General features: G+C 42.8%; 1 protein-coding gene across 4 annotated transcripts; it reads right to left on the bottom strand.

The window, feature by feature from the left end:
• Nucleotides 1–95,540: 95,540 nt before the first annotated feature.
• On the bottom strand, nucleotides 95,541–280,307 carry LOC126470475 (adenosine receptor A1-like). Of its 4 annotated transcripts, none has more exons than XM_050098339.1 (4): nucleotides 280,107–280,307; nucleotides 154,045–154,478; nucleotides 130,359–130,559; nucleotides 95,541–96,697 (listed from the first exon to the last, which is right to left on the bottom strand). In XM_050098339.1, exons 1-4 carry the CDS (start codon nucleotides 280,131–280,133, stop codon nucleotides 96,268–96,270), a joined length of 1,092 nt encoding a protein of 363 aa, XP_049954296.1. In that variant the 5' UTR covers nucleotides 280,134–280,307; the 3' UTR covers nucleotides 95,541–96,267. The 4 variants fall into 4 exon arrangements, with proteins under 4 accessions (XP_049954296.1, XP_049954298.1, XP_049954299.1 ...); XM_050098341.1 differs by having other exon boundaries at nucleotides 280,132–280,307; XM_050098343.1 differs by lacking the exon at nucleotides 95,541–96,697 and adding an exon at nucleotides 143,549–143,645 and having other exon boundaries at nucleotides 130,364–130,559.
• Between the last annotated feature and the right edge of the window lie 8,051 nt (nucleotides 280,308–288,358).

Below are 288,358 nucleotides of genomic sequence, written 5' to 3'. Positions count from 1 at the left end.
TTGCTCAGAATAAATGATTTTAGAAATATGTCTTTACTGTAGAAATACCTGAAAACAATGATTACTCTGGATGAAAAAATAAGAATGGGGTTTACTTGAAATATCTTAACTACGAGATTTTATTGAAACTTCATTGCGCAATTTCTCCAAAAAATCAACTCGTCTCTTACAATTATTTACAGCTGAAGTCCATAGTACGAACAGTTCTCTTCAGAGTGTGTATAACACTACTACGTGTCCCTTCACCGAGTGTATGGCTTCGCATAGACTATCTGCAGTCTAGACACTGAATGTAATTTGAGAGTGAGGCTGTTGAGTTTCCAGAAAGAAAACAGTGACAGCCTGCGAGGCATACTGAAGACGAATGGACAGTCCTTACCCAAATCAACAGTGTACGAAGACCATCCATACCTCTGAAATCTTTATCGTACAATTACAGGGGTTGAAAGAGAAGTAATACCTTCACCTTCATTAATTAGGTGTGGATTGGAATATTTTAATAAATCAAACGCAGAAATAATCCTTAGAATGTGATCTTTAGTTACCAATATTCACTTTTCCACATAATCACCAGCCAATTGGATACATTTCTGCCAACGATGAATAAGTTTTCTGAAACCGTCACGGAAGATGTCGACACTCTGTTGCTGCAACCACAGTCTCACAGTTCTCTCAACGTCTTCATCAGAGGCATAATGTTGTCCCTACAGATCGTCTCTCATTATCGGGAACAGATGGAAGTCAGACGGTGCTAAATCTGGACTCCTTGGAGGATGCCGTACGGTGGCGAGATTCAGTCTCTGAAGTTCTGGTGTGGTGTCACGTGAAGTGTGTGGTTTGGCATTGTCATGCTACAGGAAAACATTTCCCTTTTCCTTTCGGATCCTTGTTAGTCGTCGTTTCAGAGTTCACAGCGTTGTGATGTAGCGCTCTGAATTTATTGTTGTTCCAAGATCAAGGAACTCAACGTGGATAACATCATCTGCGTCCCAGAACACTGTGGCCATGATATTTCCAGCTGAGGGCTGCGTCTTGAATTACATTTTCTAGGGTTAGTCTCTGTGTCGATATTCCATAGACGGACGTCTCGTCTCTGGGTCGTAATAGTGTACCGACGTTTCGTCTCTTGTCGCAATTGAATGGAGAAATGCGTCACCTTCATTATCGTAACGCGAGAGGAGTTCCTGGCATATTTCAAGTCAGTGCGCTTTCATTTCAGGACTCAGAATATACGGTCCCCATCGTGCACAGATCTTCCGACAGCCAAGTAAAGCTATAATGTAACCCACACGTTCTTGTGAAATGCCGATTGTGCTTGCAGTTTCTCTCTGAGTGATACGACGATTGTCCTGAATCAATCTGTCAACATTTTGCTTGTGAAACTCAGTGGCTGCTGTCACAGGACGTCCTACTCTTTGTCTGTCACGCAAGTCAAATGTTTCCGCCTCAGCATCTTTAAACTTACTCACCCATCGACGCACAGTACTCACATCAACACATTCACCATAAACTGCTTTCATTATCTGAAGAATCTCCTTTGGGGTGACACCTTCTGCTGTCAAGAATTCAGTGACTTAAATTGCACTGACCAACAGTCTGCGCTGGGTTCCATACTTCACACTGTAACAACACAACCGTTCAGTGCTAAGGCTTTCCGCCAACTGGAGCTGTAGAGAAGAGGCTACGAAACAAGCCAGTGCCTGCCGCATACCAATGCTGCCAACTGGTGAAGAGTTACGAAGGTGGAGGCATTACTTTTCAGTCAACCATCGTATTTCACAAAAGGTAACTTTAACATTAATATCTTTGCAGTTTCGCGACAATACGAAATGATCGAGCGAGTTGGCGCAGTGGACTCGCATTCGGGAGGACGACGTTTCAAATCCGCGTCCGGTCATCCTCATTTAGGTTTTCCGCGACTTCACTAAATAGTTTCAGGCAAATGCTGGGGTGGTTCCTATCAATGAATGCAGCCGACTTCCTTCTCTAATCTTATGGGACCGATAACCTCGCTGTTTCGTCCCCATCCCCAAAACAACCAACCTACAAATGAACTGCCCTTTTTGATGTCTCCGTCAGTCCTGTCATATAGATACGATGCTGCAGTGCCTGTGCTATTCTCGATACACATGTGTCCAAAGGAATTTCGCATCAAATCCGGAATACTACAGGCACTACAATATCGTATTTATCCGCCGACTCCCGGCAATCGACTTTCAAGTAAAATGTCTCACTTGTACGAGAATGTACGTAATGGATGTACGATTACAGGTTGTAGACTTAGGGCTGACGATATATGAAAGTTTGGGTAGAGCTATGAGTTGTGAAAAGATAGCCAAATGGTACGGAGACCGCCGGCGATAATAGAGAAATCCAGGTACGAGTCCCGGTCCAGCTCAAACTTCCATTGTCTTCATTCCATTGGGTGTACAGATCATGGTTGTCCATATACACAACTGCGAATACATTTAATGTGTATATGTAGATACTTTGTCTATAATATTTTGTAACTGGTTTTGATCATTACGTAATTTTGCTAGACGTAAACGATGGGATCATCTGCAAACAGTCTAAGAGAGGTCTCTTTTTTAAAAACGTGTTGGTCACCACAGGACATCCTGAGGAAATCACTCGCCTTTGAAACCAGCATGCCCGGCCCAAAACACCACATATTTAGCAGGACTGCAGAAAGACCAGTCCATTACCTGCAGGCTAGAGAAAAGTGTCCATCCTCAATAAAATGGAAAATCGGCACTCGCCTTCACAATGGGTACCAGCACTAGCCGATGTACGCAGCCCGCAAATAATTTGTTACGAGTCTTACACAGAAGTACCTAGTTCAGCGTGAAAAACCCGTATGGGTTTATATAAAATTCTAACTCTTTAATTCCAGAGTTGTGTCTGTTCGACGGAACACATAACTCGCGATGAAGCACCTGGGACATATACGAAGGTTGCCCAGAAAGTAAAGCACCGCGTTTTTTCTTCAACAGTTCTTTATTGAACATAACGAGAATTACACACATACGAAAGAAGGGTGTTTTATCTACACACCCTATGATTCCTGTTAATCTCCGTCCCGTTCTATGGCCTTCCTCCAGCGCGAAACGAGGGCGTGTGTGCCCTGTCAGTATCAATCCTTGTCCTGGTGTCGGAGCCAGTGCTTCACTATGTGAATCACCACCTCATCGTCCTCAAAACGCCTTCCACGAATGGCATCCTTTAACGGCCCAAACAAGTGGAAGTCCGAAGTACGTCAGGGATGTAGGGTGGATTGGGTAATACTGTCCAACCTTGTTTTGCGATGTCTTCAGCAGTCATAAGACTTGTGTTGGGCCGAGCGTTACCGTGTTGCAGCAAAACATATCCTTGGTTGCTATCGCGCGGAAGTCGCCGGAAGCGAATCTTGAGTTTTGTTAATATGTTGACATATGCTTCTGAATTAATGGTACCGCGTCTTGGCGTCGCATCAATGAGAATCACCCATTCACAGACACAGAATACGGTGATTATGACCTTACCGGAGAAAGCAATTGCTTTGAACTTTTTCTTCTGTGGGGAGTGGGAATGGCACCATTCCATCGACTGTCGTTTTATTTTGGGCTCAAAATGGTGAACCCAGGATTCGTCACCTGTCACAATCCGGAACAAGAAGACGTCTCCATCAGCTTCAAAGCGTTGCAACAAATCAAGACAAATGTTTTTTTCTGTGCAATTTGTGAGTCACCGTTTGACATCGAGGGATCTATCTACATATATACTCCGCTAAACGCCATGCGGTGTACGGCGGAGGGCACAATTCGCGCCATAGTCATGCCCCCCCCCCCCCCCCTCATCCATCTGTTCCACTCGCGGATCGCGCGAGGGAAAATCGACTGCTTGAACACCTCAGTACGAGCTCTAATTTCCCATATCTTTGAATGGTTCAAAAATGTTCAAATGTGCGTGAACCCTTATGGGACTTAACTGCTAAGGTCAGCAGTCCCTAAGCTTACACACTACTTTACCTAAATTATCCTAAGGACAAGTACACACACCCATGCCCGAGGGAGGACTCGAACCTCCGCCGGGACCAGCCGCACAGTCGATTACTGCAGCGCCTTATACCGCTCGGCTAACACTACGCGGCCTTTGAATGGTGATCATTGCGCGATTTGAAGGTTGATATGCTCTACATCCTCGGTGAAGATCAGATTTCGGAATTTAGTGAGCAGCCCCTTCCTTTTAGCGCGCCGTCTATCTGCAAGTGTGTCCCACTTCAAACTTTCTATGACATTTGTAACGCACTCGCGATGGCTAAATGTACCAGTCACGAATCTTACCGCTCTTCTTTGGACCTTCTCAATCTCTTGAATCAGACCCAACAGGTAAGGGTACCATACAGACAAACAATACCCAAAGACTGGACGAACTAACGTATTGTAAGCTATTTCCTTTGTTGAAGGACTGCATTGCTTCAGGATTCTACCAATAAACCGCAATCTACAGTTCGCCTTACCCGTTACTTGTGTAATCTGATGATTTCATTTGAGATACTTGACGTATGTTACCGGTTCCAAACATAGGGCATTTATTTTGTACTCGTACATTAATGGGAATTTTCGCCTTGTTATACACAGTAGGCTACACTTACTAATATTGAGAGATAACGGCCACTCATTACACCATGCATTTATTTGCGGCAAATCGTCATTGATTTGTTTACAACTTTCGTGTGATACTACTTTCCTATAGATTACAGCATCATCGGCAAACAGTCTAATGCCGCTGTCAGTACCATCAACCAGATCGTTTATGTAAATCATGAAAAGCTGCGGATCTATTACGCTGCCCGGGGGCACACCTAAAGTTACGTTTGTTTCTGTTGAAGTCACCGCGTTCAGGACGACATACTGCTCCCTGTCTGTTAGAAACTTTCTATCCAACCGCATATGTCATCGGATAGACCGTAAGCGCGCACTTTTTGGAGCAAGCGACAGTGCGGAACTGAGTCGAACAGCTTTCGAACGTCGAGAAATATGGCATCAACCTGGGAGCCGGTATCTAGAGCCTGTTGTATATCATGGACAGAGAGGGCCAGCTGTGTCTCGCATGGCCGCTGTTTCCTAAAACGGTGCTGGTTTCTGCAGATGAGCTTCTCAGAGTCTAGAAAGGTCATTATGTCTGAACACAAAATATGTTCCATGATTCTACAACAAATCGATGTCAGTGAAATTGGCCGGTAATTATGTGCATCCGATTTTCTACCGTTTTTATAGATTGCTATGACCTGGTCCTTCATTCAGTCCCGTGGAACTTCCCGCTGATCAAATGATCTCTGACAGATGATGGATAAGAATGATGCTATATTTGTATCATAGTCAACATAAAACCCTACGGGGATACCGTCTGGGCCAGATGCCTTCTTGGTGTCTAAGGATCTTAACTGTTTTACAATCCCAGATACACTAAACACTATGTCAGCCATCCTTGCGTTTGTTCGGTAATTGAAAGTCCTCTACCGTAAACGAGTTTTTGAATGCTAGGTTTAGAATAATCATCGGTTACATTATTCGTACTGTCAGCCAGAGAAGGTAAGGAATCATTTGTAGCGTTCATAGATTTTACGTACGACCAAAATTTTTTGGTGTTATTTTTAGAAGCTGCAGAAAAAAATTTGCTTTCAAATTGGTTAAAAGAATCTCTCATTGTTCTTCAGACAGCAGCTTTCATTTCGCATAATTTCTGATTGTCAGCGGGGCAGTGACTACGTTTAAAACGACTGTGCTAAATTCTCTGCTTTCTCAGCAACTTCCTGATATGTTTGTTGTACCAAGGTGGATCTTTTTCCTCCCCTATAATTTTGCTAGGCACATGCTTCTCTAGCACATGATGGACAATACCTCTAAATTCCGCACACACTTTTGAATATCCAAGAGTGCGGATAACTGCATCCAAACTTTGCTGATTGAGAAATGCAGCGCCAACTGCCGAGTCGTATTGCGTCTGTTCTCGCGAATGGCAACATCAGCACGCTGCAACATGTCAGGTGTGACAGCCGTGGATAGTCTCCCCGATCGCTGCGAAAATGAGGGTAACTTACGAAACTTCTTTGGTAATTTCTTTTCAAAACGGTAGTTCTTTTTAGAAAAACTCCACTTTTCTATACACAAGGATCGCCGTCTTACCGTTCATAGCAGTAGCCTGTACAGTTTATTTATTTTTTCATCGCATAATTTATACCACTCGCATTTTGTTATGATAATTTTAAACACAGAATCTAATTGTTGAAGAGATGTCATTAAATTTGCAGCGAGTAAGTAGATTTCCTTAGATTTATGATCAACTTTATTAGTAGAATCTTTGAATTTTATCTGCCCCACTCTCGTAACATTAAAATCATTACCCTTTCAAGATGAGAGATACTGAACACAAGCAACGTAGGACACATAACACTTAAAATATGATATCTAAAACGATAAATAGCAGCTCGTAAGTACTGGTTAGGTATATAAAATTTGCTAAGGTCATCAGCTAAATATTATTTGATTTTACATTTTTTTTAAAGAAAACAGTAACACCACAGACAGAATGCACAAATACATTATAGACAGTACAACGGGAAATTTATCTCTCTTTATCCTACTATGGTGCATTGTCGTTCATCGTAACATTTGTAGGAGCACTTACGACTGAACGTCGGTACTTGAGAACTCATGAAACTGACACATTAATTTACTCGAAACACTGTTACTCACTGACTCAAGATGCTGGTTCAAATGGTTCAAATGGCTCTATGCACTATGGGACTTAACAACTGAAGTCATTAGTCCCCTAGACTTAGAAGTAATGAAACCTAACTAACCTAAGGACATCACACACACCCATGCCAGAGGCTGGATTCGAAACGGCGACCGAAACAACAGCTCGGTTCCGGACTCTAACGCCTAGAACCACTTGGCCACGAAGGCCGGCAAGATGCTGGTCCTAGGCGATGTGTTGACCCTGTGTTTCCTGATGACAGACATCATGTGTGGTGCGTATGCTAACTGTGGCTTTTGCAGCTGATGATCTCATGGTTTGGCTGTTAGCGCACGTTATCTGCTTATATGTGCTCCGAATTTTATACGAGTACTTGCAACAAAAACACATATTTTGGAAACAAGATAATAACATTTTTCATATTTCCCATATGATGAACACTTTGATAGTAATTATCTTTATTCATCCCAAGTGGCGAATTCCAAAAACATTTAAAACAATAATTTTATTAACTAATGAACTCATTATCTTTAATTGCGCTTGTTTAATTAATTGGAGCATGCTATAAGACTAACTCGTTATATCATACACTAATAGTTTCGCTATGCATTTCAAATATTTTGAAACTCTATGTCCATTGACTAGTCGTTACATTAGATATAATTCATTAACTGATGACTCAGTCATAAATAATAATTCCCTACACGAAAACAGTTACACGTATGAAGTTCGTTTATCCAGTCCTTAAGGTCAATACCACTCATGCGGTTTGATGACTAGCAGGCGTATGGAGACGCAGCCTTGATTACGTCAGATCGGCATTCACTCATTCTCACACACTAACCGCATCAGCTGTCAGCCATGCTCTTCACGTGCCATTACCTCTGCCCAGGCTGTCCCGTCTGTCTAAATGCCTCGCTGCTAACACAACACATCTTGCAACACCGAAGATGCAGATAAAATAAATTTGTTGAGTGCACTCGCAGACGCGGTGTGCAGCTATGCTCCCGCCTATGTAGACTCGCCTGATTCGTTAACCCGCGTGTATTGAGCGCGTTGTAGAAGTGAAAAGGCGATGGAAGCTGCAATTCTCACTATTGCCTGTCCCATAATTATCAGTGGCTCTGGAGACGACTCGGCGTTCTTATCGCACAGTAGCGGCAACAACAACGGCAGCTCAGCATTGTCGTCGGCTATATTCTTCGTCGTCCGCACGGTTACAACATTGTAAGACAGGTAAGTGAAAAATTATAAAGCTAAATAGGCATTGCCCAGGAACATTTCTTTAACAAAGTATGAATAACTTGAATAATAACATGCCGTCGTTAAAACTTGTGGGCACTTGTGTTGTTATTGCCCTCATACATTATTACCAAGCAGGGTCCGTTTTCCTTTCCATGCAATCATCGAATGCAGTAAGAATATGAAAACAGATTACATATTTATTGTCAGTTTTGTATGTTTGCCAATGACGAGTTTCAGTGTAAATGTTTTGCCTCAGTAACTGTTCGTTCTTGTATTGCATGACAGAAGCTACTTACAGTAGAGTAAAATTACACTGGTAAAACTAATAAATAAACACACAGCACAAATTAAGAGTGCACAATTAAATTTTTTCTGTATTTAGCTTAGCAAGTGCCTTCTGCTGGCTTGGCATGTATTTCCGTTTGTTACTTTAAAAGTAAAACCAACTGCTCATTTGCTTGAAGTAAATTCAGTTCAGTCTTTCAATAAGCAGAAGTAAATTGCTTTCCTTTTTCTAAATCTTACATTACGTTACACTGAGGTTACTGAAAGTTATTTTTTACATAACATAGATTAAGTTAAGCCAATCACGTAATTAACAAGTAACTTCATTTAATTTTACTTTCAAAATTTAGTATTTCGGAATAAGTAACTGCAAACTCAGTGCTCTCTGATTCATTTATTTTTTCGTGAACTGTTGTGCTGCGGAAAAGCGTGACAACCTTCTGTTGCCACACCAGTGATTATTTGCTAAAATTTGTTTTCCATCACATTTCTCAAGATTCAGGAGATTCATTGTCCTAGCGGGCTGGCGACCGTTTCTCTCATTAGGTTCCTCATTCGTCTGTTACTGCGGTTATTCGTACCTCTTCGGTTCCAACATCCTCTTACACGCCTATTAAAACCATTACTGTGCCTCCCATTTTCCGTTGTCTCATTATGATTTCCATTTAGATCCCGCCAGTTTCCATTTCATTTTGACCTCCAGTTCACACCTCTCCAACCGCTATTGTTGTCTCTTCTCCTGATAAAGCATCTAACTGGTCTAATGCTTGCCAAATATTTTCGGTTTTCTGTTCGGAATTTCCTATCAACTTTACCTGTACACTCACTGGCAGTTTGACCAATACTAGTGCAATAATGTCTTCTTTACTAAGTGGGTTATCTAGACATAAATTATTTTCACAGAAACTTTGCCTGTAATCTTCTTAACTGTCATACCACTGCCCAAAAAATTTCTCCACTGAAAAACACTATTTCTTACGTTACATTGTGTAATGTTAGACCAACATTTGACGAAAAACTTATTAATAAACATCTCGTATCATTGACAAGATACCCCTGCTCTCATTCTCCATGACTGAGCATCCCCTTCCATTCTACTGCTGACACATCCTATCTCTCTCCTATCTTCCCTCTTCTCTGGTAACATGCCTTGTAACATACAAACGCCTTGGGATGTATTTTCCCATTTGCTGCAAAATTACGGGGCATGGAAACCTTTAAATGGTGGCCCATATTGCTACTGTTTATTACTGCAATAAAATGTCTTAATTTCGAACGTAACTTTTTTCTGCCCTCTCAGCAAAGATGTCGGTGCTCCAACAGACCAGAAACACTGTCAAATATGTGTTTAGTAATAGTTTTCCAAAATTCGGTACTGAATTAATTCTGTTTCATAATGCTGACCCACTTTCATCGATTTTTTTTGTTTAAATTGAAGATTTACACATCACGCTCTCTATTCTCGTCTCAGAAGTATTCACCCAAAATTTAAATATTCTGTTGGATCTCATTAACACATCTACTATGATTTGCTACCAGACTTCCCCAATAGTTATTCTTCTTGACGTATCCTTAGCTAGTGCCCTCTGTTCCTTTATTACATCACCTATTATCTCTTCCACTTCTTTCAATCTTTGGCCAGAGTCCTTGATATATTTATCTAATGGTGTTTTGCTAGTTTCTTGAATGACTTTCGTTAGCTGTTTGTTAGTGTACCTAGAAATTCCGTCCATTTCCTTGTTAGCTGCATCTAGCTATTGTTTAGTATTGTAAGCCAGCGGTATTTTGCCTCCTTACGTAATTAATGAACATAACTAGTTTGGTCTTTTAAATTAACAAATTTATATTATTTTGCATCGAAAGTTAGATGGGAATATCAATTTATTTATCGTATTGGTTGACACCGGACAACTTCTCACTCACGACTGTAGTACTGCATGCTTTACGAAAGTAATTTTTGCGCTTGATAGCATAGCGAGAGAGGCTAAGAAAGTGACAGACTTTGGACAGATTGGGGGCAAGGTGGGAGATATTTCTCATCAGCTGAAGGTCAGAATTTTACAACCCACCACAAAGCCGTCCTGGGGCGCTGCCCAGTGTGCGTCACCTCTCTTTGTCAGGAGTGCAGACGAAAGTTGAAAGGGGGCAGTTAAAACAGCCATGTAACAACAACAGTCACCAGTTTGTTCAGTCCCGATGGAATGTGACTCCTCTCATCACACTATCACCACACAGGCGCCCAGGGGTGAACGGTTAATAGTTCTTCCCATGCAGAACACGTAACACAATCCCGCCACTATATCCAGGAGGCCCTGTGTTTGGCGAAGCCTTTCAGGTGAACATTGCTTTCAATTGTTCGAGAAGCATCTTGAATATTGTGTGTGAACTGCTCGAGGTTGGCCAGTGGTTTCATGTGTAGAAAGAATATAAGTAAATCAGGCTGTAACGAGGGCCGCCATTGGCTGAATTGAGAGTCCACATTAGTCAATTAAGGTTTGCCAATGTGGAGACAGATTTTGTCGCCAGACTGTCTTGTGGGTATCAAGGTGACACACATCACTGGAGGGCGTATAATTTGTTTGAGACATTGCTAGTAAAGCCATCAGTGATCACTCTCAAACTTAGTCTGAGAAAGTGTCAGTTGTGCCCCCTGAATCAGAATAACTTTGTGTATCTGTGAGCAGAGGAAAAAATCGGTGCATCTTCGTGGAGTTTAAGGCATTCCAAAGTGCTCACTGATGACCACGTACTTGAGTCAGATGTCTGCTTCTGGCAATGTGCAAGCAGATTGTCTTGACTCATGAACGGACTCTGTACATGGGTAACTTCGAACTTAGGAGTTTGTGGGTACAGCTACGTGTTCTCTCTGAAGTGAAATTGGCATCTGCACATCATACTTCATCTCCACGATTACCACAGCCTTCCAAAGATCGATGTGGCAAATCTGCTGTCCACTTGACTATTTACCGTTATATACAGGACACAGCTTTATAGACAGGGAACCATAATAATAAATAGGTTCAGTTCCACTAGATTGTTTTCTGAGCTCTCTGTTGTCAGCGCCAATCAGGTTGGTGGTTTTTACTAACGAAGAGGCTAGACAGTATAAAACATTTGAGTGTTCCTGTAGTGAAAATTGAGGACGCGATTTTTGCATTGGAGATAAGTATTTTACCAATCTCAACCGTCGTCAGACTAGTAGAATTATTATTATTTTCGGCCATAATGGCTATTTTTGTGAACCGTGACTGTGTGGGATAATTATTTATTTCTAATTTCTGCTACCAGTCACTTTTGTATTTTATGTTTAATCTAACATAATACGACGCGTTTCGAACATATTCTGTTCATCTTCCGGCGTTTATACATACATACAGACATACAGAGAAATGTTACATAAAAGAAACAGTCTTAAACTAGATTAATCTAGAACTCTTTGTCCATTGTTTGATACTGTAGTGGTTGGTGTGGCTTTTTTTTTGGGGGGGGGGGGGGGAGGAGGAGGGCACCAAAAAAGCAGCTTATAGATCAATGCTGTACAGAGCACACAAATTTACACTTTAACATGCAGAATTCCAACAAGAAATAGGAACCATAACTTATACTGTAATAAACAATGGACATGATCCTTCTCTAATTAATACCATGTCACAACAGATAAAAAATAAACTGAACAAATAACATCAAACTACACTCACAACTGACAGTGTCCCAGGTTCCAAATATGTAAAAATGGCATACCTTGGAATTATATCTGACAAATTAGCAAGACTATTACAAAAAACACAGAAGCAAAAAACAGCTTCAGAACCAACAACGACCTAAGTAGGAAGCTTATTCACAATATAAAGCTACCACATACAAGTCTTGATGCATTTGGCATTTACAAAATTACCAGCAGCCAATATAATAAATATTATATCGGCCAAACAGGCAGATATTTCAGAACCCGATTCAAAAAACATTAAGGGTACTACAGGCTTGATAAATGTAACAAATCAGCAATAGCAACTCACATTAAAGACACAGGCCACTCTTTGAAAATCGAAGACAACCTCAAAATTTTACACAAAATAGGAAAAAGTAAAAGAATGTATATCATGGAAGAAATGGAAATTTTCATACATAATACAAAGCATGGAGATAACATTCTTAACGAAATAATCGAATTCAGAAACTCAAAATTCTTCAACAGTCTTAAGCCAGTTCTAACTCAATAGATTCTAGATATGTCAATGTAAATAATTGACTACAAATGTGTCAGTACCAAGAATATCGATACAAAACCTCGATAATCGATACAGACTCACATGCTACAGTCCGCCATCTTGTGTTGTGTGCATAACGTCGAAGCAATCTGTGTAGTGAATTACGTTGGCAATCAGTGACAAAATGCAATGTGCGGTAGTGTAATGTCAATCAACAGCTCCGCCATTACACCAGTGATGCAAGGGAAGCAGCAAGATGATGAAATCGTAAGTGATCAACCGTCATATAAAAGCCTTTCACACTATTTTCATAACACATAACTGAAGCAAATCTATCTGCATCCTATACAGGCTGTGATATCATACATAGTTAACCACAAGGAAGTAAACCAATAGAATACATCACTGATCTCGATTTCTAGCCTCCCCCACAAATGCCACACCAGCCGCTACAGTAACAAACAACTGACAAAGAGTTCTAGATTAATCTAGTTTAAGACTGTTTCTTTCTAAGTAACATGTATGTAAGTGTGTATTTATGCGTGTATAAATGCCTGAAGATGAACAGAACATGTTCGAAATGCGTTGTATTACGTTAGATTAAACACCAAATAAAAAAGTGACTGGTAGCAGAAATTAGAAATAAATATGTAGTAGAATTAACTAATTATTGTAGTAGTACAGATTATGTTTTGCAATTTCTTTAATTTTTGTACTAAACATCTTGATGGCATCCTACTATTGTTATTTAACTAGGATTAGTCTTTACCCATCTGATCCTGTACAAGTTATTTAAGAAAAACAATCAGTTATGGTTAATTACTTAATTTTTGCGTAATGTCTTAGGGCTGTTGACTAGCAGAGCTTGTGAGATTGAACCATATTAAAATCACGACCCATGCCAGTATTACACAGCTTCCACATGTCAGGATCTTGCAAAAATAGGAATCCTCTGATCATGTGTAGGTCTTCAATCTATCAATGCCGTTATTGTAGATATTCGGTTAGTGGGCAACAATGTTGTCAGTATAAAAAAATTAAATGTGTGGGCCTGTTACAAGTTTTGGGGAATTTTTCAATAAACAATTAACTTCACAAAGCAGAATAAATAATATTCATGTACTCTACGACACCATAACCCACATATCTTTTTCAGAATTGCTTTTGCGAGTTCTCTCCTCACTTTGTTTCTTTCCTCATTGTTGTTTAATGTATTATGTGTGTTAGGACAGGATTTTGTTCAGTGTTAGGACAGTGCGAAGTGTTAGGAACTGTTAGACACAACCGTTTTTGTAATAGATTCACTTATAGTGCAGGAATTCTTATGAACATTGTTTTCATGTATAGACTACAGTGTTCATGTTAACTTGTTGTAAAGCTCGGAAAGAGAGTTCAGTACACAGAGAAGAAATGGCAGAAAACCGAGTAGTAGAGGAGGCTATAGTGAAGGATACAGACAGAGAGTTGCATTATCTGGATGACATCATTTGTGAACAGATAGTAGCGTATCCATCTGATAGTGAGGAATAAACGAGAAAGCGTGTGGAAGCAGTAGTTTCTGTGTGGAACTATCTGGAAAGTAAGCCCGAAAGTACTGAAGTGCAGAGAAGGTTTTCTAGCGGACCTCCGTCATGTGCGTCTGGACAAGGCAGTACAACGGGCGCATACGTTCGCGATGTATTAGGCAGACAAAGACAACGGTCGCGTGAAGGAAGACTCTCACCTGTCAGTTTGGATGGAGAGACGGTAGCACGAGAGAGAAAGTGGGCATCATGTCTTCTCGATTATTTGATGGAGATGAGGCAGGGAAGGCAAGAGTGGATTAAGAGGATGCCAAAAGAGGTACAAAGAGAAATTAACAGAACACACGTAGAATTTAACAAGACACATGAAGAAATAAAGAAAGTAGGAGAGGAGACGTGAAGAGAGGCAGATCAGTTCGAAAATCAGATGTTGGTATTCCGAGCAGAATAGTAGCAAGATGTTTCAGACGCAAAAAAAGAAAGCAAAGAAAGTGAAAATCATCGCATGAGGCTCAAAGCATATCGTAAAATGAGGCAAAACTGTTCGCAGTAAGATCCAGAGCATGATAAAGAAATTGGAACAGGAAAAAGCGCGATCTTCAGACCTGCTAAGGACTGAAGAACATGACTCAAAGCAGCGAAACACTGAGAAGGGATTAGAGTAGAGACTACTACAACTTCTTAAAAAGAAAGCGTCCTCTGTCGATAGAGGTACAGATACACAGGATTCGGACACACGCAGGTGCGATGTTACGAATACTGAGCTCACGAGCGTCACCTCTTGACTGAGCGATGGCGCAAGAAACTTTGAAAGCAAAATACTAGCGGTTCGTGGAATCCGTATCGCGCGGCCATCAGCTGTACAGCAGGGGCCGGCGACAAATAATAAGAAAGACGACGGGAACACACTGTGTCCCGAACATTTATTGAACAATTGGCCAAGGCAATACAGCCATATTGGCTGGAGTAAAAGAAAACTGATCTTGTATGCACTCATCTCGAAGGCATGGTGGCACAGACGGTGAGAAAGACAACGCGATCTTGCTGGACTTATGAAGAGTCAAAAAAAATGTTTTCCTTAATCATAACTGCTCACGAACGAAGCAAGATGGAATCAAACTCGTACTGTGGACGTAGTGAGACATCGACTCATCTGGTTTCATACCTGCTGTAAAATTCTTTGATCAGTTGACCAAGAAAAATCAGCTTCTCGATACACCGTGCAGCGACAGCGAAATTATACTGCTGAGCTTCACGAAACTCTAGCTTTCATACCAGCGATTCCTGGTTGGAAGTGCGGAGATAACAAAGTAACATTCCGAAGAACTTTAAGAGAGGTCGTGTATGTCATGAACAAAGGGCAAGCCAAACATAAGCGGAGACAATGCAAAGTTACTTCTGATCAGCCACACAACATTAACAACAATCATAACCACAGTGAAGGAAACTTCAAACGACCGAATAACTGAGAAGGGAAAGGAAGCAGGCCAAAATACAATGGTCAACAACTCCGCAAACATAATAATCAAAGGAGTATCTGGAAGGGTGATCACAGAAACAATGAAATCGAGTTCCAACGAAATGCGATTGTACAAGGGAATCCTGAGCAAGGAGATGAAATTGTAGAAGTGCATCCATCGAACGCAGGATGAGCAAGAGAAGAAGAATACCCTCAGAAGTGACTAGTTTCCACAGTGGGAAAGACTGTACATAAACCCACAGATAAAATCGAAAGCAGTTACGTAAAATTACTTGATCACGACGATTTATGGGAGCTATTGATCGACGAATCCGACGCAAGACAGAAATATGACCTGTATCCAATAGTAGAAATCCTAATGGGCGAATTAATGGTAGAGGCTGTCTTAGAGAGTGGAAGGCAACTATCGGTCATTTCTGAACCGTTGCGCAAAACAAGTAAGAAGTGTGTAAATACACCAATGTTGAAGTTATTAAAAACAAATGTAAGAGGAGTGACCTTGGGAAGAACACCGAGATAAATAAACAATTCAGGCTTGACCTGATGTTTCAAGGACACAAACTTGCCTTTAATCTATTCGTGGTGCCTAAATTAGCTACTGATATCATTCTTGGAATGTATCTCCTAAATGAACAAAAAGGCCATAATGGAAATGAGATTTGGCATAGTGACGTTAGGTAAAAATGGAGAAATTGAGAACAGGTTTGATAAGGGAGCTACGAAGGGGCAGATACCATCTGGCTGCCTAAAGTTGCAAGTGGGAAGCACAGGTGATGACTCAATAGAACAACATCCACCGTACAATGAAGAGAGAAGCAATAATGAGAGAATATAGTGGAACATAAGAAAAAGTTATTTGCAACATCACAAAGAAACAGTAAAACGAGAGGTTAGTGTCAAAGTAGTTCTTCAACCAAGACAGCGTTTGAATGAGGGAAGTGTTTGGTTGCAACAAAACGTGTCAGAGAAAGAAGCGAAAGCGTCATTAAAAAGACCCGTAAACAGAAGTCAAAAATTAGCACGTATTCGTGTTTCTGTTGTGATGATAAAGAATCTCGTTTGGTGGATTAACTGGGGCAGCGTATGAACTATTACACAACCAGTAGGATGGCGTGTACCAGTACCACATGTCGAAGAGAAAGATCCAAAATAACCCTTCGATGTGACAAATTCCTTAATAAAGGGATTCAGGATAGATCGTACACCTGAAAATTTTGTGTTTTCAGCAGAGATAAATATTTGACGGACTTAGTTTCAAGCCGGCTGGGGTGGCCGAGCGTTTCTAGGCGCTACAGTCTGCAACCGTGCGACCGCAAGTTCCAGGGGACTGATGACCTTAGAAATTAAGTCCCATAGTGCTCAGAGCCATTTGAACCAACTTAGTTTCTGACAAATTACACGTTTGGTTTTCCTTGGACAAGTAAATGCGGCTTCTTTATTTTTCTGGTTCACTCTCCCTGTCAGACCGACAAGAAGACCAATTTGTATAGATGAAGGAAGCATCATCACAGGTATTCAAGGAACACAGTGCCATTGTCAGATCAGGCTCAAATATGTTTATTTAATTTGCAAACTGAAAAGGTGTTCTCTGTAGAGGTATTGAAAAAGGAATTTGTCACAGTTGTCTTACGATAAAAAACTATATTCTGCCACTAATGGTCTGATTGTTCAATAGACAAATATCATCAAATGTACCAAAGTAAAACACAAAGAAGTTACAGAGGGAAAAGAAGTGGTAATGGAAGAGAGATAATGGGCGACAGCCGACTGGGGACACTGAGTGCAGAAACATCTTTCAAATGGGCAGAGGACATCAATAAAGGGGGGTTAACTGACGCAATTTAGCAATTTCAACTAACTGCAGTGGTTTGGATTGTAGAATTCACACACAACTCAGTTTGTAAACGCATACTAACTGTACACTAGCATGCCTCCTAACCAAGTACTAAAAACACTACACCACACTACAACTAACGTGTGTGAAAGTCATGTCAAAGATTTTTAAGAACTGTGACTGAAACATATTAAGAATGTTAACGTTGTTTTCCTTTTATTGTAAACGATTTTAAGTACAAACTGATAAACCCGAAATAACATTTAGTGTCAAAATTTATGTCGTTTTTCTTTATTGCAACGAATTTCACTTTAATTTCAAAGCTGAAATTCATTTGGCAATTGTATATGTCATTTATGTAAATGTAAAAAAGATGTTGCAACATTAGTCATAAGCGGTAGACTGAAACTCGATCTACAGTTTGTGCAGGTAACTATCGTGCAGAAGCTAAGCGCCGAGAGGACACAGCAAAGCAGCAAAGGATTCACCACACACCGGTGTGGAGGTAAGGAAACAGCGGGGCCTGATGGCATGCCATCGCATACAGGCACCTGATATAGCAGCTGGGCCTAGGCTCAAACCAAAGTGGAGGAGGAGGCGGCCTACAAGTAGCCTTCAAGAGGTCCCGTGAGATTATTAGCAGCGGTGGTGCCGCAGCGCTTCCCCTGGACCGATGATGAGGCAGCAGGCATCTATGGGAGGTCGTCAAACTGGTGGGGTAAGACGCCCAGCTCTGCGGACGATCAACCCTGCGGGCTGTTAGGGTAACGATACACTATTCTGGGTGTAACAAAAATAGCTAATCATCAAGTAACGTGGTCTCTCAGATGCGTAAGTCTTACTTCTTCTCCCGACACACGAGACTGGGCAGCAACCCACTTGTCATCTTCACTAGCCACAACTGCAAACAACAGCGTCGAACGTCTGGTGTAATTGCACCAGACAGTGCACCAGTTCTGGATGCAGTTGAGCAGTTGCCATACCCACGCCAGCGACAAATCCAAGCAGTAGCATCCAGCGTCCCGTGTACTTGGATCATCCACTATGTCAGTTCCGCCTACAGTTGAGCACCCAACACACCTGGACCATCGCAGAGCAGCATGGGACCTTCCGGTAGTGCATATGTGTGGTGTGTGTGTGTGTGTGTGTGTGTGTGTGTGTGTGTGTGTGAGTGTATTTGATTTATGTTAGTGAGTTTCGGGCATTACTGACATCCAACCCTATAGTTAAATGCAGGCCATCGGCTGTTTATTACATACATTTCTTTGTTTCGTTATATTTGTGGTAATAGTTGTCTTCCAATCTTTGGCAAAATGCGGATTGCTGTTAATTTCTATGTTACCATTTAATCAAGTGGTAATCTTGCTTGACTAATATTTTTGATAAATCCGGATCACAATAATTCTAGTTGTATTATCAGGTTGAGGAGTTCACATGCCAGTTAACGCAATTAAGAAAACGATTTTTCTGATAAATCGTCTTACATTTCAATTGAGCTTTGGTAATCGATAGAATTATGAGGGTGAATGGCCACGGATCTTAAGATTTTCATATATTTTCATTTGATTTAGAGTATGTTTGCAGACGGATGGCTGAAGAAGGCTTGTAATTTGAGATGCATCAGCACAGTCAAGGGCAGGATGGAGATTGCCTTTGCAAAACAAACACTCTAAAGAATTTTTCCCACAAGACTGACCTGCAGTACACTTGATTTTCATTCCTTGGCCATTTTGCCACTCAAAATGTAACCACTGAGTCACAGAACTCAATGGTCTCAATAACGAGCCTTCAAATAAGTTTCTCTCTCTCTCTCTCTCTCTCTCTCTCTCTGTCTTTTCGTGTGTGTGTGTGTGTGTGTGTGTGTGTGTGTGTGTGTGTGTGTGTGTGCAGGTTGGCACAACAGAGACTAGGTCTGGACTGATGAAAATTTATAATGTGTTCAGTAGGGTAAAGTTTCTACGTAATCAGGCAACACCTCATCTTTACTTGGTCACAGCGGAAAATTAGTCATGGAGGGGTGTGTTACGTAAGGCGGTGGTATCTTTCCTCCTTATTTGTTCAAGTAACATAACTAATTTTGTCAATTAGGTTAAAATATCAGCGTTATTTGGGATCGAAGGTTAGGTGGGGTTATCAGTTTATTAATAGCACTGACTGATAAAGAACAGCTTCATAATAAAAAACTGTAAAGCTGCATGTTTTACAAAAGTAACTTTTCAGCTGGCTAGGATTGAGAGAGGTTAAGGAAGTGACAGATTTTAGGCAGGTTGGTGGTGATCTGGAAATTTTTCCTCAGCAACGGAAGAGCAGAATTTTACCGCCCTCAACAAAGCCCTCCTGCGGAATGACCCAGCTAGCATCGCTTCCCACTGTTAGAGATGTGGCAAAAGTTGAAAGAGGGTGGCAAAGGTACCCATCTAATGAGGATAGCCTGCAGTTTTGGAATGTACAGGGTGTTTCAAAAATGACCGGTATATTTGAAACGGCAATACAAACTAAACGAGCAGCGATAGAAATACACCGTTTGTTGCTATATGCTTGGGACAACAGTACATTTTCAGGCAGACAAACTTTCGAAATTACAGTAGTTACAATTGTCAACAACAGATGGCGCTGCGGTCTGGGAAACTCTATAGTACGATATTTTCCACATATCCACCATGCGTAGCAATAATATGGCGTAGTCTCTGAATGAAATTACCCGAAACCTTTGACAACGTGTCTGGCGGAATGGCTTCACATGCAGATGAGATGTACTGCTTCAGCTGTTCAATTGTTTCTGGATTCTGGCGGTACACCTGGTCTTTCACGTGTCCCCACAGAAAGAAGTCACAGGGGTTCATGTCTGGCGAATAGGGAGGCCAATCCACGCCGCCTCCTGTATGTTTCGGATAGCCCAAAGCAGTCACACGATCATCGAAATATTCATTCAGGAAATTAAAGACGTCGGCCGTGCGATGTGGCCGGGCACCATCTTGCATAAACCACGAGGTGTTCGCAGTGTCGTCTAAGGCAGTTTGTACCGCCACAAATTCACGAAGAATGTCCAGATAGCGAGATGCAGTAATCGTTTCGGATCTGAAAAATGGGCCAATGATTCCTTTGGAAGAAATGGCGGCCCAGACCAGTACTTTTTGAGGATGCAGGGACGATGGGACGGCAACATGGGGCTTTTCGGTTCCCCATATGCGCCAGTTCTGTTTATTGACGAAGCCGTCCAGGTAAAAATAAGCTTCGTCAGTAAACCAAATGCTGCCCACATGCATATCGCCGTCATCAATCCTGTGCACTATATCGTTAGCGAATGTCTCTCGTGCAGCAATAGTAGCGGCGCTGAGGGGTTGCCGCGTTTGAATTTTGTATGGATAGAGATGTAAACTCTGGCGCATGAGCCGATACGTGGACGTTGCCGTCATTTGGACCGCAGCTGCAACACGGCGAACGGAAACCCGAGGCCGCTGTTGGATCACCTGCTGCACTAGCTACGCGTTGCCCTCTGTGGTTGCCGTACGCGGTCGCCCTACCTTTCCAGCACGTTCATCCGTCACGTTCCCAGTCCGTTGAAATTTTTCAAACAGATCCTTTATTGTATCGCTTTTCGGTCCTTTGGTTACATTAAACCTCCGTTGAAAACTTCGTCTTGTTGCAACAACACTGTGTTATAGGCGGTGGAATTCCAACACCAGAAAAATCCTCTGTTCTAAGGAATAAACCATGTTGTCCACAGCACACTTGCACGTTGTGAACAGCACACGCTTACAGCAGAAAGACGACGTACAGAATGGCGCACCCAAAGACTGCGTTGTCTTCTATATCTTGCAGCGCCATCTGTTGTTGAAAATTGTAACTACCGTAATTTCGAAAGTTTGTCCGCCTGAAAATGTACTGTTGTCCCAAGCATATTGCAACAAACGGTGTACTTCTATCGCTGCTCGTTTAGTTTTTATTGCCGTTTCAAATATACCGGTCATTTTTGAAACACCCTGTATCTCCTTTGGCTACACAAGCACCAGGGGGTCAATGGTTAACAGTTCTTCCCACGCAAATCGCGTAGCACTATCCCGCTGCTGTAACAAGCAGGCCGTGTTTCTGGCTAAGCCCTTGGGACGGACGTTCCTTTAAATTATTCAAGAAGCTTCTAGAACTTTACGTATGACTGGCTCGACGTTGGCCAGCAGTTTCATATCTAGAATGTGTCGGAGGAAATCAGATTCCAATGAAAGCCGTTATTGGCTGAGTCGAGAATCCGTAGTAGAGGACCGAAGTTGGCTAATATCGAGACAGAATGCGCCGCCAGGCTGTCTGGTGGCTGATCAGCTGACACGCGTCACTGGACGGCATATAATTTGTTTTAGACATCGTTGGCAAAGCGTTCAGTGATCACTCTCAAACTTTGTCTGAGAATGTGCCAATTGAAGTAGAATTATTTTCCATCTCTGTGAGGAGAGGAAAAAATCGGTGCTTCTCGATGGAGCTTTAGGCATACCGAAGTGCTCACTTATGATCAAGCACTTGAGTCATATGTCTGCTCCTGGCACGTGTGCAAGCAGATTATCTTGCCTGGTAAACAGAATCTGTACTTGAGTAACTTCGAGTGTGGGAGTTTGTGTACGCAGTCACACGTCCTTTCTGTCGTTAAATTCACATCTGCACGTCACACTTCATCTCTACGACGACCACAGTTTTCCGTAGATCGACGTGGAAGTCGTGCTCACCACTCTCACGCACCACAGCTTGAGTGATAGACAACCGTAACGATAAATGTGATCAGTTAAACTAGAGGGTTCTCTGAGCACTCTGTTGTCAGTGCCAACCTATGTGGAAGTTTTTACTAACAAAGAGGCTAGACAGTATCAACAGTTTAAGTGTTCTTGTAGAGAATACGGGGCGCGTGATTTTTGCGTAGAAATGTTTTATGTCAATCTTAAATTTTGTGTGACCACTAGAATTAAATGAATGTTGTAATTTTACAGATTATATTTGGCAATTTTTTTGATTTTTGTAACAAGTATCTTGATAGTATCGTAATATTGTTATTTAACTAGGGTTAGTCTTTACCACTGATCCTGAATAAGATATTTAAGTACATTAATCACTTAGGTACAATTAAATAACATTTGCCTAACGTCTGAGAGCAGTCAACCAAGGCAGGGCTTGTCAGATCGCAACATAAAAAAATTGTATTCCATCCTAGTGTTTCAGTATTCATAGCAGTTTCTTCAGTTTTATTGTAGCTGAATCAAGTTTATTCATCATAACTGAAAATAGCTGTGCGATCTGAGGCCTCTTGTCACGGTTCACGCGGCTCTCCCTCGTCGGAGGTTCGAATACTCCCTCGGGCATGAGTGTGCTTGTTGTCCTTAGCGTAAGTTAGTTTAAGTTAGTTTAATTAGCGTGTAAGCCTAGGGGCCGATGACCTCAGCAATTTGGTCGCATAGTCCTTACCACAAATTTCCATTAACTGAAAATATTTCCTGCATATTAAATTCTGTGCTCTTCCTGTTGTTAGTTTCAACTCCTGTGGTCATACATCAACTAACAAGTCAAGTGTGTGAGTTTTTGACTTAGGCATGGGGCATGTTGATTCTGAAGAGCCCAATGGCGTTTCCTGCTCCTCTTTACGTACCAGCATTCTGACTGCTGGTCCTTCCTTAGGTTTTTTCAAGCGGAAAAGTGTCACATTTCTCTGATAAATCTACGTTTTCTCAAGCCTATTTGGCTCTTCACTTTCACTTAGGTCACTCACTCTAACTGTTTGATCGACTGTGCTCCTTCTAAGCAACTTTACATTATAATCAATACAATCTTTATATACTTGAAATTAATTTTAACTTAATTCAGGTAGGGTCTCAATACTCTAGTAGCAACAAGCGGGCTTGTTTCTCGCCGCGCGTCGAAGTCCGGAGTTTTGCTCTGAGGTGAGTTGCTTCCAACGCGACACCGGTGCGCTGCGGTGCTACATCTGGTTACGTGGCTGCGCTTACTACGTTTGATGCCGTTTTCTTATTTCTTCTTTACCAGGATGTCATTCCGAAGATCTTTCGTTAATTTCACTCTCGGAAGGTTCGTAATCCTTCGACGCGATTTTTATTTTCCACAACACGGACTTCTAATTATTCGCGACACACTTTTCGCACTAGTCGACGCGCACAGTTTTATTGTTGCTACCCGCAAATCACAAATTTCAGTCACTTTTTAAATTTATTGTTCAGGCACCACTTCCTTCTCCGTTGCGCTTGTTGTCGAACTGAACTCAATATTCTTAGCACAAATTTGTGGTAAGCAGTTCCTTTCGCCGCAGGTTATCGAAATAAAAACGGAATTTCCTACTCGAAGGATATCAAATGCATCCACTGCGTTTTATCCAAATGCGACCGGATTTTCCCATTCAAGGGATGCCAAATGTAAGATCGCCCCACTATGCAAAGAACCCGAAGTTTCTCAGTTTAGTTACTGAGTCCGCAGAAGTTGGCGTAAGATTATGACTGTCCACGCTTTCGCATCGCAAACTTCCAGAGATTAAAACCATCAGTCCTTCGATTGTATTAGTGAGCCATCCCTTAGAATTTCCACCTAACTGTTCTGCCGCAAGGCACTCCTACTTAATGTCTCTCGCAGAAGCCGTATCGGCGCCATCGGATTTTATGGAAAGTGCAATTCTATATCCTTTAATTTTTAGTGATGATTCTGGAATTATATTATTTGAAATAATGTTCGTGGCTACCCTGATGATGTGGTTATTTAGGATAACGCTGTAATATGATAATAAGGAAATAATGTATCACTGATTAACGCAAACCAGCAATTCCTTTAGAGCATGGTCTTGTGAAAGAGCTAAACACATAAAAAAGTTTTGCATCAGCTCGGTTAAGAGAGCTCCGGAACCTGTACAGAAAATTGGAATAGAGATCAACATAAATATAATTTCCGCCCACTTTATTGCTCATGAAAACCACGCATTGCATGGTGTTCCACTATACAGCGAGACCTGTAGAGGTGGTGGACCAGATAGCTGTACACACAGATACCTCTAACACCCAGTAGCACGTCCTCTGGCATTGATGCCTGCCTCTGTTCGTCGTGGCATACTATCCACAAATTCATCAACGCACTGTTGGTCCAGACTGACCCACTCGACAACGGCGATTCGGCGTAGATCCCTCAGAGTGGTCGGCGAGACACGTCGTCAATAAACAGCCCTTTTCAATCTATCCCAGGCATATTCGATAGGGTTCATGTCTGGAGAATATGCTGGCCACTCTAGTCGAACGATGCCGTTATCCTGAAGTAAGTCATTCACACGATGAGCACGATGGGAGCGCGAATGTCATTCATTACGAAGAATGCCTCGCCAATACGCTGCCAATATGGTTACACTATCGGTCCGAGGATAGCATTCACGTACCGTACAGCCGTTACGGTGCCTTACATGACCACCAGCGGCGTACGTTGGCCCCACATAATGCCACCCGAAAACAGCAGGGAATCTCCACCTTGTTGCACTCGCTGGACAGTGTGTTTATGGCTTTCAGCTTGATCGGGTTGCCTCCAAACATGTCTCCGGAGACTGGTTGAAGGCATATGCGACACTCATCGGTGAAGAGGACGTGATGCCTATCCTGAGCGGTCAATTCGGCATGTTGTTGGGCCCATCTGTACCGCGCTGCATGGTGTGGTGGTTGCAAAAATAGACCTCGCCGTGGACGTCAGGAAGGAAGTTGCGCATCATGCAGACTATTGCGCACAGTTTGAGGCGTAAGACGACGTGCTGTGGCTGCACGAAAAGCATTATTAACATGATGGCGTTGCTTTTAGGGTTCCTCCGAGCCTAATCCGTTGGTAGCAGTCATCCACTGAAATAGTAGCCCGTGGGCGGCCTGAGTGAGCCGTGTCATCGACAGTTCCTGTCTCTCCGTATCTCCTCCACGTCCGAACAACATCGCTTTAGTTCACTCGGAGAAGTCTGGGCACTTCCCTTGTTGAGAGCCAAAGAATTGCAGACAAACAAAAATTACGCGAAGCGAAATGGAGTGTGAGGAGGGCTATGCGAGAGGCGTTCAATGAATTCGGAAGTAAAGTTCTATGTACTGACTTGGCAGAAAATCCTAAGAAATTTTGGTCTTATGTCAAAGCGGGAGGTGGATCAAAACAAAATGTCCTGACACTCTATGACCAAAATGGTACTGAAACAGAGGATGACGGACTAAAGGCCGAGATACTAAATGTCTTTTTCCAAAGCTGTTTCACAGAGGAAGACTGCACTGTACTTCCTTTTCTAAATTGTCTCACAGACTAAAAAATGGTAGATATCGAAATAGACGACAGAGGGATAGAGAAACAATTAAAATCGCACGAAAGAGGAAAGGCCGCTGGACCTGATACCAGTTCGATTTTACACAGAGTACGCGAAGGAACTTGCCCCCCTTCTTGCAGCGGTGTACCGTAAGTCTCTAGAAGAGCGTAGCGTTCCAAAGGATTGGAAAAGGGCACAGGTCATCCCCGTTTTCAAGAAGGGACGTCGAACAGATGTGCAGAACTATAGACCTATATCTCTAACGTCTATCAGTTGTCGAATTTTGGAACACGTATTATGTTCGAGTATAATGACTTTTCTGGAGACTAGAAATCTACTCTGTAGGAATCAGCATGGTTTTCGAAAAAGACAATCGTGTGAATCCCAGCTCGCGCTATTCGTCCACGAGACTCAGAGGGCCATAGACACGGCTTCCCACGTAGGTGCCGTGTTTCTTGACTTCCGCAAGGCGCTCGATACAGTTCCCCACAGTTGTTTAATGAACAAAGTAACAGCATATGGACTATCAGACCAATTGTGTGATTAGAGTGAAGAGTTCCTAGATAACAGAACGCAGCATATCATTCTCAATGGAGAGAAGTCTTCCGAAGTATGATTGATTTCAGGTGTGCCGCAGGGAAGTGTCGTAGGACCGTTGCTATTCACAATATACATAAATGACCGTGTGGACGACATCGGAAGTTCACTGAGGCTTTTTGCGGTTGATGCTGTGGTATATCGAGAGGTTGTAACAATGCTAAATTGTACTGAAATGCAGGAGGATCTGCACCGAATTGACGCATGTTGCAGGGAATGGCAATTGAATCTCAATGTAGACAAGTGTAATGTGCTGCGAATACATAGAAGAAATATCTCTTACCATTTAGCTACAATATAGCACGTCAGCAACTGGAAGCAGTTAATTCCATAAATTATCTGGGAGTACGCATTAGGAGTGATTTAAAGTGGAATGATCATATAAAGTTGATCGTCGGTAAATCGGATGCCAGACTGAGATTCATTGGAAGAATCCTAAGGAAATGCAATCCGAAAACAAAGGAACTAGGTTACAGTACGCTTGTTCGCCCACTGCTTGAATACTGCTTAGTAGTGTGGGATCAGTACCAGATATGGTTGATAGAAGAGATAGAGAAGATCCAACGGAGAGCAGCGCTCTTCGTTACAGGATCATTTAGTAATCGTGAAAGCGTTACGGAGATGATTGATAAACTCCAGTGGAAGACTCTGCAGCATAGACGCTCAGTAGCTCGGTACGGGCTTTTGTTGAAGTTTCGAGAACATACCTTCAACGAGGAATCAAGCAGTATATTGCTCCCTCCTATGTATATCTCGCGAATAGACCATGAGGATAAAATCAGAGAGATTAGAGCCCACACAGAGGAATACCGACAATCATTCTTTGCACGAACAATACGAGACTGGAATAGAAGGGAGAACCGATAGAGTTACTCAAGGTACCCTCCGCCACACACCGTCAGGTGGCTTGCGGAGTATGGATGTAGATGTAAATGTAGAGAGCCCTTCCTGGCACAAAGTAACAATGTGGACGTGATCGAAGCGCGATATTGACCGTCTAGGCATGGTTAAACTACAGACACCACCTCCTTCCTGGTGGAATGACTGGAACTGATCAGCTGCCGAACCTTTTCCGTCTAATAGGCGCCGCTCATGATTCGTTATTTACAACTTTGCGCAGTTTTAGTGACCTCTCTGAACAGTCAGAGGGATTGCGTCTGTGTTACAATAACCATAGTCAACATCTATCTTCAATAGTTCTGGGAAACGGGGTGACGTAATCTTTTATTGATGTGCGTAGTTTGGAAGGCATCATATCGGCAACTGCTGACTTCGGCGCGCAGACTATATTCCATTTGCGTGTTTAGAATCGTGAAACATTACAGCTTACATGAAACTTGGTTATGTTAAACATTGTTCGTTTATTTACTGTAATGACTGCTTGTTTTCTTCGTGCCAGTATCGAAAGAAAGTGCTTATGACCAATAGTCTTATCCTCATTTCTGTAGTGGAAAAAGTTGATTTATTAGTACACATTTATTAAACAATATAACTTAACTCGTGCCAGTGTGTTTGTTTACTTATTTATTTCGTTAGTAAAGACCTGCTTCATGTTATTATATAGCAGGAAGTTCATTGTGTGATTTTACATATTCTGTCACACTAATTTAGTTGTATTAGTAGTACATTTATTCTTTTTATGCTGAAAATTTTACAAAAGAATAAATTTAAAATAACAAATTATATATATAATAAATACCAACGCATGTAAGCAATTTTGTGTAAACTTGTTGCTAACTTAGATAACGATAGTACTGAGATACATAACAGGTTGTGGACGTATTTTAACTTTAATTTATACGTGTGTTTAATAGATGAAAGAAGAGATGGAAATTTGACTTAGCTATGATGTGTCAGATCTTCTCTTTATGCTTTATGCGTGTATGGTTTCGTCTGTTGAAAATGTGTTGTCTTGACATTGGTAATACTTAATTTGATGTATTGATTAGGTAGTTTTTAATGTGTTTCCGAACATAAGGTTACAATGGAGATTGGGAGTTGATTTAAATGTCATAGCCAGCTGCATCAGGTGCGAGGGCTCAGTAAAACCTCGAGCCCGTCACACCTGATGCAGCGAAGGAAGAAGAAATGTCACATCTTCAGATAGTGTTACATGCTATGAAATGTAATAACCAACTGCTGCTCAGAGAGGTTATCTTCAGATTAATTCCACGTAGTGTTGTAGAACCTTCGCTTACTTTTGCTATGTTTGTACACACATCAAAAAATGTTTTGCATCACCCCAGTTCCCATAACTCCAGAGGAAAGACGTTGAGTGTGGATATTGTATCACAGACACAGTCCTTTAGTTCAGCCATGCCTAGGCTGTGAATACCGCGGTCAGCTCGCTTCCGCATTGTTACTTTGTGCCAGGAGGTTCTCTCAACAAGGGAAGAGTCCATGCGTCTCGGAGTGTACCAAAGCGATGTTGCTCGGACGTGGAGGACGTACAGAGAGACTGGAAATGTCGATGACGTGCCTCGCTCAGGCCGCCCAAGGGCTCCAACTGCAGTGGATGAGCGCTACCTGCGGATTATGGCTCGGAGTATCCCTGACAGCAACGCTACCATGTTGATTTAAGCTTCCCGTGGAGCCACAGGACGTCGCCTTACGACTCAAACTGTGCGCAGTAGGCTCCATGAAGCGCAACTTCACTATCGACGTCCATGGTGAGGCCCATCTTTGTAACCACACCATGCAGTGCGGCACAGATGGGCCCATCAACATGACGAATGGACCGCTAAGGATTGGCATCACGTCCTCTTCACCAATGAGTGTCGCATAGGCCCTCAACCTCACAATCTTCGGACACGTGTTTGGGGGCAACCCTGTCAGACTGGACGCCTTAGACACACTCTCCAGCGAGTGCAACACGGTGGAGGTTCCATGCTGTTTTGGGGTGGCATTATGTGGGGCCGGCGTACGCCGCTGGTGATCATGGAAGGCGCCACAACGGCTGTACGATACGTGAATGCTATCCTCCGACTGATAGTGTAACCATACCGGCAGCATAATGGCGAGGCATTCATCTTCATGGACCACAATTCGCGTCCCCATTGTGCACATCTTCTGAATGATTTCCTTCGGGATAGCGACAGCGCTCCACTAGATTGACCAGCATGTTCTCCAGACATGAACCCTATCGAACAAGCAAGGGATTGAATGAAAAGTGCTGTTTATGGACGACGTGACCCATCAACCACTCCAAGGGATCCAAGCTGAATCGCTGTTGAAGAGTGGGACAATCTGGACCGACAGTGCGTTGATGAACTTGTGGAGAGTATGTCACGACCAATAGAGGCATGCATCAATGCAGAAGGACGAGCTATTGGGTATTACAGTTACCGGTGTGTACAGCAATCTGGACCACCACATCTACAGGCCTCGCTGTATGATGGTACAACATGCTATGTGTGGTTTCATGAGCAATAAAAAGGGCGCTCTTTCCTGTTTGTATGTCGCATATAGTGCTGGCGATACTTCGCCTGCGATGCTGTTTGTAGAGTTCCAATCATCTCGTATGCGTATTAACTGTCCTACGTCCTGGTTTCGTAGAGTTTGTCTTACGTGTCCAACGGCATCGCAGAAAGCACTATATGTTCCGGCGTACCATTCTCACCTCAGGCATAAGAGTGGGTCGGTTTTGGGTCGAATCTGTCTTACCACTTCATCACATAAAAGTTGTTTGAAGATAAGTTGTAATTATTTCAGCAGGAAGCCGTACAGACAGTTTTTCGTTTTGAGTGGCCTCCAACATCTACAGCTCGGCACTTCCAAAGACCAATGTTCATAAAACTACCAGTAAAAATCCGCTTCTGCGAAGACTCGAATTTCCATGTATAAAACAGTTTCAAACCTATGACTACTTTGCAAAAGATTTAATGTGTTGGATATTAGAAATTAAGTTTAAAGTTTGTTAAAATAACTAAGTGCTTTCATTATGGAACACTTAATGAGCACAGTCTGGGCACTTTGCGTTCCGTTTTAAACAAAAGCTAGTTTTTCAAACACATCAATGTTTATGACGCAGTATTTCCTGAACAGTGTGTCGTACAATGCATAATTTTGCAGTTACATACAATGTGTATGCTCCCTACAAAACGTTTTGCGAATAGAGTTAGTAGTAAAAACCCAGTAAATTAAAACGTAATGTCCGATGCGGCAGTTTAACTCTATGAACAGCAAAATTGTAGTAAGCCATAAACTTTTTTACTTCCATAATTTTGCGGAGGGCGTCAACGAGAAAATATTTCTTAAAGGTTAGAAACTATGTATAATGTTTGTTGCAAGGCACAATGTGCTCTTATTCTCAAATACTACTTGAATAAATTGTTGGTATGTACCCGCAGTAAGTTGCGTTGCCTCAAGATATATACACCGTTTCTAACTGTAGTGGATTAGTCGAAAGTACTTACCATATTCGGATATCCTTATGGCTAATGTGCGAGGCTTGCAATAATGTCGCTTACATTTGTAGGGTTTATTTTGTTACTCGTCTTCATTCCACCTGGGATTGTCGCCTGGCTGAAAATGCACTCACACACACAAGTTTTAGAAGCATAAGGGTTGGGTGGAGGGAGAGTGGGAGTGTGTATCTGCTTGGTCCAGAGAGAAACAGGGGTGGCGAGGGATATGCTTAGTGCCTAAACTGTTGGCAACGTTTATCTGCAAAGGCGTCTGCGAGTTATGCCTGTTTGCGTAGTTAGTCCAAAGAGAGAAAACGATGCAGGGGAAGGGAGGGCAGTGCTTGGCGCCTCAACCGTTTGCAGCGTCTATCTGCAAAAGCATTGACAAGTTACGATGGGTTCTGGTGTGGCGGGACGCTCTCTCCGTGACGACTGAGCGTCATTTATGACAGCTACTTGGAAGGAAAGGATTAAACGTACATTGTGCAAATTTCTCTACCACGCCTGGGGAGAAGGCCTGAGCCGGTCGTTGTGGCGGAGCGGTTCTAGGCGCTCCAGTCCGGAACCGTGCTGCTGCTGCGGTCGCAGGTTCGAATCCTGCCTCAGCCATGGATGTGTGTGATGTCCTTAGGTTAGTTAGGTTTAAGTAGTTCTAAGACTAGGGGACTGATGACCTCAGATGTTAAGTCCCATAGTGCTCAGACATCCGAACATTTGAGAAGGCTTGGCGTAGTGTTGGACACGAGGATCTCTCCCGTTCACGACTTGGTGGTCACGATCCTACGAGGAGTTCCATATAGTATCGGCAGTATACGGCGAATACAAATGAAGAGTTTCTCGTAATGTATGTGAGCACCAGTGTCTGATATTTGGGATCTGTTTGCCACTATTACCGCGAGATCTCTCGGCCAGACTAATATAGCAGCAATATTAGGCATCAGCCGCAACTTTCTCGTCAATTGCTGGTCATTGTGTCCGTACGCAATCACTGGCTTCGCGGCTACACACATACACGTCGGAATCAGTGTGACGTGACTTTCACTGGGGTTGTCTCAGATACTGGACGACGCTCTCTAGATGTGAACTACAAATAGAGTAAACTTTGGTTGTAGCCATGGTAATTTTACTATGACGTCACCTAATCTGGTAACGTAGTGTGGTATTTCTTATGCAATACTTATTTCTTAAAGAAGCTTCTATGGCACACTATTTCTACAGCTTGTTCATCTCTAACATTATTACGTCACGCAGTAGTAATATAGTGGTGGCTTGGAAATGATACAAAAATCGGGACAAAAGCTGACATCGTCATGACGTCAACGCAATGGGATGTGACATCGTGACGCGACTTGACTTGGCACTGCAATGAGGCGACGTGACACGACAGGAAACGATGTTGACACATAACTCATGTAATTGGATACAATGGGAAAACTGTGAAAATACGTACATCTTGAGTACTTGCATATTTCCTGTCTATGTGTGGCTTTTGTTGGTGCCTCGAAGTGTTAATTAAAGGGACCGCAAGTGACGTGGTTTTTTGTTAACAAAGAGACTCGACCTACCCCTATGGTGACCTGCTCCAGAGTGGAGTTGGGAGGTGTGTCTCAGTATCAGTCATATCTAATTCTGCATTGTGATGCCTAAGAGCACCACGTCGTCTGGAACAGTATTACATGATTGACCAAAATATATAAAACTATGTAAATTCGAAAATGGCTGAAAAATGTCTAAAATTGAAAAAAATGAGAAATACGTAAAACTGAAAGTACTTACAGATCTGCCTAGGTAAGGTTTCTGCTGATGCCACGTAAAATTCTAACTAACCAATAGATCTAGAGTGATGTAATTTGTTATCGATAAATAGACATAACCTCTCCGCATGCTCCAGATTTTCTACAGTTATAAAACAGGAAATTGGTAAAAAATATATAAAACTGGGGAAAATATGAAGAAATACGTAAAAATGAGAGTGCTTACACATCTACCTAGCTGAGGTTTCCGGTGGTGCCTTGATTTATTAAATAGTTTCAAACAAACAGATCTCAAGTGATGTTATTTGCTACAAACAAATATGCAATTCTCCCTGTGCTCTACAACTCCTCCAGTTACCAAATGGGGAACTACGAAACACATAGAATAATTAGAGCACTTGCATATCTGCGTGGGTGTCTTCTCTTCAGGTGATACGTAAAATTGCTACTAACACATCGTCTCGCTATGCTGTCCAGCTCCGTAGTAATCTATCCTACACAAGTGCCCCAGTTAAAAGCGAATCTTGGAATGGGTGCATGATCCTCATTGGTCAATAGGAAAGGGGAGGAAATGGGAGCAAGCAGGAGGGGAGGGGCTAATGATAACCCATGCGTGACCTAGATCGATTCCATGTGGTTCCCCATGCGAGAGGAGGTGAGGGCATCGAAGTGTTCGATTGTGTAAATCAGTATGCGTAACCTGTGCAGTGTTACGTGGCTTTACGCTTAATTACAGACTTACTATTTTATCAGTTGATTTGTTTTCACCACGTAACGCCCGCTGTTTACGTCCTTCTTCGTTGCTGAGCGATGTATCACTTTTCGTTCTGACGCCGCAACTCTTCCTTTCCTATATCTTTACTACCTTTTATCTATATAAATGATGAACTATTGGTTTTGCCATTTAACAACTTTTTAATAACTGTGGAAGTATTACAGGCATCGGGCCCCACCTAATGTGTCACCCGCCTATACGTTTTACATGAACCTTTCGAGACTCGATCGATCTGTTTACAAAGAGAAAGCAGAATATCTCTTCCTTTGACGTTGTCCAACAACGACCTATGAAGCTCGACGCCCTCGCGGCCCAGGCTCTTCCATGGCTCGCGGTAGTTTGCAGCATTCGTTTTATTCCTTGCCCACTTGCCGCTACGTCGAACTTTCGTGGTGATCGTTGGGCAACGTGTTCCACGTTATCTGCAACATAAATAAACTTTCTTCCCACAGTATTTCTGAAAACCCAAAAACAAACTTAAAGAAAATAATAATAATAACTGTTCTTACAATTATTCGTTTAAGTCTTGGTCGATTTAATCAGGGATGGGACAGGCCTAAGCCTTGTGACACCACACCTGATACCCAATTATCTTACCAGAGACTTCCTGAGAAATGTATTAGATTTATCCTTGCTATTGCAGTGTGGAACAGATATCCTCCGCCATACATTGTATGATGAGTTGCCGAGTATGTACGTAGATGGATGATTGGTTAGTTTGGAGAGTAAAGGGACCAAACTACAGGGTAATCAATTCTTTTTTCCTCATGCGAAATGGTCTCAGGTTAAAACATTTCTCAAAAGGAGTCGGGGAGAGTAAGAAAGGCGTAAAACTAACTGGGAACCATACTGAAACAGAAGACGAAAGAGGCAAACCAAAGGGAGAAATCGTGCACTAAAAGAAAGAAAGGCAGTGGAAGGTATTAAAATAATAGAGCAATTGGCCTGGAATGGCTGAGCACAAGAATACTAAAGAATGAGCCAGCCACTTATCAACACAGTAAAATCTTCAGCTGAAAAACACAAGACTGGAGAAACACAAATAGGGAAAAGACGAAGGTCAGAGTGAACGAATAGAGCGAGGAAGAGTTAAAAAAGACAGATGGTGAAGGCCTGTGAGAGAAAGCCAGACGCCCATCCATAGATTGAGTGATAAAAACCTTCCTTTCGAAGAAAACGTAAAACTAGATGAGCCATTGAGGCATTGTCCCTAACACTGTAGTCATTCAAGTGGGAAGGTTAAAAGCCCACTCAGAGCGGCTGAAAATGGGCAGCCCAAGAATATATGGCCACAGTCCAGCGAGAATCACAACCATACTGATGTGGGTCTTCACGATGAAGGAGATGACCGTGAATCAGCTAAGTATGACCGATGCAGAGCTGGCAAAGAACAGTGGAGTTCCTGAGAGTGGCTTGCATGGATGACCCCCACACATTTGTTGTCTCCTTGATACAACATAGTTTATATGGTGTTCCATGGGTGCACCTTTCAGTATCCCAGATCCCAAAAACTTTACGACTTAAGACCAATTGGAGATTAGTCTCTGGTGTGCCAATCTCTAGGGTCTATTGGACCAGCATGTCAGCGAGTTAATTGCCCGGGATTCCAACATGACCTGGGGTCCAAAGGAAGGAAACTAAATGTTCACTGTTTTGGAGGGCATAAAGAGACTCCTGGATGGTCATCACAAAAGGATGGCGAGGGAAGCACTGGTTGAGAGCTTGTAGGTGGCTTAAGGAGTCACTACAGATGAGGAAGGACTCATCTGTGTAGGAGTAGATACGCCCAAGAGCGCAAGAGATGGCTACCACTCTGCAGTGAAGGTACTGCAGCCATGCATCAAGTAGCGCTGTACACAGCATGAGCGTAAGCAAATTCAATGTACCCATCAACCAACGAGCCTTCAGTGCAGACTATTTTTGTGCCCTGGAATTTGCCGAGAACAGAGAAAAATTGCTGTCAGAGGGCCTCAGGTGGAACTGAGCCGTTTGGGCCTTGCAACAGGTCCAGACAAAGCTGTGGTCGTGTCATGGACCATGGAGGTGTATGTGATTTGACCCATACGGAGGGTGGTAGAGGGATAGTCTTGAATTCAGTGAGAAGGGACTGGACACAGATTGCAACTGGAGTCCCCGATTTGGGCTGGCATTATGGGAAATGGATCAGCATGTTAGGGAGAAGGAGACAGTAGTTGAAATGTTGAGCTGAGCTGCGAATGTGTGCAGTACAATTTGAAGCAGCTGTTGTCACCAGATCTGCAAGGGAGGATCCCCAGCTTCTACAAGGCGGCTGTCCGCTGGGCTCATTGTAAAAGCCCCCGCCGCAAGTAGAACTCTGCAGTGGTGTACAGGTTCCAGCTTTTGCAATGCTAAGGGCGACGCTGAACCATATGCTAGGCTTCCATAGCCCAGACAGGACTTGACAAGGGCTTTGTATAGCTTCAGTAGTGTAGGGCGTTCTACACCCCAATCGGTGTAATACTGGCAGCAAAGAGTGTTAAGATGCCACCAGCAATTCTCCTTAAGCTCACAAAGAAGGGGAAGCCCAGTTAGGCGGGAGCTGAAAACCCGTCGCAAAAAGTGGAAATTCTCCACTACATTAAGTAGCTTGTCATTGAGGTAAAGTTCCAGATGCGGGTGAACAGAACGGTGCTGACAGGAGTGCATGGCCCAAATCTTCGAGGCTGAAAACAGAAGGCCATGGGTAAGGGCCCGTGAGTGTCGATATTCAGCCACACCAATAGAAGAGGAGCAGAAGGAAGTAAAAAAATCGTCAGCATATAAGAAGGGGGATAATGAGAACCCCACTGTTGTTGTGAGCCCATTAATGGCCACTAAAAGGAGTGGGACACTTTGAGAGATTGCAGGGTAATCTCACCTCTAATACGGTGTTATGCTGCATAATGTTCTTAGGGAAGTTGATCTTTATTACTTGGTTGCTATACCTGGTTATGATCTGACTTCATACATCATGATGAAATGGTGGGCAGTAGTTAACACTCTTGCTTGTGTGCTCTAGTGATGGAATAGCGGTAAGCTTTATCTGCGTTCATAGGAATAGGGTGCCTATTTAAACGACTGCAGTAAAAGTCTATGGTTTTTCTGCAGAACCTGAGTGAAAGCATTTGCGGACTGCTGAGTTCCGTGATCTCATTGTGCAGACACGTTGGATGGCACCGGTCGGTCGGCGGCCGCGTCCAGGTAAGCTGACTTGCACCAAGGAGTGGCCGCTTCAATGGGCAGAGTATAAGATCCGTAATGAAGCAGAGGATGGGCACTTTTTTGGCAGGAAGCCGATGGGATGACTGTGAGCTTTCCGCAAATTTCAGTGGGACAATCGCTGGCGCCCAGATGTCCAGACTGTTACGAAACATATTTGTGAAGGCATAAGGTTTTTAGCAAGTTTATGACCGTTCTGTGGAAAGTTCGAAATCGACACAAGACGAGAGATAATGATATTTTTATGGAGGACTGTGGTTCCATCCAGGTCATGTTGTTAGCGAAAGACATGGCGTAAACACATGGGAAAGAGGCAGTGAAGCTGAATCTTTTTTTCCTTTTCTCCCAATTATCTTGAAAGTCTGTGATTGGTGAAATCTGTGTATGCAGAGCAAGGTGCAGTCTCCCATCTTCAAATGCAGTACTCCAGCTGATGATTGGCTTATGCTAAAGTAGGAATACTCTAAGGATGTAAATGTGCTTTGCTACCGAGCTGGCGAGGAAAGCGGTGAGAAAGAGAAGAGGACACTCTTGTACTGGCGCTTCACTAGTAAAGAACTGCAGGTCTTTGCCTAAACAGTGAGACTTGTGTCCTTTGCTAGTGTGCATTTAGAGCCTGTGCCAGTCACTGCTTCTAGCATCACACACACAACGAGTGATGCGTGGGTATATTTATTTGTTTTGAGTCGGCCGTCTAAACATTTGATATATTCCGTCATGCATAGTCTTGGGACGGAGTCAAATTGGTTTGGCAGACCTGAAAACTGATCCACCTGCACACTGGAATCCACCGGGGTTTCAGAGGCTCATAGGTAAGTACCTGCGTTCCGAAATAGCCGAACGCGAGATCGAGTACTTGAATTTTTCAGGCGAGCGCCATTAGTAACAGATTTCTGCCGACCATGACTTCAGCCGCCGAACTCATCGTGGTGTGCCTCCCTGACCAGCATGAGGCTAAAGTATTCGCTGCTACAGCTTAAGGCTCCAATATACGCTTCTCAGAACCTTGTTCTTTGGAACCATATTTTTCTTTATGGATTTGTAGAATATAGATGCTTTATTGTGGAGTGGTTTCTGTGCCCTACAACGGATTCACGTGTATGAAGTCAGATAAAGTGACTAGTGTTCTGGTTAGTGTCGAGTGTCGATCTCCAACTCATCACTTTGTCCATCATAGACCCCATATTAGTGAAAGCGTAAGTCAAATAAAAATGTTTGTGTGTTGTTTCTTTAGCCATTTTTTTGTCTTGTGATGTTAAGAATGAATAAATTTATTGTTATTTAGATCACAACTCCTCCCTGCGTTCTGATTAACATTACCATTTTCATTTTTGTTAAAGTCTTGATTACAAAAGAAAGTATTAAGCTTGCAATCGGCGAACCGCTGCCAGGATCTAGGTCCTTAGCACGTCTGTGACGATGTCATTTAGCGTCCTTGCCAAACAGGTCTACATTATGATGAAATAAAAAACAAAACAAAAAACGAAAAACATGGTTCATTAGAATGTTGTAAATGCTTAATGTTCTGATTGTGTTGTTTATTTGCTTTATTTACAGTGTATTTGTGTCAGTGACTTCTGTGTCACGTGTCGACCGTTTTGCCGTCGTTGCTAACGGCGTTGTCTTATTATTTTTCTGCTGTTGACTGTTGTACGTGTTTTGTATTTGGTTGGTTTTGATTCTGAATCTCGCGTACTATTGTCGTAGTCTCGAACTGAAAAATGCTTTGCTAATTATTTTTTGACGTCATTGTGTTTTACTGCGTATATCTTGTGAATTAGATTATACTGTTGTCCACGGGTTGCACGGATAATTAATGTTTGCTGTGGATAGAGAATCTGAATGGAAACGAGAAGTAGGGCACGGAGACAAATAGATTGAGACCGGGAAAATGAAGCGTACGTCATGGAGGAAGAATGCAATGAAACGGAGGAGGCACAGTTTGAAGGAAGGGAGGTGTTGCTGTTGAACGGTGTTAGCAACAACGAAGTCGTGCCACAAGGAAATCAGGAAGACGAAAGTTATATGGCTTTTCTTGAGGGGACAGACAGTATCAGATCGCTTGTGATAGAAGATGTGACCGTACCACAACATATCGGAGCAGAAGTGCTTATTAGACATCCAGACAGAGAAGATAGGGCGGTATCAGAACGCAATGACGCAGAAACAACACTGCAGAAATAAAGTATAAGTTCGGTCGGTCATGATACTGAGGAAAAGGAAGAGGACTTCAACCGGGTGGCATTTGTAATGGGTATGGAGAAGAAACTGGAGGAGGAAATTAATGAGACTAGGATGGACATAAGAAATATCAGTGCTCAGTTAAATCAGATGCTAGCGGAACACAGGTCATGCGCGAATAAACTCCAGGAAAACCTACGCAAAGTAAACACCAAAGCAACTAAAGGTTTAAAGATTGCACATGATGCTAAGAAGACTGCACAGAGCGCCAAAACAGTAGCAAGTTTCGCAAGACGGGTAGCACCTGAGGCATCGAAAGCGAGTAAACGCACAGAACAGCAAGGACGAGAAGCAGTGGTCAATCTGAACAAGAAGGTCTAAAGCGTGGAAAAGCGGCAAAATGACGCGGAGCAGCACATCGACACGAAAATATGTGAAGCCACGGATATTCATACGACAGCGGCCATGGGCAATTTACAGTCAGAGCTGCGCGATTAGGGACTTCTTCGGACGTGACAGCTGCAATTCCAGTGAGCGAGACTGAAGAGGTTCGGACTCTTCTTTCGTTCAATCTCAACAGGAAGCGATCAACACGCGTATGGAGAAGAAACTGGAGGAGGTGCTAAGGAAATTATTTCAAATGCGGCCAATCGCGAACGCAATACAACCAAAAGCAAATTCGTACGGAACGGATAACTGCATACAGTTAGCAGCGAGCACAGGACATGGTGAGACAAACGTCGCATTTTCTCTAAGCCATGGAGGGAGCACAAATAAGGGGACGTCGATCGAGGGCATCCGAAGGACTGCTATTTACCGTAGGACGGAAGTTGTTGACGAAATGCCATTTGAGTTTCAAAATTTCTTACAAGTCTGAAAATCTGAAATTTCCCGAGATTAGGGTAATTCTATTCACTCACTTACTTCGATATCACAATCTGACCTGTATTTACCTCCAAATTGGTCTTTGAAATAGAAATTAGACATTACTTGCGGACACTTACAAGAGTCAGTTGCGGAGAAAATGCGCGGAATATCGGCGACGTGTAGAAGTCACCAGGAGTTCAAGGAAAGCTTCTTAAATATCTACTGGTCCAAAGAGACGCTAGAGAGCATAAAATACGAGATGATTGTTGGCAAATATTCCGAGAGTTCAGGCTACAAAATCCCAATCAAGTTCCTTGAGGCAATGATTGACATGAACCAGTATCTTGACGAACCATGCACTACCGGTGAAATCATACGTCACTGTTACACCAAACTTTCGTCAGCGTATCAACAAGTATTAGCTGGTAGGTGTGATGTGTAGCTCAGTACTTCCCGTAACACTCTTTACGAATTAGAGTACGCATTCCGAGCAGAGAATATCAAAGAACACAGAGGGAAGTCGGACACATACGTAGTAGGCCATGTGTCGTGGGCACAATATAAACATTACAATAATGTACGGAATGGAACGCCTTACGGAAACCATTCAAGGTCGGGAAATTTCGGGAGAAGTGAATCTGACCAACGAAGAGACTGGAATGGGAACCTCAATAATTATGTACTACGCAACACAGGCTGAAATGGAAGGAGGAATGAAGGCTACGGACCACAAAACAATGGAAGGCGAAACCACGAATCCGGTTTCAATGATAAAAGAAGATGGCAGCGTATGAACAACAGAGCAAACGGAATTGCAGGTCAGGCTGAGGAAACTGAGATTCGGGGTTGCAACCCAAGTCGAGGGCCGCGAGGAAATGTCAACCAACGTCAATGCAGAAGAGGCATAAAACGCATCTGCTTCTGAGCTCTGACCTAGGCTCATCAATGGTATTACGCGTGGATACGACGGTCTAGAAGAAACGTTACTGGTAGATTATTGTTCTGTACAGGCCACAGAAAGTTTAATGGTCGGTGACAGCTGAGCTTAAGCAAAGTAGCGTAGGTTTTGTTTAGTTATAATAGTTTTAAACACAGCAATAATTTCTTTAGATTTTTTTTGTAATTCCACCATGGTAATTAGCATAGTAACATCTCCCATTACTGCGAGTCGTAAGAGTGAGGAATTGTTAGAATTTCACTGTACAAGTATTTCTTCGTAGCAAGTATCAAGTTTATAGATGTACAGTTGGTCATCCCAGAGGTGACTAATTAAAACTGTTGAGAGAGAAATGTACCATTACACGACGGAAACTTCGTTGTTTATTTGAGTCCTACTTCGTGCAAATTAATATGTTCTCATATCAGTTTTACAGTTTGCACGGAACGACAGAATCAGGTGTCACAAAAACGATAGAATTTTGGTACCTTCGAGTCAGAAACAGTTGCACTAGTATTGGGGACGGAATTCTTCTCGTAACATCTTGGAGTTCAGCTACAATCAAATTTCTTCTGTTTCTTGTAGGTGCATTGCAGTAAACGCCCTTGTAGGATCCGGTACGGTGTATAATTCGTAGCATAGTGTGTGAGAGGGGGGCGTAGTTGAGATCAGTCTGCGAGGCCCATGGAGGTTCTACGCAAGAGGCGTGTTGACGTTCTTGTGTGTTACGCCATGGTTTGTGACCATTGCCCAGTTCAAAGTGTCTTCGCTGTGGGCTGATTATTGTCACCGTGAGTGGCGCGATGTATTTTTGGTGTGTTTTTTGTCTCTGGATGTCGCCTTTGATGCGATGTTTCTCGCGAATGTGATATTTTATTCGAGTGTGGTTACACTGATGAGCTATCGCGTCTTATGCGATTGTCGCTTACTGTGGTTATTCGCTTGTGGTTTTCGCATGTGGTTTTCCGCACTATTGTGCGATGATTTTCGTGTGGCCTTCCGCGAGTAGTTCGCGAGCGCCTGAATGGTAGATCTTGGGCGATAGTTTGTACTATGTGGGGTGAGCACGGAATGTGCGACCCAAAATGGTTCAAATTGCTCTGAGCACTATGGGACTTAACATCTGTGGTCATTAGTCCCCTAGATCTTTAGAACTACTTAAACCTAACTAACCTAAGGACATCACACACATCCATGCCGTAGGCAGGATTCTAACCTGCGACCGTAGCAGTCGCACGGTTGCAGACTGAAGCGCCTAGAACCGCTTGTCCACCGCGGCCGGCTTGTGCGAGTCACTTTGGTATGATTTTGCAGAGTGAGAGAGCCACACCATCAATTTGTGAGAAAGAGAGGAACAGAAGAAATGTAGCTTTGCTGTCAAATGTCAGTAATAATAGGGCTATTCGGAAAGTAAGTTTAGATTGATCAAGAAATGGAAACCACTTTGAAAATCAGAAATATTTTTTATCTGCAACAGTTAGCTACAGCTTCCAGCCACTGCTCTACATAGACATCACATCGACTTAGACATTTGTCGTAACGTTGTACCAACTTTCCGATACCCTCGTCATAGAAGGTAGCAGCCTGTGCTTCCCACCAATTCTCTACGCTCATCTATAGCTCGTTGCCTGTGCGAAAATGTTGTCTTCATAGCCAGTAGTTAATGTCAGCAGAGATGAAACATAGAGGAATCCAATTACGGGCTGTAGCGCGGGAGATCAAACACTTCCCATCGAAAACGCTGTAGGAGCATTTTCATTTCCCCAGCAGATTGCGACCGAGAATCGTCACAAAGTAGGAACCGCATGACAGTTCTTTAATGTGGGCTGCATATCATCAGGCGAAATCTCTCACCAAGGAGCTGGAGTGGAAAATTTGTACACCAACCTGAGAAAATATTGTGTCAGTTTCCGCAAAAAAGAGACTTTTGCAGCGGGTGTTTTGCCACATTGGAGAGAGAGAGTAGACTAGTGACGTTTGCACTCATCGAGATAGACGCCATACACCAGCGTTAGTGCCACCATAACAACAAAAAGTAATGGGAAATCTATTAGTTTGTATAGCTTTTATAGTAGTTGAATTGCATGAATAAGTAGTAGACTTAGATGGAATGAGAATGACTGAAATGAATGTGTACTCTAAGCAAGCTTAGTACTTTGAGCGCATGAAAGGTTGTGGGCAATCAACACTACACTATCATACACTACAACACCTCACCACTACTTAAGATTATAAAGTTTTAGACACAGAAAATTGATCATTTAAAATTATTGGTGAAGTAAAATCAAATAAGTACTGTAGAATAGAATAAAATTTTATTTTTGTCAAAAGAGCTCTGTTAACGACTTTACTTTTTTCTATTCTTGGAGTAATCATGTAAAGCAATACTTTATAATTTCATTATAATTCTATCTGTATTTATGCAGCCGGCCGCTGTGGCCGAGCGGTTCTAGGCGCTTCAGTCCGGAACTGCGCGGTTGCTACGGTCGCATGTTCGACTCCTGCCTCGGGAATGGGTGCGTGTGATGCCCTTAGGTTAGACAGGTTTAAGTCGTTCTAAGTGTAGGGGACTGATGACCTCAGATGTTAAGCCCCATAGTGCTTAGAGACATTTGAACCATTTGTATTTATGCTGTTAACATATTTGTAAATACACGACACTAAGTCTCCATGTAAGCACTGTGCAGACTATGGAAGATGAGTTGATGGCGACGTATCAGGCAGTGGGCGAGGTCGTTGACAATGGAACGGGCATAGCACTTGGGCAGACCTGGCGCCAAGCAGACAGGACAGTGAAGGTCGTCTGCCAGCCCTGTGAGACGGAGGGTACGCAGCTCTCTCCACGGGGCTGTGGCCCACATAGTGACCACAGGGCAGCTGGACGACATGACATCATCGGGCTACGTGAATGGAGGCAGGTGCGAACGAACCTCCACGTCACAAGCTGTCAACGAAGGGCTGGTGCCCTGCGACCTCGCGAGCACTTTTGCTGCCACTTCCCACTCTCAGGCCCTTAGGGACCTACCTCTGAATGGAAGGGTGACCACGGGCCATTGGGATGCGGCTGCCTGCAGAGAACTGAATGGAGGTACTCACGTGTCTGGAGTCACGTATCGATCAGTGTTCCCATGAATGGTCTTCGACAGCGGCTACTACCACGTCATCCAAGACGGTCAGTAATCGAGATGCCACCGATTGCTGCCACAGACAAGGTGCTGCCACACCAACGGTGCTACCTGTACTCCACACGCCGAAGAAAAGGGGTAACACATCTTCGCAAACTCACCCTTCATACCTGCCACATCTAGCCTGTTACAAGACATGTGTAGTGCTGTGTTTAATCGTGTCACAACTGTAAACTTAATAAAACATCGGATCCCCTAAAGACCTTTGAGAAGGGAGCTGTAGGAGGTATTTGTTGTTCCCAGTTTGTTTTATATGTGCCTTACTGATTTCATTTTTTTTACAAGAATACATGTATTGTCAGTGTTTTCTTATCAAGTTTTATTTTCTCTTAATGAACTCATGTATTATTTTTCGTTTTGTGTGAAGATTCACTTGTTTTTATGTCACTTATATGTTGCGTTATTGTCTTGACACTTACATCTTTGGACCAGAGGAACAGATTGACACATGTTAAAGAAATAAGCGGAACAAATGACACATGCAAAATGAAAACTAAGGATCTTTTATATTGAGTGAATCTGACAACGTTTGTGATCGATATTCTGTCAAGGAATGAATGCAGCCATTTGTGTAATTGAGCAGGGGTAGTAATTTTCCATGGGGAGAGAATCATCAAGACAACATGATTATATTCTGGTAAGGGAAATAACCTTCTCTGGCTCCAATTTCAGGATGAATGAATAGATAAAAGTCTGCATGACCCTGTAACCGTTTAGTATTTGCCATTTAAGTCTCGGTCTTCAAGAATATGACCCGATGGATCACCCATCACACTTTTATTTCTCACTTTCATTTTGTAGACATACAGCGGAGAGTGTATGGATAACCCCTGGTTGAATGTGGTAAAGACGGGTATAACAATGTGCGGGCGTTTATGGTGAACTAATATTGATTCATGTTAATTTCTTTGATAATGACCCAACAAAAAAACAAAAAAATGGCTCTGAGCACTATCGGACGTAACTACTGAGGTCATCAGTCCCATAGAACTTAGAACTACTTAAATCTAACTAACCTAAGAATATCACACACATCCCTGCCCGAGGCAGGATTCGAACCTGCGACCGTAGCGCTCTCGCGCTTCCAGACTGTAGCACCTAGAACCGCACGACCACTCCGGCTGGTACCCAACAAAAGGTTCAAAATTTATTCCGTTCCATGTCAAACTAATTTTTAAAATGTGACACTTCCCAGGAATAAATTTGAGAGGAACAGGAAGACTTTGAGAGATTGCAGGGCACTTTCACTTCTAATACGTTGTTATGCTGCCTAATGTTCTTAGGGAAAATGATCTTTATTACTTGGTTTCTATACCTGGATACGATCTGACTTCACACATGATGTTGAAGTGGTGAGCAGTAGTTGAAAAAAAAAATGGTTCAAATGGCTCTGAGCACTATGGGACTCAACTGCTGAGGTCATTAGTCCCCTAGAACTTAGAACTAGTTAAACCTAACTAACCTAAGGACATCACAAACATCCACGCCCGAGGCAGGATGCGAACCTGCGACCGTAGCGGTCTTGCGGTTCCGGACTGCAGCGCCTTTAACCGCACGGCCAGTAGTTGAAGCTCTTGATTTTGTGCTCTAGTGAAGGAATAGCGGTAAGCTTTACCTGCATTCAAAGGAACAGGGTGCCAATTTAAGTGACTGCAGTTAAAGCGTAGAGTGGCTACGGGTCGAGGGGAGAGCTTTTTCTGCGCGACCTTGGTGAAAACATTTGCGGACTGCCGAGTTCTGTGATCCCATTATGCAGACACGTTGAATGGCGTAAGTCGGTCGGCGGCCGTGTCCAAGCAGGCTGACTAGTGCCAAGGAGTCGCCGCTGCATTGGGAAGAGTATTGAAGACCGGAAATACAGCAAAGGATGGGCCCTTGTTAGGCAGGAAGCCGATGAGACGACTGTCAGCTATCTGCGAATTTCCATGGGACAGGTCACTGGCACCCAGACGTCCAGACTCTGTTAGGAAACATATTTGCGAAGGCACGAGGCTTTTAGCAAAGGGAAGTAAGAAGCTTGCAACTTAGTACAGAGCGCTGTGGAATCCCATTCTCTTGGATATGGGGCGAACTGTGTGAGGCACCTACTCGAACTTTGAAAGTAAGGAGTGACAAAAAGTTCTGTATCAATATCGGTAGTGGGCTCCTTATTGTGCAAAGTAGCAAGTATTTGTAGGCTTTTCTCAGCTCAAAAAGGACGGCAATAAATTTTTCACGCCGAAAAAGACCATAAGGATGGCAGACTGCCGATATACCAAGTTGTCTGTGGTGGAGCGACCTTGGGGAAAGTCTGGGACAGAGCCAGAAGGCGCCAAGACTTAAGGAGCCAACACAACTACTGGCTGGCCATACGATAGAGGAGCTTCCACAGAAGGTCGGTGAGTATGATAGGACGATAGCTATCCGTATCTAAAAGGTTCTTACCTGGTTTTACCACTGGAACAATGATACTTTCTCGCCAAGGTGACGGTAGTTCTCCATCGCTTCGGATGTGGCTGAAGACAGTAAGGAGGGGGCTTTGATAATCCACTGACCAATGTTTAATCATTTGGTGATGGATGCCGTGCGGCCCAAGGGCTGTGTCAGACAGTTGGCTAGGGCACTCACTGAATGGAGCATTAAACGGCTCTGGGTGAAGTGGAGAAAAAGATAGACGATGTCGTTACATCTGCACGTTTTGGAGACGAAAGGCGCTCCAGTAATTCTCAGATGAAGAAGTGTGAGCATAATGCTTGGCAAGATGCTCTGCAGTTATGTCTGGATCAGTGTATGCAGCTCCATTTTTGGAAATTCCAGGTTTACCTGCAGCGGTCTGATATACATAAAGGCGTATGACCTCGGTCCAAACCTGGGATGGACAGGTTCATGTTTCTGTGGTGCAGACGTATCGTTTCCAACGCTACTGCATGCGTCAGCTGATGAGCTGACAGAACCATGCTTGGAGCCGTTTGATGGCAATTACGTGCTCCAGGGATGGGTGCCATTTACGACGTTGAAGGGCCCATCTACAGTCCCTAATGGCTGCAGCAATTTTCATCGACCACCAAGGCACTGTCATCCACCAGGGCAACCTCAGCAACCACGTATTGCAAAATCAGTTGCTGCAACAATGATAGTAGTGATGGTCCGGATCACCTGTTGCCATGCATCATAGATGCAACGGTGGTAGCAGAGGTGAAGGTGCCCCACTCAGCCTTGGTAAGAGACCACCTAGGCATGCGTCCTGGTGAGTGACGCTCAGGGAGGGACATAAGAGGAAGGTGTTAAACTGGATAAAATTTGGATGTCAGCATTGCACCGAAAGCGTGATGATCGGTTACTTTCAATCGACAATTTTGGCATTACCAGAGACAGTCACATAGCTGAGGCCACGTGATGGGCAGTGGCGCCCTCTTTACTGCCTATATAATAAGCTCTTTCTCGGGTTTTCTTTGTAGTTCGCTGCTTTATCTCGGAGGATGTCTCCCGCAGTCAGCGCGGACGTTTTAAGTGAAGACAATACCGCCCGTGAAGGACTACATTCTATGATAAATCTCTGGATAGTTAGGAGGCTACGACCAAGGGGGTACATGACGAGCCCTCCACGACGGACTGGCTACCATGCTTGACAATGGGTGCGTGGAAATCAGGTAACGGCATGGGCAAAAGACAGCGGACAATCGATAGAGATTATGCACCCCGTAAGGTGTACTCGCCCAAACAGCTGGGATATGAGTGATGTTGAAGTGCCATGACAATAATAGGTGCAGAAGATCTTAACGCACGAGAGATATATGATGCACCACCAAGGCATCCTTCCCCAAATAGCCAGAACTTCGGAAAAATTCCAACAGTAGGGGTCAAACCCTAAAATCGGACCACACCATCTTAGGCCGAAAAGTGGGAGACTCCCTTTAGTCGCCTCTTACAACGGGCAGGAATACCTCGCTCCTCTTCGGACCCCCGAACCCGCAGGGGTTGCATGTAGATGTAGATGTTGGATAGGTACAGGCAGAAACATGTTTTAGATGAGTATAAAAACTCCTCTTTCTTCCTGAGGCATGTTACCATAACACACAGAAGTTTGACGGTGCTACAGCACGTGTAGATAACTTATGACATAGCACAATTAATCATATTATCATTACCTTTACTTATTAGAGAACGTTAACAGCCCAGCTGCTGGTAGTGCTCACATTGAAAGCCTATTAACATGAAACGGTTCTAATAGGCCTGTTTTACGACAAGCACTTCAAAGAATTTCAAAATATATACACATGCAAAAATATCTCCAACGCTACACAACATGGCTTGTATCTCAGGAAATAAATATTTATTTCCTGAAATATTATCACTAAAAGACTAACAACCATTTTCTCTGGAAAGAAGGACAATGTCGTAAAAAGTGGTCCGATGCTTTCAGTTACCAGCAGATGCAACCCCTTCACGTGTTGAACCTCGAATATTTCAATTTGACTGGTACTTATTTTTAATCTCTAACTAATTTCAGTCGTACCGTTTGCTTCTCCTAGAGTCATGCGTTCAGTAATATCCACAAGTCGTTAGTGTGAGAACATACAACAAACTGAACAATTATCCATAATATATCACCATCGTGAACTAACATTGAAACATTATGAGGGGACCTACTTGTAGAAATGAGATTAACTGTGTACTGAAGTCGGTTTTGAGGTATCTAGAAACTTAATTTCAACTTTGTGTATTTTTCATGTACTAAAGCATAAGTAAGTTGCTTCAACCCAAGGCACCTAGGTCTAACTCTAAAACTACATTTTAGAAATTTTAGAAATAAAAGTTCTCCAAGCTATTGGATCTTACTCATTTAACTTCTCTCTTGAAATACTGCATATAGGTTTTAAATTCAAAACAAGGATTGTATTCACTTCCCATAAATTACTTGTGTGACTCAATTACTTAGTTTCTAACGTTCTGATAAATTTATTGCTTCGATGTTTAGATGTTTACCTTTACATGTATACGCACTGAAGTGGATGATTGACTAAGGAAAACAAGAACACGGACCATTTCCATTTCTCGAATGTACAATGCAGCGATAAATTTAGATAGATCGCTACAGATTGCAGTGGTTATTCCACTTTATTAATGTAACTGAGGGAACCATCGTCAATTTCAAACTGTTCTCGCCGTCACTTTTACTCAGGACAACGAGGCTGCGCCATGAGACGACTCTAGACGATTCTGAATAGGCAATTAGGCATCGTGCTTTTAATATTAACGCGCGCTGGCTGTAAGTTTCCGGGAGAGGACAGAAATATCCCAATTAGTCTGCAAGCGGTCCGCAGAACAAGGGCCCCTTGTTGCTGCCTCCGCGTGGCTTCCAGTGTAGCCACCGCTGCCTGTTAGTTTGCCCCGTCTCATCCCGGACTGACAGCGACGGAAATTGCTGTTAACCAAGAGGGAAGCGAAACATCCGACCACGCCTTTGTCACTGCAAACCGTCAAACTAATGTTAAGTAACGTAGTTTCCAGATTTTGCCTGTTTCAAATTACTGGATTCCCTTACTCGACTTGGAGTGTGGCAAAATAGTAACACACTGGATTTGTATTCGGAAGGACGGTGATTCAAACTCCTTGTAGATATACTGATTTAGATATTACGGAGTTCCCATAAACCTTTTAAAGGCAATGCCGGGATGGTTCCCATGAAACGGTTCGGCCGATTTCCTTCTTCATGGTTCTTGAATCCGAGATTATGCCCTACCCCTAATGACGTCATGGTCGAATGTTCGTTAAACTCTAATTTTCTTTTCCCTTCCTTTCGTTACCAGTTGCACTACGGCAGAACGACGTTCTCCAATTATTCTTAACACAATTATCTTTACTTAGTAATGCACGTTAATAATTCATGGCTTACGGCTGTGTGGACAGGTTTAATCTAATTTACTCCTTAAAGAGGTATCTCTAATTGCAACCAAACGAAACACAATACCCTGTATCCGTATCTCACAATGCTTGTATTGAGCGTATCGAACAATGTAATCATTTTTCTGAGACATGAAACAGTGAGTCAAAGTCAGATCAAAGCATTGCCTTTAGTTAGTATGATGAATGTCCTAAAGTAATTACGAAGCATGTGGTTTCGCTTTCTTGTCGAAAGTTCAGCAAGTTTCCACGATATGATAATATGGAAAGTTCTGAAGGAAAGACTACATTTGAACTTGTGTTCTACTCTCTACGATATTCGAGAAACATACTGTTAATTATTATGATGTCTACCGTGTTGACGTCGGTTTAAGAATCATTAAGGATGGTTGTATACGTGAGAGAGGGATGGAGATACCAGAAGGTTTGAGATTGATTATATGACGATAAGACAGAAATTTAGGAACCAGGCTTTAAACAGTAAGACTTTTCCTGGGGAAATGTGAACTCTTACCACAATTTATTGGTTATGAACTGCAGATTGAAACTGAAGAAACAGCAAAAAATAGGAATTTAAGGAGGTGAGACCTGGATAAATTGACAGAACCAGAGGTTGTAGAGAGTTTCAAAGACTGCATTAGGGAACGATTGACAAGAACAGTGGAAAGGAATACAGCAGAAAAAGAATGGGTAGCTTTGAGAGTTGAAATAGTGAAGGCAGAATAGAATCAAGTAGGTAAAAAGAGGAGGGCTAGTGGGAATCGTTGGCTAATACAAGAGATATTGAGTTTAAATGAAGAAAGGAGAAAATATAAAAGAATGCAGTAAATGAAGTAGGCGAAAAGGAGTACAAACTCTCAAAAACGAGATCGACAGGAAGGGCAAAAGGGTTAAGCAGGAATGGCTAGAGGACACATGTAAGGATGTAGAAGCATAGATCACTAGGGGTAAGATAGGTGCTGCCTACAGGAAGACTCAAAAGACCTTTGCAGAAAAGAGAAGCACCTCTATGAATATCAAGAGCTCATATGGAAAACCAGTCCTAAGCAAAGAAGGAAAATCAGAAACGTGGAAGGAGTATGTAGACGGTCTACACAAGTTCGATGTACTTGAAGACAATATTATGGAAATGGAAGAGGACATAGATGAAGATGAGATGGGAGATGTGATGCTGCGTGAAGAATTTGACAGATCACTGATAGACCTAAGTTGAAACAGGGCCCTGGGAGTAGACAACATTCCGCTAGAACTACAGATAGTCTTGGGAGATACAACCATGACAAAACTCTTTTATTTGGTGAGCAACATATACGAAAAGAAATCAGGTGCTGACAGGTGTGAAACTTACCGAACTATCAGTTAGTAAGTCACGGTTGCAAAATATAGACACGAATTCCTTACAGGCGAGTGGAAAACTGGTAGAAACTGACCTCGGGAAAGACGTGAGGCAATACTGACCCTACGACTTACCTTAGATGACAGGTTAAGAAAAGGAAATCCTACATTTACAGAATTTGTACACTTAGAGAAAGCTTTTGACAGTGTTGACTGGAATACTCTCTTTCAAATTCTGAAGGCGGCAGGGGTAAAATACAGGGAGCGAAATGCTATTTACAATTTTTACGGAAACTAGAGGGCAATCACAAGTGTCGATGGGAAGTAAAGGGATGCAATAGTTTAGCAGAGAGTGAGACAGGGCTTTATCCTATTCTCGATTTTATTTAATCTCTATATTGAGGAAGCAGCAAAGGAAATATAAGAAAAATGTGGAGTAGGGATTAAAATCAAGCGAGAAGAAATGAAAACCGTGAGGTTTGCCGATGACATTGTAATTCTGTCAGAGAAAGCAAAAGGAAGAGTAGCTGAACGGAATCGACAATGTCTTGAAAGGATGATATAAGATGAACGTCAACTAAAGCAAGACGAGGATAATGGAATGTAGTCGAATTAAATCAGGTGCTGCCGAGAGAACTAGATTAGGAAAAGAGACTAAGTACTAGACGAGTTTTGCTGTTGGGGCAGCAAAATAATTGATGATGGTCAAAGTAGAAAGGATATTAAATGTAGACTGGCGATGGCAAGGAAAGCGTTTCTAAAGGAGCGAAATTTCTTAACATCGATTATAGATTTAAGTGGCTGGAAGTCCGTTCTGAAAGTATTTGTATGTACTGTAGCCGTGTATGGAAGTGAAACATGGACAATAAACAGTTTAGAGAAGAAGAGTACAGAGGCTTTTGAAATGTGGTGCTGCAGAAGAATACTAAAGATGATAGGTTCGTAGGACACGTTTTGACGCATCAAGGGATCACCAATTTAGTATTGGAGGGAAGCGTGGAGGATAAAAATCGTAGAGGGAGACCAAGAGATTCAGAAGGATGTAGGTTGCAGTAGTTATTCGGAGATGCAGAGGATTCCACAGGATAGAGTAGAATGGAGAGCTGTATCAAACCAGTCTTTGGACTGAAGACCACAACAAACTACAACCGCGTTGATCACTTTAGTCTGTCTACCTGTTCCAGCTCCTGAGGTTTGACTAAATATACACTTTCTAGTGATATTAATGTAACCACCTGTCAAAAACCTGAATAACCACCTTATGCAGCGTGGGTTGCTGCGAGACGTGCAGGAAGGGAGTCAATGGCGTTCTGGAAGGGTAGTACGGTAAACTCATCCTGGCGCTCTTCGAACCACGCACTTACACTGCTAGCTTACGACGTGTTACACTGTCCTGCTGGCAGGTGCCATCATGACAAGGAGAAAAAAACTCGATTTAGTGGTGGACATGGCCCTTTAGGTTACAGGCATGTATGTCGTGATCCATTGTGCCATTCCGAATAACGAGTTTATCCAGGGAATGCCACGTAAACATTCCGCAGGCCATAACGCTTCCTCCTTTGGCCTGGATCCTTCCGCCAATTGTTGCTACGTGTTTTCTTTCAGACGTTTCACGTCGAACATGCCAATGACCTTCTGTCCTATGGAACATAAAAGTGATTCTGAAAAGACCAGTTGTCTTCATTCAATGGACGTCCGGATATGGTTCTGCCACGCAAATTCTAGCTTTCCTCTCCGATGAACAGCAGATGGCATGATAGCATGGGTGTGTGAACGAGGCGCACACACAGCAATGTTAGCTTAAAAATCGTTGAGGAGACACTATTGGTAGCCACTTGGTTCGTCTGGGCGATCAGTTGCTAAACTGCTGCACATCTATTTGCCTGTAAACATCTCTGCAGCCACTGCTTACCCCTGTCGTCTGTAGTCCTTGGTGCACCACAGTTAGTGGTTTTGGATAGCACTATTTTGTCATGCACGGTATACTTTAACCTCTGCGGCATGCGAACAGTTTACAAATCTAGCCGTTTCTGATATCTCTCCACCATTTGACCGAATGCCAATGATCATTCAGTTTTGGAAGGCCTATTTATCTCTCTGTTACTGCATTACGACAAAGACTGCACTGTGCCTCCGCGCCGCCGCAACTCCCCCCCCCCCCCCCCCCCCACCCGCTTTACATACCCTCAACTGCTACAACGGCCACCTGCCGTTTGTGAGTGTTTCTCGCATCTTGACGTCGAGCATAGTGGTGGTCACATTAATGTTACTGGACCGTACAACGCCGACATCTGCAGAGGCAGAAATCGCTAGTTCGTGACTAAAATGTTCAAGAGTACATTATAAAGAACTACAGAGAAACAGCTGGGGGTAAGTGCGCATTTGTCTACAGAAAATATAATAATTCACTGACGTTGAAGGTGGAAGTTTTGAACACCATTTGATAGACAGAGATGACAAGAAAGTATAGGTATGATTTCAATTACCTTACTTACACATACACCGTCCCCATTCATCATGCTTTGAAGAGACTTTCGTTTTATATTCCAATGCAGGAATTTAGCATGAAATATCCTAGCTGAAGCCTAAAGTATTCTTTCCTGCGAAAGATCAGTGGCAGCTGGGTAAAAATGGTGAACTGCTGGGCATTAGCGAGAGCAGATTGTTGGACTCCAGTAACTGGGCAAATGTATCGAAAAATAATGTGTGGGGGGGCGGTAGCTGGTTTGTCTCGTTAGGTGCCTCTAAACCTGGTCTGAATACGAGAATTGCACTACTGGCCTTTGAAATGGCTACACCAAGAAGAAATGAAGATGATAAACGGGTATTCACTGGACAAATATATTATATTAGAACTGACATGTGATTACATTTTCTCGAAATTTGAGTGCATAGATCCTGAGAAATCAGTGCCCAGAACAACCACCTCTGGCCGTAATAACGGCCTTCATACGCCTGGTGCCTCGGGCATGGATGTGTGTGATGTCCTTAGGTTAGTTAGGTTTAAGTAGTTCTAAGGTTTGGTGGGTCTGATGACCTCAGAATTTAAGACCCATAGTGCTCAGAGCCATTTGAACCATTTTTTGATACGCCTGGGCATTGATTCAAACAGAACTTGGATGGCGTGTACAGGTACAGCTGCCCATGCAGCTTCAACACGATTCCACAGTTCATCAAGAGTAGTGATTGGCGTATTGTGACGAGCCAGTTGCTCGGCCACCATTGACCAGACGTTTTCAAAAAAAAATGGTTCAAATGGCTCTGAGCACTATGGGACTCAACTGCTGTGGTCATAAGTCCCCTAGAACTTAGAACTACTTAAACCTAACTAACCTAAGGACATCACACACATCCATGCCCGAAGCAGGATTCGAACCTGCGACCGTAGCGGTCGTGCGGTTCCAGACTGTAGCGCCTTTAACCGCTCGGCCACTGCGGCCGGCAGACGTTTTCAATTGGTGAGAGATCTGGAGAATGTGCTGGCCAGGGCAGCAGTCGAACATTTTCTGTATCCAGAAAGCCCGTACAGGACCTGCAACATGCGGTGGTGCATTATCCTGCTGAAATGTAGGGTTTCGCCGTGATCGAATGAAGGGTAGAGCCACGAGTCGTAACACATCTGAAATGTCACGTCCACAGTTCAAAGTGCAGTCAATGAGAACAAGAGGTGACCAGTGGCACCCAATACCATTACAAAGGGTGATACGCCAGTATGGCGATGACGAATACACGCTTCCAATGTGCGTTCACCGCGATGTCGCCAAACACGGATGCGACCATCATGATGCTGTAAACAGATCCTGGATTCATCCGAAAAAATGACGTTGTGCCATTCGTGCACCCAGGTTCGTCGTTGAGTACACCATCGCAGGCGCTCCTGTCTGTGATGCAGCGTCAAGGGTAAACGCAGCCATGGTCTCCGATCTGATAGTCCATGCTGCTGCAAACGTCGTCGAACTGTTCGTGCAGATGGTTGTTGTCTTGCAAACGTCCCCATCTGTTGACTCAGGGATCGAGACGTGGCTGCACGATCCGTTACATCCATGCGGATAAGATGCCTGTCATCTCGACTGCTAGTGATACGAGGCCGTTGGGATCCAGCACGGCGTTCCGTATTACCCTCCTGAACCCACTGATTCCATATTCTGCTAACAGTCATTGGATCTCGACCAACGCGAGTAGCAATGTCGCGATACGATAACCCGCAATGGCGATAGGCTACAATCCGACCTTTATCAAAGTCGGAAAAGTGATGGCACGCATTTGTCCTCCTTACACAAGGCATAACAACAACGTTTCACCAGGCAACGCTGGTCAACTGCTGTTTGTGTATGAGAAATCGGTTGGAAACGCTCCTCATGTCAGCACGTTGTAGGTGTCGCCACCGGCGCCAACCTTGTGTGAATGCTCTGAAAAGCTAATCATTTGCCTATCACAGCACCTTCTGCCTGTCGGTTAAATTTCGCGCCTGTAGCACGTCATCTTCGTGGTGTAGCAATTTTAATGGCCAGTAGTGTAGAAACAGTTACGTGGGAACGGTTGTTTTAACGTCATATCTTGTGACCTAGAACCTTTGGACCTGCCAGAACAGCGAACTAATATCAAAATTTTGTCAAATATCTTCATAGGCGATGAGATGTGTGTTTTTGAGTAACGTACAAGTGAGAAAGCAAGTAATAGTCTTAGTGAAAAGCTGCTCCATCACCAAAATGAAACAAAGGTAAACAGGGGAGAAAGAACATGAAAAATTTGGTGGTTTCCTAATTTTCATGTAGAGGAGAATCAGCTATGAATTTGCCCTCCAGTGAACCAGAGCTACCCACTTAAGCACTGAGTAAGTGGCAATAATGAGAACTTGCAGTAGAAAAACGAGGTTCAGCGTCCTTTATCTCCGGCCTCCAGCTGATTTATTTTGTCACTACATTCAAGGAAAATAATTTACACTTGAGCACTTCATTTCAACATGATAAATTCTGATCAAAGCACTTCTGTTGATAATATCATTATCTTCTACAGTAGTAAAATGAATTTAAATATCTTATGGAGATGAATTTGATGGACTAAATTAAATTTTGTGTCAGACAGTGATTGGAACTCGATTTTCTTGGGTATCGCGAATCTGCTACTAATCCACAACAGAGTAATGAATGAATCGGATCGTGTTTTGCACTACTACAAGCTGAGGGACTGGCAAATGTTTTTCGATTGAGCCACACGCACAGACGTACACACACACACACACACACACACACACACACACACACACACACACAGTTTGTGTTTTTCAGGACCACGTGGACACTCATGCCAACTGCGGCAGTCACTAGGCACTTGCAAAAGCTTAAACACACAGAAATGATTGGCATCTCTTTTTTTATTGCATCAGTCTTAGAGACTTTCATCGGTTGAATAATGAAATTAATACTGCTGTGTGCGGAAACTAAACTACGTGCGCACGTCAAATCTGTATTACTTCTCTATCGATCAGGATAAACATTAAAATTGCTTAGCGTACTGTTGCAGCGGATAATGATTATATTACTTCCATTCTGTAAGAAGAAAAAGTAGATGTAATGTATTGATAAACGACAAGTAAATGTCTGAACTTCTATGTAGGCATTACATGGGCAACAAACTGTGCCTTTACTCGTGCGCTGTTTTCGTACAGGCAGACAGGACTGTAAACTGAAAAACTTGTGCTTTATGCGACGCGCGTTTCTGAACAGAAATCGAGCTCATTACTGGCCACGCGGCTTCCCAGCTTGGAAACACGCCGAGATAATTACTGCCACATGTGAGGTTCTTCTCTGCCGGCAAGCGCCTAATGCATCTTCCAGAAAATATTACCACCAATTCAAATGGAAGCCAGCGTGTTGGAATTCCGACAGCTACGAGGAGGCAACTAGATTACAAGAGCAGCTAATACTATTCCCTACAAATCCCGATCGTCTACAGTACCTGACAGAAAAAGGGAAGTATCCACAGGAAAAGCAAAAGAAAAGAAACTCCACAGATTGATAACGCATGTAATATTATTTTAGTGTTTACAAACTTCAGTCAGTTTACGAGGCACATCACTGTATGAGACCACTTATCAGTATGACCCATTCTGGCTTGGATTATTGCGCTGACTCGTAGGAAATGATGTCACAAAGCCGTTGTACTATCAGCTGACGTAAGCTGGCCCACAAATGTAGTAACTAATCCTCGAAATACTGAACACTGGTACTGGTACGATGTTGGCATCCGTGTTTCTCCCACACATTGTCTCTCAGAGTAAGATCTGGGAATCTTTCTTGGCGCGGAATTGCCTTAACATCAGACAGGCAGTTCATGGAGACACGTACCATGTGTGGACAAGCACTGCAATAACACGACGACAGTGTCACCCAGTATGTTACACTAGAACGTACCGTTGCGCTGTTAGAATTTCCACCCTGACTATCAGCTGTGACCCGTAACCGTACCAGAAGGCTTCCCACGCCATGGCGCCCATAGTGAAACCGGTCTGCATCACCCATTCATTTTAAGAGTGGGACTTCTCACCAGATTAGCGCCATACTGGAGTAGTGCAGAGATGCGCTTCATCATTGAACTCAGACAACATTCCTTGCTTCACAATCATGGCATCACTCCAAACGCAGAGCGATGTTTAGTAGTTTTAATGGAAGACTACCCTAAGGATGGTAATTACCTAGTCAGGCAGCTACCAGTCTCCAATCAGCAGTGCGGGGTGACGCAGAATATATCTGGGAGTCTATCACTAATTATCCTTGGCCGGCAGGCGCAGGGGTAAAAGTGTTAAGATGTGCTTGGTGCACAGTAAAGTGACCTGCCTTTATGGTGATTAGACGTGGTCGACCAGAACCTTGCTGATGAGTATGGCTGTCCTCACGTTCCCATGCAGTCCAACATCGGGGCACAGTCACATGATCCACAAATCTGGATGTGCGACCAGCTGGCCAAATGTAGGTGCCTTTCTCAAACTCTGTCAGGTGCCGATAACGCTGTCTCAGATCAGTGATTAATACACCAATCAGCCACCTGGTGGCCTTGCGAGCACGTGACGCGGTAGCAAAAATATGTAAGTGGACCAGACAAGGGCTAGGGATCACCCTAGCCAATGGGGAAATTCACTGAGATAAGGGACTTTGACAAAGGGTAGATTACTGTTACCCAGAGATGTGAAAGAGTATCTCGGAAACGGCAAAGCTGGTCGAATGTTCACGAGCTACTGTCGTCACCATCTATGGAAAGAGGTAGGACAGTGAAACTGCCATTAGGCGCTAAATGGTTGGACATCTCATAGAACGTGGAGTTTGGAGGCTTCTCTGCTCTATAAAGTAGGACAAATGTTGATCTGCGGCATCTCTACGAAAGAGTATAATGCTCGTACACACACAAGCGTTTTGAAGCACACCGTTCATTGTACATTTCTAAACACGTAGCTCCGCAGCAGACCACTCCCGAGTGTTCATATGTTGACCTAATGACATCGTCAATTACGATTGCAGTGCCGGCCGGTGTGGTTCTAGGGGCTTCAGTCTGGAACCGCGCGACCGCTACGGTCGCAGGTTCGAATCCTGCCTCGGGCATGGATGTGTTTGATGTCCTTAGGTTAGTTAGGTTTAAGTAGTTCTAAGTTCTAGGGGACTGATGACCTCAGATGTTAAGTCCCATAATGCTCAGAGCCATTTGAGCCATTTTTTTTACGATTGCAGTGGACACGGAACCATCGAGATTCGACAGTCGACTCTCCGGGTAAATCAAATTTTTGCTACATTAGGTTGATGGTGTTCTCCACAAACGCCGTCATCGTGGTGAACAGCGGCTCGAAACCTGCAGCGCGCCACGGACGCAGGCTGCTGGGCGCAGCATATGCTGTGGGAGGCATTTTCCTGCGCTTGTATTAATCGAAGACACACTGACAGCTGCAAACCAGTCATCCCGTCATGCTTGATGTCTTCCCCGACGGCGACGCCATCTTTCAGCAGTATAAGTGTCCATGTCTTGAAGCCAGAAATGTGCTACAGTGGTTTGAGGAGCACTGTAGTTAACTCGCGTTGATGTCTCTGGAACCAAATTCGCCTGTTGTAAATCCTATTGAAGCTATCGCTATAAGGCGCCTTCACTACCTACGCAAATCAGCGACCCGTTATTTAAACGAATTAGATAAAGTGTTCGTAGACATATAATGCCACATACCTCCACAAACCTACCATCAAACTGTCGGATTCCTGATATGCAGAATCAGTGACGTATTTCTTTCCATAGACGGACAGACAAGCTATCAAGCATGTGGTCACAATGTTTTGGCTCATCAGTATTTCCGTTGTCATTCACAGAGATAAATTAACATCTGGCGCTGTTCACGCCCCTTATATACTCCACCAAGCCTCGTAACAACGGTAAACATGAAGGACACTAATGCACACTTGTAGCAGTTCTGCTTGTGACAGAGAATTTCAACTCTAGTCATTTACTTTTCCGCCGATGGTGTGTACATGAACGAAATTCCACTGGTATCAGACACATCTTCTGAATGCTTCACTTACTTTCTCATGTTATGAACCTGGAAGGTATTTTCATCTTCAAGGTGTCTAAAACCCAATTCTTAGTACTCATGGTGTAAGAAACGCTGAGCTGAGTGGTAACGGTTGGTTGGTTTGGGGAAGGAGACCAGACAGCGTGGTCATCGGTCTCATCGGATTAGGGAAGGAAGTCGGCCGTGCCCTTTCAGAGGAACCATCCCGGCATTTGCCTGGATTGATTTAGGGAAATCACGGAAAACCCAAATCAGGATGGCCGGACGCGGGATTGAACCGTCGTCCTTCCGAATGCGAGTCCAGTGTCTAACCACTGCGCCACCTCGCTCGGTGAGTGGTAACGCGCTTGTTTACCATGCAGTGGGCGCATGTTGGATTCCCGGCCGGGTTGGATATTTTCCCTACCCGTGGAGGGGGTGTTATGTTATCCACATCATCATTTCATCATCACCGACGCGCAATTCGCCCAATGAGGCGTCACGTGAAATAAGACTTGCGCCCGGCGGCCGAATTTCCCCGGACGGGACCTCTCGGCCATCCACGCCACACGATAATTTCATCTTTTACTACCATTTAAACAGCGAATATCACTTCCTCGTATCTCCAACAGCAGCACCAAATCTCATAGTTTATATCTTAGTTTTACATTCTCACAAGATGCAAGCAGAAAAGATCATGATTGACGTTTCGCGTAGCATGTACGTAACTACATGAAAGCAAAGAACTATTGGATATTGGAGTCCCGTGTTAGTAAATCATTTTACATTGTGATTCGTGCAGCGTCTCCTACATAATAATTCAACGCAAAAGTAATAAAACAGCTGTACACTTCACAGTGAAAATATATAGTATCCGTTCCGTGCAACGTTGACTTCACACTAGTCATATCGCAGGCAAAAGTCTCATCATACAAAGAAGTTTTCTCTCTGTTTCTTTGGATTTTGTCGCTCTCAATGTCTCCATGTGATAAGGAGCTGAATGATAACAAAGCATCGTTTGTTGCAACTAATGAAAAATAGAGTCGAAAAAGTGAACCACACTTTGAGATGATCGGAAAAACATTCAGAAGTACTAATAACAGTAGCAACTGGGAATAGAATCAAATGTTAGGCGAAAATTTAAGAGGCAGTCAAATGGAAACCGAACACGAACCACATGGGGCCCATGGATTGATTCCATTCAAAAGCAATCACCACAAGCATTAAGCCATTTACTGCACTGGGAAACGAGACGACCCATGCCTGTTTCGAAGAACGCAGTCGGCCTCTGACGAATACAGAATCGTACGCCCTCTTGCAGTTCTTTGTCCGACAGAAACCGATTTCCTCGAATATCTTTCTTCGGGTCACCAAAGATGTGAAAATCACGCGGTGAACGATCCAGGCTGTACGGAGGATGTTACATTGTTTCTCAACCAAATCGTCAGACTGGCAGCATTCCTGGGCGTTTTACTTTATATCGTGTCGCAATTTCTACAGAATGTCTTTGTAGCGCTGTACATTGGCTGTCGTTGGATGTTTTAGGAACTCAACAAGCAGAGGGACACTGCAGTCGAAGACGAACGTCATCACGACATTATGTGGAGCAACCATTTCGACCCCGAGGACAAACGGCGAAGCCAACAGTGCAAACACCCCACATGTCCCCCGTCAAATAAATCCAAAGCTGGTCACCCAAGTTCCTGTTTCTCCCAAACTACGATCGGTCGAACGCTACGCTTCAACTATTTCTCTGTACAGCCTGAATTGTATGATTTTCACATCTTTGGCGACCTGAAGAAATACATGCTTGAAAGTCGGTTTCAGTAGGGCGAGGAAATGCAAGACTGGGTGCGGTTGTGTACACGTCAGCGGACGACCAAGTTCTACAAAACGGTCATCTCGTTTCCCAGTGGGATAAATGTCTAATGCATGTGGTGGTTACTTTTGAATGTCACCATTTCATGGTTCCGTTGTAACGATTGTTCGATTTTCGTTCGACTGCGCCTCATATAAGTTGTATGCACCAGCCATCCGTAGCATCTCAAGTCTTCTTATTTCATATCCGTTCATTAAGTACATCAATAAAAGCATTTCACATGTAAAACTGTCACAGCGACCTTTTCTGTAATAAAAGTTATATTGTAGTAATTACCCTCCTTACTGTGAGACCGCGTCTCATTTTCTCTGTGCTAGATGCATTAGGATGAAGAATGTTACCATGTCATTAGAAAAGCCTTGAAGTGTAAAAGACATTTTCGTTTTTGATTAAAATAAATCGGTAGCTCTCTACCACTACAACGGAGGACAATGGCGTGCACAGGGTGATTTTTTATGGTAGAGGAACCACTTCCTACAGTCATTGTTGAATTACTTTCTGAAACCTTATAAAGGTCATCCAAAGTGCTCTGTAAGAAATACTTACGTTCTTGAAGGTGAGAAAAGTATTAATGAGGTGATACTAAACTGTAGGAGTAGCCTTGGTAAGGTGATAAGTACGCCATGAGATTCATTGCTTTTCGAATTCGGTATTATATATATGTCACTAGAAACTCCAATAGCCGTAAAACCAGAAGGATTAGTTGTTGAGAGAGAGACGTTTTGAAGAGGAATGACCATTTAATTCTAATTGTAAGGAAAACAGATACAATGCTGAGACACAATAGAAAAACCTTAAGGAAAAGTTAACTATCCACGAAAGAAGAGGCTCACACTTTCATGAGTATACGACTCTTACGAAGTTGAATTGATAGTTGAGAGAGAGGTGGTCCAATGAATAGCTGCGCGTTTGAGCACTGTAATGTTAAATAAGCTCAAAGCCTTACACACACACCCATGCCCGAGGGAGGACTCGAACATCCCCCGGGACCAGCCGCACAATCTCATGACTATAGCGCCCTAGACCTCTCGGCTAATCCCACGCGGCGCGATGTTTATTCATGCGTTTGTGTGACCATATTTTCCATGAAGAATTGGGAAACTTATTACATCCTTCCACATATACCTCCCGAAATGACTATCATGAGATAATCAGAGAATTTAGGGCTCATATGGAGGTTCGTCGACAGTTGTTTATCCTTCCATCACTCGTGAACGAAACGAGTGAGAGATGGATATTGTAGTGGTACCGGAAGTATCTTCCGCCACACACTGTTAGGTGGATTGAGAATGGAGCTGCAAATACAGATGTAAACATCTTCAATACAAAGTGAAAGTTTCCACCTGCAATTAAGTGTGTTCTGAGAGAAATCTTCCTTTCTGATTAAAACTGTGTGATGTACGGAGACTTGAACTCAGAAATTTTGCTTCTTAAGGGCAAATGCTTTACCAACTTTTAATTTCTTTTTACTCTTTTATTGCCAAACTGTAGTAGTATTCTTTTTTATCACAATTACAAAAATTTTACAGTAGTGACAATGTGGAAAATCATGGACCTAACAATGGTGTGCATAATATAATTACAGTACAAAATGAAACCTGTGGGACAGTGTTGTAATTTATTACTAAACAATATAAAAGAAAACACAATCAAATTAGGCCAAATTTCCGGTTGCATTATACAAGAACGACGACCACTCTAAACATCAGAAAATATTCGACGTTCTTCCAAAACTGGGTGACGTCTTCTTGGAATACAGTTTTGTTCAATTGCCCAATCAGAAATTCAGATCACTGTCCACCAGAATCAGCTTCTCTCACCCGGTACAACTCAGCTGCGAGGGGGCTCTTTGAATACACTGTTTAAGTAATTAGCAAGGGTCCGGCGATATCTGAATATCCTTCCTGTAAGAAAGTCCAAAAGTCAAGCGCTTCTTTGAGAGCGTCCCGAAAACTCGTAGTATACACTGAAATTCCTTCGATCCAGTTAATCACATGTGTCATTAATCGGGAAAAGTGGGTCTTCACTGTGCGAAGGAGCATTCCTGGCTTGATCGTGTGGGGCGACACTCGGATATAGAAGGCCAGTATCTTCACACATCCGTGTAAGATCTGAATTCCTGGCGATATTAATCCGTGTCTATCGGATGACAGCAAATGCACATTGGGGAGTCAGCTAGAACAATGATGTGCAGTCTACATGTTGTCGGAAAATATTCCTTGACCACGAGGTATCAGGTGGAGTGAGTCTCCGTAGTAATTTTTTTTTTTTTTGTGTGTGTGTGTGTGTGTGTGTGTGTGTGTGTGTGTGTGTGTGTGTGTGTGTGTGTGTGTACCCGCATCTCGTGGTCGTGCGGTAGCGTTCTCGCTTCCCACGCCCGGGTTCCCGGGTTCGATTCCCGGCGGGGTCAGGGATTTTCTCTGCCTCGTGATGGCTGGGTGTTGTGTGCTGTCCTTAGGTTAGTTAGGTTTAAGTAGTTCTAAGTTCTAGGAGACTTATGACCACAGCAGTTGAGTCCCATAGTGCTCAGAGACATTTGAACCATTTTTGTGTGTGGGTGTGTGTGTGTGTGTGTGTGTGGATCCCTAGCCCGTTCCTCTTCCAGCGCTTGGCGACATGTATCTTCATTCGAGAAGCTGAATTTTAGCGTCGATTTCCGGTATGAATTGACCATTTACTTCGAAAGGTATTCTATGGCGCAAAAGCTGCTGTAGCACGTAAGCGCCTCAAAGCGTGCGCTGCGGCAGGGCCGAGAACAGCCTCGTCCGCACTGCTCCGCCGACGACCGACCCAAGCACTACTAACGCCCATTCCACACCACTTTACTTCTTCCGCCACTGTCTCACCTCCTACCTTCAAAATTTCACAAAGCTGTGACTTTACCTCCGTATTGACTTACCTAGGTAATAGGGCTATGCACAGCTGTGTTTAAAAAGAATAGTTCGATAAAGCCATAAGGAGGAGCCGTACACGTCTGCTTTCATCCCCTGCATCTAAACTCGCTACATATAATAATATGTACTAGTGATCCTGTGATCAAATAGTCTTTCCCTTGGCCAGAATTGCTTATGAATAAAACAATCAGTACTATTAAATAAAAAACAAATGAATAATTAATAAAAAAGATTTGTTCTGTCATCAGAAATTGTTGCAGACGACACAAGAGAATTAAATTGAATAACGTTTATTCAAGTAACTAACCTAAAATGAACGGAAAGTGGTCCTACAATTATCAGCTATAGATGATCCACAAAGATAACCTTTTTAAAATACAATAAAATGGCGTTAAGTGAGATCCAAAAATGGCAGCTGAATCCGCAGACTAAATAGTTACTGTAGATGCGCGAAAACTAAGTCAATTTAGTGAACACAATAAACGAAATACGCGCCAGCTAAAAATAATTCAGAGTTCAGCATGACGATTTACACTGCAACACACAAGAGACAAAGAGTACATATTCATGTTCAGTCGGGTTTCAGTTCTATAATGCAAACATAATAAATTAAAATTGTGAACTGGAGCACATTCAGACTTCACGAAAGTTGAAGTCCCTCCAAAAGTTAATGTATTCCAGCTGCCGCTCACCGTCCAGAATCAGTAACCTACAAGACTGAATGTCACACGTTACGTCAGGTAAGTCTGCCTTCTTCCATGTATCGACGTAAGGTGTCCTGAATCACTCCCTTGAGAGCACCTATCAAAATGTTCCTGTCTTCACTTGATTCCAGTAGTGTTCCCCACTACCTAATTCTCATCGGCTGAAAACCTACTCCACCAAAAATACAACATTCTTGTGCTCAACAGACACAATTTGATTCAAATTCACCACTGCCTATGCTAAACTAACAAAATATAACCATGTTTAATAAAGGGAATGTAATAATCATTTGGTCACTCTCAGACAATTTATAATAAGCGTAAACAATAGTTTTTTTCAGAAATAAGTAAGCCAGCACTCTAGTTCATGTGCACTTGTGTTAACTGACAGTAAAATCTTGTTAAATATTAATTAAACAGTTACTTAGACCCACTCAATAGAAGCGTCTTTTGGCACTCTCTGCAATGGATATCAGCAAAAACATGCGATTGACCACTTCTAAGTTACAATGGTGTATAACATCAGCTGTAATCAACAGTGAAATAAATTTACTGAAACGATAGCAAAATATTAAATGAATAACTATACAAATATGACAAGATATGAGGCATTTATGCTGCAGTCAGTTACTGGGTTACTGTGGAGAATATAATGTTCTGACAGACATTAAAATAACTAAAAAGGTATAAAAACGCAATAAATCAATAAAACAAATAGATACGCGTGTATAGCTTCCAGGGATGATAGCAATAGAACTACATCACCATCCGAGGCAGTGTTCATTGAAATAGCATGAAGCATTAATAAATTTTCAATTTCCAGGTTTATTGTCTGTATGTTCAGTAACTGTAAATTATTAACTTTTGTAATATTTAAGATATTCAAAATATTATTGTTTCAATGAATGTGCCTCAATTTTCTGAGATCGCAGATGTCTTCAGATTTGCTTTACTATGGAACTGTGATTTATTATTGAATAAGAGTTGTAAGCAGAAAATTTCCAATGCACCGGTACTGGTACCTCATCTGCATTCCGACCATGCAAACAACAGCTGTCCAAATTCTCTTTGCTCTGGAATTACCCATGTCTAGACACATGTTGAACGCCTTTGTACCTGAGCTTGTATGGAGCAGTCGAGTGGCCTCCTCATAGCACAGACCCTCACCCTGTCAAGCAAACAGATTGACTGAATAGGTTGCCTAAATAAGTGTAACGTTAAAAAGTTTTTCTGTTAAACGTGAGGTGCTAGCACTCCTGATAGAAAGGATGTTATGAAGATGTAGTTTAGCCACAGCCGGGGGTAGTTTCCAGAATGAAATTTTCAGTCTGCATCGAAGGGTGCGCTAATATGAAACTTCCTGGCATGTTAAAATTGTATGCTGGACTGAGACTCGAACCTGGAGCCATTTGATTTCGCAAACAAGTGACCTACAAACAGTTTTTATCTGATCTCAAAAACTGAAGAGTGGTGCGGAGGGCAGGAGCACAAAGCAGGCAAAGCTCACAACCCAAAGCCTGGCTGCGACGTCCCCTCTTTCTCTGCTATGACTGATGATGGGTCTAGAAAGGAATTATATGACGATAACTGACTACATTGGTTTCCTTATTTTCATTTATTTTATTAATTTTATTATTTAAATTTTTTTTAATTTTTAATATACACTCATGTTAAAAAAAAGAACAACTTGAATGGCTAGAGATAGGACGCTCATATTCACAGGACATGTACATTCGTGTGTCCTGCAGAAGTGATTAGCATTTCAGTCATCTCGCTTCAGCATGCGTCCTTATGCCTAGTAGACAAAGGGTCCACCATGGGTGCTGATAACTTGTTCCATGCATGGTGGCATCGATGTGTATAAGGCACGAATGGCGTCTTGTGGTGTAGCCTTCCATGCTGCATCCACTTGGTTCCAAAGTTCTTCTGTGGTGGTTGGCACTGGATCACAGCACTTCACTTGTGATTGCACCATGTTCCACAAATTTTCGATTGACTACAAATCTGATGATCAGGTAGGCCAGGGCAAAAGCGTGACATTCTTTGACGCCAAGAAGACACGTGTTCATGCAGCAACATGTGGTTGTGTATTGTCTTGCTGAAAAATGGCGCCATGGGTTTTGTGCAGACAGTGTATAGCTACAGGTCGCAGGATGTCATTTCAGTTGGTCACAATAGTCACAGTACACTGGACAAGCACAAATTGTGATTTACGGTTGTACCCTATAGCACCCCACACGTAAGGCCTTGAGTTGGCACTGTATGTCTTCTACTAATGCAGTGACTGTGATGCCACTTCCCCGTTCCCGGCGAATCAATATGCGGCCATAGTTTTCAAACAGACAGAACCTGGATTTGTCCAGAAACACGTTCTGATGACATTCCTGTCCCCTGCGACTTCGTTCCATAGACCATTGCCGTCTAGTATGTTTTGCACATTTATCAAAGGTAGGAGGAGAAATGGACGACTTGCACGTAATCCACGTCGTAGTAAACGGCGATGGTCTGTCACCACTGAGAGTGTACAATGTGTTACACTGTTGCACTTTTGGGCCACAGCCGAAAAGGAAGCAGATCTGTACTACGATACCATTCGGATTTGGTGTCGATCTTCTCGGGGGGTGGTCTCGGTTGTGCGACCTGACCCATCTCGTCATGATCTACGGCCTTCCTTGAACCATTCTGCCCACTCCCGTTACGCTGCCGAAACACTTCGTCCCACACGAGGAGCAGTTTCCCGGACGGATACATCACATTCTCTCATGCTAATAATGCACCCTCTTTCAAACACACTGATCTGATGGCACTGTTCGGGCATACATCTGCGAGGCATCCTGTATGTTTGCTTAAGTCACAGTGATCCATAACCTTCGGTTTATAGCGACAACGAGAGTTGCAGGAAAATTTTACCTATAGGTGGTGTTGCGTCATGATCTCGATGCTGACATTGAATCCACGGGCAGACAACGTTCAAATGCTAATAATTTCTGCAGAATATACTTATGTGCATGTCTTGTGAATGCGAACGTCCCTCTAGTCGTTCAAGGTGTTCTGATTCTTCTGAACATGAGTATCTTCGAGACCAGATTGAGTCAGCTTTATGGGACAGGCCAACGACATCATGGGCAGATAATCACATGAAACAAAATTGAAATTCAGAAAAAAAAGAAATACGCATTCGTGTGTGCTGCTCTCCCTGCAAACATTCAGATCGCTCGTCTGGAGATACTGGAATGCTACACCGTTCCAGAATGATCACACACATGTCAACAACATAGGAGATTGGGTGCTCACTATCTAGAGGAGGAGATTGTTGACCTCATTGCTCAAATAGTTTTCAAATGGCCGACGATGAGTGGGAGGACATTTGTTCATACCGTGAGCTTCCAGTATATGACATCAAAATTCAAGTGTGTAGTGTGAGGGATCACAGAAAAGGCAGGCAAACAAGTGACCTTGTAGCCAAGTGATTGGATGCTGCTTAGCTGAGGGAAAATGAGAAGTGTGTGGGAGAAGTAGGAGATTGGGAGACTGTTGCTGGTGGGGCATGGGGGTAGTAAGGCAATATACATTGTGTTAGGAACCAGACCTCACATTTCGTAGTGCATGTAAGGTGGTGCTCGTCAGTGCCCTCTCACAGGCAACTTCTGCAAAGTTGCAATGCAGCCAGACCGATATGGTGTAGTTGTTGGTTGCTGGGAAACTTGCCATTGACAATGTGGTAAGGAATGGCATGAAGTCAGACGGAAGGAAAAGTGCGTCGACAGTCTTCCATACTGTCGGCCACTGTAAGTCAGGGCATTGTGCCTCCAATGCAATGTGGCAGTGATGGAGGTGTGTGCATCAACAACAACTTATAAAAATCCTTCGTCCACTTTGGGCACATTATTGCAAGAACATTGTGTACGTAACTAAGCTCAAAGAAATATGTGGAAAAATAGGACAGCGGTGGAATATCGTGAGCCACGTTAATTGGTTGTACAGGTGAGTCTGGCATGTAGATTTCCGAGATACATTCCGTAAGTAATGATGAAACTTCCCCCCAATGTCTCAGCATGGTGTATATACCTAATGCTATGGCTCTGGCCAGAAAAAGGACGAGACCAAGGCCACCTTTTGTAAGAGGAAGGGTGAGGATCTAGTATCGTATTTTGAATATGGTGCCACCCGAAATGAAGTACCGAAGGGTCTGTTGGTGTTGACGTCCCAAGAGCCATGGTAGAGGGATACTTGGATGGCATGGACCAATTTAGGTGCCATATATGTAGTGAGTTCTGGCTGCATGCGGGGTAGTGGCGAATGTGGTAATGAACTGGAACTGACTGCTGCATTCAACACTACGTTTTCGCTGTGGCACGCTGGGTAGAGCCCGTATAGTCGATACTCAGGTAACGGACCATTGTCACAGTAGGACATGGTAGTGGCCCATGTCTTGGAATTAGCGTCCAGCTGTCATGATCATCCATTTAATAACGTTGAGGTGACCATCTAACAATTGTCTGTGATATTAGTTCCATGCTATGGCATCGTGTACTTCTGTGGGAGAGCGTGCGAGAAACAGGAGATCGTCCAAATACTCCAGGCAGTAGAACATGTGGCTATGCTATGTGAGGAGGCCTCTGATGGGGCGCTCGTGGTGATCTTGTACAAAATAGTGGAAAGAGAGCATGCCTGGCTACCGTACATCAGATAGTGATCGGTCTAGGCAATCGTCAGTTCAGCTGGACCATGGACTTGCATTGAAAATAAGCAGTAAGTGGCGTCTATTAATGGTTTGAGAAACCACATGCATTCCGTATTCGAAGAAGAAAAAATGATGGCAGACTCGGTAGAAGCCGCTGCTGAAATCTAACCACGTCAACGCTGCACGGAGGCAGCAGGACGCAGTCAGTGCAATAAGGTCCCGACATTCACCTGTGAACGTCTGGAGGGTGGACACGCAACCTCGCGATGTTTGTTCTGGAGAAAGTACTGCGGGTAACTCTGCACGCATGTGCAGAGCGCGTACATTTTGTAATCTGCTTTGTGTAATTTCAAGAGGCGAAAATTGGTGAGGTCCACTCCCCCTGTCGGCTGAGGCCCTGGTATGAGAACGCCGTTGAAAAAGATGAATGGACCGATGGAAGGACAGAACATCTCCTGGGACATCTGGGTCCATCGCTGAAGTTCAGATAAAATTCAACCGGAAGGCCGCCAGAGACTGGGGGATTTATTCGTCGCCACCTCGTCCACTGTGATCGCTATCACCAAGTAAGCCGCCCCCGTGTAATTAAGGGTGTGGGTGACGAGTGGGAGAACCGCCGCCGCCGCCACCGTTTCATGATTGTAAAATCGTGGGTAATGATTAGCGGCTGCCATCTTGGATGTTAAGGGATGAGACGAGGGAACGTCGTCGACGACGGAGGTCGTATATGACAAGAAGCATGGACGGACACTCCTCATCGGTGGTGTCTTGACGGTGTGACCGCACAACCACGCCTCGTAATTTGTTGCCCTGACGGGACAGAAAATTGGCGTTCGCGACGGACATCCGATGACGGTAAGATGACATAAGGTTCGCGTAATACGGTACAGGGTGATTCAAAAAGAATACCACAACTAGAGGAATTTAAAACTCTACAACGACAAAAGGCAGAGCTAAGCACTATCTGTCGGCGAATTAAGGGAGCTATAAAGTTTCATTTAGTTGTACATTTGTTCGCTTGAGGCGCTGTTGACTAGGCGTCGGCGTCAGTTGATGCTAAGATGGCGACAGCTCAACAGAAAGCTTTTTATGTTATTGAGTACGGCAGAAGTGAATCGACGACAGTTGTTCAGCGTCCATTTCGAACGAAGTATGGTGTTAAACCTCCTGATAGGTGGTGTATTAAACGTTGGTAGAAACACTTTACAGAGAATGGGTGTTTGTGCAAAGGGAAAAGTTCTGGACGGCCGAGAACGAGTGATGAAAATGTAGCACGCATCCAGCAAGCATTTGTTCGCAGCCCAGGAAAATCGACTCGCAGAGCTAGCAGAGAGCTGCAAATTCCACAATCAACTGTATGGAGAGTCCACATTGGCACTTATCTGTCCGTAACTACCTGAACGTCAACTACCCGTGGCGATAGATCGGCCGACAGGCAGCCCGTGACAGAGCACTTCATCACTGGCCTCCAAGAAGCCCTGATCTTACCCCCTGCCATTTTTTCTTATGGGAGTATGTTAAGGATATGGTGTTTCGGCCACCTCTCCCAGCCACCATTGATGATTTGAAACGAGAAATAACAGCAGCTATCCAAACTGTTACGCCTGATATGCTACAGAGAGTGTGGAACGAGTTGGAGTATCGGGTTGATATTGCTCGAGTGTCTGGAGGGGGCCATATTGAACATCTCTGAACTTGTTTTTGAGTGAAAAAAGCCTTTTTAAATACTCTTTGTAATGATGTATAACAGAAGGTTTGTTATGTTTCTTTCATTAAATACACATTTTTAAAGTAGTGGTATTCTTTTTGAATCACCCTGTATAATAATAGTGCTGAGTATCCCGGTGCCACGCCGTCGCATCTATGCCGCACTGGATAAACTCCCTCTTGATTGCTGGCTTCGCACAACTGATCCACCGGGTCAGCGTCGAGGCGTACCGAGGAAACCGTTGCTCTCAGGATCTTCATGTAGCAGCCATGAGTTGTCGACAAAAGAGAAGTACAGGGCTTACAGGCACGTCGACCTCGCCAAACTGGTTGTGGTGGCATGAGCGGAACGTGCAGTCCTTACTTCCACCAGTACTGCTCTTCGTACCTTCTCAACATCACTGAAGTTCTGCGAAACTTGTCGGACTAGCACGCCTAGAAGAAAGAATATTGCGGATATATGGCTTAACCACAGCCTGAGAGATATTTCGGGAGTGAAATTTTCAGTTCTGCGAAACTTGTGGGGCTAGCACGCCTAGAAGAAAGGATATTGCGGATATATGGCTTAACCATAGCCTGAGAGATATTTCGAGAGTGAAATTTTCACTATGCAATCGAGTGTGCGCTGATATGAAACTTCCTGGCAGAATAAAACTGTGTGCCAGACTGAAACTCGAACTCGAGGCTCTCGAGGAGTGCTAGCTCCACAAGATTTGCTGGAAGACTTCTGTGAAATTTGGAAAGTAGCAGAGGAGGTACTGACAGAAGCAAAGCAGTAAAGCATTGCACAGCGGCCGTGAGTCGTGCTTGTGCAGCTGAGTCGATGCCGGCACGGGAACTCAGCGTGTTCGATCTGAGGGTTAGCTGTCCTCTGTAATAAAAAAACTGAGTTAATGGGTCAACGATGAACTTGAACAAGCGTCATGGGACGTCAGCCTCGAACAAATAGAACTGACAATAACGAAAAAAATGAGACAAAAAAAGTCGACAGCGCACTTGCCCGTGAAAGTGAAGGTCCTGAGTTCGAGGCTCGGTCCCTCACACAGTTTTAATCCTCCAGGAGTTTTAATCTTGAATACGCGCCTAAAGCTCTGTGCTCACCGTATCCTGATTCAGCCATAAGCTCTTCAGATATCAGTGCTGGGGACATGCTCAAATTCTGTGGTGCAGTTGTCTGTCGTCATATGAACTTCTTAATCTTTGCTGAATTTGTGTTGTCCTACGGCAGTCATTTCATGCCTCCCTTTACCATTCAAAAAGACTTGAAACGACAAAGACACGTAGGACGGTACAGAGAATTATTTCCGTTTCGAAGGAGAGTATCATTCAAAATAGAATCAAAATGTCTTCGTTGTGGCCTTGGTTTGTAAAATTCGGAAAAAGGGTAAGCGCCACTATTTTTCGTTATGTTTGAGTGACATTACTGTTCAGGCAGGTAGTATTCGTTTCCAACATAGCGCGCCCAAGCCCTTACAGACAAAATTATACAGATAGCAGAGGATCGGTAGCTGAGTATTTTGAGATTAGAAACAATTTTCGGAAAGGTACGTATAGTACGTCTGCGTAAGATGCCATACTTTCTGATTCTACATGAAGTTATTATGGGTATTTCGAGATTTTAGAAATGAAGTTAATCACAGCTGTTCAGCAAGATTCCTTCAAAGTGAATAGCGATTTGTATGACAAAATCATAAATTTCATGTCCCGAAGTGATTTTTTTAGAGCTTGCACTAGTAGACATCTCACCCCGAAGATCAGTCTAAGTTTGTAAAACAAAATTTGATGATATCACCATTTTATTATGTATTTTACTCTCAAATGTCCAAAATGTCAAATGTATGTGAAAATTAACCTAAATTTTTCTAAGGACAAACACACACACCCATGCCCGAGGGAGGACTCGAACCTTCGCCGGGACCAGCCGCACAGTCCATGGCTGCAGCGCCTTAGACCTTTACTCTCAAGTAATACAAAATAAAAGCTTGTATTGCAATTACCGACCGTCCCACGATTGATATTTACTGTTCTACAGCACTGTCGTTAAACATATCTGCCATATCTGTGCACGTTTTATAAAGCCGCCTCTTACATGAATGCACTGAATCCAGTCCGCCTACCGTCCGTTTCTTCGTAATAGTTTCTATTACACACAACACATTAATTATCTTCAGGAGTCGAATTTACTTTTCTCCCTCGTTTGGTGAATGGAGAAAATTTTTTTGTATCAGTCTTTTTGTGTTGCACTGTTTCCAAAATCTGTAGTTTTTCCTGGTCTGTCAACACAGATGCAGATTTCTTTCTCCTTTTCGGGGTGCTTCCACATTTGGTATCGGTGTAATGTTTTAGAACTCGGTAAAGGTCACAGCCTTAGCTGCAAAATTTGCGTTATACGTAATTTCTGGGCTTACATATTCATTAAGAGTGTGGGTTTCTTATTTGTCAGATCCACCAAGAATGTTGTTTCGATTAGAATGCTTCTCAGTATGTTCTAGGCATCGTCTGCAAATCAAAAATATGTAGAAGGAAAGGTGTTACTAGTGTCTATCCCGCGTATCTGGGTGAAATGCAAATTGTTCAAATGGCTCTGAGCACTATGGGACTTAACATCTATGGTCATCAGTCCCCTAGAACTTAGAACTACTTAAACCTAACTAACCTAAGGACAGCACACAACACCCAGCCATCACGAGGCAGAGAAAATCCCTGACCTCGCCGGGAATCGAACCCGGGAACCCGGGCGTGGGAAGCGAGAACGCTACCGCACGACCACGAGATGCGGGCGAAATGCAAATTGTACTACGTGTTCCAGTGTGACAGCAAAAGTTCAGTAACCAGACACACACATAGTTCAAGACATAGAGTACACGATAAACACAAGGCTAGAATTGGAAAGAAATGTATATAAATCACTATCATTGTTTTTAAATATATCTGCGGTTATTCCGTCATCGGTTATTCAATCCACTAGGAGAACTTCAAGAAACAGCTATAAGTGACTATTTCACCACACAGATTTAAATACTTAAAAACACTGCAGTATTTTTGCTCTCGAAAATGAAAAATATCCCTTTCAACTGCGCCTTCTGCTGGCCGCACGGGACCTGGACTCAGGGAAGCAGTGGACCACTGGATGGTGCGCCCTCTTGTCACAGTGAAGTAACACGAGCAAATTGGCATAATTCCCCGGTTACAATCACTCCCGGATTCACTCTATTAAAACGGTAGGAGGTTATGAATGAGTAATACGTATGGGACAGAAGTTACTAAACGCCCTTCGTTTCATAACAAACAACTTGGCGGTGTTACCTCGAAAAACGATACGCAGTCGTCTATGCGATGACCACGGTGTAGTTTACTACCATTTATAGTTAATGACCGGTTGTCAACATGTACTTGAAGACATGTATTTAATGTATGGTGCGACAGGACGCAACGGCCAGAAAGCTATACGAATGTACACAGAAAATTTTCACAATAGGCGTCATCCTAATTTGACCAAATTTGGCACCGTTGACATATATATATGCAAAGCTGTGTGACTGAAACCACATATGGCTACCAGAGTTCCTCGGCAAAGAGTTCCACGCACAGTATACAATGAGCCATTGGTGCTGGGTTTTGTGGGACTACAATCACTAACAAATAATACTCCGTTGGTCCGAGAAAAACACCCTTCGAAGTTGTACCCTATAATAAACAGTACATGGGTCAGTTAATTCTGAACCAGAGTTGACACCTGTCATAGGATCGTCTAGCGCAGTACTGCAGTGCCGATGTCCGTGTAGTTTGTATTATTCTAGAATGAGGCCTCTTCCACTGTGATGATGTTCTCAGCGCATCGATCGCAGTTTCTGAAGTGATTCTCAGATCTACATCTACATCTATCTACATCTAGATGATTACTCTTCAATTCACATTTACGTGCTTGGCAGAGGGTTCATGGAACCACAATCATACTATCTCTCTACCATTCCACTCCCGAACAGCGCGCGGGAAAAACGAACACCTAAACCTTCCTGTTCGAGCTCTGATTTCTCCTATTTTATTTTGATGATCATTCCTACCTATGTAGGTTGGGCCCAACAAAAGATTTTCGCATTCGGAAGAGAAAGTTGGTGACTGAAATTTCGAAAATAGATCTCGCCGCGACGAAAAACGTCTTTGCTTTAAGGACTTCCATCCCAACTCGCGTATCATATCTGACACACTCTCTCCTCTATTACGTGATAATACAAAACGATCTGCCCTTTTTTGCACCCTTTCGATGTCCTCCGTCAATCCCACCTGGTAAGGATCCCACACCGCGCAGCAATATTCTAACAGAGGACGAACGAGTGTAGTGTAAGCTGTCTCTTTAGTGGACTTGCTGCATCTTCTAAGTGTCCTGCCAATGAAACGCAACCTTTGGCTCGCCTTCCCCACAATATGATTTATGTGGTCTTTCCAACTGAAGTTGTTCGTAATTTTAACACCCAGGTACTTAGTTGAATTTACAGCCTTGAGAATTGTTCTATTTCTCCAGCAATCGAATTCCAACGGATTTCTTTTGGAACTCATGTGGATAACCTCACACTTTTCGTTATTTAGCGTCAACTGCTACCACACAGCAATCTTTTCTAAATCGCTTTGCAACTGATACTGGTTTTCGGATGACCTTACTAGACGATAAATTACAGTATCATCTGCGAACAACCTAAGAGAACTGCTCAGATTGTCACCCAGGTCATTTATATAAATCGGGAACAGCAGAGGTCCCAGAACGCTTCCCTGGGGAATACCTGATATCACCTCGTTTTACTCGATGATTTGCCGTCTATTACTACGAACTGCGACCTTCCTGACAGGAAATCACGAATCCAGTCGCACAACTGAGACGATACCCCATAGGCCCGCAGCTTGATTAGAAGTCGCTTGTGAGGAACGGTGTCAAAAGCTTTCCGGAAATCTAGAAATACGGAATCAACTTGAGATCCCCTGTCGATAGCGGCCATTACTTCGTGCGAATAAAGAGCTAGCTGCGTTGCTCAAGAAAGATGTTTTCTGAAACCATACTGATTACGTATCAATAGATCGTTCCCTTCGAGGTGATTCATAATGTTTGAATACAGTATATGCTCCAAAACCCTACTGCAAACCGACTTCAATGACATAGGTCTGTAGTTCGATGGATTACTCCTACTACCCTTCTTAAACACTGGTGCGACCTGCACAATTTTCCAATCTGTAGGTACAGATCTATCGGTGAGCGAGCGGTTGTATATGATTGCTAAGTAGGGAGCTATTGTATCAGCGTAATCTGAAAGGAACCTAATCGGTATTCAATCTGGACCTGAAGACTTGCGCGTATCAAGCGATTTGAGTTACTTCGCCACCCCTAAGGTATCTACTTATAAGAACCTCATGCTAGCAGCTGTTCGTGTTTCAATGTCTGGAATATTCCATTCGTCTTCCCTGGTGAAGGAATTTCTGAAAACCGCGTTCAATAACTCCGCTTTAGCGGCACAGTCGTCGGTAACAGTACCATCGGCACTGCGCAGCGAAGGTATTGACTGCGTCTTGCCGCTTGTATACTTTACATACGACCAGAATTTCTTCGGATTTTCTACCAAATTTCGAGACAATGTTTCGTTGTGGAACCTATTAAAGGCATCTGGTATTGAAGTCCGTGCCAAATTTCGCGCGTCTGTAAATTTTAGCCAATCTTCGGGATTTCGCGTTCTTCTGAACTTTGCATGCTTTTTGCGTTGCCTCTGCAACAGCGTTCGGACCTGTATTGTGTACCATGGGGGATCACTTCCATCTCTTACCAATTTATGAGGTGTGGATCTCTCAATTGCTGTTGCTGCTATATCTTTGAATTTGAGCCACATCTCGTCTACATTTGCATAGTCAGTTCGGAAGGAATGGAGATTGTCTCTTAGGAAGGCTTCTAGTGACAGTTTATCCGCTTTTTTAAATAAAATTATTTTGCGTTTGTTTCTGGTGGATTTGGAAGAAACGGTATTGAGCCTAGCTACAACGACCTTGTGATCACTAATCCCTGTATCAGTCATCATGCTCTCTATTAGCTCTGGATTGTTTGTGGCTAAGAGGTCAAGTGTGTTTTCGCAACCATTTACAATTCACGTGGGTTCGTGGACTAACTGCTCGAAATAATTTTAGGAGAAAGCATTTAGGACAATCTCGGAAGACGTTTTCTGCCTACCACCGGTTTTGAAGAAGTATTTTTGCCAACATATCGAGGGAAGGTTGAAATCCCCACCAACTATAACCGTATGAGTGGGGTATTTATTTCTTACGAGACTCAAATTTTCTCTGAACTGTTCAGCAACTATATCATCGGAGTCTGGGGGTCGGTAGAAGGAGCTAATTATTAACTTAGTTCGGCTGTTAAGTATAACCTCCACCCATACCAGTTCTCACGGAGTATCTACTTCGACTTCACTAAAAGAGAAACCACTACTGACAGACACAAACACTCCACCACCAATTCTGCCTAATCTATCTTTCCTGAACACCGTCTGAGACTTCGTAAAAATTTCTGCAGAACTTATTTCAGGCTTTAGCCAGCTTTCTGTACCTATAACGATTTCAGCTTCTGTGCTTTCTATTAGCGCTTGAAGCTCAGGGACTTTCCCAGCACAACTACTACTATTTACTACTACAATTCCGACTGTTCCTTAATCCAAGCACGTCCTGTATTTGCCATGCATCCTTTGAGATTGCAGCCCATCCCGTACTTTCCCGAGGCCTTCTAACCTAAAAAAACCCCCAGTCCACGCCACACAGCCTCCGCTACCCGTGTAGCCGCCAGCTACACATTTAACGATTCTCCATCAGCTCACGAGCTACAGTTTTTTAAGATAAACTAGTAGCCCCGTATTTTCTGCCACCTCGTTTGAATGATCTTGTTGTAGTTATACCTGCTTTTGTCTATAAGAGGATATTTTCGATATATATAATAATTCTCGTCGTTGGATGGAGTCGGATGATTTGCCCCATGACCATCGGTCTCACAATAATTTCTTGCATAATGTTATTTCTGTAACTAAATCTGCACAGATACTCCGCAAGCCATGGTACTGCGCGAAGCGGAGGGCACTCTCTACCACTACTTGTGCCCCAATTTCTCGTATCTTACCGTCGTGGTCCTCATGCGCAACGAATGATGGTGCCAGTAAAATCAAATGCCGGTTCTCTAAATTCCCCAATAGTGTTCCTTGAGAAGAACGTCGCCTCCCGCCAGGGATTCTCACATAGGCAAAATTAAATCGGTGGCAAATGAAACCTGGCAGAAGGTAATTTACGGCTAAAATTTGTTGGTTGGGTCCTAGCTGTCTATGGCAATGTACATTAGATGCAAGGGATATTTCAGAGAACGTGACAAAACTTTAGACGTTGTTGCAACGCAAGCAATGAGACTGGTGGTCGTCACTTTGAACACTTTCTTTGAGCTTAGACTTTTTCTGTAAGGCATAAATTATTTATGTCAACAAAAAGCTACATAATCGTTCCCAACCATGAGCTGACCATCAGCTTATTTCAGTTTAAGATTTTTTAACCGTCTATAGTGCGTATAAATTTGAGTCTAAAGGTTTGGGATCCCTTATGCACATACAAGGATTTCTGTTTACGGGAAAATCTTGGTCGTTTGAGGTGATTACTCCTGTCTTTTAATTTTCTTTTTTTTTATAAATTTATGTTCAACTTCTGTACACGCGTTTAGAAACTGTCCTCTATGGATGAACATGGTGCAGTAACAATTCAAATAGGTGTTACGATAAATGAAGTCAACGGAATTACTCCTAATGGGCACAGTTTAGAAACTGTCCTCCATGGATGAACATGGTGCAGTAACAATTGAAATAGGTGTTACGATAAATGAAGTAAACGGAATTACTCCTAATGGGCACAGTTCTCTCCATAGATAACGTAAAACACTGTGAGGTGTGTTTCCGGAGATTACTTCCTACCGGAGGGGATTGTTAACTGTTCTAAGAGATTCCAGTTCGTTGTGCAGTTTGTAGACGTAGTGCTTGATTGCGTTATTTCACCTAGAGAATTTATTTACCTTGTAGTATGATTGTGCTAAAATATTTGCTGGTATAAGAGCAAGTGGTATTGACAAAGAACTAGATGTTCTTGAATGGAGAATTTTTTTTTTTTTCAGAAGGATGATTGGCATCCTACTAACAAAGAAGTTTCGGTGAAGTAACAAATATTTACGCAGAGAAGGAAAGGGTCAATATTTATTACGTATTCAAGAGAACTAACTTTGGTGTGAGGCAGATAGTGTAGTACAAGATAATCATAAACAGAAAACAGTTACAGTGAAAGCAAACAGATAAGTATTCAATTCAGTGAGCGTCAAGCAGGTATTGTGCTGTGTGTATAGAAAAGAAGTACCACGAACTTCGAAAAGGCTAGTTATTTAAACATAAAAACGCCGAGATTTGAACCTACATTATCGAAGATGAGTTCGTACTTCCGTTGTGAGCAGAGTTAGTATTTTATCTAAGACTGCAATGTAACAAAGACACCATTTTAATCCTGTGTGGATGATGTATACTGTCTAACGGGGATTAAGGGAAGTACCTAAACTCTCAAACTAAGTAAAGCAAGACGCGGGATTTTCGAACCCTGCGGGTTAGACAAGGCACGGTTTCGCAGCTTGAGACTGGACGCTTATTTCCGTGGTCGGAACACTCCTTCTCGTCGTACAAGTGGTGTGAAAACGCGAACGGCCGCCAGCGTCTTATTATCTCTGGCTACACGCGGCAGAAGAGCAGAAGGCTCATGAAACTCTCAGCGCTTGTTAGGGAGCCGTATGAGTGTGCATCAACGCCGTTCCTTTTTATGAGAGCCTCCGCAGGATCTTCTCTTTTTGCAGATACTTCGGTACTAAACTCACTCTCATAGTAAAAACTTCATTATGTAAGAAACCGGCTCGGGTGCTGATGTTACTTCCTGGAAATGCTATATGCCCACAGACTGCTACCACATGTGCGCCCTGTCACCGGTTTTACAGATAACTGCATCTGATTCGAATGCTTTCCCAGTCGAAATTTCTGTCTTTAGATAAAGATTTCAGTAGGCTGTCCCAGGTCTTCAGCGTCAGAATATACATGTGTAGAGGACCCAAAACGGGGTATTTTGGGATAATGAGCTTACAATCGGAAACGATTATATAATTTTTTATTGGTACAAAAGCTCACATCTAATAGGAACAGCTTAAGAACATAACAACACTTCTATGTGCCGACTGCCAGTCCCAATGTATGTTTACTAAGACACAAAATATTCAAATTTGTGTGAATTTCCAAGGGACGAAACTGCTGAGGTCATCGGCCCCTAGACTTATACACTACTTAAACTAATTTACGCTAAGAATAACACACACACCCATGCCCGAGGGGAGACTCGAACCTCCGGCGAGAACTAAGTCACACAAAACGTCAACAAGCTCTCTCAAATACCTTTACTTCATGTTGAACTAAGAAACAGACAACTAGCACCCTACAAAACATTTCCTTTTCAGATATTACTGCAGTTTTATACAGCAGATACTCCATGTAACTCAGTGGGAAACGTCCACATCATTGTTTTACAAAGTATTATATCCAAAGTCGAGGCAGCAACATAAGCGGTTTTGTTTTTCGGACATGTCCCGCATGCTGCAGGATCTCCTCACAATGGATCTATTGAAACGAAAAGTACATCTAATCTAATGTAATCTACAGTCATGTGACTCTCACACATTGTCAATAATGACCTCTTAATACTTCAAATATTCATTTCCGACCATTGGTTCCCGATCTCAAACTACTTACTTTATGATCATCTATAGTCTGCCTGAATTTGGTAACCACAGATAAAAATGACAACAAAAGTACTTCTATATACTAATGGGCTGAGGCATTAACAGCTGGGGAGATCCTTTTTCTTGCTACAGTTATTGCTCTCATCCACTTAAGACTCTGGTTTGGGTAATGCAACTATAAAGGTGACTGTTGCCACATTTAGATTGTTAAATACACAATTTATTTATTCGTAACCGAAAGTACACTTTACACATAAAACATGAAAAGTAGTTGTGAGTGTTCCTTGTATGAAACATTTTTGTATTAATCTAGATAAAATATCGACAATCGCCTATTGCAGCAGGAAGGCCTTCGACACGATTCCTTACCATTCAACATTTCTGAACTGACACAATAACGGGAGCGAAACACGTAACAATCACTCACATATCTTATTATTTCGTATGTTTTGCGGGATGTGGGCAAACGAATAGGGGAAAATAGTGTTTCTTCCGGTTTTTTTGTGGCCTCTTTGCAGTGCATATGTAGATCACGCTAATAACTGCAAATACTGTCTTTTAAGTCGGAAAAAAGCCGAACAACGTGACCCAATTTTTTTTAGCAAAATCGTAATATAGATACCACGATCAATATTCTGTATTATTCACGGCAAATCGTAATAGCATCACACATTCATGACACAATAAGTCTTGTACCAGACAGACACTCCCACTGAGAATGGTAAGCTTCGCCGAAGCGGATTACAAGACTCTTTAAAAAATACCAGTAACAGCACAAAAGCACGTCAACCTGCAGTAACATAGTTTTACAGTCAATAAATCGTTACTTTTAATTAATATGTTAAAATTCTTCGGTTGTATCACTATATCTGTCTTGAATTTTTAATGTTTGAATAATAGAAAGCTAGATGTACTCAAATTACATGTTTTTGTTGGTAGTCACGGGTTGCAGTACCATCTAGGTTGCAGGATTTATAGAAAATGGCTATCAGTAATTAGAACCCAGATTTTATAATCACTCGATGAATATGTTAAATACGAGTCGTCTATGTTTTGGTGCTGCAGAAACTAATTTTGGTTTTAGGACTCATCCTTGCTATATAAAATATCTAAAAATCTATCAGTAATTAAAGAAGATGGGGACAACTTGAAAAGGAAAGAAAAAGAATTAATTCAGCTTAGGAAATAACTTTTATTCTGCTGATTCCAGGCCCACAGCCACCACACATTATGGGAAGAATTTATAACCATTTTACTCTGTCTGGCCGAGGGGAGCAACGGTTATAGCGTAGTCTAAGCAAATAGCGCAGATTCGGCTGCCGAAAGAGGTCTACGACCCAGTGATTCTCGATCCGGTAAACTTTGAATTTGGAAAATCAGTGTAACTGTTCTTGGTGAAGTATAAAGAATAAATAGGCGGAAAAAAATTAAGTCCAAGAACTTGGACGCGCGTTGCATAGCGTATACTGAAGTCCCCTTCAGCACTGCGAGGATCGGTAAACGTAAGATTTTGCTTCAAGGCGCGACCTAAATGCTCAAGGCTGTAAGCAACTAACAAATTTAACACCGTAAGCTGCAATCTGTTTTCTATGATAAGGCCGGCAGAACATAAGTAAGTCGATTTTGATGGATGAAGACACAAATGGACGACACGTAATTGCCCAGAATCTTGTCATCACCACCGAGAGCGAAGTACTTGTTATAAGTTTGAGACCTCTGTCAGTGCGAATGACAACGATGAAAATTTGGAAACTGTTTGTTGTGGAAATGTGGGACGTCGATATAATTACATTTAAACTAATTATCAGGTTATAACTTGAACGTAGTAAGTGTAGTTGGCGTATAATCAGTGGAAACTCTGTGTACAGCTCTGCACCAGGCAGCTGGGATAATTTAGGGTCAGCCCGAGCCTAATGCGCCCTGTGGCTTTTGACTGAATTAGGTCCCCCAGCACGACACGTTATTAATAGCGTTTCAGTTAACTACAAGACGCCGAGGAAACTGGGTTACGCTTTATTGGCAAATCAATAATCTGTGTCGCCTTGTCCTCCTCTTGCAGTACCTTGAGAATTTATTCCATCCACAACGTGAATTAGGAACGAACGCCAAATCGTCTAAAGTGACTATCTGTTTTCCCACATTTGAAGAATTTTTCCATGTCTCGAGAGAAGAATATTTTTCTTTTTCTTTTTCTTTTTGTTCACTGAATAGTTGAGATCATAACGTGTATTCAGAATAGATGTAACTGTATGTAACACTATACCTACTTTGACTGGAAAATATTACATTTTTCTTCCCATTTCTGGTTGTTTATTCTTCATTACGTTATTTGAAATCATTGGAAGGTGTACATGACATGGTGACTATGTTCCAGTTGTTCTGTATTGTATGTCACCCTGGCTTATTTTATAAAGAAAAGTGTCGTGTAAATCAACAGCTTTGGCGAATTACATCACTCTTTGCAATATCATGTTGATCAAGTAATGTAATACTGAATGCATAAGAAATTACCACAATATTTTTTAATGACTTATGTTTACGTGTCCAGACGAAGTATTTGTTGCTTGAAACACACTCTACTTGCCTGTTCACACTGATTAAATACGAAATCAGTCATTCAACATAATAAATAGCAACTTTGGTTCACGCAGGAGAACGTCTTTCTTACAATATTTAAGGCTGCAAAATGCGACGCCCTAAAAACGTGTTTCACGTCTGTTTATTCTCTGTGGTACACAAGGCGAAAGCAAACTAAACCCTATCATCAAGGGCACTAGGGTCTGTACATTAGTGAAAGTTGATTGCAGAAACACCATTGTGTATTTCAAGTAGAAATATTCAAATTGAATAATTTTCGAACGTGCCTGACAGTATGCGACGGTTGCTTTAAAAATGAGGTTAATCGGTTTGCCTCCGTTGGGAATGACTACACTATAAAACGAAGAATTTTTCCTAATGGAAGACAACTGTGAAATATTTGCCGCAGAATATTGTAAAACAGCTCAGAAGAGGCAGTAGAATTCTTCTGCATTTGAGGCCGCATTGTCACCTATAAAATTCCGACTGTTGCAACAGTCGCCGAAACGTCGGAATTTTATAGATGACAATGCGACCTCAAACCCAGAAGAATTTTACTGACTGTGACAACGGCCGCAGAAGCCTACGTTTACATTTAGCTCAGAAGAGACTTCATTTTCTATTTGTAGGATGGCTAGAAGCCTCTGGAAATAAAGCAGCATATTGAACAACTAATTAAATATAGTAAACATATGGAGCTTATCATTATTGTCACACGACAGGTCACTGGTCGGGTGTCTGACTAAAGTAGCCGCTCGTTGATGGAAATGTATACAAATTAAAGTAAATTCTTACTATCATGTTATTGTTGCCGGGATGGTTCCTTTGAAAGGGCACGGCCGATTTCCTTCCCCATCCTTCCCTAACCCAAGCTTGCGTTCCGTCTCTAATGACCTCGATGTCGACGAGACGTTAAACAACACTAACCTAACCTAACCATGTCATTGCCTCAGTGTGTATACTGAGAAACAGGAAAACATACAATAAGTCATGACATGAAGAAAAATAATTTTCTATGAAAGATGTAATTCAGGTAGGAGTTAGACCAATACATAAGCTATTTTGCGTTTGCTGTCTATTACTTTGGTAGCTTTTAACGTTCTTTCCATAATTAGATGAGGAGGGACCTTGTGCTAAAGTGGAATGAGATAAGGTTGATAAAATGACCACATTTGTTATTTAGGCTGTAACTGTGCATTAATGCAATTATTGTTGGTTTTTGTCATAAGCTCTCTGCAAATTACAAGCTATGTTCCACTCAACACGTTTAACTGTTATTTATAAAGCAACTTTTATTATCATTCTGAAAATATGACATACATATTATGTCTCTACAAGCTGATATTAATGGATTACGAAGAATATTTCGTTATAAAATTGACGTACAATTTACTTACAGTGTTTTTTGGTTCGAGTTTACATGTTCTGAAGTCCACTGCTTCTTCCTCCATTGTTAGTGGAGGATGAAGTCGAAACAAACCTGGTTGGACATCAATATTCGTCTTTTATGAATCCACTTTTTCTTGCGCTGCATCTGTGTAGTTTCCATTTCACCTAACCTTTTTACACTTCACAAGAGAAACAATAATTTAGTTTAATGTGTTTCGTACTCAGCACAGTGATTATGTCCATTAATTGCTAACAAATATTCAGGGATTTTAGCAGTGATGTACAATAATGAGGGATGTATGAACATTAGAAAAAAAAAACGTTAAGTAAACATGAGCTCTAAGACGCATAAGTTAAGAGCTATGAGCAATTCTTAATTTTTATACTATGAAGCAAATTTCTTCCACTGCAAGCTCTTTGCTTTCCGTATTTTATAAGTAGTAGCATGGATCAAATCAAGAAAAAACGTCCGGTAAACATGTGCTCTAAAATGCATATGTAAAAAGTTATGAGCACTTATTCATTAGAAGAGCTGTGCTTCAAAGTAGCGAAGATGAACAAGTGCTCATATCTCTTAAGGTAGATTTGTCGAAAAGGAGGTTCCGGTGCTGTGACCTTCCGGTGAGGTGGGAGGGGAAGGTTTTTTTAAATTTACACTTCATAAAATTTTATTTTAACACCTTATGTGTATTTTGAAAGTGCGAAAACAACATTTTTGACGGTAAAGAAATAAAGTTCTACCATACTACATCTGAAAATCTGAGATTCCGATTCTTTTTTTTTTTTTTTCGTCAGAGGTACCAGTATGGGGTGCCGGTTAGTACCGTCACAAATTAAACAATAGCTGTGACTACTAGTTCATCTTCGCTACAGAGAAAAAGCTCTTTCATTAAACAAGTGCTCATAGCTCTCAATTTATGCGTTTTATATCCCATCTTTACCAGACAATTCTTTCTCGTTTTTGTCCACAACAATTTTCCCAAAATATGGAAAGGAAACAGATTTCAGTGGAAGAGATTTATTTCACAGGATCGAAGATGACAAGGATATCGCCAGGCATGTCCATTGGAAATGTGATAGGACCACTATTATTCTCTGTATTCGTAAATGATCTGACGGCCAAGATGAGCAGCAGTGTGCGGCTGTTTTCTGATGCTTCTATGGTGTCCGGGAAGGTTTCCTCGTTGAATAAGTGTAGGGCAGCACAAGATGACTGACAACAAATTTCTGATTGGTGTGATGAATGGCAGCTAGCTCTTAATTTATAAAAATAAAAGTTAATGCAGATTAGTAGGAAAAACACTCACTTAATATGCGAATACAGCTTTAGTAGTGCGCTACTTGACACAGTAATGTCTATTAAATATCTAGGCGTAACGCTGCAGTGCGATATGTTATGGAACAAGCATGTAAGGATTGAAGTGGGTAAGGCGAATGCTCGGCTTCAATTTATTGTGAGAATTTTAGGAAAGGCTGGTTCATCCGTAAAGGAGACTGCATATACATCACTAGTGCTATCCGTTCGTAGGTGCTCCTCGAGTATTTGGGATCCCAAAGAGATCAGATTAAAGGAAGACATCAAAGCAGTTCAGAGTGGGCTGCTAGATTTGTTGCCAGTAGGTTAGATCAATACGGAATTATTACAGAGGTGCTGTGGGAACTCACATGGGAATCCCTGAAGGCAAGGTTACGTATTTGTTGAGGAACAATATTGAAAAAATTATAGAACTGTCATTTGAAGCAGATTTCAGAACGAGTTTGATGGCGACAAGGAATATATCGCGTAAGGACCACAAACACAAGAGAATTAAGGGCTTCTACGGGGCATATAGACAGTCGTTTTCCCTTCGCTCTGATTTCAACTGGAAAAAAAGGAAATGAATAGTATGGTATGACCTACTCCCAGCCACGCAATTCACGGTGGCTTGCAAATTATATATGTTGTCTAGATGTAGGTCAGTAATCATAACATCGAACTAGTGTCGAACATTTATCGTTAAAACGTTTCATGTTATTCGTCCTGCAACATTTCTTTCTTTCCTTTTTTGGTTTTGTTTTGTTTTCTTTTTCTTGTAGGACGTTTGGACTTCGATGGAAAAAACTCTTGTAATACGGCCATTGAAAAAATATTTCGTAAACACGAGATTGCGCGAATTATCTCTTCTATAATGACCTAAATTTTGGCAGGACTTCGGTGTCACTGAATATTGGTATGTAGTTATATCAGTGGGAAACCATTGTGAGAATGGAGTTGAAGAATGAAGCAGCAGGTCTTGCAGTATGTTAATACAACTACCTAAATTAGTACTTGTATGAAAACTGCATGAAGTTAAAAAGTGAAAAAAATTAACCTCGTGACCTCTAAACAGCGCAGTAAAAATGGTCGCTCCTAGAAGTATACCTTCCGTGAATATCATGTGCCATATTGTGGTGCAATATCCCATAAGTGTATGATGTGAAACGAGACGGTGTGGTTACAAGTGAAGGTTCATTTTATTAACAGAGCAGGACGTTACTCCTTAGTGCAAGAAAGTGTTTCAACAAAAGCTTCGCACCCAGTAACTCATCAATCGAAATCTTAAATTAGTTCTCGCAGTCTCTCTCCCAGCTTCTAAGAAACAGAATTCGCCTTCCTATGTCTGCTATCAGGTTTACTGTAACTGAAAGCAAAATTACAGCTTCTCAATGGCTAATGCGCTTTCTATGTTGCAGTATGATCACCGTTACATCATTTATCTTCAAGTAGACTGTAAAAAGTAGGTGTTAATTAGAGCTAAACTGTCGTTGTGTGTACAAAATAGTCTTCAAGTACTTCTCATTGTCACTTTCTGTAATTTCTGGTCCTGCATCTGAGGTAGTTGAAGAACGACAATAGGAACATGGCTTTCACGACCTCTACAGTGGAAATCTGTTATATTCACTACTTTTATTGTGCATAGCAGTAACATTAAAGATGCTGTGAAAGCGCTTATCACCTTATCAGTACTCTCCAGTTGATTTCCAGTGAGCAGGAATTTCATGCAAGCCCAAGATATACACTCCTACAAATGTTACACGGATAAATTAGTAGTATTTTGTTTGGAAGTAGTTTTGTCCTCTCACTACCCTTTATTTTGTTCCAGTAAGCGACTATAGGCATCACACCCTACGTGCCAACTTCTATCATTTTCAGTCTTCAGGTTTTATTTTCTGCGGGAACGTCAGCACCACTGTGAAGGATACAGTTCCCATAAAGTTAAAATATACAAGGCAGAAACACTTACTGATCAAAAACATGAAATCATTCTTTGATATCTCAATAAACTAAGATTCACAGATGAATATTACATGAAAAATGATGAAAACTGTCAGGAAAGGAAACCATATAGACAGCGTTTATAGCGTTCAATGGTAGTCATGAAACATTAACGACACATCTTCAAGGTACCAAAATTTTGAAAATTATTTAATTTGCAATAAAATTACAAATAACTGCAAACATCGACCATTTTAATCACAAGTGGAAGACAAAGCATAAAATATGATGTCCCTCCATCATCAAGTGATGTTTAATGATCCTAAATTAGCATATGATTATATGACATTTTAAGGAATGCTATCATTTATGCTAAAATTGTTCAGAAGATCATGAAAGGAGAATGCATTACTATTTTTTTCACTCTTTAATCTTAGTTTAATGAAATTGGTACAGAGATAAAAATTTCCATTAGTGAGGGAACTGAAATCAAGAAAGATAACAGAACTCTCTAAATTAATAGACATTAGCATAAATATTGTGGAAAAACATTCCTGTCAATAGAATGATTTATTGCAAAAAGATCTGAACTTTTCTGAAGAAAGATTGTCCACATTGAACAACAGGAATTGATAGTAGTGTAGTAGCAGACTCACTTACTATAAATGATTATCATACACTGAATTAAACTGGATATACTAAATTGACAGTAGATACTTTCCTATTAGATAAACATGACAAACCATCCTTTGATGTTTTTACGTAATTTTTAGGTGACAGATGTACTCATTCTTCCACAATTATCAAATGCAGGTATCGTTTCATACTACAAAAATGCATTTCAATTTGTGCAAAGGAAGAAGAACAGACTAAGCTTATTATCTATTCTTCTCCTTTTTTGGTACCTTTTTGACTCAAATACAGTTTGGTTCCCTTCTTCCATAGAATGTAAATTATTCTTAGTTGACGATTCCCTGTACAACAGTAAATATACTTTGAACAGAAGTCTTGTGAAAAATATCTTCTGTTCCATGATGCTGTCGCAATATTCAAAAGACGTATTAATGATTTGATAAAGAATTAAAATAATGTAAAGTTACACAAAATACGTCTCTTCAGAAAAGCATCTATGTATCAAAGCGTTTCGAATGTTTGTAAGAAAATATGAATGTGAACGAATAAAACTGGAATGTTTTACAAACAGGAAATTATACTTATGTTTAAATTTAGCTATTTGGAACAAATAAGTAACAAAAGTGGGTGATCGTATAAAATCATTTTCAGCAAAATCTTAGAAAAGGTAACAATTTTTCTCTATATAATACAACATGATATTGTTCATATTGCAAAAACTTTTATATAAAGAGTGAGATAGGAGCCTCTCATTCCATAAGAAAGAAAAATTCATCCTTCAGCAATCCTTAAAAGAAAAAAGTTATACTAGCATTCTAATAGACGAAATATTTATGTATACAAATAAATTAAGAAATTAATGACATATGCAACTAAAACATAAGGCTGAATACTAGGTAATAGAAAGAAAATTGATAATCAGAGAAAAATTCATCGTAAAAGACATTAATGAAACAACTCATCTATCTGAGATCGACAAATATAATAACACTTTACGGATACTAGATATCTTCCCAGAAAAGACAGTCCCATGTATGGAGTTACATTAACATAGTTTGTGTAAAGTGTAAAGTTCAACTGCCGGAAATGTCACATTTAATAAAGTGTTTCGGGCTATTATCCCGTGGTCGAGTGGATTTCGCTTTAAGACCCGACGTTTCGTCTCCATCTGCGGAAGACATTTTCAAGGAGGATCGTAGCTTTGTTGAACGTTCGGTTCACACCCTTGCTCGCTTCTGACTACAGCAGAATTCCGCTTCCGCGGGCTTCCGCGCGGAGGCGTGACGTCACATGTTCTGAATATGTGAGCGCAATAGACCTCTGTCTTCTGCTGTCGTCGGCATTTGCTGCCAGCCCATGGTGGAACTTCTTCAGCACCAGAATTCAAATTTCACGCCTCCTCCTTCCGTCTGAAATTCCTGGAGTGCTTTACAATCTCTATGGCCTCTCTGTATAAACTTTTATTGTGTCCACTTACGGCTGCCAGTAACTGAGTCCAATCAAAATGGATGTTCTGGTCTCATGGTTGTAACACATGTTCCGAAACAGCTAATCTGTCAATCTCCCCTCTTCTACAATTGCCCTTGTGTTCTTCGAATCGTTTTTTGACAGTTCTTTTTGTAGTACCCACGTACACCTCCCCACAACTACATGTAATTATATAAGTTCCAGTTTTCTCCAGGGGTTGGCGAGCATTGTTGGCCGATTTTCCGTATCTTCCGTGTAGGTGTGTAAACTACCGCGATGTTCCACTTTTTCAGGATTTTGCCTATATGGTCAGTCACGTCCTTAGTGAATGGCAGGAGAACTTTCGATTTCTCCAGCGCTTGAGCATCATCGATAAAATTGCTACGCGGTGGTCTTCAGGCTATATTGCCTCACGTCCACGTATTTCGAATGTAACGAAGAGTTCTATGATCAGACGGATGGTGTCGCTATTGGGAGCCCCTTAAGCCCGGTTATAGCGAACTTGTTTATGGAAAAATTCGACAAGCAGGCATTGGAAACTGCGAACAAGAGACTGAATGTGTCGTTCCGTTACGTGGATGACCGTTTGTTCTCTGGTGGCATGGCAGGGAGGAACTGGATCGTTTTCACTAACATCTGAACGGAGTCATCCCGAAGATTCAGTTTACCGGGGAGGAGGAGACAGACAGAAGGTGAAATTTTCGAGACGCAGAAGTTTTTAAGAAAAAAGATGGTTGCTTGGATCACATTGTTTACCGAAGACCCACGCACATTGACCATTACCTACACCGGTCTCCAAACCATCACCCACAACAAAAGCGAGACATCATAAAACGTTGGCAGATAGACCAATGAAAATATACGAACCAGAGCTACTTGACGCAAAATTCAACCATCTCACCAATGCATTGCTCAGGAAAGGTTATTCGTTCACTGAGGTGAAAAGATTGTTAAGACCAAATCGTAGCGACGCTCATGAGCTGGTGAAATCGAAAGTTTTCCTGTCATTTATTAAGGACGTGACTGACCGCACAGGCAAAATCCTGAATAAGTGGAACATCGCTGTAATATACACTCCTACAAGTAAGATACAAGATCACCGCTCTCCAACCGCTTAAAAAAGCTGGAATTCATAGGACTCCATGTAGTTGTGGAGAGGTGTATATGGGTACTGCAAAAAGAACTGTCAAAAAACGACAACTGCAGGAGAGGGGAGATTGACAGATCAGCTGTTGCGGAACATGCCTTACAGTCAGGAGACCAGCACATTGATTTTGAGTAGACTCAAGTACTGGCCGCCACGAGCGGGCATCATGAATGCTATACAGAGAGGCCACAGAGACTGCAAAATACTCCAGGAATTTCAGCCGGAAAAAAGAGAGCGTGAAATTGAATGATATTTGGATTCCGGTGTTGAAGGAGAAGTGCATCAGTGTTCCACAATGGGGGACAGCAAAAGGAGATGACGTTAGTGGACAACGACCAAATGCGCTCTCGTATTCGAAGTATGTGACGTCACCCCGCTACGTGGAAGCCCGCGAAAGCGGAATTCTGCTGTAGTCAGTAGCGAGCTAGGGTGTGAACCGGACGTTCAACAAAGCTACGATCCCCCTTGAAAACGTCCTCCCCAGATAGGGACAAAACGGTGGGTTTTAGAGTGAAATTCATTCGACCACAGTATAACAGCATGGAACATTTCATTAATTGTAACATAATTTGTGTTAACAAAATAAGTTTGTTATTTATTAAAAACCACTGAAATACCTGAAAAACACCAAACCGAAATTACTTGGAACAGATACGTTAAAAATATCTGACGCAAATATGATCACTGTGGTTATGAAGAAATTTCATGCTTTACATCATTCTTTAAGGTCATCACACATGAAATATTTAAAAAAACGTATGAAAATTAGTGAATTGATATTTTCCCCACTAATTGTAAAATGAATTCAGAATTACAGCTTTCTTATTAGAGTATAGTCCGGTCCTTCAAACTCTCGCAACAGTTTTTCTTGTATACAGTCGTTCAGATTTATTGGGCTCTAACGATGGACTGCCACAGAGACTTTAATTGACACTTATGTGAAACTGTTGATAGTACTGCAGGATGAATGCTTCACAAGATTTCAAATACTTTCAGGGAATTCCTAATTCATTACATTTTGGCCAACTTAAAATTTCACAGTTAATTCTGCTGGCATTCTAAGTAGATCTTATATTTGTTAGAATAATAATAGCAAAATATTAAGAAATATAAGTAGCCTTAGCTATGGCCTTAACTGGGTCCTATACATTTGAATAACTGCTGAAACATAAACGCTAAATATTTCCTCACAAAACTGCACATACTGTGTTACGTGAAGATTGTAATAAATAAAAATTCTGATTTGTCATAGTTGTGAAATGTAAGCATATAAAAAACTCTTTTAAGGTTTGAAGAACTCTAACAGGCTTACTGAATTAACTGAAGTGATCCTGTTTCACTATAATCAGAAGAATCAGTGTAAGCTGAGATTTCCTGTGTGAAAAAATGCAGCGGAAGAATAAAGAAATATCTTTACTGAGGCAATGAAAGCCTTCCATTAATGAACAGTGAACATAAATACCTCAGATGTTACTAAATACTTTAAACAGTTACTAATACTCATGTAATTTGCCTGTTAGTGGCTAAAATATGGACAACAGGCAGAATGAGGCATAATTGATTTATAGGCAGATTTCAGCAATTTTTACGATCATCAACTGTGCTGTGCATTTGTTTCTTCTAAACAGATGTTACTGCAATAAACTGCTCTAAAATAACCACAATTTTCTTTAATTAGTCACTCCAAATGTCAAGAAAGTTATATGCCACTTCATCAAGCAAAGATAACCACAGAACATGTTAACCCAAAAGTACCTGATCAAAAACGACATTCATCGTACTCTCTAGATATATCTGAGAATATGTAGACGATTTAAAACTTCCTTCTTGAAAAATAGGAAACAGGTAGCCCAATTTAAGAAATGTAGTATTGTATGTACAAATTTCTGTACTGATTGTTTCATAATATTCTTTTGTAGAGCAACTTATTAAAAACTTGATTTTTAACTACTTCATATTACTATTATTAATTAGATGAAGGAGAAAAGAGACAGTTTGGAAAATGGTATACAATAGATATCAATTTAGATACACAAAATAATTTGAAATTCACAACAAATACTTTAGTAGACTCAAATTTTCATCATTCTGTGGTGAGGCAAGAATTACAATCTACACACAAATCATTTTATATCATCTAAATTAACTCAGTTCATCTAGTACCAAGAACCACAGCCAGATTAATTGTGAAAAATAAGTTGATTGTGTAGCAGATAAAATAAAATACTTGTGGTGCTGAGAACCACAAGGGTCTAAAGCACACTGTTATCAGTTTTGAGACTGTGGCATATGTGCATCATCGTGTTACCTGTAGATTGTATGGTGAACCAGCTTCATCTCCATCTATATCCACACTATATCTGTATCCACATTTAATACATGAACATTTACAAAAAAAGTTGTGTCACTGATTTCTTGGATATTCAATTTCCGTATGGTCCAAAGGCACAAAGCATAATTTTGTATTTTTGCACTTCTCAGTTGCCATCTAGGACTGACAACATAATTTAGTGCTACATCATACACGCTGTAGTAATACTTCATAATTAAATGTGTATCAGCAGTTTCACCTGAAACACAGAATGTGTTTAACGAGTATGACGACGAGTACCATGAAGTGTTGAAAAAGGTCATAGTTATTGTGTGTGTGGCACACTTAGTATCTATTCTTTATGTTCTGATTCTAATTTCACATAATCACAAACATTGCAACTCTGAAAAGATATTCTTCTTACTATCCTAAATATATAAATTTTGTGAATTAACATTAATAATACATAAAATCCTAAATATTAATTAATGTTTCATAACATAAAATGGATGCACACTACTCTTCCTACGAAATATAGGATGTTGGAGCTTGGTCGAAACACAGTTCACGCCTATGAGACTGTTGGTTAGCCTATGAATTTCATTTTCACGAACATCTATTTTTCTCCACACTTTGTTTCTGCGCGTAAGGCTCTAATGGTTCTCAGAGCCTCAAGTGGAATGATCATATAAAATTAATTGTTGGTAAGGCGGGTACCAGGTTGAGATTCATTGGGAGAGTGCTTAGAAAATGTAGTCCATCAACAAAGGAGGTGGCTTACAAAACTCTCGTTCGACCTATACTTGAGTATAGCTCATCAGTGTGGGATCCGTACCAGATCGGTTTGACGGAGGAGATAGAGAAGATCCAAAGAAGAGCGGCGCGTTTCGTCACAGGGTTATTTGGTAACCGTGATAGCGTTACGGGGATGTTTAATAAACTCAAGTGGCAGACTCTGCAAGAGAGGCGCTCTGCATCGCGGTGTAGATTGCTCGCCAGGTTTCGAGAGGGTGCGTTTCTGGATGAGGTATCGAATATATTGCTTCCCCCTACTTATACCTCCCGAGGAGATTACGAATGTAAAATCAGAGAGATTAGAGCGCGCACGGAGGCTTTCAGACAGTCGTTCTTCCCGCGAACCATACGCGACTGGAACAGGAAATGGAGGTAATGACAGTGGCACGTAAAATGCCCTCCGCCATACACCTTTGGGTGGCTTGCGGAGTATAAATGTAGATGTAGATGTAGATTTGTTTTGATGCAGGATGTGTTTATGTTCACACCGGTATATCAGTGACAGCGTTGCCTGGTTGATTACGTTTTGGTGTATGTTTGATAACAGTGAGCATGATGTAACGAAAGTTCACATAGTAGATGTGGGTGCACTGTATCTGAAATGTAGAGATCGGACTAAAACGTAGATTCTTCAACTAGAGGTATGATAATGGAAATAAGAACAACTACTTTGTAAGTTATTAATCACTAGAGGTATGCTATGACTGATTATGTAGAAAAATAGAAACACTCACGGATTTAAGCTGGGAATTATGTCCATGAAAGTAAAAAATCTCAAATATATTAATCAAGAAATTAATGCAACAAGAGACAAAATGTAGAAAAAGAAGGAAAGTGAGGGAGACAGAGCTCCGTTTGTGTTTAGTGCAGTAGTTTACACTGAAAAAAATTATGTGTTTGACTGTACATTTAAAAATTCAACAAATAGTTTACAACAAGTAAAACAGGAAAATCGAATGTATATTTGACACAGAAAACAGTTGATCGTAGTTACATCATCAAATTAAAAGGACCAATATGTTCTTATCTCTCTTTCTCTCTCTCTCTCTCTCTCTCTCTCACACACACACACACACACACACAGTGAGACAGAGAAAATTATGTGTGATTACATTATCAACTGTACCCATTTCCAGTTTGTGAATGAGATGTTCACCAATTACTATATCAAAAGAGGATTCTCGAAATTCATGTTTTATTTAGTAAAATTGAAACATAGGGGGTTATTACTAAAAAAAGGTAGGAGTAGAAAGCCAGTGCATAACATCTACCATTTTTGTTACTAATTCTTATTCTAAGAACGTAAGTGTGCTTTATAATGTCCTTCAACTCAGTTATTAATTACAGTCACGTTTTCGAAGATTACACAAACGGTCCCCTTCATAATTATGTCTTTACGCATGTGTAAAATCCGTACTTGTAAGAGGTTCTCTGGTGATAATTTACAACACTATATACACAATAAAAGGAAACGAAATTTGTTCAGACTAGCACTTACTAATTATATGCTATGTCTTTCTTATGCAATGGTAATGTTCTGGATACGTTTCTGACTGTTGCTGAAATGCACTGTGGATGGACATTTTTCAACAGGTTTTGCACATTACACTGCCACTGGCGAAGGACAAACGACATTTTTCAACAGATCGTTTCTCCTGCTACTTCGTCCATTTACAAAATACCCGCAGCACACTTCGCTACGAATCGAATGATGAATCCTCAATGATAAACGAAACACTGGAATGATGGACCACTAAGTAGGAATAATTTGCTCACTCGACGGTGTCCTGCTGCTAGTCCTCCTGTCAGAAACATTACTCTTGACTGCATTACTCAATACAGATTTGTCGTACAGTCCCAGGTCTTGGAGGGTCCTTACAATACACTGACGAACATTCGCGTTCTTCCACGAATAGATGAATGGGTTGACGAGGTAATTGATGTTGGCGAAAGTATAGGCGAGGTTCTGGGCAAGGTCGATGGCTGGGGATGAGATTCCGGAGACCTTAACGAGATAGAGAAGCGTGTAGGGCGCCCAGCATCCCAGGTAGACGCAGGTAACGAGAAGGAGGACGCGAGCAGACTTGGTGTTCATGGTGCGTCGCAGCACGTTGGCCGCCGACCCCCCGGGGCATGGCTGGTTGTCGCCCGTCAGTCGTCGGCACTTCACCGCAACTGCCTCCCTGCAGGACACACAAGCATTCTCATCACTCTCATAGGCGAAACAAAACGAAAAGAGTATAATTCTACCTACTTCAAAGGCACTTCAGTGGGTGGGCACAAAATATTAACAAAATTTATACGCTGTTTCAGCGGGTTGACAGTGGGAAAGGTTTAGTAAAGAGTCCAGGGCGGGAAAAGCAGTCATTACATATTTTTTGCCCTCACCTTTAGTGCTGCTTGCAGAGAAGATGTCAGACTAGTTCAAATATGTACCATCATTATCGTCAGTGAGTTTGACAGAAGAATCTGGTTCCGCCACTTCTTAGTAAAAGTTTTTCTGATTTTGAGTCACCTGATGCCAGAAACGACATTTTTATTGTTCTTAATATCTCACTTACACACAGAGTAATACATTTTTAGAATTTAAAAGTTTAAACAACAACTTTTTGTCTACAAATGTACTTCCTTGTAGTGTTTTCGGTTTGCTCGTTTCATCTGTGAACTACTAATGTCAGCGGCATGTAAGAGCGGGAGAATAGGCCACACTACTTGTCCGGAAGAGTGACCCAGTGTTGTATCCCTATAAGAGTTAGTTAATTCCACACAGGATGTTCGGAAATTCCTGTTACAAACTTCTAGAACTTGTAAAGGTGAACGAATACATAATATATTGAACAGGAACACATGCTCGGAAACATACTGTTTCCGTGCTGCAGTCGTTTGAAAGCGTGTTTTTTAGGTAAATATGCAACAGTGTAGTGATGGTGGAGGAAGTTACGTCGAAATAACTACTTCATTTGACTTCTATCCTATATCTCTGACCTGGTTCGAGCAACAATCACGTATCTGAGTGTTGGAGCAACATGATTGAGTTCACGTTTGCAGAATACACCGACATGATCCTTTTGAATGGCAAAGCTTACGATAGTGGAAGAGCTGCTCGTCGCCCTTGTCAAGAACGTTCTCCAAAATATCCGACTGCTTCGCATACCCTTTTTTCCACAATTACGCAACTTCTTCGAGGGAGGGTGCCTTAACTGTCAGCAAGCGTGACTGTGGTGCTCGATGGAGACGTCTCACATCCGACTTGCAAGATCCCGTACTGCATCACCTTCAAGAGAACCATTCAACGACTACCGGAGCCATTCCTTTGGTTATTAATGAGCGGAACTGCAAAACAAGTAATAAACTGGCTCATGCCGAATCAGTTACTTGTAAAAGTGGTCACGTTACCAAAATATTTTCAAATAATTGTAGCACGGAAACGGTACGTTTCTGGACATGGGTTCTAATTCAGGATATTATCTACTTACTCCCCTCTACTAGTCCTAGAAGCTTGTAACACTAATTTCCGAAACTTTGTATGCCATGATGGTATTAGTGATCAGATTCACTTATAAACCTACTTATATACAAACTGTCATTCGTCATTCTATAGCCCTGTCACGATTTAGAACTAATTACTTTGTCATATTTAAAACTGTCCCTGTTCAGGTAAATTGGGCCTAGTGAAAAATACTATTGAAAATGGTCTCCTCCAGCCGTTTGGTACTGTTTCAGGTACTAAGGACATCAAGATGCCAAGAAACGGCGTCCAGAATTCGGAAGGACGAACATGGGATGCTGTTGCGATGTCACTGGCCAAAAAACCCCACTAGGTAGTGGAAAATGCCCGCTACGTACGTCTTCCGAGATATGCACACAGTTCCCATATATTATTTCCCTTTCCATATAAAAATATTTTATATGACACCTTATAGTATGTAGATTCAAACTGTGTAAGCGGCAAGCTTCTATCAGTAAAATTATTTGTTGAAAATTCAGTTTCCTTTAGAGTGGCCTCTTTATCACACCTTCCATCAATAATTTTCCGGGTTGGTGGAGAAGCGCAAACTGAGATAGGGAAACTCGATTCTGGACTAAAAGTCGGAATTTATACATCAAAATGTGAAATTCCATGTACGCACAGTCTGATGATCATAAGAAATCAGGTAGACACACTTTTGTAATATGTAATCTTATTTATCTGTGCAACTTGCATCATTAATTCACACCTGTTGTTGAAAGTGGCATAAGGCAGCTCCTAAGCAGGCGTGCTATCGTCACACGTAGTTCTCTCATACCAACACGAACAATCCCAATGATTATTGGTAAATGACGCACCCAACGACAAATTATTTTAAAATGCTTTATTTCAGTGCATAAACGGATTCATGCTATCACGTCCATATTTAGACGTCTAATGTTTACGATTACATTAGTGTTTCGTTCAGCAGCATGTCCTCGGCGCCTTCAGAGTCATCCAGTGGACAGCGCTTTGTCCCGGTGCGGGCCTCACACATTTCCAGGACAGTGCATAATCTGTTACAGTTGAAACAGCACACGTATTCTAAAAAATCACTTCATAATATTCTTCATGTCAGTTTTTGATTCACACATGTGCTTTACATTTGATGTTTTTGTTTTGTGTAAACAAGAACATCGAATTTAAAGCAAATGCGTGAAGCTCAGACTGACATGAAGAATATTATGACGTGTTTGTGTGAGGCAGTCATGTATTCAGAATATGCATGCTATTTGAACAGATTATACTTTATCTTGCAAGAATATAAGGACCATTGCTCCGTGACAGTCCCATCATTCATTGAAAACGTAATGTGGGTTATCTGAAAACAACCAGTCCGAATGTTTGGAAGTCAGCTTTCAGCATTTCGTAATCTGCACTGTTATTGACCAGGAGAAAAATGTTCTTTGATGAACTTCATGGCTCTGTAGCGAAAAATTGTAGGCCACCTGTTCGACATAGCAATAGGCAGCTGCAGAATGTGGTTCACTTTAAGTCCTCTTTTTCTATAGTGGTGTGGATAATGGGAAAAATCATATGCTGATATCACCAAATTACAGCTGTTATCTCTTATCCTCTCCCTCCTGCTCTTCTTCGTCTTCTTCTGTTCTTTTCCTCTGTACATAAATTGAAGTCACTTGCTCGCGACCTTCTGTATATGCAGTCTTATCTCGGGAACTGCTGTAGGAATTTAGATCTAGTGTTGACTAATAGAAACATCGATAAATGGGGACGGTTTCTGTATGTAATTTACAAATATTCCTACAAATTTTCTGAATTATGATTAAGTAAATTTAAGTTGTGAAATCTATTATTTTACCACCTAGCGAACAGCCACCACAACTGGGGATAGCCGTGGTGACCCGGGAACGCAGCAAGCGACATCTAGTTGACATATGGTGTGGGGGCGTAGCAAAAGACCATGTAGCTGGAGACTGGAACGTTGTAGAATAGAATCTCGTCTGGTCGACTTTTTTTCACTCTGCATTTTAACCTAGCATTCATCTGTCAGTGATAAGGAAATATTCATTTCGAAATATGACAATTTCGTATTGTCAGTTTCTGTTTCTCTCAGGTATGCAAACGTAGTTCACAATCTTAATTCACTGGAAGCAGTTCAGAAAACTGGTAGTAAGCTACCTAACTTTGAAGCATGGTAATAACTACGAGCAATAACGAAAAGATAACCATCTCGTCAACACACTGTGACGTGAGATTTACAGTTTAAAATAATGCAATATTTTATCCAACAGTTTCCCTACAATCGTCTAAGAACAATTATTTGGTGAAAAAACTTGCGAAACAAAAATGTGTTTATCTTATTTTTTATGCTACAAGTAAAACGTTTTCCGAGAAACTAATTCAACAACTTTTGCCACTTTGCTTTATTTCAGCTCTCTGCTGTGTTTGAATCAAACCTAGATGTGGACTCGATTCTTTTTGTGAGACATCAGAGAATGCTACCATAACGGGTCCACTACAAGGAACTGCGGTAGTGAGTCTCAACAGTGCGTACTAGCTTTCACAACAGGTGTGCTGCAAAACTTGCTAAACATGTACATGATGTATCTAGAATGAAATTTTCACTCTACAGCGGAGTGTGCGCTGATATGAAACTTCCTGGCAGATTAGAACTGTGTGCCGGACCGAGACTCGAACTCGGGACCTTTGCCTTTCGCGGGCAAGCGCTCTGCCGACTGATCTACCCAAGCACGACTCACGCCCCGTTCTCACAGCTTCAATTCCGCCAGTACCTTGTCTCCTACCTTCCAAACTTTAGAGAAGCTCTCCTGCGAACCATGCAGAACTAGCACTCCTGAAAGAAAGGATATTGAGGAGACATGGCTTAGTCACAGCCTGTGGCTAAGCCATGTCTCCGCAATATCCTTTCTTTCAGGAGTGCTAGTTCTGCATGGTTCTCAGGAGAGCTTCTGTAAAGTTTGGAAGGTAGGAGACGAGGTACTGGCGGAATTGAAGCTGTGAGGACGGGGCGTGAGTCGTGCTTGGGTAGATCAGTCGGCAGAGCGCTTGCCCGCGAAAGGCAAAGGTCCCGAGTTCGAGTCTCGGTCCGGCACACAGTTTTAATCTGCCAGGAAGTTTCATGTACATGATGTATGTTTTATCTTTTCTTTTCTTTATTTGTGCCACATCAGCCAGCTTCCAGCTCCCGATAATACTGAATCACGCACACGCACACACACCCATGATTAGTATAAAATGTTTACATTCGTTGTTAACATATTACTTACATCACGATGTGCTCCAATCACTTCCATAAGCTGTCAGTCCAAATAGTAATTCAGTATAGAACACACAGCACCCCGCCTCCAGGCAACTTTTCTGGTGCACTGCTTACATTGCAGAAGTTATATGAAGGTGGAGATAGTCCGTTATTTAACGTTGTTCTCTGTAATTTAGTCATATCTCTACGCAGTGGCCGCAAGCAAAATATGTTACGCCACATGAATCATCTGTCCGTAGATACTAAATGCTACGCATGCGGATGTACGTTCAAATCTCCTCCCGAACTACCGAATCGATGTCAACCGTACTTGGTACACATACCAGTCGCTATCTGGAAACATGCGATGTGGTGGTTGGAACCACCTACCTCTCAAAGTGCACACGCGACTTCCAACGGATTTTAAAAATAATTTAAAACATTATCTAAAATTTATCTCGCTTGCATGCTTAATTTCAGATATTTAACACATTATCTCATGTGTGACCTAAGACGTCAGAGAATACAGGGGAGTAACCCAGAGTGAACATAATCTGGTTAACTATAAAATTGTATTTCCATATGTAAATATAAAAAGTAAATAAGAAATTGTTAATGAAGAGGAAGTATTTAAAACTGAAATAAAAATCTGAAATCGTAACGTACATAGCCTAGGAAATGAACGTACGGTATATTTATTAAAAAAAGTTTAGATGAAAGTTTAACTGAACCAGAATTCGACAGTACAGATATGCAGTATAAATTTATTGCTAATGCTCTACGTCAGGCAGCCAAAAAAGCCCTTGGTGAAGAAATTAAGTATGAGAAAAAAATCTTTATACTATTCTGATACAAAAATAGAGAAAGAGGTACAAATAAAGATAGAAAAATATTTAAAATGGCTAAATACACAAAGTATCCAGGACACGATAGAATTAAGAGCACAACAAGCAAAAATTAGTAAAATGGTGACAACAAAAAATAATAATTGGGAATATACCTGTAATAAAGTGAATAATTTAATTAGAGGTAAGGGAGGCTCAGAGCCATGGAAGATTTTTGGATACACGTAATAACGATACAGAAGAAACAGAAAATAATGGCAGCATTTCACTGGTCATAGAAATAATAAAAAAATAAATTATAACGAAGTGTTACTGTAATTGCAGAAGTACCATCTGAACTGGTGAAATATGATATAGATCAGTAACATGAACTTTGGAGAAGCCTTTTTGAAAAATGCTTAAATGGCAAGCCCATTCAAGAAGACTGGAAAGTAGGATATATATATATATATATATATATATATATATATATATATATATATATGTGTGTGTGTGTGTGTGTGTGTGTGTGTGTGTGTGTGTGTGTGTGTATGTATGTATGTATGTATGTATATATATATATGTATACAGGGTGATTCAAAAAGAATACCACAACTTTAGGAATTTAAAACTCTGCAACGACAAAAGGCAGAGCTAAGCACTATCTGTCGGCGAATTAAGGGAGCTATAAAGTTTCATTTAGCTGTACATTTGTTCACTTGAGGATCTGTTGACTAGGCGTCAGCGTCAGTTGATGCTAAGATGCCGACCGCTCAACAGAAAGCTTTTTGTGTTATTGAGTACGGCAGAAGTGAATTGACAACAGTTGTTCAGCGTGCATTTCGAACGAAGTATGGTGTTAAACCTCCTGATAGGTGGTGTATTAAACGATGGTATAAACAGTTTACAGAGAATGGGTGTTTGTGCAAAGGGAAAAGTTCTGGACGGCCGAGAACGAGTGATGAAAATGTAGCACGCATCCAGCAAGCATTTGTTCGCAGCCCAGGAAAATCGACTCGCAGAGCTAACAGAGAGCTGCAAATTCCACAATCAACTGTATGGAGAGTCCTACGAAAAAGGTTAGTTATGAAACCGTATCGTCTGAAATTGGTTCAAGCACTGTCTGCAGCTGATAAGATTAAAAGAATCGATTTCTGTGATTTTATCCTTGCTCAAATGGAAACAGATGAATCTTTTGTTTCAAAGATTGTGTTTAGTGATGAATCAACTTTCCACACTAACGGGAAAGTCAACCGTCACAATGTCTGTATATGGGGCACTGAGAATCCGCGGGAAACAACTCAGTATGAACGTAACTCGGTAACTCGCCTAAGGTGAACGTTTTCTGTGCCATTTCAGCCAATTAAGTTTTTGGTCCCTTTTTGTTCGAAGGTGCTACTGTAACTGGACTACAGTATCTGGAGATGTTAGAGAATTGGCTGTTCCCTCAGCTCGAACAAGAAGCACAACAATTCATATTTCAGCAGGATGGAGCGCCACCACATTGGCACTTATCTGTCCGTAACTACCTGAACGTCAACTACCTGAGGCGATAGATCGGCCGACAGGCAGCCCGTGACAGAGCACTTCATCACTGGCCTCCAAGAAGCCCTGATCTTACCCCCTGCGATTTTTTATTATGGGGGTATGTTAAGGACATGGTGTTTCGGCCACCTCTCCCAGCCACCATTGATGATTTGAAACGAGAAATAACAGCAGCTATCCAAACTGTTACGCCTGATATGCTACAGAGAGTGTGGAACGAGTTGGAGTATCGGGTTGATATTGCTCGAGTGTCTGGAGGGGGCCATATTGAACATCTCTGAACTTGTTTTTGAGTGAAAAAAAAACCTTTTTAAATACTCTTTGTAATGATGTATAACAGAAGGTTATATTATGTTTCTTTCATTAAATACACATTTTTAAAGTTGTGGTATTCTTTTTGAATCACCCTGTATATATCAATAATCCACATGAAAGGAAGGAAAGATGAGTGCGAGAACTACAGAGGAATAACTGTAACTAATGTATTTAACAGACTTTAAGGAAGGACTGTCAAACAATTTTTGGAAACAGAGTGTAATGAAATGAAGGCCGAGGTACAGGCTGGCTTCAGAGCAGGGATATCAATTATAAATCATATATTCTGTTTGAAACAAATAATTGAAAAGAAAAATATTAGAAATCCACCCCATCATTTAGTGTTTGTAGGTGTAGAAAAAGCGTAAGATAATATATCCATATGTAAGTTGTGGAGAGCTTGAAACGCGTATAATATACATTCTATCGTAATTAAAGCAGTTCGGAACCTTTACGAAAGCTGTATAGCAAGAATAAACGTACAAAATTATCTCTCACCTGGATTTAAAGATTCAAAAAGATTACATCAATGATGCAATCTGTCGACAACACTTTACAAATTACATACAGAAAAAGCGTTGGAAAACTGGAAAAGAACATGTAAAATCATGAGGATCCCAGTAAACGATACTGCGATGTATTCAGTACAATTTGCTGATGGCCAACTAATTTTGGCACAAGGTGAAGAAGACATACAGTAGATTACAGGGAAATTAATATAGAAAATGGGGACTTCAGGTCAACAGGTATAAAACAAAATATATGGTAATAGAGGACAAAACCCATGATCTGACTCTATAAAAAGGGATGGGAACTACTACACACACTGAAGAGTACAAATCTCCATGAGTCAATAGCACTCAAGATGGAAAACAAGGCAAGGAAATTAATTCAAGAATAAATGCTGGGAAGTACACTATGGGAACAGTAAACGGTATTTTATGGAACCAACAGATTAGAAGGGAAACCAAAAGAAAAATCTTCAACAGAGCTATCAGAAGCTTTATGACATATGGATCAGAAGTATGGACAGTCAAATCGAAAAAAGTAACATTGTTGATGACAACGGAGATTGACTTTTGGAGGCGATCCGCAGGGATGCCTAGGCGAGAAAGAATGAGAAATGAAGTCATCAGGAAGAACATGAACGTTACAAATTCAGTTGCAGATTTTATAGAAGAAAAACAGATGTTGTGGTATGGACATACAAGAAGATTCCCACAGAGAATTATGAAATGGGAGCCCCAGGGAGAAAGAATGGAGGGAGACCGCCGACTACATAGATTCAAGGAATTCCGGCCTCTATCAGAAGAAGAAATACTGAAGAAAATTTATGGAGAGATAGACACAAATGCAGGATGAAAATCAAATTTGACGTGTAATCTTGGGGCACCGAAAAATCTAATACGTGACCTCGTGAAACTGGATAATAATAGTAAAACCTCGATTAATTAAAGGACTGGGGCTTCACTCGTTACTTACTATCTGGAAAGAAGCTCTGTGTGACTAAGAATCCCCTACATCTGATAGGAGTAGGAATGAAAAGGGAGGGGGGCATTTAAGCGTAATTCAGAAACAGTTGGAGCACTTTCGACAAAATTTATTGGGTGCATGACTTATTGGTATTAAACTGCTGTGGGAGTAAGATTCCCCACTAGCACTAGGGTTGGAGGTGTGAATGAGAAGGGGTGACATAAAAATGTTCGGAGTTAATACGTTGGTATTTATTTTGTGTATTTAGTTGACCTGGAAATGTTTTAAAAGTATGAGGCGCAATTTGTTTCTAATTTCAGCTATTCATTGTGTCAACCAGGTCGCAAGTTTGAGTACTGCAGTGAGTCAATAATTTTCTCGACGAGTTGCGGGACCAAAGATCAAGCCACATAGCTGAATACTACAGATAAATTTAAATCCTGTGCGGGACGTACGGTATCAAATTGCAGAGAATCAGACATATAAGTATGTAATACATAACGGGCGATCAAAAAGTTTCTGTTTGAAGGACGTACAGTCCAGAATCGGTATGCCAGTCAAATAATATGGCCGTGAGTACTGAGACAATCATCCTACCTACGGACCAGCTTGAAGACACCAGTTTGATAAAACACCGTGTCCTGCTGCGTGAAGTCGTCCGTAACAGCCTGTTGAGCATCATCATCCGACAGGAATTGCCTACTCTTCAATGCCTTTCTGAGGGACAGAAGGCTTAATAATCGCTTATATACTCGCATTAGAGCCGCGTTACGTTGCATATACGCTGCATCAACGCCGTCAAACGGAAAGTTTTTGATCGGCCTTATTTGTCACATACGCATGTATTCAACACCTCTTCTAAACCTGTGGATCGATTTCATTATAACTAGGAAACATATTACTTACTTTCTGGAAAGAAATACTGCTACCCCGCGTGGTCTGAGGTGTGCTGTCACGGTCCGCGCGGCTTCCACCGTCGGAGGTTCGAGTCCTACCTCGGGCGTGGGTGCGTGTGTGTTGTCCTTAGCGTAAGTTAGTTTAAGTTAGATTACGTAGTGCGTAACCTTAGGGACCGATGACCTCAGCAGTTTGGTCCCATAAGACCTTAACACAAATTTTTACTGCTGTGGTAAAAAGCACCAAATTCCCGTTGGGGGGGGGGGGGGGGGGCGTTGGGGGTGATAACGGGGTGATGGACAGAGGAAGGCATGGAGGAGGTGGACAGAGGGAGGGACATTGACCGAGATGGGAGGATGGGTAGAAAGAGAAGGAAGGAGGAGTTGGATACAGCGATGGGGGAGAAGTAGACGGCAGAAAGAGGGGGAAGGAGGAGATAGACTAATAGAAGATTTGGACAAATAAATACCTGGGCAAAGCCCGGTTTCTCAGGTAGCTGAAACATATTTTAGTTTATGTGAGTACAACTTTACTAAGGTTTTAATGTAAAGGCGGCCGAACATATCAGATCGGGTCTCACGGACCAAATTCCATAGGCACGTAAATTTTGGTGGTCATAAATTGTATTCCCAAGACATGTCCGGTACCATTCTAAAACTGATGTACTGATAAATAAAGCTACTACCGGTACTAATACTATTACCACTACTACTACAAGCTAATCACCGTCGATTGGAACATACTATAGGAGCATACGATATGGTGCTGACGGAAACATTCATGTAATCAAAAACTTGAGCCATCTAAAGGCTGCGATGATAACCCTAAAGCTGTTACGGAATTGAAGTAAAGTATTTTAAAAGCATCTGTGGCTGTTTTTGTTATTCACCAACAATTACTAATGGTCGCTGAATTCATAAGACTCAGCATGGGAGAAATAACCCCACTGTCATTCGATGCATAAGAGTGCGGACTTCCTCTTTTCTTATCTTCAATGTTCATCAGTTAAGTAATAGCGTCATCATAATTCCGGGTATATACGTGTTTCCAGGTCATAATTTTAAGGAAAACTGATGGGTTCCTGTAGCATATGACCTGTATATATTGCTGGAAATAGCCCTCGTCTTCTGTGGGAAACTGTGGCGGGCCAACCGCAAATTTAGAAGATACGTTCCTCGCTGGAGGAGACAGAATGGACAGGCAGCACCAAGACTTAAGCGTCTGAATCTGAAGTCCTAAATCCTTTAAAGTTAGCGAGGGTACACGCTCTTTCACCAGAGGAGGGATGTGATGAATCTGTAATAGGTTACTTTACACGGGAATCTTGCACTTCTCTCGAACTTCTTATATGTATTCTACTACCAGTTTCGATCATTACAAGTATAATAATGAAAATAACGATTACATGAAATTACATTTATAAATCTTAAATTATCAACCGTATACATAACATGAACGAAATATTAAAATAAATTTCTGGAAACGTAATTTTTCTTTGAAGTCAAAACCATCTAAATATGCCAAATGAATTGCACAAATAGTAACAATACCGAATGTGATCAGCAAAGAATATAAAGTGAAGTTTGTTGTCATTCATTGAAACAACCGTAGCAATCGGTGTCACAGAATTAAAAAGTATTGTTAATGAAAAATTTAAGGGAGTCAATAAAAGGTGTGTATATTATTCTCAGTAATTAATTTTGAAGAGACTTACTATATTCAGTTAAGAACACGTAAGAAGTTTTCCAAACAACATTTGCATTAGCTATTCGAAGTGTCACAAAAATAGAAAGCTAGCGAAAACTTTCGGCAAAGGTACTGTCATCTGAAAGCGCACAATAACCTATTTGTGAGAGAAAAAATATTTTTTGCTGCGTCATTACCAAGGTAAGGCATTTATACGCTTTCAGAGTCATTTAATCATCTTCCGTAAAAGTAAGGGAATTTTGTTTCATTTGAATCGAACTAGAATGACAACTCTAAAGGAACGAAAATTTATTCGTTATTCACACACCATTTTAGCTATATTTTAATGTCTCTAGAGTGTGCCAAGAATATGATGTTAAGGATTTTCAGGCCAGGACATAGTTAATGTCGATTTTACAGATTGATAATACTTGCACTGGCAGAACTGTACCCTCGGAGAGTACGCGTTTTTGTGTGTTATTATGCATAAATTGTGGATATTTCATCAATGAATATCACTCCAGTAAAGAGAACCACGAGGCCGCCCTACAGTGTCATACCTTCATGAATGTAGCTGGTATGTAAGAGAAATTACACAAATTTTTGCCGAGTGTGCGTGAAATGTTATAGCGACGAATACTACTTCTGGGAGTGTGTTACTCAGCGGAAAAAACCACAGGAGAGTTTGCCTGGTACACTCTCTGAAAGGGTTGCCTTTTTTGAACTGGAATTTCATCAGCTCTCCTTTGGAATGGCACAGCGAGGAGAAACAGAGGTTGAGGAACCGCACTAATATTTGTTAGGTGTGCAATGCGACTATCAGGTGTTTACGTTGGACGTTTAGCATTAGAGAGAACGTGGATGGTGAGTTGGCTGTCCTTACGAAGGAAAAAGAAAAACCTGCAAATGCGAGTAGGACTCGGACTCAGAGGGTTTCGTACAACTTAATTATGTATGTAGGTAATTCATTCATCCCGAGATTCGAGTATCTCGACGATTTTTCCCTGTTATCGAGATCGATACTGGCAAGATATCTAGCTGGAGAATTTCAAGACTTTCGATAACGTGTAAATTTTGAGTCTGAAGTTTAAATTTTTGTTTGATTTCGCGTTCAATATCGTAATTTTTCTTTTACTTCGTTAATTTTGGAGTTATACCAACATGCTTTGCTATATGGTTTGGTATCTTGTTTTATTTAACACGGCTAGTTCCGTAGCACCAAATATCCGAGCTCACTGAACACGCCAGTACATGAAATTACAACATGAAATTAATAAAAGATAAAACACAATGTTTATGAACCCAAAAAAGGCAAGCCATAAATTTACGTAAATGTAATCAACAATATAAAACAGGAATCAGCTTAATTATTCAAGAAACATCTCGACAGGATAGGAGTAATCTACGAGGAAACTCTTCGGCTTCGACTTTAAAGCGCGGGAATTACTGCTAAGATTTTTGAATTGTTGTCTTAGCTTATCGAAAATGGATGCAGAAGTATACTGCACACATTCTTGTACAAGAGTGATGGAAGACCGATCATAATGCAGACTGGATTTCCGTCAAGTACTAACTTAGTGAAAGCTTCTAATTCTAGGGAATAAGCTAATATTGTTAGTGAGAAACGACAGTAAAGAATATACACATTGAGAGACCGATGTCTGAGTACACAAACTAGTGAACAGGGGTCGACAAGTGGTTCGCGAACTTACACCATCTATTGGCCGAGCCGCCCGTTTCTGAGTCAAAAATATCCTTTTGAGAACGTGAAGAAGTACTCCAAAATATAATACCATAAGTCATAAGCGAATGACAATAAGAAAAGTAGACTACCTTTCATGTCGAACTATCACTTACTTCAGATACTGTTCGAATAGGAAAAATGGCAGCATTAAGTCTTTGAACAAGATCGTCAACGTGACCTTTCCACGACAGTTACTGTTCGAATAGTAAAAATGGCAGAATTAAGTCACTGAACAAGGTCCTGAACATGGCTTTCCACGGCAGTTTACTATCTATCTGAACACCTAGAAATCTGAACCGTTCATTTTCACCTATCATATGCCCATTCTGCGAAATTAAAACGTCGGATTAAAACTGAGTCTTACTGTCATTTATAATTAATTTGTTTTCTACAAGCCATGAAATTATGCCATGAACTGCACTGTTGGAAACAGTGGCAATGTTGCACACAGTTTCCTTTACTACCAAGCTAGCGTCACCAGCAAACACAAATATTTCAGAATCACCTTAGCACTAGAGGGCATATCATTTATACAAATAAGGAACTGGAGGCTCCCAGGACTGTTCCCTGGGGTACACCCAGTTTGACTGTGCCCCACTCAGACCCTACATCATAGCCATTAAATGATTTTTTGCTGTCTATTGTTAAAGTAAGAGATGAACCAATTGTAAGCTACTCCCCGTATTCCATAACAGACCAACTTTTGGGGCAATATTTTGTATCAACACAATCAAACGCCATAGTTAGGTCAAAAAAGATGCCTAGCGTTCGAAACCTTTCATTAAATACATCCAGTACCTCACAGAGAACAGAGAATATAGCATTTTCAATTGTTAAGCCACTTCTAAAACGGAACTGTATATTTGATAGCAAATTAGGCGAAATTAAATGATCACTTATCCTTACATACACAGCTTTTTAATAACTTTAGCAAACACTGATGGCAAAGAAGTAGGTCTAAAGTTTTTCTACATTATCCCTTCCCCCTTTTTATAATGTGGCTTTACTACTGAGTACTTTAATCGTTCAGGAAACTTAACACTCTTAAAGGATAAATTACAAATATGGCTAAGTACAGGGCTAACATGTGCAGCATAGTACTTTGATATTCTGCTAGGTACTCCATCATATCCATGACAGTGCTTAGTCTGCAGTGATGTAATTTTCTCCCTTGTCAGTAACACAGAGGAATATTTCAGACATCAGTCTTGCAAACGCATTTTCCAAGAGAGTTATATTATTCCATAGAAACAAGGTTTTTATTTAATTCACCAGAAATTTTCAGGAAGTGGTTATTAAATGCTGTACGTATATCTGACTGATGAGTAACAGTAATATTTTATTACTAACTGACTTTATATCGTCGAACTTGTGTTGCTAACCAGACGTTTCCGTCACGACTGACCATATGGTTTTAACTTTATCCTGTGAATTAGCTATTGTATTTGCATACCACATACTCTTTGTCTTCCTAACAGCGTTTGAAGCACCTTAAAATACTGTTTGTAATGAACTACTGTAGCCCGATTGTGACTACTTCTAACAGTCTGACATAATTTTCACTTTGTTCTGCGCGATATCCTTATACCACTAGTTAGCCACCCAGGCTGCCTTTTACTGCTAGTACCCTGTATAACATTGTAACGGAAGGCAACTTTTAAAAAGCATGAGAAATGAGTTAAGGAAAATATTATATTTGTCATCTATGTTATTGGACTATGAACATCTTGCCACTATTGTTCCTCAACAACGATGTTTAAAAAACCCTCTATTGCCGTTGGATTAGCTTGCCTAAATAGTCTGTAATTATATATAAGACTACAAAAACCTTATAGTGTTAAAATTTTTGCGTCATGATCTGAAAGGCCTTTCACCCTTTCACTAACAGAATGCCGATCTAGTAATGAAGAATGAATAAAGGTATTTTTTACGTCTGTGCTACTGTTCTCCTGTACCGTGGTTGGAATGAACATAGCCTGAATCAGATCATATGAATTTAGGAGATCTTCCAAAATCTTTTTTCTTCCGCAATCACATACAAAAGTGATATTGAAGGCACAACGTATAACAGATTTTTCGTACTTCCTATAAAGTGAATCAAGAACCCTCTTTAACTTGAGCAGAAATGATCCGAAGCCAGCGTTAGGTGACATGTAAACAACAATAATTAGAAGTTTGGTTTCACGAAATTTAACTGCCTCTGCACGACATTCATATACTTGTTCAGTGCAGTGTCAAGATACGTCTCCGGACTCAAATGGAATACGGTTTTTTACTTATATGGCCACTCCCCCACTCTGTATAGAACTTGAAAAACAGCCAGTTAATCTGTTTCCTGGTGATGGGAGCCTCTGAATTGTCAAATTATTTAATTGGTGCTTCGATATACCAGTAATGTTAGTCAACATATACACTCCTGGAAATTGAAATAAGAACACCGTGAATTCATTGTCCCAGGAAGGGGAAACTTTATTGACACATTCCTGGGGTCAGATACATCACATGATCACACTGACAGAACCACAGGCACATAGACACAGGCAACAGAGCATGCACAATGTCGGCACTAGTACAGTGTATATCCACCTTTCGCAGCAATGCAGGCTGCTATTCTCACATGGAGACGATCGTAGAGATGCTGGATGTAGTCCTGTGGAACGGCTTGCCATGCCATTTCCACCTGGCGCCTCAGTTGGACTAGCGTTCGTGCTGGACGTGCAGACCGCGTGAGACGACGCTTCATCCCGTCCCAAACATGCTCAATGGGGGACAGATCCGGAGATCTTGCTGGCCAGGGTAGTTGACTTACACCTTCTAGAGCACGTTGGGTGGCACGGGATACATGCGGACGTGCATTGTCCTGTTGGAACAGCAGGTTCCCTTGCCGGTCTAGGAATGGTAGAACGATGGGTTCGATGACGGTTTGGATGTACCGTGCACTATTCAGTGTCCCCTCGACGATCACCAGTGGTGTACGGCCAGTGTAGGAGATCGCTCCCCACACCATGATGCCGGGTGTTGGCCCTGTGTGCCTCGGTCGTATGCAGTCCTGATTGTGGCGCTCACCTGCACGGCGCCAAACACGCATACGACCATCATTGGCACCAAGGCAGAAGCGACTCTCATCGCTGAAGACGACACGTCTCCATTCGTCCCTCCATTCACGCCTGTCGCGACACCACTGGAGGCGGGCTGCACGATGTTGGGGCGTGAGCGGAAGACGGCCTAACGGTGTGCGCGACCGTAGCCCAGCTTCATGGAGACGGTTGCGAATGGTCCTCGCCGATACCCCAGGAGCAACAGTGTCCCTAATTTGCTGGGAAGTGGCGGTGCGGTCCCCTACGGCACTGCGTAGGATCCTACGGTCTTGGCGTGCATCCGTGCGTCGCTGCGGTCCGTCCCAGGTCGACGGGCACGTGCACCTTCCGCCGACCACTGGCGACAACATCAATGTACTGTGGAGACCTCACGCCCCACGTGTTGAGCAATTCGGCGGTACGTCCACCCGGCCTCCCGCATGCCCACTACACTCCCTCGCTCAAAGTCCGTCAACTGCACATACGGTTCACGTCCACGCTGTCGTGGCATGCTACCAGTGTTAAAGACTGCGATGGAGCTCCGTATGCCACGGCAAACTGGCTGACACTGACGGCGGCGGTGCACAAATGCTGCGCAGCTAGCGCCATTCGACGGCCAACACCGCGGTTCCTGGTGTGTCCGCTGTGCCGTGCGTGTGATCATTGCTTGTACAGCCCTCTCGCAGTGTCCGGAGCAAGTATGGTGGGTCTGACACACCGGTGTCAATGTGTTCTTTTTTCCATTTCCAGGAGTGTATTAGCAGTTCACGAACTTTATCTCTAATACTTCTTATATTTTGATGAAATATGCTAATTGCTTCACTACTCGGATATCCGGCCTCCTCTGAAGATGAATATTTTGTAAGAGGGACTTCCTTTAAGTAGGGAGACCTATCAGCTGACTTAAGTCTAAAAAAGGTGCAGTTCTAACACCGACTACTACAGGAATTTTCCCATGAGTAATCCCACCACCGCCTATTTCACTGTCACCTATAAGCTCTGTGAGTGTCCCCTTCCCATAACTTTTCAGGTGCAGGCCGTGCCTAGTCGCACCCGATCTACTGACAGACGCAACTGGCACCATTGCAATGTGAGCTATGCCATGCGCCATCAGCGCCTTCTCCAGCCCTGATACAGCGTAACGTTAAGCTGCGGCACGTCGGCCAGGAATGTTATAGCAGAGAGGGCTGTGAGACGATGTCAGCCAATAGTGCTCTGACGGATCCCTCTCTAGGACGACACCGAGATGGCGGCGGCACGTAGGAGAAGGGACTATAAGAGACGCGCCGCCTGGTCGCGACCCTAGTTGAAGACGAGGCGTCCTACAAACGCTACAGCAGTGACACAGAAACTGTATTGGTTCACTTGTATTACGAATTGTAAATACTGAAGAACTTCCTTATATTTGCCTGTCGCTCCTTGCTTGCGTCACGTCTATATCTCACAAAGATAAGTATTGTAATCATTTCATTTTGTAATAAACTCCATTAATACCATTTGCTTGACTTGTTGTCTAGCGATCCGAGAAAGCAGGTTCCCTAGGCACCCTATATTAGACGACTGGGCATAACACAACAAGCCCAATGTTAACACGCCTAACAGCAGCATTAAGATGAGGCCGGTCATGATGCCGAAACAGTTTCACGTAATGCACATTAATGCCACTAGTTTGACTAGCTGTTTTATCAGATCATCACCAACTCATACTCCCCGTCCCTTTCAAGCCTGTTCCCAGCTCCACCCACAATCACTACTTGATCCCCTTCCGTAAAATGGTTAAAATGGCTCTGAGCACTATGGGATTAACATCTGAGGTTATCAGTCCCCTAGACTTAGAACTACTTAAACCTAACTAACCTAAGAATATCACACACATCCATGCCAGAGGCAGGATTCAAACTTGCGACCGTAGCAGCAGCGCGGTTCCAGACTGAAGTGCCCAGAACCGCTCGGCCACCCCGGCCGGCGGTATCTGTTTCCCTCACAATTAGTGTTAAGTTATGTTCTCAGTCACCTGAGCCAACGTTGCACTAGCCTTCACATTGCTGGTGACCTGGTACTCACTCCCTAACACATCCTGCAACTGCTGGCCCAAATTTCTGCCTTACGAACTACCTAGCAGGAGAACCGTTTTCTTTCTGTTAGAATTTGCAGCTGGCTTAGGCATCGTAACTGCTGTGGGCTGCTGAATGTCTCCTAGACCCACAACTACTAGAGGCTCCTCTCCACTAAGCTCTGACAGTTGGTCAAATCTGTTAGTTATACAGAAAGTACAGCTGTTTAAATATCTCATCCTCTTAGCTGCCTTCTTACCAAACGCCAGTTCCCATTCCCCAGCGCCCTACAGACTCCTCAGCCTATGTAGTTTCGCCTTTGCTTTTTGTAACTGCACCTGCAGGGCACAGGTCTTACGCACTGCTCCTCCATCGAATCATTTCTGCTACTAATTCCGCATTTCCACAAGAGGATCTCGCTAGAATGCCCAATGGCTTCCCCACTGCACTTCCCCCAATGAAAAGACTTTCAAGAAATCTCGAACCGTAACCCACTACTCACAAACCTAAGACGAAGACCAGACTTCTCACTCATGGTAAAATGTTAAAAATTACTGAGAAAATTACATTACCTAAGTTCAATTACAACAGTACAACAATTTAAAGGACTAACAATAGTGATCTCGAATTTCCCTCTTTACTAAGAAAGCAACTACTTTTATTAATACTATTGAACCACAACTAATATCACTACCACAAAAACTTTCACATAATTTTTTATCTCAAAATCTAGAACCAAAACTTCAGGCGACTACTGGAACACTCAACGAAATTCAACACAGTGAACGAAAGTCTTACTGAAATATTTCGCTACAAACAATAAGAAACGTCAACTGAAAACTACCGCACTAAATTTAAAAGATGATTTCAGTGCTTAAACACCTATAACAAACACAGAGACCGAAAGTTTCAGAAAGTTTATTAATCCGTTATCTCATCAAAAACTGCACGAGACACCGTTACAAACTACTAAATTTAATAAACGAATAACAGAGCACAAACTACTTTGTCAGAACATATGAACCGTTATAGCTGCAACTGCACTCCGCGAAATGTAAACACATTCCTAACATTTGGATGAACGATTGAAAACTACTAAAATTTAACATTTAAATACAGTGCATAAACGACTTTGTGAGCACTTAGCTTCAGAACCGCTACAGCTGCAACCGCACGCCGTGAAATGTAAGCACACTGTTACGATTTCCATGGGTGACGTAAGCTCACTCTAACTACACGTTTTCTGACTCCGTCTGATCTCCTCCCTTTTTCGATAACTGGTAAGGTCTGTGGAAGTCAGCAGAGAAGAGAACGGTACAGACGGCCATAGGGCTACCGCTGTCATGCGAATCTCGAATTGTTCTGTGGAACACTTCAATGGGCTTTTGAAACCACATAAAAAACACTGGAAGTCAATGGTGCATCATTTACGAGTAATGCTTTGGTCTCAAACATTACAGATGCTGTACGTGTCGGAAGCACAGACTCTCAGGGAATGTTTGAGAGAATGAGACGGCGTGGATCGGGAGTCACGCAGCCTTACGCCAGTCATCGCTAGATGGCAAATGCATCGTTTTCACAGTGGTAGGAGGCTTCACGTCATCGTAGCTCAGACAAGTGTCACGAAATATTTGGAAATTATATACAGAAAACTTGCTCGTGATGCAATCTGCCTGTTAGTAAAAACCCATATACAAATCCCTACAATAGTTCCTAATATTTTTAACAGGTTACAAATGCAGTGTAAGTTCGTAATCGCAAAAAAATATTTTTTGTGTGATATAATTACAAACCAAAAATTTTAGAATTTTTTCCTTTACACTTACTGTTAAACCGAGCTTCCTGCCAAATTTCGTGATTTTAGTTTAACGGGAAGTACCCTAAGCGTTTGGATGGATGAGACTGTATCAAAAAACGGGTCTATATTTTTATTGGAATGACTTAGAAGCGTAAAGTTTTTGCACCTCAGATCTTAGCATGTGATATAAACGTCAGCTTGATATCTGTAACCGTTCCTGAGAAAAAACACATACAAACAGAAGGACAACGAAGTAATATTAAAAGTGTTCCGTTTCTGCCGACTGAGGAACGGCGCCCTAAAAATAAGAGTTTTTGTTGTCAGCAATATTCCGAGTTACGAGTCGGGGAGATGAACAGCTGTTGAAGCGAAATACACTCCTGGAAATGGAAAAAAGAACACATTGACACCGGTGTGTCAGACCCACTATACTTGCTCCGGACACCGCGAGAGGGCTGTACAAGCAATGATCACACGCACGGCACAGCGGACACACCAGGAACCGCGGTGTTGGCCGTCGAATGGCGCTAGCTGCGCAGCATTTGTGCACCGCCGCCGTCAGTGTCAGCCAGTTTGCCGTGGCATACGGAGCTCCATCGCAGTCTTTAACACTGGTAGCATGCCGCGACAGCGTGGACGTGAACCGTATGTGCAGTTGACGGACTTTGAGCGAGGGAGTGTAGTGGGCATGAGGGAGGCCGGGTGGACGTACCGCCGAATTGCTCAACACGTGGGGCGTGAGGTCTCCACAGTACATCGATGTTGTCGCCAGTGGTCGGCGGAAGGTGCACGTGCCCGTCGACCTGGGACCGGACCGCAGCGACGCACGGATGCACGCCAAGACCGTAAGATCCTATGCAGTGCCGTAGGGGACCGCACCGCCACCTCCCAGCAAATTAGGGACACTGTTGCTCCTGGGGTATCGGCGAGGACCATTCGCAACCGTCTCCATGAAGCTGGGCTACGGTCGCGCACACCGTTAGGCCGTCTTCCGCTCACGCCCCAACATCGTGCAGCCCGCCTCCAGTGGTGTCGCGACAGGCGTGAATGGAGGGACGAATGGAGACGTGTCGTCTCCAGCGATTAGAGTCGCTTCTGCCTTGGTGCCAATGATGGTCGTATGCGTGTTTGGCGCCGTGCAGGTGAGCGCCACAATCAGGACTGCATACGACCGAGGCACACAGGGCCAACACCCGGCATCATGGTGTGGGGAGCGATCTCCTACACTGGCCGTACACCACTGGTGATCGTCGAGGGGACACTGAATAGTGCACGGTACATCCAAACCGTCATCGAACCCATCGTTCTACCATTCCTAGACCGGCAACGGAACTTGCTGTTCCAACAGGACAATGCACGTCCGCATGTATCCCGTGCCACCCAACGTGCTCTAGAAGGTGTAAGTCAACTACCCTGGCCAGCAAGATCTCCGGATCTGTCCCCCATTGAGCATGTTTGGGACTGGATGAAGCGTCGTCTCACGCGGTCTGCACGTCCAGCACGAACGCTGGTCCAACTGAGGTGCCAGGTGGAAATGGCATGGCAAGCCGTTCCACAGGACTACATCCAGCATCTCTACGATCGTCTCCATGGGAGAATAGCAGCCTGCATTGCTGCGAAAGGTGGATATACACTGTACTAGTGCCGACATTGTGCATGCTCTGTTGCCTGTGTCTATGTGCCTGTGGTTCTGTCAGTGTGATCATGTGATGTATCTGACCCCAGGAATGTGTCAATAAAGTTTCCCCTTCCTGGGACAATGAATTCAAGGTGTTCTTATTTCAATTTCCAGGAGTGTATTACCTATCTAGCTTTATTCTTGTCCTAATTGGATTACGCTTACTATATGTTTACAACTCTCTCTCGGAGAAATATCTTATTATGTAGAGATTTACAATGACGAAATAATACAATGTTGCAAAAATATATGAATAATATCAGGGGAGCATCACCGACCAGTGTTCCAGATGAAACGACGGCATTAACAGAAACTAACAAAAAAAGGAGAGAGAGTGTTACTTACGTGGTCAAGAATTTTCCAAGTTTAAAGCTCAGCGTGTGAAAATGTGCGAAACATTATGAAGAGAGAAAAGTCTGTTTTGAAACCGTATCGCTGAAGTTCGCTGAGAAAAGAAGTATCGTTACTTGAGACAGCGCCATTTCAGCAGGTCATGATCGTCCCGAAGCAAAATTAATGACTGCACTGTTTTATTGCCACTATAAGCAACATTCATTAATGCAAATTAACAGTAACGTAGTGAGCATCGAAAGAATAAAACTTTCTGTGGAATTAGGAGATAAGGACTTCATGAATGAGGATGTCATTACGAAATGAGTCTATGGAAACAGCTGCATCAACATTCACATTTGATTCGGAAGTGCTGCTCGATTATTTTATTAGACGGATTATTTGTATGAAACTTTCGATTCATTGCTGTAAGATCTGTAAGATGCGACGTTCATGCAAATTGTGGAAACGTCAACGTATTTCCAAGAATGCTGTCCATCACGACAATACTTTAGACATAAAAATGTCTGAAATAACTATTAACAATACATTCTCCCCTTTGAGGAGGCCTGTCTATGGTTCGTTGTAAGTGAAAGTTTCTGCTCTTCTGTGCTTTACTTCTAACCTTGCTTCAACCAGAAATTAACAGCAAACGGCTATGGGTCGAATGGACTTTTGATTACACTGATAAACAAATAGCCGATATCTGACAAGATTTTTACATTTTATAATGCAGATATAATCCTGATATTAAATCCGAAAACAGTTTTGCAGCTTTAGTTTTCGTAGAACCCCGTTCGTCCGTTCGTAGAAAGTATTTACTTCATCTTTATGTTTACGTCATCTCCAGCGCCGTAAATATCCAGGTAGCCTCCAGTAAAACCATCCTTTGCTTAGGAATATCTTCATACATCGAAATATTTTCACGTTGAATTACAGTATTATATGAAGCCTCGAACACATCGTCAGAACATCGCGACTGTTCATTGAATCAAATTTCAGAAGCAGTGAGGTACCCAACGTAAGCAGGAGGGCTTAAACAAACAGGAGGGCTGAGAAAGCATAAACACCATTTGCTGCTTCAGATCACGTTTAAATTTCGTACTATGGTTTTGAACTGTCCTTTGTGGTTTCAAAGTATATACCAGAGCAAAAACTGCAAATGCTCCAAAAGGTCCAGATCTCGTTCAATAGGGCTGCAGCTCTACGATATCCTTAGAGTGGGTGAGTGGGTGGGTGTTGTCGGCTGTATCGAAAATTGTCAAGAATGTCGTCCACTAGCTCATCGCATTACTCCAAGCCCCAAGGTAAATGGTGGTTTCATTGCTGCCCTTTATACCAGCTCCTGAGGAATTTTCGTGTCGATTCTGAATGGCGGTTTGTCTGAAATGCTTTCCTCGGTCACCCGTAAGAAAACCGCGTGATTTCAGCGTTGCGTGTCGCAGTTCTGACCTCTATCGCAGAGGCCTTAAAAGAACGGTTGAAATATGGGTAAGAGTGGGTGTGACGAGCATCCCATCCTGTGACAAGTCCACTATGGCGTTGGACAGAATTTTGCTGAAGTTTGGTGCCAATGTGAGATCATTAACTCACTTTAAACCACATGTGAACTTCTGAAAATGGTTCAAATGGCTCTGAGCACTATGGGACTTAACAGCTGTGGTCATCAGTCCCCTAGAACTTAGAACTACTTAAACCTAACTAACCTAAGCACATCACACACATCCATGCCCGAGGCAGGATTCGAACCTGCGACCGTAGCAGTCGCGCGGTTCCGGACTGCGCGCCTAGAACCGCGAAACCACCGCGGCCGGCTGAACTTCTGAGCTATGGCCTTGTTTCCGTATGTGTCGACACCTTGCTGTTCGAAGCGTCGCCGTCAAAAGGGTGACATCGCAATGCGCCGCACTTTTACACCACTGCAGAAGAATGTTGTAGGAAAATTTGAGTCAAATTTCAAACTTAAGCGTCGCAATGAGAGACAACTGCAGGTTTTCGAAGAAGTTAACTTTTAATTGTGTTGTGCAGTGTATAATGATTACTTATCACGTCAAGATCGCCTTGTAATTACAGTGTTAATAACTGGTTTCAGCACTTCATTGGCATATTCAGATGTGATTAACCCACAATGAGGTTCGACATATTGTGTGCAACCCATTTATACGCTCTGAACACCCTGAAGAGTTATAAACTGATTCAATGAATTACACGTAATGTCATCTAATAGTTAGTGAAATTAAAACATTGCTGTGTAGTATTTATACAGAACTTATGGAAGAAAGTGGTACATGAATTAGGACGAAGAAGAAAAGATAAGGCCATAATGAAGACGTTGTTGATAAAAGTGAGCTCTATGTCCACTTATGTCTGATTTAGGCAAATATTCTTCATATTTCACGACTAAATAAGTGATTGCTCCTAGGTGGTGTGTTTAGTTTGTGAGTTGTGGCCATATATTTTGATAATCACTTCTAATGAGAAAACCAGCGTTCACCCATTTTATCGAACATATCACCCTCGTACGTGCTGAGAAGAGAAGGAAAAGAGGTTCTTTATTCTATCAATCGTTAGTGATTTGCACAGAAGGTACTGCAGGCCAAATTGTGCATATGTATTTAAAGAAGAATGAAGAATAATGTCTTTTAATGCGCTCTTACTACAGTAAATTGCTTCACATTTGGTTGCGATGGCCGAAGGCTCTTAAAGGCTCCTCATTTCTTTGTCTCAGTTACAAACGAGTCTCGAGCTACACGAAACGCGCATTAGTGGTTGCTGTAACGACATTAGCTTCTCTAAGAGTCTCAGGTGGTTACGCAGTATAGCACTCCATCTGTTATCTTAATGAGTAAGGAAGGCTCACACGCAAATAAGATGGCTTCTTTGGAAGCTACTTCTGTGTCTCTGAAATACAAAAAACATTATACAAACCATAGAAACACAATACTGGTGATTTGTCAAACGTTAACCCTGGGCCAGAAAATTTAATTACAGTGGAGGATGACGAAAGTTAGACAACAGATCAAAATACTAAACAGAACAAAACCGATAAGAGCTAACAGAAATTGCACTGAGTGGTATTTTTGATGGGTACCCTTAACTGTCAGCCAAATTCTAGAAACAGAGATCCCACCAAGGGCAAGAAATACATTAAAGTACAACAGAATGAGAAGAACAGTAAATTGTCGAAATACCACATAATATGAAGTTAGCAGAATAACTCAGCCTGCAGCAAAGCTGAAAGTCTGAACAAAATGCAACAGACGGTTCAGTAATTACCGCAGCCATTTTGTGAATCGAACCAAACTGTAATAAAAGGCAAGGAATGTAGGTAATAGTAGCGCAGAAATATTCGGTTCCTTAGTCATCAGGATAGACTTAAAAAACGAGCGAAATAGAATAAGAAAAAAACGTTCTGTGCAATGAGTGCCGCGAAATCTTGCGAATGGGTGGTGACCACCAGTTGGTAGTCGACTACTGAAGCCTATGCAGCGCATTTGTCTCCGTGCCATTGTGACAGAAATGGGAAATCGAAGCCACACATTCAACTCGGTGGTGATTTGATCCAGAGCAAATCGTTGATCATACAGTATGGCTCTGTGGAGGCGATGTGACATCCATTCGCCGAACACTTGTGACCTTCCTGTGTGGCAGTTTATTCGCGTGGAAACATTGCATCTGCGAAACTGAGAATCTACATTAGAGACAGTTGACCCAGAATTCGTATGTAATCGCAGATATGCTATGACCTGTCCGCCTTGCACAGATTACCGTCCCATTTTCAAAGTCGGATAACCCCCTACCTGTCGCCATGGTCCCTGCAAACGTTTGTGAAACAGACTGTTTATTATCTACACAGGGCCATTCGCCACATCTAGTTGCAATAGTCAGGCGTCATATATGTCATATTTGAAAATGGGACAACTGTATTCTGCTTTTATATTAATTTCAAGGCTGTTGTGAAGCTTTGATACCGGGTTGCTGTTGAATTCATTGTAATGTGCTACACTGATGATAATATTTAGCTGCCGAGCGGTCTGGGGCGCTGCAGTCATGGACTGTGCGGCTGTTCCCGGCGGAGGTTCGAGTCCTCCCTCATGGTTGGGTGTGTGTGTTTATCCTTAGGATAATTTAGGTTAAGTAGTGTGTAGTCTTAGGGACTGATGACCTTAGCAGTTAAGTCCCATAAGATTTCCCACACATTTGAACAATATTTAGTTGTTCTTGATAGTTATTTTTGTTTACGACTGTTCTGCATACTCGGCATATCATATATCTGGCTGCAGTTTTTGAGAATGTGGGTGGTTTGATTCCTAGCTAATTACCATGTCTATAGCTGTTTCGCTTCTGAAAATGTTGAATTTGTGTCTCCTGTTAGATTTTGTGATTTGGATGATGAGATACAGTATTGTGTCTTCTGTCTGTATTTCCGTAGTCGACTGAATGTTGTAGTGTATAGTATTTATATGCCTGTTAACTGTTCGTATGTTCTTGTGGTCTGTCAGTGAATCATATCTGTACCTGTTTGTTTCTGTTATAGCCGGCCGGAGTGACCGTGCGGTTGTAGGCGCTACAGTCTGGAGCCAAGCGACCGCTACGGTCTCAGGTTCGAATCCTGCCTCGGCCATGGATGTGTGTGATGTCCTTAGGTTAGTTAGGTTTAATTAGCTCTAAGTTCTAGGCAACTGATGACCTCAGAAGTTAATTCGCATAGTGCTCCAAGCCATTTGAAGCAATCTTTTTCTACTATACCTACAAAAAATCTCTTTTCAGTGTTATTCATTAGGAAAAAATGGCAGCTATCAGTGTATATAGAACACCTCTAGGCAAAAAGGACTGTCAAGGAAAACTATGATCATTAGCATTGTAGAAAATAATGGATGCTATGATCAAGACACGAGTGGAGGCGTCGGAAACCAGGAAAGCCGCGGGGTGTTAGGTGCCTTGGCACGTTGGCGCGGTTCGCGCTGCTACTACCACCCCCCCCCCCCCCCCCCGGTCGGAGGCATGGCATGGGTGGGTGTGTTGTCCTTAGCGTAGGTTAGTTTAAGTTAAATTGAGTAGTGTGTAAGGCTAGGGACTTATGACCTCAGCAGTTTGGTCCCACAGGAACTTACGACGACCCAGGAGAGAAACTGGTGAAGCCTGAAGGAGGAAAGGTCGCCTGCGGAGGAAAACACGGTGCCAAGCAGCAGTCGAGCTAAGCAAGGTTGACTGACGGCGGACAACACTCAGACTACGATAACCCCACAACGGCCTACACAGCAACGAGGTGCGAAGCCAATAACTTTGCCACAACGATGTCAACAGGTCAACAACAAAGAGAGACACAAATCGTGACATGACCAAAGAGAAGAACCAAGTGTGGAGCGAGGTTTTTATCGACTAGTTCATGTTATAGTGATGATATTAACCGACAATATCAGATGCGAGTACAGAGATAACTCTGGGGAGATATTTACCCCGGCTGCAAGGAACACTAGTGGCGGCGTAATCACGTGGCGAGACTGGTGGAGCGCTCGCAATGAGAGCACAACGCTGCGGCAATACTATGCCTCCTAACGGCCATCTAGATAGATTTTCATCGATGGAGATTCAACTTATATAGAGCGCGATGTAGCAACACGTAGCAGTAACACACAATGGAAATCACACCAGAAACATTTTACCATAACGGAAACCAATATGGTGCACCATATCGTACCACAGTTAACTGTCATAAGATTGGCAACATCTTCAAAAAACGTAACACTGGTATCTCGTTTAGAAAAACAACGCACCTTAAAATATATTCGAATGACGCAAACTGATGAAAAATGGCTCCAAATATTAAGAATATTTCCGAGATATGGATATCAACAGCTTTTTAGAAGGAAACTGTACGGTATTTTTGATTCCAGAATAGGAGTTCTAGGTATGTTCTGATGCATTTTATGCATTCTCCATAAGTTAGTACATTGTCAGTTAATACTTATTCCTAAAACTCATTTGCAAACCTAAAAGAGTTAAGAAATTAATTATGCTACGATATTAAATATCTTACGAACAACATAAATTAAATAAACTGGCTTTATCTCAGTATTAGTGACCTTTGTAGACTGATTCCTCTGTACTTCGCCCGGCCCGGGTGGCCGAGTGGTTCTAGGCGCTACAGTCTGGAACCGCGCGACTGCTACGGTCGCAGGTTCGAGGAGGAGGATATTAGTGTTTAACGTCCCGTCGACAACGAGGTCATTAGAGACGGAACGCAAGCTCGGGTGAGGGAAGGATGTGGAAGGAAATCGGCCGTGCCCTTTCAAAGGAACCATCCCGGCATTTGCTTGAAGCGATTTAGGGATATCACGGAAAACCTAAATCAGGATGGCCGGAGACGGGATTGAACCGTCGTCCTCCCGAATGCGAGTCCAGTGTGCTAACCACTCCGCCACCCGCAGGTTCGAATCCTGCCTCGGGCATGGATGTATGTGATGTCCTTAGGTTAGTTAGGTTTAAGTAGTTCTAAGTTCTAGGGGACTGATGACCTCAGCAGTTAAGTCCCATAGTGCTCAGAGACATTTGAACAAGCCTACCTGTATCAACATGCAGTACTCTTAAAACATTTTTTGCGTCCTTACTTCTATGCAGTGAATGATAATTTCAACTTACGTTCAATCGCACAGAGATTGTGTCCTGGAAAAATATTTTCAACAGACTACTATTTAGGGCCGCTGGGCTGATCTTGAGAGATACGTTACTGTATTCCTCAAACCATTTCCACGGTGATAGAAAATCTGAAGGAGGCATTCCATTTATTCCTATGCATCTCACATAGACCGTTGTTATCAGTATATGTTACCTTGATGTTTGTGCTGTATATGTGGTCTGGATACTAACAGTCATTGGTGACATTAATAGTGCTGTACTGAAATGGCACATTTAGCTTGATGGAATTCGACCTTGCTATATTTTCTACGGTAAATCCATGATCGGCACTTGTGCAGTAATGTTTCGGTTATCGTTAATATTGTAATTTATCTTTGATTTTTGAGACAAAATAGGGTATAGAATTTCTGTGTAGTTTCTATAAGTGTCTTGTTTCAACTTACTATTTTTGTATGGGAATATATAATTATGTGATGATGCTGGGCCAATTACCGTATTAAAGAAGATTTTATTTCAAGAAGCGATACTCTTTAGTTAACTGGTGTTCAGCTTCCGAAGTGTCTTAAAATATCGCTTCTGTTCTACGGATATTGAGAGTGGCCGTGACAAAGTAGTTTATACTGTACAAGGGGAAGGTAGCAGAGTGCTCAAACTATACGGCCAACACAGCTATGCCACAAGCAGAGAAAAGAAGTACATTGTGATGCCTACGAGCCGTGTGGAGCTCCTGCAGCGTCGCTGTTCAGAAATCGCTTCGGATAACAACAGAAGTGGACTCATCCCGACAGTTAAGCTGCACGGACGTAGGTCCAGTTTTCATGGCTCTCAAGGTGGTAGCGCTCATCTGAATTCATACTGAGATTCGGCTCTGGGACGATGTCCGTCTCAGATTCTCTACTGCCAGTTTTGTCAAAGAAATAAGAAGATCGGCCACCGCGATGCGCATCCTAAAATTATGTTTGAGATTAAGGTGGCATCTCCAATTGTATGAAATAAATCTGTACGTTTGAATGGACGCTGTCCTATGAATCTGATGATGAACTGGATTTAAGGTAGAAGTTAGCAAATTCTGTGTGCAGCTGATTGCTGAAAATTATGTGACTTCCCGCCAGTGACTGTTCTTATTGCCTCATGACATGTAACTGAGTGTCTGAATCAGTTATCAAGGCAATGATGTCGCTTTCGAGGAGAAATGGACTCAAACTCCAGATTGACCAAGCAGATCTGTGCTTTCCGCTGTTTTAGTGACTGTGAGCCAACTCCAACGTCGTTCCTTCGGTAAGGTGAAAACAGATTTTTCAATAAAGCTGAATCCTTAGTGTTACTTCACTATTAACGTTCATTTATGATATTTTATGACAGTTAGAGGTGTCTAAATGCGTTTGTAAATTACTGTGATGTTATGAATCTTCAGTTTTCATCCAATGTGACCAGTGGTTGCTGATACGAAGTTGTGAAAATGAGACTATAGACAACTGCTGTTAATCTGTTGAGAAAAAAAAATCAGTTTGTATTCTAAATAGCTTTGAACAAATATAGATCTTACTGATATTATCTGAATACACGGGTTTTAAAATTACGGGGAAATAGGAATTTTTGCTCGGCCGAAATATTATTTCAATGAACTTCTCTCACATGCGTTATAACCATTTTTGTTCTTGGAATTAGATTTCATTCCTGAAGGTAACACAAACTGAATTCTGTGCTATAAATCATGACTATACAGAACTCAAAGATCTGACTCCATAGAAAAATAAGTACCGATAGAAGGTCTAGCAACCAAGACGAAAATGTTGAGCTTCCTGACTCATCTTCATTCAGTGCCAACTTGTTTTCTGTCTCTAAATGTCTCGTTATCGACTGAATGATAATCATAATGCTGTAATGTTCCTTCTTTCTTTCATCAAATGTACCCTGTTTGTATTTTTAAAGTTCGAACAAGACGATTGAAATTTGTATCTTGTACTTTAGGTAAACGACAATTTAGCTTCAGGCTTAGCCGTATTTTACGAACGTTCCCAGTGTTCGCCTTGTAAAATGGTGACGTGCTGTAAACAGAGATCCGAAACCTGCTTATGGGCAGTATCATAGCTCAACAGTCATGACTGATTTGATATAAACTGTGTTATAGAAAAGGAAACCTTCTAGTCCAGTTTCAAGGAGACGGTTTGCATGGTTCTTCCAACATAACAGTTCCAAAAAGAAAACTAACGATATATCTTTTATAGGAAAAACCCGTATGGACTGTAACATTACAACAGTGACAGAGAGATGGTGATATCTGACATTTTCTTATGCTTTCAATATGCAAGGAAATTAATAGAAGATTATGATTATGATTTTTACGAAGAGCTGAGATAAAGACGTGAGCGAAGTACACTCCCAAAACAGAAGCTACTATTTACGATTAAGACTATCCACTGTATGGATATTAAAAATGCTTGTAACACTCACGGATGGTTTGCTATTTTTCTTGATAGATTTATGTTTATATTCCTCTGCATATTTACTTATTAGGGCATTGAATTACTGCTAAAACAAATTTGTCCTATGATAATTAGAGAGACATTTCTTCACTACCTAGCACATGTCTCATCCCGGGTTCAACTCGAAACACCATATGTGCTTCAGTTTCAGAAAATCCTCTGATTGCAGGCACAACGGATGGTTTGCTATTTTTCTTGATAGATGCCTATTTCTGTTTATATTCCTGTGCATATTTACTTATTAGGGCATTGAATTACTGCTAAAACAAGTTTGTCTTATGATAATTAGGGAGACACTTCTTCACTACCTAGCACATGCCTCGTCCCGGATTCTCCAGTTTCAGAAAATCCTCTGATTGCATACTCAACGACCTATACACCGTTAGAAGATGGTAATAGATTTATTCCGTTTAGCAGCTATGAAAAAATACCAGTTCACTAACGCATGTCGAAATTGATAATCCTAATATTACGGAAATAATGAGCACGCTAACAACGTAAACGTAAATCTGCGCATATTTACGAACGTCAGCAAAGCGTCCAATGCATACAATCATATTACATGGAGGAAGCGCTATCACTTTCTGCAGTAGCATGCCACTGTGAGGAACAATTAGTTTGGGAAGAGAGACTTTTTTGCATTGTTACCGGTGATTATCGGATCGAGAGAGAGGGAATGAACGAAACTAGGGCTGTTGATAAAATATCGATATGTCCATATATTTTCCAAAATGTCTTCATATATATCGGCGAGGATTTTCCCAGATACATCGATATATCGCTATAAAAGTGTTAATGTCGAGTGGTGATTTTTTTTACATTATATTATTTCACAATTTTCGGTAAATATTTAACGCTTTTCTTTTGAAGTAGTGGTAGAGCATAATTTCACTTTCACTGTGTGAAGGAATCTTACTACTTGTTAGCTTTCGTTACGTCCAGTCTTTGTATATGAATGTGTGAAGCAAATATAGATCACACAAAAGAAGAAGTCCGATTTTACTGGGGCCTGGGAAGGGGTGTGTGTGTGTGGGGGGGGGGAAGTGGGGGTGACGATGTGAATGGAATAACGAGATTTCCGATGTGAAGAACAAGAAAGTTGCGTTAAAAAACGATTTTTAACGCAAGTAGTGTGCTATTTCTCGACATCGGCATTCTTCAAAAACAGTTTCTGGAAATAGTGAACAAAAATCATAATGTCGAGATTGGTCTTTGTGGTAGGTGGGGACGTGTGAGGTGAAATGGTGACGTAACCCGCGCTCGGCGGTACGGGCGGAAACTGCAACGTTTAGCTTCACCACGCAGCTTTGAAACTGTAACTGGCAGGTCGCTGGCGTTGGCAGAAATGAAAAGATACTTATATACAGTTACCATTGTTAGCAAAGTGGTTATCGCCAGTCCTGAACGCGCATCGTTTTCCTTTCAATTCTTGCACTAAGGGGGACATGCAGAATCCTAGCTTGTTGATGTACAGGATATCTTATAATAAAATACGTCAGTATAAAACTCTGAAACTGGCACTATATTTACAACGTGTGGCCGATATAATTATAGGCCGGTACGTCGGTATTTTTTCCCGCGACACATAGATTCTTTTTTCGATATATCGAGAGGCAATAATGATGTCTTTAAATACAGATATATCGAATTACCGATATTTTTAAGAAATCAACAGACCTAGACGAAACCTTGTGACTGCTCGTTACGTACTTCTCTAGCAGGGTACTAAGGGAGTCTCAGCCCGTTCTGTCTATATCTCGTGGAACAGTCACCATGACGAGTGTCATATCGCGCTGCAGAGAAGTATCAAGAATGTTTGTAATTTAGCGTCCCGTTGACCTTGAGACCGTTAGAGACTGACTATTAGGTTAATTGCAGAGTGACGGTGAAGGAAACCAGTCTTTGTCTCTTTGAATAAGTTATTTCACTGTTCGGTTCAAATGACAACTGTATAATATAGAAAATGTAAAGCAAGTCGGGTGATCGGGGTTCAGAAAACAGCTCCACCCGAATACGAGTCTAGTGTTCTCAGTGCATAAATCAATGTATATACCCCTTTTGATTGCCAAATAGGCAAGGAAAATTTATTTTGTAAACGCCATTCGACTATGCTACCTTCTGGTCAGCTATCAGAACGATACTGTAATTAAATAATCCTGGTTACAGAGGCAATTCAGGAATAAATGTTCACCAGTATTTGAATATTGTGCTTTCGTTTCGGCCGGCCGAAGTGGCCGTGCGGTTAAAGGCGCTGCAGTCTGGAACCGCAAGACCGCTACGGTCGCAGGTTCGAATCCTGCCTCGGACATGGATGTGTGTGATGTCCTTAGGTTAGTTAGGTTTAAGTAGTTCTAAGTTCTAGGGGACTAATGACCTCAGCAGTTGTGTCCCATACTGCTCAGAGCCATTTTTTTGCTTTCGTTTCACAGCATGTAGGAGGATATAACAACGTTATTTCATATTTTAATCAGGTAGATCTAATGATGATAAATTTTTCGCTCGACCCTGGGTGAAAAATACTCGAGCTTTAAGAACTGTAGTACAGAATGTGTTTAGATAGGCAGACTAACCTGTGAATCCGGTAATGCACCAGTGCCACGACCACGATGATGCCGCCGTGGGTTGCGATCCCGGCTGCTATCATGTAACCCAGAGGAACGATTTTGTCCAGTTCGCATTCAGCTCCAGGCTCCCATTTATTCCACGCAAAGAGTGATAGATTTATCATTATGGAGGCCAGCCATACAGTTGCGATTATGACAGCCCATCGCCTGTAAAACAATGGATTTGGTTGTTGAGTTGAAGATTATTATTATTCATATAGGAAGTACTGTACGACAATTGTCAAGAAATACAGGGAATTCATCTAAATGTCATGACCACCCCAGAAGCCTCGTAACATATATTGGTCGCATATTTCGTCATACGATCTGTATCTTGAGAAACCTGTTCTCATGCTATCTGATTTATACCGATCGTAACTTCGTTAGATTTTCCTTATGCTGTTACTTCTGACAGTCTGTCCTGGCATTGACACTGTTTACCGCTCATGCGAATCTGGCGTGATAATTTAAAGTGTCCGCCCCGATAGCTGAGCGATCGGTAACTCAGCGTGTTCGGTTAGAGGGTTAGCTGCCCTCTGTAATAACAGAACTGAACTAACCGATCAACGACGAACGGGTGTCTCAAGACGTCCGCCCCGAGCAGATGCAACGAACGAAAGCGAACAAAATGAGATTTTTATGTCGGCACGGTAGCTAAGCGTGTAGAGTCAGAGGGTTAGCTACCCTCTGTAACATGGTCAGCGTGACAGATTGCCGTCCTACGGGCCCGGGTTCGATTCCCGGCTGGGTCGGCGATTTTCTCCGCTCAGGGACTGGGTGTTGTGCTGTCTTCATGATTTCATCCCCATCCGGCGCGCAGGTCGCCCAATGTGGCGTCGGGTGTAATAAGACCTGCACCAAGGCGGCCGGACCTGCCAGCAATGGGCCTCCCTGCCAATGACGCCAAACGCTCATTTCCATTTTTTTCCATTTAAAGTAACCTGTTTCAGAGTACCGACTGCGTACTGTACTGAGTAGCACTGTCCGTCGTTTTCAAATCACTGCGGGGCCCTTATTTTCAGTAACTGACTGAAGTCGAATGCATTGGATTTCACATATAATTTTAAGTTTTATTACTCGCTTTTTATACTCTGAATAAGGTCTTACTCTGTACTGAATTTCATTATATGACTATAAGAGTAAAACGTGATATAATGTACTTGCATCTGACGACACGGTGACTGCAGGACTCGACTTTTTCCTGTTTTATCGCCATCAAGACTCGACTCATACTGGGTAATGAAAGAATGAGAGAGCTGCACCAGGTAATCCCCTACCGGCAGATACTTACAACTGTCGCCACGGTAAAATTTTACTTTAAAAGCATAAGTTGAAAATCGTCTCCAGTTTCTGTCTTCAGCCGGCCGGCGTGGCCAAGAGGTTCTAGGAGCTACAGTCTGGAACCGTGAGACCGCTACGGTCGCAGGTTCGAATCCTGCCTCGGGCATGGGTGTGTGTGATGTCCTTAGGGTAGTTAGATTTAAGTAGTTCTAGGGGACTGATGACCTCAGAAGTTAAGTCCCATAGTGCTCAGAGCCATTTGACCCATTTTTTCTGTCTTCATGCATGATCTTGCGGAATAGGATAAACCTTTTGAAACTTTCTGTACGCTGAGGCAATACTATCAGTTTGTTTATTGTGTTGTCCGTATTGACACATTATGCTGAAAATTTGTTTTATCTATTTCAGCATTATTGAACTTAGTGCGTCCGCAGAAGCCACACAGCATCTGACAAACACTGGGTTGACATCTATGCAATAAATGGACTATTACAGTAGGTTAAGGTAAAGTAGGATCTATTTTACAGGGTACGAAATATATTGTCTGACAGTTCTGTATATAAAGTGTAACTAGGTGATGGACGAAACATCGATATGCGTAGTGTTATAACAAATGAAACATATGAAATTTATTATGTGAATGGATACGGTTATATAATTTATTGTTGTTATTTAGATTAGTGTTGTTACTATTATTATTATAAACCGACCGGGATACCTGGGCGTGTTACAGAGCGTCTTCCGGGACGGGGAGGTGCGGCGACCCCTGATCGAATCCGGCGAGCGGATTTACGACGAGGGTCGGTGTGCCTGTCAGCCTGGATGTGGTTTCTAGGCTGTTTCCCGCATACCAGTAAGTGAATTACGGACTGGTATCCAAATCACGCCACAGTTACACGATTCGTAAACATTTAGAGAACTCACATGAATAACGCTACATACTGAAAGTTTGGGTACACATATTCCGCCACGGATGGTAAGGGAGTGACGAGACTAAGGGCATTCGGCCACTCCTTAAATCAGCCATGCCAAATTCGTTAACAATCATGTCGACCCTGCGCCGATTCGCAACAAAGGCACTACAAAAGGAAAGAAGACTGTTCCTTGTACACATACTGCATGATTTGGTGGTTCTGGTGACTTAACCGCTTCAACATCCACCAGTTAACGTAAGGCAGGAAACTCGTTTGCCTCGTGTAAGCTTCGTTCTGTGTGTTTCATGTTTTTTTGAGGGGCAGGTTGGAGACCTGCCCGGTAAGACGATAAATCAGTTCGTCTGAAGAACCGATTAACATGGAAATGACATTTGTCGAACATGCGGTTAAGTAGCTTTGTTTGCACTGTTAAAGTGGAACACGGTGAGAGGCGGTGCAGAAGCAGCGAATGGAAAACAACTGCTGAGACTGACTTGGTCGTCTTAATGACTTCTGGGACCCGACGCTGGCGCAGAACGCTGTAGCTCGCGTAATGGGTTTCTCTGACGAGCATCCACGTAGCATTTCTGTGGTTTTGGGCTGACTTGCTGACGTGTTTATAGTGACGTCTTATGTAATGGAGTTTCCTACTCAAGATAAACCAAATGTCTCCCTAGCTGCTGGTAAATGTGTAGCGTTAGTAGGATGACAATATTAAAGCAACCACAGAATAATTTAAAGCGCTCTGAACCGTTTGTTGCGTATCTTAGTGACTAAGTTATCATGTAAGACATAGAAGTTAAGTTGCTAAAGATGGAACGATTTTTTTCACTGATGCTTTCGGTTTTCTGGTAGCCACACTAAAAGTAAGCGTCATCTGATAACTACTCAGAGTGACGCACTTACACACATAGTGTACTGAAAATCGGGACAGCACAGTCCCATTAAAATATTAATAAATTTACATATTCTTTCAAAGTCTTACGTCTTTCGGACTAGGTGGAAAAATCTGAATATTACTGCTCCTTTACTAATAATATAAGCACCGTTGAATTGTGTCCGAAGTTTCTTCTCAGTTGCTCTCGTTTGCGCGCATTACTGCTAGTTCTCTCGACAGCAAAGGAAGTAATTTTTTATTTACTTAATTAGAAACGTATTAAGCAAGTACTCCAAAATTCTCACTTAGAATAATGGCCTCTGATAAGTTTCCTCTGAAACAGTGTATTCCAATATCACTCACTACTGAATACCCTACAACAAGTTTTATTACTGATTATATCATTAGAGCATTTGTGGATGCACGTTGCAAATTTTACTCTCATGCTATATTTACGGTGAGTCATTTACACGTTTATGTATTTAATTCATCCCTTGTCGTGTCAAGTCAAATATATGGTTAGCCTCTCAGAGACGGACCAGTCTACCCATTTGAGTTGATGAAGGCAGTTTTGATGCTTCTTAGAAAGCATTTAAAACGTCGAAATTGCTACTTCTCGTTTATGAGCCAAGTAGGTGGGACAGAAACACTTAACTGCACAAGATACTGCCTGCTATGAATATGAAATAGGGTGGGACTAACCCATGAAAAGCGGTCACAGATGAATCATCGCTAAACACAGGCTGACGAAGGCACCATTAACTTACACGGAAGTGGCAACAGACTTCATATGGTACGTCCATCTTAGCCAACGAAGTGACAATTATGTAATCATGCCAATGAAATACCTGAGATCCACTCTTAAATCAAGTCCTCGAGCCCATATTGTGACAAAGGGTTAAGAGGATTGGCACATCACAAGAAGTCATCCCAATAAAAGCTATTTGCAGCACGAAAGTAAACGTATTAATTAATTTCATACAGTAATCGAGGAAAAATTTTGTAAAATTATTTCACATAACATGCTATAAATCGAAATTATAGCATATATTTCATTACCACAACACTCCCACAAATTTACTCCAATACACGTTCTCATATATTTACTCCAATATCAAGTCATGGCTTCAGTAATTAAAAAAGCTGGTAATGACATTCTAGAGAGATCCAAAGTGTAAGTCTCATCAACTATTCAATATTTATATGGTGTTATTAGTGACAGTAATTAATTTTAATTTAACAGTTTCAATAGTTAACTAATTGTAATTCAAATATCAATGTTATGTTTAGTAATATCTTTGAACTTTACCAGTGACTCACGTGGAACACAATATCTGTCATTCCTAACATACAAATTGCAAATGTTCGCATTGCATTACATCTAAGGAGTTTCAACAGATGAGCTAAGTGTACTGCAGCGTTCTTAAGTCTTCAGTGATAGCGGGACGTTATGTGAGAGAACGTCTTCCTTATGTTGACTAGAACGAAAGTCACAATTTTCATGACTCCTAATAGTGGGGCTAGCCTTCTGGTGTACTTTCTTTGCCACGAAACTTTATCGTGTTAGGGCAGATACGGACTGTTCGAATTGCGAGTCTCAAAACAACCAAAGCAGACGTTGAATAAAACCATTCGACATTAGATTTAAAAAAAGAAGTACTCTGTAGTTTAAGGAAAGAAGAGTATGAAGAGGAGATCTTCTTAACTGAAATGTGCTCAAGTTTCCCTTTATTAATGTAAGGAGAAAAATCATTACATTAGAGGGTAACAAATGAATTTTTGTTTCTCTAGCTGTTCTTGCCTGCTGTGTATCACTGTATTTAGTACTACTTTGTAATGCTAATTAATTATATTTAGTAATCAGCTACTGGGAATGGAATGAAATTTTGTCTAAACTGCAAAGGCATTCTATGACAGTAAAAATCAACGTCGATTCTTCTAATTGCACTATCTGCCCTATGTACAGACAATTTAACGAAGTAACTTACATAACCGAGAGCCTACTAATAATAAATTTTTACAATGGACTCCTACTTTTAACGAAAGACTAGCTGAGAGCCTGGCGTTGCCCAGGTATGTATTTATTTCTGTCATGTATTAGTCCTTCTTCTCCGTCCTCATCACTATGCCCAACTCTTCTTCCCCCTCTCTCTGCACACTTCTTCCACCCTCCACTCTCTATCTCCTCCTGCCCCTCTCTCTGTCCATCTGAACCTCCTCTCTCTCTCTTTCTCTCTCTCTCCCTCTCTCTCTCTCAATCTGCGCGCCCACGGTGTCCATCTCCTACTCATCCCTTTCTGTGCATCTCCTACTTCACTCCCTCTGTCTGTTCATCTCCTCCTCTCCCCTTCTCTCTCCAAGCCGTCACCTCCTCTCAATAGGGAGTTGCTGGTTCTCGTCCACAAAATATTCCTTTCTAGATAGTAAAAATACCTGTACCAAGTATCCCTAAAATCTATCCAGGGGTTTAGGAGCAGCATTTATCCACTGCTTTGCTTGTGTACGCACATATCCAATGTACTTCACATATATTTAACATATTTCACACGTATGTGTACACATATTTCACCTGTATCTCATGTGAATTTCACCTTGTAGTTTCGTTTCCATCCAGTTCAATGTTTATGACGTCATATCTTGTGAACTACACTACTGTCCAGAATTAACGTATCAAGCGGAAATTTTGCAACGTTGCGTTTATTTTGCCACGAAACGGTATAAACAGGTGATAGTAAAGTAGAAACAACGTAAAGAATTTAGAAAGGTCCGAGAATTATTATCGGTTATTGAAAGTTATAATGCACAGATAAGAATGGGAAAAGAAAGCTGGTTGAAGTCAGACGTCAGTGACAACGAAACCCTAAGTTCAGACTGGAATGTTTATCGTAAGGATAGGTTAATCGCCAGTGGTTGCGGCATGTTTATTGCAGTAAAATATTCGATAAAAATCTAGCGACGTTATCACGGATTCCGAATGTGAATTAATCTGGGTGAAATTGAGTATTAAAGAACGGTCAAAAATGGTGATCGGATGCTTTTATAGACCACCTGGGTCAGGATCTGTAGTTGTAAAACCCTTCAGACAGAGCTAGCACAACATCATTAGCAATTTTCCTGATCATGCCGTTGTAATAGGGGGTGACTTCAACTTGCCAGGTATAGATTGGGAGTGTTATGCCATCAAAACTGGTGCCAGAGACAAGGAACCGTGTGGCATTGTTCTGGTGTCTTGTCCGAAAATTACCTTGAGCAGATACTTACAGAACCAACTCGTGAGGGTAACGTCGTAGACCTCCTGGAAAAAAAAACAGACCTGAACTTGTCGAATCAGTCAACGTAGAGGAAGGTATCAGCGATCATAAGGCTGTGGCAGCATCTGTACCGACGAGTCCTACAAGGAATGTTAAGAAAGTTAGGAAGATATATTTGCTCAGCGAGGGTGACAGGATAAAAATTTCAGAATATATCAGAAGTCAGCATGAAATATTCGGCGATGAGGACGAAGATGTGAAGAACTAATGGAAAAAAATTCAAAGGCCTCTCTCGATATGCCCTGGACAAGTATGTTCCGAGTAAGGTTTTAAGGGATACGAAAGATCCAGCATGGTTTAATATCCGTGTTAGAAAAGCGCTACGTGAACAAAGAACTCTTCATCTCAGATTTAAGTAAAACTCTAGCTGACAAACAAAAGCTGAACGAAGAGAAAATGAGTGTAAGGAGAGCAATGAGAGCAGCGTTCAATGAATTTGAAAGTAAGACGTTGTAAACCGATCTGAGAAAATCCCCTAGGAGATTTTGGTAATACGTAAAATCAGTAAGTGGGTCAAAATCATCTATTCATTATCTCAGCGACCACACCGGCACCGAAACGGAAGATAACAGAGAGACGGCCGAAATACTGAATTCGGTCTTCCGAAGTTGTTTCACCGTCGAAGATCGTAACACTAACCCTCCTTTCAATCATCGTGCGAACGTCGAAATGGCAGATACTGAGATAACCGAACGCCGAACTGAAAAGCAGCTACAATCGCTTAGTAGTGGAAAGGATTAAGGACCAGATGAGATACCTCTAAGATTCTATAAGGATTATGCGAAAGAAGTTGTTCCCCTTCTGGCAGTAATTTATCGTAGATCGCTTGAGCAAAGAAAAATACCTAATGACTGGAAAAAAGCGCAGGACATTCCCGTTTTTAAAAAAGGCTGTAAGACAGATCCACACAATTATAGACCTATATCGTCGACGTCTATCTGTTGTACAATTATGGAACATGTTTTACGTTCAAGTATTATGACGTTCTTGGAAAATGAACAGCTCCTTTAGAAAAATCAATATGGATTCCGCAAACAGAGATCCTGCGAAACTCAGCTCGCTCTGCTTCTCCGTGAGATCCACAGCGCAGAGGACAACGACACTAAGGTTAATGCCGTGTTCCTTGATTTCAGTAATGCTTTTGACACCGTCCCACATTACCGTTTAATGAAAAAAAATACGAGCTTAAGGAGAGCAGATCTGCCATTGGATTCAAGACTATCTTGCAGATAGAACTCAACACATCGCTCTTAACGGAACTACATCGACACATGTAAAGGTAATATCCGGAGTTCCACAGGGAAGTGTGATAGGACCATTCCTGTTTACAATATATATAAATGATCTAGTAGAAAGCGTCGGATGCTCTTTAAGGCTATTCACAGATGATGCAGTTGTTTATACCAAAGTATCAAAGGCAGAAGATAGTAAGAATTTGCAGAACGACCTGCAGAGAGTTGATGAATGGTGCAGACTCTGGTAGTTGATCTTGAACGTAAATAAATGTAACATTTTGAGCATACGTAGGAAAACAAATCCACTACTGTACAGCTACACTATTGACGACATACTGCTGGAGACAGTATTTGTCGTAAAATATCTTGGCGTAATTATCCAGAGATACCTTATGTGGAATGACCATATAAAACACATAGCGGGAAAAGCAGACACCAGACACAGATTCATAGGAAGAATCTTAAGGAAATGTAAATCATCCACGAAAGAAGTGGCTTATAAGGAGCTCGTTCGCCCGTTTCTTGAGTATTGTTCATCTATCTGGGATCCCTATGAGGTAGGACTGATAGAGGAGATATAGAAGAGCCAACGATGAGCGGAGCGTTTCGTCACGGGATCGTTTAGCTGGCGAGAGAGCGTTACGGAGATACAAAACAAACTCCATTGGCAGACGTTACAAGAGAGACGTTGTGCATCACGGAGAGATTTACTATTGAAATTTCAAGACAGCACTTTTCAGGAGGAGCCAGACAACATATTACTTGTCCCCACATACATCTCGCCTATTGACTACGAGGAGAAATTTCGGGAAATTAGAGCCAATACAGAGACTTACCGACAATCATTCTTCCCACGCACTATTCGCGAGTGGAACAGGGTTGGAGGGATCAAATAGTGGTACCGAAAATACGCTCCGCCACACACAATTAGGTGGCTTGCAGAGTATGATGCACATGCAGATGTAGAACATATATAGCTCCTACATATATAACGGTAAACGAAAATTGTCTCGTTTCTTCCCACGTAACGGATTTGCGCACAAATTCTGACAAGGGATAAATGTGCTCAGTATAGGGTGCGACCACCTCTGCCAGGAATACAGGTCCGACATCGACCGAGCATGCTATGAATGATGTCATCAGTCTCATGTTTAGGCAATAACGCCCATTCCTCCTGCACAGCTGCTTGCAACTTTTGCAGAGTGGTTGGTAGTTGTTAACGTGATGCAACCTGTCTCCCTAGTGCATCCCAGACATGCTCTATGGGAATCAAACCGAGAGACGCCATGCTTGCAGCATTATCCGTTTCCAGGGAAACATCAACCACCCGTTCTATATGAGATCGAGTATTATCGTCGATCAATACGAAGTCTGGGTCCACACCACCTCGCAACAACGGCTCATAGGGTCCCAAGATCTTAAACCTTGCCGACACATCCCTACAATTTCAGGAAGTAGTGTTCGAGAGGTCCACATAATTCCTGCCCTCATCATAAGGGATCCTCCTCGATATCGGTCTCTTTCCACAGTTTTTGGGTCCCGAAATCGTTTTCCACATTCCTTCCGGATACGAATGCTTGGAGAATCACTCTCCAGACCCAATCGGGACTCATCTCCGAAAAAAGAACATTGACCCACTATTCGACGTGGTATGTTGACGACTCCTGTCTAGACGTATCCTTCTGCGAAAACGCATCAGAGGTACACATGCAGCAGTTCTCCTACAATAAAGACCACTCTGCCGAAGCCTTCTGTCACCGTTTATCTCGATACAACACATACAGCGGACCCTGCGAGGTCAGATGCCAGTTGCCGTGCAGTACTAAGGGGGTACCGTCGTGTATTTACAGCCAAATAACCCTCCTCTCTTTTTCATATCATACTTGGTCGGCCCTGCCCTGATCTTCGGATCTTCTGGATACTGTTTCGGTCTCTATAAATTATCGCCGTATCTGGGAAATAACAGAACGATTCACATGAAGCCATCGGGCCACCGAGCAAGTTGGCGCAGTGGTTAGACACTGGACTCGCATTCGGGAGGACGACGGTTCAATCCCGCGTCCGGCCATCCTGATTTAGGTTTTCCGTGATTTCCCTAACGCGCTCGAGGCTAATGCCGGGATGGTTTCTTTCAAAGGGCACGGCCGACTTCCTTCCCCGTCCTTCCCTAACCCGATGAGACCGATGACTCGCTGTTTGGTCTCCTTCCTCAAAACCAACCAACCATCGGGCCACATCGGTTTGCGACTGTCCTTCTTCTATTTTTGACGGCCGGAGTGGCCGAGCGGTTCTAGGCGCTACAGTCTCGAACCGCGTGACCGCTACAGTCGCAGGTTCGAATCCTGCCTCGGGCATGGATGTGTGTGCTGTTCTTAGGTTAGCTAGGTTTAAGTAGTTCTAAGTTCTAGGGGACTGATGACCTCAGAAGTTAAGTCCCATATTTCTTCCATTCTCCTCATGGCCCTCCACAGCAGAGAGTCTGGTAGGCGTCTCCCTTGTGCCATACTTCGACTGTGTACACAGCTATTGTGGATGTAGGACTAAGCGGCAAACACTGCCCCGTTTGATAGGTGCCCTAGTGTCATCGTTAGCGTGGTTGTCTATTGACCGGAATGCCACCTTCTGCGCGAAACACCATCGTACGGACGTCTGTTGACAGTGTGTATGATTATACCGTGAATTAGACACAAGACGGTGAAATAGATGTTCGCTGCTTTAATTTTGGACACCGGTGCATTTTTCATACAGCGATATAATTTAGCAGGTACATCTAGTGGTATACTTGAATAGTGTCTACCAAATGGGTTTTGTGTACAGTTAGTAATAAAGATGTTATAAATTGAAAAGTCATGCAAAATGTAGCAGTTTGTCACGCATATCACTATTTGACATCATATCTCGTGATATATGTGTCATAAAATGACATGCTTTTGTAGGAACATTCAACGAAACATGTGGATACTGTCTGCGAAATTTGTTGCGAATAGAAACGGTAATAAAGACGCAATAAATTAAAACGTCATAAATGAAGTGGCAGTTTTTCATACATCACAGTTTTTTTGACGTCATATCTCCTGAACCATGTATCGTATAGCGATATAATTTTGCAGGTACATATAGTAGTGTATGTTAATGCCGTCTGTAAAAATGCGTTACAAATAGAGTTAACAGTAAAGAAGTAATATATTAAAAGTTTTTGCCCGATGCGACAGTTCTACTGCATGAACGGGGAAAATGTAGTAAGCTATAAACTTTTATTCTTTCATCGTTTTGTGGGGTGTGTCAGCGAGAAAGAGGGTCGTATAGGATGGACATTTTGTATAAACATGGTTCCAAATTACTGTGTGCTCTCATTGTCAAATACTGAACGAATGAAGTCTGCCTATATTGCGCGGCGTGAGCAACGCTACTCTTTCAGCCCCAGCGCCACTCTTTTGCGAGTTAGATGGTTCTTCACCCATAGTGGTTCTTTCCGAACAAAGAGTGAAAGGTGTACCAAGTTTGGCAGAACTCGACCAACTGGAGGAGATGGTGAACATACATACATACACGGAGGTGACAAAAGTCATGGATACCTCTTAATAACGTGTTGTACCTCCATTTGTCTTCCATAGTGCAGTAACTCTACGTGGCATGGAATTAACGAGTCGCTGGAAGTCCCCTGCATAAATATTGAGCCATGCTGAATTTTTAGCCATCCATAATTTCGAAGGTGTTGCCGGAGCCGGATTTTATGCACGAAAAGACTTCTCGATTATGTCCCATCAGTGTTCGATGGGGCTGATGTCGGGCCAAAGCACTAACCAATTAATACCCTTGAATTGTCCAGAGTGTTCTTTAAACAAATCGCGAACAAGTGTGGCCAGCTAACATGGCGCATTATCATCCACAAAAATTCCATCGTTCTCTGGGTACATGAAGCCCGTGAATGGACGCAAATTGTCTTCAAGAAGCCGAACACAACCATTTCCATTCAATCATTGGTTTAGATGAACTAGAGGACGAAGTTCATCACATGCAAACACAACCCACCCATTATGACGTCATCATCAGCTTACAGAGTGCCTTGTTGACAACTTCGGTCAACGGCTTCGTGACGTCTATGGCACACTCAAAACCTACTATTAGCTATTACCAACTGAAATCGGAACTCAGCTGAACAAGTCACGGTGTTCCAGTAGTCTAGAGCGCAACCGATACCGTCACGAGACCAGGAGAGGTGCTGCAGGCGATGTCGTGCGGTTACCAAAGGCACTCGCGTCGATCATCTGCTGCCATAGGCCATTAGAACCAAATTTCGCAGCACTATCCTAACGGATACGTTTGTCGTAGAACCCACACTGAATCCTGCGGTTATTTCACGCAGTGTTGCTCGTCTGTTAGCACTGACAGCACTACCCAAAAGCTGCTGCTCTCGGTGGTTAAGCGAAGGCCACTGCGTTGTCTGTGGTGAGAGATGATGCCTTCCATTTGGTATTGTCGTCACGCTCTCGACACTGAAGATCTCAGAATACTAAATACCCAAACGATTTCCGAAATGGATTGCCTCATGCGTCTAGCTCAAACTACTATTTCGCGTTGAAAGTCTGTTAATTCCTGTCGTGTGGCAGTAATCACGTTGTAAATCTTTTCACATGAATCACCTGAGTACATATGACACCTCCGCTAATGTACTGCCCTTTCATACCCTGTGGACGCGATAATACCGTCATCTGTATATATGTTATCGCTATCCCATGACTTTTGTTCATCTCAGGAAAGAAGGAAGAAAAATAGACTTTTATGTCTCGTCGACATCGAGGTCAGTAGAGTCGGAGCACAATCTCTTATTACGTCCAGGATAGGGAACGAAATCGGCCGTGTCCTTTGAAAGGAAACATCACGGTATCTGCCTAGAGCGATTTAGGGAAATCACGGGATGGCCAGACGCAGGTTTGAACCATCGTCCTCACGAATGCGATTCCACTGAGCTAACCACTGCGCCACCTCTCACGATTTGTCACCTCAGTTTTCAGTTCATACATACAGACAGACATACATATATACGTGTCCGCATATACTTGCGTACATCCACTTTTATAATATACACTTATTAAACGAGAAAGATGAAAACTTGTATGTAGAAGACATAGGTATGTGTTGATGGGTGTCAACAAAAACACATGTGTAGGTGGTATTCGTGCTCCGAAGCGAGAAAGAAATAAAGAATCTAACCTACCTCCCTATCTTCTGCACTCTCGAATCAGCACTTTAACGTTATTTGTGTTATTCGTCGAGTAGCTCTGAAACTGCACTTCCTACGCCTGTCGATGACTTCCTGATGGCGGTTGTGCTCCTTTCTTTCCGTGACACGATAGCCTTCATGAACCCACATCATTGTTCCACCAAGATCGAGGCATTGTACTTTATCTTTCATCGAGATCTAGTTCAAAAATGTTCAGATGTGTGTGAAATCTTATGGGACTTAACTGCTAAGGTCATCAGTCCCTAAGCTTACACACTACTTAACCTAAATTATCCTAAGGACAAACACACACACCCATGCCCGACGGAAGACTCGAATCTCCGCCGGAATCAGCAGCATAGTCCACGACTGCAGCGTCTTAGACCGCTCGGCTAATCCCGCGCGGCGAGATCTAGTAATACAAACATAAATACACAAATTAGAAAAGGTTTTACATTACCTCGGTTCCGAGAGTTCCGGAACCTGTACTGAAAATTGGAATAGAGATCAACAGAAGCATCATTTTCGCCTTTTTTTATTGTTCATGAAAATCACACACCGCATTTTGTACTACCATAAAGCGAGATCTTCAGAGGTGATGGTCCTCATTGCTGTACACACCGGAATCTCTAATACGCAGTAGCACGACTTCTTCGATTGATGCATGCCTGTATTCGTCGTGGCATATATCTACAGGTTCATCAAGGCACTGTTGCTCCAGATTGTCCCACTCTTCACCGGTGATTCGGCGTAGATCCTTCAGAATGGTTGATGGGTCCTGTCGTCCATAAACAGCCCTTCTAAATCTATCCCAGGCATGTTCGACAGTGATCATGTCTGGGGAACATGCTGGCCACTCTAGTCGAGTGATGTCAGTATCCTGAAGGAAGTCATTCACAAGATGTGCACGATGGGGGCGAGAATTGTCATCCATGATTACGAATGCCTCGGCAGTATGCTGCCGATATGGTCGCCCTATCGGTCGGTGGATGGCATTCACATATAGTACAGCCGTTAAGGCGCCTACCATGATCACCAGCGGCGTACGTCGGACCCACATAATGCCACCCCAAAACTACAGGGAACCTCAACGTTGTTGCACTCGCTGGACAGTGTATCTAAGGCGTTCAGTCTGACCGGGTTGCCTCCAAACTCGTCTCCGACGATTGCCTGGTTGAAATCTTATGCGACACTCATTGGTCAAGAGAACGTGATGCCAATTCTGAGCGGTCCATTCGGCATGTTGTTGGGCCCATCTGCACCATGCTGCACGTCCTCGTGGTTGCAAAGATAGACTTCGCCATGGAAGTCGGGAGTGAAGTTGCGCATCATGCAGCCTATTGTGCACAGTTTAAGTCGTAACACGACGTCCTGTTGCTGCATTAAATGCGTTATTCAACACGATAGTTTAGCTGTCAGGGATCCTCCTAGCCATAATCCGTAGGTAGCGGTCATCCACTGCAGTAGTAGCCCTTGGGTGGCCTGAGCGAGGCATGTCATAGACAGTTCCTGTATCTCTGTATCTCCTCCATGTCCGAACAACATCGCTTTGGTTAACTCCGAGACGTCCGGACACTCCTGTGTTGAGAGCCCTTCCTGGCACCAAGTAACAATGCTGACGTGATCGAACAGCGGTAGTGACCGTCTGGGCATGGTTGAACTTCAGACAACACGAGCCGCATTACTGGTGGAATGAGGGGAACTGATCGGCTGTCGGACCTCCTACGTCTAATAGGTGCTGCTCATGCATGGTTGTTTACATCTTTGCTCGGATTTAGCGATATCTTTGAACAGTCAAAGGGACTGTGTCTGTGATAAAATATCCACAGTCAACGTCTATCTTCAGGAGTTCGGGAAACCGGGGTGATGCAAAACTTTTCTGATGTGTGTATTATGTTATTCACTGGCGATGTGCTTTGTTTCACGAGCAAAACTAGAATGAGCCCGGCAGTCATCTAAAGTATTATAGGAAACCGCTTAAAATCACATCCAGACTAACACTCTTTAATCAGAGAGTAAATTTCTTCTGTTTTGTCTCATATGTCAGTCTAGAATACAATTCGTGTTTTGCTACGGGGGAAGTTCCCCAGAATTACCAGTTTTATTGACGGGGAATGTTTACGACTGTGCACATACTTCGTTCTGTAATTCGTAACTGAAGTGTCGTAGCCTGTCAGTAAGCTAGGCAGGTCATTGTCGCTGGCCATGTAGTGTCTTGAAACTTAGATCGAAGATGATTCGATATCCGAAAACACAGTGGCGAGGAAACAGTACGACATCATTTAACGTGTGCCCGAATCAGTGCCGCGAACAATACCCAGAATCGTCTTACAAAGCGCCACAGACGGCAGCGGGGCTCCAAAATCAACAACTGGGTTCAAAAAGTGAGTCAATAGCTAAAGTCAAGAGCTGACGTTATTATGGCTTCAGTAATCAAATACAGACTATTAAACCTGCATCAAAAGCTAGGTAGAGGAGTAATGGCTATGTCCATGTGATCAATATGAGCGACACCTTGGCCCTGCAGCTACTGTAGTTGGAACTACGGACCGTACATACTACATCGCTGGAACTTTACGAGTCCGTCTCTACAGGATGTCCCAGCAGAAATGGTCAGTATTCAGGGATATGACAGGAAATACCATTCTAAGAAAATAAGTCCAGTAATCATGGACTCTAAAAAGCATACCTTATGAGCTATGGGCACTTGTTCAGTGGAAGAGATGTATTTCACAGCAGCGATGATGAACACGTTGTCGCAGCTCTCAAGGTATGTATTTTAGAGCCCACGTTTACTAGACATTTTGCTTTGAATGACCGCTCCAGAAACATCCCTGAATACTGATCATTTCTCATGGGACACCCTTTATATACCTGGAGGCTGGAATAATTTGAATAATATTTACAAACAAGGCGGCAGCTCCACACGGAGCTAATGCTTGGTGTCTGTTCTTTCGGACACGTTCGAGAGAACAGACACTACATATTCATTTAATTTAATAGGCCTAGTTGGGCAATGGATCCTACTTCTTCATTACGGATGTACAAATACGTCCGACCTCTTTTTGGAAATCTCGTAGAGCGAACATTGAGAAAATGGACAGAGACTGCAGATAGGTGGCGCTCAGTGGGAATGTGAATCGGCAGTGAGGCGTGTCGAGATAGTTGGCGCAGTTGCGTTAACGCTGTATCCGGAATCGTGCAGTGGTTAACGCACCTGTCTAGTAAGAAGGAGGTCTTGGGTTCGAGTCCTGGTATAGTAGACACTTCCATTCAACGCCTCTGTTTCTGCGTAATGTCCCGATTCAGTTGACAGTGATTTTCTCCCTTTCCTTTCCGTTCTTCCACTATCCACCTCCAATTTGTATACAGAAATACACTCCTGGAAATTGAAATAAGAACACCGTGAATTCATTGTCCCAGGATAGGGGAAACTTTATTGACACATTCCTGGGGTCAGATACATCACATGATCACACTGACAGAACCACAGGCACATAGACACAGGCAACAGAGCATGCACAATGTCGGCACTAGTACAGTGTATATCCACCTTTCGCAACAATGCAGGCTGCTATTCTCCCATGGAGACGATCGTAGAGATGCTGGATGTAGTCCTGTGGAACGGCTTGCCATGCCATTTCCACCTGGCGCCTCAGTTGGACCAGCGTTCGTGCTGGACGTGCAGACCGCGTGAGACGACGCTTCATCCAGTCCCAAACATACTCAATGGGGGACAGATCCGGAGATCTTGCTGGCCAGGGTAGTTGACTTACACCTTCTAGAGCACGTTGGGTGGCACGGGATACATGCGGACGTGCATTGTCCTGTTGGAACAGCAAGTTCCCTTGCCGGTCTAGGAATGGTAGAACGATGGGTTCGATGACGGTTTGGATGTACCGTGCACTATTCAGTGTCCCCTCGACGATCACCAGTGGTGTACGGCCAGTGTAGGAGATCGCTCCCCACACCATGATGCCGGGTGTTGGCCCTGTGTGCCTCGGTCGTATGCAGTCCTGATTGTGGCGCTCACCTGCACGGCGCCAAACACGCATACGACCATCATTGGCACCAAGGCAGAAGCGACTCTAATCGCTGAAGACGACACGTCTCCATTCGTCCCTCCATTCACGCCTGTCGCGACACCACTGGAGGCGGGCTGCACGATGTTGGGGCGTGAGCGGAAGACGGCCTAACGGTGTGCGGGACCGTAGGCCAGCTTCATGGAGACGGTTGCGAATGGTCCTCGCCGATACCCCAGGAGCAACAGTGTCCCTAATTTGCTGGGAAGTGGCGGTGCGGTCCCCTACGGCACTGCGTAGGATCCTACGGTCTTGGCGTGCATCCGTGCGTCGCTGCGGTCCGGTCCCAGGTCGACGGGCACGTGCACCTTCCGCCGACCACTGGCGACAACATCGATGTACTGTGGAGACCTCACGCCCCACGTGTTGAGCTATTCGGCGGTACGTCCACCCAGCCTCCCGCATGCCCACTATACGCCCTCGCTCAAAGTCCGTCAACTGCACATACGGTTCACGTCTACGCTATCGCGGCATGCTACCAGTGTTAAAGACTGCGATGGAGCTCCGTATGCCACGGCAAACTAGCTGACACTGACGGCGGCGGTGCACAAATGCTGCGCAGCTAGCGCCATTCGACGGCCAACACCGCGGTTCCTTGTGTGTCCGCTGTGCCGTGCGTGTGATCATTGCTTGTACAGCCCTCTCGCAGTGTCCGGAGCAAGTATGGTGGGTCTGACACACCGGTGTCAATGTGTTCTTTTTTCCATTTCCAGGAGTGTATTTCTTTAAGTACAGCTACGCCTCTTGTAGATCAGTTCGTATCTGCTGTCATTAAACATTAAGTCATCTGATCACTATACAGACTATCTTAAGTGTTGAATGTTTGCTAGAGAAATTTGACAGTTCATGTTGAATTCCAAAGCCAACGCACCTGGTTGAGGAAATTTGTAAAACTGACAGCTTAATAGTAGAGTGAAAGTTTACATGTAGACGAATTATCAGGTGCAACCTGAGATAAATGAGATGTCTGTCTTGTATGTATGAACATTACTATAAAGCAAGGGAAAAGTTTTTACGAGACTGCACTGAGTGTTAATCGTTACAAATCCCAAATCACATTGCGGCCAAAAATGGTAGAAACAGATCCATCCCAAATTCATCTAAATCCACAGCTATACTCTGCCAGCCACCTTATAGTGTGTGACGGGTAATATCTTGGGTATCACTATTACTTTGCCATTCTGTTCCCGTCGCAAATGGTATGTGGGGATAACTACTGATGATAAACATTCGTGTAACATCGGAAATCTTTGCTTTTACCTTCATAATATTTCGTGTGATATCTGTAGGAAGAAGATAAATTAAAAAAAAATGGCTCTAATGGCTCTGAGCACTATGGGACTGAACATCAGAGGTCATCAATTCCCTAGAACGTAGAACTACTTAAACTTAACTAACCAAGGACATCACAAACACATCCATGCCCGAGGCAGGATTCGAACCTGCGACCGTAGTGGTCGCGCGATTCCAGACTGAAGCACCTAGAGCCGTTCTGCCACAACGGCCGGCTGAAGGGGCTATACATTGGTTGGTTGATGTGGGAGAATTCGTTCTCAGAATTGAAACAATAAACCAAATCGTGATACACAATGTCTCTCTGGTACTATATGCTAATGGAATTGGATCCCCCTGACGATTACGTCCTTACTGAACAAACCCATGTCGAACCGCACTGCACTTCTTTGACTCTTCCTTGTCTCGTCTATCAATCCTATTCTGTAAAGACTCAAGCATGAGGAGCAATACTCAAACATCAATTAAATGAGGGTTTTGTAAGATACCTCAGTAGTTGGTAGACTACACTTTACTTCCTGATCCTTCAAGTGAATCTTAGTGTAGCACCTTTCTTTCCTACGATTTGTTATGTGTGTTTGGCACCTATCCTATCAACGATTAAATTAATATTTAGATTTATTTGGCCGCTCCAGGAGTCCCTAATGACCTCTTCATCGAAAGGACATTAAAATCTTAGCTTCCCGTTCTCCTTTCAGGGAAGAGCTGTGATTTATAACGCTGATTGCATAAATACCACACAGGCCGCCACCTGGAATTAATCAGCCGCAAATTAGTCTTGTATCTGAGGAGTTAAGCCAGAAGCTATTAGGATTTCCACTCTACCCTTTCCTGTCCTGGTATGTTTTGCAATGAATGTTACCTACTGACCAGTCGCACAGTATCCGGGACCATGAAGGAAGGATACTATCTAACGGAGGTAACTCGCTCATCCGGATGACGTGAAGGAAGCAGCAGGCAGACATGAGAAATGCAAGCAAGCACGGTTTGCAGCATGGATTTGTCAACCGGCAGGACAAAACGAAAAACAAGCACAAGCTTATAAGTAACTAGTGATGCAGGAAACGTTTGGAAAACGTTTTTTTTTCCTTTTTATGGAAGGAAGGTGTGCCGCAGATTGAATAACAACAGATGAGCCTCCAGAAATAGGGACTTCAACGTGAGTGCAGCCTAACTAAGTGAAAAACAGCGGACCGTCTCCGTAAGTATGTTGACCACGTTCTGTAAATTCTACTCAGGGATTTGGGAGTAAAGAGATGCAAAGCCCCATTCGGCCATCAACACTTGTGTTTTTTATGGATTCCCTAAATTATACAGGCAAGTGCCGGGACAGTTCCTTCGATTCGAGTTTGTGCGCCACCTCAAATTATCTTATCGTCGAGGGGCAATTAAATCCTGACCATCCATTTCACTTCCTGAAAGAGTGAATCGTTATGACCCCTGAAGCTGACGAACGGCCTATCGCTACTGTCGTACTATCTAGAGCTCCACAACTACTGAGTTTTACAGTTGTTGAAAATTATATTACACATCCAGATTTCTGTAAGTGCATACATAAGCAGTCAATCAAGCTAAGGGTCGTATTTGGAAACATAAAATTAACAACATGTCTTCTACAAATGCAGGCTGCATACATAAAAAGACAATGGGTTTACACTGACGAGCCAAAGAATTATGAACGCCATTCACTGCAAGATCGAATGCCATTGTGCGCATGTAACGCAGTACCGACAATATGTAGGTCGTAACGGGTGTAAGGGCAGATAATTTTATATGTGGTACCTTAATATGTACTCACATCTGTGTTCTGGTTGATTTTTTCCTCTGCGTGCAACGATCTTCCCACAAGCACGCCACGAACCTTACGATCTGATTTTCTTCTGCGTGGTCGCAGTGCCGGTGAGTATAGTGTAACTGTTTTATGTCCACCCGTCGTCACTTCAACATCTGACCTGCTGCCCAGGAATAAATATGCACTGATGGCATGCCCTTGATGGTACTAACCAATCTAAAAGTATATGGCTTCTAATGCTCTAATTATTAGTCTGCAAATGACATAAATACTGATGTTATGCTGATCACTACACCGTCTTTTGTCACCAATAGAAATACATGCACTTATACCTATTACCTATGTGTAAGCAGTGCAGAGACGAATGAGAGATTTCTAGCTAAGTCATGGGTCACAAATGATGAAACACAGTGATATAAGTAACTTTGACAAAGGGCTAATTGCTATAGCCTACATCCTCGAAACGAGCATTTCGAAAAAGGTGAAATTGGTCTGCCGCTCGTGTGCTGCTATCGTGTGCGTCTTTATAGAGTGGTTGAAGGATGCTGCAACTATGAGTAGACGAAAAGGAGTTAGACTTTCACGCCTCACAATAGAAACAGAGCTTGCTCAATCTTTAAAGCACAACAAGCGGCGGTTTATGACAAATCTGACGACAGAGTGCAATACTGGCGCAGGCAAAAGTGTTTCGGACTAAACTGTTCAGTGTACATTGTTAAATGTGGAGCTCCAGGGTAGACGACACCTACATGTTTCTATGTTGAAATGTGTGTGAATTCCTAAGGGACCAGGATGCTGAGATCATCAGTCCCTAGACTTACACACTACTTAAACTAATCTATGCTAAGAACAACACATACAACCACGCCCGCGGGAGGACTCGAACCTCCGGTGGGAGGGACCGCGCAATCCGTGGCATGGCGCGTCTAACCGCACGGCCACTCCGCGCGGCCACGTTCCTATGTTGATTCACCTACAAACGTCGATATCGATCCTAATAAGCGCAAGATGATCCAAAAGGACCTAAGATCAGTGTAAACTTGTCACCTGATCGGATAAATTAAGTTTCTAGTTACAACAGATCAATAGCCGTTCCAGGATACTCCATCGAGGCGAAGAGGTCTTCTAAACATGCACTGTGCTACAGACGCAGGCCGGTGGGGAGAGTCTTCTGCTGTGGTAGCAATCAAATGTATCGTGACAACTGTGGTCTACATGAACATTACAGCAGTCCACTTCAATCCCATCGTGCTTGATGTGTTTCTCGATGACGATAACATCTTCCAGCAGGATGAATATCTGTTTAACAAGGTCAGAACTGTGTTACAGAAGTATGTGGGGAGTGATAGTGAATTCGTGTTGATTTCTGGTCACGTAATTCATCTGACCATAACAGCATCGGAAACGACTGTATTGCTGTCGGGAGCCAGCTCTGTGCATACAAACTACCGGTCGGTAATTTACGGGAATTGCATGACCTGTGCATAGACGTCCGGTGAAACATACCTCCACAAAACTACCAAGGAGTTGTCGAATCAGCCGCCCGGGTAGCTGCACGTGTTAACGCGACCGCTTCCTGATCGTATCTACCCGGACTAAGAAGAGGTGTGTGTTTGCTGGCGCGCATCGTTGTGGTTTTTAGGCGGTTTCCTACGTCCCGCTAAGTCAATACAAAGCTGTTTACCATGTTACACCTTAGTTACATTCTATGCCTACATTTATAATACTTTCTCACACTTGTATGCAGAATTTATCCACAGAAAGACTGGTTACACTTGCTTGTCTTGCGGGCTGAGTAGGAGACTGATGGCCGCACCATTGTGGTCTGCTTAAACACTTACTCTGTATCAACATCAGTTGTTGAATTCATGCCACGCAGAATGGCAGCTGTATTGCATTCTAAAGGTAGACACACACTCTGGTAAGAAAGTAGTCGTAGTTTTTGAATTAAAAATAATTAATGTTTTCATTAACGACGCGTTTAGCTTTCATGAGGCATGTATGGGGATAGATTAGGAAATGAGACACTTAAAGTAGTACAGAAGTTTTGCTATTTGGGGAGCAAAATAACTGATGATGGTCGAAGTAGAGAGGATATAAAATGTAGACTGGCAATGACAAGGAAAGCGTTTCTGAAGAAGAAGAAATTGTTAACATTGAGTATAGATTTCAATGTCAGGAAGTCGTTTCTGAAAGTATTTGTCTGGAGTGTAGCCATGTATGGTAGTGAAACATGGACGATAAACAGTTTGGACAAGAAGAGAATAGAAGCTTTAGAAATGTGGTACTACAGAAGAATGCTGAAGATTAGATGGGTAGGTCACATAACTAATGATGAAGTATTGAATAGAATTGGGGAGAAGAGGAGTATGTGGCACAACTTGACAAAAATAAGGGACCGGTTAGTAGGACATATTCTGAGGCATCAAGGGATCACCAATTTAGTACTGGAGGGCAGCGTGGAGGGTAAAAATCGTAGAGGGAGACCAAGAGATGACTACACAAAGCAGATTCAGAAGGATGTATGCGGCAGTAGGTACTGGGAGATGACGAAGCTTGCACAGGATAGAGTAGCATGGAGAGCGGCATCAAACGAGTTTCAGGACTGAAGACCACAACAACAACAACAAAATAATGAAAAAGTAAGGTACTGTCCTGGCTTCACAATTCTAAATGTGAGTAAGGAGCTGTTACTAATCCCAAAATTTTCCTTTTACAACGTATAAAAACTAAAAAATGTCTCTGTGCTATACTGAAACACACATCGAATGAGATGAACACGCAGAGACCTTTTCCTTTTACAACATCTTAGAAACCATAAAACAGCTCTGCGTTATACTGAAGCACCAGTCGCATAAGACGAACTCGCTGGGACCTAGTCAGAAATAACTAATAAATCGTGTAACCACGGGCTGAATTGCTGCAAGAGTTGGAAATCCTTAAACATATGTGTACGGTCGACGAATTATTGCTGAATTATCAGCTCACTGGTTAGGAACCAAGGCTATTAACACTCAATCATGTCGATTTTTTAAGCTTCTACATAAATTTCGTTATGCTCTTTTAATGGGTTACATTTCGGTTTCACCTATTTTCTCATCAGCCCTTCTCCCTGCCTCTGAATGTTTTATTCCTAAACAACATATTTTTAAAGTCGGGTAGGGACCTGGTGTTTTAATAACTTTTTTTATCCCTAGTCATCGGGTTGACGTCCATGTTTGGAGGTTACCTTACAGTTTCATTTAGTTAGGACTGATGTTACTTTTTTATCTACTTGGAATAATTTTAAAGTTCGTTAGGGGAGATTTTGGTCTGATTAATTGTAATCGCTTGCTTTCATTATAGCCAATCAACTATTGTTAGATCTTTTTTTGTAAGCATTGAATATACTGACTGTTTGTTAACTACTTTGAGCCCCACCTATGTGCATCCTCAGCAGACATTGTATGCAACCTCATTCCGCTGTACTGCGAAACGCGTTGTTATTCAAAAATTAATTGCAACGAAGACTGTTTTTAATTCAGATATTCTGCATACGGTTGCTGTACTCTTAAGTGGTCATGAAGTTTTGGCTGAACAGTGTTGATAATAGGTAAATAAAAATCACCGACTGAGTGCGTCGGGCTCTAGAGTTTTACACGTACCTGACGTTCATGATTTCCTTGTAGCGGAGTGCGTGCACAACTGCGATGTAGCGGTCGACAGCTATGGCCACGAGGCTGTAGGCCGAGGTCATGTGGGCACTGCTGACGACCACGAAGCGTAACACGCACGTGTACTTGTAGCCACCGAGCCCCACCCTCGAGGCGCACACGTAGCGGTAGGACAGGTAGAAGACGGTGGCAGCGCCGACGAACGCGTCCGCTGCCGCGAGGTTGGCGGCGAAGCGCGCCGACAGGGAGACGCCGGCGAGGCGGCGGCGCTGGCGGACGATGGCCGCCACGATCGACGCGTTCGTCGCCAGCATGAGCAGCAGCATGACGCCGTCCACGGCCGCGTGGACCGCCAGCAGCGGCAGCCCCCCGGGCACGGCGGGCAGGCCCTCGTGCAGGCACGACTGGTCCATGCCAGCTACGTCCTGGCCAGACAACAATACTGCGCATATAGCGACCATCTTTCAACGTAATGAATATTGCGTCACATGAAAATTTTTACTGGGATGGGATTTCAACCCGAATCTTCAGGTTGCTTTAAGAAGTGGCTTTAAACATTAGTCTTTCTAAGCTCGCCCCCAGTTTTGAGGCAAACCTAGTAATTAACAAATGAAATAAATCCCTTTAATACTGTAAGTCTGCAACCATGGTGGAGTTTTGCAAAGAAAACCGTCTAGATCACGTACTGAATTTTTTGTTTATTGTTGTGACAGCACACACTGATACCACCCGACGTGCGTCAAAGCTGGCAATGGAATAGCAAGTTTACGTCAGACGCGGGACCTGGTGGACCCAATCGTGTGCGCCCATTGAGCCACACCTACCGTGACTCTGGGCTATGAGCGGCAATATAGAATGGTTGGTAGGAGCCACTCATCAAACACAACACGCACGTATAACATTTTCGCTATATGATGCTATGCCGACGCCGTCTAATCGCTGCTCCAGCTGCCTCTTTTGTGGTTTAGTTCATAGGGCATCTTCCTTGTTGACATTGAGAACTAGACTCTGTCTCTTGCTGTATTATTTTTAATGAGATATACAATTAAATCCCCTTTTGACTGTGTTAAAATGTTCGCTAATCATTACTGCTTCTTTCCAGTTTTCCTACGTCGACAGTTGCCTCCCCACTCTGTAACTCACATCTCCTTACAGTTGGGTATGAAGCTGTACACAACAGTTACAACGTCTTGATTAGTGCTATTATCAGATCAAAACATAGAAGTCATAATACTAACTTCAGTTTCAGCTGCCACAAAACCTATGTCTAACCAGGCATAATTTTTACTGCTGTCAACACCGGAATTTGTTTACGAGTTCTAAGTCTTTTTCTAGTGACAGCAGTAGCCCAAACGTCGTAATAAAACTATAATAAGTACGATAAGCGAACCATACGAATTTATTCGCAAATAACAGATCTACGTTGTCACTTGTGTTTCTCCCATTACTTTCAAATACTAAAACCGTGCACTTTTCCTGAGTACATAGGAATACTAACAAGGGGGATCGGATCTGGTATAGGGAAGTGCTTATCCTGCCATGGAGCTACAGACAACACTGATTACATTGCACGTTCGGCATCTACGAACAGTGTTCACTGATAACATTTCATGATTTTATCCTGGATAATATTCAATGAATTTAATTTAGTGGCAGAGTAAGCCACGGTCTTCCCCCAAATCGGTTTCCCAGTGGTGCTTTTCCCATGGTTGTAGTTCAAATGGTTCAAATGGCTCTGAGCACTATGGGGCTTAACATCTGTGGTTATCTGTCCCCTAGAACTTAGAACTACTGAAACCTAACTAACGTAAGGACATCACACAGATCCATGCCTGAAGCAGGATTCGAACCTGCGACCGTAGCGGTCACGCAGTTCCAGACTGAAGCGCCTAGAACCGCACGGCCACACCGGCCGGCATGGTTGTAGTGACTCGAACTAATAGTAGAAAATGAAAATGGCTATGAAAGTATGAGTCAGGTTGAAAGACGTAAACAGAAAACTTACTGGTTCCGGAGGATAACGGAATATAACTATAAACGAAAAGCGAGAGAGAGAGAGAGAGAGAGGGGGGGGGGGGGGGAGGGAGAATAAAGCAGTAAGAGTGTAGGAATTTGAAAGAAGAGAAACACTGATGTTGCAGCTATGACAAACCGTGATCGTTTACATTTTATCTAAGTTTTAACTCATTTTATCCTACAGATAGTTATCAACGAAACTCAGAGGTAGCATCACGTCTAAGGTAAAAATGAATATGCAAAAGGGACGTTAAGCACAAGAATCAAAACACAATCAAGTTTGTGGTCTTTTTCAATTAAGCTAAAAATCATAGAAAAATTTTAGTTGTTTTATACGTAACACAGAGAAGAGTTTTATTTAAGCATCAGCATCTTCACTGATTTAATTTAAGAAAATTGGAAACCCAGGTTAAGTAAAGATTATAATTTGTCACGACACTCCGACGTTCACCTTTTCTGAACTTTTTTTGTGATTTCACATCACGTCAGAGTATCTTCGATTTATTTTCATTAGCCGGTCGTAGTGGCCGTGCGGTTCTAGGCACTACAGTCTGCAACCAAGCGACCGCTACGGTCGCAGGTTCGAATCCTGCCTCGGGCATGGATGTGTGTGATGTCCTTAGGTTAGTTTGGTTTAATTAGTTCTAAGCTCTAGGCGACTGATGACCTCAGAAGTTACGTCGCATAGTGCTCAGAGCCAAGCCATTTTTAATTTATTTATTTATTTGGCATGATCAGAAAAGTGCCTTCAGACTCTCCTTTACATCAGACCAGGCTTCTACACACATAACACTGTTTACAGTCATCAGGCAAAACATTATGACCACTGCCCACCGCAACGTTTGATGCCGTTGGTGGCGTTGTGGATACATGAGACGGTAACAGAAGTATGTATGTGCAGCAGATAGCCCAAATACCGGCTGCAAATGGGGAAACCGACTGATATAAGTGACTTCGGCGAAGTGCAAATTATTATTACGCAAAGCTTGTGAACAAGTACACTACTGGCCATAAAAATTGCTACAACACGAAGATAACAAGCTACAGACGCGAAATTTAACCGACAGGAAGAAGATGCTGTGATATGCAAAGATTAGCTTTTCAGAGCATTCACACAAGGGTGGCGCCGGTGGCGACACCTACAACGTACTGACATGAGGAAAGTTTCCCACTGATTTCTCATACACAAACAGCAGTTAACCGGCGTTCGCTGGTGAAACGTTGTTGTGATGCATCGTGTAAGGAGGAGAAACGCGTACCATCACGTTTCCGACTTTGATAAAGGTCGGATTGTAGCCTATCGCGATTGCGGCTTATCGTATAGCGACATTGTTGGTCGAGATCCATTGACTGTTAGCAGAATATGGAATCCGTGGGTTCAGGAGGGTAATACGGAACGCCGTGCTGGATCCCAACGGCCTCGTATCACTAGCAGTCGAGATGACAGGCATCTTATCCGCATGGCTGTAACGGATCGTGCAGCCACGTCTCGATCCCTGAGTCAACAGATGGGGACGTTTGCAAGACAACAACCATCGGCACGAACAGTTCAATGACGTTTTCAGCAGCATGTACTATCAGCTCGGAGACCATGGCTGCGGTTACCCTCGACGCTGCATCACGGACAGGAGCGCCTGCGATGGTGTACTCAACGACGAACCTGGGTGCACGAATGGCAAAACGTCATTTTTCCGGATGAATCCCGGTTATGTCTACAGCATCATGACGATCGCATCCGTGTTTGGCGACATCGCGGTGAACGCATATTGGAACCGTGTATTCGTCATCGACATAACGGCGTATCACCCTGCGTGATGGTATGGGGTGCCATTGGTTACACCTCTCGGTCACCTCTTGTTCGCATTGACAGAACTTTGAACAGTGGACGTTACATTTCAGATGTGTTACGACCCGTGGCTCTACCATTCATTCGATCCCTGCGAAACCCTACATTTCAGCAGGATAATGCACGACCGGATGTTGCAGGTCCTGTACGTGCCTTTCTGGATACGGAAAATGTTCGACTGCTGCCCTGGCCAGCACTTTCTCCAAATCTCTCACCAATTGAAAACGTATGGTCAATGGTGGCCGAGCAACTGGCTCGTCACAATACGCCTATCACTACTCTTGATGAACTGTGGTATCGTGTTGAAGCTGAATGGGCAGCTTTACCTGTACACGCCATCCAAGCTCTGTTTGACTCAATGACCGGGCGTATCAAGGCCGAAATTACGGCCAGAGGTGGTTGTTCTGGGTACTGATTTCTCAGGATCTGTGCACCCAAACTGCGTGAAAATGTAATCACATGTCAGTTCTAGTACAATATATTTGTCCAATGAATACTCGTTTATCATCTGCATTTCTTCTTAATGTACGAATTTTAATGGCCAGTAATTTATCTCAAAAACGGCGAAGCTTGTCGAATGTTTACGTGCTGTTGTCGTGAGCATCCACGGAAAGAGCAGGAAGGACAACGAAGACACTTTTGGGTGCTAAATAGTTGGACGACCACCACTCTCCACAGAACGTGAGTTTCGGAGGCTTTCTGCTTTGTAATGTAGGGTATATGGTGATCTGTGACATCTCTGCCGAAAGAACACATTGCCAGTGCACGCACAAGTGTTTCGGGGCACACAGTTCATCGTACATTGTTGAACATAGAGCTCCGCAGCAGACCACCACTACGTGTTTACGTGTTGACCCAACGACATCATCAGTTATGACTGCAGTACTCACACGTGACCGTCGACATTCAACCGCCAATGAATGGAAAGGTGTCTGTTCTTCGAGTGAATCACATTTTTGCTACTCTAAGTCGGTTGTCATCTCCACATCCACCGTCATCGAGGTGAACGGCAGGTCGAAACGTGCAGGGTCATATGGTCGCAGGCTAGTCGGAGAAGCAGTTTGTAAGTAGGCTCTTTAGGTTTTCTTATTGGTAACGCCACGTAGCGCTCTGTATGAAAATCACTGGCTGTGCTGTGTGCAGTCTGTGGCTAGTTTGCATTGTTGTCTGCCATTGTAGTGTTAGGCAGCTGGCTGTTAACAGCGCGTAGCGTTGCGCAGTTGGAGGTGAGCCGCCAGCAGTGGTGGATGTGGGGAGAAAGATGGCGGAATTTTGAGAGCGGATGATCTGGACGTGTGTCCATCAGAGACAGTAAATGTGTAAGACTGGATGTCGTGAAGTGCTATATATACTGTATTATGACTTTTGAACACTGTTAAGGTAAATGCATTGTTTGTTGTCTATCAAAATCTTTCATTTGCTATCTATGCCTATCAGTAGCTAGTGCCTTCAGTAGTTTGAATCTTTTATTTAGCTGGCAGTAGTGGCGCTCGCTGAATTGCAGTAGTTCGAGTAACGAAGATTTTTGTGAGGTAAGTGATTTGTGAAAGGTATAGGTTAATGTTAGTCAGGGCCATTCTTTTGTAGGGATTATTGAAAGTCAGATTGCGTTGCGCTAAAAATATTGTGTGTGAGTTTAGTGTTGATCAGAATAAGTAAAGAGAGTAATGTCTGAGAACGTTCAGTTTTGCTCAGCTGTTTGAAAAGCAAATAACGTAAGAGGTTTATCAGCACAGTAATTAATTAATTTTTCTAAGGGGACGTTTCAAGTATGTACTAGGAGACATTCTCCTGCGCTTGCATGGGACCTGTGGTAGTAGTCAAACACACCCTGACAGTTGCGAACCACCTGCGTCCCTCGATGCTTGATGTCTCCCCCGATGGCGATGTCATCTTTCAGAATTAATAAAACGTTCCGGGCATCTTTCAATAGTATAACTGTCCGTGTCACGGTGCAACAACCGTGCTACAGTGGTTTGAAGAGCATTATCGTGAACTCACGTTAATCTATTGGAAACCAAACTCTACTAATGTAAATCCTATGGAACCCATCTGAATCGCTGCCGGGCACCATCACACGTACGCAAATCAGTGGCCTGTTATTTACTCGTTACATGACCTGTGCGTAGACTAATTCCTCATATCTGCAAGAACCTACTAACAAACTTTCGGATCCTTGATACGCAGAATCAGTGGTATATTTCGATCCAAAGACGGAGAAAAAAAGGTGGTCAAAACGTTTTGGCTCATCAGTGTACATCCCACTTAGGTATGGAATTATAATAATTTTAATATAATGAAATGTAATGAATGGATTAATAGAATAAAAAATGATTTGAAACAAAATGTGACGGTATGTTACCATTAGGGACAAGTTTACTGTTTAACTAGAAAACATAACCAGTCTGACATCAATTTTAAGGAGAAAAAAGAACACATGTCAGATATTAGTCCCACAAATCACCTCTGCACGAAAATTTGGGCCCTAATTCTGACAGTACGCAGTTATGACCTTCTGAAATTATAGGTTTTAAACATGATCGCGCATCGCCTGTCACTCGCTCCTCATCATAGCAGCCACCTAGTCCTCGATCGCCAATTACGGTACGGAGGAGCGAGTCGGAGGTTTCTGAATTACTGTTAAGTGCCTAGTTCCACCAGAGATCTGTTTCCTTTGAACATTTTTGTGTTGAGATTCATAAATGAAGTGCCGGCCGAAGTGGCCATGCGGTTCTAGGCGCTGCAGTCTGGAACCGCGTGACCGCTACGGTCGCAGGTTCGAATCCTGCCTCGGGCATGGATTTGCGTGATGTCCTTAGGTTAGTTAGGTTTAACTAGTTCTAAGTTCTAGGGGACTAATGACCTCAGAAGTTAAGTCCCATTGTGCTGAGAGCCATTTGAACCATAAATGAAGTGTAAATCACTGAACCGAATGAGTCAGTCGATAAAGAAGTAGCGTAAGCGCATTTAATTATTAACATCGCTCTTTGAATATTAAAGATGATGCTGTTAAAATGAAGTACATTGCAGGAGATGTGCTATTCTTCAACGTCATGTCCATGATCAAGCAACAAACAGAAAATCATTAACTTCGTTCATATTAATTCTTCATTTTTGGCCGGCCGGAGTAGCCTAGCGGTTCTAGGCGCTACAGTCTGGAACCACGCGACCACTACGGTCGCAGGTTCGAATCCTGCCTGGGGCATGGATGTGTGTCATGTCCTTAGGTTAGTTAAGTTTAAGTAGTTCTAAGTTCTAGGGGATTGATGACCTCAGAAGTTAAGTCCCATCGTGCTCAGAGCCATTTGAACCAATTCTTCATTTACTTATGTTTATTCATTTTGATTTTGAGGCAATATACAACGGCAGGATATCAGTACTAGAATACTGTTTGAATAATATTGGACATAGGTTCAAATGGTTCAAATGGCTCTAAGCACTACGGGACTTAACATCTGAGGGCTTCACTCCCCTAGATTTAGAACTACTTAAACCTAACTAACCAAAGGACATCACACACATCCATGCCCGAGGCAGGATTCGAACCTGCGACCGTAGCAGCAGCGCGGTTCCAGACTGAAGCGCCTGGCACCGCTCGGCTACAGCGGCCGGCTTGAACATATGTGAGCACGAGGTTGGTATTTTATGTATTAATACACTCCTCGAAATTGAAATAAGAACACCGTGAATTCATTGTCCCAGGAAGGGGAAACTTTATTGACACATTCCTGGGGTCAGATACATCACATGATCACACTGACAGAACCACAGGCACATAGACACAGGCAACAGAGCATGCACAATGTCGGCACTAGTACAGTGTATATCCACCTTTCGCAGCAATGCAGGCTGCTATTCTCCCATGGAGACGATCGTAGAGATGCTGGATGTAGTCCTGTGGAACGGCTTGCCATGCCATTTCCACCTGGCGCCTCAGTTGGACCAGCGTTCGTGCTGGACGTGCAGACCGCGTGAGACGACGCTTCATCCAGTCCCAAACATGCTCAATGGGGGACAGATCCGGAGATCTTGCTGGCCAGGGTAGTTGACTTCCACCTTCTAGAGCACGTTGGGTGGCACGGGATACATGCGGACGTGCATTGTCCTGTTGGAACAGCAAGTTCCTTGCCGGTCTAGGAATGGTAGAACGATGGGTTCGATGACGGTTTGGATGTACCGTGCACTATTCAGTGTCCCCTCGACGATCACCAGTGGTGTACGGCCAGTGTAGGAGATCGCTCCCCACACCATGATGCCGGGTGTTGGCCCTGTGTGCCTCGGTCGTATGCAGTCCTGATTGTGGCGCTCACCTGCACGGCGCCAAACACGCATACGACCATCATTGGCACCAAGGCAGAAGCGACTCTCATCGCTGAAGACGACACGTCTCCATTCGTCCCTCCATTCACGCCTGTCGCGACACCACTGGAGGCGGGCTGCACGATGTTGGGGCGTGAGCGGAAGACGGCCTAACGGTGTGCGGGACCGTAGGCCAGCTTCATGGAGACGGTTGCGAATGGTCCTCGCCGATACCCCAGGAGCAACAGTGTCCCTAATTTGCTGGGAAGTGGCGGTGCGGTCCCCTACGGCACTGCGTAGGATCCTACGGTCTTGGCGTGCATCCGTGCGTCGCTGCGGTCCGGTCCCAGGTCGACGGGCACGTGCACCTTCCGCCGACCACTGGCGACAACATCGATGTACTGTGGAGACCTCACGCCCCACGTGTTGAGCAATTCGGCGGTACGTCCACCCGGCCTCCCGCATGCCCACTATACGCCCTCGCTCAAAGTCTGTCAACTGCACATACGGTTCACGTCCACGCTGTCGCGGCATGCTACCAGTGTTAAAGACTGCGATGGAGCTCCGTATGCCACGGCAAACTGGCTGACACTAACGGCGGCGGTGCACAAATGCTGCGCAGCTAGCGCCATTCGACGGCCAACACCGCGGTTCCTGGTGTGTCCGCTGTGCCGTGCGTGTGATCATTGCTTGTACAGCCCTCTCGCAGTGTCCGGAGCAAATATGGTGGGTCTGATACACCGGTGTCAATGTGTTCTTTTTTCCATTTCCAGGAGTGTATTACACACCAGTTTTCACGTTGAATAACATGTGTTGCCGAACATGATTTTAGAGCTTGCTTGGCGGATGAATGCACCTCCCACCTTCTTTTTGCTCAGTTTCGTCATCCCAGGAGTAGGAGGGCTCTGGTTGTCATTCCACTACACACTTCGAGCTCGGGAATTAGTCAGTTACAGTGCATCGGACCAAGTGAGGAACAATGTTTCGCGCGAGAGTTTAAAAGCTGTACCTTCTAAAGATTATAAACTGCTTACTATCCAAACTGTGGCCCAAATTTTGTCTTTGGATCGCTGATATATAGGAAGTGTGCTATTTTCTCCTTAAAATATGAAACTAAGTTTGTGAAAGTTCTTTTTAAGAGCAAATAGCTATAGTGCTAGTGATAACACTACTTTTAAAAGGAATGGGAACAATACTAACAGTGGGAGACATAAAATGACTTTGGGAGTACACGAGTGAGATTATAGGACACAGCGAGTTCTCACGGAGAGAAATTCAGATGCACTGCACAGTCTACGGAATTTGGGAAATTACGAATGTCTGGTTGGAAAAAAGGGTACTTAGTTCTAATGTGGTAAGACAGACATAGTTTTTTCTGCATATATGTCATTAGCCGCCTTTTGAAGCTGGATATGTGGTTGCTGGATATAGTAAGCAATATCATACCGTACCACACCGTAGAGCCGCTAAAAATTACTTTGAGAAGATGGCTAAGTGACGGAGTGGGATTGAAGGTATTTTGCTCTAATCGGGACAAGTGTTTCTGCTGTGTTGTTCAAGTAAGACCATTTAGACCCAGAAGATTTATGAGGAACTGTACACGTTGATAAGACGGTAATGCAGGCGGAGTTTATAGAAATATCTGCAGTTCAATGCATGTATCGAAGATAGCTATGCCCAATATACTGAAATACGGTCACAAAAACGACCACTAAAGATAGCGTCACGGCAAATTCAAATGTGGCCAAAGTCTCACAGACAAACAAAAATCAAATTAAGCCAAAATTAGCATTAGGGAAGTCATACATGAAGAGTTGAACGAATTCGGGAGTAAAATTTTGTTTACCGAACCGACAGAAAATCCAAAGTTTTTAATCTCTCTTTAAATCTGGAAACGAATCGAAACCATCTAACTAGACATTCTGTGACAATAACGGCATCAAAACTGAGTATGACACAGGAGAGACTGAAGTACTAACCGTCTTTTCCCAAATCTGTTTCACGGAAGAAGATAACACAGTTGTTTCTCTTTTAAATCGTCGAACCCACTGGTAATGAAATAGGTGACTATAGGACAGAAAAGCAACTGAAACTGCTCAGCAAAGGGAAGGCCTTGACGGGATACTTAGACGACTCTACGCAGAGTACGCGAAGAAACTTCTTTCTCTCCTTGTATCTGTGTACTGTAGGTCACGAAGGAACTAGGCGTTCTTAATGATTGGAAAAAAGACGTACATCATGTTTTCAGGAACGATCCTCCAACAGACGCACGAAACACTAGGCCTACATCTCACATGTTTGTCTATTGTAAAATTTAGGAACATGTTTTAATCTCTAATACAATGACTTTTCTGGTGACTGATAAGGTCCTCTGTAGAGATCAAAATGGGTTCCGAAAACAACGATCATGATACCTAACCCGCTTTGCTGGTTCACGAGGCCCAGAATGCTGGAGATACCTGACAGGGTACCGCACTGCCGCCTAGTAAAAAAAGTATGAACGTTCGAAATATCCGACCAGCTGTGTGACTGGATTGAAAAGTTTCTGGCAAACAGATTTTACCGTTTTGAGTTTATGTGGCTACAAGTCAACACCTGATCTGTTGCCCTCTGGAAAATAAGCATTAGTGGCTTGCTCTGCAACACACTAAAATTTCCAGCCTAACGGATAAGGATAGAGAAACACTTATAGGGAAAAGGCCAAAAAACAGCAAAGGAAGAGTGAGGAAGAGATAAAATGGAGAGAGGGTGAAGGTCTGAAGAGATGACCAAACGCCCAGTCTTAGATTGTGTGATAAAAATCTCCCGCACGAAGAAAAAATAAAACTAGATCAGCCATTGAGGCATTGTCTCCTAACACCGTAGGCAATGTGGTCGGAAGGTTAAATCTGGGCAGTCCAACAAGATGTAGGCGACAGTCAAGTGGGAACCGCAGCGACACTGAGTTGGGTACTCGCGACGGAGGAGGTGACTGTGAATCAGCCAAGTAGTCAAGTATGGCCGATGCTGAGGCGGCAGAGGACAACGGAGACCCAGCGAGTGTCTTGTATGGATGACCTCCACACATTCGTTGTCTCCTTGGTGATACGTAGTTTATTTGTGGGACTGAGGGTGTGCCGTTCAGTATCAAAGGTCCCGAAAACTTCACAGCTGATCAGAGATCATTCTCCAGTGTGCCGATCTCCAGAGATGGTTTACCGGTAGCCTGGCAGTTTGTAAATTTGTGGTAAGTTTCTAAGGGACCAAACTGCTGAGGCCATCGGTCCCCAGTCTTACATACTACTTAACCTAACTTACGGTAACTCACACTAAGGACAACACACACCCTTGCCCGAGGGAAGACTCGAACCTCCGACGAGGGACCCGTCCGCACCATGGCAAGAAACCCCAGACCGTGCGCCTACCCTGCGTGGCCTAGTAGCCTGTTTGACCAGCCTGACAGCAAGTTCATTTCGTTAGATTCCGAAATGTCCTGGGGCCAAAATTAAGGTCACTCAACACCCATGGTTTCTGAGGGCAGAAAAAGACTGCTGAGTAGTCATTACCAAAGGATGACGAGGGAAGCACTGGACAAGAGCTTGTAGGCTGCTTAAGGAAACACTACAGGCGAGGAAGGGTTTACCTGTGCAGGAGCTTAAATGCTCAAGAGCATGCAGTGAAAACCCAGCCATCCAGCAAGGGCTGCTGTTCAGAATGTCCAGCGTGAGCGTAAGCGAAGCCAACACGACCATCGACCATCGAGCCATCAGTGTAAACTATTTCTGAGCTGAAAAATGGCTATAAGTAATGGGACTTAACTTCTGAGATCATAAGCCTCATAGACCTAGAACTACTTAAACCTAACTAACGTAAGGCCATCACACACATCCATGCCCGAGGCAGGATTCGAACCTGCGATCGTAGCAGCAGCGCATTTCCGGACAGAAGCGATTACTCAGCCCTGGAACTCGCCGATAATAGCGAAAAACTGGAGGTGGATTGCCTCAAGGGGAACTCGGTTTTCTGGGGGACGCAACTGGTCCAGGCGAAGCTGTGGCCAAGGCATCGATCACGCGGGTGTAAGTGAAATGACCCGAAGGAAACGTGGCAGAGTGTAAGACTCGAAGTCACTGAGATGGACCAGACATGGACTGTAGTCGGTATCCCTGATCTGGGCCGCCGCTGCGTGGGATGGATCAACGTGTTAGGGAAAGGAAGATGGTAATTTGAATGTTGAGGCGAACTGCAAATGTGGGCGGCATAGTTTGCAAGCAGTTGTTGTCACCTGATCCACTATGGAGGAACCCCAGCTTCCAGCAGGAGGCTGTTCGCTGGTCTCGTTCGGAAAACCCCTGTTGCAAGTCGAACTCCGCAGGGTCCAGCACCTGCAATGCTGAGGGCGATGCTAAACCATACTCTAGGCTCTCATATTCAAGACGGTACTCTACAAAGGCTTTGCACAGCTGCTACAGTGTAGGGCGATCTACACCTTAGTCATTGTGACTCAGGCATCGTGGAATGTTAAGATGCTACCAGCACATTTCCTTAAGCTGACTACGATAGTGGGGGGGGGGGGGGGGGGAGGGCAGGGATTTTCTTTGCCTCGGGATGACTGGCTGTTGTGTGATGTCCTTAGGTTAGTTAGGTTTAAGTAGTTCTAAGTTCTAGGGGACTGATGACCATAGATGTTAAGTCCCATAGTGCTCAGAGCCATTTGAACCATTTGAACTACAATAGGGAAGCCAAGTTAAGTGGGCATCCAAGTCCGGTCCTAAAAAGTGATAAGTCTCCACTACATTATGCAGCTGGCCATAGAAAGAAAGTTCTGGATTCAGATGGACAATACGATGGCGACAGAAGTGCAAGACCCAGGTCTTGGTGGTTGAAAACTCCGAGCCCTGTGTGAGGGCACATGCCTTTCGCATGGCTCTCTGCAATCGACGTTCAGCCACTCCAATAGAAGAGGAGAAGAAAGAAATACAAAAATCGTCAGCATACAAGCCGGCAGATAAAGAGAACAGCGCTGCTGCTGTGATCCCATTAAGGACCACTAAAAAAGACTGGGGCAATGAGTATAGAGCCCTTGGAACCCCATTCTCTTGGATATGGTGCAAACTGTGTTAAGCACCGGCTCCAACTCTGGAAGTGTGGAGTGACAAAATGTTCCATATGAAAATCGGGAGCGGGACCTGGAGACCAAACTCGTGCAGAGTAGCGAGGATGTGGCGTCGCCAACTGGTATCCTAGGCATTCGTCAGGTCAAAAAAGGCAGCAATGTGTTGACGGCGGGAAAAGGCAGTCTGGATGGCAGACTCCAGGTGTGCCAAGTTGTCAATGGGGGAGTGATCTCGGTGAAAACCGTCCTTGGACGGAATCTTCCGGTTCCGAGACTCAAGGAGCCAACACCACCGCACGTGGTTTGACCAGAACCAAGATGGAATCTTCCTACACGTCGGCAGGGGCCTGAAGATGGCGTAGAAAATCCCCGAAACTGGATGTCAAATAAAATAATTTTGAAAGTAGACGGCTGAAATGCGTTTGACTTAATATCCTGTACCGAATTGCCGACTCCTGCAATAATTTCTGAAAAGAGGGACATACAGAGGTCTGTGATTAAGTCTGGGTCGGTATTTACAGCTCCATTTGTGGAAATTCCAGGTATACATGTGGTGGTATGATATCCGCAAAGATGTCTGAGTATGGTTGAAACCTGGGAAGGAGAGTTTCATGTTACAATGGTGGCGACATATCGTTTCCAACACTCCTGTCTCCATTGTTTGATCAGCTGAGGGATCTGATACTAGTGAGTAGTCTTGAACGAACAGTGACACAAGCCTGACGAAGAGGGGGCTGACGTACTAGGTCATGCATTGATACTATGAAATAGAGCATTGATAATGGCTAGGCACTGGCCAGAATCTAGATTTGCCTAATAACACCTGAAAGAAAAGGCGGGTGATTGCTGTGCTCTTAAATTTAAACGTCATATCACAGTCGTTGAGTGTACCTACATTCCTAATGCAAGGTAACTTGATGATAACTGTTGTGATTTCCACTGTGATTTCCATTTTGCACCCGATCTTTCCTTATTTTCCGAAGAGCCTTCACATTTGGTGGTAAGTTCCTATGGGACCAAACTGCTGAAGTCATCGAATGTTCAAATGTGTGTGAATTTCTAAGGGACCAAACGGCTTAGGTCATAGGTCGCAAGACTTACATACTACTTAAACCAACTAACGATAAAGACAACACACACACCCATGCCCGAGGGAGTACTCGAACCCCCGACAGAGGGAGCCACGCAAACTGTGGCAAGGCAACCACAATCACGAGGCCACCTTGCACGGCTACCCCATATTTCAGCACCCATTACGATTCTACTGTTGATGGATAGAATTTTGTCTTTATATGTGAATGAAGAATGGATATCGAACCAAGTACTGAGTTTTTTCACGTCAGCAGTGTCTCGTACAATATTTGTTGCCTCATTTGGATGTATTGTACTGATGATATAGAAGAAATGTCCCAAAAAAGTTCCAACTATTCCCAGATGTTTGGTATGTTGTAAGATGGATAGAACTATGCCCCTTACATGAAGTAATTAAAGATCACCGAATTCATATTGAGCAAACAATGGGGCTGAACGAAGATGACTGACAAGGCACGTCGGCCGGGGTGGCCGAGCGGTTCTAGGCGCTACAGTCGGGAACCGAGCAATCGCTGCGGTCGCAGACTCGAATCCTGCCTCAGGCATGGTTGTGTGTGATGTCCTTAGGTTAGTTAGGTTTAAGTAGTTCTAAGTTCTAGGGAACTGATGATCTCAGAAGTTAAGTCCCATAGTGCTCAGAGCCATTTGAACCATTTTGAACTGACAAGGCACAGTGCATCTTGTAGAGGGTATAGTATGGACGTATTGGAATAATTAATGTTGGGTGATGGTTTCAAAGTAATTCACGCGACTTGAAAACTTTGTGGAAATGGGTCAATTTACTGGAGACTATGTTATCCGAGGGAAGTATTCAGAGTTGACCACGGCCGGGTGGCGGCATGCGAAGGGAAGCGACGAAAGGCCGCTTAGGGCGGCTCAGACTCTGAGAAAGCTGTAACAGGGCGCGGCATCCAGCTGCTTTAAGATGAGTGACAGTGAGGGGCTGGTTGACCCGATGCTGGCGTACTGGGAAGCTAACGGAAAATGGTACGTCTGTTGATAAATGTCCGTCATCCTGTTTTCAGTGAAACATGCGAGAAAGCCACGCAAATCTAATGTATTGCAAATGTAATGTATTGCGAATACATAGAAAGAAGGATCCTTTATCGTATGATTACATGATAGCGGAACAAACACTGGTAGCAGTTACTTCTGTAAAATATCTGGGAGTATGCGTGCGGAACGATTTGAAGTGGAACGATCATATAAAATTAATTGTTGGTAAGGCGGGTACAAGGTAGAGAGTCATTGGGAGAGTCCTTAGAAAATGTAGTCCATCAACAATGGAGGTGGCTTACAAAACACTCGTTCGACCTACACTTGACTATTGTTCATCAGTGTGGGATCCGTACCAGATCGGGTTGACGGAGGAGATAGAGAAATTCCAAAGAAGAAAGGCGCATTTCGTCACAGGGTTGTTTGGTAATCGTGATAGCGTTACGGAGATGTTTCACAAACTCAAGTGGCAGACTCTGCAAGAGAGGCGCTCTCCATCGCGGTGTAGCTTGCTTGCCAGGTTTCGAGAGGGTGCGTTTCTGGATGAGGTATCGAATATATTGCTTCCCCCTACTTATACCTCCCAAGGAGATCACGAATGTAAAATTAGAGAGATTAGAGCGCACACGGAGGCTTTCAGACAGTCGTTCTTCCCGCGAACCATACGCGACTGGAACAGGAAAGGGAGGTTATGACAGTGGCACTTAAAGTGCCCTCCGCCACACACCGTTGGGTGGATTGCGGAGTATAAATGTAGATGAAGATGTAGAATCTACAGTGGAGCGGTCAACAGAGGCCAAAATATGTGTGTTCGTGACTATAGCAACTTCACGCTGAATTCACGGTCCGCAGAGTCTGAAGTAAATCAAGTGAAGAGCGACAGAACGAAATACGTCAGCCTCCAATGGGAACGTAGGACCAAGGAATTTGAAGTACTCTCCTGGGAGTCAGAATTTCGGAAAAACTGGTGTTTTACGCAGACGCTAACCTTGATGGGTGGCCTGGGAGGAGCTAAATAGCAGAAGTTGAGAGGAAGGGAAATTTTGTGGGAATTTGTTCACTTCCCAGAGCAGGCATTGGCCGGCTCTGGGAAGCGACGCATAATTAACGCGACTGGCGCTGCAATTGGCGTAAGTGATTTTGCTGGAGAGGAAACCGAGGTGAAGAGCAGACTGGCAGAAGTCTCCGTAGAGGTCTTCTGTTTCCAGCTTGCCAAGAGTGTGGACACGGCGTTCTATGCTCAGCTTGCCTGAGAGAGAGAGAGCATGTCTGCAGTTTAGGACCTAGCAAACGGAACGATTGAGCTTGGAGATAGTAAGTTTTCGTTCAGCTTTGTACTGAGCAAGATAGCTAGGAGTAAATCGACGAGCACAGCCTTGCAGCACCACGAGGCTGGCCAACGTCCGCACAACTACGCCGCCCCGCCATTCTGAATCCAGTGATATTGCGGCCGCTCCGGCTTGAGTTAGGCCACTGATTGATTTGTTGGATCATGCCAGCAAAGTTTCTACGAGGGTTTCATGGGCCTTGTATAGTAGAATTCTTCTCGCACTTCGCATTACGTCTGGGTCAGTCGATAGGAATTAATTTTGATTTATCGTGGTTTACTCCACGTAAACGCAATTTATTCCCACTGCCTGTTAGGAGAGTCATGTAATGTGATGATAGCAGGTCGTGAGTTAAAATAAATTTGTGCTAATCGACTGCATCTGTTTTCAATCAGGTAGTTGAAATCCCAAATCACTTTCTTAATTAATTTTATGTTCAACATTTGCATCTGGTGTTCAATAGCGGAATATAACATCAATGTGCACCCCTTTGTAATTAAAAAGGGGATCAATTCTGAATCAATTAATGTCAACACTGCCACCACAGTTCAATCAGGAGTTACAGGGCCTTATTACTTTCTTTGCGTTATCCGATATTGCAGTAGTTTTGCGCTCTCTTTTGATCTGTTAGTCAGTTAGCTGGGGTGAACACACGCCAAAACCAGATAAGTGATGGGTGGGGTGTTACAATGTACACCATTCCTTCACTGCACCAAGAAAGCACACTGCTGAAAATATCACTACCATGTGTTAATCCTATGGGGCTCTTATTGATCTCTTTAGAACCTGTTCAACAGGTAAATCTTCCCACAGTACTGATCAAAATATATAAGATCTGTGAATCATTGAGTGTCCTTTACTGAAAATAGCAAATTTCAGTGTTGTATGTACTCATGTCTTGTAAATATAGATGAGCACTTTAAGAGTAAAAAGACAGTCAGCTAAGCATTGTTCTTCTTGTATACTGGTGAAGCTTCAAATTTACCATGCTCTCTGCTTCATTGAATGTGACGAAAAGTACAGTCATTCGATAATACTGCAACCAGAGCTTAGAGATAGGGACTTCGCCCTCCAGGTTTTCCAATGTAGTTTTGAATTTGACTGTTAACAATTTGGACAGTTTCATTCTCTCTGAAAAAAAGGAGTTGTGACCTATCACTTTCATTTAACGTTCTCCCACTTTCTTGCTCGTTCGATCTCAGTTAGCTGAGCCTTAGTAAAAATCAAATTAACCAACGCATGATTTGTCAACATACGAGCTCTCAAGACCTTGAGTATGCATGGCGTTGAGAATTTTTTGTCGACCCTATTCTGGGGGCTTGAACTGTTTGTTAAATTCCATATCTTGAAAACTACTGGACGTCAAAAGCTGCTACAGGACTTAAGTTGCAGCATTGTATTGTATGGTATTGAACTGGGGACCTAGAAACGACGGATAGGCTTTGTCCCCACGGTAGCCCGCAGTGGTACACAACCCCACAACAGGTTACAGCAGTCCACTCACCCCACCACCTCCCCACGCCGAACCCAAGGTTATTGTGCGGTTCGGCCCTCTGTGGACCCCCCGGGAACGTCTCACACAATACGAGTGTAACCCCAATGTTTGCGTGGTAGAGTAATTATGGTGTACGCGTACGTGGAGAAAGTGTTTGCGCAGCAATTGCCGACATTGCGTAAGTGAGGCCGAATAAGGGGAACCAGCCTGCATTCGCCAAGGCAGATGGAAAATCCCCTTAAAAACCATCCACAGACTGGCCGGCACACCGGACTTCGACATTAATCCGCCGGTCGGATTCGTGCCGGGGACACACCATTGACGTAGAATGAGAGGAGTTCATTTATTTAATCATACAGTGATAATTGTACAATCAGACAGTGTTTGTCATCAAAATACTATGAAAACAGATAGCTCAAAGTATTCATATCCATTAACATATAACTAGGGTCTTACGAATAATGGACAGCTATACGGCCTTGGCCTTGTTGAAGGAACCATCCCGTCATTTTCCCGAAATAATTCGAGAAAACCCCTAGAATCTAAATTAGGGTGGCCGGACAGAGCAAACTTAAACCTTTCAAATCCGAGGTCATTGTCTTAAAAAATCCACCTCCTCATTCGCCTCGTCCTATTGTACAGTGTTCTTTAGACCATACACATTTAGCACTGGATAACTTACTACATAACACAGATCATCACTGCACAGATTTCTGGACCACGTACACGCTGCAGTGCCCCTAGCACTCCCTCCTGTCCGTTCGGAAATGAGACTCCGAGGTCGTAAACGCTCAGCTGAGCCCATGCACATCATCATGTTACCCCTTCAGTCTGTCTGCAAAACTAAGTCATCATCCCTCACGATAAGTGAGATGTTGCGTTCAGGATACTGAAAATACATTATTATCATGCTCTGTAGCTCATGGCACATGATTTTCTTGTGAAATCTTTACATATTAATAATGTATTGTAATATGAAGGGATGTTGTTCACATACCTTCTCATTATTAAACACTACTCTGAGTCCATGTTTAATTGTACAGTATGCACTGCTTATGAAGTATGTTCTCGTACCTTTTAAAACCGATGTATTTCATTTCGTTGGAGAATTTTTTATACAATTTTATTGCCTGACAGAGAATTCCGTTTTGGGTCATTTGTTTGTTTCTCTTTGTTAAATTTAAGACTTAATTGGCCCCTGTTCCATAATTATACGGAGAACTATCGGTGTAGTACCTGCTAATGTTTTCCCTAATACGCACAATAAATTGATAGATGTACTCACTTGGTGCAGTAAGGACACCCACTTCTTAAAAAACGTTTCTACAATGAGCACGACTATTGCTTCTAGTTATTCTTACGGCACTTTTCTGCCGTCTGAAAATTATGTCCACGTTTTGTGCCTTTGATCCCCAGAAAGGAATCCTGTAATTAAGAACTGAGTGTAGCGTAGAAGGGTCTAGAATGCATCACAACACACTGACTGTTAGAAACTGATAATGCATCCCTAATAATATAACACGCTGATGGCATTCGTCACACTATCTTTAGACTTAACATCTACCACCTAATATGACACAGCTACATGCACACTTTCTGAACAGAGACTGGAACCTCATCTGGGCCAATTGACTTTTTATTTTTAATTTTTGCAGTTTCTACTTGACCTCGAGCTTTGTTGCGAGAAACAGCATTGTGCTTGCTGATACACAATATTCTGATTCCCTAATACCAATGTTTACTATTTATGCCACACCAGATGTGTCCAAAATATATAGGAAGTTATTACTAATTTCGCTCTTAACACCTGTGCTAATATTCATGTCTCCACATGTTATTATGTCAGTTTTGAAGTCTAGGACTCTTTCCAGGACTTCAATTAATTTGTTAAAGGAAATGTCCACATTATCGTCGAGCGGCACACACACCCACACACACAGAAAAAATGGTTCAAATGGCTCTGAGCACTGTGGGACTTAACTTCTGAGGTCATCAGTCCCCTAGAACTTAGAATTACTTAAACCTAACTAACCTAGGGACATCACACACATCCACGCCCTAGGCAGGATTCGAACCTGCGACCGTAGCGGTCACGCGGTTCCTGACTCTAGCGCCTAGAACCGCTCGGACACTCTTGCCGGCACACACACAGACTGATTGAGTTTTATGGGTGTCTAGCTTTCTTAATTTGACAGTTAGCATTTCAGAATTTTTATCTACACGTTATCCAGTTTTAAAATGTGCACCACGTATCAAATAAAGACGAGTAGATGACCGCCCAGCTTTTAGGATAGTTCTACATCAGCAACTTGCACATTCGTATGACGATATGCGTAATCCATGTCTCCACACCAATGCTCTGTAATGTAGGCCACTGCGCTGCTCATAGACTGTAATTCAGCATCAGTTTGCTGTATTTTATTTTTAATAGACTGCGCATTCTGATTGAAACAGATAATTCGGCGCAAATTTCTGTGGTGTTTGTGCGCTTCGGTATAACTTTAACAGGATGGTCCGAGAATTACTGACTCTGTAAAACTTCAGGAAGATGTCTCAGAATGTTTGGCTGGATAGGAGGTGCGAATAACAAATTCCTTGGCAGCTGTGAAATCATAACAGCAGTTGTGTCAAGAACATATCTTATTCAGCAGAGTTCACATGGCAGCTGTGGACAGTATCGAGGCGGTGTCGTTAACCCCGTGCGTCAGTGCCTGCTCCAGGAAGGAGGTGTTGGCGGGTTAGTATTTTTACTGTTTTTGCAGGTTGGCCCAAGTTATGCTATGACAACGCGCCGCTTTCAGTAATGTAGAGGGGCTCAGGCAGCTCTTCATGAAGTAACCCAGTGGTTCACTGCAGTGGGCTGAGGCATGCATCATGTACACTACACACTTTTCCGGCTCACATATCGGAATTTCGCAGCCAGCAGGCTGTACCATCTATCCACGCATTGTGAAGTCCGCTAGATAGAAGTTGGTACAACACTCCTCCTCCCTTCAGAAGATCCGATCCACCAGACTGCAGCCTGCTGCCTAAATCTGTCAACACTGTATGGCACATTTCAATGTTCTTTTTACAACTATTTACATCTTCCACCATAAATAGTTTTCCACTAGTCCAGCCAAATTCACAATGTTCTATGACTGGCACCATTACGTCTGTTTAGACTCAAAGGGTGGCTCATTTGGTCGTTATATGTACGATGGACGCAGAGTTTTGGAGATGGATGGTGTTCCTCCATAGGTAGATATAGGCTCCACTAGCTGGAACCAGACTCAAAAAGGTAATTTGTGAATGGGACTCCCATCATTGTATTTTGTGATGTTATGTACTACGTTACAGTTGTATATATTGAAATACGAACATTGCACTTACATGCCCCTTCTGCACTGCTGTAAATCTTTCCAGTGAAATGAATAGGTTGGGATACAAGGTATTGACCAGGAAACCTAGGTTCTTAGTAGGTAGTCCACCCAAAGATTTATCGACGCTATTTTGTTATTTAATACTTGTAAAATTTGGTAAGTATACGAGGGTAGTTTCGAAAAACAGTTTCTCTAGTTTGCCACATCTGGGCCGCATATGGAAAGCAGTGGAAATGGAAACAGATGCTCTACTGAACCTTCCAATTTCTATTACGAATCTACTTATACCTCGTAATGAATCTAGCGTCGCAATTTGTGAAGTCTGAAGAGTCTGATTTCTGGAGGAATCAGGTTCTGATCCCTGTCCTTCCAATCAAATATATGATTTGCCTAAATCACTAAAGGCAATCGCCACGGCGGATCCTTTGGAAAGGTCATGGTCGTTACATATCGTTTGTCAAGTTCGTGCATGTGTTCCTAATTTTTGATGGGACGTTTAGCCACCCCTCTTCCTAAATAAATTTAAAAAAAGCTACTCTCATTGAACTACGTGGCCTGTGAAAGTAAAAAAGTGGGAAAAGCCCGTTCTACGTTGTCACAGTTGTCGAAGCAGAGCCCAGATAGCTTCATCTTAAAGAGCGGGCCCATGTGGAAATTAAAGGCATTCAGTCGTTTGTCAATATGATTAGTGTCTGTGGACCTCGAGGTCTACCAAAGAAACACCAACATTATCACAAAAACGTTGCTTCAGTATCATAGAGTAATAAATCCCAATTCGTTGTGAACAGATTACAACAACATTCGCGTTACATTCCCATTTTCGCAGTACAGTATCTAACGCTCTTTTAACACTCTGACGGGTAGGGTTTTACCTGGGGCAGAATACTGCTAGAAGCTTCTACTACCGCATGAGAGCCGTTATTGGCGTAAACATTGTTGAGTGCGTCTGAGACTACAGAGGTGAGTTGAACTTGAGGACGAAAGTCACTTTCGCGTGATGTGGCACTGCCAAGTAACATAGCTCAATGAAGCATGTACCATACACAGAAGGAACTGGTACAGTATAGTACAACTGAAAAAAAGGCAATGAGACGAACAGAAACGATACTTTATTTAAACACAGAAATTATAAGAAAATCGCCGCGATTGATAGTTGTCGCCTGAAAATTACAAAAGGCGGTTCATGGTTCTTAATAGGGCCGCAATGCATGCTTTGCAACTTGCAGCCATGATGGGAACAATATTGGTAAGGAATTCTTGTGACAGGGCTTTCCCTCCCTCCACCAGCGCGGTTGGACACCAGTGAATGGTTGTTGTCGCATGTGGGCGTGCTGCAATGGGTCTCATCGTCGAATGCCACTCTTGGTTGTTGGGATTTATTTGGCTGAACTCTCGTTCCAGAAGCTCCTCGACCTGCTCAAACCGATGTGTCTCCACATTGTCATCAATAATAATGAAGTCAGGACCAGGTACATCCTGAAAAGACACACATGGGAAGAAGTTCAGTGTCACAATAACCTTGATCGGTGAGTGTTCCATGTTCAAAGATTTTAAGGTCAGTACAGCCATACAACATTATGCCTCCCCACACCACAACCGGTGAATCACCAAATCGATAAAGTTCGACAATGCTCCTGGGTGCGTTACCTGTTCCTGCCTCTCACCATTTGGGGGAATGTATTACATAATTGTATTAGAAGATTTAGAAAAGAGAGAAAGGAAAACCTTGAGATAAATATGATTTTCAATCAAAAAGAAACAGTGTTTTGAGACCAATTAAGTAAATATATTGAAATTCTACCATAAAATAACAGACGTGATCAGGAAAGGACGTGGTACATTCCCAGGATATACAGAGAGAACGAAGGAAGACAGATTAATAAAGAAGATCCACACAATCTTCCAAAACAGGAAAATAGACAAAGAAAATAGGTTGGCAGGCATTGCAAAAATTGACTTAAAAGAAACACAGATTGCACTGTAGACCTCGCTCAACCTGAGATAAATTCAGACTGTAAGTCAAGTAATCTGAAAGTCTTAAGTAAGATGAAACAAACCGAAAAACATCTGGCGTCAAATGGTTAGATGGGAGGAAAAGAGCTTATTTTGAGAAAATGAAAGTTTAGGAGAGGTATGAAGCAGAAGAGAAATAGTGTTGACGTCGTTCTTAGTTGGCAAGAAACATGATTTAACAAAAAGTCTTTAAAGAAATATAACGTTACCCAATGAAGTTCTATACAATGCCTAAAGTACTAAGGGATGTGATCGACAGACAAAATGTACAAAATGCATTGTGTACTGTAATTTAACGATAGGAGTAACATTTCCTTCAGCCTTGGCACATGCTAGTACTTATTCCCACGCACTCCCGTATCTGCTCGACCCCTCACTCGAATGACGCCGGGCTCTCTCAGCCTTAGTGAGTTACTCCCTCTATTTAGTATTGTTGCATCATCACTCTGTTACAGTGTTATTTCCTAAGATTCATTAGAAATAATGGTTTGGTATGCTTCTTTGTAGAACTGCAATGGTGGTTATTTTGCAGAAACTTATTTGTTGCACTGAAGTTTTAAGATAGGCATCAACAAATTCCTGAGTAATGAAACAGGTACGTCCCATGATGCGGTATGTGCAAAAATGTCGACACTAGAAAACCTATTTTTGTGCACGAAATGGAAACTTTGTGCCAACCTTTGTTCACGGGAGTGTGACAATTATCGACCGAGAAAGATCTAACACTAGACAACTATCAGTAGTAATAACACTTGCAAACTAAGTTATACCTTCACTAAAAACAGAGAAGCATGATAATGCACTAAACGACTTATTAGTGACCGATAGGTATCATTATACGCCGGTTTATCGCACACTGAGCGTGACCATTAGGAAATCATACGAGAATCTCGATACATTGCAACATTGAAAAAAGTGGTAGACATAACGTCTCCAAAACGAATACCAGCCAAGGCAGGATACGTGATGACAAGTGCCCATGATTATTTACGAAATTCCCGGGTTCGATTCCCGGCGGGGTCAGGGATTTTCTCTGCCTCGTGATGGCTGGGTGTTGTGTGCTGTCCTTAGGTTAGTTAGGTTTAAGTAGTTCTAAGTTCTAGGGGACTGATGACCATAGATGTTAAGTCCCATAGTGCTCAGAGCCATTTGAACCATTTATTTACGAAATATCAAGTGCAGTCACTGACAATGACGGAACAACCTTTGTGCAATAGCTGATGGAACGATTACGGCGACATTTTGAGGATGGAACATGAGGAGTATGCCTCCGCCGACGAATATGCTTAGCTAGCAGTATCGGAAAGAAGTGGATTCAAATCCCAGCGCCACCTTTTAGAATTACGTTTCAAGACTAATGCCGGGATTGTCCCTCTGAAAAAGACACGACCGACTTCCTTCCCCATCCTTGTCCTAGTTGACCTTGAGCTTCGTATCTTATCAACTGTTCAGCGACGCGACGTTAGTCACTGATCTTCGTTTTCTACAGTAGTGGTTTTACACTGACGCAATTGAACCATCACCCAAAAACAGGGCGTAAAAAATCTACGTATACAGATCTACGGTGTTATTAGATTTACTTACATTTAGTTACTCCAGTGCTAAGTAGCATACTGGGCAATAAGTTTCAGTGTAATGAAGATACTTCGCAAGAGTTAGTTTCCTTCGTCACAAGGTCTTCCAGTATTACGCCTCCATCCGTTGGTTTCCATAACTGTGCTGGGTTGGGATTTCTTCCATCTGTCATGCGTATAACATCCCCTCAATCTTCAGTGTTCTTTTGGCAACTATTTTATGCAGGCTGCGTGGACTGCTTCTTCTCAGCACATCATCGTTTGAAACGTAGTGGCGATAGATGATCTTCAAAATTCCCCCTAAGCAAATTTAGTGAAAAACACTGAGCTATTGTGACGAGTCTGCCGATGTTTCCCGGTCTCACACGCAAGTATGACCATTGGTAGGATAGTAGTGGAGTCAAGCTGAGGCTTTGTGGACGAACTTATCGAATCTAAATGTCATATCGATTGCATTCGGTGTAAGATTGCAGAAAATTTCCCAGTTTGGCTGGTGATGTCTAAATCTACGTCCCCGTTATTATAGGTAAGGATGACGAGGTATGCAAAACTGTCAACATCTTGCAGTGCCTTCTGCTGCAGTATAATTTGAGTGGATAAATTTCCACGTTTTGTGGTAACTGTTTTTGTTTTATCACTATTTCTTTTATCCCTGCAGGGCTGGTCACTTCATCCCTCTTGGTATTAGTGGATTTTCTGCCAGAAGAACGATGTCATCAGCAAAATCCAGATCTGTAAGATAAGACTGCTCATTCAGATGTATGCCGTTGGAGTTGTCGATAGTTTTTCTGATTATAAAATCTACGACTAATATGAGGAGTGGTGACAGAATGGGTTCCTTGCTGACGTCTGTTAGAATATTAAAGAAAGGGGTGTTCACCTTTCGTGTTCTCATACAGAAACCCGGACGTATATACGGGTCCTGAAAAATTCAGTCAGATGCTCAAGAATTCCACATAGGATTATAATATGTCCATAGTGATTCTCGGCGTAAAGTGTCAAACGGTTTAAAAAAAAATAAAAAAATCTATAAAGTTTAGTTGTAGTGGACAGTTAAATTCCATTCATTGTGTTGTTACGTTTCGCAGAATATTTGTTCGGAAAAGTATCTACCAGTTCAAATACCCAGCCGGTAGTCGACAAACTGCTGCGTCTTTCATCCTTTTTACAAGGAAATACTTTGCCCAACACCGAAAAATTAATGGTACCACACCAGTTTGTACATTCGCTTGGATTTCCTTTCTTGGGTAGTTTAGCAATGATGCCACACCTCCAGTCTTCTGGAACCTCCCGTATTTGACAGCAGGTATTGCACAGTTCAGTAAGGTAGTGACTTAAGTCCGGACCTCCATATTACACAATTCCGGCTGATATTTCATCCAAACAATCTGATTCTTTGTTTTTGTAAGAGTTAGGATTGCTGCTCATCTCTCTGTTTCTGTCATATCACCTATTTTTGCCATTAACTCTTGCATTTTGCTCCTTTTCGAAGTTGGAAGCATTAGTTGGGTTACGCTGGTTTAAGGTTTCTTAGAAATACTCAACCCATCGGGCAGCTTTTTCATCTTTTCTGATCAGAAGTTTGCCATTTTTATCCTTAATGAAGCCGTTTGAATAAGTATGGGCTTCGGTAAGTTATCGAAAAATACGGTATATTGTCCTTTTATCATTTCGAGAGACATCGTTTTGCACCACTCTACCCTTTCGTTCAAACCACTGTTTTTGCCAGCGCTACAACTGCGTTTGGCTGGGCGGTCTATCCCGGCATATCTTTGTTTAGCTCTTTGAAGCTCTTCATCATCTTTTGCCTGTTCAGGTTGTTGTTTTATGATATTTGTTTTATCTCTCAGGTGCCAGATTTGGTTTTCAATCCATCTCCCTGTCTCTGTTCCACTTTGTCACCCAATTATCTCTTCAACATATATACACACAGAATCCTAGAAGTGAAATCATTGCCTTTTGACTACATAAGGTAGATCGTGAGGTCGCTGAAATCGATTTTTAAGACAAATTAAGAACGAATTTTTTTGTTCCTGGTCTTTTAGCTCCCTCACATCAAACGATCGTTTGGGTTATTGGTGTTACTGTGAATTGAACATCACTTTCAAATCCGCTCGAGCCAAGAATTGGTCTTATCCAACATCCGCAGATCGATAGCTCCGTGTGAATCAGAAAGGTGACTTCCATCGACTATTTACACAATTGTATTCATTTGATTTAGAGCATTTCCATCACGTCAACGCCAGGTTTTCTTGTGTATCATCTTATGTAACGCCAGGTCATCTTCTGTATCATCACATGCTTCTAAACTTTAATTTAATAAATCCTTATTCCTCTAATTGTTGTATCATTAGCACCCAGTGGCTAATCTCCCAACTTCACCACACTTCATGTTCTGCCATCCTGTCAACAGTTGGAGTCTCAACCCTGGCCCCTAAAGCTGGTAGGCACGTTTGGTTGGTATGGATGCCGTTAGGAATTTGCTGTAACTAGCAGATTAGATTTTTCAAGAAGTGAAAAGTAACTGTCAATTTATGTATGATATGAACTGTGTCATTCTGTGAAACAGGGGTGTACTTTCGAATACCTTCAGATCTGTCTCCAGTTCGACAGGTAATCCAGGTAAGGTGTTATGCACATGACTCAACTAAAGCGACCTAGTTGTACGCAAATCCGTTGATCTTTTCGGAACAGGGAGTCACATTACTGATTAAGTTTCACTTAATGGATGCCATATCCGTTCTCAACCCCAAACATATCACACTGAAGCATCACATCAGCAGTACCTCTTCTGTAACCAGTTACAGCTTCACACAAGGCACGTGGATGTGTTTTGTCTCACTGCCAGTTAAATAAAATTTATTGCGTACATTTTGTTGCTTACAACGAACTATTGAACGTATTGCTGTGTTAAATTAGTTTTTACTGTAAGTGGCAAAGTTAGACAAAGTAAACTTTCTTTATAAAATTTAATCAGCACTATAAATGTGATGTTAATTTAGTGTATCATTACGAGTCGCCGTTTCCTCATCGTTACTTCCATTTAAGCTCTACACTAGCGGTGTTATATATTGCTTTGTCTTAAATTTACTCCAATTACTACAGCACATGTTCCATAACGAGATTAGTAAAGGCGATCCCTCTTGCACTACATCTGTTCTGGTACTTCGACTTTATCACATAATTATATTTCTCCTGTTTCATCTAAAAGACTTCTCTTGCCTGTCCAAGCTTTTGAACTCTTCCTTCAGCCCCATTTTTATTTCATATTATTCTTCTAGCTCACCCAGATATGACTTTTACATCGTTAAAATAACATTTTCGTATAGTTCCATGCTCTACCCATGTATTTTCTGATACTGCTTTAACTTTTCATAATCAGTATTGGACATCAAAACGTATTCCTTGTCCAGTCCTTCTAATACCGAATAATTTTGGTACAGTGAGCAATGAGTGCCTTTGGTGCTCTAGTGACCTCATTAGAACCTCTTTCTTATTAAGGATAGTTTTAATAATTGTTAAATACAACCACGTTTCGTATATTTTTCCACGTTATAAAACTCGATGGTGTTGGCACGAACGCAAATGAAAATGTAAGATTATTTTAATAATTTATTTCAGTAAAATGTACAAACAATTTTGATGAAACTACAAACGTTTTTGATTAAATTCCGAAGCGTCAAGTACGAAACATTACGTTTGTCAAGGAAATGCCGAGTCGTTTTTACACACAGATCGTCCACATTTTTAACATTTATCGGTGTATTTTCTATTTACAAAACTTTCATAATAGGGGCACTGTTCTCCTTGTTTGTCATTTGTATTAATAAAACTACTGAGGAACTGATATTGTTTAGTTTTCAACCAATGAGTTTCTTTCGTTAGGATTGTTCATCTCTTGTAGTTAGTCAGCCTTTTGTAATACGCAGATTTATTATAAATGCATTCATTGCACTAATATCAATCATTTTGTGAAATAATATCATTGGTCACCTTCTTCTTGTAGTGTACTTTCCAACAAGCTTGTACACCATATCTACTCCTGACCTTATTTCATTATTATCTAGAATCATTATTGGCTTGGATTCTTCACGATCTTCCAAAACTACAACTGTGCCTATTTTTGGACGATAAGAAACAGCTCTTGGAGCCCAAACATGGGTGAATATTTGACGTGACCTTTAGAGTGACTGAACGCTTCTAGTACCTCTTCTAACTGTTCCTGAAAGTGGGACATAGTTTTCCAAAAGGATTCTCGCCAAATTAAGGCTTATGAAAAAGTTGTCACCTGTTGCACTTTTTCCATTGTTTCCTAAGCCTTTCATCATGTCTAAAGCAATTCTCTTGTCTTAACCAATATCACGTGATTCATTTTCTTGTCGACCATTGTAAACCTGCAGAAAGAAGGTAAAATGTTGGTCCATCACATACAACGCGAAATTTCTGCGCATATTTTCCTGGTTTTGAGGGTATTTGTTAGCGAAACAGACATCTACCACCAAGTATTACAAGCTGCCGATCAATTCTTACGTTGCTGTCAGGAACATAAGTGTTTTGAAGTGCCTTTGCCTACATTTCAAATGTTTCTGTGATGGGAGTCAAATTGTCAGGAGCACGGTGCCACGTCTCGCATGCGCATCGTCAAATCAAATGCATCTTGAAGTTTGGGTGAAATGATTTCAAGCCATTGCTTCACTAAAAATTGCTCTAACATCCTCTTTATTCCACAGATGTGTAATTGATTCACTGCAGGCCTTGTAAGCACCTGCTACGTTCTAGCAACCATTAAGCACTTCAGTTCAGCGGCGTCTGAATTCCATCTACTGCCGTAAACCAGACTTCCCTTTTTGTTAGTCCACTTTAGTATTCCATCAACTACGTTCTTCCAAGGAAACAACTGAGAAACTGATGGTACTTTTTACTGCATTTTTGTTGGGCCTGGCTTTATTAGTGTTACGTAGCACCTTTCCTTTCATCCAGAATTTCTTCTCAACTGTGTGCCACACTTCCTTTGTTTTTTTGAACTATATGAAATGGATAAAAATTATATATCGTGGCACCAGACGCTGTCGCATGTATATACTAACTTATAATACAACGCGTTCTTGCCTATAAAACTCAGCAGTATGTATCACTTCCTTTACGGGCTGGACGTTTACACTGCCCAAATCTTATTCCGAACCTCCGTCTTGTTCATGAATATTCTCTTCCAAGACGTCTGTTTCTCCCTCACTACATGAGACATCAGAATATACATCGCTGGTATCAGTACTTAGATCTCCAAAGATAGGATTACCTTGCAGGAATATTTCCAGCACCTCCTTTGTGGAAAAGTGATGAGTCATTATCAGCTAAATGCAGCAGACACAGAACTGATCTCACAAACGTGGAACGAAAAACTGACTGCGTATGAAGTCCTGAGAGCAATATTTCCAAGAATGTAACAAAGGAAATGCAGCAACAATTGTATATTTTAAAAAGAGTATCAACCCATTATAAAACTCCATGAAAGAAATGGAGTAGCATATGATCCCTGTGGTATTCAATGGTTCGAGCATGATATTCTGCAAACTCTATGTATTCAAAAGGTTATGTTAATGCAGTATTAAACTATTACTTACTCCAGGAAAAATCTGATTTTTCATAATTCTTAGGGATATAAAATAAGGTCCAATTTAGAGAAGATTATGCTCTGTGGTAACTAGAGACAACACAGTAATAGGAGGTTTAAGAAAGTGTCATTCATTACAGTCGTCTTTATTTGATCAAAATATAAGTTTCATTTTTTATTACATCTTTCTCTCAGTAACCATTCAACAATATACGTAGGAAGTGATAATCAGGCTTACTACCTTTATGGTAAATAAATATTTCTTTTTAATTTAGTTCATGTACACACACAAAATGGTTTATTTGATATTTTACTTTAGTACCTGCTGAAAATATCTTTATCATTATAGTGTCTACAGTAGTAGATTTTACTTTTCACTTCAAAAGGTTTACAGGTATTGTTTATAGTAATTTCTGATCAGCTTGTAACTGGTCTAATGCTACCTAACTTAAAAATTTCTCCAGTCTTTTAATTATAGTGTACTCCTGTTATGTACGTGTCTCCTCATTTTCTAACTGTCCTTCGCATCTCATTTGTTAAAGATTAATGAGATTAGTTTTCTTTGTGGACGCTTGTAATTCAACATCATGTTTTCTGTGGCCTACGATGGTCTCTCCTATTGACCTCCTCAGATTGTCTATTTGTTAACCACGGCAGTGCTGTATTGGTTACCCACGAAGTTTCTTATGATAAATCTGGTGCCCATATTTGGCGCGTTTTTATCCGAGGTGTCACTCGGCCTTCAAATCATCAGGTGTGAGAATAAAATACCCACAGTAAAGAGACTTAAAGCGAGACATATTCTACATAAAATGTCATGTGTTTATTTCTTTATTTGAGCATTTAATTCACTTGGTACGATTAGGGCTTTTTTAACCTCTCTTGCATCTGATAATGTGTAGTTAGAGGGAGATAGCAGCATGATGCACGTAACATTAACTGTGCATAATAATAATGATAATAATAATAATAGTAGTAGTAATAGCGTTCCACTAATTAATATGTAGGGATATAGTAATGATAGTCCTATTAACATTGTGTTAAGTAATTTTTTTCATAACATAACGTTCCTTTCAAATGATGGCAATGCAGTAGTAACAGAAATTCACGGCAACAGCAATAAAAGACTTCAGAAATGTACAATAAGTTGAATGGTTTAGGAAAGAACGAGAAGTAATAGGATAAAGTAAACCAGTGAGATGGAAGAAAAAACACGATTACAATTGAACGAAGGAAGCCGAGACGATGCTAGCTATGATAAAACAGATACTGATACGCTGCTGAACAGAAGAAAAAAAACCTGATATGCCGACAGGGAAATTACACAGGTGATATAAGATAAAGCTTTAATGTCTTCTTGAACGTACCGTCGTTTTTAATCAGACTTAGGTTACTGGTTACTTTGTTCCAGAAAAGAGAAAGAGTAGGAGAAAAGATTTAGTGTCATGAACAGGTACATGAAAACTTTTGAACGTATTAGAACTTGTATCGACTTAATCAAACAGGTCAACACTAGTCTCATTTCTGCTGTAAGTGTACTTGGTTGTTCGTCTCGAGTTATCGTTATGTGGCTATGTCGAACAACATCACACCAGTAAAGATTCGTCCGGACTAAAGACTGAGTTTGATTTTGCTGTATTTTAGGCGAAAAACCTTTTCTAAATTTTTGATTCCTTGCATTCTGTTACAGTTTGATCTTCCCAGTTTGGATGCTCATCGAAGACTATTCCAAGATATCTTACTACTTTTTTGTAGTGTAGCTGTGTACCATAAAAGAATATTGGCGTCATTGCCAATTTCCAAATATTTTTAGTTTATGAAGGATTATACGTACATCCCGAAGCCCTACACATGTAACAGAAGATTATTCCACTTACGAGAATTATCTCATTAGGAATCTCTCGACTTCTACACCAAAAAACAAATGGCAGCAGCATATATTTTAGCATATAGCTGCTCTTCAGTGAACCCAACATAGCAAGAGACATTCTCTTGCTTAGGTATAACGCGAGATGAACACTGCGCCAGATGAGTGTCCGTTTGGTCGAAGCCAAAAGCCCTGCTGCCACTTCTCTCAGCAAGAGGACCTTCCGTCCGAGTAGCGTTACATTAGGCAGGGACCTTGAAGCTGTTTACTGCCTCCTCATTCTGAATGAGCTAGGGAAACCAGACTGCAGGCTGACACAAATAACAGACTACTGTATCAGCAGCTACCGGAGACAAACTTTCTGGCCTACAATACGTTGTTGTGGCAATTCACGCACGTGCAAATGACTACCGGCGGCCTATAAACAATTTTGTGTTTCGTGGAGAACGAGTGTCCTCGAAAAGCAGCAGAAGCTTTTAAGAAAAATCTAGGAAGACAATATATTTCACATCGCGTCGCAGCAGAACGTGGAGATCCTATTAAACTCTAACCGTAAATGAGAAAACGTGATGTTAAACTGTAGACGCGATTAATTATTTACAGCCAGCCATATTAACCATCCGCATAGACAGGTTTTCCTCCCCACCGCACACGGTCAATGCCGCCTCAATATTCTTAAAAAGAAAAAAGAAAATCTGTGTACAGCAGTTAGATGCTGACTGACATACTGTTCTCTTCAGAGCCAAAATTTCACTCTGCAGCAAAATGTCACCCGCAACGAAACGTCTTCACAGATTAAACCTTTAGACGAACCGGTACTCAAACTGAACCTCTGTGTTTCACAGGTAAACGTAAAGCTTGAATTTTTAAGTCCAAGTCCAACAAAAAGATTCTATGTATCTGGATATTTAATACTCTACTGTGCAATAAGCAGCGTCCGTTTATGGAATTGCTATATGTCAGTATGTCGTTGATGACTGCAAGCGATACCAGACTTCATAAATATCTCACCTATACGAATAAACATAGAAATTAAAATAAGAAACGAATACTGAGGTTCCGTTTCCCACCGACGAAGCGGCCAGTACAGACGTATTACAGTCTCAGATTTTGTAAGGACAGGAAAGGGAACGGGTTGTTTTCTTTTCTTGGTATTCGCCTTAGCGATTTGGGGAAATTAACGAAGACTTACATCTGGATATTCGTGGTTGATTTGACCTTGATCCTTCTGAAAGCAACACGTCGGCAGGTCACTGCAGAAGATAACTCATTGATACCGATGAGAAATTCGATAATAAACGTCTAGACGACTAATAGAACGTATCAGTTCCGTTTTAGGAGGTTTTGTCAGTCTCTCAGTCTGTAGAGCCGTTACTTAACAGTAGCTATCCTGATTTTAATATAGATTTCGCTGGACCGTTCCTGAAGCCTCAGCATCCTAGGCTTTCTTTTTTTGTGATTGTTCATGGACAAGTAGAGTTCTTTGGAATCAATACGGCTAAGTCGAAGATCAGTTTACTTATACAACTGCGGAGGGTGATGTGTTTTCAGTACTCTAGTGACCAAGGGACAAACGATATACTTTAGTGCATTACACCTCAACAAACATCACTGTGCTTATCATAAGGATGCAGACGACTGACATCGTTATAATACTTAAGAATTGCATTAGCTGACGTTAGTTCGTTCAAATGATTTCTTCCAAGCGCTTCTCATTACGAATTTTACAAACATGGTGAAGTGTAGTTGGATATTTATCTTGCAAGTCGAGTGTTCTGCAACGATAAATCTATCTAAAGAATATAAAACTGACAATGCGTGTGACGTATAATTAAACAGTGCCGTTTCTCGTATGTTGCGATTTACCCTATGGGCGTCACAAGGAGTACTCATATTATCCGACCTTTATTTCCTACTACTGTTTGCCAGCAACATCACCTGTGTACACATACATTACGTATGTTAGGACGTACAATTCATCTGTCGTGTTCAGTCGTGTGGCTTGATCCTTGGCCCCGAAACTAACTGATAAAATTATGTCTCGCTGTTTTGTTCATTCTCGCGAACTAGTTGATGCATTAAACAACACAAATATGAGACAGCTTGCACTTCAAACTTTTAAAGTATTCCAAGAAAACCAAAAACCGGAAAGAAATACGGGCAGGTTGTTTTCGTAACTGTTATCCTTTCTCACCCGTACCTCCAACTCTAAAGCTAGTAAAGGTACCTTACTGTCGCAGTATTTTTGCACAAAGTGTGAGTCATGTGTACACTAGACTTCGTTCATATTTCTCCGGGCGTTTCTGGCTTATGCTTTTGTGTCACCACTTTTCACTCGACCTCCTGCCGTAGCAGTGCTACGGGTGTCTTATTGTCACAGTAATATATTCCAGACAGCAAGTGATTAGCATGCCGAGTTTCATAGAAATGTTTTCAGACACTGCAAAAATATGCTGTTGGCAGCTGTCTTCGCACCCCCCCCCCTCCATCCCCCCACACCATCCGCCCCACCCCACGGGGTAAAATTTCGTTCTGACGGTCACCAATGAGTCCTACGACGCACAAAAACTAGAGAGTCGATATCGATCGTTTTCAAATAATTTTGTGTCACCGCTTCCTCCTAGGGCTGAGAATGGTGTATTTTTATATAAATCAGCATGTTATACAAGTAATACGTCTAATGAGTATTGAAAGTAGGAAATTTGGTTGAAATTGCTCCAGATGTTTCTCAGTTATGTTTTCATGTCACCCTATTTTTACCCCCACCCCTATAAGAGACAGGTGGTTCTTAACCTCACGGCGCTACTTTCCAGACAGTAAACGTTATGTGCACCAAGTTTGGTAGAAATGGATCCTGTGGTACTGGAAGAGATGTCGTAAGTACATATATTTCTGTAGCATGTATAAATACATATACGACAACCATGACCCATTCCTCCCCGTGCAACACATCCAACAGATACCACCTTTATCTCTGCCCACCCTCCCACCCCACCCCCTCCACCCCTCCTGCCATCTTCATTCATCATAACGATACATAACTCCAGCTTAATAGCTTCACCGTTCTGTGTTACCAGTGGCATCTCTCTGTCAAGCTAGTATACTCCAGGCAGTAATTGCAAGAAAACTCACCCGAGCTATCCTGCCCCATCATTTCTACCAAAGCACTTAAGTACTAGTACCTAGGGCTGGCACTCTATGAAAAACCAATTCGGATCCCCACCTACTAATCTTCAATAAAAGAAACCTACAATGGGCTAAACCTACTAAAACTAATTACCAGTCTAAGGCGCAGCAGTCATGGACTGTGCGGCTGATCCCGGCTTAGGTTCGAGTCGTCCCTCGGGCATGGGTGTGTGTGTGTTTGCCCTTAAGATAATTTAGGTTAAGTAGTGTATAAGCTTAGGGACTGATGACCTTAGCAGTTAAGTCCCACAAGATTTCACACACACTAATAACCAGACGAAAATAGACACTGAAGCCCAACTTCACTATCAACATGCAGCACACTGTTATCCGTCCCATTCTCACCTCTAAACACATCGCATCGACTTTAGGTCCTCCAAAATTTTTAGGCTCTCTTCAAATCCTTCAACGACATGCACTCCGACTCACAACTTTCTCGCATGCATAGTGTGTACCAGTTCAGTAAGTTCCACAACCGGAAGATTCTTACATGTCCTACCTCTAACGTGAAATCTCTGCCCGCTGTCTAGCCTATTATCAGCACATCACACTTTCTCTCCATTTCCAAACAATGCTCACACTTCCTCACGGTAGATTTAACTACCTTCCCCTTCAAGACCATAAAATCATTCCTGAAATCTATCTATTCTAGTAGATGTACCTATCAAACCAGATCCTTCTCTAATGAAATTCCGCAGTCGTATATATGATTGTGTGTGTCTATTAATTCCCTTTATAAATGACTTAAGAGCATTACCCATGACACTGCCTGTTCATCTAAAATACAGGAAAGGTAAATAAATGATGAACGGATAGTATAAGACATTTTCTTCTCTGTATAGCATTTGATGTGGAATTATGTAGGACATGTGGCAAGTGGCTGCCTCGCAGTAACGCCGTGCACTGTATGTTTAAGATCCACATGATATTAGGTAACGCATAATTCAGCCTACGACATTTCATGGGACCGGAACAAACACAGCTCTGAGCGACTATTTGCCGCTGTGATGTTACAAGCCAAGCGATCGACTTAGCTTTTCTGGAACAATGTATGCGACGTTAGTAGTTTCAGGAACAACGAGGTCCTATGAGTTACAGGGCTGCTTAAAAAACCTACTAGTTCTTACTCAGAATATAAGCTGTGGACACGTGACGGCGAATAATGGCCAACAGTACGTTACCAAAAATTAGCGACAGTATGTTCCTAGACAAAAGATGAAAATGCGTGCAGCTATTTACGATGAACCAAACAGCTTCAAGAATTCGATTCTGTTATTACGTCAAGGGTCAGAACTTCTTTTTCTGAGGGACATCCTTTAACAGCTTCAATAAAAATAGTATTCAGGCATTAACATAGGTATACTAGTGTATGCAGATGGGAAATTTGGCACTAGTTTCATTTAAATGATTGTCGAACAGGATGACTGTATACACAATAAATTATCATTGCTGATGACTCATGGAGAAAAAAAATAAAATAAAAAAAACTTAGTTGTTTGACGTGGCCACTGCCTTGCTGGGAAATGTGAACACATCCAAACGCATGTAACAGAAACCATCCCCTCCCCCATCGTCCTCCCTCGCCTACTTGAAGTTGTAGCTTTAATTGAGCGTAATAGAGGAGGAATTATTGACTGAATGTGGTGCAGGCGAAACCTTTTCTGGCTCAACAGATTCCTCCATTCGCAGTAACTTTCCATTCGACTCTAAACTTGTACTGTACTTTCATGCATTCGATTTGCCATGACGGTTACTGACAATGATTATCACACGGTCTGCCTTACAAGCTCCTGTCAAGGCGACAGTGATGTTGACAGAAAATCTTCGTAATAACCATCAGTAATATTTGGTGTAGTAACATTTTATATTTCACTTGAAGCAAACTAAATTCCGTTGTGTAATGTTTAAGAATACATATGTGGTCCAAGTTGCTTGAACAGCTAGTGAAACATTCAACTTTGTACGAATTCTTTACAAATCTGCTCAGTCTGATTAGTAAGCCTTTGTCCATCTCTATGATAGATTCATCAAAAGACCTAACTTTCATAGGGAATTATGCCCTACGTGACTCTTACTTCACTTGAATTGCTAATTCGTTCTGCGACATGACCTACATGACCTCTAGCCTTGTTTATTCTTCTGTCACACATTAAACTTCTCTCTTTTCGTTACGCTAAAGACTATCATTTCTTGGTGAAACGTAGAACCAACTCGTGTTTGAAAATAGAACAGGCAAATCAAAACTTAGAAGAAAGGTAATATACCCTCTGGATGGGCAACCATATAAACAAATACCGATGTAGGTGATCAGGACTGTTGCATGACAGAGTTACGTGAAACGAACACTGAGTGATCACAGCGTGACGTGAGGAAATTCATAAACAGACATAAAATTCTTTCAATATAAGGATGGATGGAAGATTGAGTTTAACGTCCCGTCGAGGTCATTAGAGACGGAGCACAGGCTCGAATTATGTCAAGGATGGAGAAGGAAATCAACCGTACACTTTCAAAGGAACCCCTCCGGCATTTGCCTGCAGCAATTTAGGGAAACCACAGAAAACCTAAAAGTGGATGGCCGGACGCATCTTTGAACCGCCATCCTTGCGAATGTGAGTCCAGTGTACTAACCATTGTGCCAGTTAGGTCAATTTAAGATTTTAAAATAATAAACATACCTCACAAAATGTGACTCACTATATATTGTAAAATATCACGTTACTTTCCCTTTCAGTGTGTTCATAGCAGTCCCAAAAACAGAGACATGAAATCCCAGATCTTTATAGAATCTTCGATAATGCTTCACACTTTGGTGAGGAAGGTCTATATGATACATTTTCTGTTGTTTTTTTGGATGTAAATACTTTCCGTGGCATGTAAAGACGTAAAAGTAGATTATGGAGAGCAGTACATGTTTACGTTGGTCGCTAGTCCATAGTTCTTTCCCGCCGCTGCACTACCGTCTCTTCACTTTATTTTCGAGCTTTCGGGAGATTTGGCAATATACAGTTCTACAATGAATCTTTTATTTATGAAGTTCTCCTCGCTATTTTAGTTTGTTTGTTGGCACGTACTGAGATGAGCAATGACTTCTGCAGAAGGAACTAAGCACTCTAAATCCCTTTCCCACACCTTATCTTTTCTTCCACTACTGAGATTAACAGGCAAAGTATTTCTGTGAGTTCTATGTGTTGCTATTAAGTTGAGACCCTAGCACTAAAAGCCCTTAACATGTTTCTAACTGTTTCACGGACGCATTAGTTAAGGGCGTACCGACAATGCGCTCTATTCTGAACTGTAAAGATTCGACAAGATAGTATGTCCAAAAGCATCTACGTTAATGTTACAGTACTATTAACCGAACTTTATTGTCAGAGGTTGTAGATGCAGCGTCAGTTCAGTCTATTTTTAAAGATATTATAACACAAGCGGAAACCAAAGACAAAATTAATGTGCCATAAGGGTCGGAGGAATTAACTTGTAACTGAGATCTTTTAATGATGTGGTCAGTAACTGAGATCTTTTAATGATGTGGGCATATTGTTTTATCTTACACCTGTACTTGATGGGAACTAAGAACCTTGTAATTTTGTGTCAGGATTGATTTACGGAAGTTACAATGATTGCAAGACAGAGAAGCTCTATGTAAACTAGTATTTCATTGTTTCCTTCACTCACGGCATTAGTGATATTTAGAGAATGCATTTTATTTACTTACTTCACGCTGACTTGAAAGAAGTAGAAATTTCAAGATACGTAGCTGTAGTAAAATGATGGGGCTTATAATCTACATTCTTTATTTTCATACGGCATACAAGCAAGTATTTCTTCGTGGTACAAAGTTGCAAGTAACAAATGCTTTCAAGGCCTAAAACGACCCGCAATATCGCGCTACGAAAATTCGTTTTAATTCAGTGCGACCATAATTTTCTCGTTGAATTCCGATTTATACCACATTTCTTGGTTTAGACAACTGTGCAACGTATTGACTACGTTGCTGGCCGTCGAGGCGAATAGGTTTGTTACTTGTCGGCAACACGTAAATTATAGCAAATGGACGCCATACTGTACTCTGCCAAGTAGTAGCATAGACGCTGGAGTATTTCCAAGAGCAATTGCAAGATGACAAGCACAACTGTGTCACGATGCTACATGGAACTCATTCGGTGTAATGCCGTCATCTATTGTTATACATGCGAATAAAGGGCAATCTGCACAATCAACTCTTGTTTACGGATGCTAGTCAGTGGAAGCTTCATTCCTAAAAATCATATCACAATTATTTTTAATACGCTGTGTGAGGTTATAGTAGCTTTCAGAACTAGATGTAGCTTTAAACGGATAGTGAAATAAACTTCATAAGGGACTAGATGTTGTGCGAATCCAGTAATTATTATACTAGGGTTGATCAGTAATGCAACACATTTTGTTCTTAACGCAGGTTGGTTTTATTTAGAATTGCAATACACCATATTATTACCACTTTTTGGAGTACATAAACCTATATCTCAAAACAATCTCCGTTCAATGCGACGGCTTTACACTATCTTACTGGGATGGCCAGAGTGCTCGCATGGTACCACTCTACTGGGCGACGTCTTCCGCATCAATAACCTCCCCATCACCCACTAACTGCTTCTTGTGGAGTGCATCCTTCATTGAACTAAACAGATGGACAGATGGAAGACAGAAGGTGTGAGATCCGTGATGTAGGATGGAACAGTCCAATAAAGTTTTGTGAGCCCCTCCCGGTTGCACAGACTTGTGCGAAGCCTTGCGTTGTCATGCAGAAAAAGAAGTACTTTTGAATTTTTTAGGCTGAACTCGCTTGTTCATTTTACTGAGGGTAGCACAATACACTTCCGAGTGGATCATTATACCATGAGGGAAGATGGTTCAAATGGCTCTGAGCACTATGGGACTTAACTTCTGAGGTAATCAGTCCCCTAGAACTACTTAAACCTAACTAACCTAAGGACATCACACACATCCTTGCCCGAGGCTGGATTCGAACCTGCGACCGTAGCGGGCACGTGGTTCCAGACTGTAGCGCCCAGAACCGCTCGGCCACCCCGGCCAGCTCATGAGGGAAGACACTAAACAAAATAATCCCTTCAGAGTCCCAGAAGGCTGTTCCCACAACTTTACCAGCTGAAGGAGGGGCTTTGACCTTTTCCTTCCGAGGAGAGGTGATTCGGCATCACTCCATGGATTGTCGTTATGTTTTCGGTTCGAAGTGATGAACAAATGTTTCATCACCTGCGACAATGTTCGACAAAAAATTGACACGATCGGCCTTGTAACGCGCAAAAAATCCAGCACAGATGGTTCTTCGTTGCTCTTTATGGTTTTCTGTTAGGGGGCGAGGAACCTATCGGGCACACGCCTTTGAGTACCCTAACGGGTGGTCGAATGTGTCAGCACTACCAACAGAGACGTCCAGTTCTGCAGCGAGGTGGTTGATTGTTATGGTTCATCACCTCGAATGAGAGTGTCCCAACGTTCCAAGTTTGCAGGAGTCACAGCTGTGGGTGGCCGGACAGTAAGTGGGAGATTGGACAGGTTTGCGAGACTTGTTGCAATGATGACAGACCCCTCGCTTAACGACTAATAGTGCTTTTTTCTCACTGCCAGGTCCCCGTACACATTCTGCAAGCACCTTTGAGTATCTACAGTTTTCTGGTTTTCTGCCAAAAGAAACTCAACGACAGCTTCTTGTTTGGAACACACTTCTCTTACAGACGCCATTTTTAAGGTTACGTATAGCGCGCTACCCATCGAAAATTAATGAACTACAGGGGCTGAAGTGAGAATATTCCGCGATGCCCCAGAACAAATTCCACATTTTTTTTTTACCAGAAATTGTCCGAGAAAGAAGAATGTGCTGCATTACTTATTGAATGCCCCACGTACGAGTAGCCAGCTGCATCATCGACTACGCATATTTCCCCTAACACACAAACAGATCCTAATAACAGTTAAAAACCAGCTCGCACAAGCACACGCACGCACTCACTTACACACACACACACACACACACACACACACACACACACAGAGAGAGAGAGAGAGAGAGAGAGAGAGAGAGAGAGAGAGAGAGAGAGAGAAACACACACAGATCCGACTTTGATTGAATCATGCCTGTATGTCACCCCAAGCTACGCTCCAGTTACCTGTGAAAGCCCGATTAACAGTTTTGGAGATTACCATGTTTCGAGAGACAAACCGACACGATCGTCTTCGATAACAGAACTTAAAGTAATCCGATTTTGGTGAAATAAATGCTACACGTTGCCACACCCTACACATAAATTCCCTGTGAAAACCCCATGAATATTCATATGGTAGTTTTGGAGATTAGCGTGTACCAACAGACAGACATGACGGATTTAGATAAAACTTCAAATCACGATATCTTTTTGATTCGTGATACAGTTTTGATGAAATAAAACCTATACGTTGCTTCAAGCTATGCTCAAGGTACCTGTGAAGGCCCTATGAAAATTCTTCTAGTAGTTTTGGAGATCACCGTATTCAAACAAACAGGCAGATACGATGGATTTTCATATTTCTTAGTAGTATAGATTTCTGGGATCATATAAGGCAGAATAAACACTAGAAATCGGAGAAGGAAGCACGTATCCCCACGAACTGATTTAACTGGTGGGGCAATGTAGGGTTGGTTCTATTTGCGAATGCAACAAGGTGGAATCCTAACACGTGGTTTAATGGAGAGTAATCTCCAAGAGGCATCTACGGCGATTTGCAGAATGATAATATATGCCTTTAAAAGTGTTTGGATAAAATTACGTCGTGTGTGCTGCGTAGAAATGGAATATTTGCTGTTGTTTCCTCGTATATTCCTTGTATCGATTTTTACTGTTCAGAAGTGGGAGTTGTCCCTTAAACTGCAGCGGATATTTCTGCCACATCTTCTTTCCTATAGTCCTGTTGGAACCAATAAATGAGGCATAAACATTTAAATAATTTCCAAAATGTGAATCACAGGGGAATTATCTCTACAGTAAAGCACTTTTTCTTTTCTGTGCATTATATATGGCTTTACGCACTGTAAGTATTACTATCCAAAGTTACTCAGCGAAATTTTGAGATATTAATCCGTTATGCAATTCAGTATCCAACACCCCTCCAGCCTCTAAGTACTACTTTCCAATACATATAAAGGAACCATTTCCATTAAGTTTACCATTAGTAGAACTTACGTGGGCTCTGTAGAGGGGAGCTCTAAGACGATCGATGGAATAGCTTACAGGAACAGCAGTAAAACGAAGTGTTATATACGTCTACTTACACACTTTTGTACGCAAGGAAATGCATAGCAGCGTCTTTTAGCTGAGTGTTTGGGAAATGATACATTTTTCTTAAATATGGAAATAATTACACTGTCACAATACTGCAGATAAGAGAACTGCTTAACAATATAGGATATAAAGTAAATACTTCACTGGAAGTGCAGAAAGCACCGAACAAAGACTGAAGTGTCTACACTACGTTTTGGCTGCAACATATGGTGCAAAGAAACGTGACATTTGATCACAGCTATAAGTAAAAAAATGTTACAGGAGTTGTCAAGCCATTATAGAGTTAGATGTTATTTTGAACTGTTCTTCGTGAATTTCAGATTTTTGCATGATGTCGAGCAATCAACTATGGCAAATTAGGCCATTGCGTGCACAACATTATTTTTGTGAAAAAACAATTTTTTTTTTGCAAACAATGTAGCAAAGCTACCAAGGAGATCAGAATTTGTAATTCAGGGAAACTGATAATTTCTGTGTTATTACAGATATAATTTTGAAAGACAATTCCTGGAAACTACGGAACTCATGTTTTTTCATAATGTCTCACGTCCGGAGGCTTTTAGTTACTAGAAGATAACTTTAAGATCAGACTTCTGTTATCTGTCGCAGTTAGCTGCAAGGGCCACTACGCACACAGTTGTTGCACACAGAGAGAAATGGCAATAAATACCTGTATGAGAGAAGAAAGTCACGTGTATTCACATACCCGAACGGCAGCTAGTCTTGCATCGCAGTTACATCGACTAGAGCTTGAGACGCGTTACGAGAACTCGCACTTTACGGTAAGTCGTGTTGCGTACTCGGTGGCGCAAACACGCGGTCTCCGTTCGTCCCACTGGCGGGTGAGAGCTGGGCGCTGTCAGCCGAGCGGAGGGGGACCAAGTGACGGCAGCCCGGTATTTCCCCCGAGGTATACTGCGTCCGCTCTTATCACCATTCTTCCTCGGACTGCTTTCTTACGTCCACACATTACCGCCACACGCCGGAACCTGGCTGAACGTTAGGAAGTGACGCTGCTTCCACACACAGTGCGTAATGGGGTGCTATTCTGGTCACCGAGGAATCGTTAGAAACGTAATAATCCATATCGTTCAGCATTTTATGGTCATCATGAAACAGCATATTTGTGGTTTCCGTAAGTCGTTCGAATGTGATACCTCCGTGGCTGGTTGGCGTAAACTGTAGCACCTCTATCCATTCCAATCATTCAAATAACACTCATTGGCTGAACCTGTCCTGGACCTAGTCTTTTGGTTTGTTAGTAGCTCCCGTAGCATTTAGGTCTCTAAATTCAGCCTACAGCAAAACACAACGTATATATAGTTTATTTTACCCAAACTTGTTTCGACAACATTGTGCCCACTTCTGTGCTGGCCGGTGTGGCCGCGTGGTTAAAGGCGCTTCAGTCTGGAACCGCGTGACCGCTACGGTCGCAGGTTCGAATCCTGCCTCGGGCATGGATGTGTGTGATGTCCTTAGGTTAGTTAGGTTTAATTAGTTCTAAGTTCTAGGCGACTGATGACTTCAGAAGTTAAGTCGCATAGTGCTCAGAGCCATTTGAACCATTTGAACCCACTTCTGTGGGTCTCGATTTATTTCTGTAAATTATCATACAAAGCTCATGGATGTTTATCTATTTACGTCTTAAGACATCTCAAAGATAAGCCCTCAGGGGGAAGAAATTCCGCAGTTGCACATACATGTTCCACAGGATAAGCATAACACCTCTTAAACCTGAACACATCAACTAAATATAATGAAACAAAAGAGACACCATATAAAGCTCAACAACAGGCAAAAAATAAAAACGAAATATTAAGATAGTGGCTACCCAGTCAAGAGCATAAACAAAGGGTCTGAAACACAGAGGCTAAACACACAGACAACACAGCAGGCCACACTACACCAGGAAATATGAACAAATTAGTACACACTAATATACAATGACAAAATGGCACATAGATATGAAGTTTAAGGAAAAAACAAAGTATTCCAACAACATTCAGGTGATGGACACAGTTCAACAAAGGCTAAGATCAGACAGAAGAATCTCAAGCACATTTAGTCAAATCGCATGCAACTCCTGTTAAGCCCAGTACATAGGACGAGCAAGCAGAAACTTCCGAACAAGGTACTCAGAGTACGTATAAGATCGGAAGAGCGACAGAATGCTTTCACTTTCACGGAACATTTAATAAATGAAAACCACCACCAAACTAATATCGAAACTGACCTACAAATCCTGAAACACAGCAACAGTTTACTTTGAGAACAATCTTCAGACGAACATTATGACGTACAAAAGGCTATAGTGGAAGGCTAAAACGTTAATAAATGAAAACATAACACTTTTCAACAACACTCTCTTAAAGACTGTAAGAGAACTGACACAGGACACAGAAAAGAAACAGCACACTCACCCCCCCCCCCCACCTACACACACACACACACACACACACACAGAAACATACCCGCGCGCGCGCGCGCTCGATCCCTCAGCACACACATGGGCTTACATAAGGAACAGAAGTCGTCAGAATACCCCCTACACTTTTTCGAAGTAAGCGATACATCTCACGACACATGGGAACATCAAGGTGGCGTAATATTTTGAATTATGACAAGATGTAAAAGTTATGTTTTTCTCTGTTTTTAAAGCAACTGCAAGCCGACCAACAAACGAGACTGCATAACGGATTACATAAGCACCTAGTGACCACAAGCATTGTATCCACAACACTACCGAAATTTCTTAAAGTGTAACACCGGCGTATGTCAGTTCATATTTTCATAATTATTAACAAAAACCGCTCATACAGTGGCCGATTGTAAGCTGTATGCTAAATATGGCAAAAGAAAACCACAGAAAATATAGCGAAAAACGGCAACAAGCGTAAAACCCGTGCTATGGTTTAAAAGTAAGTAAAGTGTTATAGAAATAGCCATAAAATACAGTATATGGAACCAGACAGTACTCTTGCAGTAACGTTTTGTAATGTTTGTGACAATATTAATTTTCATGTTTTTAAATGAAGGAAAACCTACTGATGATGGCAACATTGTCGCTGAAACTAGTTCTGGGAAGAAAGTAACAATGAAACATATAAAGTGTTTTGCATCAAGGTGGACGCACAATCCAAAAGGGTGACCCACAATCCCATATTATTTCCCAAAGCATTGGGAAACACAGTCACTTTAGACCATCCATATGAATCCATATTTTCAATCGCTTCAGTACCAAAATCAGTTTCACGAGTTTATCTAATGCTTCTTCAAGCACAAGCAAACTATTTACCCTTCCTACAGCATGTGTACTAGACGTTTCACCCACTGGTCCACTTGACACCGTATTACTCAGACTACCATCAGTTCAAATACTGCAATAGTGTTTGAAGCTGTAGGAACTGTAGCTAACCAACTGCATCAGAGTCTCCTCCAAAAGCTGAATATTTTCTGTGCTCTTCTGTAACCTCTTACTTGCAGTTCGTTAGACGATCAGCCAGAACTTAATTTTTTATGAAACTAGGCCACCTCAATAATGTCATTCTTATACATCTAAATAATATATTCAAGTATGTCACTATGAATCATCTAACCATATATAAAAACCAACAAAACTTGAATAAATAATATGCCTATTACGTTCAAGTGTTTGCATAAACTGTTTCCATCATGTTGCATATTTTCTGTAATCGTTTTACATGTATATTGTCACAGTGGCTAACATATTCAAGACAATTTGAGAAACAATATTTACTGAAACATCCACTATTCATTAGCATTTCACAGCATATACGAATAATCAGTGAAACTGGATGTAGCTAGGAAATGAATTTACCACAATCTAGATGCTTAAATGCACGATGCATAAAAGAGACCTAGCTGTAAATTGCTTACAAGTGACTCATAACGTACAATACGTTATTGTGAATTGAATCTGCTGTCGTTTATATCAGAAGTAATCAGAAGAGTAAATTCTGTCACTTGGTCGCAGATGTCTCAAGAGTACCAAGTTAGAATAAGAATGATATTAATACCTCTCACAGAAACAACTGTGAGTATATTAATACCAGTAATACTGACGTTTTTAGTAAAATACAGCGTCTGTATTATATAAAAAGAAGGTATGTTCTCAAATTCCAATATATGTATAATTTTTTTGTAAACTATCTCTTCTATGGTTTTAATAACTAGCTCCATTCCCTCTAACATTTGTAACAAGAGCATTCGAATACTTTTAAAAAATGGTTCAAATGGCTCTGAGCACTATGGGACTTACCTTCTGAGGCATTAGTCCCCTAGAACTTAGTACTACTTAAACCTAGCTAACCTAAGGACATCACACATATCCATGACCGAGACAGGATTCGAACCTGCGACCGTAGCGCTCGCGCGGTTCCAGACTGTAGCCCCTAGAGCCGCACGGCCTCTCCGGCCGGCCGAATGTTTTAAATTTGCCTTTTGACTCCCGTATAACACTATGGTTAAAATATTCCGTGTTAAACAGTATCGACTTACGTCCAGAGATATTAATACAGAATTAGTTATTTTACTAATATCTTCAAAGCAAACAATAAAAACAGGAGTACTGACCACAATTTTAAATACAGTAACAATTTCAAATCAAATGGAAAATATGCAGAATAAATACATATCCTGAAAATAGTTCTTATGTTAGTTTCATGAGTTTCATTTCGGTTTATAAAAAATATAAGGTTACTTTAGCTCTGTTATTCTGAACTACAATAAATACAGAGCTATAATTTTCATTCCGCTGAATTGTGTCTTCAATTTTAAATCCAAAGCTGTAATTTTGATTCTGCTGAATTGTGTCCTCAATTTAGCATGAGCAGTATTTTCCCCACTACATGACAAAATTATCAGCACTGACCAGTTACGTTACAGTCTGCTTACAGGTTTAAGTACACAGAGATCGTTAACACAGTCAACTACAAAATGACGTAAGTATTATTCATAAAAATTTTACTGAACCAGGAGAATCATGTTTCCCACAAAGAATGTTAAGTCTAAAGAAAAAGAACAAATGTGTCGAACGGCGTTAAAACATTCCCTATGAAACTAGTTTCTCCCATAACAGCGGTTATCGTGCTACACACACGAGAATGAAAACTGGACAACGAGGACCTCAAAGCCCAAAAACGAAAACTGGAATATTTAGTGAAAACAACAGTCACAACAGAAGAATAGAAACAGAAACTGGAAGATGAGGCGGCGGCTGCTGGTTGGCGCGGTGCAGCTGGCGACTTGCATGCGCCGACAAGAATGCTTCAACAGCCAAGGCCGAGTGTGATCTTGCGCGCATGCTGTGGCAGCAGCAGCAGAAGGGGCGTTGGGGGACAGTGTGGGGGCAGAGTGGGGAGGCACAAGGGCAGCGCGAGGGCGACAAATGGCTGGCCCGGTGTAGCACGGCAAACACTTTCCCGTAATCCGCTGCCACAGACGCCGGTGGTGCAAGGGCTCGTCTTGTGTTATGGTGTTTAATTAAAATAAAGTCATAAATATTCCTATCCTTTCCCAACATAGCATAAGTGGAGGGATCCAAACTTAGGGGAGTTTAGAAGCAGTATGTATGTTATCAGGGGGAAAAACTCTCTGATCGTCTGGAATTCTATACTGGCTGCTTAAATGCAGGTCTGCAACATTGAAGCTTGGGAAAATTTGTGAAGTAGATAAGTAGGCTAGTTACTAGTTGTATGCGAAAACGTGCTTACAAATCTTGGATATCCTGGAAATAGCCATGAGACTTGGACCTGCTGGGGATACAAACTTTCTTTTTCTAGGCGAGTGATGTCAGGGAAAAACCCAGCCTCTATCTTGAATTCTATACTTAGCACAAGTGACCCACTTTCACCATATGCACCATAGATTTCAAGCCCATTTTTACTGAGAGCAATAGTCTTGCTTCTATATTGACATCACAGTAGTGGGGTAAAGTCCCACTATCACAGCTGCACTACTTCTGAATCTCCTGCCAAATTTTTAATTTCGCATCGTTTAATGCCAAGGATAACTCGTCAATGCCACAGGTGGTGGTGGGAAGATAGAAATCTGGCAACAATGCATGATGTCATCGATGCATTGGAAGTCTGGCAATAGGGCATTTTGCACTAAAATTCTTCCAGGCTGTCTACTAACGGCATGTACAGCCAGTGGGATATTTTTACCAGTGGCACTTAAAGGGTCAGAGCCTTCTAGGAGGTCATGAACAAAACAAAAACAGTAATAATTTGAAAGAGTGCAGTGTACGAAAACAGACTGCTTCCATGTAACTGACGTATTAGAAGTGATCTTATTTTCCTTATCGCTGTGTGGATGTAGGTCACATAAATGTAACGTGTCTTCAAGCAGAAGTATCGTTGGAAACAATGAGTAAAACAGCCTATTTTTCGCCTTATGGGGACACAGAACATTGCTTCACAATTTGCTGACAGGTTTTAACTTATTCATATAGGTTTTACATTTCGATGCTTTTTTGTCACTGGAAAAAGAGCAGGTAAATTAGCGTATATGTAGAGACATATAAACTTGCAGAATCTTGTCGCGTGATTTCGATAATAAGGACTCCATGCCTCATTTAGGCAGCATATCTAAATAATGAAGCACTTGTTAAAATGGTACACAATTTTTTGTGTTTTACAGCAATACGTGGAGTCACAAAGTGCGAATATTTTTACGAAATTTATTGCTGTATGCATGGTAATTCACAGTAAGAAATCGAGAGGAAATATGTTTTAGCATCCACTCTAGTTGGTAAAAGAAAAATCGGAATTAAAATTGAGGACAGACTGTAAAATTCTCTTGGCGCTGATATAAATGAAATTAGATTTCTGTTATGCTGATAACTATTTCACAATTATTATCAAATGTCAACTTGATTTGAGAAATATTGTTCTTTATACAGCTGCTTAAAAACTGTCACGCTGTCTATGTTTCACTCAAATCGACAAAGTATCAAAACAGCAGGCAAATGATGTTTGTGTTTCGTACTGTTTATGTATAATTGATGAATTTTGTAAGGAGTCTCCTCCTTCTCTTTAAACAGTAGGAAGGCGCCGTGCCACGGTTCGCGCGGCTCCACCCGTCGGAGGCTCATAAATTGGTTCAAATGGCTCTGAGCACTATGGGACTTAACATCTGTGGTCATCAGTCCCCTAGAACTTAGAACTACTTAAACCTAACTAACCTAAGGACATGACACACATCCATGCGCGAGGCAGGATTCGAACCTGCGACCGTAGCGGTCACGCGGTTCCAGACTGAAGCGCCTAGAACCGCACGGCCACACCGACCGGCCGTCGGTGGTTCGAGTCCTCCCTCGGGCATGGGTTTTTGTGTGTTGTCCTTAGTGTAAGTTAGTTTAAGTTAGATTACGTAGTGTGTAGGCCTAGGGACCGATGATCACAGCAGTTTGGTCCCATAGTAATTTACCACAAAAATAAACAGTAGGAAACGTACGGACGTATTCAGATCCGGCTGAATTTCTGTAGGAGATTTTCCAAGCAAAGAACAGCCCATAACTGCAACCACATATGGAAACATTGGCAAAGAGCACAGTGTGATAACGGACGATGAGGGATTAAAATTGTGTGAAACGACTGAAGTGCTGGGTAATATAAAAGGAAGTCTGTGCTGCATCTTACATGAAGAATTAACTACGACAAAGCTTTGTGCTAGAAAGAGTGAGTGCTACGCATGTCTTCTGGGCCAACTAGATGAATAAAATTGCGATGATATGCCAACATGTGATGAATGACATCTATTTTTAAATGTGAATATTTACAAGTTAATGCCCATAGCTAAAAGAAGTACCTAATACGAGGTCTGTTAGTAAAGTATGATCCGATCGGGCGCGATATGGAAGCCACAGCGTAAATCCGATGAAGTTTTGCAGAAATGTTTAGGGCGGAGTCTCTAATACGCCCATCGATCGCGCCACGTCGCTCTCTTCAGATCTAAGCACACAGTGAACACTTAAACATGCCTAGAGAATAAAGGCTCCCACCAAATACGAGGACCTGGCGAGGGAATTCGTCTGATGTCATTCAGCCTACGCAACAATACCGTCACGCATTTCCTTCTTCATGACAATTCTCGGTCGCACTCTGCTGTAGCTATGTAGATGCTCCCTCAGCGTTTACGATGGGACGTGTTTCATCACCCACAGTAGAGCCCATAATTGGTTTTCCGTGAGCTGCAGACCAGCGTACAGAATTGGCGGAAAGCACAGGCGGCTGCCTTCTATGACAAGGGTACTGGAGTAACATAAGGGAGTTTTGGGTACGCCACACACTGTGCAGTGGCTTGAGGAGAGTATGCAGGGTGTTCGGAAATTTCCGTTACAGACTTCTAGGCCTGTAAGTAATAGTTTGAATAGAAATCCACGCCAGGAAACCTACCGCTGCGGTTTCAGATGTGTAATGCGTCCACGTCTGCTGATGGAAAGAGAAAAGTCAGAGTGTTGCTTGTCCTGGTATGCGACCGCCGGATTTAACTCTTATGGACAACTTCTTTTGGGGTCGTATGCTAAGTTCAACTTACAAGATTCCAGCAGAGAGAGAAGAAGATCTGCTGGCCTGAGTTCTTGCCGCTGCCTGAGGAGACACCAGGTGAGATGGAGAGTAATCGAGCAGCTGTTGTAATGCATCAGTACTGTTTTGTACTTGCAGTATGCTGAGTTCTTTGTGTTTTTGAATAATGTAAACAAGTAATGTGTAAGGTCTAATACAAACTAGTGTGTTTAATTGATAAAGGGATGCCTCGTTATAATTATTTTCGCACTGTTACCTAATAATTGTACTGCGCCATACCGAATACAGTTCCTCAAGCAGAAGTAGATAAGTAGATGAGTTAAATATCTGATCCGAAACAGTTGTAGAACGGAAACGGTACGTTTCCAGACGTGGGTTCCTGTTCTAAATATTATATAGTCAGTCCCCTCTACAAGTTGTAGAAGTTCGTAACTGAAATTTCCGGACTCCTTGTATGTAGATTTAGATAGACTGAAAAGAAAACAAAAACAACATTGAAACATAGCTTTAAAAAGTGAAAAATGATGGAATATAAATCAGGAATCGACGGAACATTCAGTAGATTTAACATCCACTGACTTCTAGCTATTCCCACACCTAATGGTATTTGTGGCTGTGAAACGTTTTCAACCCAGTGAAACAGTTTCATTAGCGCTAGCTGGGTATTTTCCGAAAAGCTCAGAACCTTAATTCACATTTTGAATACACGCACGCTGGCCGTTATGGTGGTGGTGGTGATGGGCAGTTCGAGGTCAGGATGTTGACATACCACCATTTCAGAGCTTGGGTGAGTGGTGTTGAGGTGAGAGGATACCTGCCAGACTCCCGATTAGGTACCACTGTAACAGTTTTGGCCAACCACATATTTATTATTGAGGATACATCATTATGCGTGATGTCGCTCAGGAAAGCCAGGGCCCGCAGGGCTTCGGTAATGCACTCCTCTTAAGGCAAGCGCTGAGCAGCACGTGGATTGCAGCCTCAGGCGGGCAGTGGTGGATGTTGCAGCGACATCAGCAACGGCAACAGTGAAAGGCAGCCGACCACAAAGAGATGACTTGCAGCATCACTCACACGGCCCAGTGGCTGCTAGCAGCCTCGGGAGCAGACGATTCCGAGTACGACCACGACATAGGGAGTGTGCAGAAAGAGCAACCCCAGTGGCAGAGTGTATCTTCACATGTGGAAGAGGACTAAGAGCTGCGGGTCCCGCCACGAACAGGTCACCAAGAGCCCTCCGGTTGCTGAGCGGCAAGTCCTGCGCAGCGGACGCTGTATGAGAACTGAGCCTAGCTAGCCGGATCCAAGTCGGCAGGGAAAGACGTGTAGGGCCAAGGAACTCGTACGTCAGTTGCTGCGAAGATTGTGGATCGCTAGAGTTCTTACTCATAGCTTGATGACGCGGACTGAGATACCTCTAGCTGAATATGTGAAATACAAATAGGGGCGTGTGTCGTGTTTGCTTCGCTAATGCATTGGTTCCTTCCACTCAAGTCACAACAGAAACTCGGCGTGAGCATAGGTAATCGGGTCGCCTGCATGGTGTATTCTCCATCCTTCTGCTGTGTAGGTAGTTACACTTGTGAATCTGCCGCTCCAGTTGGCAACCGAGTGAAGTAACTGCCTCATAAGGCCATGATCGAATCTGTCATGTCGAATCATACACTGAAATTTTTCACATAGGAAGAATACACTGACAGAAATTTTAGATGCTAAGGCGTACTGTAAATATTTCTTAAAAAATATTGAAGCTAATCATTTTTGCAGCACGAAGAACCGCTTATAACAGCGGTTTGTACAGCGCTTCACATCTTGCGCACAAATCCACGAATAAGCAGACTCAGCCATGACACGAGAACATAGCGCTGTGTAACGCAAAGTTTTTATGGTAATCTTTGCATAATGTATACCTTACTAACAACGAAAAAAGTTCGTTGTTTATTTCCTGTAATCGTCACGAAAATGTGAAGTGTAGTATTAGATGAAGAACACAAACATTTTCTTTATCGAGATGCTGAATCACACTATTAGTTCAAGGTGGAGACAAACTTAAATTAAAAAGTCTTTTCGCCATCCTTCTAAAGACGATGGTGTATCACACCTAGGCCAAGAGTCGAAAAAAACCAATGAGTTATTTCCTGAAAATTGTAGGAAGACATTGTGGATGTAATATTGAAAATTATTCTCTCCGATTTTTCCATATTTTACTACGTGGATGGCAAGACTTTTGCAACTAACAGTCCCTTTTTTAAATATTTGGTCCTTGCCGTGAGCTCCCTGAAGATAGATATAAAGCATCGGAAACAGTAATCCACTGATACTTATCACTGGTATTGTTGGATTGTGTCATAGCATTCATAGACTGAAAAGCGACTCAGTTTCTTCGTCCGAAATGATAACGTGATGTATGCATGCAGTTCTTGCACAAAACGAGGCTGATTGGCTTTATACACAGCATTTTAGGGTATAACAAGGAGCTTTGTCTTCAAATCAGATACGAATTTTTCTATGCTATTACCTATTCATGATATCTCCTCTAGAAGTTAACTTGAAATAAGTTTCATAATATTGCAACTTTTTTTCCCGTGTAATTTCCTCAACCTGTCTAACCAGATCGAAGAAGTCTGGAAATCAGTCATGTTCATCTTACTTGCAATACAGAGGACTCAGTCTCGTAGATATCCGTCAGTAATGGTGCACTGACTCCCACAAGCAGTTCTAAGCTTTTAGAATAGTTTTTATTTCATAGTTCTGTGAGTTTTATTTTGGTGTGTATTTCATACTTTGCGTAAATCTTTCTTCCATTTATGCAATTCACATTTAGATTTGCTTTTCACACTGTTTAACTTTAAGCGGTTCATCCCTCCTTCACTTAACCAAAAAATTTTTAATCTTTTCTTTGTCGCTGACTGCTATTACTGAACATGTTTTCATGGGTCTTGAAAGGTATGGTATTTTTGTTCTGGACTTTAACTAACACAACAATCATCTTTCGAAAGAAAGTTCACTGTATCTTCATAGTTATTTCCTATTTCCTTTATGTTTCCACCATATCTAACGAAAAGTCATCATTCGGATGAATGTCCATTAAATTGACTAATACATGAGACATACGTAAGTCTGTAGGTGAAGTAGGTGATTTCTGTTGTATACCATATTTTTCATATTTCATCTTTGCAAAGTCGGAAACAGTAATTTGATTCTGTATTACTGTGGAACCCTGGAACAGCACAAAGTCAGATGCTATTAGAAAGCACATACGAAGAAAACACAAAACAGGAAATTCAGTTTCATCTCCATTGTTAACGCTTAGCGATGCCGCAAAGGCAACTACTAATTGTTGTGGATACTGTATAAGTTGCAGTTTCGAGCGAGTAGTAACTGTGAACAATTCTATCAGTGAAACTATCAGAGGAAACTGAAATGAGATTTAAAAATTACGAGCGAGTTGTGCCACCTCCGTATGTGCCTGCGATGTTGTGTATGCGAAGCTATGGTACGCTCTCTAACTGTCTGGCGAGCTAAGAATTAGGCAAGTCTCAACGTTTCTTTCAAGAAATACTTGCAGTCTGCCTTAGCAGTTAAAATATTGACATTGCGTTTCTTTCGGTGTATTCTACCCGTAGAAACAATTGCAGGGCAAGTTTCGACATGTCTGACTGAACTGTTTGTTTGTTAGTGTCAGAGCAGCAGTTCCAGCCGAATCAGCATGCCGCACTGCGTAGCTCAGCTAACTCGACGCTCTCCTCTGGTGTCCTGTAGCATCCGAGGGCTATGCCCTCATTTTATTCAGTGGCACGATGTACATTATTTTATGGTGCAACAATACTCCGGAGAACCACGGATACGGTGTGCTGAGAATGAGTCCATAGTGGAAATTTAGTGGGTTGAACAGAATCTGGCACAACATGACGATATGGTGATCGATTGTGGTGTACATAATTTTTATTTCATTGTCTTGGTCGCACAGCTTCTTGATCAGAATTATCGGTTTCGGCTATGCAGTACCCCCTTCATATTCTACAGTGTAAGTAAGCGAAAGTACATTACTAGTCTCTACACTGAGAGATTAAAAACAAATGACAGAAGTTATAAAAAAAACACAGTATACCTCTCATTCCGCTGTACTGAAACAAGTCATAACATGTATAAATAACTCGAGTTAAAACTGCCATGCATGCTTCAACTATTTATACAGTATTTAGGCCGGCCGGTGTGGCCGAGCGGTTCTAGGCGCTTCAGTCTGGAACCGCGCGACCGCTACGGTCACAGGTTCGAATCCTGCCTCGGGTATGGATGTGTGTGATGTCCTTAGGTTAGTTAAGTTTAAGTAGTTCTAAGTTCTAGGGGACTGATGACCTCAGATGTTAAGTCCCATAGAGCTCAGAGTCATTTGAACCATTTGAACAGTATTTAGGACGCAAAGCGATTCTAGAGGTCGTTGATGCATGCATAACGTATTACTATATAAACAAAGTAATTAAAAGAAAATTCATTTAAAAGTAAAATCCGTTAAAATATTCTCAGTTGAATGTATGAAAGTAAGAGTTTATGCTTGTTCTGCGCATCTATATCACGCATTCGTCGACAGTCAATGAGCGTTCGGTAGAGTTCTCCGCGCTCAGCTATGAACGTCGTAGCCAACCCGAGCATTAAACATGATCGTAGCAAGTTATTTAGATAATTTTTATTCTAACTGTTGCGAAGTGTCACGGCTGATGGTGGTGGTAAGCGAAAAATTCTGCACAATCAAGCGAGAGGCATAGTTTGCAGCATAGACGCTTTCTTCAAGGGCACAGCGCGTGTTTTTGCTTACCGTAACCGTCGCTTGGAACTGGCAACAATGCAATCCTCGTCCGCGTCTCGATCTGAGCGAACCACCATCTTTCGTGAATCGGACTGTACCAAAACCCCACCCCTCGTGTGCCTGCTCGGACACTGCTACAGAAGTGATCAACTGTCTACTCATTTAGAGAATAGGGAGGCCAGAGGGTTAGTCTCTACTTTGACTCCCTGCTTCGAACGACGTCAACACCTTACGACCACCCACGCACCCTGCATTGAGGACGAATCCACCGCGTCGAGTACACTCGGTGGTGCTTAGGCGGTAGAGCCCATGGGCGAAACAAGCAACGCCCGAGGTGTCCCATGTGACGCGACAGATTCTCTGCCACTGCTACTTCCATAGGCAGCAGCCTTAAGACGGCTGACAGTAGGCATGAGCGCATTCAGCTGTTAGCGAACTGAGGCCAGCCCCACCTGCTCAGCATACATCATGACCACATCCTACTAATCCTAGCACGACACACGTCCGTACTAAACTATAAGAACACAAGGAGAAAGCTAGAGGTGTAAGTTGCTACCCTGCTGACGCGTTACCAATTGAGGCTGACCCATACTGAGCTGTATACCTGGCAGTTCAAATGATATAACAACTGTGGTATAGACCGCTAAAATCTACTCATACAGTTAGAAAAACTCTAGATTTTACCTCTTAAATAGACAAACAGACACGGAATTTTAGAATTAAATTACGAAGGAAACTCAGAAAACAAGTGCAAAAGAGGCGAGGAATCGAAAGAAGGTAGTATGCAATGACGAGACTGTAGCAGATGGTGCAGTGTGGGCAGAGATGGAGATTATCTACATCATAACGGATCAAATAGCTTCATCCACAGTGAAGCTGAATGCAGGGACCAAACAACTGGTGCAGACTGAATCGATAATTCGACCCACCATCTTCTACCAGCGTAACTACTGGTTGTTCTGCAGTCATTATGTCTCTAAATCAGTATAATAACGGCGACAACAGCACATAAAACTTCAGTGTCGTTTTTGTTTACATACAGCTAAACTTGGGTCATTGACAAACTTGATGCATTATTTAAAGTTTAACTTAATATGTCTTTCGAAACTCACCACAAATGGGAAACGTAGGATACATTTTCACTGGAGAAAGGGGGGGGGGCGGTTATGGGGAGAACGCTGGGTGAATGGAAGAGGCTCTGTCCTGGAGTCTGGCTGGAAACTGACAACTTTTAGGAAGATAGGGAGAAAGAGAGCGCGATCGGACAGTTTTATTATCAACACTAAAAACAAGTATCAATCACTACAAGATACAAATAGAGAAGACCCTCAGCTACGAAGAGGGGCAGGATATGTGCAGCACTCTTCATCCGATATCAGGAAACCTATGAATGTGCCAAGTGTTAGGAAGAAGAAAGTGCGGTTGCTAGGTAGTAGCCATGGACGAGGTGTAGGTCCTCAGTTACGGGAGAGCCTAGGGGCACCGTATCGGGCGGCATCATTTTCAAACCAAATACAGGGCTGAATCAAGTGAGAGATGCTTATGGTCCTTACGTAAATGTGTCTTAAAAGAGGATTATGTAGTGACGGTGGCCGGGACTGGAAACAGTTTGAACGGGGATGGAGCATATGACATAGGCGGTGACCTTGACAAGATAGCGACCCTGATTCAGAGTACCAATGTACACTTCGTTCAGCTGTTCCAGCATCATTATCGGCCACACATTAATTGAGTTATGAAGCGGATTAATGTGTTAATAGAGGTGGTGTACCGAAAAATATTTTGATCCTAGTGCTCTGGTGCCTATTGGAACTATCAATGAATAGGGTTTCAATAGGCAATGTCTACACCTAAACAAGAGTGCGAAGTGAAGAGCGATACACCTGATTCATGAACGTATACTGCGTGGATCTCAGGCCATACGTGGTCAAATGTCTTGTTTCCACTGGTAGGAGAAGTATGTGGTTTTTAGGCTATATCTGGATAGCAAATTTCCTGCTTTAAGAGTATCTCCAGTAACTTAAAAAAATTCAGGAACAGTCACTCACAAGTTAAATTCTAAAACATCTAATGACGCACATGCCACGTGTCATAAAGGGAAAGATATCATTCGAAAAAACGACCAGGACATTTCACAGACTTAACAATCCTTCATCAGAACATGCAACCTATAAAAATTAAAATACAGCAATCTGAAGCAGACCTCCAATCTTTGAACTGCTCAGTAGTTTTCGTCACTGGGTACTCGTGTAACGACAAAGATATCCAACATGTAATATTATCGTTATTTGAAAGCATAGGCTCCTACTGTAGAACTATTTCAGTGGGTGGAGGATCATGTATTTATATCAGAAAAGGAACACAGTTCCAGACGATACATGACCTTAGTACAATAACTGAAGACAAACACTTTGAACAATCAGTTATTGAATTAACAGGGTTTCACACGACCTAGAATTTTATCATTTTCGGTGTGTATCCATCTCCCAGTGGTAGTGCTCACAGCCTTAGCATTAAATTAACAGAAGCTTAATATAAAGTCTGCAGTGCAAAAGTCAACGTAATTTTGCGTGGAGCCATAAACATAAACACATATAAATGAAACTAGTAGCGCAAGCATAAATATCTTTTAGAAATGTCCCCATGTCAATAATGTTACATGGGTTACTGCTATCACTGTGTCAGTAATTGATGTCGCTACAAATATGGCCAGGGTAAATTGTGATGCAGTTGTAAAAGATTTTGGGCTATCAGACTATTTCATCAAAATAATAACAGTAAAACTGTGCATGGAAAGATTTCCTTACCTGCAGGCCTAGAAAAGACATGTATCAAAATTCAAGGTTTTTCAAAAGAACTTCCAAACCAAATCAGGGATGAAGTGTATAAAGAGGCCAAAGTAAATGTGAAATTCTCAAAATTATTTAAATCCAATTTTGGAAAGACGTTTCCAAAAGTACCCACAACAATGGATTACAGTAGGTATCAGTATATCCTTTCAAACCCATAAAGTGCCTCAGTTCCACGAAAAAGAGCAGTAATGAGCCCGAGTTCTTAAATTTTTATTGCAGAAACAATAGGTCTTAACAGGACACTGTGTGTGAATTTCTCCTGAAACTGTGACTGTGGAGCACCGAACCAGACCATCTGGAACATTGTCAAGGAGTGTAAACTGGGAGATCACCTGGGTGGCCTAGATGACTTTTTTATGGTATAAGCCTCAAGACTTGACTGGATAAGCAGAGTGGGTATTAGAATATAACACCAGTTTTTAATTTATTAACTGTATTTACGTCTCTTTATATATTTTTATGTAATGTTGACTGCATTCCACGAGTAGTGCTACATGCTATATAAATAAATAATTTATAGAAAGATACTGATTGCGGCAAAAAGCAAATAAATGGCAAAATAATATACAGCGCCGAGAATAAAAGCAAAGCACTGTAAGATGTCATAAAAAAGGAAAAAGGGAGAGATGGACAGAGGTTTAGTAATATAATGACAAGAGAAGAGTATAAAGTAGTAAATAATCCTCACCATGAAGCAAACTATGGGAAAGATCATTTTCAAGTATAGCAGAGAAGTTACAACAACAATTATAACATTTTCATATAATTGCGTACCAAGTACAGTGATGTTCCTACTAACCACAGAGCTTGAAATTAGTAAAAGTAAGCGAAACCTAAATTATAAAAAAGTAAGTATTCTTAGACAAAGTGTGAGTGCCCATGCTGAAACAATGAATACAGAGAATACAGGCTCCCTTAAGAAACATAATAAATTAATATTTCACACAGAAAAATTTCCAGTGCATTTAGAAGAGGCAAGAGTAACATCTTTGTGAAAGAAAAGTAATACAGAAGACACAGAAAGTTAAGGGTCCATTTCCCTGCTGTTATGATTCTTAAGAATTATGGGATCAGTTATAAAAGCCAGATTATATAATTATTTGAATAAATACAGTCTTTTAAATGAAACAGACTTCGTTTTTGAAGTGGTAGATGTACGGAATCAGGCATAGTAGAATCAATAAGAGACGCACTTCAAGCTCTTTATAAAGGTGAATGTGTCACCAGCAGGTTCTTAAGTCTTTGAAAGGCTTTTTATACAGTTATCCTTCAGATCCTCCTCAGGAGTAAGGGGGAGGGGTGTAGCTAATAAATGGTTCCAATGATACATACCAGATATGGAATAAAAAGTTGAGATAACACATACCTCAAATAAATATAAACTTATTGTACACATTTATCAGAACAAAAATACATTAATGTAGGAGTTCCTCTGGGCAGCAATTATGGACCAAAAATATTCCTCATATACATCGATGACTTTCTCAGTAGCGATAGTCATACGGAAAATTTCTCTTTGCTGATCATAGCAGTATTATAGTTTCTGCAATACAAGAGTATTCTTCACAAAAATGTAAATCAAACCCTTAAGGAAGCTTACAACTGGTGAATAAGCTATAAAATGGCCCTGAATATAAAGAAGCTAATTCCACGAATTTAATGTCAAAGGGAGAAACTGACACCATTAAATTAAATATACACTCCTGGAAATGGAAAAAAGAACACATTGACACCGGTGTGTCAGACCCACCATACTTGCTCCGGACACTGCGAGAGGGCTGTACAAGCAATGATCACACGCACGGCACAGCGGACACACCAGGAACCACGGTGTTGGCCGTCGAATGGCGCTAGCTGCGCAGCATTTGTGCACCGCCGCCGTCAGTGTCAGCCAGTTTGCCGTGGCATACGGAGCTCCATTGCAGTCTTTAACACTGGTAGCATGCCGCGACAGCGTGGACGTGAACCGTATGTGCAGTTGACGGACATTGAGCGAGGGCGTATTGTGGGGATGCGGGAGGCCGGGTGGACGTACCGCCGAATTGCTCAACACGTGGGGCGTGAGGTCTCCACAGTACATCGATGTTGCCGCCAGTGGTCGGCGGAAGGTGCAGGTACCCGTCGACCTGGGACCGGACCGCAGCGACGCACAGATGCACGCCAAGACCGTAGGATCCTACGCAGTGCCGTAGGGGACCGCACCGCCACTTCCCAACAAATTAGGGACACTGTTGCTCCTGGGGTATCGGCGAGGACCATTCGCAACCGTCTCCATGAAGCTGGGCTACGGTCCCGCACACCGTTAGGCCGTCTTCCGCTCACGCCCCAACATCGTGCAGCCCGCCTCCACTGGTGTCGCGACAGGCGTGAATGGAGGGACGAATGGAGACGTGTCGTCTTCAGCGATGAGAGTCGCTTCTGCCTTGGTGCCAATGATGGTCGTATGCGTGTTTGGCGCCGTGCAGGTGAGCGCCATAATCAGGACTGCATACGACCGAGGCACACAGGGCCAACACCCGGCATCATGGTGTGGGGAGCGATCTCCTACACTGGCCGTACACCACTGGTGATCGTCGAGGGGACACTGAATAGTGCACGGTACATCCAAACCGTCATCGAACCCATCGTTCTACCATTCCTAGACCGGCAAGGGAACTTGCTGTTCCAACAGGACAATGCACGTCCGCATGTATCCCGTGCCACCCAACGTGCTCTAGAAGGTGTAAGTCAACTATCCTGGCCAGCAAGATCTCCGGATCTGTCCCCCATTGAGCATGTTTCGGACTGGATGAAGCGTCGTCTCACGCGGTCTGCACGTCCAGCACGAACGCTGGTCCAACTGAGGCGCCAGGTGGAAATGGCATGACAAGCCGTTCCACAGGACTACATCCAGCATCTCTACGATCGTCTCCATGGGAGAATAGCAGCCTGCATTGCTGCGAAAGGTGGATATACACTGTACTAGTGCCGACATTGTGCATGCTCTGTTGCCTGTGTCTATGTGCCTGTGGTTCTGTCAGTGTGATCATGTGATGTATCTGACCCCAGGAATGTGTCAATAAAGTTTCCCCTTCCTGGGACAATGAATTCACGGTGTTCTTATTTCAATTTCCAGGAGTGTAGTTACACCTCAGGTTTTACTGAATGTGACATATATTTTCTTACACCAATTCCAACGTTATAAGCAAAAAGATTGGAGTAAGTTAACAGTTTTTTACCATGAAATAGTGTTTCGTTACTGTGTAAGTAACACAGTAATTAGAAAAGTTAATTGTAAGGAACATTACAATTTCGTGGTGCACTACATTGTTATTGTAGCCTACATATGAGGTTCACTCCATTCTCACTGTTTTTATTATGTTACAGTTACATATGTGTGTATTTCTGATTCCTTGTTTTCATTTTGTCACTAACACTGGTATGTCAGAAGAAGCTTGCACAGCTTAAACAATGAGAGAAGTTTCAATAACAGTGTGCTTCCCGTGATTAGTGTTTAGTGAACTTCAGGTTACCAACAGCAGATACCAACAACATACTCTAGCGGTAAAACGTTGTAAACGTGGCACACGGCGCAAGTCAGTGGCTTACGTTCGCGCCACGGCCATTGTACAGAGCACACTTACTTGTCAAAAAGTGTGACTTATGGAATTTTAAAACTAACCAATTCATTTCTCTTCAATCGAACACTGAGCAGTATAGCTGAAAAACTCGTTCTCAACGAAGAAAATCGGAAATTTGTGGTAAGATCTTATGGGACCAAACGGCTAAGGTCAACTGTCCCTAAGCCTACACACTACTTAATCTAATTTACACACACACACATGCCCGGCGGAGGACTCGAACCTCCGACGGGGGAAGCCGCACGGACTGCGACAAGGTGCTCTAGACCGCACGGCTACTTCGCGCGGCTCAACGAAGAAAAGCTCTACATACCCCTACATAGCAGAGGTATCTTCTCAAAATTATGTAATGTAAGAGGAATTTTGCTTTCGAACGCACCTCCTGGAACTATTATAAGATTCAAATTCCTTTCCAACTTCATATGACAGTTAGTGATCTATCCGCTCTGTCTTCAACACATTTTCCTGCATGTCGCTCTAGTTAAACCACGCTTTTTCATCCTCTTGTAATCAGTCATTATTGTAACTGTCCACTCTTTCTTAACAGTCAATGTAACTTTTATTTCAGTCGTGCCCTCTGTCACTGTCTGGTGTTATTTAAAACGTACTCAAAGCTGCTAAACTAGTTAACTTTATTTTTTATGTACTGGTAATTATAAGTATCCTCATAATAATATCTCAGATGTATAAAACTCAACCACGAGTATGTGAAGAAATTAAGAATACTTTGCAATTGTTTTCGATACGTATTGTTACATGTCCTGTGCCGAAGAGAACCAGAGGACCCTAGTCTGGTAAGGCTAAATAAACAATAGATAAGAATAATAAACTCATACATCCACTGAATGAATTACGTTAGTGGTGGGATATGAAATATCTGGCCCAGATCTATTTGCCAAGTTTAACAAATTATATGGACCGAGTGAAACGTATTATTCCGTTCAGCGCTGGGCATAATTCAACTTGGAATATGTCAGATGTTCCGCGCGGGGGATACAAGTAAATAATTAAGAACCGCCAGCTTACGTAAAACAATTAGATCACCATTAGCGACGGACGCGCCTCTCCGTTGGGGCCTCCGGTGACAGTTGTGGCTGGAAGCAGATACGCTCGATTGCGGCTACCAGGGGACATGTCGGCCGTGTGTCGTAGTCCCTGGAGCAATGCCCTCTGGACCGTCGCTACGGCCCATACCATGTCCCGTCAGCTTAGCTGGCAATTACGGTCTGTTAGCAGCGGCGATGTATGACTCACAGGATTATCTACATGTCACCTATATTCTTGTCAAATACGGCGCATGGGGATAGAATTCAGTATACACTAAAAAATTACAGCTAAGACAAACATCTAAAATATTTCATTTATTTATCTTGATCAAATGCTGGCAGGTCCTTTCTTAGATCGTACCAGTAGTTTCTACAACCTAAATTATTTAAAAAGTCAATAATTTTAATATGATAAATAGTAATCAAATTATTGAAATTGAATTAAAATGATTTGAAAGAAGATTTGAAATATCCAATGAGTATGAGAATGACAGTACTGAATAAGAATTAACTGCGTTAATTATTGCTGAAGTAATACTGCTAATGCTAAAAATAACACCGATAATAATAGTGACAGTGGAAGATACAAAATGTATTTACAGATGCTCAAAAGTGATGTTTTCTAACATAGGGAGGTCTGAGGGTGACACATTTAACTAGATTCCTCCAGCTTAGAAAATAAGGAAGGTCTGGTTGAAAAGACGGGTACTTGGTTGTAATTGAGTAGTGGATGCTTATATGTCATAACAATATTTGAAACTATAAATGGTATTCATATCTCTGATATGGTGTAAGAGAACATTCCAGAGTTGGGGTTTTGTTACTGAAGGGATCGAATGAGTCAGAGCAAATTTTTCTCTAGTGGGGAACATGTGTTTCTGCTATGGTGTTCAGAAAGGAGCGCTGAGGTCGAGGATAGGTATATGAGACTGTATACGTTAATAAGACGACGAAGAAGATGAGTGTGTGAAATTATCTGTGCTTCTTTGCACGTGGCCACGACAGCTGTTCATAATATGCTGGAATTTGATCAAAAAGTCGAACGTCACAGACATATCTTACGCAGGTATTCGTCACCAGTACAAAGTGGCAGGAGCTTTCATGGCAGAGATCTTGCAGGTTAATATCATTCTACTGGAAGGACAATCATTTCCACAGCTTTGCTTTTCAGGCCAAAAGGAAACACCTTATTATATTTTTTGTATACGTATACATACTGACCCCTTCTTGTAAAATACTGTTATGTGTTCAATCCAGTTAGGATTCCATCTGTTATTGTTTCTACACTCTTTGGTGAAGGGGAGAAATTTATATTTGTCCTGTTTGGAATTGACGATGGTGGGGATTTCCGAAATTTCTAATTAATGAACATAGACTGAATGACCGGGATCTATTTTGTTTTTGATGGACTAAATCTTAATCCCCTAGTATGTGCGCGTTTCGATAATGTAGACAGGTCAGCGTTGACACTAGCCACAGATATACACTCCTGGAAACTGAAATAAGAACACCGTGAATTCATTGTCCCAGGAAGGAGAAACTTTATTGACACATTCCTGGGGTCAGATACATCACATGATCACACTGACAGAACCACAGGCACATAGACACAGGCAACAGAGCATGCACAATGTCGGCACTAGTACAGTGTATATCCACCTTTCGCAGCAATGCAGGCTGCTATTCTCCCATGGAGACGATCGTAGAGATGCTGGATGTAGTCCTGTGGAACGGCTTGCCATGCCATTTCCACCTGGCGCCTCAGTTGGACCAGCGTTCGTGCTGGACGTGCAGACCGCGTGAGACGACGCTTCATCCAGTCCCAAACATGCTCAATGGGGGACAGATCCGGAGATCTTGCTGGCCAGGGTAGTTGACTTACACCTTCTAGAGCACGTTGGGTGGCACGGGATACATGCGGACGTGCACTGTCCTGTTGGAACAGCAAGTTCCCTTGCCGGTCTAGGAATGGTTGAACGATGGGTTCGATGACGGTTTGGATGTACCGTGCACTATTCAGTGTCCCCTCGACGATCACCAGTGGTGTACGGCCAGTGTAGGAGATCGCTCCCCACACCATGATGCCGGGTGTTGGCCCTGTGTGCCTCGGTCGTATGCAGTCCTGATTGTGGCGCTCACCTGCACGGCGTCAAACACGCATACGACCATCATTGGCACCAAGGCAGAAGCGACTCTCATCGCTGAAGACGACACGTCTCCATTCGTCCCTCCATTCACGCCTGTCGCGACACCACTGGAGGCGGGCTGCACGATGTTGGGGCGTGAGCGGAAGACGGCCTAACGGTGTGCGGGACCGTAGCCCAGCTTCATGGAGACGGTTGCGAATGGTCCTCGCCGATACCCCAGGAGCAACAGTGTCCCTAATTTGCTGGGAAGTGGCGGTGCGGTCCCCTACGGCACTGCGTAGGATCCTACGGTCTTGGCGTGCATCCGTGCGTCGCTGCGGTCCGGTCCCAGGTCGACGGGCACGTGCACCTTCCGCCGACCACTGGTGACAACATCGATGTACTGTGGAGACCTCACGCCCCACGTGTTGAGCAATTCGGCGGTACGTCCACCCGGCCTCCCGCATGCCCACTATACGCCCTCGCTCAAAGTCCGTCAACTGCACATACGGTTCACGTCCACGCTGTCGCGGCATGCTACCAGTGTTAAAGACTGCAATGGAGCTCCGTATGCCACGGCCAACTGGCTGACACTGACGGCGGCGGTGCACAAATGCTGCGCAGCTAGCGCCATTCGACGGCCAACACCGCGGTTCCTGGTGTGTCCGCTGTGCCGTGCGTGTGATCATTGCTTGTACAGCCCTCTCGCAGTGTCCGGAGCAAGTATGGTGGATCTGACACACCGGTGTCAATGTGTTCTTTTTTCCATTTCCAGGAGTGTAGTTTGATTGGTTTCTTCATATAGGTGTAAACGGAGGTCCTCTGCGCTAATGTAGTATTTTCAACTAGACTAAACTGATGACACGTCACTAACGTAGAATGAAAAGAGTGTGGATCCCAATAACGAGCAAGAGGGCTACGCAGAATTTCACCTATCGTCAATGTGACTGTGATTTCTGACATGACGCTTTGTTGTCGATATGTCAGGTACGAGTGAAACCACCGAACTGAACTCTGAGGTAAGTTTAGGCTGCTGAATTGGGCAAATAAAATATGGAAACCGACAGTGTCAAAACCTTTGCTAAAATTTAAAAAGCACATGGCTAGCTTCCGGCCATCTCGTACTATTAGGAAAGCAAATGTCCTGCGAACTTTACGGAAACTAATTGGTATTTATCCAGTGAGTTTTCTGCGATTAATTACTTGGTTATTTTTTCATGGACTGTGCGTGCTATTCTAAGGTCTTGTACAATGCCAGAAGAGTGGAAATAGGACGGTAATCAGAGGGTGCTGTGGCAGTGGCATTCTTGGATAGCAACTTCACAAGTCCCTCTTACCGGTTCTCAGGTAGAACGCTTGCAGTCACGAAGTGAACCAAAATATACGGTAATGTGGGAAACAACGGGTCCATAATATGCTCGATAATTTAGACTGTGGTGGAATCATGTCAAGTGAATGCTAATCAGCTACACATAATGAATTTTCCGACAATATTGTCAGTAACATGTTCTAGATTTTTCGTGGCTATAGTCACTTATCCTCGCGAAATAATATGTCTCCGTTTTACTTGCTCTTCAGCTGAGGTTGCCAACAAAGTGAAAGATCAGTTTAGTTCCTCTATCGGCGAATATCGGCATCACGCTTCACAATGCCTATCCGAACACCATGACGGTTTGGCTTTAGGACAGCTAATCCCTGCCTGCTGCTTGTTGATCTATAGACATACCTGAGTTTAACATTTCTCACAACTCCCGACTGTAAACGATATGTTTTTCGGCGGTAGGTCGTAGTTTGTAGTCCTGAGTGCAATGGTTCTGAGATTCGAGATCTGTTTCATCTCATGCATTAACCAAGGTGCAGTTTCCATCTCAGTTATGCGATATTTAGAGGAGCATATTTGTAATCTAGTCGAGCGCGTTGGTTAATAACTCCATGAAGTTTTTAGTTTATGTAAGAGAATGGAACCTAAGTTGTCACCCAAGCTCCTCACCTGCAAGATCTCATAGATTTATGTATTTAAGGTTTCTGTATGTAGTCAGCTGTGGCGTCGTTTTTGGACAGCCTTAGGAATACGTTATGAAAATTTAGACCTGGACAAAGATGGAAAGAGCAGATGTTTGAGAGAAACAAATCACTCTGTTCTGTGTTTCCATTGCATGTATATCTATGAGACTGTGGCTATTGTGTAGATGCAAGCTGAAGTATTATAGCATTTGAAGAAAACGCATTTGCTTGATTTTTAACGGCAAATGGGCTGTTATTATCAATAACAATAACTGAATGTTCGTATGCCTAAGCGAAACTTGAAAGGCCAGGTTAGAAGCAGGCCAACCAACTTACTTTCATGGATTTCTAGCAGATGCGGATTAGACAATTTTTGATAAGAGATTTTATCCCTGCAAACGCATATTCGAATTCTTTGTCTTTGTCAGTGTTAGATGCAGGCAGCATAGTAGGTAAAGTGTCTGAGAGTACGAGTATGTATGCTGCAACACAGGCCCCTGATCTGTCATTTGTTGGAAGGGTATAGCTCTCTGGATTCACGAACTTTTGAGAATGCTTTGCTAGAGTCAGGTCTGCGACAGAAGTATTTCACGGATGTCTACGTCTTGAAATACATGACGTAAATTATAAAAATGTGGTGGCAGATGTCAGACATTTGTAACTGCGTGGAGGAATATGGTGCCTTGTGGTGTACCGTATGTGACGGTATCACTGTTAGATGCGATATTTGAGATATGGTCAACGCTCGCCTAGAGACGATGCATAAGAAATGCTATGGGAGGGGGCACAGTCAGCTGTAGCAGAACAGGTGCGAGTGGGCCAGGTAGGCATAGGTAGAAAAGGAAGTAGTTCGACCAAAGTCAACTGGGTTTGCAGCAATTGCGAGACAGGAAAGCTGAGCTAACAAAACGAGTATCGTTGAATAGAATAACTATAATCTGCACGCAACAGTATTAAAAGCAAGGTAAAGGGGTAGATTACAGAAAGAGTTCTTTACGGGATCGGAAGTGTTTATTGCGACCGCACACAATGCTGACAGCACGGCGCTCCGTTGTCAGCCCAGTATCGTAAATCCTGGTTCGTCACCGGTGGGACACAGATGCTACTAGAGGTCGCCGCTAATGGCGACACCCCTAATGGAGCCGACTGTATTCATCTGCACCTTAGTTTAACTCGTCGCACACTGAGCTCTAGAAGAAGACACAAAAAACCCTCGGAAATCATTGTGTTTGTGGTATAAACGTCTACCAAGTATCCACGCCCTACAACTGCAGACGTAACCGACATCTTTAGCGACGATGATCATACTGAAATATCAACTGGATTGAAACATCCCTCGAGCTAAGTCATCTGGTGGCAACTGAATGAATTCAAACTGGGTTAATGACATGAGTGCTGTATTGTAAGCAGACAGAAAGCTGTTGGTAGAAACTAATCGCAAACGTTGCTAGTTTTCTTCTCTTTCAGGCGGCAGATTATACATTTCCTTTCAGACTGGAGCGGCATATTTGCAAGGATAAATTTTTTTGTTTTGTCTTTGTTTTGTGGATCATTTAGGAGATCATATACTTGAATTACTTTGTACAATCTATTCTCTAATTTTAATGACTACTTGTGTAAAACTGGGACGCAATGGAGAGCAAGAACTAATGATGCTTTTTCAATTTATGAGTCGTCAAGTTAATGAGCTGTTCACATCCATTACAAGGTCCATTCAAACACAAGAAAATCAGCTACAAGCACAACAAGAAACTAATGAGGCTCAGAATTACGGAGTTCCGGTGCCACCTGCTTCATTTCGCGTATCGAAGCCCAAGTAGAAGAGTGATCCTAATATTAGATGCGGCTCGAGCAGCAGTTCTCTGTATACAACATTCACGGTGAATCTCGTCTTGGGTTGGAGTAGAAGCCTTTAGTTTCTGTAGAAAATTGTTTTCTGAAGTTGAGCCGCAAACTTTATTCTATGCTGTTCTAATGAATAGACAGCCTAACTTGCCCTGCAATGAATGGATAACAGAAATTAAAGGCATGTCTACAAGATGCATCTTTAATGGTATTTGTGGAGCATCATTTCGACACAAAATGCTTCGTGGTGCCATGGTCCAAAGTGTAGTAGATAACAGAATGAGAGCAGAAATCGTAAGACATCGCATACCGTGCCTGAGCAACATCCTACAAGATTTTGTGGAGTTAGATACTCCCGTGGACATAACTGCAGTTTTTTACGTTAACTGCTCTACATTAGGGCTGTACAGACCTGCTATTACCACGGAGCCGAAAACCTTCACTGTGACTAAATAAGAACTGCAGAAAAAGATCTCAAAAGAATTAAGTTCTACAAGAGCACGCTTCCTCCTTTCAGGGAGAGAATAAAAGATGAGTAAAAAGGAAAAAAAAAACGTTCAGACGAACCAATAGATGCCGCCAAAAGGTCAATGGGTTGCCGCATGAGGCCCGGTACAGATGTCTATGAATCCTTGTATACATGAATCCGCACATCACAAACAGTTCATATTGTTCAGCACCGCGAGCTCAAACAAATGGCAGCGGGACCGAGCCGGCACATCAGGCCTGGCGTGCCAAAGTCACGTGCTTAGTCCTTAATAACGGACCGCCACATAGCTTTTCCTTCAAGCAGATTGCCAACATTGTTATAAAATCGGACGCACTCAGCAAGTGTGATTACATAATTGAGTTTAGTTCCACATTGACTTCATTTGCAGAAATGGAAATATACTTGATTTCATAATCGATGTTCAAAGGTGATCCTACTAATAGGGTCATTCTAATGGCAACTAAAGTCGCAGGAAACGCGAACCAAACCTCCTTACTGAAAATTCGTTTTAGCTCAATCAGGATTCAAAGCCAAACCGTCTCTCAGATTCACCATCACTTAGGTTCGAAGGCACAATCACAAATTGTCCATTACTTTACAAATTGTCAGTCAGAATTCGAAATTTCTGTTAGAAAGTGGTGCTTCAGTTACTTAAACAGAAAACATACGAAATACTAGAATTCTCAAACCTGCAGCAATCAGATCTACAACTCACACCATATAATCGTAAAATAATTTCTGTTCTCGAGAACAGTCCAGCACCAGCAAAAGCGTATTTGGAATGGACACGTTTGATTCGTTCGGTCTGGGAATTCAATAACACACGAGTGTAGTCAGTTTTCAGATTTCACAAGAGACCATTAAACAGTTAAGTAAGAAATATTAAGATTTTTCGATGGCACACACACTTATGCGAAGGACTTCAAAGGGTTCATCTCTTTTAACGGTAATGTCAAACCTAAATTGTACAAAGCATGTTCCCTACCACACAGTTTTTGATGTGAAGTAGCTCCTAAACTGAAACGACTAAAACAAATTTGAGTCCTGAAACCCATTTCAACATGCCAGTGAGCATCTCCTCCAGTAATCAACAGGGAAGAAAACGGGAAAATTAGAGACTTAACAGGCTTCATGGCAACTGTGTTTCCTCACACAGTAATAGATCCATTCCCACAGCCACGTACCGAGGAATTAATGGACAGATGGGAAGAAGGAAAATTCTTCTCTAAACCAGATTTAGCAGATGTCTGCCTGCTACATCCTCTTGGCGAAGAAACAAATAAATTCATGGTAATGAAGACGCCTGAAAGTTTATGGGCTTATCAGTATTAGCGCGTTTCCGTAGGAGACATTTCACCTCTTGCTTTGTTGCAGCGGTTTTTCGAACTAGAAACGGTGAAAGTCTCGTCATATTCTGATGGTACCAATTGGTCGATGAAGTAGTTGCCAGAAGCCGGTCGGAGTGGCCGAGTGATTCTAGACGCTACAGTCTGGAATCGCGCGACCGCTACGGTCGCAGGTTCGAATCCTGCCTCGGGCATGGATGTGTGTGATGTCCTTAGGTTAGTTAGGTTTAAGTAGTTCTTAGTTCTAGGAGACTGATGACCTGAGAAGTTAAGTCTCATAGTGCTCAGAGCCATTTGAACCAATTTTTAGTTGCCAGAAATGCATAGGAAAAACATCCGAGTAATATTTGGAATGCTTTTTTCGGGTCTTAACAGACGCAGGATTGAAATGCAACCTAGTAATATGCTCATTCTTTAATAAAGAAATTGAATATTTAGGACGTATCATTGATACTCAAGCTGCACGTCCTACTACCAAACTTTTAGAGGCCATCCGACTGTTACCATCTCCTGACAATGTTCAGGAAATACAACCTGCTCTTCGGAAGGTTAATTATTACTTCAAGGTTTATACTGAACATAGCTAAAATTGCAGTATCATTGCATGGCCTCGAACATAAAAATGATGCTTTCAAATGGACTCCAGATTGGCAACAATCATTTCAGAAACTAATGGATACCTTACTTAGTCGAAGTCGTCTTATACACTTCGATCCAAGGAAACCAGTAATAAATACAGTCGGCACCTTTTAATAAAGTGTCGGCGCAGTCTTAGCACATGTGGGTTACGTCAGTGACTGCCCCATAGCATTCGCAAATTTGAAACAATTCTAAAGTACATTATAGTTAGACAGTGCACCATCGTATTCGGCGATGAAAACAGATTCTGCCTGCACACAAGCTGTGGTAGTTTGCACGTACTACGTAGACTTGGTGAGCGCTCTCCCGTAGAGTGCATTCATCCAAAATACACTGGCACCACCACAGGCCGTATCGTCTGGGGTGCTATAAGCTACACCCCTCATTCACCTTTGGTGTTTCTGGAGGGGACACTAACCAGCGCTCGGTATATGCAAAATGTTGTTAGACCCGTTCTTTTGCCACACTTGCAACAGGAAGGTGATGATTTATTACAACAGGATAATTCTCACGCACACACTGCCCATGAAACTCAACGTGCTTTGCAAGACGTGCAGCAACTTCCCTCGCCAGCATGATCTCCGGACTTGGCTCCAATCGAACACGTGTGGGATATGATGGGACGAGAAGTGAGTTGTGCGACTCGTCATTCAACAACCCTTACAGAACCACGCGAACAGGTCGACCAGGTGTGGAATAACGTATCACAGGACAGCATTCGTCATCTGTACGATCGACTGGATGTCAGAGTAAACGCCTCCATTGCCGCACGTGGAGGCTAAACTACGTACTAATATGGGTAATACCTCAGAACCTCTTGTGCTATTGATCTGCAAATGTAATCTTTTCATGTACTCCATATACGTTGTTGTAACAATAACTCTTGAGTGAATTGGAAACCTCTGAAAGGGTGTACTAATTTTTTTCCAACTGTTTATGGATGGTATAAAATTTGATTAATACACATTAATACACAATTCGTGAGAACTGCTCTCATTTACGTTTAACAGTTCTGGAATCACAGAGTACTTTCCATTTCTGTGATTAGCAATTTGCTTTGTTAAGGCAACATAAAGCTTACACCAATTTTGTTCATGTGACGAGCGAGTAAAAGTGGCACGCAGGTAACACATTCCCCTGCTGAGCCCCAGCACGTCACATTTACATGGCAACGATCCTACAAGTTATACGTTTCATATCTACAGTGATCCAGGATTCATACCTCTGGAATGGTCTGACAATCGCAGTTATAACAGCACAGTGAGACGCAATTTAGTGTTCGGATTATTGTTGTAGCGACCATTTTTCGCTCACCAATTCGCTTGCTTGTAATCTTTTCCAGCAGTGGTTGGCCTGCCAGCCACAAACTTGTATGTTTTATTTGTATTTTGGACGTTCTGTTTTTCTTAATGACGTTATGTTTAAAGACAGATAAAAGTGCGTGTGAAGATGGTTAATGTGTATAAGGAGAATATATGTTTACAATATTTCTAGAAGGGTCTGTTCATCGACGAATAAATTAGATTTGAGTCATTCCAGTGTGTGGAAAGGGCAAATCGTGGTAGTTTGAGAGACACCAGATAAATTACGCTAGACGGAATTCTAGTACACACGGAACAAATCAGTGCTGAATTTCCTGAGGGAGCAGGCAGCGGCAAATATCACCAAGCTTGAAACACAGGAAAGCGAACAGGTTTATCAGCAGAGTGGAAATGGTCTGACTGACGATAGCAAAACGTACGTTGCGTCAAGCAGTTCGATTTCTGGAGGTATGCGAGTCATGGCACTATGTGCTTAACACTTTCAACACTGCCCTCTTTACACCCGGCACTTGGCTGTGAACTGGCATATTTAATGGATGTTTGAAATTAGATTGCAAAGAACAGAAAAATGATAGGAACATGGTTCTTGCATCATTTGAAAGGAAAAAGTAAGAGCTTTACATGAATGTGAGTTTATTTTACAATATGAAATACAAATGGGTGTTATGATTAAAAAAAGAAATCACAAAACTATCGCGGATAAAAAAATTTTACATGTTCTCTCTCTTGAGTAGTGCCATTATTACTGTATCTAAATTTAATACAAAATATCACTGGAGTGTCTAACTGCAGGTACCTGTAAACTAGAGTATTTTAATAGTCCAGATGTAGTTAGCCTTTGTGTGAAAATCCTGGAAACACTGTGGGACGCAAAGGCCAACGCCACAGTCCTTGCACCACCATCTACAGTACTTTCCTTCCTGATGCGCTTACCCGTCTCTTTCTTCCCCCTGTCTGAACATACTTTGCAATACCTAGTAATATTCACCTTGTTTGCAGTGGGTGGGACCTTCTCGGGAAAGTGCCTTGCAAATGTCCTCTCAATTTGTGAGGATGAAGCGGCTTGTTGCTGAAAAATGTTTCCGCCCTTCTCAGCCGACTTCTTCCCCACTCTGTGAATAAAGTCTACTAGGGATACATTCTTCCTAGTGTTCTCTTTATATAAAATAAAACTGTTGACAGTTGACACCATAAACAAGTGGAAAAACAGATTTTACCACCACTTCAAAGTTTTTCGGGCAAACGGATAATAGCTGAGAACTGATCTGCTCTGTCAACCCCAGCTTTATTATTATTGTAATCAATAATAACGTCTGGCTTTATAATTTGTGCTATTCCACCTTTGGCCCTTACTTGAATACTAGTGCTGGTAGACTTATGCTTTGTGGAAAGACAAAAAACGTCTCGTTTTGACTTCCACTTCACTGCCAAGAGATGATGTTTCCTTTGAAAAACTTTTTTTTTTTTAGTTTTAGTGTTCTGAATATTCGTCGCTAACCTTTCCTGTTTTTCATTACAGTTCCCACTCCAAGAGCTTTACTTTCCCACAACATGTCCAAAAGAGATGGACTGGTGTAGTACCTATCCATATAAATGCAATGTCCTTTGCCAAATTACTGTGAACACAACCCTTTTACAAGGCCCTGGATACTATTGTCAACACTGCCTGCAGAACTTGTATATACATCACAGTTTAGCATATAACCAGTTGATGAATCGCAGAGAGCACACAATTTTATTCCATATTTTTTGGGTTTGTTTTTCATGTAAACTCTGAAGCTTGTTCTACCACGAAAGGAACACATTGCCTCATCTATTGTCAGATTCATGCCTGGACGAAAACTAATTTTGCTTTTATTCACAAATAAATCAAACAAAGGCCTCACTTTGTGAAGTGGGTCGTGCTTATCTTCGCCCCTGCTAATGAACGTAGCATTGTCATTCAAGTGTAACATCGACAATGCTTTGCCAAATTACTGTGAACACAACCTTTTTACAAGGCCCTGGATACTATTGTCAACACTGCCTGCAGAACTTGTATATACATCACAGTTTAGCATATAACCAGTTGATGAATCGCAGAGAGCACACAATTTCGCGGATGATGCTGTAGTATACAGAGAAGCTGCAGCATTAGAAAATTGTAGCGAAATGCAGGAAGATCTGCAGCGGATACGCACTTGGTGCAGGGAGTGGCAACTGACCCTTAACATAGACAAATGTAATGTATTGCGAATACATAGAAAGAAGGATCCTTTATTGTATGATTATATGATAGCGGAACAAACACTGGTAGCAGTTACTTCTGTAAAATATCTGGGAGTATGCGTGCGGAACGATTTGAAGTGGAATGATCATATAAAATTAATTGTTGGTAAGGCGGGTACCAGGTTGAGATTCATTGGGAGAGTGCTTAGAAAATGTAGTCCATCAACAAAGGAGGTGGCTTACAAAACACTCGTTCGACCTATACTTGAGTATTGCTCATCAGTGTGGGATCCCTACCAGATCGGTCTGACGGAGGAGATAGAGAAGATCCAAAGGAGAGCGGCGCGTTTCGTCACAGGGTTATTTGGTAACCGTGATAGCGTTACGGAGATGTTTAATAAACTCAAGTGGCAGACTCTGCAAGAGAGGCGCTCTGCATCGCGGTGTAGCTTGCTCGCCAGGTTTCGAGAGGGTGCGTTTCTGGATGATGTATCGAATATATTGCTTCCCCCTACTTATACCTCCCGAGGAGATCACGAATGTAAAATTAGAGAGATTCGAGCGCGTACGGAGGCTTTCAGACAATCGTTCTTCCCGCGAACCATACGCGACTGGAACAGGAAAGGGAGGTAATGACAGTGGCACGTAAAGTGCCCTCCGCCACACACTGTTGGGTGGCTTGCGGAGTATAAATGTAGATGTAGATGTAGATGTAGCGCAAAATTGATCGCGACTCAACAATTTCCTCCCAAATCCTGTCTGCGGAAACGGATCTGTTGACCAATAATCACTGATTTTCGGCAATTTTACGACGCACATATGCAGAATAATACTGGGAGACCAGTAAACCTCTTGCAATTTTACTGCAGACCACTTATGACAAACAGAGTTTATTTTCAGGCTACCTTTGCGTTTCATTATCGTAATAACGTTACCAGAGTACAGATTCGTTCACTTTTGATGAGCCGAATAAGGTCGTGATCAAAGAAATAACTAAAATATTGAAGCTCCTCAGTGGCATCGGAAAAATGCGATGCTACGCCGACTACTTTCTGGAAATCCAGCAGTGCTGGCTGATCGTCTGGTTCCGACCAATCTTACTCTTTGTTCTCAGTGAGCCACACACGACCAGGTACCACAGATGGTGACTGATGGTCTGTACCATTGTTTGCACAGAAAAAAAATGCTAAGATTGGTGCTAAAAGGTACTAAATGCAAGTGAAGTAATGAACACTACTCACAATACAAAATGCGGTAATGACCTCTTCACTTTACGAACAATTGAGGCATATATATAGCTGAATCGTCAGTTGTACTTTCGTCTGGAGAGCACGAATGCTCTTTGTCAGAATCGTCAATTTCAGATCCTGCATCTCCATAAAGAATATCTAAGATCTCTGCCACCGTCAACTTGCAGCGCGATATTTCCAAGATGTGAATGAACTGCAGGTAACTTCGTCTTTGCAGTGCTCACAGCCGCTCCCAGGATAGATAGCCGATAAGTGCTTGCCTCTTGCGGAAGAAGAATGAAATACCTCGACATTAGTTGACGAAACTGCTTCGGAGATGAGCTAAACGTGATTACGGAGCCAAATAAAGGATCGCCCGTACGGTATACGGGCGCCGTCGCCAACGTCAGGGCGGCAGCGCCCGTATGGCGTACGGACACCGTGCTGTAAGTGTTAACAGTGGTTAAAGAGAATGGAGGAAAGTGACCCCAGAGTTGAAGCATACGGGAAGGAGTTGTGAGAGAATATTGCAGAGTTAGAAAGGACAGGCGAATCTCGTCTAAAGACTGCCCAAGATAGGCTTCTCCACGCCGAGACAGAAGAGGTGCAAACGACTGAAGGCACGAATGAAGAAGTTGCACATGCAGTGCAAAGTCTTGAGGAACGGCCACTTTCCGAAGAGACCAAGCTGGTGTAACTCGTTGAACTAAAACAGTTTGTTTCGTTGAAACACAATATGGAAAATTTGAAAAGAAGAACTGAGCGAACGCAAGTGGCGGAAACTCTTTCAAAAGTATCGCGCGGTAGGAATATTGTGAACGAGGACTCAGAGTCGAATAGCGCGACACTGTCCGTTTCGGACAGAGGCTCTATTAGAGAAGAGAGTACAGAGTCGGCGTCCATGTCTACATACGAGAGGTCATTTCATAAGAGACACTGTTTCTCGTCGAGGAAACTTTTAATGAGCACTGTAGGTGCGGATCTACGTTTCGAAACTAGGGTGCCCAAATTTAAAAATAGCCTAACAAGCTAATGCCCTGTCCGAGTACAATTAAAATTCGTTAGTAACCATTTGAGTGGTGAAGATATGGCTGGGGTGTTGTCAGTAATACAAAACTGCGCAACGAGCATGGGTCTTGAGTCCGAAACAATGAAGTCGTATGAGTCGGCGGTGGAACAAAGTGAGGTACGCTTGAGCATTATTAAAGCACCGCCGCTTGCAGCGAAGCGTTATCAGTCGCGCGACATATACTTCGAGAAATTTCTTAGAAAGAATCGAGGTATGGATCAAACGCAGAGCAGTGGAGAGCAGATCCAGTTACTCTTATTATTGTACTCCATGCCAACAGAGAAAAATCGAACGCTCACTGATATGCAAAGGAAAGACGTTGAGGCATTCAAATTAATTCTGTTTAACCTGGGTGGTTCCAAGTTCGAGGAAAAGAGAGAGGGGGTAGCGTACGACTCGCTCCAATACGAAAACGGTTGCAGTAGCGAGCTACGAACAGGACTGTAGAGGAACATATTGAGGGAACAGAAGCCATGCTACAAGGCCGAGGTAGCGCTGCAAAAAGCTGCAGCAGTTAAGAGGAAGAGACACCTCAGAAATCACGGAATGTCAGCGCGGCAAATGGAGCGAGAAAACGGAGCTGTTGAAATGATAGAATTGTGGGATCCTGTTCCAGCCCGCAAGCCTACAATCATGATTTTATAGCGCAGCAGAAAACGAATGTGGACGAGGGCCGGGTTTGATTTCGAGACATATTGAAATATGGCTGATGTCAGAAATGACATTGGCCGAGATGGACTGTGTGTCCAATCATAGAAATAAGTATTTACTTTAGTATGTGCTGTATTTAGTTTCTTTTTTGTCTTCACTAGGTTAATATATGCGTTTAGTTGCTTTGCTGGGGGTATATCTTGCGCGCTTCGCTTGTGATTTGGGAGAGTTTGTGTATGTCTGTGTACACATGCATTGTTGCTTGCTTTAGTTCCTACAACCGTTTGATGGAGTTCCTTTCACTGTCAGAAAACTAATACACGATTCCTGCTGGATTTCTGATGGACTCCTGCAGGTATAGATGAAGTCAAAGCCGCGGCAAGCTTCAAATACTATTGGTGTTCTTTGTTGAAAAATTTCAAATTTTCGTTGCTCCGAAAATTTCAACTGCGAGAGGTAATGAAATGTCGAGTATCGTTCCGCCGCATTCTTACATTCTCTTTATTATCGTATATGGTACATCATTCCCCATGTGTGTGTGTGTGTTGATAGCAGTATTTTGTTAGTACGGAAGTTCGGAAGTATTCTAGCAGTGAGAAACTGCTGATCCCTGCCACGAATGAGTAGTGTTAGGAAGAGTGTGACCTTTATGCTTTTAATGACGGGAGAGGGATTTTTGATGGGATCACATGGAAGGATAATTCGGCATTCGTCTGACTGCTAGTGTACGACTCAGGGAAACAGCCGTCTGTTCAATCATGTTTCTTGTCATCAACCAGTTTTAGCCCTGAGAGGATTGAGCGTGACAGACTAGATATTTACGTTGGGATAATGTGTGTTTAGTTGCTCGCCGTAACCCTAATAAATTGTTTGGTAAATGCAGCAAATAAATTTAGTCACCCTTGCGGAAACGCACATACTGTAACTTCAATTCATAACTGCTTATTAAGCGGATTGTTTTTAGAAAGTTTTACTTGTTTTTTTTTTGTGTGGGTAGGGGGGGGGGGACGTGAAAGTCAGTTATTATTCTTGATTTCATTATACAGGTAACTTGACATTTTTCAGCGCTTCGTTTTGACAGTGTAAACCATGTTTGTTTGTTTTGAACAGAGATCATTTCAAATAGTAAAAGTGATACCTCGTTAAGATTAAATGTTAGGATCGACTGACAAGGTAGTAAAGAGAATGAAAAACAAATATTTGTTGGGCTCACAACAGTCTTCGAATGTTTTAGAGACGGCGATACTGCCGGTCCTGAGGACAACAGCTGTCCCAGGAGGGTGGCGTTCAGGAGAAGAAAGAGATGGGACGAGCGCACCGCTTTCATGACACTAATCCCTCTAAAGGCGGCAAGTCGCGTCGCGTTCCTACCTTCTCGGCGTGCGTAGGAGAGCTAACGTTTCATAAACACAGCCTGTGCGCTGTCTGTAATGTTCCTCTGGCATTCTCATCTTGGGCGAATGGCGTAGACACAGTGAAGTACCTAATTATGCTAAATTAGCCCACACAATCAGTTATGCATAAATACATGATGTTATTGCTAGATTAACTACGAGAGAGGCATAACATTACACCCCGGGAGATTAGAATAATAATTTTTTTGAGCTGATCATGTTCAAGAAATTTAAAAATCAAATTTAGCTTTTTGATTTTAAGCATGTGTCTGCCGAATGAGGCAACCACTACAAGGTTACTGCATTACCAGCTATGTAGATACGTAATATTATTTAATTTTTTATAAACATTCAAATGTTCAAATAATTATGAAAGATCATGTTAGTGGATACATCCTGAGCCAAAACGATTTAGAAAAGATATCTGTATTGTGCGAAAACTGGCAATTGACACTAAATAATGAGAAGTGTGACGTCATCCACATGAATTCTAAGAGGAATCCGTTAAACTTCGGTTACACCGTAAATCAATCAAATGTAAATACTTGGGAATTACAATTAAGAACAACGTGAATTGGGAAGAACACACAGAAAATGTTGTAGGGAAGACGAACCAAAGACTGCGATTTATTGGCAGAACACTTAGAAGATGCAACAGATCCACTGAAGAGACTGCCTACAATACGCTCGTCCGTCTTTTGGAGTTCTGTTGCGCGGTATGGGATCCTTCGCAGATATGATTAACTGAGTATATAGAGAAAGATCAAAGAAGAGCAGCACGTTAGTACTATCAAGAAATATGGTTGAGAGTGTCAAAGGCCATGGTACAGGATTTGGGGTGGACATCATTAAAACAAAGGCGTCTCTCGTTGCGGCGGGAGCTTTTCACAAAAGTTCGATCACCAACATGCTCCTCCGAATGCGAAAATGTTTCGTTGACGTCGACTTGCATAGGGAGAAACGATCATCATAATAAAATAAGGGAAATACGAGCTCGCACTGCTAGATATATGTGCTGGTTTTTTTCGAGAACAGTTCGAGAATGGAACAATACAGAACCATTGTGAAGGTGGTTTGACGAATTCGCTGCCGGGCACTTAAGTGTGATTTGCAAGTATCCATGTAGACATAGACATAGATGCACGTTATAAAAATCTAGGGATATCTTAAAGCGTCGTGTCGGGCCACCTTTTGCCGAGCGTAGTGTAGCAACTCGAAGTGGTATGGAATCAGCAACTCCTAGGAAGTCCCTGGAGAAACATTGAGCCACGCCACCTCTATGACAGACCATAATTGCGAGGGTGTTGCCGGTGCACGATTTTGTGTACCAAATTACCACGGGATTATGTCCCATAAACGTTCAATGGGATTCACGTTGGACTTTCTGGGTGGCCAAATCATTCGTTCGAATTGTCCAGTATGTTCTTCAAACCAATCGCAAACAGTTGTGGCCCCGTGACATGGAGCATTGTCATCCAAAAAAATTCCTTCGTCGTTTGCGTACATGGATGGCTGCAGGTGGTCTCCTAGTAGCCGAATATAACCAGGACCCATTCTATTCCACGTACACACAGTCCATGTCGCTTAGGAACCAGCACCAGCTTGCACAGTGCCTTGTTGACAACTTGGGTCCATGGCTTCGTAGGATCTGTGCGACATTCATCTGACCAGACCACGGTTTTCCAGTCGTCTAGGGTGCAACCGATATGATCACGAGCCCAGGAAAGGCTCTGCAGCCGACGTCGTGCTGCCAGCAAAGGTTGCCATAACCCACGTTCGTCGTACGTCCCACATTGATTTCTGCATTTATTTCATGCTGCGTTACTTGTCTGTTAGCATTGACAACTCTACTCAAACGTCGCTGCTTTCGGGCGATATCTGAAGGCATCGGCAAACGCGTTGTCCGTGGTGAGAGGTAGTGCCTGAAATTTGGTATTCCCGGCACAGTCGTGATGCTGTAAATCAAGGTATATTGAATTCCCTAACGATTTTCGCAATGGAATGCCCCACGAGTCTAACTCCAACTACCATTCAGCATTCAACGGATGTTAATTCCCGTCGTGCGGCCATAACCACGTCGGAAACTTTTTTGCAGAATCACAGCTACGCCAGTGCACTGCCCTTTTCTACTTTGCGTACGCGATACTGCCACCATCTGTCTATGTGCATGTCGCTATCATATGACGTTTGTCACCTCATTGTAATCAGATAATGTTATTAACTCTTTTCATATGACATTACAGGTCCGCCATGTAAAACCCAGACTAAATATGCTACTGTATTAATTTTTCATTGGTTCAGGGACGAAGTTTCCCATAGTTTACATTTTCAGATTTTCTGTTATCACTAGATGGAAGTCTCTGGGCATTTCAAGAGTTTTGATTTCCGATGATTAATTTGGAATGGAATTCTTTTCTCTTGTAGAATCAGTAATCGTCTTTGATCGTGAATCGCCATCAACGGGGTTTTACTCTTTAAAAAACAGGAGGAGATGGCTTGATGTGACAGTACTATCACATTTATCGCTTTACAATGATGAGTAAAATTGGCAGCTTAAGATACTTAACTGCGCTGGAAGGAAATTCATCGTTAGCGGCTTCTGGTGTAAGATTCCCTTATATCGCTGGGTCAGGTCTTTGAGGGTACAGTGACGGATCTGAGTGATAGGAGCACTATGAACGCAGGACGGCTTCAGCTCTCCCCTGTTGGGCTTACGGCTAGCAGAAATGTTGTAACAACATGCCTGGTCCATTTCCGATTGATGAGGATTGCTGTCGTTCACAGTCTTGGAATCACATAGCAATTTTAATTTCTGTGATTAGCAATTTGTTGTTTTAAGGCAAAGTAAGGATTACACCGATTTGCATATCGTTTGTGTGATGAGCACGTAAGTGTGGCAGGCAGATAGCAATTTCCATTGCCGAAACCCAGCACGTCAGACTCACACAGCGACGATCCTACGAGCTGTACATTGCAGTCCAGCTGTTGACTGATGTTGACATGCTGCTCTCCTTTCAACACGGGATTCAGGGAGGGTTTCGCCAGTGCGTGCACAGGTACGCCAAGGTAAATAACCCACAGATGAGGAAAGAAAAAGATACAGGTCATCTGAAGATTTAAATTACATCCACTACTTGGATATAAGAAAACTCTACTGGCGTACGACGCAACAATCTACGCCAACTGGACGGTTCCAATGGACGTCCGAAAGGGAAATCGCAAGACTGGAGGAAGATAGCCATGATGGGGCTGAAGATTCTGGTGAGGGCTATGTCCTCGAGGCAGGAGCTGGAATACCCGGCCCATTATCATGAGGCGCACTGCAACTTGCCACTCTATGTGGAATGCCGAGTCCTGTACAAAGGTTCCAGTCCCAAGCTGATTACAACGCTGGCGAATTGGCAGCGATATATTCTACACCACAGAAGTCTCCAGCAATGTCTCAGGCTGGGGATGAAACTTGTTAGTTGGGAAGCAGTGGAAACCGTTAGAGACAACCGTGAAATTCATTTAGTTTACCACTGGGGCGGGCGTTATGGCGCAAGAGGTTATATTGTCTGGTTAGGATTCAAGCGGGCCACCATCTTCAGTCAAGGACTAGTCGCTGTATAGATGGATATACACTCCTGGAAATTGAAATAAGAACACCGTGAATTCATTGTCCCAGGAAGGGGAAACTTTATTGACACATTCCTGGGGTCAGATACATCACATGATCACACTGACAGAACCACAGGCACATAGACACAGGCAACAGAGCATGCACAATGTCGGCACTAGTACAGTGTATATCCACCTTTTGCAGCAATGCAGGCTGCTATTCTCCCATGGAGACGATCGTAGAGATGCTGGATGTAGTCCTGTGGAACGGCTTGCCATGCCATTTCCACCTGGCGCCTCAGTTGGACCAGCGTTCGTGCTGGACGTGCAGACCGCGTGAGACGACGCTTCATCCAGTCCCAAACATGCTCAATGGGGGACAGATCCGGAGATCTGGCTGGCCAGGGTAGTTGACTTACACCTTCTAGAGCACGTTGGGTGGCACGGGATACATGCGGACGTGCATTGTCCTGTTGGAACAGCAAGTTCCCTTGCCGGTCTAGGAATGGTAGAACGATGGGTTCGATGACGGTTTGGATGTACCGTGCACTATTCAGTGTCCCCTCGACGATCACCAGTGGTGTACGGCCAGTGTAGGAGATCGCTCCCCACACCATGATGCCGGGTGTTAGCCCTGTGTGCCTCGGTCGTATGCAGTCCTGATTGTGGCGTTCACCTGCACGGCGCCAAACACGCATACGACCATCATTGGCACCAAGGCAGAAGCGACTCTCATCGCTGAAGACGACACGTCTCCATTCGTCCCTCCATTCACGCCTGTCGCGACACCACTGGAGGCGGGCTGCACGATGTTGGGGCGTGAGTGGAAGACGGCCTAACGGTGTGCGGGACCGTAGCCCAGCTTCATGGAGACGGTTGCGAATGGTCCTCGCCGATACCCCAGGAGCAACAGTGTCCCTAATTTGCTGGGAAGTGGCGGTGCGGTCCCCTACGGCACTGCGTAGGATCCTACGGTATTGGCGTGCATCCGTGCGTCGCTGCGGTCCGGTCCCAGGTCGACGGGCACGTGCACCTTCCGCCGACCACTGGCGACAACATCGATGTACTGTGGAGACCTTACGCCCCACGTGTTGAGCAATTCGGCGGTACGTCCACCCGGCCTCCCGCATGCCCACTATACGCCCTCGCTCAAAGTCCGTCAACTGCACATACGGTTCACGTCCACGCTGTCGCGGCATGCTACCAGTGTTAAAGACTGCGATGGAGCTCCGTATGCCACGGCAAACTGGCTGACACTGACGGTGGCGGTGCACAAATGCTGCGCAGCTAGCGCCATTCGACGGCCAACACCGCGGTTCCTGGTGTGTCCGCTGTGCCGTGCGTGTGATCATTGCTTGTACAGCCCTCTCGCAGTGTCCGGAGCAAGTATGGTGGGTCTGACACACCGGTGTCAATGTGTTCTTTTTTCCATTTCCAGGAGTGTAGTTTCAGTACAGTTCACGAAGCTAATCTAAATCGGTGTGTGTGTTTTGGATGTCTGCAAACTCCACATGTACCGATACCACTATGAGTTTCCGAAGCCAAACTTTGCTTATTTCAAATTACTTGGTATTAGCACAGGGAGTTTCATATGCTGGGTGAAATGCCGCGATCCATACGAAATAATTAGATACAATCACGAACACTTCGATGAATCTGGATATGTGGCTGATAATACTTTAGGAATAACAACTCAAAACAAGAAAGTGTCTGCTTAAACTCAGGTGCCACTCGGGGATAGGCTAAGGCTAGGCACAAATTGAGACGCGTATAGCGCGTGCGGCGCGACGCAGCGCAGCGCGCTTTTTTGTAACGTCCCAGATTCAAATGAGACCGCGCAAATTGCGACGCGACGCGAGTGGGACGCGACACGCGCCTGCGCCAGTTCGCGAGGCGTTGTGGTTGAGGCACTGTTTCTCGCGCCGCGCGTTGCGCGTGCCTCGCTGGCACCGTGGGAAATCTGAGGCGGGGAGCGGAAAAGTAGCCCGACAATATGCTCACATCGGAACAGTGCATACGAGCAGTGGTAGTATTGCCCGTACGATAAATTTTGCTTTGCTTTCTACTAAATTTCATTGCTTTTGGGTAGTGTTTCGTTTTTCGCATTTAAACGCTCCATCTTTCTTCGTTAGTACATCATACTTTTCTGTTATTTATATCTTTATAGTTTTGTTTTGTTTTTCTTCTGTCAAGAAAAATGCATACTTCAGTAACTGATGAGCCAGTAGTCGCTGGAATTGTATCATATGCCTCCGAGATGTTTTCAGATCGCAAGAAGGGACAGGGGATAGTGAATAAGGAAGCAAGGAATATTATAAAATCATGTGATTAAGACTCAAGGTAGGAAAGTAAAATAAGGTTATCTTCTCGCTGCCTATTATGCTGGCGTATCAGTACGATCTGTTACAAAAATTTAGAAAGGGATAATCGCCACAGGTGTGATCCCTTTGTGCTCCTGATATAAAGCGTCCAAGATCTGAAGTATAGAAGTCTCACTGTGATTACTCTGATATGGATGTAATAATGTAATACGACACACTGCACTACATGCATTTGAGCATCACATTTCCACTGGAAGCTAGAAAGAGTCGAAAAGCAATCACAAATAACAATGTTTTAATTTAAAAAAAAATGTTCAAATGTGTGTGAAATCTTGTGGGACTTAACTGCTAAGGTCATCAGTCCCTAAGCTTACACACTACTTAACCTAAATTATCCTAAGGACAAACACACACACCCATGCCCGAGGGAGGACCCGAACCTCCGCCAGGAACAGCCGCGCAGTCCATGACTGCAGCGCCTTAGATCGCTCGGCTAATCCCTCGCTATGTTTTAATTGGTTCGCCGTGATGAGAAAAAGCATTTCAATTGTTGCATGCACATTATCAACATTAATAAACTAATTATTCAACAGGCTACACAAATGAAGAAAATGGTCGGTATTATTACGAAAGTAGGAATATCATAAAAGAGTGTTATGATTAGATAAAGGGCAGATCTACTTTCATGACGATGTTTTTCGAACTCCAACTCACAAGGCACACATGGCTAGCTAGCGCATTCCTGTCGCGCGAATTATCCTCCACTGCTGACAATACACTGACCATTGTGTTGTGCGATAGATAAGTTGTTTATTTTTCTCAATAACAACTATTTTATTCGCGATCACACATTGTCAGTTTGGCAAGCCGTAGGTTAGTAACCAGTATCTGGCATGTGCCTATCATTCCGCCTGAAGGAACGCTCGTCATTATTTTAATACTGATCAGATCAAGAGAAGGAATAAAATCCTTTGGTAAGTTTCTATTCCAGTCGCTCAGTGTTAAGAATACGATGGGTTACGTGGATTCCACCAAAATTCCAACGGAATTGGCAATCTATTTTTGTGTGAGTTGTTAATCTTTTCTCGTTCGGAGAAGCATCACTGTTTGTAAGTAACGGCCACATTTCTCTTGGTGAATGGTTTAATTGTACTTCCTTTGTCATAGTGTAATTTGCCAAACTCATATCACAGCAGCTATTGAGACAGAATTCCGAAACGGAGTGCCTCATTAAACAAGTAATTGGCAATCACAGAGCTCAATAGCTTACGAAAAACCTCATAGTGTCGGTTTGCAGTAACATAAAAGAAGAAATTTCATGTTCATTTTCATACTAGGAAGCTCTTGTTTCGCTAGCTGTCGATAACTCTTAAAAAATTACAGTCACTGGAGTGAAATAAATAAAAAGGGAAGTGTAAGTACTGATATATCGTCATAGATAAGAAAGTTCCGTGTGATTAAGAATTGACAAATCACTCTCCTCCTCGTGTGCTATCGTTCGCCAAACTTTCGATGTCTCGAGTGGTTTAGGAGATATGAGAGATGATGCGAGTATTTCATTCTCGCGGGCGTGAGATTGGAAGTGAGCGCGCTACATGGGATCCATTTTCTCGAGATCGGAGGCAGATAGAGACCTCCTACCAAATCTAAAAAAAATTCAGCATATTAGCTAAATTTCATACTTAGCAACATATGGTGTAATACGCAACAAACGCAAAATCATAGCAACCCCTAATTTTCGTTGCAAACTTTTTTGAGTTTTGCGTAGTGTCTTACTAAAATGTGTACATCACAATAAGAATGGTCATTAGCGAGTTAATGGGCACTTCGTCACGACGCTCACATATAACTCTACAAGTAAGGCAAAAATCTCATATTTTCAGTGAATAGTTTCTGTAAAATCGTTTGAGAAAGATAGGTTGCGCGCGCTTCCGTTCTGTCAGCGCACAGCGTCGCCAGTCGGCGCGTGCGAAGTATGGTGTACGCGTCGCAATATGCGCTGCACCCGCGCGACTCATGCGGCACGTGCGTGTCGCGCTGTAGTGTCTTGTCACGTCACACTTGCTGTACGCGTCTCAATTTGCGCCTAGCCTAAGGGTGTGCCTTGTGCGACGTCAAAGTCTGTTTCGATAGAGGATTACAAGAGAAGCTTTGTTGAGGGCAACTGCACCGCTCTGCATATCGTGCTCGAAGTAGCTTTCTTATTGCCATGCCAAGTGGAACATACTGCACAGCAGCTGAAGGACGGAATGCCGCATCGTGACGACAAACATTAATCTGTGCAGATGGGATTGGGATCCTCCCGAACTCACAATATCCAATGAGTGTCGCTGGTTACTTTATTTGTAAAACACTGGGTGTCTGTCCAGAATAATTGGTTAAACTGTCTGTAACAGTTGTTTAAATGAGTTGGCACACCTGACTGCACGCTGTGTGTGGGTATATATTGTGTGCACACTACGTGTGTGTGTATAGCGATATCAGGTGGAACAAACATTTGAAAACTGGGGTAGGGAAAGCAAATAGTCGACTTCGGTTCATTGATAATTGGTAGAATTTTACGAGAGGGTGATTCACTTGTAAAGGAGACCTCATATAGAACGCTGGTGCGAACTATTCTTGAGAATTGCTGAACTGTTTGGGATCCGTACGAGGGCGGATTGAAGGAAACATCGAAACAGTTCAGAGACGGGCAGCTAGATTTGTAACTAGTAGTTTCGGACAACACGTAAGTGTTACGGAGATGCTTTGGGAACTCAAATAGGGGTCCCTTGAAGGAAGCCGACGTTGTTTTCGAGAAATGCTATTGAGAAAATTTAGAGAACCGGCATTTGGAGCTAACTGTCGAACGATTCTACTGCCGCCAGCATACATCGCGCAAGGACGACGAGGATAAGATACGAAAAATTAGGGGTCATATGGAGTTGTAGAGACAATCGTTTTTCCCTCGCTCTATTTCCGAGTGGAACAGGAGGGGAAATGACAAGTAGTGGTACAGGGTACCCTCCGCCACGCTCCGTATGCTGGCTTGCAGGTATCTATGTAGATGTGGATGTATATATTTCTGCGTGTGTGGTTTCTCCCCCACCTGCTGCTGCTAGTTCTCATTTCACACACACACTATATATACTGATCAAAGATTGAAATACACTCCTGGAAATTGAAATAAGAACACCGTGAATTCATTGTCCCAGGAAGGGGAAACTTTATTGACACATTCCTGGGGTCAGATACATCACATGATCACACTGACAGAACCACAGGCACATAGACACAGGCAACAGAGCATGCACAATGTCGGCACTAGTACAGTGTATATCCACCTTTCGCAGCAATGCAGGCTGCTATTCTCCCATGGAGACGATCGTAAAGATGCTGGATGTAGTCCTGTGGAACGGCTTGCCATGCCATTTCCACCTGGCGCCTCAGTTGGACCAGCGTTCGTGCTGGACGTGCAGACCGCGTGAGACGACGCTTCATCCAGTCCCAAACATGCTCAATGGGGGACAGATCCGGAGATCTTGCTGGCCAGGGTAGTTGACTTACACCTTCTAGAGCACGTTGGGTGGCACGGGATACATGCGGACGTGAATTGTCCTGTTGGAACAGCAAGTTCCCTTGCCGGTCTAGGAATGGTAGAACGATGGGTTCGATGACGGTTTGGATGTACCGTGCACTATTCAGTGTCCCCTCGACGATCACCAGTGGTGTACGGCCAGTGTAGGAGATCGCTCCCCACACCATGATGCCGGGTGTTGGCCCTGTGTGCCTCGGTCGTATGCAGTCCTGATTGTGGCGCTCACCTGCACGGCGCCAAACACGCATACGACCATCATTGGCACCAAGGCAGAAGCGACACTCATCGCTGAAGACGACACGTCTCCATTCGTCCCTCCATTCACGCCTGTCGCGACACCACTGGAGGCGGGCTGCACGATGTTGGGGCGTGAGCGGAAGACGGCCTAACGGTGTGCGGGACCGTAGCCCAGCTTCATGGAGACGGTTGCGAATGGTCCTCGCCGATACCCCAGGGGCAACAGTGTCCCTAATTTGCTGGGAAGTGGCGGTGCGGTCCCCTACGGCACTGCGTAGGATCCTACGGTCTTGGCGTGCATCCGTGCGTCGCTGCGGTCCGGTCCCAGGTCGACGGGCACGTGCACCTTCCGCCGACCAATGGCGACAACATCGATGTACTGTGGAGACCTCACGCCCCACGTGTTGAGCAATTCGGCGGTACGTCCACCCGGCCTCCCGCATGCCCACTATATGCCCTCGCTCAAAGTCCGTCAACTGCACATACGGTTCACGTCCACGCTGTCGCGGCATGCTACCAGTGTTAAAGACTGCGATGGAGCTCCGTATGCCACGGCAAACTGGCTGACACTGACGGCGGCGGTGCACAAATGCTGCGCAGCTAGCGCCATTCGACGGCCAACACCGCGGTTCCTGGTGTGTCCGCTGTGCCGTGCGTGTGATCATTGCTTGTACAGCCCTCTCGCAGTGTCCGGAGCAAGTATGGTGGGTCTGACACACCGGTGTCAATGTGTTCTTTTTTCCATTTCCAGGAGTGTATAAGTACTGTATATAGAATTATCAGAAAGAAAATGATTTAAAAGTAAATACTGTGTAAAAGAGTAACGAGTGTATACTGGAACAAGAAAGACTGTTTATACACCAGAAGAAAGGGCCGTAAAATTTATTGCAAAATAAACTGTTATAATTTGTTATTTCACTGTTATTGTTTCCAAACCTTTCACTATAAAGTTATTGTTAGTAACGATAGTTTGATTATAGCAAACCTGAACCACTTCCCATGCTGCACAGACCTGGAATGAAGAGGTGTACACAATTGAACTAGTTATCACGTGTGAGAAGGGGAGGGGGATCTCGAATCATTTATGTCCCTTGTGGAAGGGGAGGGTTTCCCCTCATTTTAGTGTGATCTCATTGGTTTGCCGCCAATTTTATATCTTGTGATTAGCATGGAGCTACGTCATGACGTGCCTAAGGGAAGTGGTCTGATTGGGGTACCATCAGATGACCTATTGCCGGAGTTTCCCCGGTGGTCGAGGAAGACAGAGGGTTGTGGGGTGATCTTGAATATAAGCAGCACAAGTGTGTAACCTGACATGGCAAGTGCACTTGAGATAAGACTCTTATCTGTCTCCATTCGCTCAGTCCGGAACCGCGCGACTGCTACGGTCGCAGGTTCGAATCCTGCCTCGGGCATGGATGTGTGTGATGTCCTTAGATTTGTTAGGTTTAAGTGGTTCTAAGTTCTAGGGGACTGATGACCACAGATGTTAAGTCCCATAGTGCTCAGAGCCATTTGAACCATTTTTTGTCTCCATTCGCCCACTGTCAACCTACTGCTTATTAGTTGCAGCTTTATAATGTTACCGTACGTGTTGCCTATCCCCCTTGCTCACATGCTCGAACTTAAAAGGGCACCTATTACCACCCATTGGACGTCCAGTTGGGGTACTGGCGTGCTAACTTCAGCCTTCGTCACCGATGAACAGCAGTCAGCATGGGTGAATGAACTAGGCGATTGCTTCAGAGGCCCTGAGCATCAACGATTGCTGAACGGTCGTTGAAGAGACACCACTGGTAGCCCCTTGGATCATCTGAGCGGTCACATGCTTAACAGTTACTTGTGTTTTCGCACGTACACATTCCCGCGGCCGTCGTTTACCCCTGTCAACTGTAGTATCTGTTGCACCACTGTTGCCTCAGCGCCAGTTTTGGATAGCGCCATTTTGCCAAGCTTGGTGTACTTTAAACACGGCAGCCCGCAGATAATTTTCAAACTCAATCTTTTCGGAAATTCTTCAAACTTTTGTCTGAAAGCCAATAATCATGACTTTTTGGACGCCAGACAAATTGCTCCGTTTCCGCATTACGAAAACGAGTGCACCATTTTCCTCGTTCCCCAGACACTCTTTGCCGGCCAAAGTGCCCGTGCGGTTCTAGGCGCTTCAGTCTGGAGCCGCGCGACCGCCACGGTCGCAGGTTCGAATCCTGCCTCGGGAATGGATGTGTGTGATGTCCTTAGGTTAGTTATGTTTAAGTAGTTCTAAGTTCTAGGGAACTGATGACCTCAGATGTTCAGTCCCATGGTGCTCAGAGCCTTTTGAACCAGACACGCTTTCCGTACCCTCCTTTGCTAGTGCTACCATCTGGCGCCTATGAATGGTTACTGCACACTTATGTCGAACATAGGCGGTGTCAAATTAATGTAACTCGACCTTGTAATTATTAGAGAAAGGATATGAAATGGATCCATCACATAAATTCAGTAATAGTGTAGCCTTTCGATTGGTAGGAAAGGCTCTAGGAAAGTGTAGCACGTCTGTGAAGAAAATCGCATAGAAAGTGCAAGTGAAGTCCTTATCAAGTGCGCATGACAGCAGACAAACAATGAATTCAAAAATACAGTGCTAGGATCGTTACAGGTCTATATGCACCATACGAAATTGTAACAGAGGATCTCGGGAAACTTAAATAGAAACTTTTGTGGCGGTGTTCGTAGCGACAAGCAATTCGCTGTAGAAACGGCTTACGAAGTCACCGCCACACTTTTAATAGCGGGCCGACCGGTCCGTTGGAACAGTGAACAGAAAGATGAAAAGTAAATAAAAGTCGATACTTATCTTTATTAACGAAGATACAGCAACGCAATAGTGAAATCCGTGTCTACAGAAATCTGTCTAGTTCGAGTCGGAGCGGCTAGGTCAGCGTCGGCTGACGACAAACAAAAACTCTGCTGCGATGAACACACAACTGACTAGCAAGTACACAATTCGGTGGCGAGTACACAACTGAGCGGCGAATACAGAACTGTCCTAGCGCTCGCGACTCCAGCGCTTAAGAAGCCAGAAGCCAGCGGTGGCGCGCGCAGACTTGCGGCGATTTCCTGTATCGCTGGCGCTGCTTATGCGGACGGCGTCCGGACTTTGATGCTGCCAGCCTTTTGGCAGCGGGCTCGGTTGGCATTACTGGCTAGGATATAACAGAAACCCTTCCAAGGAACACGACGCAGTTCTTGCCGAATCTCTAGGATGAATTCAAGGAAATCGTCTTCTAATTAAAGTCTGCGACAGTCCTGCTGCAAGTATTGTATATTACGAGTAGGTAACGAGAAAAAGACAAGAGAGATCGGGGCGCGTGCAGATGCATATAGACAGTAATTTTAACATCGCTCAATAAGTGAATAGAATGGGACAAAAAATGAATTTCATTGGTACCAAATCTCTCCGACGTGCACTGTACGGTAGCTTGTGGAGTAGACAAGGTTTTAAAAAATTATTCCATGTTTTGAGAGGTGGCAGTGTGGACCGAAAGAAGAAAAAGAATCCAGGATACATACGCTTCGAAACGCATATCTTGACAGTTACGAGCACTTATTCAGCTGTGGTACTGTGAAACTAAACTCGTCTACTGCCAATTCTCTGCTGTTATAAACGCATACAGAATGCAGTAAACAAATGTCGTCGTTTCCTCTCTTATTGTGCATGGGTAGAGCACGCAGTTCATATCTGTTTTTTTTTTGTTTTTTTTTTTTTACAGTAAACCATATTTACAACTGTGGGTAAGTCCAGAACAAGCATTAGTTCAAATGGAACCAGATTTTGTTCTGATAAGTTTGTGAGATGCTTTTACATCGTAGTTTTACCATTGGACTGAACAGCATAATGGAAACCTATATTTCCACATCTGGAATGGCAAACATGATGAGGCTATGTCTTATGGACCGGCAAATGGTAGCAACTGTCGGCATATGAGGGCGTGATGAATATTAATGCCTCCGTACTACTTAGTCTGTTCTCAGAACAAAAAAAAATGGCTCTGAGCACTATGGGACTTAACATCTATGGTCATCAGTCCCCTAGAACTTAGAACTACTTAAACCTAACTAACCTAAGGACAGCACACAACACCCAGCCATCACGAGGCAGAGAAAATCCCTGATCCCGCCGGGAATCGAACCCGGGAACCCGGGCGTGGGAAGCGAGAACGCTACCGCACGACCATGAGATGCGGGCTTCTCAGAATCGCTTAGCGTTTTGGATGTCATGTATATTACTCGGTCGACTTTCCCGCTAGATGGTTCCGAACTGTAGCGTGTAACATGGCGGTGTCTAACGTAACTACGTCGGTGCGAGAGAACCAGCATTCCGTAATCGAATTTATAACTAAAGAAAACGTGCCTCCAATTGAAATCCATAGGAAAGTGAAAGCTGCGTACGGTGATGGTTGCACCAACACCAGTAAGGTGCGACGTTCTACTGTTCATGTTCCTAATAATGCAAACGGCGGTGTTAACCTCAACGTGTGCGAAAGAGCTCGCTGTGGACGACTACGTTCGGCAACGGACACGAGACTCATTGTAATCGGGTCGATGAACTCACTAGAGGAAATCATCGGATAAGACCAACACAATTCTGAGATAAGTGTGGCATATCACGAGAGCGTGTACAGGCCGTCACTGCAGAACTGCGATATAGAAAATTGTGTGATGGTGGGTGACCTGAATGCTCACTCCTGACATGAAAGGGGGGAGAATAGACATCTGTTAACAATTTCTTATCAGTTTTGAACATGAGGTTGATGGTATCTTTTACAACACTATGCCAGGCGATCAAAGCTGGTTTCACCATTTTGACCCACAAAACAAGGTAGAATCAGTGGATCTCCACTACAGAGAATATTCGCCGCCCAAATATTTCCAGACCATGCCATCAGCAGGCAAAATTATGCTCACAGATAGTCCTGGTGAGAATTACACATAAGATCTTATAAATATCTAACCGGAAACATTTGGTTGGTTGGTTTGGGAACTAAAGGGCCAACCTACAGGGTCATCAGCCCCTTTTCCTACATTCAAACGGGTCTCGGGTCAAAACCATCCACAAAAGGATTTGGGGAAAGTAAAAAGGTGTAAAACTAACTGGGAAATACACTGAAAGAAAAAAAACGAAAGAAGCGAACCAAAAGGGGAAAACGGACACTAAAAGGAAAAATTAGTGGAAGGTATTATAAAATTGGGCAGTCCAAGAAGATGTGGACATAGTCAGGTGGGAACCACAGCGACACTGAGGTGGGTGACCATGAGTCACCCAAGTATGCCCAATTTGGAGCCGGCAAAGGACAATGGAGTCCCTGCGAGTGGCTCATATGGATGACCACACATATTCGTTGCCTCCTTGATAACATGTAGTTTATTTGGTGTGCTGATGGTGCACCATTCAGTATCCCAGATCAAAAAAAAATTATAGCTTAAGACCAATCAGAGATCACTCTGCGGCAGGCAGATTTACAGAACTGGTTTGCTGGTAGCGTGTTACGCCTGTTTGTCAGCAAGATTATAGCCTGGGTCCAAATGAAGGACACTAAACGACTCTATTTCTGAGGGCATAAAGAGACTCCTGGATAGTCTTTAACAAAGGATGGCGAGGGAAGGACTGGTTGAGAGCTTGTAGGCTGCTTAAGGAGTCACTAAAGATGGGTAAGGACTCACTTGCGCAGGAGCAGATATGCTGAAAAGCACGAGAGATTTCTAACAACTCTGCAGTGAAAACACTAAAGCCATCCGGCAAGGAGTGCTGTTCAGTATGGCCAACATGAGCATAAGCGCAGCCAACGTAACCATCAACTATCGAGCCATCGTGTAGACTATTTCTGAGCCCTGGATCTCACTGAGAATAGAGAAAAATTGTCACGGAGGGCCTCAGGTGGAAGCTAGCATTTTGCTACTTGCGATAGATGCAACAATGCTTTGACCCAGGCATGGACCATGGAGATGTAAGTGAGTGGACCCGCAGGAAAGGTGGTAGAGGGAAATTGTCGAGTTCAGTAAGAAGCGACAGGACATGGACTGTCATTGAAATCCCCAATCTGGACCGCTGTTGCGGGAGACAGATCGGCGTGTGAAGGGAAAGGCGATGGTAATTTGGATGATGAGGTGAACTACGAGTTTCGGCGGTATAATTTGCATGCAGCTATTGTCGCCTGATTCGCAATGGAGGAAGGCCACCTTCCACGCGGAGGCTGTTCACTATGCTCGTTGACAAAGCTCCCGTTGCAAGGCAAACTCCACAATGGTGCATAGGGTGTAGCAGCCACAACTATGAGGGCGATGGTGAACCATACACCAGGCTCCCATAGTCAAGGGGCTTTGTACAATTGCAGCAGTATAGGGTGATCTGTACCCCAGTCGGTGTGGCTCGGGCAACGAATAAAATTTAGATGCCGCCAACACTTTTCCTTAAACTGACAAAAATGAGGGAACCAAGTTAGGCGGGCGTCGAAAGCCAGTGCTAAAAAGTGGTAATTCTCCACTATATTGAGTAGTTGCTCATCGAGGTATAGTCCCGGATGTGGGTGGACAGTACAACAGCAACAGAGGTGCATGATGAAGTATTGGTAGCTGAAAACTGAAAGCCGTGAGTAATGGCCCCTCATTGTGCCTTTTGTAGGCCCCCTGCAGTCGCGTTCAGCCACAACAATACAAGAGGAGCAGAAGGAAGCACATAAATCGTCATTATATGAAAAGGGGGACACTAAGGACCCAACTGCTGCTGCAAGATCATAAATGGCTATTAAAAAGAGTGGAACGCTCAGGATAGAGACCTGCGGGACACTATTCTCTTGAATATGGAGCGCCCCCACTCAAGCCGGGTAGCAAGGATGTGTTGTGGTCAAGTTGTATCGCAGACTTTCGTCAGATCTAAAGAGACGGCAATAAGGTGTTGACACCGGCAGAAGGCCGTTCGGATGGCAGACTACAGGTATATCGAGTTGTTATTGGTGGAGCGCCCTTGGCGAAAACTGCCCTGGAATGGAGCCAGAAGGTCCCAAGACTCAAGGACCCAACACAACACAAGCTCACCATACATTCAAGCAGCATGCACAGAACATGGTTGAGGCTGTTAGGACGATAGCTATCTGCAAGTAGCCTACTTTTATAATTAATGTCATGCCCAAAGCTGAACTTCTCTTCAGGATCAAAAGTGGATCTACAAACAATTAGGAAAGTGGACGTAATGTCCTCGCTAATAACTCTCACGAAAGCCACTTTGGCTGGGTTCCCCCTGTGGTGTCACCGCCAGACACCACACTTGCTAGGTGGTAGCTTAAATCGGCCGCGGTCCATTTAGTACATGTCGGACCCGCGTGTCGCCACTGTGTGATCGCAGACCTAGCGCCACCACAAGGCAGGTCTCGAGATACGATATTGCAATCGCCCCAGTTGTACGGACGACATTGCTAGCGACAATACGGACGAAGCCTTCCTCTCATTTGCCGAGAGACAGTTAGAATAGCCTTCTGCTAAGTCCATGGCTACGACCTAGCAAGGCGCCATTAGCCTTACCTAGTTTGAGAGTTATCGTATAAATGTCTCACGAAGAACGCTGTATTCATCAAAGAATAAAAGTTAAGTATAAAGCAGCTACGTACTTTTCTTGCTACCATTCAATAGTTATCCTGTTCCAGACTTGACGCCAGTCGGCGTGTGTGTACGCGTGCCTTTCTTTCGGCTCCCTTCCCAGTGTGGCGTAGCAAGCTTGTTACGTCACAACACCCCCAACTTTAGTAACTTCAGTGGAAACTCTATTCCAAAAAGGATAGCGTTAAATACATCCAATAAGAAATGATAAAATCTTAATAAAAGCCTCTAGATTTTTAACCTACATCGCATTTCTTTTCACTAATACATCATTGCAGTTTCAAGAACACATGCTTGTAACAACATATGGAATTTAACTATGTCAACTTTAAATTCAGTTTCTCGATTTCTGCCTATTCTCGGTTTCTCTGTGTGTCCCTTATAGTATATACACTCGAAGCGAAGGATATGCACTACCTAATCAAAGGTATCCAGACATCCCTGTGTTGTAACGAAGAACAGACCTGTAGATGTTACGAAAGGCTGACCCACCAGTGTAAAAGCAGGTAGAGAGCATTGTGTTGCCAGTAAGGAAGTAGTAACACAGAGTGGATTAATCACAAGAGCTGAGTAGATTTGAATGAGGACTAGTCATTGGATGACAGTTAAGTAACAAATCCTTTAAGAAAACCTGCCTACTTTAGGAGTTTTGTACAGTACACATATAAGGCCCTTTCTGTTAAGGGATTTGATCTCTATGAACATATATTCCACTTGTTTATCTTCATAGTTGTTGAATATGTGTAGCACAGTAGGTGTTAAATCAGAGTGTATGCACGCATCTACTCAAGCCCTTCGTTGGTTGTATCTATCGTGACTTAGAAAGATGGTGCCATCTAGATTTACTGTACTTGTGGGAATAATTGGTTTGACCCAGGTCTATGACATGTGTATTACATGGATTTCTATGTCTTGAAATATACTGAGAGAGGACAAGTAAATCTCTCACTATTCTCCATATTCAGGGGTAAAATTGAATGTTGATTTTTCATCCAAGACATCGTATTTGTGAGCCAGCATTGATTGAAGGGTGTACGTTGTTAATGAATGTGGGATCTTTATGGTGTTTCTCCTTCGAATAGTATTTTTCTGGAGTTGAGAATAAGCAGGCAGCTTGGTCATTTAACAGCAAATTCTGCAGTGGAATTTTGGGGCTTGAAAGTCACGTGCAACTATTAGGGAAAGGTATATTTCAAAGCACTTACTAGGAACTCAATTCTGAGCTCAAGAATTCCTCCTGCGGTTTGCAGACAATGGTTTCGGTCGAGGAGGTGGGAAAACATAATACCTGGATCTACTCGTTAGGCGCGTCTTGCCACAACGGAGTAGGGGTTATGAGAGAAATCTAGGTTACCCAGCCAGTATGTTACGACAGCATAGTAAATGCCCTTTGTGAAAAGGGATGGTAGCCACAAAAATTCGCGAGTTTCCGTGTTCACCGTTGACAAGACGCTATCGAAGCAGCCATCAAGTGGCGTCGTCGCTCAGCCTGCAGAGTGTTTTTGGGAAGCTTCGAGCCTTCAAAATAAATTTAGAAGGAACGCAACATTTATGGTTGGTCTGAAATGGTCCATGTTGGAACACAAAAGCACTTCTCTTGGTTTAGCCAGGGCCCCTGGTCGGACAAGCAGTAGCGTTCAGACCGTCGAGGTAATGATCTCTGTAATAAAAGTATTGTTCATTTTAGAGATTTATGGGAAAAAATAACAGTCTGCCTAAAGAGGCTGCGGAGAGAAATCAGGTCGGCAGCACAACATCTCCTCCTCTCTGCACAGGAAACTGCTAGTCAGGGATTGGTTGCTTCTCCTGCAAAGAGAACAATATTGCTAACTTTGATTAGTAGTATCCGATGAGTAGAGCAGACGAATCAGAGGCGAGTCTTGTGATTAGCACAAAACCCTTGTGGGGGTGGTTGTGGGAATGCTTTTGTGGAGTTTACCAAGGTCTGATGGAAAGTGAGTAGAGGAGATACTTGGTCTTCTGATTCAGACTCATGTCTGGAGTGAGTGTCCCAATTCAGAGCCCTGTCTCGAGTGGGTCTTATGATTCAGACTCCGTTCTGGATACTGGTCTTGACTTCTGTTATTTGTGGGGAGGGGGGGGGGGGGGGAGCGGAGCTCATGGGACACTTGTCCAGTCAATTACTCCGCACTGGCACTGGTGTTAAGGAGCGAGGACTTAACTATGGTAAGGATTTAGCTTTACTGACAGCCATGACAACTCTCTGTGCTGAGGGCAATCTTATTCGTGACAGATCTACCACTCTCACGTTTGATGTCCTTGTGTGCACCGCTGTATGAGTGAGTCAAGTTGGTCCATTATATGACCGGCGAATGGGAGTGTCAGACGGTGGAATCTGCCGCCGAGATTTCAGGGCTCCGTTAGAGAGTAATTGCGATCCATCTAACAGACCGCCAGCTGCGACTTCGCATATTTCGTGCCCGACGCAGGGAATTACAGGCGCCTCACATCGCTGCTCTCCAGACGCTTGAACCATGACTATCACCTGAGACAGCGCCGCAGATCGAGAAAAGGTGTATTATATTGCCACTCCTGCTTGTTAGGGGAAGTAAGATCACAATCTCGCCACTTTTTCTCAGCTGCACTAAACTAGTAAAATTTCTGTGTAGAATAAACCCATCAAAGTCTGTTCAGTATTAGATAATCTCAAATTGCGTTATCCATATTTTCCGGCCGGTTTGGCAGTGCGGTTCTAGGCACTACAGTCTGGAACCGAGCGACCGCTACGGTCGCAGGTTCGAGTCCTGCCTCGGGCATGGATGTGTGTGATGTCCTTAGGTTAGTTAGGTTTAATTACTTCTAAGTTATAGGCGACTGATAACCTCAGAAGTTAAGTCACATAGTGCTCAGAGCCATAACATGTATTTTTTTCCAATTTTAATCAATAAACTTGTGCTTTAACTTTTATAAAAGATGAACCCCGTGTTGATATATTAATCACCCATCAGTAATAGACAAAAATAATGTCAAGGCCACCATTTCATTAACACTATTTCAGTATTCTGGTTCTTTTAGATTCTGATAACTCTAATAACCTCTAATGCAGGCTATCAACAACAAAAGAATGAAATGTCAAAATAAATGTAGCAGATGCATGGGGCAGGTAGTCTACATTAAGTTTTAGTAGTTAAAGTGATTGCTGTTAGATCAGTAACTCAGAGTCGCCTATCGCCTTCCAAAACATACCACAAGTCCAATGTAATGTGATGAGACACATCGAAATGAGGTGAACGAGACTGGACATTTGTTTTTTAGTGTTGTTACTTGCCAAATAGGGTATATAAAGGGCACAGACAGCGTCAGATGTTGATTGATCACTGTGAAGGAGACAAAGCTGCCGTGTACTTACATGAGTCAGCGTTATCAGCAACTCGCAAACTTTGAAAGGGCACTCATTGTGGAGCTCCATTTGGCCAGATGGTCGAAAAATTTCTAATTTTCACCTTCCTTCCGAAAGAAAGGAAGACACTCCGTGCATCATTCTGTATCATCCCACAGCTTTAGTCGAAGACGAGTGTTAGCCTAACTAGAGGCATACCGCCTTGCGCGTAGGCTGCTGCTAACACCACAATACAAACGTCTTCATTTGGAGTGGTGTAGCATGGAATGCTGAATAATTCTGCCACATTGTGTTCATAAATTATACGTGGTTCTTCATAACCTGTAATAACCATAGTAGGCGAATGCGTCTCTGAGCTAGGGTAGATTCTGTACTTTAAAGGTGTATGAAGGACACAGCGTCGTGGTGTGTGGGACCACTGGGTATTATTTAAAGTCATGGCGGCAGTGGCTGATGGAATTCTGAGGCCACTACGGTACATCATATGATTGTATCATGGTGCCATTTTTCCGTATAACAACGCTCGTCGACTCATACCTCGTGTCATTATGAACCGTTTGTGTGAAGCTAATGTACTCACATGGCTAACGAGTTCCTCAGATCTACCCCAGATGGAACATATCTGGAATTAGCTCAGACATCCCATTCCCAGTATGCAGGATACCAAGGGTCAGTTACATTTCTGGGCCAGCTTACCTCGAAGAGGATACAACCACTAAGTGACACATCTCCCAACTGGATCGTTACATGTACCCAGGTCAAAGGGGGAAGCAATGTTGTAGTGATAGCTGCGCTCATAATCCCAAGTTCCTTATGAATTCGACACGGATTTGTAATGACTAATACAACATCATATGTTCGCTCAAGCTCTGATGTTTCATTACGTTTGTACGTATGTCTGTATGTACTGACGGAGTGGCTTCGTCCCGCCGTAGCCCTCAGTGGTACACAACCTCACAACGTGCTACAGCACTCCACTCACCCCACCACCGACCCACAGCGAACCTTGGGATATTGTGCGGGTCGGCCCCCAGCGGAGCGCAATAATCGCCGACATAGTGTACATGAGGCAGAATAAGGGGAATCAGACCGCATTCACCGAAGCAGATAGAAAACTGCCTTAAAAACCATCCACAGACTGGCTGGCACACCGGACCTCGACACTAATCCGCCGGGCGGATTCGTGCCGGGGACTGGCACGCCTTCCAGCTCGAGAAGCAGTGCTTTAGACAGCACGGCTAGCCGGGAGGGTGTATCATGTCGTTTACTTGTCCCCTTTTGGTCGTTTTACTCTCTGTCTGAGGCAGTCTACTCTGTACTCCTCACATTGACATTACACTTGGCTTGGGTTACACACTTGTTTCTTAAATAATACTCAGTTTATACCGCAATTTGACTAAAGTTACCCTGAACATACACCGATGAATGTCACATAAATTCGACAAAGTCCTTGGTACATGGTATGGGACACTAGATATCTACCACAGCTCACGCAGTTTCCTTAAATTACTGGTCGGCGGATTGTGGCCGCGTATTTGGCGCCCATAGCGTTGCAGGTGCGCTCCTGGTGGGCAAGACATGAATGTGAGTTTACTATTACGCTATTCAGACCACCATAGCACGATTCTGATTTTGTGATTCAAATGACTCTGAGCATTATGGGACTTAACATCTGAGGTCATCAGTCCGCTAGAACTTAGAACTACTGAAACCTAACTAAACCAAAGACATCACAAACATCCATGCTCGAGGCAGGATTCGAACCAGCGACCGTAGCGGTCGCGCGGTTCCAGACTGAAGCGCCTGGAACCGCTCGGCCACACCGGCCGGCTGATTTTGTGACACGGATAGTTATATTCCTGTATGATGCCATTTCAACCAGGGAACATACCAAGCATAAACTTCAAGTGGTTCTGAGCACTATGGGACCTAACTACTGATGTTATCAGCCCCCTAGAACGTAGAACTACTTAAACTTAACTAACCTCAGGACATCACAAACATCCATGCCCGCCGGCAGGAGTGGCCGAGCCGCTCTAGGCGCTACAGTCTGGAACCGCGTGATCGCTACGGTCGCAGGTTCGAATCCTGCCTCGGGCTTGGATGTGTGTGATGTCCTTACGTTAGTTAGGTTTAAGTAGTTGTAAGTTCTAGCGGACTGATGACCTCAGCAGTTAAGTCCCATTATGCTCAGAGCCATTTGAATCATTTTTGAACATCCATGGCCGAGGCAGGATTCGAATCTGCGACCGTAGCGGTCGCGCGGTTCCAGAATGAAGCGCCTAGAACCGCTCGGCCTCAACGGCCAGCCAAGCATGAAGTGATGCATGTGGTCTGCAATAATATTCATCTGTTCCACAGGTGTCATGGGGCTTTCGATTTCTACGTCAAGTTCCATGAAAGCCCAGGTTAATGTCCCCCATACTGCATTCACCGACCTGAGTACTTGGTGTACCCGAGTAGTCGTTCGTCCGGACGGCGGTGCATCCGGCCACAGCTATCAACCTGGTGTAACAAGAAACGCACGTCATCCAACCAAGCGACACGTTTCCATTAATCCACCGTCCAGTTTTGATTATCCTACTGCAGTCGTCACTGACAATGTCGTAAGGATCACGTGCTGCGAAATTCTACATTCAACATTGTACGCTGAATGGCGTGCTCCAAAACACACCAGCACCTGTATCCAGATTTGACACATATCGCCGCCTACCCTGCTTTACATTGTGGGCAAGTCTCCGACCACCACGGCCTGTGATGAGGTGCGTACGCCCAACACTCCGTCGTCTACTACTAGTTCCACAGTCCTAAAGCCAATTCCCATAGATGCTCACGATGTAAGAGTGCAAACAGACTACCATCTTTGACGTTTAAGAGATGGTAGTTCCCAGCCGCCGGGGCATAATGACATTCCCTTTGTCAGAGTCCCTTATGTGAGTGGATTTCCGCAGTTGCGGCTCGTATCGTCGCTAGCATGATTCTCCATTCGTCTCTGCTCTGTTTATAAATTTTCCTTACTGCGTCACGTACCCGTGACGGTTGACAGTGGTCATATAGTTTTTCTTCATACTGTATGTCTACACGGAAATATTGTCGGTAGAAAATAATATCAGAGTTTTAACTGAAGATCTGTCTATTCTGTTTCATAAACTTTAGGAAAATCTCATCGTGGCTCTTTATTATTATTAATGGCTCTGAGCACTACGGGACTTAACTGCTGTGGTCATCAGTCCCCTAGAACTTAGAACTACTTAAACCTAACCAACCTAAGGACATCACACACATCCATGCCCGAGGCAGGATTCGAACCTGCGACCGTAGCGGTAGCGCGCTTCCAGACTGTAGCGCCTAGAACCGCTCGGCCACTCCGGCCGTCCAAATCTCATCGTGATCGTAACTGTTTGCCACTCACAGAATGGAAGTTGGAGTTACTACCGCATCTTGAATGTAACGGGCGGTGACAGAAGTCATGGAATAGTAATGTGCACATATAGAGACTGCGATAGTATCGCGTACACACGATATGTAAGGACAGCGCCTTGGCGGAACCGTCATTTGTTCTCAGGTGATTCATGTGAAAAGGTTTCCGACATGATTATGACTGCACGACGGCAATTAACAAACCTTGAACACGTAATGGTCGTTGGAGTTAAACCCATGGGACATTTTATTTCGGAAATCGTTGGGGAATTCGTTGTTCCAATATCCACAGTGTCAAGAGTTTTCCGAGAATACCAAATTTCACACATTACCTCTCACCATGGGAAACGCAGTGGCCGATAGCCTTCACTTAACGACCGAGAGCAGCAGCGTTTGCATTGCGTTTTCAGCGCTAACATACAAGTAATGTTGCGTGAAAGAACCGTAGAAATCGATGTGGGACTATGACGGACGTCCCGTGAGGACAGTGCGGTGAAATTTTGCCTTAATGAGCTTTGGCAGTAGACGACCCACTCGTGTGCCTTTACTAACATTACGTCATCACCTGTAGTGCCTCTTCTGGGCTCGTGACCATATGGGTTGGACGACTCGAAAACCGTGGTCTGGTCATATAAATCCCGATTTCACTGGTAAGAGCAGACAGTAGAGTTCGAGTGCTTCACAAACCCCACAAGCCATGGACACAAGTTGTCGACAAGACACTGTGGAAGCTGATGGTGGCTCCTTAATGATGTGAGCTGTGTTTACATGGAATGGACTGGGTCCTCTGGTACCAATGAACTGATAATTGGTTGAAAATGGCTATGTTTGGCTACCTAGCAACCTTTTGCAGCCATTCATCGACTTCATGTCCCCAAACAACGATAAAATTTTTATGGATGGCAATGCACCATCTCATCGAGCCACAGTTGTTCGCGATGATCTGAAAAACATGCTGGACAGTTCGCGTGAATGGTCTGGCCAACCACGTAGCACGACGTGAATCCTGTTGAACATTTATAGGACCTAATCGAGAGGTGAGTTCATGCATAAAATCATGCACTGGCAACCCTTTCGCAAATATGCACGGCTATAGAGTTAGCATGGCCAATATTTCTGCAGGGGCTCCCAACGACTTGTTAAGTCCGTGCCGCGTCCGCGGTGCTTCACTGCACTGGGCAAAAGGAAGTCCAACACGATATTAGGAGTCCCATGACTTTTGCCAGATCGCTGTAAGTTATACTGACATACATCCATACCTACTATATTTTGTCGCATATTACATAAATATGGAGCGTATAAAAGGACTTAACAGAAAAAATTCAGTACTGAGATATACACCAAACGAAAATCAGTTAATAATATGCTCATGAAAACGCGTATTAAAGGATTTGGGTGAAGATGATAAGCGTAAATGGAACAGGATAGTCCTTTTATTTATTTTATGTGCAGTACACAACTAAATAATTAAACTGCCTCTTACCACACTTTCGAACTGTGCAGAGATTGAAAACGTTACTGACCTTCTCCTGTGGGACAAACGACCTTCTGAGGAGTGACAGTCTGCCACCTAAGGACACCTAAGACACCTAAGACATTCCCGAGCGGATACTCTTTTCCCAGTGTGCTGAGTGAGAATGATAGCCTCTATGGAGACTTAAAAGTAGGACAGACATACTGACAGGTGGAAGATTGGCGTCAGGTAGCGAAACGTGTCGAGATAGTCATTTGGAAAGAAAAGTATGCAGTGAGAGCGTGCACCTGGGAATCAGCCCGTTCTAGCAGACACTAATAATCAGCTAGCACCACAGTGAGTAAATTTCAGTCAAGAGTCAGCATCGAAAAATTTTTGTATTATAGTGAAATAGGGAAGAGTTTGTTACGGATGTGATACTGGAGTTGTGGAGACAGTCACTAAACCAAAGGCGTTTTTCGTGGCCGCCGAAATTTTTTCACGAAATTTCAATCGCCAGTCTTCTCCTCCGAAAGTGAAAATATTTCCCCGAGCTCCAGTTACACAGGGAACTGGAGATTCCTAATAAAATACGAGAAATCAGAGCTCGTTCAGAAAGATTTAGCTGTTCATTCTTGCGTGTACTGTTCTACAATGGAATTATCAAGAAATAGCCTGAATGTGGTTGTAGGGACCCTATGCAAAACTCTTCAGTGTGAATTGCGGAGTAGTCTTGTAGATGCAGATGTAGATCCAATCTAATGTAAAGGTTGTTAACCGACATACGCTACCGAATATCATTACGCAATAAAACCATGCATCAGTTACTAGCTTTAGACTCAGTGGTCTAAGATCACTAATGCCACTGAAACCATCAAGCATTTCATAGACAATAAGATCACAGTAGCTACCGCACCTTTCGTAGGTATTCCTAACGCGAGCATACTTTTAGGGTTAAGCTTATAATCAATGTGTGTCCGAGGACTGTAATGAGTAGAGTTCGCACTCCCACATGTTGGTAACTGCAAGTTTCCTCTGGAAAGTCAGCAGGAAGACGTCCTTGTGAAGGTCACCGAAATTACTGGGCAACTGTACCCTGTGTCCGCAGGAGGTTCCCATATTGTATTAGAAGTGACGTAAATAGCTTCAGACCCGTGGAGGAATCTCATGGACTGAGACTCCAACAATTTCAGTGTCTAGGATTGTTCCTCTCGTTAGATAATACACGCTTATGCGACATTGTACACAGACAGATGTGTGGCCTTAGAATGTCTTCGTAACGTCTTGATTGTTATTGCGCTATGAGCCTTTGGTTGCTGATTTTAAAAACGACTAAATGTTGATCGTCATTAATTACTGATAACTTAAGTAATTATTCGGCAGTATAGTACGCACCTAAACGTTTGTTCTCGATCATCAGTTGTTCGAAGAATCCTTTTCTTCTTACGTCGACTTTCATCTGCAACCCATGTCGAGTAACATACAGGGAGTCCACAAAAATATGGAAACGCAACGAACACATCACATTATCACCTTTAATAGGGTGTAGGAGAATCGTTGGCATTCATTTGTATCGGATTGGATAAATAGGGATCCTGTATGATTTTCAAGGGAATCTTATACCATTCTTTGTGCAAAATAGCTGCAAGTTCAGGCAACGATAATGGAGGTAGATAGCGATCTCGCACCTTTCCGTACACAGTAGACCACAAAGAAAGGCTCAATTATATCGAGATCTGGTGACTTGGGTGGCCAGGGGAAATACGACAATTCGTGCTCACAAAACAAGTGCTGGATGATGCGTGCTATTTGAACAGGGGCCGTGTTATCTGGCTGTACAGTATCACATGCTCATCCTAGATGGTCACATAACCCTTGGCGAAAGTGAGCCCTTACAGAGTAACCACGTGGCCCACGTAATACCGCGACTCGACTGCCTAAATCATCATCGGACTGCAATGTTTCACTCTTGGGATGTAAACTCAGCCAGCACCTAGAAGCAGTTTGAATCAAGACTTCTCCGATAAAATAACATCATTCCATTGCTCCATAATCCAGGTTTTAAGGCTGCGTCGCCAGATTTTCCTGTTACAGGCCTTTTCACTACTGATGAGTTGTTATGCAATTCCAGCTGGCACTGCAATTCCCCAAATCTGGAGCTTCCTTCGCGCTCTTTTGGTGCTGACAGGTTTTACGAATGCGACATTCATTTCTGCAGTGATTTTTGCAGCTGTTGCCCTCTTATTTTTAGTCACAATCCTCTTCAATGTCTCCACCACCATCACTCAGCACACACATTCGACCGCGTTGTGCCTTAGCGGATCAGGTTTTACATTTTTCCTGTATGCGGTATAAATCTCCCATAGTATGCCACTAGAAACATCAAACACTTCCGCTCCCTTGGTTACGGAAGCACCCACCATACGAACACCAACCATTTGCCCATTTTCAAATTCACTTAGGTCCACCATTATCAACCCACAACTATAATATTCTGACCACGAGCCACACTCAAAACACGTTGAGGACACTGTACAGGCAGTGTTTGCGGTGAAATACGACAGCGAAACCTGCAGGCTTGGCTATCATCTGTATTTATGTTCAAGCGTGCATTTATCGCGCTGTTTCCTTATTTTTATCAACCCCTATAATTACGTCAGCTAGATCTTATTTTCAGAAACAGACTTCTAGCACACTATAAGGAGAGGTCACTATCCTTATGGAGGATGCACGAACGTCTGCTAGATTACAACACCAATAAGAACACATGTCTCCAAAACCAACTTCCATCTACCGTATATATATACAGAAGCTCGTTGGATAAAACATTAATCACCCCCTTAAAAGAATAGACTGTTTCCTTTGTAGCTCTGTTGTGTGTAGATAGCATAGAAATCGTTACCAGGCAGTCAAGGGACCATTCACAGCTGACCCAGGTTATTGAAATGAAATAGTGCGTATGTGTTAGTCCGTTACATGGAATCAGCACAGTAAAATGTATCGACGTGACATAATGCCAGAAAGCAGTTATCGTGTTTGAACATGCCCATGTCTACACCCTGAATGAAGTATCCCGACTTGTTGGTGTATCAACGCGGACTGCACAACGCGTGTACAAGGATTGGTGTACAGCTCGCAGAAAAGTGACATGGCGTGCGAAAAGTGGTCGTAGAGAGATAGTAACCGACAGGGAGCGCAGACCGGTGTCACACATTGTTAATAAAAATTGATATAAATTCGACATTGACAGCTGCGATTAGTGAAACCAGCTCAGTCTTAAACAGTCAAGGGTAAACACTGCGAAGGTATCTGCTTGCAATGGACATTTGTAGTCAGGTATCTCACTGAAACCTGTTATTCACAGTGGCGTATAAAGAGGCATATACGTATACATCTACATCAATACTCACCAGATCACAATGAAGTGTTTCGCAGAATGTTAACAGAATCACTTTCAGACTATTTCTCTATCAGACTATTTTTCTACCGTTCCATTCTAGAATACAATATGGGAAAAATCAATACCTAATGTTTCCCTGCGAGCTCTTATTTTAATATGGTGATCATTACTCTCTACTTATATGGGAGTGAGAAAAATATTTTTTCATTCAGAGGAGAAAGTTTATGGTTGAATATCTGTGCGAAGATCTCGCCGCAACGAGAAACGGCTTTGTTTTAATGGTTGCCACAATAGTTCAGTTATCATATCCGTTACACTCTCTCATTTTTTCGCGATAACGTAAAATAAGCTGCCCTTCTTTAGTATTTTCAGTGTCCTGTGTCAATCTCGTCTGGAAAGGATGCCATACTGCACAGCCATACTCAAGTAGAGTATGGTGAAGAGTGGTATAGGTAGTCTAATTAGTAGATTTGTTTCATCTTCTTAGTGCACTGACAATAAAACTGTAGTCTTTGCGTCACCTCTCTCCACAACATTTCAGTAGGATGGTTCTAGTCTAAGTTGTTCGTATTAGTAATTCCTAGGTATCTAGTTTAGTGGACAACTTTTAAATTTTTACTATTTATCGTGTAACCAAAATTTAACCGATTCTTTTTAGTACGCATGTGGAAGATCTCACACTTCTTATTGTTGCAAATTTTCACTTTTCGCACCATAGATATATCTAATCTAAACGTTTTATAATTTGTATTTATTTTCTGATGACTTTACTAGACAAGAAACCGAGAGCATTATCTGTAAACATTCTGAGAGGCTGCTCACATTGTCTAACAAATAGGTGTGACCTGCGCAACTTCCCAGCCCACAGGCACGTATCTTTCATCGAGCGAGCGGTTGTACATGTTTGCTAAATATGGAGCTGTCTCATCAGCATATTCCGAAAGAAACCTAATTGGTATACAGTCTGGTCTGGAAGACTAAAGCTTGGTATGTGATTTAGATGGCCTTTACATCATGGATATCTTTTTCTAAGTTACTCACATTGGCAACTGTTCTCGATTCGATTTCTGGCTTATTTACTGTATCTCTTTTGGTGAAGGAATTTCATAAATCTGTCTGTAGTAAGCTCGTTTCAGTTGTTCGTAACTATCGCGCAATGAAGATATTGTTGTGTGTTGCCGCTTGAGTACTGCACACACGACAAGAACCTGTTTGGATATTCCACCACATATACTGTCGAAATTTTTAAAAACATCTCGAATTGAAGTCTGTGCTATATTTCAAATTTATCTAAAACAGATGTTTTCCTAGAGATTTTCCGTTAAGTCTGGCATACATTTTTTTTCGCCTGTAACAGTGTCCTGAACCTTTTGTGTCCCATGAGGAATGCATTTCATCTCTTATCAGTTTACTTGGTATGACTATCTCAGTTACTGTCAATACTATTTCGTTGAATTTGGGCCACATCTGGCCAACACTTACACTGTTCGTTCGGGAGAAATAGAGACTGCCTCTTAGGAAACCCTAAAGCGAATTTTTATGTGATTTTTTAAACAGTTATATATTTTGCATTTAGTTTTGATGCAGTTAAATGTTACTGTATTCAGTCTCGCTACTACGACTTGTGCTCACTAATCCCTGTATCACTCATCATGCTCCCTACTTGCTCAGGACTGTTTCTGGCCTAGAGGTCTCGTATGTCATCAAAAGCAATTACACTTTGTGAGGGCTCCTGAAGTAAATGGTCAAAATAATTTGTGAAGAAAGTATCTAGTAAGATGTCGGATGGTGTTTAATGGCTACCACCGATTTGAAACGTGTATTTTCGCCACCATACAATGGATGGATCGAAGCCAACACTAACTGTAACTGTAGGAATCGGGAACCAATTATAAAGTAGACTCGAATTTTAGTTGAACCCTTCACCCAATCTGAACCAGAAGCTCGGTAAAAGGATACAATTATTAATTTATTCCGGTGGTCGAGTGTAGCCTCTACCCATACTACGAGCGGCGTTTAAAAAGTAATACAACATATTTTATTTGATCAAAGCAGGTTGGTTTTATCCCGGATTCCAATACTCCATATTACTCCGACTCTCTTGACTACTAAACCCTATTTTCCAGATTGATATCTGTTCAATGCGATCACCTTTGGCCGCTTTACTGGGAGAGCTTGTATGCTTGTGTGGTAGCACTCTAATGGTCTTCTTCGGAGCCAACGTCTTGCTGTATCAATAAACTCCACGTCATCCCCATACTGCTACCCGTGGAGTGCATCATTCATTGGGCCAAACAGATGGATGTCAGAAGATACGAGATCGGGGCTGTGGGGTGGACGCGGAAGAACAGTCCGGTGAAGTTTTGTGAACTCCTCTCGGGTGTGCACACTTGTGTGAGGCGTAGCATTGTCATGAAGAAGGAGAAGTACGTCTCAATTTTTGTGGTGACGAACACGCTGGAGTCGTTTCTTCATTTTCCTGAAGGTGGTGCAGTAAACTTAAGAGTTGGTCGTTGCACTGTGAGGAAGAGCATCAAATAGAATAAGTCCTTCAGCCTCCCAGAATACCGACGCCACGACTTTACCAGCTGAGGGTAAGGAATGGAGGTTTTTCTTCTGAGGAGTGTGGTTTGGCGCCTCTCCATGAATTGCATTTTCTATCCGGTTCGAAGTGGTGAACTCATGTTTCATAGCTTGTGGCGATGTTCGATAGAAAATCGTCACTACCAGCCTCGTAACGCGCAAGCATTTCCGCACAGATGGTCCTTTGTTGCTCTCTATGGTCTTCCGTTAGGCAGCGAGAATGCCAGCGAGCACACACATTCGAGTACCTCAACTGGTGGATGAGTGCGTCAGCACTGCCCACAGAGACGTCCAGTTGTGCAGCGAGGTGTTTGATTGTGATCCGTCGCTCATCTCGAATGAGACCGTCCGCACATTCCAACACTGTAAGAGTAACAGCTAAGGGGTGACTATTACTGAACTATATGAAAAAAACGTAAATTAGTTACAAACTACGCCGTGCACACACTTTATTTAACATGTAAGCGTCACAACAGATATTCGGATTTAGGTTAGCACATGTTCCATAATCTTGCTCTCATTGGTGAAGATGTGGCGCAGACCAATTGCGAAATTCTGCATGCCCCGCTGAAGTGTCGGAACACTGATGCTGTAGATGACCTCCTTATGGGCTGTTTTCAGTTCATTAATGGTTTTTGGGTTATTGCTGTACACCTTGTCTTTAATATATCCCCGTAAAAAGTAGTCGCATTTGTTCAGATCCGGAGAATATGGAGCCAATATAGGCCCATATGCCAGTGGCCTCTCGGTACCACAGAGCCAGAATGCGGTCCCCAAAGTGCTCCACGACATCAAATACTCTCCTACTTCGGTGGGTTCGATCTCTGTCTTACATGAACCACATATTGTCGAAATCAGGGTCACTTCGGATAATGGGGGTGAAATCATCTTCCAAAACCTTCACGTATCAGCCTGTAGTCAGGGCGCCATGAAGGAATATTGCACCGATTATTCCGTTTCTGGACATAGCACGCCACACAGTCACCAGTTGAGGGTGAAGAGACAACTCGATTACGAAATGCGGATTCTTAGTCCCAAAATGCGCCGATTTTGCTTTTTGACGAATCCATCCAAATTAAAGTGGGCTTTCTTCGCTAAACCATATCATACAGTGCATACTAATTCCCAACATACCCCACTGCCAATCACGCAGTTTGAACGTGCTAACGCAAATGGTTCAGAAGTTATGACGATTTTATTTCATACAGTTCAATAATTGTTACACAGTATGTACGGCAGGCCGGCACGCCTAATAACGGACGGGTTTGCACGTCCTTGTTGCAATGATGAAATACGCCTCACCCAACGACTCATTGTGCTTTTATTCACTGTCAGGTCTCCGCAGACACTCTATAAGTGTCTAGGAATATCTGCGATACTCTGGTTTTACGCCAAAAGCTCTCTGTTTAGAAAGTACCTCCGTTACAGACACTATTTTGAAGGCTACGTATAGCGCTGCCACCTATCGGAACTTCATGAAACTATGGGGATTTCTATGATTATCTACAACAAATTACGTCTGTTTCCAACCGAAAGCGGCCTAAAAACAATGTGTTGTAGTACTTACTAAACGTCCCTCGTAACTCGCAGCAGCTGTCTACCTCAGCTGAACTGTTACTTCTGACAGTATCAAATGCCCCATCACCAAGTGAATTTAATGTGTCCTTTGTCGATAGCATTAGGCTTTTAGTTCAAAACTTCGCGTGAAGTTATCTCCTGCTTTAACCAGCTTTCAGTACTTAATACCATATCTGCTTCACAGCTTTCAATGAGCACCTGAATCTCTGTTTCTTCCCCAACATAGCTACGAAAATTTACAACTACTGAACCATTATTTCTTGGTTCTACCATCATCCTGTACTTGGATCTCAGCCTTTGAGAGTAAACCCTTCTTTTTGCAATTTTTCTACCCTGTAACCTAAAGAGTAACCAAGTCCACTTCGCACAGCACCCATTACGTGTAGCTGCCTCCTGTGTGTAGTGGACCCTTGACCTACCGAGCGGAATGCTATAACCTATCACAGTATAACGTAAGTCAAGGTATATGCAGCCTACACAGTCACAGAATCATCCTACCCTTTCTTCGGCTCTCAAACAAAGGTTTACAGTCAGTCCTGTCGACTATACTACAGACGGTGGGCTCTACCTTTTTGTTGCGGAAGAGACTGGCTGTCTTTACCACTTCAGATGGCCGCTAGAAACCGGAGAGAATCTATACTGATCCAAGAGACACACATCATTAGTATCAATAAGCCACCACCTGCAATTGGCTGCATCCTTTGCTCTCTATAGCATCCAGAACGACTTGTTCTACATTTGGGATTACTCTCCTTGGTATGTAAGCAGAATGCAGACTGGACTTCTTTCCCTTCTTGGCAACCATATGTCTAACAGACTTCTGCACTTGCCTAAAGTACGAGCTCCCAACTATCAGTAATCCCACACTCTGTGAATTCCCAGAGCTTGCAAGTGAAGATGGTTCCTCTGAAACAAGGAAAGCAACTGCATCTGGCTCAGGATCTTTACTAGCCAGCCGGCCGGAGTGGCCGTGCGGTTCTAGGCGCTACAGTCTGGAACCGTGCGACCGCTACGGTCGCCGGTTCGAGTCCTGCCTCGGGCATGGTGTGTGTGATATCCTTAGGTTAGTTAGGTTTAAGTAGTTCTAGGTTCTGTGATACTGATGACCTCAGAAGTTAAGTCCCATAGTTCTCAGAGCCATTTGAACCATTTTCTTACTAGCCACAGACAGCGCAGGAAACATGTTTGTGAGACAAACCTGGGAGGTTTTTTAATTGATCCCTCAGAAAGTGTTTGGTTGCCCGCTACACAATGAAACGACGTTCCACCCAACGACGGGCGAGGGCTGAACCTGAGTGCTGACCACAGTAGCAAACCGATCACGAGACACATCTGACGTGCTTCAGATCTCTTGGAACCCCAGGTCCGTTCCACCACTGTGATACCCACTGGTAACGGCTTCAATCAGCGTGATCGAAGCGAACACTGCTTGCAGCTATGAGCGAAAGTTCACCAATTCAGTTCGCATCCGAATACAGCATTCACAGTCCATATATATACTGAACATGGTGGAGATCTGTACTACACAAAACCGTGAGAAATCCAAGAAATATACTACGAAGGGACACAGGTAAATTAAATAAATTAGTTGCTTCTAGCTAGAAGCTCTTAAAATAATAAACACATGAAAGGTATGTTATCCTGGTGCAGCTGGAACAAAGACTGTACCTATTATAGTCCATGATAAACAGCCGCAGAACTCCATAGGAAAGGAGCAGCGAAGATTTCTGCAGGTGAGACATGCCTGCGCATGAGTGCCAACGCACTCAGCCTCGCATTATATTTCCCCCACCGCTACGCCAAGCACCGTGCGAGGTGGCGCAGTGGTTAGCACATTGGACTTCCATTCGGGAGGACGACGGTTCAATCCCGCGTCCGGCCATTCTGATTTAGGTTTTCCGTGATTTCCCTAAATCGCTCCAGGCAAATGCCGGGATGGTTCCTTTGAAAGGGCACGGCCGATTTCCTTCCCTAATCCGATCAGACCGATGACCTCGCTGTTTGGTCTCTTCCCCCAACACAAGCCACCCCAACCTCTATGCCAGGCTGTCTGAGTGCCAGGAGGGGGCAAAGGTGAAAGGAACGCGCAGAATTAAAATGGCAGAACAGCCGCACTGCACGCAACTTGGTTTTGTATTTCACATTTATCAACAACAAAGGTCACGAACAAAACAAATTTTCAGTATTATTTAATAATTTTTTCCCCCTGAAGGCATAATATAATTTTTATCTGGTACAAACTGTCAGGGTACGGACAGACACAGACAATTTAACAGAGTTTCGCACTCAGTTTGCCATTTATACGTAATTTATTTACTTTCGTAATCGACAAAAGGACTTTTAACAAATATGTCGATGGAAATATTGTAGCACTTTTGTAACGTTTTCATGGAGACTTGGAAACTCTCTCTGAGATAAGCAATGTAGATGTCCTGAACAATATATCATTAAAACTAGAATTACCTTGCAAGTCAATCAGTGGTATCTGCAAATGCACAGGGGCGCTTTCAACTGGAATGGCAAACGGTCTCGAAAAAAACTTGGAAACAGATGTAAGATTGATAGTGCTCTCAAAATCTTTATAAAAGTATCACTGTAATTCTTTCAAGGCCACAATGAATTCTTCAAACCCCACATTTTCCTTACCACCTGCGAGCTTAGGAAATTGGACTGTGTTCATCAGATTGTGTCCCTATTTAAATGCATCCCTACCAAATCGGAAAGTTACCTTGCAATGTCTTACTACGAACAGTGTTCCAGTCAAGTGCACTTAAAATGCTGAGTCTGCAATCCATTCCCGATGTTATAATTTTAGTTTCTGTGCGCCTTCTTCCACCATAGCTTCAACAATAGCAAGTGTCCATAATTTTTGTTCAGTTCCATTGAAAATTGTTGCAACTGACCATGGAACGATGGCAGCTCTCTAAGAGTCTGGCATGTAGTAGAAGAGGAATAGCATGACATCAACTGTGGCCGAGCGGTTCTAGGCACTACAGTCTGGAACAGCGCGACCGTTACGGTCGCAGGTTCGAATCCTGCCTCGGGCATGGCTGTGTGTGATGTCCTTAGGTTAGTTAGGTTTAAGTAGTTCTAAGTTCTAGGGGACTGATGACCTCAGAAGTTGAGTCCCATAGTGCTCAGAGCCATTTGAACCATGACATCAACTGAGAAACAGCTGTCTGTATTGCTGTTATTTCCATATTTCCCAGTCACTAAATGGTGCAGCGATTTTGCTAGTATGAATAGGAAAAATGTAATTAAACTAATATCCTACTTAATGCTAAATGTAACACATGATAATAAGAACTATGTGTAATGTAAGACGGTATATACAGTTCGCAGTCGCTAAGTCGTAACCGTATTGTAGAAAATCGTTCAGCATTGTGACATGATATGTTTTTTACTTCGAAAGGAAGTGATTATGGGTATATACGCATGCTTGCCACATACTTCCTGATGTTGTGTGTAAATTGTAGCTCGTTTTGAGAGTTCCCTTACGGACTTCGAACTCCTTGGCTTACATTTACAAGTAGGAAAACATTTTTTATTCTTTCACATTAGCCGCTATTTATTGTTAAAAAAACCACTTTTGGCTTTGTCCTTGCTTCTGTGCCTTTCGTGTACCTATCATGATTACGTATTCGGCATCCCAGGTATAAAATTGTATATATACCGCCTAGGTTCTCTATCCCAGCTGTAACATTTAGTTCTTCACCATTCTGACAGCTAGTATATATTCCACTACATTTAGCACAAACTCCACTTCCTATTCACTTTCAGCTACTACTGTTGCATCATCGAATGAATCGTGTTGTGCTAGTTTTCCGTCCTTGACAAACAACAATAATCCTTTAATTCCCTCGCTCTCATTTCACTGCACAAATAAACATCAGTGGTGACAATGAATTTGCCTTATATCTTCCCTGGTTCTGACTTCTTACACAAAAATGTCAGTACTGAGTATTGTAATTTGCTCTGAAGAGAAGGAGTGGGCAAAAAGATTTCGGGTTTGCAGCCGGTCGTCGTAAACTTCATTGCACGATATTTCGGGTGGACTACTGCCAGCCATCTTCAGGTGAGCAGATCAAGGACTGACGAAGACGTTCTCCGCTTCAGCTTCTGATAGTACTACCGCGCATGCGTTGCAATTGCGGAGACAGTAGGGCCACACCGACCAGCAGCAGCGCCCTCGCTGGTGGAACTGCAGTAATCAGCGGCCGTCGTTATTCTCGCTGGACGCAGCTATCGAAGTCTTCTGGCGTCTTCGTCTCGAGCAAATTTCTGAGATGACGGGATTCCATGCGTTATTCAATTGGTAACCACTGTCACGATAGCTGAGGCCAACGAGAATATCGACGGCCGCTGATTACTGCAGTTACACCAGCGAGGGCGCTGCCGCTGGTCGGTGTGGCCCTTCTGTCTCCGCAATTTCAACGCATGCGCGGTAGTACTATCAGAAGCTGAAGCGGAGAACGTCTTCGTCAGTCCTTGATCGGCTCCCCTGAAGATGGCTGGCAGTTGTCCAGCCGAAATATCGTGCAATGAAGTTTACGACGACCGGCTGCAAACCCGAAATCTTTTTGACCAGTTGATTCGCCGGAAAAATTTCAAATTTTGCACGAAAAGGAGTGGGTTTCCATCTCTGTCTATTATCGATACCACACTACATAAAAAAATTAAGAACATTTTATGTCAGCCAGCATTAGAAAACGCCTTCCCATAATTATTGCGTCCCAATGAGCTCCACAGTACGACCTCACCTGTATTATGGATGTGCTTGTCCTCTCCATTTACCTAAAGGACAATCGTTTTGCAGTGTGTTTGTAGGTACCACCGATTGGCAACGCTGCAGCAGCGAATCTGCGAAACCACGGTGGGAGTTTCGTGACTCATTATCTCGGGCTCTGATCTGACTGAGCCGTCTACAATGGTCACTGGATATGTAAACAAAGAAGCGACAGATGTGATACAGACGGAGGTGAAACCCTACACCAGGTTAACTAGAACGCGTGGTTTTCTCTCGTAACTGCTCGAACACGTATGAGATTTTTAATGGGCCAGACAACACAGACTGAACATTAGCTGACAGGAGCCGTGTAGTGTGCCCCAACGAGTCGCGATACTTGCTCTTTTCAAATGATACAACACGTCGAGTGTACAGGCGGGCCAATAAGGCGTTCAATCCACAGTGTGTGGAAGGTAGTAGATCAAGTGTTATTCGTGTATCTTATAAACCATTATTCTACATCATTATGTCAACAGTCTTTGTAAGAAACACCGTACAAGTTTCTATGATACCAGTACTGCTTCATGACACGTTTATTTCTCGACACTGGATGAGGAGTAGGTCAATGGAACAGTCTTTGCGCAGGGAAAATATGAAGGTGCACAGTAAGTCAATATGTCGTTCGTAAAAAAGCCTTTGACCTTGAATTGTCTGATAACGCAAATTAATTTCGTTTCCTTATTAGTTGTTGTCTATAACGATAAGCCACGTATTAAAACAGATACATCTGAATAGCTGCAACATTTAATAACTCAACACTGACACCAAAGTGAAAGCCTTCTTTCAGTCAAGATATGAAATAAATACTTTTGTTGAAATGTCTCATGAGAATGACACATTCCACACATATTGTGTACGTATTCACCTTATTATCTTGCTGCTCGAGGAACACAGCTATAATTCCGTTACATACTTTTGCTCTTTTGTTATGACGCCAACCAAGATTATAAATGCCCCTTCTCTATAGAGAAGCTGAATTCAGCATTATCTTTGACTAGTGACAGGACACATGGTCACAATAAAGTACAGATCGTTCGTCAATAGACGACTGAACAACTGTAGTAGAGACACAGCAGAGTATGGAGGTGAAGATCCACTTCTAATTTTCTTGCGTTCATTTGCACTCGGACATTATGTTCTTCAATGCTGTAGTCCAACACATTTTGAGTTTACTGAATAGTAAAAAAATTAAAGCAAATGATTATCATTAAAATGTATCAATTAAAGGAAACTAGTGGAAATTAACTGGTAGAATGACTGAAAAGTCGTAAATAATTGTTCAAAGTGAATATGGGATCGCCGCGCGGAATTAGCCGAGCGGTCTTAGGCGCTGCAGTCATGGACTGTGCTGCTGGTCCCGGCGGAGGTTCAAGTCCTTCCTCAGGCATGGGTGTTTGTGTTTGCCCTTAGGATAATTTAGGTTAAGTAGTGTGTAAGCTTAGGGACTGATGACCTTTGCAGTTAAGTCCCATAAGATGTCACACACATTTGAACATTTTTGAATATGGGATCTCTACAGTGCCAAACTTACTGTTTCTGTTCCGTTGTATGAAAATTAGGAAATAATGTACCACCACATGGGCTTCAGTGAAATAAAGCTTTTCCCAGAAAGATTATACTCTTGTTACTAGCTTTGTATAGCAAGTTTTATGAGCCTCAATAGATGAGTAGTCAGTACGTCTGACATCTTGGCGGGGAGGTAGTGTTCATTTCCCGGTACCACTAAGGATTTTTCCTAGTTGGAAGTACTGGAACTGCCTCCTGGTGCCAACTGAGGACCTACCTGGCTGGGAAGTAGCGACTACAAAGGTCTATAAAACTCACAGCGGTTGAGAGAGTGGTGTACCCATGCCATGCCCCTCGATATCCCGTTCGCATGATGATATATGGCAGAGGCTCGGTCCTCTGCACCTGATCACAGTGTTCATACAGCAAGTAACAGTAGTCTGGCAGCCATATGCTAACACAAATAGCTACATCAGAGTCAGTGTAGCACAATAAAAATTATTAATAACTAGACACTCTATAGCCAACTGTCTGTGTTCAGACATAGTGTCAGTACCCAGGAATGGGTGAATCACATTACGACTGTGAACCACAGCGCCACCGATGCATCCATTACAGCCAGCAGATCAATCATACAGACAACCAACCCCTTGTAGAACGAGGACTGCTGTTCTGCAGTCAGGTTCAGGCGTGCTGCGCAGCGATGGTTTAAACATCAGTAAGTTGCAGATAACTTCGGAGCCTTTCGTGTGGAGAAAAGTACCTCGAAATTATTAAAGAGAGCAAAAAGAGACCGTGGCATTCCTGAATTCAGTACATCACTCTACCATTTATACATTAGTATTAGAGACCATCAAGAGTATTTGCGATTGAGACGGGGGCTATCGACTAACTGCTATAATGGGATAATGTACAATGGTTCTCACCTCACGAGCAAAGGAGACATAACTAAGGCAATTAAGGAACATTTCGTAGAAATGATAGCTACTATCAGTCGTTCATTATAGTCCTCTATTGTAAGAGAACTATGGCCGAGGAAGTTTATAAATGCCTCTTCTCTATAGAGGAGCTGAATTCAGCATTATCTTTGACTAGTGACACGACACATGGTCACTACAAAGTACACTGTTACCAAGTTGCGGCATCTCGTAGGGAATGCAAAAGAAATCCTCTTTGCCGTGTTAAATAGGACATGGGAAACAGGACAGACATTCATTCCGTTTCATGGAACTATGCAGTACTAATACCACTTGATACTAGCGTGAATGGTTATCGTAGGTTTCCTCTGAAGAACAGCGTAAGAAAGTTATTTGAATGTATGGCGAATTGCCATGTTCTTTGGTTTCTCTATTGGTTCCTCGTTTGGGTTCAAGAAATATGATTCCGACATAGGTAATCTGACCCAGCTGGAATCCTGCCTACGCAGGCAACGGTTCATAGTTATCGTTTTCGATATGAAGAAGTTCTAAGAGAACATTTGGAGGCATTATATCCTCAGACAATTCCATCAACGCGGCTTAAGAGGATGACTACCCGTCTTTCTATGGTCCATTCCTTTAAGGTATATTTCAGATACTGAGTTGAGGAACTCGTAGCAGAGCGGTTTGAATAGGGGTGCAGCGTCCCATGAGGAATCACACTGAGCGTCACTCTCTCCTGTGTTACTTTTAACTGCACTTCAACAGCAACACGTCAGTTGCAAGTCGCCCTAAAGTGAACAGAACTCGGCAGGAAATAGCGTGCGTGGACTTCCATCGTTATCGGTGTATATTTATTTAGCCAGGGACACTTCTGAGAGTGACAGATTCAACGATGTTTCCGGGCCGCGTTTACAAAACTCTCGTGGATGTCACTCCTGAGAAACCTGTAAGCACAGTCTCTAAAAACAATTAATTTTTTCCATACGCCCTGGAAAGACAAGAGAGTCTGTGGAGGTTTTCGTGAGGTCTAGACTGTATTATGGATGCCAGGTGTGTGGATCAGCAAAACCTTTAAGTTTAATGATCTCAAATGCAAACCAATATCAAGGCGTAAAAGAGTTTGCGTGTGGCTGCGGGACCAGCTCCATTCCTAGCTTTCATCCTGAGGCTGCTGAGCCATAACTACACTTCTGGCAGTAGCTCCTTGTGCAAGGTCACCATGGAATCGTCTTTCTCAAATTACAGATGAGAGGCGAACTTCGGTCAAGGCGCTTGGTGAGGATGATACACCAAACTTTCTGCAGGTTAGAGTTGTCAGTCACCATTGCTGCTTTTAGGCCGAATATTATCTTACAAAAAAGATTAAAAGGGAGACTGTACTCCATGAATTTTTAAAGCCATATTTATTAATGTTTCATATCACTTCTGCAGGAATGTGGCAGTCTACAATGACGTATCTGAGCAGGGAGGAAACGTGGGCTGCGCTATGGTTTCCCGTTATAGTGTTCTACGGGTATCGTGTTTTAGGCCACGCAAGGATTCGGCGCAACAACTTGTTAAATGGAAAATCCAGAGTTGGCAGGAAAAATGTGTGGAAGTATCACATAACAAGATGTGATTTGCAAAGCCAGACTCCCGACCGAGGTGCTGTTCCTTCCAGTCACAGAGGTGGCACGAAGTACTGTTAAACTGCCTCCGTTTTGGACACACTCTGCTGACGCACAGATTTCTCCTCCACTGAGAGGACCAGCCAGTATGCATTACGCCACATTTTAGCTGATTATGTTTTATTTGCTGAGATTTGGTGAGGCGGACGGAGAGGGGGAGGGGGAACAGTTACCTACACGCTCGCTCCCTATTGTAGACAACGATCGTACGAGTTTCCAACGAAGTGTGAAGTGACAGTACAATTCTCTACAACAATATGGCAATGGTGTGTAACTTGCGTAGGAGTGGTTGGTTCTTTTCCATTTTCTTTAGGAGTTACACCACAACCATTTGCAGAAAAAAATTAACTCGTTTTATTTCCATTACTTACGTCGAAGTATTTCATCCTTTGACTATTACAGAATTTTTAAACATTGAATTGTATGTGTATTTTACTCACCATTTGGGAATCGCGTGAAAAGAAAGCATATGTAAATAAGTCAGAGAGACTTGCTCCTTTCCGTTTTCTATTGGTGGTCAAAAAGCCACAACTTTTAATGCTTTTATCGTATTATTGGATGTTTCATATAAATTCTCTGTCCTATGTCTACTGCACAGATTTTAGCAAAGAGCTAAGAAGTATCCTTTTTTCTAGTTTTTAAACTAGCTCTAAAAAAGCAAAAAAGTGCGTTCTGCTCAACAACAACGACAACCGTATCAACAAAGACCACTCTTTTTAATCCAATGGTTCAAATGGCTCTGAGCACTATGGGACTTAACATCTATGGTCATCAGTCCCCTAGAACTTAGAACTACTTAAACCTAACTAACCTAAGGACAGCACACAACACCCAGCCATCACGAGGCAGAGAAAATCCCTGACCCCGCTGGGAATCGAACCCGGGAACCCGCGCGTGGGAAGGGAGAACGCTACCGCACGACCACGAGATGCGGGCTTTTAATTCAATGATTAATCATCAATTAGATACACAGTGTACAGTCATGATGCAGGAAAACTCACAAACGTCAGAGACGAGATAAACTGCGAGATTAATCTTGTGTTTCGGCTTCAGCGAGGCACTATAACTCACAGTAGATGTCCTGTGACCCGATACATCCGTACATTTAAAACGATGACTATTGTGCCACCGCCTCAGATTTAGTTTGAAGTTTAATTTCCCGACTATATGATTATAAAAAAATAAAATAAAATAAAATAAAACAAAAACAAAGCTGAAAGGGAAAGAATATTAGAAGACTGTACATTTCAAATTGAGGTGTTCACAAGAATACTAGAAGGTGTCTTTAACATTTCCAGATCTACTTACAATAAACGGTTCTGCTGGACACTCCAACCGCATTAGCTCTTATTCGTCATTTAGGAATCGTGCGAGGAAGAAAACATGCATAGACCAGCCAAGGATCTTGGTTTTTTGCTGACCTTGCCATCTACTGGTTTTACGGACGTTTTTCCCACTGACGAAAACTTATGTTCAATTAACGCTGCCGCTTCTCAGGTTTCCGTAGATCTATCAACAGATCTACAGTAGATCCTGGCATATAGATACGCCTGGTCCTTCATTTTCTAACACTTGCCTCGTGGGGATACGGATCAAGTTATGGTCAAATCATGTGATTTCGTGTTCCTCTATGGCTTCGATAGGGGTGTTCTTCCACCTACTTATAAGATCATAGGAATTGGTAGCTAAGCTTTCTTATTTATGTGCCATAATTACTAGTGAATTTAATCTGAAATTTAGCCTATATTCAACCTGTTTATCTTCACTGCAGATTCCTCTTATAGAACAACTGAACACAATCGACGCTGTACCAAATGTTTTCTTTTCATTATGTAATTAGCTCCAGTGCGCTTAAAATTTCTTTTGGTGGACACGTGGCCACATTGATGTTTTCAATTTACGGGAAAGATTTTATCTACAGCTGTTGTCATTCATAGTAATCGTTGTGGGCACTACTGTTTATGTTCTAAGAATACATATACTCCATAATAAACACAATAGCAATTTTCTTTGTTTGCAATATACAGTCGTTCTTATCATCACTATCCTTACGATGGGAAGAAATTTCAACGTTTCATAGCCCTTCTTGTCACCAGCATTTAACATTTCCGAAATCTGAATTACTGCTAAGCTGTGACTTATTACGATACAAACACAAATACATCACATCTAACAGATTATTAACAAATCGTATTAGTGACTGTTATTTTATTGAGATAAATAACACATGCAATGCATGTTATACTGTGTGTTAGGGTACGCGCGCCCTGTGGACATGGATTCTTCATTCCAAGAAAGAGAACATCCGCTGCCGTAGAGAGGCCGACTGCAATTTCGTCAGAGCTAAGTAACATTTGGTGTGACGTTATTTCTAGTGGAGAGCTCGTGCACTTTGCTTCATTTAAGTAGGGTTTTTTTCCTAATTAATGTCAGGAATATTAGGAAAAAAGACTCAATACTTGACGAAGCCTAGCAAGGGAAGGAAGAAATGATAAACTAAGATATTATTTAATTTTACGCACGACGTTTTCTTCTGCAGGGTAATTCAAGGTTATCGCATATTGGCTAAGCAATGGCACCCTAACGCACTGAACAGCCCAGAACTTAGCTCAGTATCGTCTTTCCCGTTAAGCTTGTATTTTAACTCAAACCATCTGTTTCTGTGGTTAAGGTTGCTAATGTACTACTGCAACTCCTGGTGACAGAAAACATTTTCCTCATCAGTGTATGTCGCTCGATGGTGAGAGGTGATGGCGAACAGTAAATCACCAAGTTATCGGTCCTTTCTAGGATTCGGTTCTAGATGCCTCCCGAAGTGAGGCTGTATGACACCGCACAGTGATCTATTGGAAGAATAGGGACACTCTTTCTAGAGAGGTGTATTCCGTACTGTTACCCACAATCGCTCTCTCACTTGTTTGTTATCGATATTTCAAACGAAATACTGCAGTCTACAAATTCACCAACGCTAGACATTTAGCAACAAAAATGACACTTCGCGAAAAAGTAGCATTAGTGTGCATGTTGGAAAACGCAGCTTTACAGTTACTGTTCTTCATCCACTCCTCGGCTCCTTGAAGTCTTCTAAGCAACAATTCATAGAAACTTCTTCTCGCTATCAGGAGTGTAGCTACAACCATGATTCAACCTCATCTAGGACTAGGCCGGAGAAAGCGTTTTGTAACACAACAAAATTTGTGGAAAATCATTAGAGAAAAATATTCCCGATCACAAGTCGCACCTTACGTCATAGCATCACAACGAGCAGCCTGCCAGATCCGCATAACAGTTTTCACGAAGCGCGCACACAGTAGTTTATTTACAATGACTAACCACAGAACGATATCACAAGTGCTTGCCTTCACACTGTTGGCATTTAAAACGTTCACGTCGCAGCCTGTTAAGGTAAGCCTATACGTACAAAATATTCTGCACAAACTGCAGTGAAAATGAACGTGGAAAAGACCTATGACTCAACTGGATTCGCAACGAAACCCTAATATATCGAACTAAGGTGCAAGGATACATCACGAACTTCCGAATGAAATCACATCAGTTGCTCTCCAGTGTTAAAGGCAACTACTCACGTAAGAAGCACAAGTAACTTTGAAGGGGAAGAGAAAGTGATGATTATTTGAGCCTCAGCCGTGCTCTTTACTTGCCGCTCCTGAAATACCCACCACCGTGCCTGCCCTAATTTAGTGCCTTACCATATGCCAGTCTGCAGAGACGTACATTGTTCTTTAAGATAAGACTTCGAATGACAAATTATCTCCAGTTCCACAGGGAGCGAGCTTCCGTAAGCGCTGGAATCGTCATAATTAACAAATCGCGAAGAGGTGAAGTAGCGCTGCTGGAACTACGCACTCGGTAGAACATGTTTACTGCTGCCGCCCGCACCGGCGCGCACACTGCTCTCTGGTGGAGGACTGGCGGCGGCTGGAGCGGCTTGCTAGAAAGCCGCTTACCTAACGCGCAGACAAGTTTCAATGTCATCCGCGAGTCCGCGCTCTTAACAATGTGTCATCGTAACTATACAGTTTCACGCGCGTCCGTGGCCAAGGTCGTAAAATTACCGTGACCGTATATTCTGGACAAGGAGATGAACTTTTCGACTATCTGCTGGCGAAAAGGTCTCCGTCGAAATTTGGCCATTATGTATAATCTCTGCTCAGGTTCCACCTAACATTCAAGTAGAGCCAATAATGTTTGCAGATGACACAAGTTCTAAAAATCATCCAGTTAAAGAGAAAGCACCTGAATAGCTCGTTATCAACGTTTTTCAATGAATCATTAATCGGTTTTCTGAAAACGTAGTAGTAGGCCAGACAACTTTGGAAATATGTTGTCCAGCCCCATGTTGTCAAGGCTGTTCCACGTAGGCTGCAGAAGTTACACTGGAAAACATTTACACATCCTCAGAGAGTCCAAATCTTTCCCCATGCGATATCCTTGCTTTTGGAGTACTGGAGAAAGACACTGCGGACGAAGAGGTGCGTGCCTGGGTGGAATCATGGTTCTATAGGTAACTGCAAACATTTTTCCATGAAGGCACTGACTGTCTTGTTTCAAAGCAGGATAAACGTATTAGAAGTTACGGCCATTAATTTTGAGATATTAAACAGCTTACTTAGGTTTTCGTGTCTGTCTCATTTCTGTTTGACTGCCCTTTGTAATATCTCTTTTCGGTAAGAACATATTAGTTGCTGGCCTTAAGGCTTTGTTGATCTCCGTAATCTATTTGGCTACGCAGACCACAGGAATATGAAAAGAATATATATAGAAAACATTACAAAGATTCATTTCCATAATCATCTTATGATTGAAGCTCTTTTGTCGTCGTGTTTGCTTCCTTATACGTAATAAGGAATATGGTACTGTCGTGAACACTGTTTTAGCACGCGTGTAAGTTTCGGTGAAGTTTCTCCTTCTTCATTACTTCCATTTATTCTCTGTTAAATAAGATTTTAAAATTTTTATGCATTATAACATAAAAGAGTGTTTGAAGTTATCGTATTTATACTAATAAAAGTACTTACAGAAAAAGTACTGCTCATTGGTGTTCACGTTGCTGTTTGATATTTGCTGAATAGCTATAATTACTGCCTACCAATACGTCATCCGCACTTAGTAATCGTTTATCTATGTTTTGTTCAGTAATTTGCCAAATTTTAGGTCTCATATGAAGTTAACTATTTTTTTATAGCACTACTGTCATGATATTACGTTCTGCTGTGAGCGAAGATTCGTTATTTTACTCTTTCACTTGCATTTTCTAGGTTGCAGTACTAGTTTTCAAAAAGTATGTTCAAGTGTATGCTGACTGTGAATAGGCTTTGTGAAAAAGCACGGCGCGTGGTTTGAGGCCCATTTCACGGATAGCGCTGCCCCTCCCGCCGGTGGCTTCTTCGCCCACTGCTTGAATACTGCTCGGCAGTTTGGGATCCGTACCAGATAGGGTTGATAGAAGAGATAGAGAGATCCAACGGAGAGCAGCGCGCTTCGTTACAGGATCATTTAGTAATCGTGAAAGCGTTACGGAGATGATAGATAAACTCCAGTGGAAGACTCTGCAGGAGAGACGCTCAGTAGCTCGGTACGGGCTTTTGTTAAAGTTTCGAGAACATACCTTCACCGAAGAGTCAAGCAGTATATTGCTCCCTCCTACGTATATCTCGCGAAGAGACCATGAGGATAAAATCAGAGAGATTAGAGCCCACACATAAGCATACCGACAATCCTTCTTTCCACGAACAATACGAGACTGGAATAGAAGGGAGAACCAATAGAGGTACTCAGGGTACCCTCCGCCACACACCGTCAGGTGGCTTGCGGAATATGGATGTAGATGTAGATGTAGATGTAGATGTAGATGTTCGAGTCCTCCCTCGGGCATGGGTGTGTGTGTGTTCTTTATAGCATAAGTTAGTTTAGGCAGTGCGTAAGTCTAGGGACCGATGACCTAAGCAGTTTGGTCCTTTAGGAATTCACACCCACCCACCCACACATGCACACACACACACACACACACACACACACACACACACACACACACACATGAAAAAGCGAGTTTGGTTGGATGGTGGGCGGGTTATGTATGTAAATGTCTGTACTAATTTTTTGTCGATGTCTCGTTTTCACGCTTCTATAACGCGGTTGCTGGATCTTCTTAACACGCACTGTTTCACTTTCCTGCCTCTCTGGTGAATTTTACTTGTGGACCCATCATACGAAAAAATTTTTGTAGGTCAAAAGTTAGTGCTACTAAAGGGGGCATCTGTCTGTGGGACATTTGGCCACCTCCTAACGATCCCTCCTGCGTAGGCAAGGCCAACTTTGTACTTTCGACCGAGAGCCCCCCATTTTTATTGTATATTCGGATTCTAGTCCAAAAAACACGGAAAGTTTACCATTTTCTTTCATTCGTAGTAGATGGCGCTGTAATTGACGAATATAAAGTGTGTCTGTTTTTTAAACTAGGAATCGACGCATTTGATTCTACATTTCATTTACGATGTAACTGTAAGTATTTGTGTTCTAACAGTTGATATTTATGGTCGAAATTTACTGTCGTGTTACAAATTTGATTGTATGGAGAAATATGGTTAGAAACTATGTTTATCTTGAACCAGGAATGATGTGGTCGGTGGAATAGTTTTCTGTTCCCATAGAGATGCTTGATTTCGTTGAGTCTGCTTGCCTCTCGTCATCGGGGTGCTTGATTTGGGTGAGCATCCATAGCAAGTGCGTCTCTTACTCTCACTTCATGGACGATCTACCTTATTACAACGGCTGTGGTTTTTATTCCGAAAGTAGTGACGGAAGTTGGACGCAAACACATACCGAAATCAGTCACCCTGACGCCGGGGTTCGAGTTTGACCATCGAAATGAAGTATTCCGATGGTTTGGAGACTCACCAATTTCAACCTCGCAGGGAAAAGAAAATTATGTTACCAATCAAGTGGCTTAATTGCCAGACACGTCAATGTCTAGCCATATTATTTTTATTATACAGTCACAATTGAAAACACTCAAGGAGCGTTTGAACATCTTCATCAACCTTCGAAACACAAAGATTTAGATTTATATCTTAAATTAAATGTAGAATGAAGTGCGTGGTTTCTTAATTGTAAATACAGGCACACTCGTTATTGGTCGAATGACAAACAATGGTCTGGTAAACCGAACGTAGGTTTTGGCATAGAATCCAAATATGCAATAAAAATGGGTGTTTCCCATTTGAGAATACAAAGGTCTCCCTACCCACGCAGGAGGGGTTGTTAGGAGATGGCCAGTTGCAGCATGGACTGATGTCCTTTTTCACTATGTTAACTTTTCACCTAGAATATTTTTCTCCCGTAGAATATGTCATTTTCGAGATATTTAGCTGCCTCAAGTTAAAACAAACACACTGTATACACTGAGGTGACAAAAGCCATGGGATACCTCGTAATATCATATCTTACCACTTTTTGCCTGGCATAGAGGAGCAACTCGACGTGGGACGGACTCAACAAGTCGCTGGAACTCCCCTGCAGAAATATTAGGCCGCGTTGCCTCTACAGCCGTCCACAATTGCAAAACTGTTGCCGGCGCAGGATTTTGTGCATGAACTCATCTCCCCATTACGTCCCATAAATGTTCAATAGGATTCATGTTGGGCTATGTGTGTGGGCAAATCATTCGCAAGAACTGTCCAGAATGCGCTTCAAACAAATTGCGAACAACTGTAGCTCGGTGACATGGTGCATTGTCACCCATAAAAATTTCATCAATGTTTGATAACACGAAGTCAATCAATGGCTGAAAATGATCTCGAAGTAGCTGAACATAACCATTTCCAATCAATGACAGCTTTAGTAGGAGCAGAGAAACCACTCCGTTGTATGTTCACACAATTATGGGCCCACCACCAGCTTGCAAAGTGCCTTGTTGACAACTTGATTCCATGGCTCCGAAGGATCTGCGTCACACTCGAACTCTACCATCAGCTCCTACCAACTGAAATCGAAAATAATCAGCGTAGGCCAAAGTCTAGTGTACAACCATTATCCTCACGAGCAGAGGAGACGCGCTGCAGGCGAAGTCGTGCTGTTAGGATAGGCACTCACATTGGTCGTCTGCTGTCATATCCCATCAGCGCCAAATTTCGCCGAACTATCCTAACGGACACGACTTTCGCAAGTCCCACATCGATATATATGGTTATTTCACGCAGTCATACTTGTCTGTTAGCGCTGACAACTCTACGCAAACACCGCTGCTCCCAGTAGTTAAGTGATGGCCGTCGGCCAGTGCGTTATCCGTGGTGAGAGGTAATGCCAGAAGTCTGGTATTGTCGTCACATTCTTGACAGTGTGGATCTCGGAATATTTGATTCCCAACGATTTCCGAATGAGAAAATCCGATGCCTCTACCTCCAACTACCAGTCGACGTTGAAAGTCTATTAATTGCCGTCATGCGGCCATAATCACGCGGGAAACATTTTCCAATGAATCATCAAAGTACAAAAGACATATCCGCTAATGTGCTGCCCTTTTACACATTGTTACGCGATACTATCGTCATCTGGTTATGTGTATATCGCTATCCCATGACTTTTGTCACTTCAGTGTATATGTCGCAGTGTGATCTGTGATACATATTTATTACACTACTGGCCATTAAAATTGCTACACGACGAAGATGACGTGCTGCATACGCGAAATTTAACCGACAGGTAGAATATGCTGTGATATGCAAAAGATTAGCTTTTCAGAGCATTAACACAAGGTTGGCGCCGGTGGCGAACCGTACAATGAGCTGACATGAGGAATGTTTCCAACCAATTTCTCACACACAAACAGCAGTTGACCAGCGTTGCCTGGTGAAACGATGTTGTGATGGCTCGTGTAAGGAGAAGAAATGCGTGCCATCACGTTATTGACTTTGATAAAGGTCGGATTGCAGCCTATCGCGATTGCGGTTTATCGTATCTCGACATTGCTGCTCGCGTTGGACGAGATCCAATGACTGTTAGCAGAATATGGAATCCGTGGGTTCTGGAGGGTAATACGGAACGCCGTTCTGGATCCCAACGGCTTCGTATTACTAGCAGTCCAGATGACAGGCATCTTATCCGCATGGCTGTAACGGATCGTGCAGCCACGTCTCGATTCTTGAGTCAGCAGATGGGGACGTTTGCACGACAACAACCATCTGCACGAACAGTTCGACGACGTTTGCAGCAGCATGGACTATCAGCTCGGAGACCATGGCTGCGGTTACCCTTGACGCTGCATCACAGACAGGAGCGCCTGCGATGGTGTACTCAACGACGAACCTGGGTGCCCGAATTGCAAAACGTCATTTTTTCGTATGAATCCAGGGTCTTTTTACAGCATCGTGATGGTCGCATCCGTGTTTGGCGACATCGCGGTGAACGCATATTGGAAGCGTGTATTCGTCATCGCCACACTGGCGTGTCACCTGGCGTGATGGTATGGGGTGCCATTGGTTACACGTCTCGGTCACCTCTTGTTCACATTGACGGCACTTTGTACAGTGGACGTTACATTTCAGATTTGTTACGACTCCTGGCTCTACTCTTCATTCGATCCCTGCGAAACCCTACATTTCAGTAGGATAATGCACAACCGCATGTTGTAGATCCCGTACGGGCCTTTCTGGATACAGAAAATGTTCGATTGCTGTCCTGGCCAGTACATTCTCCAGATCTCTCACCAATTGAAAACGTCTAGTGAATGGTGGCCGAGCAACTGGCTCGTCACAATACGCCACTCACGACTCTTGATGAACTGTGAAATTGTGTAGAATCTGCATGGGCAGCTGTACCTGTACACGCCATCCAAGCTCTGTTTCACTCAATGTCCAGGCGTATCAAGACCGTTATTACGGCCTGAGATCGTTGTTCTGGGTACTGATTTCTCAGGATCTATGCACCCAAATTGCGTGAGAAGGTAATCACATGTCAGTTCTAGTATAATATACTTGTCCAACGAATACCCATTTATCATCTGCATATCTTCGTGGTGCAGCAATTTGAATTCAGCTTATAAGCAGAAAGGTTGGTCACAATACACAAACAATATCACTTTTCCATATTCGGAAAACCCACAAATACCAGCAGCACCACACATCAAAAATCAAACCATCCAGTTACCCAAAGGGGATGATTTTCAACACATGCTACACAGACTGAATACGGCTACCCTCAACGAGGACAGGTGCAAAAATAATCAAACACTAGGCAGATACAAAACAAACATGTTAGGCAAGCTAAACCAAAAGGAAAACATATCCAGCAGAGATCAGCGAAGAGATCATCTCCAACACACAACCACAGGCACACAGGACGTAAACACCTATAACACAAACAAACACAACACATCTGAAAAGAGGCATACAGTACCAAAAAAAAAAATGACACTCTCTATCCTATAACATCAAAGCAGTCAACAGGATAGGCAATATATTAATAAACCAGCACTGCAAATTGACTACAGAGCAGGCAACTACATAAAAAAGAAACTGAGGGTAACTAACAGTAACACCGGCAAACACAACACATCTGAAACCTACTAACTTACCTGTCAAGACTGTAGTTCAGTTTGTATTATACAAGCAAGTAGATATTTTAGAATCACATATACTGAACACAGAAGGGCATTTAAGAGTAACAGCAGTCAGTCCACACTTGCTGATCACCTCACGGACAAGAAACACGACCAGCAGACATAAATGCAGACTTTAAAATTCTTAAATGTAGCAATAGCCCTTCACATAAACTTATAACAGGAGAAAATTACCATGTAGAAAAAGCCATAGTGGATAGAAAGAAGTAATGAATGAATATACAGCACTATGCAATAGAACTCTGTTCTCAGCTGTAAAAGAGCTACCAACAGATCAAGACACATAATACGGACACACACTTATACACAAACAAACAGAGACACACTTACTCAAAGCTCAAAATCACTGCAAAATTCCCACCCAGAACACAGAGAACGAGCTGGCGGAACAAATTAACATCACACAAACGATGAAACACTGTGTGTTAGGAAGCTTCAATCAGACACACTGTAGAAGCATGAAAATCTTAAATTTATTTAAAATAACATACATTTACATACACACAACCCTCTCCCCACTTACCAGTTCATAAAGCGTGTTCGGTAGCTGCATATACTTCAGCGCATTCTACGTAAACTTGTACTTCAACACAAAAAAGACAATTCAGAGAGTAAAATAGCTAATCTTCGTTTATAGCGGAAAGTAATACACTGCACAGTAATATAAATGTATGAACTGTCTATGTTCGATTTTATCGTTTAATAACCACTACCAGATGGCACATGGCAGCACTAGCAGTGGATGATATATAAAGCGTGGCGGACCACGTCCAACCCCACACGCAGTTTGTTTTTCCACAGCACGATACCATCTACCAGAAGGTCAATGCAACATGTCACACGGCTCACAGTGCAGGTACGTGTTTCGAAGAGCGCCAAGATGAGCTTAGAAGACTCCCCACGCCATCAAAATCCCCGGATTAAAACCCAATCGAGAGCCTTCGGGACCACCTCGTGGATCCTCAACCGTGAAAGCTAGCGCAGATGGCCAAGACACTAAAGTCGGAATGGCTCTACATTCGTGTCGGCACCTTGCACAATCTGACTCCTCTGTTTCAAGTATTGCAGCGGTCCGAGCTACAACATGTGGTTATTAAAGTTTTTGGCAGCTTGTCGCATTAATGTGACGGGACAAAGTATAACAGAGTAGTGCTATAAAATGGAGAAATAAGAATCATCGATAAATTCATATTAGGCCTAAAATTTGGCAAAGTAGGTAGCAAAACACTGATAAACTCTTCTTAATTGCAGATGACGTACTGAAAGGTAGCTGTGCTGCAAATATCAGCTGCCATGTGAACCCCAATATGTTATATTAAGTTATAT

Source organism: Schistocerca serialis, chromosome 3 (assembly GCF_023864345.2).
Source record: "Schistocerca serialis cubense isolate TAMUIC-IGC-003099 chromosome 3, iqSchSeri2.2, whole genome shotgun sequence".
Classification (NCBI taxonomy): domain Eukaryota; kingdom Metazoa; phylum Arthropoda; class Insecta; order Orthoptera; family Acrididae; genus Schistocerca; species Schistocerca serialis.
The sequence above is the reverse complement of the archived record's forward strand: the minus strand, read 5'-3'. Positions and strand labels throughout refer to the sequence as shown.

Coding starts and splice junctions, on each gene's coding strand:
- LOC126470475 (XM_050098339.1), bottom strand. CDS start 280,133: ATGTACGTCTCTGCAGACTGGCATATG. Junction 154,479..280,106: donor TCTCTGCAGACTGGCATATG/GTAAGGCACTAA, acceptor TTGTCTGGCCAG/GACGTAGCTGGCATGGACCA. Junction 96,698..130,358: donor GTGCATTACCGGATTCACAG/GTTAGTCTGCCT, acceptor TGTGTCCTGCAG/GGAGGCAGTTGCGGTGAAGT.